At 27.9% G+C, this 288,358-nt stretch overlaps 1 protein-coding gene across 1 annotated transcript; it reads right to left on the bottom strand.

The window, feature by feature from the left end:
• Window positions 1-45,032: 45,032 nt before the first annotated feature.
• Window positions 45,033-246,793, bottom strand: LOC129967131 (neuroligin-4, X-linked-like). Its single transcript, XM_056081817.1, has 6 exons — window positions 245,558-246,793; window positions 63,124-63,276; window positions 55,194-55,379; window positions 51,478-52,279; window positions 48,015-48,133; window positions 45,033-46,757 (listed from the first exon to the last, which is right to left on the bottom strand). The coding sequence occupies exons 1-6, from the start codon at window positions 246,033-246,035 to the stop codon at window positions 46,267-46,269; spliced, it is 2,229 nt and encodes a 742-aa protein (XP_055937792.1). The 5' UTR covers window positions 246,036-246,793; the 3' UTR covers window positions 45,033-46,266.
• Between the last annotated feature and the right edge of the window lie 41,565 nt (window positions 246,794-288,358).

Below are 288,358 nucleotides of genomic sequence, written 5' to 3'. Positions count from 1 at the left end.
AAAAATTAGAACAGCGTAATTTATTGAAATTAATACTTTTATAAACTTTATAATATATATTTATAAACTTTAGTTTTAATATTTTTTTTTCTTGAAAATATGAGTAGGCATCCAGCTTTTCTTGTTAAATAAGGATTTTATAAGCCTTCAGGAATTCAGGACTCATTTTAGCTTGTTATAAATTCTTTTGTAAAATTTTCATTGATTATATTTTTGACGAGATAAAAATATTTCATCTATTAAAATAACATAATTTATTTAATTATGTTCCGGTTTACAATCTGCTCCTGTCTCAATATATCTATTTCTCTTTTCGAAATGTTCCATTAAAAAAGAGATTTAATCTAGAAAATACCTGTTGTGAAATCTTAAATTATTAGGTAAAACATACTATAATAAAAAACTGGATTTCGAAGATTTTCTTTACTAATTACCTTATAAGGAGTGCATATAGTTGATGTTTTAACAAAATGTCTTAAAATAAAAACCATACACATGCACATAAAAATTATTGATGTTAAAGCTGGAATCACTGAATAGTATTTCATGATAGTGTATAACAATCACACACTGGCAAATCGTGATAATATATAAAAATCACAACATTTTTAGAAAAATGCAATTTACCTGCGCAAGAATTGTTCTTAAATAAAAGGCTTTAAAATATTTGAAATATTACATTTTGGTATAATAATGACTACATATGTTATTCTATAAGTTTTCTTTCATAGATAATTATTAATGGATTATGACATAGAACCTAAATATAGTAATGCAAGTCTAAAAATTATGTGAAATTAAATTGCTTTATTATGCTATTTTAATAAACATATTGAATATTAACACAGGATTCACATATTGATTTTCGAGACCTCTATATATGATTTGTATACATATAATTAAATATTAAGACTGTGAAATCAATTTCTGACAATCTTAAAATCCATTGGTGTATCTAATTAATGTAAAAATACGAAGGGACTATCTCGAGGCTAAATCAAAATAATATTAGACCCTGGTTTAATGGTTTTTATTAACTAACATAAAACCTTTTGTTGAATTTCAATTCCTTAACAAAAGGACATTTTAATATTTGGAGTCTTTATATTTTAATATTTTTTTTTCATTTCAAAATCCAAATTAAATATTGAAAACTGTGTTAAATAAATCAAACTTATGAAAGAAAATAAATACAAAAATTATTATCTATTGTGTATTTACAAGGAAAAGGTCTTATAAAATACAAAATTCTGTACGGAGAAATTAGGGCAGCCTTTGTCCTAACTACAATTAGTCAATTGTGCAATATTCTGACAGTTTTATACTTCGGATTTTCAATAAGTATTTTTCATATTTATTTATATATCCATATGTAATATTTATATATATTTATTTATATACAACGAGGCTAAAAAGTGAGTACAGTATTAAAGAAGAAACAAACAAATAAAATTTCCAAAATTTGCAAAATTTAAAAATTATTAAAAGCATCATTCAAGAAAAATAGAGTTTATAAATCACCACCAAAATTAAAATTAATTTAATTAGATTTATAATTGAATTATTTCTTTACTAAATAGCTCATAAAATAATAAGATTTCATAATTTCACAAATCACGGAATTTTAAAATATCGTTAAGATTTTAGTTGTTTAATTACTCAAATATACAAAAATTAACTTGGAGGTTCACTGAAATTCGATAATATTAACTAAAAGAAAATTCATTTCGTGAAAGATTGGAAGAAATATTTTCTTTTAATTTTGTATTAGTAATTAGTTATTCATATAAGAGAATGTTGAGGCATCATGTGAAGGCATTGCGACTTAATTTGAAAGTCTGGAAGACAAAGAAATCAAATTATAAACTAAAGTAATATATTATTAGAAAAAAGTATTCGGAAGCTACAATATGAGAAAATGAAATACTTAAATTCTATTGCATTGTGTTTCATTCTTTATTTGGAAATTTGAGTAAGAATGAAAATTATTTAAAAACTGTAACTTCTTTCCAATCGATAATTTTAAGCAAGTAAAAAGTGGCGTATATAATCGTTATTCTGAAATAACCTGATTTCTTCCAAAATAATATTTGCATTATCTAAAGCATTAAAGACATTTTTCGTTAATGAGCATTTGCATTGTGAATAAAGCATAAAGTTTCCCTATATTAAAGAGAAAACTGCCACCGTAGTTTCAAAAAAGTGTAAGCAGTTTGTTAAATTACATTTTATGCATAAAACATCAATGTGCCACAAAAAATCCTTGGCAGTCCAAGAGCATCAGATTTGAGTACTGAAATGAGACATTTGAAAGAAAAGGTTTTCAGATTCTGCTGTCTTTGTGAAACAAAAACGAACTACAGCTTTTTATAATGAATCGGCGGAAGAGTTGCAGTGGATAGAGGATGGAAGTTTAGAGAATGTACAAACCCAGACGGTTTGATGTGAGTTCTTTTATTGTGTATGGATTTTGTCAATGCATTTGAACCCAAAGATACAAAAAGTTTAAAGTGGGATGCATATAAGATATATGCACAATTCTGCAATTCCGTACAGAAAAAAAAGGCACTTCTTCAAATACTAAAATTTAGCGACAAAATATACAAAAGATCAAAAGGCATTTTAAAATGCATAATGTAATATGAAAGTAAAATCCCAATGTAATTTCATATTATTGGGTGTATTTTTTGCAGTTAAACATATCACATTTGTCTACCATAAAAATTAATGATCTATTTATTTAAAATTTGTTCCCCTAGAAATTGCAATATTTGTCCATATTTCATGTGGCAAACGAACTTTGAGATAAAACAGTCTGGTTGTTTCGATGTGGTCTAGTCAGCAAATCAAGTTTTGATATCGTCTTGGGAACTGAACTTCTCTCATGAAAAGGTAAAAGGATTGAAACATAAATAATCATGAGGAGTATCAACTGTGAATACACCGGAAGAGACAAAATATCACAAAGAAATGATTTTTGTTAAAAAAAATCATTTGGAAAAATCTGATCGAGCATTGTGGTATTAGGAATTATTATTGTCATGTTTTCCACCATATTAAAGGTCATTTCTCTTTCAATGCTTCGTCTAAATTGATCATTTCTTGCTTATATCTGTCATTAATAATGTTTTTTATTTAGTAATGCTTTCAAATCGGCATTTTTAATTATTTAGAAGTTTATTATATTCTCTGTCATGTGGATTGAAATCTTTATTTCGTAAATTGACGAAATCACTGTTTGTAAATTGTGTTAAATTGGGTAAGTTCACCTTAATTTTACAACCGAAACCGATATGTTTCTGCTGAAAATTTTTATGCAATCAAATAGTATAACATAACTTCACCAAAAGTTGTTTTATGGACACAAAATATGACAATTAAAACCAGAATTCACACACAAATTTTTGAAATCACTTAACAAAATGCATTTTTATCATGTATCAAGTGCATTATTTTTATTTATCTGTACGTAAACAGAACTACTAAAGTCGTCTATTAAAACTGGACGGAGTTATATGCATACACCCAATAATATTAAATCTGTTTCATCTATTAGGACATCAAAAGTCAGTAACAGTGATAATCCAAAATGAGTAAGAAGCTGAGATTATCGTTGAAAAACCTGCTGATAAAGATTTACGTGTTTGGGGAAGCAATCTTGGAGGAAATATAATTGAAAAATATTATTTTTCTTTTACTAACCATTTGATGGATGTTAAGTAGGAATATAAATTAATTTCAATTTGGTTGTTCATATGAGTACATGTAATTGTTTTAAAGATCCACTTTGATGGTAAAGATGTTTTTTTCCCTGTAAAATTCGAATTTAATTTCATGATCCAAAAATAGATCCAAAGCAAAGTAGATATAATAGTATCTATAGATATAATAGTATCAATAACACACAATATCAAAATTGCTATGTATGCTTTTAAATTATAAATTCAAAATATCTTCTTAAGACATAAAAATCAAATGTAACAAGTATATAATTTATAGAGTCTTTTAAAATCGTATTCCACAAAAAAAATCATTTGAAGTATAATTTGAATTTAAATTTGATTAAATATAAACTTAGAAGAGTAAATTTATGTAATTAATAATTAATTTTGGCACTGTATAAATGAAATCCTTATTATTAAAATAATATTAATAACTAATACACTTTTAATAATATAAAATCTTAATTATGAACTTATTAACGAATTAAGTTTAATTTTTCAATCCTTAAATGGAATTAAAATTTCTTTTTCTACTAAAAAAATAGTAAAATTATTTAAATAAAGTTTAATTACATTCGAAAAGATTTGTTGAAATTATATTTAATTCTCATCACTTACTTAACTTATCGTGAATGCAGACACTGTATTATAAAAAACGAAAGGGAGAGGAATTAAAAAATATTTTTAAAGGAGAAATTGATTAAATAAAATTCCTTATCCACTATTTACAAAAATAAACACATTACAAAATTGTAATAAATTGCGTTTACTTTTCCATTAAAACCAGAATTAGTTTCCTCGGAAATTTAATTGCTAATTTGGCAAGCATTTTTGCTATTTATTCTTTTCTTATTTCTAAGCTACCATATTAGAATTTAGTGAAATGTTTCAAATAAAATTCAGTCTAATCCTAAATGCTGTGCTATTTTATAATATGAAAATTGTGTATCATTAAAAGAAATCTTCGTATATCATTATAGAAAATTTTGAAAATACATCCTGTGAGATAATTCATTTAATTTAAAGCTGATTTAAAGCCTTTAATCTTATTCTAATTTGTTTTCAATAATAGGATTGCAAATGAAAGGATCTGAGGATCAAATTATTTTGTATGCTGAATTTTATTGATATATCCTAAAATTAATAAAAGCAGATATTTGTCTTCTTAGATTGACATGAGCAAAAAATAGTTAAATCAAATAAATCAAACAAATTGGATGGAAATAAATAATTTTACTTACCATTTGAATCTAGGTATTTTTTTTCCAAATAATATTCTAAGGATTTTATTTTTCTCTCGAATAAAAGTAAATGCGAAAAATGGGAATCTGAATCTTTTGTCCAAGTCATTGCAGCATGGGAATATTATAGGTCTGATTCTTTTGAGTTTAATTTATTTTTTATAAAAAATATTTTCAATTATATAACAACAATATGATAGCCTTAAAATTAAGAACAAGAGCGTGTATAAACTCGGCAAGTAAAACAATGAAAAATATTGTTTAAAATATTTTTTTTTTAATATTATATAAGATTTTAAACTGATTTTGAAAAGATTACATCGTAATAAAATTGATCAAGAAAAGGTAATTGCATGAATTTTCATGTCTTGTTAGAGTCATAATATGTTATAAATTGAAAGTGCGAAAAGTGTTAAATTTCGATTAATTTTTAAATTAAAATTTTCATAAAATCATTTTATTGAGGTATCTAAGGAAAGATTAGAACTAAATTTGATGATTCTAGTTAGTAATGTTTTGATTTTTGTATTTCACATATATAACGCCTAATAAAATTTACATTTAATATCCAACTTATTAATACTTATTTGTTTATAATAATTGAAAAAACTACATTTCTAAATTCCAGCCCCAATCGCAAGGTCCATTTAAATCTATATTATTAAAAAAAATTTCCATTTCGCGTATTATATAACACTGAATAAAATTTACATTTAATGTCCAGCTTCTTAACATTTATTTGTTTATAATAATTGAAAACATTACAATCACCAGGCCCGTTTAAATCTATATTATTAAAATGATTTTTCCATCCCATGTATTATACAACGCTTAATAAAATTTGCATTTAATATTCATCTTATTAACATTTATTTGTTTATAATAATTGAAAAATTAAAAATCTAGATTCCAGCCTCAATCACCAGGTTAGATTAAATCTTCATTATTCCAATGATAATTCTGCATGAGGAGAAACCTTGGTAATATATGTAACGCTGGCAATGTATGTAAAATGGAGTTTACTAATCTTGATGTAATCTGAAAAGCGGCAAGTAAACCCAGTATTTTGGCTTTCTTGATTTTATTTGAAAATTGCGTACTGATTACACCAAATGTAAAAAACATATATTAAAATAAGGGAGTTGCTTGGAAATATGCTTGTGCTACCTATTTGTTATACCTATTACTTGTATTAATGCCTGGTAATATGAACAGTAATTTTCCAAATAAATATTTTTTACATTCAATTTTGAGCATTTTTATGTGCAAGTATCTATTAAGATTCCGAAAAATCACCAATAATTTTCGCATTTTTTTTATTTCTCATTCCTTTGATCAAAAACAGATGTTATATCTTATTAATAGTAAGATATAATTTATAACATATAACATAAGATATAACATATAACATAAGATATAACATATAACATAATATATAACATATATAATAGTTAATTTTGTAAAATTCTCATGTTTTGTATAGGACATTATTTCTTTTGCATAATAAAACAAGCATCATGCAAAAGAAAATATCTAACCAGCTTGAACTGCCTTTTTCATGGAGGATTCAGAACGCAATTTTCAAGAAATATTAATATACGGATATTTTCTGTTTAAAGTCTATCCGGTGAATAATAAGAAAAAACGACATCTCTGCTTCAACTCAAAAATAAAATAAAGAATACAGTTTAAGCCATCATCATCACTCTATTGGCCATTATATTCGAAGTCAAATTAAGATTTTATTTTCTTCATCGGGAGAGCGGGTGCGATGACAAACTTCAGTCTTGAAATTCTTGTACATACACTTTCAGATATATTCACATTTTTCACAACTTTAAAAATAATTTTTCCTCTTTCAAAAAATTGTAATTTATTAATTCTTAAAAAGTAATAAGCAAAGGCAGAAATTTAAAATGAGCATTAATAATCAGTACATCGTAAACATTCAGCAAATAATTTGCAAGTATTAAGCACATTTTTTGCTTTCAATTAGATGATCAAGCTACTTATATTACTATGTTTAATATGGAAAATATTCAAAAAATAATTTAAAATTTAATCATTTTTGTTGAGATATGACAATGGTGGGAAGGAGAAAAATGTGGAACTACATTTGCATATAAGGAAAAGATTAAGACATAAAACATTAACATTTTAAAAAAATCAATGCTAAATTTTTCAGTGAGGTATTAATTAATTATATAATTTTTTTGAAACTTGGGGGAAAATTACAATATTAAAAAGAACAAAAAATATTTTTAAAAGTTTAATATCTAAATGGGTGACATTCAGTTAGTCTCAACTATTTTACAACAATGAAAGATTTGTAAGATTTAGAGAAGTGGTTGAAAAGGGGAAAATGTAATAAAGCGTTTTATTAATAAAAATGCGTAGGAAAAAAAATATAATATTTTTAAATGAAGAACAATTTTGCTTAAAAAAATATTAGATTCGAATAATTATTTATATAGTATAGACACGTACTTTAGAAAATTGTTTAATCTTTACAAAAATTGCCCATGAAAGTTGCAATAGAGTGGCTGGAACATTCTATAATGACCCATTCTTCATATAATAACCTCATTTTCTAATTTCTAGATGTATCCAATCTTCTCTTCTAGTGTCTTTGAGATATTTTTATGATATAATGCTTTATTTTTACTTGATAAATTTGTTTTAGGGACTCTTAAAGAACAAGTTTTATTTTAAACATTGTATAAGAAACCAAACTCTTCGTTTGATAATATCTGTAATCCTTTTTCAATTATCTATTTTTCAGGTATTTACTTATGAGTAGGTTATAAATATGTATTCAGTAATCGAAAGCTGTATTGATTGTAGACGAACTCAAACCTAAATTATGGTAGACTAGTGAAGAAAACATCGGAGACCAGGTAAAACTTGAACTTGAAAATAACAATCCAAAGATGAATATAGAAATTCATTCTTTCTAAAACGCATAAAAGAATTTGTTATAATAATGGTTCAAACGGGATATTTTCTCCATGTCGTCAGTCAACGCGCATTAAACAAATAATAAACTAATGTATTGTTTCTCCTCTAAATTCCTCCTTTTAATTCTGTTCTAATAATTATTTCAATTATGAATTAATAATTTATTTTTTTCTTGCAGAAAAACTGAATTGTAAAAATAATTCAATTATATTTTTCAGGACAGTACTTTCTGATATTTGAAGTTTCTGAAAAGAAATCAAATAAAGGGGTCCCAAACAAAATTATTACTTTATCTTTAAATAGTAATTTGAAACAAATTTTTACTTTTTTTAAAACGAAGAATTAGAAAGAAACATTTTTTTTTTCTTTTAGAGTTATTATCAAGAATTACCTATAAATAGAAATTAAATAAAAACTGTAATCTGATTTAAAATATGAATTAACATCGCAACGATAAATTTAATAAATCTAAATGTATCTATTGTATCAATAATATAATATTCTGAGAATTCAAACTTAAAATAACTATGAATGTTTCCAAGTTTTTCAATAAGAACTTTTCACCGCTTTGAAAAATTGAAAACTATTTCCTCTTCAACTCCTCCAATATAAAATAGAACAATATGTTTGAAGAATTCAATACATCAATAGCTTTCTTCGGAGAAATAGGAGATTAAAAAATTCATATTAAATCTGAATCAAAAATATCCATCCGACAGTGCTCGAGTTTTTTCCCTTTTATATAAAAAGCCAACAAAAAAATGAAATGGGAAAAGAAACCTCAAAACGTCTAAAAACGAATTTTCCCTTTTTACTAAAACTTAACTCCTAAGAATAATCTCATTTCTAAAGTTAAAAAAAAGAAGAAAAAACCCTTCAGAACTAAAAAAAAAAGTAGGAAAAGAAGGAAAATATTGATATGGTTGGATATAGATATATACGAATTGCTATGCCGTTTCTTGGAAAACGTCTAACTTTCTTTAAGAAGAAGGTGAAATAAAGCATTAAATGAAAAATAAAAGAACGAATCGAGTATATTTGCTTTTCCCGTTTTCAGACAGAAGATGAAACGTTCGAAAAAGGCGCGTTTGAAGAGAAACGCGTGACAGCCGAATTTCTTGAGGCTTGTGCTACACAAACAATGTCAGAAAGTTTTCTTTTAAGCAGTTTGTTTTCTGTTTATTTCACAATCAAGCAGTGCATTGTTTTCCTTTTTATGCTTTGTTTCCAAGCTTGCATTTTTTAAAAGAAGGCATCTTTTAGATTCCGCCTCTGAATTTTCAAAGGAAAGAGTTAATGGAAAACAGTATATACTGTAACATATATTTTTTCTAGAATAAACTTTATTATTTAGAAAGAAAAAGCTTAATGCATAATTAAGTTGAAAAATGCTAAAGTTTCCCGGCGAGTTTTCAGTTAATTTTTAAAATCTTTTTAATTATTAATACACTTAATAATAGCAATTTTGTTTAAAAAGAAATGAATTCCTGCTAGTGATTTTAATTATAACAAGAATATTTTCTTTCATGGTGATTATTAAAGCATAAACGAATCATAGTTTAAAGTAAAGAAATTCAGATGAAAAGTGGATTTTTAAATTAGGGATTTTAAACAGCTGAAAATAATTATTATTATAAATGTTTGGCAAATTGAACACTATTGTTAAACTATGTAAAAAATTATTATGATTTTCTGGAAACTACAAAACAAATTTTATAATAAAAAAACTATTATCACTCCGTATCTCATTTATAAATTAATATGTATTTGATTGAGAGTATCTAAATTACAATTTTTCAGATTTGACTTTTTGATGTATTTCGAGGTTTAAATGGATGTAAGTATAGCGAATGTAACACATTATAATTATGTTAAATTACATTAAATTATATTAAAAATATTATGATTTTCTGGAAACTGCAAAACAAATTTTGTAATTAAAAACTATTATCACTCCGTATCTCATTTATAAATTAATATGTAATTGATTGAGAGTATCTAAATTACAATTTTTCCGATTTGACTTTTTGATGTATTTCAAGGTTTAAATGGATGTAAGTATAGTGAATGTAACACATTATAATTAGGTTAAATTACATTAAACTATATTAAAAATATTATGATTTTCTGGAAACTGCAAAACAAATTTTGTAATTAAAAACTATTATCACTCCTTATTTCATTTCTAAATTAATATGCAATTGAATGACAGAATCTAAATTACGATTTTTTCGATCTGACTTTTAATGGGTTTCTAGGTTTAAATGAATGCAATTATAGTCAATGTAACACATTATAAGAATATCTACATATGAAATACTGCATCTGTTTGTACAAAAATTTATCTAAACAGCAGCAGTATTGAAAGTGGAATTAAAGCCAGATAGAGATATCAAATTTTTTTTAAAGACTGACAGATTCAATATAGTATATATATATATATATATATATATATATATATATATATATATATATATATATATATATATATATATATCAATCCAAGACAGATTCAATATAGTATAGAGTAAGAAAGAAACTTTTATAGTATATAGTAAGAAACTTTTCTCTGCCTTTTATGAAGAAAAATCGAAATTCGTTCAAAGCCTTAGGATTTTTTTTTTACTTGATATGCAACTTTTTTATTTATTTATTTATTTTTTACTTCTTATGTAACATTTTTTTTTTTTTTTTTTTTTTTTTGCTTCATATGGAACGTAATTTTAAATTCTTTTTAATGGGTACTTCTTGAAAAATCTTTCATAAGAATTCATTGATTCAAGTGTGTTTACCTACTATATTAAAGATAACATGGATAGCATTATAAGATAACTATGATAAAGATAACATGGATAACATGATAAGATAACTATGGTAAAGATAACATGACCATAAATTTCTCTATTACCAGGCTCCAGTATGAGAATTTTTCTAGATGAATGGTGAAACTCTCTGAAGGAGGACATTCAATGCAAGACAGATTCAATATAGTATATAGTAAGAAAGAAACTTTTCTAGTATATAGTAAGAAACTTTTCTCTGCCTTTTATAAAGAAAATTTGTTAAAAGTCTTAGGATTTTTTTTTCTTCTTTTTTTTACGTCATATGCAACTTTTTTTATTTATTTATTTATTTATTACTTCTTATGCAACTTATTATTATTTTTTTGCTTCATATGGAACTTAATTTTAAATTCTTTCAATGGGTACTCCTTGTAAATCTTTTATAAGAAATAATTGATTCAAGTGTGATTACCTACTATAATAAACATATTATATAGAACATATCATTAAGCATTAGACCTATAGTAATTTTGAAATCATATATCTGCCAAAGTAATTTGATGCATACAAAATTTATCTTTATAAGATGAAGGCAGCTAATTGTTCTTTTTTATATTCTTATCCATTATTCCTTCGTTGTATTATCCTTCCTGTAAAACATAATGACAAATGATTGCAAGAGCATGTGTTACGAAAAATTAATTCGCCCAAACTCCATTTCCTTTCCATTTCTTCCAGTCTTTACAGTAAACATGGCTATAAATTTCTCTGTTTTCAGCCTCCAGTAAGAGACTTTTTATAGATGAATGGTGAAACTGTCTGAATGATGATATTCAATCCAAGTTTCAAGAATAATATCAAATTATTTCTGTAAGCATTTTTCAATACTTTTCTAACCCTGTAAATGCATTTTTTTCAACAATCATTTGTATAATCATTGATTCAATTTTCTTTAACGAAATATCTCTAATAAATATAACTGAGAGTCTAGTAACTGTATCTGAATATTCCTTTAGTAATTTAATTCAGTACTGATTTTTGTTATAAAAAAATGCATCATAAATTTAAATTTAACAGTTAATATTGTTGGGTAAAAACTCCCTAAGGGCACACGATGTATCATATTTCCTCAAGGTATTCAATATTCTGAATGCTCCACAATATTGTTGAAATATCTAACTTTACTATTGCATATTCTGTGTTAAGAGATGTAATGTTTCTCCGTTTGTAGAAGAAATTTAACTATTCAATTGCAGTTGGGTCAATTTTTAAACGATGACATTTGCTTTTCATATAAAATACAAGACTGGTTAATGCATTTTCATTAGTAATTACTGTTAATAATTCACCTTAATAAGAATCAATTAATCAATTTTAATTATCAATTAATTTAAAAAAAATAGTACTTTTTCTCAAATAACTGGAAGCAACTGTCAATAATTTAAAATTCAAGAGAATTACTTTATCTTAATTCTAATAAAACTTAAATAATTAAATTATAAAACTTATGTTTTTATTCTTTTTATTTACGAATGAAGTAATTGCATACGCATGCGTTCCTCAAAAAATGCGATTTGTGAGTTTTTTTTTTTTGGGGGGGGGGGAAGGGTGATTCACTATTTGGATAATGCTCGTCTTCTTAAGGTCAACTCCTTGACAATTAAATGCAATTATTAATTTTTGCTTTATATCCTCTTTGGGCTAATAATCATAGTAAAATCATTGAAACAACAGGTTTTTCGCCTGGGTAATAATTCCAACTGACCTCGACGTACGAAGCTGAATCTGTAAATGTTAATTCATTTCGATGCCATGATTAACGAAATATTATTACATAATAAGCTCTTTCTTTCTTGTATACATCTCAAAAGATCATTACCAGCCTCCCGGAGGAAAAGATTATCATCGGCGCTGATCTCAATGGGCACAACACCCTTTGGGGGTACAGATCCAATGACAACAGAGGCAATGAAGTCTTGGATTTTATCTTAGCAAACAATTTATACATCTTAAATAAATCAGATGCCCCACCAACTTTCCAAAGAAATAACAGCATTGGCTGGCCAGATCTGACATTATGTTCCCAATCAATTATAGACTCTTCCATTAATTGGGAGGTTCTGGATGATATTTCCTTAAGTGACCATAGATATATACAAACAACAATAGTATCCACTATAGCTAACCAGTTCTACAAAAGATACAAGACACGCCATGGGAATCATCCTAGATTTCTCAACATACTTGGTAAAGATATTTATTATCTAGAAAATAAAATAGCAGCAGCAAGAAATTCCAGAGAGCTAAATGAGGCTACAATAGTTCTTCAAAACTCTATTATTAATGCCTGCAACAAAACCTTTAAGATCGAAAAGCAGCTTTTGTTAACAAAACCAAACTGGTGGACAGAGAAATTAGAAATTCATAAAAAGAAAATTAGAGCACTAAGAAAGAGAGCACAGAGGGCACCAGAAATTGAAAAGCAGTGGAGATACCAGATCTTCAAGAAAGAAAAAACAGAGTACAAAAACATATTAAAAAAGCAAAAAATACGGGCTGGAGAAATCCCTGCAGTTCAGCCTCCAACCCATATTCCCGACATTGATGGAATTGAGAACCTCCTTCTTAAAATTATACACAAGCGCTTTCATAATATCTTCCCAACTCTCTTTAATAAGTGCCTAGAATTAAGTTGCTTCCCAGATTCCTTGAAAATAGGAAATATTATCTTATTCCAAAAACAAGGAAAAGATCAGAGACTGGCATCTTCATATCGACCCATTTCTCTCCTGCCAACAATCGGGAAGGTGCTAGAGAAATTAATGACCCAAAGGTTAACTTATCATCTTGAGACCACTAATAGCCTCAGCGAGCGTCAACATGGGTTTAGGGAAGGTAAATCAGTAGACACAGTCATCCATGAGCTGATAAACAAAATTCAAGCTGCAAAAAGAGAGGGCAAGCATGTATTAGTGCTCTCTATTGATATAAAAGGAGCCTTTGACAACTTGCAACACAAAGAAATTCTCAAAAGTCTGGATGAAAGTCCCTGTCCTTTAAACATCAATCGACTCTTTCACAGTCTTCTCCAAAACAGGAAAGTGACCCTAATGACTCCAGAAGGTAGGGCCATAAAAGATCAGAATCAAGCCTGCCCTCAAGGATCATGCAGTGGTCCCGCTCTCTGGAATCTCGTAGCCAACGAAATTCTCAAGCAGACCTGGCCAGAAAATGTACAAGCCCAAGCCTTTGCAGATGATTTTGTACTGGTTATCGAAGCGGATACAAAAAATAGCCTGGAAAGAGAAACTGAACTTGCAATAGCCAAATTTAACTCCTGGTGCTCAAATAATCAACTTTCCATCTCCACGGAAAAAACAACCCATATTTTATTCAGCAAAATGGCAAGAGGCCCGAGAATCATGTGGAATGGAGACATCATTAAGAGAAACAAATCTATTAAATATCTAGGAGTCCACATTGATGACCAATTAAACTGGCTAGAACACATAGAAAAACAAGGAGAAAATGCCATTAAAATGCACCAAAACCTCAAAGGAATCGCTGGCAGCACATGGGGAATCTCTCAGAAACACAAAAGAGTTCTTTACAAGACAGTAGTTGAGAGAATGCTCGCCCATGGTTCATCAGCGTGGTGTCTAAACCCAACATATAGAATGAAGAGGAAACTCTCCACCATTCAGAGACCATTTCTTCTCTACATTTCAGGTGCTTACCGCACAACTCCAACAGCAGTGCTACAAACCATTCTCGGCATTCCACCCCTGCACCTGCAATTACAGTTTGAAGCCAGACTAACGACAATATATCGCCTAAGAATCAATCTTCCACATAATATAACAGAGATACAACCAGAAGATCTTGAGAAGAAAGCAACTGGTTGGTCTAATCACCCTTCACAGCATCTCAATCCCAACCAAATTTCATTGGAAGATGAAGGAATAAATTTATCTCAAATAAATAATATCAATATCTTCACAGATGGCTCAAAAACAGAACATGGAGTTGGAGCTGCGTTTTCTGTTCTGTTCAATGATTCCTGGTCCTACCACTGGTCTGCCAAATTGAATGACAGCAATACCGTTTTCCAAGCTGAACTCACTGCACTTCATGAAGCAGTAAAATATACATCTCAGTTTTCAAACAACAATATTTTTAAAATACATGTTGACAATAGAGCTAGTATCCCGGAATCTTGAAATCCAAAGAGCACAAACCAAAAAGCAAGAGAAATTTTTCGTGTCCTGCTTTCAAAACCAACAATAAAAATTTCATGGGTTAAAGCCCATGCGGGCAATACAGGCAATGAAAAAGCAGATCAACTGGCAAAGGACGCAACGCAAAATGGGCAATTTTATATGGAAACAAAGATACCAAAACCACATATAAAAGCCCTCCTCCGGAAAGACATACTTGAGGAATGGCAAGGATATTGGAGCAATGGTTTCACAGGCAGAAAATTTTTTAATATCCTGCCTTCAGTCAACCTTAATCCCACTAACTGGAACAGAGAGGAAATTATTTTCTTCTCAGAACATGGCCCTTTTCCTGCCTACCTCAAAAGGTGCAATCTGTCTGAGAGTGACCAGTGCAGTTGTGGTGGGATAGGCACCGCACTTCATTATGCTACGGAATGTATCCTTACAATCTCCTGGCATATGAAAAAACCATCAGCAAGCCATGAACAGGAATGGCTGAAAAGAGTCGCCGGCAACTTCCTTTCCAGACAAAAAATCCACAGTATAATCAAATTTATAAGTGGAAATAGAGACCTATACTTACCTCCATAGCACTCAACATCAAGTCTCATACCAAAAAAGACTGAGGGAAAAAACAAGCACTGCAGAGTCCTGTCACACATTTCAATCAAACAGAGATTGTCTCCATTTTCATTTCTCAAATTATTTTCCATCTGATTTTTTTAACTGCATCCTGATCTACTATAACATAAAAAATAAGTGAACACAGATTATATGTATATTTTTACAAATTTTATCTCTCAATCTGCATTATATTTCTGCGTTTATTACTACAAATTATATTTCTAAGTTGAAAAATTATGTAAACGGTCTCATCATAATATAATTTCTTATATAATTGTAAATTCTGTAAATAATTATTTTTGTTTCTTTTTCCTACTGTAAATATTTTGTTAATTAAATAAAATTCCCATAACATACCTACCAAACCGTTCAGTGACCAGAATGGCCACGGATACGGGGGTATGAGACGGCGTTCTGTTCTGTATACATCTATTTATTTTTCTTGAAATTTTGAAGAAAGTGATATTATAAACATAAATGATTAATCTTTCAAAAAATTTAACTAGATAGTCTAAAAAAATGAGTTAGGTATATGAAGGAACAATTTTCGGGAAATATTTCTTTTAACCAAAGTACTGTGGAAGATACTTAAAATCATGGTACTTTGGTTAATGTAAATTCCTTTTCTGTTTTAAATCCATCATAAGAATCCTTTACTTTTCAATCCAATGTGCGATGCCATAACGGACAAGTGTTTCACCGAACAGACACATATCGACACAGGTATCAGACTCATAAACACAGCATGAAACTTTAGAGAAATAAATCTTGAATCAGCGACGCATCAATGCAGAATCTGTAATTCTACCATCACTTAACCATTGTCCTCTTTCAATATCAAATGCGTGACTGCTGGAAATAAATGAAAGATATTTTCAATTATTTTAATGTGAATGCATGAAGGTAGAAAGGACCCTATATTGATTTATGAGACGAATTATATTAAATTTACCAACAACTATCACATAGCATGCATTAAGCTTTTGAATACTTGTTAAAAGTAATGGTTAAAATTCATATTTATCACCGAAATTCAATAATGGTTGCAATTCCTCTTATATGTCCACTATTTCCTATGCTTTAATCACATTACTTTTCGCTGCACTTGCTTTAAATCTTATATGGGCAACAGAAACGACAGTAGAGTCGGATTTAATCCGCGGAAGAATAAATCATGTCATCCAGGACAGTGGAAAGAATACTCGTTCGATGCGCTGTATGTAGTACCTCGATCCGCACTCGGTAGTTATAACCACTTTTCAGTGCTAATGACAACGAAATGCCGTACCGTAATAAATTCCCATCTTTTCTTTCTGTTCCATTAAACCTCCGAACCATCCATTCCTCGCACCTCATTGGTTGACAAGGCTGGAGCCAATTTATTTCCAATTTCTTTCTCTTTTTTTGCTTAAGATAGATTCCGATTTCTTTTAACCGTAACTCAATTTTTCCACCCTCGTATTTTATTTCCGTTATACCTAACATGGCTTCTTAGCAGCTATTGCAGAGAAGGGTGGTGGAAAATGAAAAACAAAATACTGTTTAACTAGCTCACCAAACCAGTAATTGAGTTAAAACAATGATCGCTACTATAATTCGCTTAATTAAATCAATTATTGCGCCTCAAAGAATATACTTTCCTTTTTTCTTTTTTTTTTATCTTGGAGTTGTATATATTATTTTGCTCCGGTGATAAGTACCTCTTTAAAATGGTTCGTTACTTCACTATCTGGAATTTCATTTAGTGCCCGTCAACTGTGTTTCGCAACTGTTGTTTTGTCTAAGTAAGGCATAAAACAACAACTAAAAAAAACTTGGTGAAGCCAAGATTCAATCACGAATAATTAGAATGAAGAAAACACGATATATAAATTTCAAAAAAAAAAAATCTCTTAACGAGATAATTTCTTGTATAAAATAGTTTGAAGAAACAAACTAATCGGAAGAATGAAATTATTTCGAATTTTTTTAACCTTTCATTTTACTAAGGAGCATATAGATAAAACTAATGCATCTTTTATTCATTCTCATTAATACTTTTTCTTAATTTTTGTTAAATTTCTTATACATATGAATGAACATGGTTATCTCGTAGGTAAAATAATTATTACAATTGGATATTTTAATGATCAATTAACCTTTATTGAAAAGCCGAGTTAAGAAGTAATTGCAATTATGAAAAAGTATGAAATATCTTTCATGAAGTGGAAACTCATTTAAGTGTGGAAAATGTATTAGCCATGGCTTACAGTTGTTATCTAGTTGTTTATTTATTTAGAGTTATGCTTTTTTCATTTCAATATATGAAAAAAAATATTATATTGTTTTAATAGTTATTAATTATTTTTATAAATTATTAAAAAGATTTATATATATATATAATATTACTTATGTTATCATATATTTTGATAAAAATATATAAATTATTTTTGATGACATGTGCAAGTAACAACGAGTGAATGCTATATTTTAGTCACAGTATGACAAAACTAAAACACCATTGACAGATAGTGAAATTATTTTTTTAAGTATTCTTTATTGCGTAAACAGTGTGAGTGATGCTAATACGTCCTGAGACTTTCAAAGAATAATAAAATACTCAAAAATATTTCTGAAAAGGCTTAGTCTCATTAATATTTTAACTTCAAAACAGTTTTGAAATTTTGAAAATGTATGTACAGAAAAACATAAGAGTAACTTAAAAATATAAAATAATATGTTACAGAAAATATTAATTGTAAAATTAAATAAAAATGCTTCTTGTGTGAAGTTATAATGTGCTTCATATGAATATTTTATGCCCGAAAATTCAAAATTTTAATTGAAATGTAATAAAAAAGTACATACATTTCTTGTTATAACGTTAGAAAAATATATTACACACACACACACACACACACACACACACACACACACACACACACACACACACACACACACACACACACACACACACACACACACACACACACACACACACACACACACACACACACACACACACACACACACACACACACACACACACACACACACACACACACACACACACACACATATATATATATATATATATATATATATATATATATATATATTCGAACATTAGAAACCATTTAAGTATTCAACAAAAGTTGTCTCAAAATACTTTGATAAATCCTGTAAATGACTTTAAGTATGTTGATGTATGTTAAGCGTATGATGTATGTAGAAGATCTATAGTTTATCATCGCTATTGAAATAAAAGTATTTAAAAACATTTCCTAATAAATAACTCGCTGAAAAGCATATCAGTCGGGCGAATAGAATATAAATTTGCAAATTAATAGTGTAAATGCACTTAAGTATGGTGTGATAAACAATAGTTCTATTCGCGGTTAAGGTTATAGTAATAACATTTCAAGCAGCAACATCCGTTTTTATTTACGAAATCGAGATTTTCCCAATTAAAAATAATTAAAATGGAGTTTAAATGATATTTTATCGCAAAAAATATATGTCCTCAGACACAGGTGGCAGGAAAAAAAGGAAAACTACAGAAAATGAGAGAGGATGAGAATTAAAGCAAACATTTATATGTTCCACACATGATTAATGCATCAGCTTACAGGATCCCATATCCATACTGCATATTATTGGTTGATGACTCAAAGTATTGTAGCTGATATTCAGTAGCGAGGAGTCTGTCCGATCTCAAACCGGATGACATCTATCGAAACATACACTTTTAGCAAATAAGAAGATTAAACTTCTATTTTCACAGCCAGCAATTCATTGGAGAGAGATCGAAGGGTTTGTCTGTCACAGGAGCGTGAAACAGGCGAAATTAATACTAAGTTACTTAAATGATGAATCAGCTGTTGCTGGACTTAAAACTTAATACGCGAGAATAGCACTCTTTTGCTACCACGTCATGAGACAGATCATTTGGCTGCTATAATAACAACAAGCGAGAGCTATAATAATCTATTCAAATAAGTATGGATCAAAAGTGAAAGATTCTTATTTGATAGTGGTCTTCGGGACCATATCAACGGAAATTGAACCTGCCAGTTCCTCAAATTATCGTTGTTAGTCTCGATGGTAAATTTCCTCTCCTGTCCATGGAATGAAGGAAATCCAACAAATCCAACTCTTACCAGGTCAGAATGAAATATTCATTGTCGAAATTCAATCGTAGTTCGTAGCAACTGAACACAATGAAGGCAGTACATGAGAAGTATAGAGCATAGAATTTTAGAATCAGACTTGAATCACTGTACATGAAGTTCCTCATTCGGTTGTAGCACAATCTTACACAATGGAGAACACAATGTAACATGGTTGTAACACAATGGAGAACACAATGTAACATGGTTGTAACACAATGGAGAACACAATGTAACATGGTTGTAACACAATGGAGGACACAATGTAACATGGTTGTAACACAATGGAGAACACAATGTAACATGGTTGTAACACAATGGAGAACACAATGTAACATGGTTGTAACACAATGGAGAACACAATGTAACATGGTTGTAATACAATGGAGAACACAATGTAACATGGTTGTAACACAATGGAGAAAACAATGTAACATGGTTGTAATACAATGGAGAACACAATGTAACATGGTTGTAACACAATGGAGAACACAATGTAACATGGTTGTAACACAATGGAGAACACAATGTAACATGGTTGTAATACAATGGAGAACACAATGTAACATGGTTGTAACACAATGGAGAACACAATGTAACATGGTTGTAACACAATGGAGGACACAATGTAACATGGTTGTAACACAATGGAGAACACAATGTAACATGGTTGTAATACAATGGAGAACACAATGTAACATGGTTGTAACACAATGGAGAACACAATGTAACATGGTTGTAACACAATGGAGAAACCTCACGATCAGCATAAGATCATTCAATATAGATCAATCACATGTGTATTCAATTTCTTCAAAACTGAATATCAAATTTCTTAAATTTTAAATGGACATGATAGCCGTGGAATTCATCCATGATAGTTAAACTATTCAGGTAATAAAACTTTTACAGTTTGACTCTCTATTTCAGTGTAATATATTTGCTATTCAAGATATAATGCAACAAAGAAAGACGAAAAATTTAAATTAATGCCCTTTTTCCTTTAAACTAGGCGATGACATCATCCATGACAGGGTTGTATGTCAGAAATGGAAATATTTTCTTATACGTTATCGTAGGAATACTGCTTACATTATAGGAACAATTTCATTTTGAGGGAAGCATTTGTTTCAGAAAACATTTAAAACAGAAAATATATGCGCTCTAGGGTGGAGATATTCAAGAGGAAAGGTTCAAAAAGAAAGTACAGTATGTAACGTAACAAAAATGGAAAAAAACAATTTGAGTTCTAGTATAATTTCTATTTTTCGTGCCCTTGCTTGGAACGCTTTTTTTCGCATTAAAAGTTTATTTTTTAAAGGACCATGTTGCTTAAAGGAATAGTCTCTAAGGTTTCATACATCGATAAAGTGTTTGCAGTATCATATTTACATTTTATAATAAAATATGAATCATATTTAAAGAATGTAATTGTGATGCATTTTTGCATAAATCGGAAGAAACAAAGTAAAAACTATGGAACTTGACTAAGTACCGCAGTAAGCATAAAAATTAGCCTCATGCTTAATCTTCGTTCTCCTTAAATTGTTTTGAGCAATTTTATATTTTCCATTTCCAGGTTGCAAATATCGATTTGCCGTGGCAGGTTATCTGTAGATTAAAAAAAATCTAAAACAATTAAGGAATTTATTATTTTTAAGGTTCGTGCTTTTGTAAGAAGATGATAAGATGTTGCATATGCTGAAAAAAACCTACCAATTTTCTTTCTTACTAACAATACTTTTTTATCTCCGGCGTTTACCTACTCCTGAAACTCTTTTAATGATCCTTGAATGCAAAATCATGGCGAGCCAACAATCTTTAAATTGGTTTAAGTGAAGCGGAAATGAAAGGAAACTTTAAATGGAAGGATACAGGGGGGAAATATTCAGAATTTAACATCGTTTAAGCAATTTTCAGTAATCATTAATCTTTTATTATCATTTACCGCTCCTTCCCAGTTGATGTCTGACTACTTCCGAACGAATCCGTTTTGAGCAGGAGGAAGTGCTTTCGTCTACAAATATTGATATAATATAGAAGAAAACCAGATGCAAATTATTAACAAAAAATATATAAATATATAATAATATCCATAAAATAAGACACCATTAAATGTTTGAAGACACATCTTTCAAAACTGTTGTCGCTAAAAAAAATTGTTCTGAAATTTAATGATATTTATTACATGTGTAATATACTAGCCATCTTCGGTGATTAACTAATCCCTTCACTGTATATAGCATCAATTTAATTATATCAATCAGCAATAAATGAAAATTTTTTGAAACAAATACATGAATGAAAAAAAAAGAAAAAGGGAATTGAATTATAAAATGCATAAGAAAGCTATGCACAAAGTGTTAATTTTTGAATTATTTCTATGAACAAAGTGTTAATTTTTTGTGAATTCTGTAACTGACTTAGGTGGGCAATAAGTTTCGGAAAAATGGGTGAAATAATTTCAAATTTTTGTGAATGTGAATTCAAATGCGACTTCCTTACATTCTTTAAGATGTAATATGGTTATAATAACTTCTCATTCCTAAGAAAATTTGAGTTCTACTTCAAAATACAAGTAAACACGAATTTCTTTTTCAGAAACAGGAAAGACTCTCTACTCCGTTAAAAGTCGCAATTTTATCCGGCTTTTTTAAGCTGTTCATATATGCAAAAAATACCTTCTAATCTAAAAGTTAATAAGTAGCTGCATTTTCGGACAGTTTTCTTGAAAACTCCCTGGCTTTCAAAACCAATAGGGCAAGCGTCTCTAATGGACAAAGTATGAGTTGCGTTATCATGATTTAAATGCCGCGTTAAATGTGATTAAGTATTTAATCAATGACTAGGTATCTCGAGCGATGACCCTATCTCCTTTGAATGGGCGTTTTAACAGTTCAGTATTTATGTAGTTAATATAATTATCAGCAGAAATTTTGACTTATGAAATTTATAGACATACGATTTATATTATTTTAAAAGCATTGCATTATCATTTTCATTGCTTTATGCATCTACTTTATTTCCTGCAATTTCATTTAGAGTATAAATATTAAATTTTAGACGGGAAACGATTCGATTTAAATTAATCCATTAATAACATAGATTAATTAAACCCTATTAATAAAAATATCCTATAATTCAGTTGTGAAGTTTATCGCTCTACTTCATGATGTAATATGGTGAAAGATTATTAAATAAAAAAAAATTGGGTCAATAAATAATCCAGCGTTTTACAATAAAATTGTGATAGTTCAGTTCGAAACACAGGTGATGTATTTTGATACACTGAATTACATGTACAGATAAGAAATTTTCCACTCCAATTATTTTCTCCAAGATAAATTAAAATTTTGCAGATCTCAGTAACCCTTTTTTAAAATAATTAGTTATCAAATAACTGAAAACTATATTTATAAATAGAGTATAGTATATAAATTTATAATTATTATATAAATTTATAAGATTTATAAATTTATAAATGAAAAAAATTAATTGACAAATGTCTTATGAAATAAAATTTTTCTTTCTTTTAAGAAATTATTTAGAAAAAAAAAGTAACTTTACATTAAGAATAAATTAACATTATCGTTCCGAATTATTTAGATTATGCTTGATTTTTGCTCAACAATAAATGCTGAATGCTTTCAATAATACCAAAATTGTTATGTAACGCTCATAATTTAAATAAAGTAGTTAATTTGGTGAAAAAATTAATTTAGATAAAAAAAGAGAAATAAAAAAAGAAGAAATTCTAGAAATTAATTACTTAGTATTTTTTTGTCTTATTTTATTAGAGATTTTCCATATTTATTTTTATTTATCAAGTAATTCATTGAGAAAGTGATTTCAGAGCTAAATAAAAACAGATAAAATTAATATTTCTTAGACAATGAAAACTATTTTCGTATACTTTAGCACATTTATAAAACATCTTCACAAGATATGTGAAGGATATTCATAAAGATTTTAGACTCCATCTGTATTTTATATTCCTCAAATATGAAAGCAAATAACTAATTTAATTGCACATAATAATTGTCCCAACTAACGCTTTTTGTTTGGTTCTGAAGAGTTGCATGAGATTTAATATGAAGATTGTAATAATCTAGTATGCACTTTCATATCGAGTATTTAAAAGCGGCGTTCTTAAAATGGAAAATTCATGTTTAATCACACAACCATCCGATTAATTTGATCTAATCCAGCAATGGTGGGACTAAGAGCTTTTAATAAAATTAACACCACTTTGATGTTGCAGATATTTTTAAGTCTCTGAAATTGAATTTTATATGATGATATTGAGTTAAATATATGGCTAAGAGTAGCATTGTAATGAAAGTTTTGAATTATAAAGGATATAAATAATTATTTACAAAAGGAGGTACTGATAAATTTGAAACTATTATAATCTTCCGAAAAAAATTTAAATATTTTATTCGTTTGATTTTTTTAGCTGGATCTTTATTCCTTCTGTTCTGATAGGTAGAAAATAATAACTCATTTCCTATAAAAATTTAATTTTTAATTTCCTAGGAAATACTTTTTTTTCTGCATTTTTAGAAAATTGAATAAGAGGCTTGTATAAAAATGCACTTTCAAAACCAAAAAGCTGCAGAGTGAAACCTATTAGCTATTTTTTTTTTTTTTACTTTAAATCCTCTGAGGCATGATCCAAAATCTGCAAACTCGTAGTCCTAACTGTTTCTGCTTTAGAACTTTGAAAAATGCACATACTGTTGTGTCGCCACATTTGTATTATAATTAAATTATATAAGAGAAAATTGAGTTGAAAATTGCGCTAAATTTTTATGAGTCATTGCCTTAAATCTACGATGCGTCTCATTATCTTGTCATTTCTAAAAATATTTTCATTATTTTTACCACTTTCGTTCAGACGCAACTCTGCTGAAATCTTTTTTTTTATCTGAAGGCAGCAGTGTCTCCACAAACTGCTGTTTTAAGTGTCCTATAGCTAATATTAGATCCGTCAAATGAATTACTTATAGTGACTCGTCATTTTCACCCACAGCTCAGGATCAAATTCTAGGATATTTTAACATCTATTATGGTTTTGGCATTCGTCTATTTCAGCATAGCCATGTTGGAAATATTTGAGCAACTCGCAAATTCTTGCTCATTTTTGTCATCATTTCCAATCAATTTTCTTCAATTTTACCTTACAAGTGCCATCAGGTTTTAGAAAAAAACTGTTGCGGACTTTGTGCTCACTTTGCCTCAAGTTAAAAACAAATAAGATGACATCTTAGTGGATATATTTCTAAAAAAAAAATCACTACAAAATTTACTTGGCCTTTTTAACCTTGTATCTTGCATGGAAGGTTTCTATTTCAATGTCTACGAAATTCCTTCGTTTTACGTGTTTTGTTCTTTAGAGCAGGACAGCAGAACCGAGATTTAGCGATTTGGTTTACATATTCTTGTTTTTGTTTGTCATATTAAGAAATAAATAAAAAAATAACGATGAATTAGATACACAAATATAAATAGCCGATTTATAAATTTCATTTGTAATATTCATTTGTTTATTTTATTACATATGGAAGATATTTCAAAGTGATTAAATATTTTAAATAACATTAAGTCAAGTTTCGAAATTAAAAACTTAATCTTTCAGGGATCTTATTGATAGTGCTGGAGTTTCTCCATTTCCCTCCCTTATTTTTCGCCGTATTAAATCTGATTTGAATAGAAAACTCCTCACAACGAATGTATGCTGAGCCTCAAATCATGATTTATATGTTTGCTTTTCTCCGTTTAGTGTGAATGTATAAATAGCATTTTCAAAGAAAATTATTTATATAAACTATAATATCATGAACAGACAAATTTAAACGAAAGTATATCTTAAATTATCTGATATTAAGATAGTTATTAGTAAAGAATATATTTGTGACATTATGTTATCTCTGAGGAAGTTTTCCAAAAAATGTGGGTAGACATTTTACGAATTTATCATCTAAATACGAGATAATTACATTTAAGTAGATAAGAAAATATTTATAAAAGGGGGTTTAAATATGATTTGAACCACAGACGGTGCGATTCTTTGATTCTGGATAAGGTGTTATGTATTCCATTTCAAAAAAAAAAAATATTGGTTGAAGCTTTGGAGGAAAATAAGGCAATATCATTCAACAGATAATTTGTCAAATGAAGATATTAGGAGTAGAAAATGAGTTTGTAGATCTTTACTTTTTGAAGAATGCACAATAACAAAATGCATCTAACTTTTACAGCAGAAATGAAACCACACACGTACAAATCTTGTCAATTATTAGAAAATACCGAATTTTCTGTCATTGTAGTGCGGCTACTAATAATAAATTTGATCAATGTGTTTCCGAACATTACCAAGTAGTCCATAAGTATCAAAATTCATGGTATCTTAATGATTGCTTAAGTTATCAAAAATAGCTATTTTGAAATATTTTTTGGTAATAACTATTTGAAGTTGAACATTATATTTCACATATCCACACACAAATGTTAATAATCATGCTCAGATTCAGCAAATATCTTAGGAATTTAACAATCGCTTCTCTCATTAGAAATTTGTTCTTCACTATATCTCCAAGGATAGTCCGTCACCAGGGTGTGATGATGATTTGAATCATTTAAACCAGAAAAATGATTTTTCTTAAACATTTTGGTTGAAGTTTACTTGCTACGAAGGCGAACTTACTTCCTAGCATCGATACAGCAGGTTTGCTTTTTCAGATCATTCAATATCATTTTTAAACTATGCTTCTATTACTATCTTACTAAACTAAACTGAAATGCGAAGCAAGATTAATTTACAAAGATTAAATCCAGTTACAGGTTCACTTCTAAAATGTGAGTCATTACATGTAGATATGATTGGCAATAAGGTTGATGATATCATCACCAATTCGAAATTTGGGCAATGATGAAAAATTATCTCTTAGTTTTCATTGAAATTACTTATCTTCATCATCATTGCTACACCAGAGAAAATACTAAAGCTTTGCACTTTGCGAAATAATTTTGCAATTTGCGAAATAATTCATTGTGGATCAATAGGCAATATCTTGCCTATTTCATGTAGTTCAAATCAGGTAAATATCCTAATGCTGAACAAGGAAACATATTTTGCCACATTTATTAGATAATTCAAATTTATCAAATCTTTTCATTTTATATTCTTGCATACATAGCTTCATTGTCGGCATGTTGTTGCAATAATACCCCATAATGTTCATGACTATGCACAAATTGTGCTATAAGTATTTTTATTGAATTCAACAAAAAATTAAATCAACAATTTTAGATGATGGCTAGCAGGTTAACTGTTTTTGCAAAAGCTCACAGTGTCTACATCCTGTTTATAAGGCGTATAATAAGAGTAAAATTGTATTATTCCTTATTTGGTGGGGGAGTACCTCGTAATTGAGGATGAGAAGCTTCAGGCATAGTGGTTGGTTCTCACCACCCCTGTGGGTACACGAAAAGGTGGGAGTCTGGCTTCTCCCTGTGATGACGGGACGTACTTCCTTAGGAAATAGTTGTACCGTAACCATTGATGGTCTTTAGTAATCAATGACAGTTTCTGCCAGTGTTGCTGTCAACGCGGTCCGGTCATTCATATGATTTCGTGTCATTCCGGCGGGTCGGAAAGTAGAAGTAGACACCTATGTCTCCCTGTCCTAACCAAGTTGGGTGTAAGGCCGAACAAGGGGAGACGGGGAGCAGAACCACCCAAACAGAGGGAGGGCCCTCGGATCAGACCAGTCCCCAGGACAGTTTTTTATTGAGTCTAATAAGAAGCTTTTCAATCATTGCCCGCAAACAAGGGTAGAAGTTAATTACATATGTATGGGTACAATAAGCTGTTCTTGTTATTATAGGATTCGACTCGTAAACTATACGGGGAGATGAAGGCAAGAGAATAAAATATTTAAAAATTGTATAAAAACACTCAGTATAATATAAAATAAGAATAAAAATCAGTGTCTGATCGCGATGGGCTATGGAGGTAGGAAGCACGCTCGCCGCGAGATCGCGACTAATTGCAACTAATCTACGTAAAATTAATATGCTAACTTAAGATCTATTTAATCAAGTTTTAGATTTTGATTGTAGTTAACTGTTGATGTTAATTAAATATTGATTTACAGGAAGACAGATGAAGCGGAGAACAGGGATAAGATGGTTTAAATTACAAATTCAATATAAGTCCCCCTCTAATCATCCCGTTTCATCTCACCTTTCATCTCTCCCCAAGTGTTAAGTACATATATTTTACCAATTAATGAATTGTCTATTTCTTATCTTTTCAGGTGGTGAGACGAACGGGCATCCAGAGGAGTGGGGGCTGCAAGTCGGAAAATGGTCGTATTTTTAATTCACTAATTTATTAACAAACTAAACCCACCCCCGGTTGTCCCAGGAAAGCCAGCAGTTTTTTTTTTCTTCCTTTTTTTCTTATCTTTTTTTAATTTTTTTCTGTTTTGTGTTTTTTTTTTAAAGAAAAAAGTTATCATTCTGTCATCTCTGCCCTGTGTTCTGATTTTATCTGAGTTCAAGGCATTTAGCGTAACTAAAGGCAGAGAGATTTTCGCACTCACCCTGAAGGCCTCAACCAATTTGCCGATAGCTAATTTGTTGCGGAATAAGTATCCGAACAAGACTCTCTTATGGGAGGACGCGGGTTTGACCAGGTGAAAATATTTGGCATGGTTACAATCAAATGCATAGTGATCGGCGTTCCCAATTTGTCCACAAATGCAATGGGTAGAGTCGAGTCTTTTAAAATGATTAAGGTATACTGGGAATGGACTATGCCCACTGAGGAAAAAGATTAATGATTTATTGTTAATGAGGAATTCCACTTTACTCAGGTATTTCCTAGTTCGAGTCCCGGAGGGGTAATCATAGTTGAGTCAATATTGACTCCATTACTCAAGAATATAATTTTTATGTGAATAAGGGGCTGGTATTTTTATATGAATAAGGGCTTTAAATATGAATAAGAGGCAGGAACAGTAATTTTTTCTCCAGCAGTCGTGGCTTCATTTGCTAAGCGGTCGGCCACCTCATTAACTTCTATCCCTACATTTTCCTTGACCCATTGCGGACCATGGCTCCCCAGAGCAGCAATGGAAGAAAGACTGTTCATCTAGATATTAGCAGTTGTATTTTCCTGGACAGACCATTTGGCCGCAAAGTCGATGGCGAGCATCTCTGCTTCAAAGACTGAATTAAAGGAGTCTAATTTAAAAGTAAAATTTTAAAAAAGGTTTTGTTTTTAAAAATGCACACGGCAAATACAGTGGAATTATTCAGCCTGGATCCGTCGTTGTAGATATCATATGCCGCATCAAGGAGAGTCTCATTTAGCTTGACCATCTTCTGAGCGGCAGAAATGTTATCAATTAAAATATTTTTTTCTAAAACTACATTATCGAAAAAATTGTTAAAATCGTGAGAGCCAAACGTCTAGATCCGAAAGAGAATAAATTCGGACTTAGCCACGACATTCAGGGAGTGTGTGTGTGTGTGTGGGGGGATACTTGTAACGATATTTTGGAGATTCGTGGATGTGGTCCTATAGTCCCGGGTAAACCGAAGTGGAAAAAATAGTTGGATTGAGTGGAGCCTAGAAATTTTGGGTTTTGTGAAGGCCCCGCCCCAGATGCTAAAACCATAGGGCAGGGTTTTTTTGATAGCGGTATTGTACCAAAATTTAATTATTTTGTTGTCTAGGCTCCAATTTGTTTTAATTGCCCTACTGAAGTGGGATGTTAAATTTATGGCCTTTTCTGTTAATGTTTAAATGTGGGAGGTCCAGGAGAGTTTATTATCTATAGTAATTTCCAGCATCTTCAGGCTATCGGTTATTTTAACCGGTGTTTTATTAATACGGTAGGTGGGCCTTTTCCTGGCACTTGTCGACTGATAAATTTATTTTTAAGTCAGCTAGTGTATTATAAACGGTGGCCAAGGTTGAGTTGACGTTTGCTGAAATAATGTTAGAAGTACCGCCACCGATAACAAGGACCATGTCATCTGCGAACGCCTGCACCTGAACAGCCGGAGCGTTTAAGTTTAAAATGCCGTTAATATAAATGTTCCAAATTCTGGGGGTGATAAATGACTCGTGGGGATAACATCTGAAGCACCCCATAGTTAGAATTAAAATTTCGTTAACGTTCATCCCTCTAAGTCAAGTAATAAAATAGAAAGTTGGTATAAAATCTAGGTATCTCAAGATTGCCCAAGATATTAAAAAGAACCAAACAGTTCATGTTATCAAAAGCGGATTTGATGTCCAGGGAGACGAGAGCCAACTGTTCTCCAAGGACCCGGGATTTAATTACGTTAATTAGGATACAGATGGTTAGATGGCAACTACGGCCCTCTTGAAAACCGAATTGGCTGTTGTGAATAATATTATTGCTATCCAGCCAACAATTCAATATTTTTAAATACAACCTTTCTAAAAATTTCCCGCGCGTAGACAAGAGACAAACTGGTTGATAAGAAGAGCATAGAGCAGAGCAGTTTCAAAAGGAGATGACACAGGAGGGTCAGCAGTGTTTATGCTTGAGGTAGACATATTTAGAGACCCAAGGCAAAACATATATCAGAGAAATCAATCAAATCAGAGTGACCAGTTACTAAAAATACACTATATTAAAATCCCTAAAATGTTCCACACATATCACAAAAATCAGAAATAGACAAGATAAAAATAATTCAATCATCACCACAAAACCCACATTAAAGGCATACGATAAAATAAATTAGCACACACAGATATAAAAATAATTAAGCCTGTATGGTAAACACAAATAAAACAATAAGAGATAAGGTATGTACACTTAAAAAGGATAAAAGAGGGGGAAAAGACTCACCAATTGATGAGCGAGGAGTTCCCAGACAACAGGTAAACATATAAAAAACATTCACGCACACACAAATTGTTCAATCAATTCATTAAAAAAAGTATCCCTAACACAATCGAATTGTGTTACTGGGTCGCCGAAGAGTTCCGTAAGCACGGTGTGATAGGGTTCAAATCACTAAGGTGGTTAGATAGAAATAAAGCACTAAGGTATCATAGAAGAGGCCGCTCCCACAAAACGTGGTGGGCAGGCATCAACCCAACATCGGCAGCAGAATGTGGGTTCGAATGGCGCCCACAAGGCAAGATGGTCGAAAGTTAAAAATCCGAGGAGGGAAGTGTAATGTTGAAGATTCAAACACAGATGAGTCCAACTAGAAAATCCTAGGACAAATGCTCTCAAAGTGGTGTTAGGTTGATCAGTCGCTTGGAACCATCACCAAAGTTTGAAAGCAATCTAGAGAGATCGTAGTTTCCCAGGGAAAAAACAGAAAAAAAGGGGTTCAAATAATCGGTTAATAATACGGCTCCATTGCAATGAAGTTGAAATCATGAATTCCAAAATCTGGCAGCAGATGAGAAAGAAGAGCACTTTACTGTGGGCGTTGACCATAGTCGTTACAAAACCAAAACAAAGAATTGTGAAGGTGAAAAAAGCATTGGAGAAGCATTTTGCGAAGCAGATAAAAGGTATTTTCTGGTTATTTTTGTTTCTGTTGTTTAAAGTAAAGATACTGTACTTTATTTATAGGTCACCGACCTTCTTTAGTCTTCCAATTGTCAGTTATTGGTAGTTTTAAGTTTAGCTCTTGGAGTTCCGTTGGACTTAGGTGTATTTAAAGCAATGCAGTTGAATTATAGGCTATATGTTGACATATCTAGGGGGTTGTACAGTTACCGTTGTGTTGAATTTATTTCCAAACAATTAGAAATAAATATTGCATACATAGTTGTAATTAGTTCCGTGTTCTATTGCATTAACGAAAGGTGAGCATTTCACTCCACTGCAACCATGTTCTTTCAAGCATTTCTCTCTTCAAATATGACACAAGTATAGATAGCAAATAGATATTGGTATTATTTTGAACGGGATTTAGCATATATGTTGACACAAATTAGCAATTCACCATTGATGAGAAACCACTAAAGCATGGAAAAAATAGTTTAAAACAGACGCATCCAATTACACAAATAAAAGTAAGTTTCAGTAAAACACAGATAAATACAATTAAATATCACGGCATAAGTTAAAATAAAATATTAAAAACTGTTTAAAAATAAGAATATTCATTAAAATTGAATAAAACTTAGAAAAACTTAACCGAGATGCTGTTGGGTCGGAGATGCTGAGGGTCATTTTGTGATTGTGATTATTTTGTGTATGACTTATACCTTATTTTATCTCATCTTGCAACAAGTATCAATCGTTCATCAGAAATGAATATTTTCTCAGGCACCGCTTATAATTAAAGTCACAACAACCTATCATAGTTTTGAACTGCTTATTCATGTTTTCACAATTCACATAATTCACAAGTATGGTTTTCATCAAACAAAGCTAGCCAAACATATTCTTGCGCCAGAAAACCCAAACAACCAAACCAACAAAACAAAGCAATAAAATAATTTGACGTCGGAACTTAATTGCAGGCAACAGAAACTATGACTTGAAATTTAATAAAACTGAAAATAGTTACCTTTCATTTGTTTCAGACTCATTTTAATCTTAATAAAAGCTGAAATAACTCTACATTATTAAAATAATGTAAGCAGCTCTCAAGCGTTTATAATAAATATGCGGTAATTTCTAATGAATAATTAAGCTCATCTAATTAAAATCGAAATAATACGGTCTTGAATAAGTTTTGTGGGTTTCTCTATAATATTTTGATTTTACCTAATGGAAAAAAACTGTAACATTTTATCAAATTCTTGTTGTTTACTTGTAGTTGAAGCGCAATAAAATATTGCATGGCAATTTTTGGGATACACAAAGCAAAAAGAATGACTTTCTGCGATAGAACAAAAAATGTAGTAACTATATAAGCCTATATAACATAAATCGGTTACGAGCTGAGAATTGGATTTCTGTTGATGTCTTGTCTGGTATCTTATCTTTTCTACCTCCTTTTGTGTATTACATTACATGGCTTATTTACTTTTTCATACATCCATTAATGTACAGTGTTACAGTCTGATAACGGAATACTGGATTAGTCCTGCTAATCTTGAATAACTGTCTGGATATATAATAAAACGACTAGTGTTTCATTAAATGTGCCTTTAATTAAACACTATTACTATTACAGTGTTATTTTAACGAATAAATCGCTTCATTAAATAAATAAAAAAATTGAATGTGCGACAGACATGGTAAAAATGATATTTTATCAAATTTTACAATTGTTTAGTTCGGTAACATTTAAATCTAATATCTGGCAATTGCAAACCACATCATATAATTACAAAAGTGTATACCGAAAGTTTGTAAAGTAAAAATTGAGTTTGTGTAAATAGTAATTGATTCCGAAAAGATTGTTTTAAATTAAATATGTAGATATATTGAAATAGGTTTTACATTTATATCCAAGTTTTATACATTTATAATTTCTAAAATGTGTATACGGCATCTTTAAAATAACATGCACACCTAATCTGATTCCACATTCATAATAAGTATTTTATTACAATCATGCAGAACCTTGATTGGAAATATTGGATATATAAACAGAATATGAATAAGTATAAAATGAATTTCGGAAACTATTTCAAAATATGAAATGTTTGATGTAATAATAAATTTTTTTGAAAAATATATTTTATAATTTATGTTGAAACAATTGGACACTTATTTTAAAAGAATTGTCAAATTCTTGGATATAAATATAAAAATACAAAATTTATAAAATAGTTAAGCATTTTTTAATTATTTTAGCGAATTTAATGCATTTTAATTTGATTCCTAACTGTCTTGAAATACATTTTTAATCGAAAGCATTATATTGTTTTGAAATATTGAGTGTTACATAACAAAGAAATTTTTTGATTATTATATATTTTTTTTCAGATCAATGCAATTTAATATATTGTGATACTAATTATTCATCAAGATTTAAATTTTAGTCTAATGAATTATTTAATATGTATTTGTTGCCATAGTAAATCGTCAAAACTGATGTTCTTTTACTAAATATAGTATAGATATAAAAAAAGAATGTATATATCCTCAGTTTTGATAGAAATAATAAAAAAGAATTCTTCTGTTTATTCAATAATCCCTTTGTTGTTTTAAATTACCAGATATAATCACTGAAGTGAAAGGCTTTCTCATAAAGGTTTCATTATTTGTTTAACAAATTATTTTACTTTTTTGCATTTACTTCTTTTATTTAAAAATAAAAAGATTGCTAAATGATATGCATCAAAAAGAGTAAATAATTATTTATTTTTCAATAATTATTTTAAGTTTGCTTTCAAAACGTCGATTATCTATCATGTAAAAAATGGGTACTTGTTTCCTCCAAACAGTGTAAGATTTATTATTATTTTTCTTTGAGAGGAGAGAATTCTGCTTATGCAGAAAGAGAGCCACTCTGTGAAAGAAGAAGAAAAGAAAAAAAAAAAAAAAAAAATCAGAGATAGCCCCTTCAGTTTGTTTGCTGATCCGTATACTGCGGAGATGCAAGAAAAAGGAAAAAGCAAATTTTCCTTCCGGCTAAAAGAAGGCTTTTCATAAATGTTTAGATGCGTAACCATAGAGACTCTTCTACAATTGCCTTCAGAGAATAAAAGTAAAATCAGAAACTAATATGGTGAACAATGCAGGGCAAATAAAAATTACACACAAACATATCCTCCCCCTTCTTCAATTTCAACACAGTGATCTCGAACAATAAAACTGGCGGCAGTGTATTGTGCGCATTTCCGCTGTTTTTAAAAAGCGGTAGCACTTGCGCTTGAGGTTGTATTTTGCATAGTCTAGAAAGAGAAAGATACCCAGATATTGTTGTTCTCTGTTGAGCAAGCTGTGTCTTTATTAGTTTGCGCTTCGGTTGAATTTTCTCGAGTCTTTAATTTTGCTCAGTTTCTTCCGAAATTACACAAAAAGGAACAATTCTTTCGAGGTGCGACTAAAGGAAATAAGTCTTTTTTTATCTTTATTATCTTTTCATGGCATAATTTACATTTTTTTGTATTATTTAACTTAACTTTTTTGACGACGGAATTATATGGATAAGTCTATTCCTTATTATGATGCTAATAATATGCGAAATATATTAAAATAATATTATCACAGTGCGCAAATATTCATGCATATACATTTTGGTATATTGCATGAATATTATCAAGATTATCACTTAACCCCTGATTAAGTAATTGTTCATAATGACAAATGGATTTCAACTATTCCATAAGTAAAACAAATATTATTACACTATTTAAAAGGTATTAAATTTTAGAAATAATATTTATTGATATGATTTAAAATGCCATTATAATAATCTTAAATGTTTTGAAACCTCTATCAGTAATCCCTTCCATTCACAAAAAAAAGAAGAAAGAAATATTTGTGGCAGAAAATATGAAGTATACTTTAGTCTTATTTCTTTATATAAACGTTCCATTTACCAAACAACAAGTGTACATTTTGACGATGGACCGGAAGCACTTTGCTGGTACCGTATTTTCTAAACATAATATCATAGTTACGTGATAGAATATGATGACTGGTGGTAGATTTATTAGTCGGTCTGTCCTACAATCCATCATACATAGCTGATATTCAGTGGCATGATGTCCCAACTCCATTTCCTTCAACATCGAGATCGAAATTCTACGAGCAAGTCAGCGAGTCTCAATTCAGATCAGTAACAATGATATTAGAAGAGGTCTTAGCAGTGTTTATGACAAACTCTGTCATTTTGAAATGTGGTCAGATATTGGAATATGGCATTTGCGAAGACACGTGTCTGAAAATGCTCTTTTCCGCACAAGTAGGAAGATGTATGACTTATGATTGATGTTTTGTTCATCAAGTTGGCACGCTTGGCGGAATTCTTTTGAAAAAGAATGTCTTAAAACAATTCCCATTTCCGAAAATGAGACTTGTATACTAGGTCTCCACCTTTACAGAGTAGAGCTATCCATAGAAAATTTAAAAGGACTTTATGGATTTTTCTGTTCATCAACCTTGTAAGCACGATTGAATTTCTTCGTAAAATAAAGTCTCAAAACAGAGAATCATCATTTCCCAAAAGTGAGTCTATAATACTACCCCTTCGCCGTCACAAAGAAGAATTGACAGTCGATAATCGAAAAAATACTCTATAAGGGTTTTTTTTAAAAATTCTGGATTGCATTGCATGCTCAAAAATTTAAGTATATTAGATGCAAAAGGCACATATTAGAAATGTTTATATTTATGTGATTTTTGATCATAAAAAATTGTTGCTTATTTTTTATCAATATTTCATCTTTTAATCAATATGTCACAAAAAAACTGTGATTAAAATTTGTCCAGTCTGTTTTTAAAGCATGGTTGAAGATATATATATTTTTAACTTTGAATTATTTCCGAAATATACAAAATAATTTAATAAAATCTGTGTTTGTTGCTTTTAAAAATTAAACTGTTAGGATTAAAAAATGCATTAAATTAAACAGATGTACTTCAAAAAATAAACAATAAGTCATTCATTAGAAAACAAACTTTCACTGACTACCGACTCATAACTGTTACTTGTTATTTCAAAAAATGATTTTATTAAAATCATATTTGCTACAGAATCACGGTTTTTTTTTCTAATTGTTAAAATGGTACCAAATGAATCACATTCAAGTATGAACATTTCATCGTCTTTTAACGCAATATTCAAGAAATACTTAAAATTTTCTCGTGGTTTCGTGATTATGAAAAAAATATTAAAAAAAACTATTAGACTTAACAAATAATTTTAAATTAAATATAAATAAGAAAGAAAATTATGTAATCAATTTATTATCAAAAATAATCGTCATACTTGTATTTTATATTATAAAAATGAAACATTAGCAAAACTATTTTCTAAAATATGCAAGATTTTGAATCTGTAACAATTCTGAAATATTTAGATGCTTAATTTAACACATTTTAAGTTATTTTATCTTCTATTTTAGTCTTTGTTTTATTTATATATGAATCATTTTAATATTCATTCAATTAATTGTATAATTGGCATTGTTCGCTTTAACTTTTCAACCCAATTAATGTATTTTCCTTTGTAGCGATATAATTTTCAAAATATTGATATTATTTTGTCAATTTAATATTTTTTCTATAATATTTCTAAGCATGTCTTGGAGAACAGTCATGCGATATCTGAAATAAACGCTACAATAAAGTGTCAGCTTATAATATCTATGCATTTCGGTGCATAATATACAAATTACATTCTTTTATTCAAGTTAATGAGATTACTTAAAATCTGTTGACTCCTTTATGTGTCATGAAAACTGATTTAAAAAAAAATATTTTTACTATTCATCTTATTTTTTTATTCAAAATATAACTTGTTTTAAAAGAAACATAAATTAAATTCTAATTCTTTTCAGGTCTTCATTTTCAAGTTTAATTTATTTTATCATTTTACCTGTCCATCTTTTTTATTATTATTGACATATAATAGCTATAAAGCATGCATAATTTATTCATTCTTCGCCAATTATTTTAATATATTATCATTTATCACTTGAGTGACACTCAGGCATTTCAGTCACTTTTCAATTTTAAAACGTGGTACTTATATGTATTCGATCTACGGATTCATAAATATTTTAAAATCAGTCCAACCAAATTTCACATTGGAATGGAAAAAATATATCAAAGTGATTTTTATTGATTTGAATTACATTCCGAAACTGTGTCTGCTTTCGAATTTATTGCCGGATAAGGTAAAGGAAGGGAAAAATTGATATATCAGTTTTTCGAGTTTAAATAAAATCCAATTTCTTTAAAAAATACTTTTTTCTAAATTCACTCTTTTTTAAAATTTATTAATGAGTCTACTATATTATTCTAATATCATTTCATAGATCATTTAAATGCCTTATATCTTTTTGTTCGAAGTTTAATGATGATGAATAATTTTATATTAAAATGTGAAAAATCGATATTTCAACGTCCGCCCCTTATCCGCTAAATTATTAGGGATCAAAATTTAAGAGCATTGTTTTGGATGTGAATTCAATGACTCAAACATAAAATTGCTTTTATGGGATATTTAGACTGGATGACAATTCAATTAGATGATAATTTATAGGAAGTGTCATTTCAGTTAAATAGTTGCTTATAAACATCATTTACATTTCTATATAAAAAATAATTTATAAATTTGGACACAGTTTCAAATTTCCTTAATGAATATACACATAATTAAACAACTTATTTAGAAAGTCAGTTCTTTCTTTTTAATTGCATTTCATATAATTTCCGTAACATATAATATTTAATTAATACTTTTCTCTTTGATGCTAGTGTTACTTCATTCAATAATAATGTGGGTAATCGGATTTTTTTCTACATATTTTCAGATTGCTTTGTCTGATGCTATAGACAAATCAATGAAAGAAAAAAAATATAAACATTTTTGGTTTATAAAAAATAGATAATAATTTCATATTATATTTAAATGATGATGATATATAAACATTTCATATTTTATCAAAACGCTTCTCTAGTTTTAATTACAAAAAAATCTGTCTGTTAAAAAAGAAGAAAAATGTTTTAAAATGTTACCAAATGCATGTTAAATATAATCTGTATTATGAATTTGCATTGCATTTATGGTTCCTATGAGTATAATATTCCACCCCTAAATTAACTACTACCATAATTAGAAGATATTTCTATATAATTAGAAGATCTTCCTATAAAATATTTGATATTCACTTTAATCTCATGATTTTTTAATATTAAAAGTTCATTCAATAGATTTTAGAGTAAACATTTCGTTTCGAACATTGATATTCACCAAGTGTGATTAAGAGCAATTTAGTTACGAGCATTTATAGTAACAGTAAACATTAAATTAATGAGATTATCTTATTCCTAAAAATCCTGAGAGTAAATGTTTTTAAGAAAGTAACTTTCATTAAAATTACTACAGCATTCAATATTCTTCTGTGCAGTCTTCCAGGAATTAACCATAATTTTTAAGCATATTTTACATTCAAAAATTTACTTTGATGTTATATAGATCACAAATGTTGATAAAGAATCTCGCACCTTTACATAACGTACTTCAAACTTTTAATGAGCGCTGCGCGGGATTTATTATTTTTTTTCTGTTTACGATCAATTAGTTTCCACTACATTAATTACATTTAGTTCTAAGTATAATTTTACATTTGAATGTAGAATTGTGAATTGAATGAACAATTAAAAATGTACCCACAATTTATTTTTATAAATGCATTGCTTGTTTACAACACACATTTGCTATTTTATGCAGCAAATAATGCAAGATACAAACTTGCATTGTATCAAATAATGCAAGTTTGCATTATTTAATGCATTTTTTGTCTGCACATATTTTATCTTAGTTTAAAATGTCGAAAAATGCGAAACCACTAACAGTATTTGAATCAATTTTTATATTTTAAATATAATGCATTTATTAATGCAAATAATTTAATACCTCTTTGCCTGAAATAATGCAAGATGTAAGCTACATATAATTAAGTATAAGTTATAAAAAAGTTTTAAGTTGTGATTTCTTCGATATGAATTTATTTCATTACATAAAGATCTGTAGAATCATGTTAAACCTTATTTATAGTTCATAATAAAATCTTTTTAAAATTTTACTACAGAATTCAATAGCATATTCCTTGCAATAAGTTGGTGTTTGTTAATTATCTCACGAAGATAACTTAAATGTATACCTTACTGATTTTATTAATAGATAAATTAATAATTAGTAAACATTCTGATTTTTTTTACTTTGAATTATCAATTATCTTCCTTTTCATTTTTAATCTTAAAAATTAAACCGCATTATATATATATATTACAGTACTGTATTTTAAACAAAATATATTAATATAATGTTTTGAGAAGAAGAATAAAATATGATTGACTACCACTGGTTTCATATTTTTATACATTTTAAATTAAGATAAAGTAAGTGCAGACAAAAACTGCTTTATGAATTATTAATATGGAAAGATTATTCTTCAAAAAATATAAAGGGTGCTTCTGAAATCCAGATACAAACTTGGAAGGGCAATAGAAAACATCAACAGGAATCAGAATTATACAGGAAAGTTCAGAGCTAAATTACAGAAAGCAGTTTTAAAGACTTTATTACATACACACACAAGCACACAAAATAATATACAAGGTGATCAAAATTAAAACACCTTATTCTGAGCTCTCTATACAGCGAACTACTCAGTCTAAAGGCTCCAAAATTGCTGAACATATTGTTCAAGACATGGAGAGATGGATTACACGAAAAAAATTAGTTCCTGAAACATCAATAGTTGGCTCTGTACAACAAGAAATATGCAAAAAAAATATATTTTTTATTCATACGTATCACACATTTAATCACACGGGAAACTGCTCAATGCGGTTCCCTTCTTCCAGATGTGAATTCTGCATTTATGTAGACAGCTACAATCAATTAATCGTAATTGATTGATTGATTGAAATGCTTCTCACTTGCAGAGTGATACTGTCTTTCAAATCTATCAAGGTTACCGGACGTTCTCGATAAGCAAGATTTTTTAAATATCCCCAAAGCCAAAAATCATAGGGATTAAGGTGTGTAGAAAGAGATGCCGAAACTCATGCAAGAATTAGGTTGCCGGAAACGTACGATTAATTACTGCATTATTAGTAAAATGATGCCAAAGAAACAGTTGTATACAGAGTCCGATGTGTGGAGGCGCTTCATCTTGCATAAAGGTAATTGAATGAAGACATTGGCTCTGTTGCATTTGGGGTACAACACAATTTTCGTGTATGTTTGGGTGCTTTCCGTAAATTCTCAAGTCAACGAAACTCACGAAGTGCAGCTGCAGCATTCCCTTTGTTTTCATAAAACAACTTCACAAGCAAAGCGCAAATTCATCGCTGAAAAAAATGACATTTTCTTTTTTCTTTTTAGCCCTTTTATGCCTAGAACAGTTGCAGCAAATCAAGTTCTTATGCAAATTTTTGTATTTACAGTTCGAAATTGCAGTCACATTGAAAGTTTTAGTTTTTTATCGTTTTTTACATATCAGTAATAGAAAATACCGCATGTCTTTTTTGTTTTCTTTTATGATTATTTGTGTCTTTTTGGCATATTTTCTGTTGTACAGCGACAATTATCGGTGTTTCTGGAACTAATTTTTTTCGTGTAATCCGTCTTTCCATGTCTTGAATAGTATGCTCAACAATTTTGGAGCCTTCGATTGAGTAGTTCGCAGTATAGAGAGCTCAGAGAAGGGGCGTTTTAATTTTTATCATCTTGTATTTAAATCACCTCGATGTTCCCGATTCATAACATAGATATTCGAAATCTCGCCCATCGATATTCATGCATGAATGATAACTACGTTGCATGGATTGGCGAACATTTTCAAAAAGTGAATATCGGCTAAATCGAGATTAATGAAAGGATTCATCCTAAACTCACTCTGGTGTCGACCAAAGCATGCTGACCTCGAGTACTCTCTTATATGTCATCTGTTGATTTCTACTGTTGTTTTCTACCGCCCTCCTAGTTTATACTTGGAGTTCAGAAATACCTTGTATACTTTGATCTAATATCTCCCTTTATAATGTCTGTCTAATGGTTATATTTAAGTAAATTAAATAGAGCATCAAATATTTAAAACAAAACTGAAAACAATAAAGCTAAGAATATTTTAGATTGTTTCACTATGGGCCCCTGTAAAACTGAAAATCAATATTTCATATATTTTTGTTCAATATATTTATACGTATTTTATTGATGATGATCTGTAAATGATCTTAAAATAAGTCATTTTTCAGTTCAATGGAAACTTTTTGAAATATCTGGGAAGACTTTTGTCAAAATTATTTGGAAAAAGGGCAACTCAGGAACTCGTTCCGCTTATGCTTCCTAAAATTACTGAAGCATTTTTATTTTATTTGAAAGTATGAATTCATAAATATAAGAATTTCTGAAATATAATTCATTTCTAAAAGATTTTAGGGATTCCTTTTTTGAGAAACTGAGCATAATTTAGAATAATTTGATCTAGTAATGTTATTGTAATATTTTATTTTTATGTTTAATTTGTCCTTTGCAACCTCATCTAGCATATCTGCATTGCAAACTGATAAAGAAAGGTTATTCTTGTGGGGAATATAATTCTTATAGTAAAATAGCAAATCTTATAGTGGAATATTCTTATAGCAAATCCATCGAACAAGATAACTTTTAATTCGGTCTGAATTGTTATGACAGCTAAAGAGCTTTTCCTTCTTCTAACAAAATTTTGAGCTCTAAATATTTTCAGTTATTTTGATACTATCTGTATGAACGCACGCACGCACACGCATGCACGCACGCACACACACACACACACACACACACACGCACGCACGCACACGCACACGCACACGCACGCACGCACGCACGCACACACACACACACACGCACACGCACACGCACACGCACACGCACACGCACACGCACACGCACACACGCACGCGCGCGCGCGCGCGCGAGATTACCTAGATCAAGGATACACCTAGACAAACTAAATAAAACTTTTATAGGCCGTTAGAATATTTGTCTATGTTTCAGCAAGTACTTTGAAACTACCAATTAAAACTGGAATCGATTTAAAACTCTTGTATTTATAAATGCTCACAATAAAAAAATACAATTTTTCTTTGGCTGCCATATTATTATTAATTAACAGAAAAATATGCCTAACCTAATTTCTTATTAAAATACTGAATTGCATTGTATTAAGCCAAATAAAAAATATTTGTAATGCCTATTAAGATACCATGTATAATTCCCTCATTTCGTTTCTTAGACAGGTTATTGCAACTATGGCTTTTTGGGTTACCGTTCATTTGCATTCTCAGTAAATCTTAAATAATAAATTATTTTATTTACATTTTATATATTTTGTGTAGTTTATTGCATTGTATTATTACATCTTTTGATGTATTCTACATTTTTTGGGTCGTCTTTTTGTCCTTACTTTCTTTTAAATTTCTTTTTTTTTTAATTTTTATGATTTTTATTTATCGCTTACTATCTATATATTTATGAGATTTTTCATAAGTAATATTTAATTAGTTTTAAAATAGTATATTACATTTCTTTACGTCATTTAATACATTTATTTATTTTTCTTTGCTGCTTATGTGCAACTTCTTTCGTGCGATGGCAGAGGATTATAATGATAGTAAATATTGCATAAATTATTGCTTGGCGCAAAAATCAAAATCCGGTTTTCTTAAGCCGAAAATTCCCATTTTCAGAGTATGCATTTTTCCGAACATAAATTCACCTATAAGTGAAATGTCCGTGATTAGGTTTCCAAAAAAATAATGGACGTATTCTTTTCGATAAAAGTAGTTTAAAGCTTAGCGTATGCTAGTAACCTTTCCTAGAATTTCGTAATAAAAACGTGTATGCATTTTTTTCTTAAATAAAACTGGATTTCAGGAGGCAAAATGCTAAATAGGCTCTGCAGCTCAATATTCATATGGCATCATTTATCCTATTATGTTGAGCGAAATTTTTCCCTTAGTTTATTTATCCGAGTTAATTTATTGTTGAAAGAAAGCTTAGCTTGTAAGAAATATATTTATTTCTGTTAAAAATTTAATGTTAAATGTATGTGAATTGTAGTCCAGATGCCAAAAATATGAATTTGCTCTAGAGTTATAAATAGTTTCGGTATAATATTTTCAATATAATAATTTTTTTTATCACATTTGCTTTTACAAGTTTATTGTTACATGTGAGAGGTCACGTAAGAATACATTTAACCCTCTCATTACTAACTCGGGTCAACTTGGCTGGTAACTTCTATTCATGTTTGACAGTGATGAATTACTTATTTCGGCATGATACTTTCAAAAGATTGCGGAAAGAATTAGGAAATAATTTTATTTATAATTTAAGAGTCGTCGAATATGAAATAAAGCTGATTTTCAAAATAAGAAATGTTACTGTAAAACAAGACTTTAGTTTTAAAAATTATACTATTTATAAATTAATTTATGTGTTCATTTGAATGACCAAATTAATAAGAAAAAGAATATCGTAAAACATTTAAATGTTAGAGAAATTCATTTAGTAAAATTTATTTGGTCGAAAATTTTATATTCAAGACATGCATTAATTACAACGATATTGGATATGCAATACTTCTTGTGAGCCATGTTAATTTTTACTCCAATAAATAAAATATTTATTTTTTATTAAATGTATAATTTTTTGGATAAGGCTTTATTAAAATAATCAAAGAAAAAGAAAAATCTGGTAGACATTATTGAATTTACTAGTAAAATTACTAACTTTGCTTTCTTATTCTCAGTGCAATATAAAATTTTAATATTTTCATAACATGGTTATCGATTTAAAAAATTAACTGAATAAAATTTCCTTTTTATACATGAGAGATTTCATCATTGAGGATTCGATAATAAAAATGATTTCAAGATTCCATCATACTAAATTTGATATAAAGACTACTACACAATAAGAAATAATTAAATTAAATTATTTTTCATCTCAGTATATGGTGAATCCATTTCACTCTGTTATGAGTAAAGCATTTTCCGTACACAACTTAATTCAGATTAAAATTGCTTTGAAGAGTCAAAGGGTTAATCTTATTGAAGAGACAGAAAGGTTAATGTATGTATGCTTTGTAGCCCGAAATATCTGGCATATTTAGTAATGCATACAAAACCTAGCTATTTTTCTAAATATTTTTTTTCCGATATATTTATTACGACATTTAAATCAGTCGTGTAAAATAAGATACATCCTCATAGGATGTAACGGGACTAAAGAAGACATACATGATTTTGACATGAAAGATAAACATTTAAAATATATATATTTGTTTCTTCTACAGACACTAAAATCTAAATATTTTCTAAAGTACCAAACATTTTGAGCCTATTTTTTTAATGTATGCAAATACCAAATATTTATTTTTTGGTTAGTTATTCCTATTAATTTTTGTTACATGAAAGGTGGTTGATTAAGAAATATGTATTGAATGTAATATAACGTATTTGAAATTGACATGGAAAGATTAAATTAATTTAATGTAAAGTTGTGACATTGCTTGTATCCATTAATTCATTTTTAAATTAATTGAATATGATTTTTAATTAATTGTCTTATTGTATAAAATTGTTAGGATAGATGAAATAAAAAAATACACTAAATATGGTATCAAAAATCCGTTTTACTTCTTTTAAGAACATAACACAACAAATTTACAATACAAGAAGGGGGAAATAACAAAAACAGCAGCATATATGCTGTATTTTAAATCAAATTTTTTTTAAAACTCAATTCGAAGGGATCCATTCACAATTTATAGCAATACATTATACACATATCAGTTAGGGATACACATACTCCATTGGAGAAATACAATTCGCAACTTAAGTTTTTACAAATAATGCATTTATACAAATTGGAAACAACTATGAATCTTCATGAGAGCTAGCGGTTTTATCTAATTTTAAATTACATTATTTTTTCTCGATATGCAATTGAATCCAAACTGTCTTGTATGTTGAAAAAAAAATGAAGCCGTCACAAGAAATTGCGGAAAATGAAAAGTATCATTTTCATGTTCTGTTAACAAAGCAGTGAAATTTTCTTTAGCAAAACAGTTTTTATGACATATAGTTACGGAAAAAGGAACAGTGACCATGCGCTCCGTTATTTTACTGTAAAGAATTATTTCTCGACAATGACGATTATCTGTACAGTAGGTTTATTAATTGTTTCCTTCTCCGTAAGAACAACTTTTAATTAATTGTAAGAACATCAGCAATAATCACAATTCTTGAAATCTAGAGAAAAACAAAAAGATATTTTCAGTTCACCATCACGGAAATTATCAAATACAGAATGCATATACTAGTGTCTTTGTTTGCTGCAAATCGATGAACCATTTACCTATCTGGTTAAAACACCACGAGATGTTGCGTTATGTTGAGTCTCTAGAACATAATGTCTCGGTCACAAGATTATTTTATTTGTTGCAAATAACAGATGAACCATACATCTATCTGGATAAAACACAATCATATGTTGCGATATTATGAATCTGGATCATAATGTATCCCTCACAAGATTATTTTACTTGTTGTAAATAACCATTGAACCATATATATATATTTGAATAAAATACCATCATATGTTGCGTTAAGATGAATCTTGATATTCATAATGTCTGATTCACAAGGTTTTTTTACGAATAATATTTATATCAAACACTTCCATTGTACATTAATGAACATCAACAGTATTGGTATGTACAACAATGGAAGGAGCAACACGTAAGTTTCTTTGCATAATATGAGAACTGCCAATCAAATATCTTAAATGTGGTACATTTTTGACACAATTATATTTTTCATAAGACATTTAACAATCCATAAAGAGTAAACCACTGAAACCCCCTTTTATTAAGACCTTTCTTTATAATCAACGTGATGTTGCACTGTTCTTTCCCTGTTTAAATAAACACCAGCAAAAATAACTATATTCAGAATCAGGAGAGAACAGCCTATTCCTATTGTCACTGTCAAAGCCGTAGAATAGGCGCCTTGCTGAAATATCATAGCCAATGAACCGGATATATTCATGGATTTTGGAGCAATTGTCGGTCGTTCTTCTAATATAATTAGAGTTGCATAAGCATTGGTATTGACTCCACCGTCTTTGGCTGTTGTTGCTGATGAAGATGTTGTTGTCGATGGAGTGGTAATGACGATGCTTTCTCCTGCAATATTACTCCTAACAATACCGTCGTATGTGTTAGGGTTGTCGTGATCTTCTAGAAGGTGGTGGGTGGTTGTTGATTCAAAAGCTGCAGCTCTGTGAAGAGTAGGAATAAGATTCAACCAGAAAGAGAGTCTGTGTGCATGATAATGATCACGGAGCCGAGGTTTCAAACCTAGAAATAAAGAAGATCTGAATAAATAGGCTTGTATTGTGAAAACAAAATGACTATTATTGACTAATTTATAACTGTTTATGTCATTCATTCAGTATATTTCATTAGTGAGATAAATTCAGCATCTAATTATAATATCTTTGAACTCGTGAAATATCATTAAATTATTCATAAGCGTTATAATTAAATGTAAAACGAATGCTAACATAATTTGGAGGGAGAAATTGCCATTTATTTAATAATATAATGAAATGTATTATCAAGGATTAAATAGCTGAAAACATGTTTACATTTTCTTTTATACGGCTAATTTTCTTCAGAGTAGTTACCATTGGGATATTTATGATGGAGGAATTCAACAAGCAAACTGATCAAACACAATACTTATGCCTTAGGCTATTTCCAAGAGTAAACAGAATAAAACTCCTCATAATATAGTTTATTGCTGAAATACCAAAACTGGTAATTTAATGGACAATTTTTTTAAATGAAAGTATACATAAATCCATCTTGTATTAAAAGTTTCCTGGCAATCTTTGGCATGGAGTAAAGGATATGAGCAATTTAACTCAATAAAGAGGAATTCATAACTATTTTATAAGTCATGCATAATTTATTTAAAGGTTTGTGTGATTTAAAGAAAATTTCTTTATTCACTCGATTATACAAATATAAAAAAATATTTTATTAATGCATTTGCGGACAAACTAAAAGTTTGATAAATGTTGAAGATTACATAGAATATCTTTTGTACTAAAAGCTACAACGGAAATAACAATCTTACTGACTGGAACCATGCATTTCGGAGCTTCAAGTTTGATATAACACATTAAAGATCCTTAATTTAATCCTAAAGATCCTTAATTCTTCATTTTTATGGTGAAAGGCAATGCGCTTCGCACAATTTTGTGACATTTTATGGAGCTTTGTTTCCTCAGATGACTTGAAACAGTTTCAAGAGATGAAATTATTTAATTACTTGAAACAGGAGGAGATACACTTTTTCAAGAAATAAAACAATTTCATGTTGCAACTTGAAACGGTTTTAGGACTTAAGATAACTAATGTTAAAACAATTTTAAATGACTACTGTAAAGAAATAAGTGAAAATAAGTTTAAAATGTGGATCATTGAATAAAGGAAAAGTTAATATTCAAGATATTGAAAGATAATGTTTAGTGACAGTTTTAAGCAGATACAAGAAATTTTATTACACTGATACAGGATCATAGAGGAATGAATAAAAATCGATTTTACCTATGGATATGAACTTCTGATGAGTATCATTGTACTCTGGCCACCAAAGTCTCTCGAATTTTCCTTTTATTTTCTCATTGCTGACATTTTCATTATCGGTATGTGGTTCATTTGGATCTCTGAAATGTTTAAATGCCAAGAGTTAATAAGAATACTGTCAATAGACATGGGCCAATTATAAACAAAATAGCACTTACAATCTTTGAAAACCAAGATTGTCTGTTACTTTTTTTCTCATGTCTGGTATCAGTTCAGCTTAATTAGATTTTTTTTTCTTTTTAAAGCACCGCTTAGGATATTTTGCGACGAAAGTAATTTTGAACTGAGAGCAGATGACGATAATGATACTTGAGCTTGCATCCCTTTCTCCAGGCTTCCGCACCACACTAGCGGGAGGAAATTTAGCCCTAACGGATTTAGCGCGCACCAGACTCGTGGTGCACGCGGATTCTTCAGTAAATCTGGTCTCGCACCTGATAACCTAAGGTTCCGAAGTCGAGACCTTACCAATATGTCACCGCAATCCCCACATTGGCATCAATACTGTTGTTGTGCAACAATTGGTTTTGTCGGAAAAGTTATTGAATAAAATTATTTGATTTGTTTATAGATTTAATATGATTTCTATTAATCTACAAAGAAGCTACTCACTTAAATAAGTTAATAACGCCACTTTAATTAGTTTCTTTAACTTTACAACATATTTAAAGTGAATTTTCTAAAAGTATTTGCATTTAATTTTAAATTTTATTACATTTAAACATACTATATAGCAAAAAAAAAATTGTAAAGTGGTTCAGAAGGATTAATGCTTTTGAATGATTTTACCTGCTTCGTCTTTCGAAATATTACTTTTAAAAGGTTCATCAAAAATTATTTATATTTAAGAATCACTTCTATCCCGTATCTTTAATAACATAGAAAATGTTGTTTTTTGGATGTTGAAATTGATATCTATCATTGTTACCATAAAAGGTATACAATATTATTAATTTTCAACTCTAGATAGGCAAAACTTTTAAAGGATTGAGCCAGTGAACCCTGAAGCAAAGTTTCAAGAATATTCTGATAAATAAGTAATTTGTAAAGAAAATTTCATAATCAAAACAAATTTGAATAATCAAAGTTCCATGTTATTTTTCTGTCATGATCTTATTAAATTATGAATAATTTAGAATGCATAATAATTAATCAAAATATATTAGTGAACCTCCCCTGATATATCTTGTGTGATTTTTATATTTTGTTTCCATCACTGAACCAAGCTATAAATAAAATAGTTGACTCGCCATTTTCCGTATTTATGGATAATATATTATGGAATTGATTGCATCTCAGTTCAAGGATCTCAGTCATATTATGAGCCTTTCAACTTTCTGATTCTCAATTTATATCAGTCAAGACAGCAACTTTTCTACTTATTCATTTCCATCCCTTCAAATAATGCCAAATAAATCAAAAGAAAGATCAAAACATTCTTTCGCCATTCTTTTTAAGAATCTATAGATAACTATCTTTCATTCATGTCCAAATATTAGTTTCGCTTCAAGCTATTTTCATGTTCGATTCGGTTGGAAATGCTTGTTATCACTTTCAACTCAAAATACTTTTTCGAATATTTTTAAATAAACTTATCTAATTGGGTTGTCATTTATAAAGCTCTTTAATTGACTGTCTAAAAGCTATTTCAAACTTGAAGTTTAAAATGGACCTAAATGAAGATAATTCCCTGAGAGAAATTTGCTAAAATATTGATCAACCATTCATTTATTGGAGGACATTTCTTTATGGATTGATAAAAAATACTTCGTTAATGCGTTTTGACTGTTACTAGTTTTTTGACTGAATTTATGACCATTAGCTATATGAAATTACACACCTAACTTTTTTTTTTCAACAGAAAAAAGAAAATTGCATGAAGAAAATATACATCTTCCATTTAAATATTTCTTGTTCACCCTACGACATTTACATTTCATTTTCCTCAAAATGAGGTTCATCTTCTTCAGAAGATTTTTGAGTTTCCCTCCTCTTATGGAAAAAAGTGAGAGTTTTTTTTTTTTTTTTAAGAACATACTTAACTGCCTCTCTTTTATCACAGAAACTAGAGCGAACGAGAAAGGAAAAAAAAAACGTTTAAATGAAAAATGAACATTGAATTAGTTCTTTTTAACTAACATGGTATAAAAAAAAGGATTTTTTTTTTCTTAAAGCTGAGAGAAAACTGGTTCCAAAAAATGAGTATCGCGGAAAATGCCTCGAGACATTGAGTCTAAAATGAGTATTTTGCTGCCTAAAGTGTCAGAGGATTGCTAGAGTAAGCGAAGATTACCAAACCATCTAATGATCTAATGATAAAAAAGAAACCAGTTGGGGTGCTGTAATTATATGAACTCACTTCAAAAGCCTTGGCTGGCAATAAAATACAAAATAAAAAGGAAAAATTGCATTTAAGCGCTGCTTTGTAAAGAATTGAAGGATATTTTTGAAAAAAAAAAGCAACATAATCATTAATGTTTTATAGAAATGCATTTTCTAATCAGTTCGTTTTTAAATCAAACACAGATTAAGACAGTCCAGACAAAAATGAATGCAATTATGATTATCGTATTTGTTTTTTTCTTTGATTTAAGATCATACACTGTTTTTATATATCTAACAATATTTAAAAATTTAAATTATAAGTATATATTTTTAATTGCAGCATTTTTGTTAAACTCTTTCATCATATTATTTCGCATTTGTTTAAAAAATGAAAATATATTTCGTTATAACAAAAATTTCTTTTTTTTTTCAAATAAAATGTTAGAAATGTGCTTCTATAATATTTTGGTTATTGTGACAAAATGCTAAATACTTATTCTGTGCTTGGTGCACTGTAAGCATGTTGCAGTAATTATACGATTGCAATAATTAATGTGTGCAATTATGTGCACATGGTTCTCGATTAGAATCCATTTCTTTTTTGAATGTATATCTAATAACTTCTAACAATTAATTGTTGTTGAACAGATCTTGGTATAATAAAGACGGTAAAAATGAAAATTAATTATCGTACACAGACCTTATTCTGTATTATCATATTTAAATGGATAATATTATTAATGGGAAGAATATATTATTATAATTTTCAGATATACGCTTCATCAACTTTGTTAAGAAAAAAAGATATTTCTGGGTAATAAAGTTTCAACTTTAAACAATTAGTATTCAAAATACAGGAATCAGATATTTAAACAAATATATCATATCTAAAAGACGGTCTTCCGAAATCGTAAGTGTTGAGCGTAAACCATTTCAAAAAATTATATTTAAAAAAATAAGTAATTATTTTGGAAATAGACGTAAATAAGCAATATTCAAGTTTGTGAGTGATGAAATAAATTAATAAAGAAATTTAATACAACAGTTGTTACAATTCAAATAAGGTCAAAATGTTGTTTGTAAATTCAAAACTCCTTACCCATATTTAGCGAAATTTGTCCAAAGCATGATAACAGTCTCAGAAAGGGAACTTTCAGATTTGGTGAAGTTTCTTGAAAAATGAGACAAAGAATTAACAAGTGGAGCACCAAAGACATAGGGTAAATCTTCTCCATGTACCGTACCCATTCTTTGCGAATAACCAGCATCTTCTGTTTGGTGAGTAAAAACATACTGGAATGTTTTAGGATCTCTTGGATGTCGTACTCTTGAATGGAAGTTGCCTGTGCGTACCAAAGGTGCTATAACAAGTGCATCACTCATGGCATCTGTTGTTGAATCCAGAATGTTAATTGGATGTTGATCAGGTTTACTCCAATCCGTGTATTCGTTCACTACGGTTAAAAAGATTTCTTGTAAGTGGTATGTGAAAAGATTCCGGACGAGTGTTCTCAACAAGCGGTCTCTTCTTAGGACATCAATGCCACTTTTGTCCTCCTGGCTTGAAAACTGATCATATGATTCGATTCTGGTCATACCAAACATTAAATCATATTGGCCAAAGAAATCTGTGTGTTTCTCCATGACTTCCGCAGGTTCTCCAGGTACCACAACGCCATCAATTGTCGGGCCAAAAGCGGATAGATGATCTGGTACACTCAATGGCACATCAAGGATATCTTGAACTGGACGCTGGCGTAAGCATTCTACTAAAACAGCGCTGTCCTCTATAGGGCATTTCAAACTTTTGGCGATTTGGCGTGTGTATGCCAATGAATTCCTAGCAATTGCCCAAGGACTAAGAGCTGAACCACTCTGCATAATCGCTCTTTGAAATAGTCCTATATTTTGAAAAAAAAAAATGCTTTTAATGTTGATTGCACATATTTATATTGTGTTTATGTGATTGAATACAAAAAAGTCATTATGTATGATAAAAATATGTATGTTTATATATATATTTATGCGATAAAATGTGTATTCACAAAATCCATGAGAATAGTTTTTTTTAATAGATAGTAACAAAATATCATATATGTAAGTTCAATACAATTAATGAAAATGACATAATTTATTCTGTTATGTAACTGCAATATTATGTTAACTTTTATTACAGTTAATTGAGTTACTAACACATTTTTAAGATTGTAGAATAATGATATAATATAAGGTATACATAATTTGAAGTAAAGTAGCTTGAAAATAATTAAATTTTGTTCTAATTTTAAATTTAATTTGCATGTAAAATAATTTATCCTACAAGCAATCCTTTGTAACTTTGCATTACTTAAATTTTGCAAAAAGGTTTTATTAAAAACTTGACGTAATTTTTTATCAAAGTTTTTTAATGCCTTTCCTTTAAAATTATACTTATTCAACTAAATTATATAACTAAATCTTTTATAAGGACCTATAGATTTAATTAGTTTCATAGAATAATTCTAACAAACATTCGAGTTTACAATGCAGAAAAAGGTAAAGTAATGTCTTTCAAAAGCCCTAAATCTGAATTTCAGGAAGCAGTTTATGAATAATTCAGTATATAAATAAAGTTTAAGCAAACTTGCAAATGTATCCCCAACCACATTCGCCTGGCGTTATAATATAATTAAAAATACTTTATTAACCATTTTGCATGCATTAAACATTATGCATTTTTGACACAGCTTATGGTGACTTAGAAACCCTGAAACATTAATATAACTTATCTCGGTAGCTTTTATTTTGTTTGAAATATAAATAGTGTTTTGGCTTATATCTTATATAAGTACAAAAAGATTCAAACTTCATTGAATTTCTGCTTAAACAAAAGCATGATGTATGTCCTAATGATTTAAATTGTATAATTAATTTCCTAGCAAAATTTACCTTCTTAAAGCTTTTCAACTTTTGAATTATATAGTGTAGCATCTTTTCACATATATAAAATAAATGTTCCGAATGAAATGAATGTGTCCGAAAGCATGATGTATGCCCTAATCATTTAAACTATACATTTAATTTCCTAACAAAAGGTACCTTCTTATATCGTTCCAACTTATTAATTTTATAAAGTACCATCTTTTCACATTTATAAAATGAATGTCCCTAATGTTTCCGAATATTTTGAAAATATTGTCTTAATATATGACCCTATTTTCAAAATATTCGAATGCAATAGAAATATTCTTGAGTAAGAGTTTGATTTTCTTCTTCATTTTTCATTATTTTCGATTATCAAGTTGATGTACAATTTTTCGACTTTAATACAAGTTCACTTATACAACACTTTTCAGAATTTCGGAAGAGAAAATGAATATAGCTAATTTTTGATAAATTTTTTGATTTGATATTTTTTTCAAAATTTTGACTACGCCTTTAACCAGACAGAATGGTCTCTTAAAAACTTTCTCGCAAACTCTGTAATAATCGCGTCATTTCCTTCATCTAGCATAAAGTTGGGTACCTTCCGCAAGGTCCGAAATTCCCCATTACTTATAAGATATTGATGCAGAATATTGATTACTGGAGTGAATTTAACATTTTTACTGAATCTGTAGTGAGTCTGAATTTGTTATTCTTGATGTTTTTGAAGATTAAGCTCTTGCTTGCTGTTAAAAGCATCTCGAAATCGAATTTTCGTTTTAGATACGCTTTTTCAAACAATTGAAGTCAAAACTTGCCACAGGCCTAAAATTATATTGAAATATACTGAATTTACCCAATTGTAGTTAACTTTATATGTAGTCATTACATATTCGAGTTTACATGCTTGGAACATTTCTTCTTGAGCACGATAATCCGCTTGACGCACTCCAAGTATGAAAGGTATCAACACTTTAAATGTTAAATCTCTATCCAAATTTTATCTTTCTTGCTCTCTTCGTTTTGTAAATGTTATCTACAAAACGTTATACAGACAGGTAGACTTTCTCTAAATGGATTTCGCTCAAAATTTGAAATAAAAATTTGGTATAAAAACTAAATGACTGATGAAAGCCAAATTTCATTCATCATTTGCATAGAAAGTTATGTTGATGAAATGTGGTTGAATGCTAAATTTTATTCATCTAGATCAAACCGTTTTCACGTTGCTGTGTTCATAGACAGAGATAATGAAAAATAATTGTGTTCTGAATAAAGGAAATCTGAAATGTGAAGTTTCATCAAAATTGCGAGGTCAATTCATCTAACGAATGCAGCATTTTCTACATGTTTTATATGAGAGAAAGTTAAAGAAAATAGAGTATAATGAAAATCTCCAACAAAAATTTGAAATATCATAAAATGATTGGACTAAATAATTCTTAAATATGCTGCACATAAGTAATGCATATAATGGTATCGCATACTATTCGTTTTGCACTCACAAATAGTTCGGGTTTATAGTACATAGAAATCTTGGAAAATCCTTACTTGCTTAATGACCTAATATGCGTTTCTATGAATGCTTAAACTATAATAACATCTTAAGACATTCAACAAGTTTAGATATAAATTTCAATGTGTCTTGATTATTAACGATTTAAAAATATATATATTTTTTAAATCTATCAGTATCTTTTTACAATGTAAAGATAGATTTCGAAAGATTTAAACACATATAATCTTGTATTGAGTAGCTTTTGAAATAATGCGAAATTTGAGTTGTTTATTATCACAATTATTGCGTTATATTTAATTTTTGTACATTTTTTATTTAATGGAAGATTACGTCTTAGATTTTTCGAAGATTATTTCCAAATACTTCTTAGAATTTGGTATAAATAACATTACCTTTCGTTAGAGGTGTCAACATTAATAAATTGACACATGCTGCACCATGGCCATGACCAAAAACTGTAACATTTTTTGGATCACCCCCAAATTCTGCTATGTTTTCTTGAATCCAGTGTAAAGCTGCAACTTGATCCATAATGCCATAATTTCCTCGAGATGATCCCTCTACTGCTGGTAGGAAACCTACAAATAATCATGTGATAAAAAAATCAATAACTGTATAACAAATTTTAAAAATAATAAAATAATATATTATCTATAGGTAAAATCTTTTTACCATCTAATATTACTCAATATTCAAATATAAAAAATAATGCATTGTTTGAAAACAATTAAATATGAATATCAAAATATTTAAATCTGTGAGTAAGAACAAATTAATTTTATCATAATTTAAGTATTTTCTTTATTTTTAGTTCATATTCAATGAATTATCATTTTTTATCACAAATCTTTCATTAATAGTTTTTATGTAAACATGCTCATTCTTTTCTTGAATAGACACTTTGTTTCCAGTGAAAAAACAAATATTGTAAGCAGAAAATTTTGCATTTACATTATTATTTCTCTTATTTAAGTTCATAAAACTATGATTTGATAAGAAAAAATAAGAACATAGGTAGAGTCAATGATACAGAATCGTCGATTGAAACTTATGTAATACTGTTATCATAAAAGTCTCGAACAATAACTTGGTATGTTAATTTATCGTTTCTGTATCAATAATTTATTACATAAATCCCCACCAATTTCGGTACTTTCATGCTTAAATGTTTTAACGGTTGAGAAATTGCAATTACCGTAACACGGCTCTTTACAACTGTAATACTGTTTAATCTCCCCGCCTAGGGCAGTACGGAAATAGTGTTTGAATTATTCAAATAATTTGAGTAGCTTCTCTCCTCTATTGTTAAAAGCAATAAACTTCGTTGCAAAATTAGATAGTTTAATCTCAAGCTATGTATTAAAGAGCTTTTAAAATAGCGTTCAATTTTATGCAAAGGAATGAAAATATCATGCTCAATCATAGTCTTAATATATAAAATATATATTAATATAAATAACACAAACGTGTGCAATTTTGGCTACGTTAATTTTACAAGAATCGGACCCAAAATGGGTAATATCATATTTTAAAACCTTCACTTATAATTGTAAAAAAAATCATACTTAAAAGTTTCAAAAATTGGCCAAATGATTCATTAGCAATATTTTCCCAAAATATCCGATGAAAAATAATACATTATAAATCTTCAAATTGGTCTCTCATTATTGTATTTACCTATAAGAGTTTAAAACGGCATTGAACGATTATGAATATTTGTTAATGCATGAGTTTTAAATAATCAATAATACATTTATAAATCAATTTTTTACATACGCAATGAAAAATCAAATATATATGAACAGATTTATAGTTATTGCTCACCATACATTCCGTTAATACAAATTAAAATCCGTATTATTGCATTTACACAAATCGAATTTTTTAAACTATGATTTAAAAAATTCAGTTGCTTTTTTATTAATTTATTACTATTTCACTACGTTATTTAATTACTAATTTTTATAATTAGTATCTTCTATTATAAGGATTCGAATAAGCAACTGTCTAGAAAATGGTAACAAATAGGATATTAATCTAAAATAGCATGACAAATAGATTGATAAGCTTCTTTGATATATAAAGATTGAATATGATGGTTTATTAAAAGCAACATATCTTTAATTTTGAAACCAAGCTTATTTTATCGCATTTTCATTCCAGGAAATTTATAATAAGGCTTATTTATAAAATGAAAGCTATCCTGTCGGTGTCTTTGAACATTTAATACATGAATTTTGATTGAAGTATTAGACAAATTCCCTAAATCCCTTTCTAACGTCTGGAAAGTTTTGGAATAATTTTAATTCAATGATCCTTATGCGATTAATGTTTGACGCCTTTATCATCAAAGCAAATCCTTTCAATGAAAATTTATCGCTTACACAGAAATCATAGATGGAATCTATTCGTGTCATAATCTTTATTAAATAAAAGAAGAAACGCGATCTCTTGCAATCTTAATTTCCTTTTGGAGCTTCAAATTCACTTGCCATGAATAATATCAGACAGAATCCCAGTGAATTCATTCGTTTCCCAGTGAATTTGGAGCTTAAATCATTTGTTCAATCTGAGGGACGTCAGCAGAAACTAAATGCATTAATCTGAAACAACGATTTCAGAGCTAAGACTCCTCAGTCTTGATTAAGTTTTGCCTCAATGCAGCTTGTTGGAATTCAAGACTTATAAATTAACTAAATTCCTCTCTCGTAATGTATTTCATTAAAGATATTTTGTAATAAACTTGTGAATCCGAGTGAAAGATTTAAATGTTTTTGATAGGAATTATGTTACTAAAATTAATTTATATATGTCTTTATGAGAAATAATAAAACAACGAATGTAATCAATTAGTAAATCCCTAAGTATTTTAATAATTGTTGGTAAGAAAAATAGCATCTGAATTTCTCATTTTGCGGATATCAAAGCAATTACATTCAATGTTCACATCAAGAATGCAGGAAAATAGAAATACTCTTCCTTTAATAACTCATATTAGAATTTCCAGCTTTATTCAGTCATTCATTTCTAATTTATGAACTAATCAATATCCAATATTCATAATATGATATTAACTTCATAAAGAATATTGAGGGAATTTTGAGTTGCGTATTTCATATAACATAGGAAATATATGATTGACAAATGTCAGTCTAGATGTGTAAAGGACGATGTTTCTTAAACACTATATATATATATATATATATATATAATATACAAGGTGTCCCAAAAAAATGTATACACATTTTAGCAGCTGATAACTAAGTTATTTCTTCTCTCTTTACAAACTGAACTCATTGAACCGAGTGATGGCAGACAGAATTGAATTTAAAGAAAGGAAATTTATTCTAAAATGCTACTGGAAGTATGAAAATGCAGTAGAAGTGCAAAGACAATTTAAGAGGGAGTTTAACAAAGAATCACCTACACGAGTTACCATCACTCGAATTAGAGATAAGTTTGAAGCTGATGGAACTGTTCAGGACGTCCATAAACCTGCAACAGTTGTTCAATTGAGGGCAACCATTGAACATGAATGTACGAATATCCCAAGGGAATTGTTCCATCATGTGTGCTATTCCATCGCTTCGCGTTGTCAGCAGTGTCTGGAGCAGAACGGACATCAGTTTGAGAACATGCGATAACAAGACAATAGAATGATATTTGTAAAATCTTGTACATGTTGAAAATTATTCGAATTATAATAAACCCCAAATTTACAATTATTTAAAGTGTGTATACATTTTTTGGGACACCCTGTATATATATATAATATAATATACGGCGGATGCTTAGTGCAATAGGATTTCATGCCTACTGCCCTAAGGCCAAGACCTAACCATTAGGCCACCGTTCCCTTCTCAACATGGTGATATCAAAGGCACGTGACTAAGAACGCCTTTTGATGATCAAATCATAATTTAACAAGTAACGATTAATGTTCTTTTCCAAATTTTACAAGAGAAACAAAAAATTCAACATTTGCAAAAAATAACAAATATTCCTGAAATTTTACAATTCCTGAATATGAAACAGCATGTTTATCGGAAATTGTATTAATAGTTTTTGTCTGTTTGTAAAATTTAAAGCCATGAGGTTACTTTCATTGCTTGGAAAATGATGAAAGTCCTCTCGTACATAGGTTAAAGAATTTGAAAGAATCATATTTTCTGAAACACAATTCGTATTGGCATGAAAATGTTGAAGGAAGTACAAAATAAATTTAGAAAGATTTCAACAAGAATTCTTAAAATACTATTGCGTTCTTTTTAAATAAGTGAAAGAATCGTTTTAATCTCCCAATTTTTTTAAAGTCAGAAAGGTATGCCGAAATTAATTTTGGCTAGAACAGATTCAATGCTTTTTTAGACAGCATGTATAATATAAATAGCTGTATAGATAGGGAATTAGAATCGAATATGCCCTATTTTATTTATTGTTAAAGAAAAAACAAGGCAAGATACATACCAACTTACAGACCGACATTTCAATAATTCTGAATAATTGGTTAAGATGCTTTGCAAATATAAATATTTCATATATCACTAATCTATAATATTTACTTATAATAAAGATGCATCTGTTTATGTGTGTGTTTGCCAGCTCTCTAAAGGCCAGATCGATTGACCTAAAGCTGTCAAATTTGACACAGCTATACTTTGAAAGGGAGAAATATGCACAGAAAAGAGAACGATTTTTGAAATTTAATTAGAATTTGTTAGATTTTAATGTCTTTTCGTGATAATTTCCACATATATTCCCGAACGTATAATGATATTTGCACCATTTTTAAGTTTAATCTTTTTCATTATATTAAATTTGTTCCTATAAGTTTATTTTGCCTAGATTTAAGTGAGTTTGAAACATTATACATATATACATTTTTTTTACATTTTACAACATAATTCTCGTTGTTGTGAATAAAAACCAAACAATATTTACTGTTTCATAAAATATTTGATCGCTTGATTTTCTTCCATTATTGAAAGCTGTTTAGTATATATGTAGTTTTTTTAGGAAAAAATAAAGAAAAAGGAAGCAGCAATACCATTAAATTTAGACGATATATTGTTCGAACATTTACAATATTAATAAAGCTATGACATTTTCAAACTAGCTTCCGACAGAAAAATCCATGTATATAACAATCAGATCAATGATGGGGCAAATAGTTTAGCATAGCTTTGAAGTCTGACAATCATAGATATCAAATTACATCTAAGCAATTTAAGTAAAATGAAATATGTTCTTAATCTCCAATAAACCGGCGGTCACCAAATGCGATTAGAATTTATTAAATTTACTACTATGTTTAATTAGATTTTCATTTAAATCTGAAATCAGAAATGCATTGTTTACATTGAGGTTTTTCTTGACCATTTATTTTCCTTGATCTGATACATTTCCAGCATAGTCGAATTAAAAATATTATAAAAATAAATAAATTAATATTTTATGCTGAGTTTTCATTTAAGGAACTTTTTTAAGAATAAAAAATTATTCATTTCATCATTATTTAAAATGTAATGGATACTAGAATTTCCAGCAGTATTATCTTTCTGTACCAATTACATTCTGGATAGTAGCGATTGGCTTTACTTTGAATAAATATATTTATTTCAGAATTGTTGTTTTCTTTGAGATAAGCATTACCGTAGATCATTTTTCAGAAACCTTTCCTATTCTGGGAATGACAAAGACAAGAGTACATAGAATAATGCCATATTTTCTAGGAAAGATAGGAAACAATAAGGAAAGGTAGTTGGAACTTTAACAAAAGGAAATATTTTCCATGGATATTTTTATAAAGAATCGTCAAATAGAGAAAAGGCAGAAGTAAAACTTACAGGAAGATATTAGAGTTCCAGCTATTCACAATTATTCCAAATATAAAAAATTGTGAACTAAGAAATTTTCCAGATTCTTCGAAGAATTTCTTAGATTTATTTGCCTCACTATAATTCATCATAATATGATAAAAATAAGACTGTGTCGAGGTACTTGGTACTCGATCTGAAGTTTTATTTAACATATAAATGATTTGGATATTAGCGGTTTGAAAAATCAAATAAAAATAAATATCAAAAGGTTTGAAATTTCTTGATTCTATCTTCGTCATTATTCTACCAGTTTTTAGAATTAAACTGCTGTTGCCACTTTGATACGCTTAACCATATATTAAATAAAGTACGCTGAAGCAATATTTCAAGAGAGAAACTGTTACTTTGCAAGACTTTCAAAGGCTTAAAATGTAAACAAATAAAAGAAATATGTTTATTGTCACCTGCGGTGGCGCTAATATATCAATCTTCAGTTTAAGAAGTGAACTGAAATGAACTAATTTTTGACTATATAAAGATTGTATCGTCAATTTCGAATTATCCTTTACTTTCCTACTAACTTATGCTGGTTGCATGTGAGATTATGTCTTATCAATAATGATTTTGTTTTTTATAAGCGAATCTCATCCTTGCTATTAATACTACTATTTAAACTACGAGCTAAGTAATGGATTAAACCACACAACCTACATAAAAGAATTAAAAAGTACATTATTTAAAATACTGGAAATTTTATTTTTGAATGATTTATACATCAGGTATATTAAAGTAACTGCAATTATTAAAGTAACTAACCCATTTCTGATAAATGCTGATACTACTGATATAATATATTAAGTAGAACTTTTACAAGGAATTTATAAATGAAAAATTGGTATATTCACTAGAAACTACTATTTTATGCTAAAAATGTTTAATGAAAGAAACGAGTTTTGCTTCTAAACTATAAACACAATTAGATTGCTATTATAGTGAAATTAATAAAAATGTATTTTTCCTATTTTTGGAATTTTTCCTAATTTCTAGTTATTAAATTTGCACCATAACAATCGTTAAATACAATTTTTTGAAGTGAATTGTAAAAACATGACTTTAAAAATGATTAAGTTAAAATTTAAATGTTAAAAAATGATTGCAATGAAATGAATTAATTTCATCAAACTGAAATTTTACTTAAATTTTATATTTTTATGCATTTAAATCGTAGTTATAATTAGGATATAGTATAACAAAAAAATATTGATGTATTATAATGAGACTAAATTTTTCTGGTATCAGAACATATACAAAAATTGTTTTCGTGATTTTTCCCAATCAGACTGAAAATTGTTAATTCTTTATAGCTGAATTGACTAAACGTATTTTAAAACATTAAAAGAAAAAAAAAATTCTCAGGCTTTCAAAATTTTTCTGGTTAGGATTTATTCAAAAAATTTCTGTCTGGAATTATAAATAACTTTTTATTCAGAATTTAAATAGTAAACTAATCTCCCTTTGCCGAACATTTCACATCAATCCGTATAATAAACCATATTCCAACATTTTTTGACTAATTCTACTCAAAAAATAAACAAATTGTAAAAAATTATTTTTCATTGAAACAAGTAACAAAATATTTTTTTATGAATCAGCAAGATTATAAAAATAAAATATTTTAATTATATTTGTCTAACTAATTATTTAATCTATAAGCTAAATAATTTATATGATTTCATTAAAATATTAGATTCATTTTTTTATTTTTGTGATCAAGATATAATTGATGTCTCTTGCTTTTAAATATGCCAAAATAATAAATGATCGACTACTCCTTGAATGATGCATTAAATATATAAGTTACAGTACAACCTATTTCTGCTTTATTTTGAAGTTCGATTTCATTTCATTTGATTAATGTTCGGATTGAAATTTAGATTAAACATAGTGAGTCATTCAATTTCCTATGTTTATGCAAAATGTCAATGGTAGACGTTTTATTCTTTGGTCGATTTATCATTAACAATCCTAGATATACTTCCTATTTTCAATGGAAGTAAATCTCTTCTTGTAAAATGTATACAATTATTTTTTGCGATGGAGTAAATCTAAAATTTCATTTATCAGAAGGATACTTATCATTATTAATTGTTTATAGTTTATTAAGATAATAGCTATTATCAGTTCGTAATAGCTACTATGACATTCCATAATTTAAAAAAATCATTCATATTACTTATGTTAAACTTTTAAAATGTAGATGTCTTTTCTTTGATTGAAATGCTACACGTGTTTAGCTTGTTGGTGATAAAACCGATTAAATTTATTTCAACATATGAAACACCAAAATGTCCACACATTTCAGGACATAAGAAATTCAGCAATGTATTCTTCAGTGCATTGCTATCTCTATAAAGCGACTTTTTTAATTTAATGGATTTTAAGCATATACATATTTTAAAAGTAAACAATTAATAAATAAAAAATAATTTTGAGCATCACTCACCGAATATTCCGAGTCTGAAATTGATTGTAATGACGATAATGTTGCCAAGGCTGGCAATGACGCTGCCATCGTATGAATTTCCGGAATTCCAATCATATGATTCGCCATGTATAAACACCATCACGGGTATTCTTGATTTAGCATTTCTTGGGCCTAGAAATAAATCAATAATAACTTAAAAATCTTTCAAATCAATGAAACATTCATGACATCCTGTACAGCATGCTTAGTTTTAAAAGAAATCCAATTTTTATTTACTTCTAACCGCCTTTATGATCAGTTGGTTCACTAGTAATGATTTTTAAAAACCTTTATTTAAATAGTCCATGTATATTATTTTTAAAAGTTCCCATACGAAAATGAAACATCAAATTTTGATGCATATATATTTCATAATATTTTACAAGATTTTTAACATTCTGATTCATTGAACTATGAATTTTTTCTAATTTTCTGTCTATACAAGCATGCATTTAAATATATCACAGAAAATCGTATAAGTTTTTAAAAATTGGGGCACACTGAAAAATGTTCCCTATTTTAAGTATGACTTATAATTAAATCTACTCAACATAGTTGAATACGCTGAATTTTTTTCTTGGTCTGAAAAAAAATGGGGAAAAATATATTAAGGAGAAATATTATGAGAAGGGAAGAAAAATATGTGATTTTTAATCCAATAATTAAATCTATTGTTGCGACAGATGCTTGAAATATTTTTAAAAATGTATAAAATATTTTTTTTAAATATACGGCAAAAAATATCATTGATTTTTTTTTTAATTTCTAGGCGATGTAAATCTAATATTTTTTATGTAATATTTTCAACAGTTATTATGGGAAAATACGATATGAATGGCAATATAAATGTTTTTTTAGGGCATTAGAATAAGACAAAAATTTAGCAGGCGCTAGACCCAAACAGTATGTATATCACGATTATATTTAATGGTCCGGTAGTGCAGATTCGCGATATAACTTTGAGAATCTATAATTATATTGAGCTATAGTTATGATTTATGCTCCTCGAATATTCCCTATATGACTCAAAAATGTTAGCAAAATCCTATAAAAAGTTCTTTGTTTTTGGAATCTTAATAGAAGAAAATATATCACAACGATATAGAAAAAAAAATAATATCTAAATATTGTATAAAATTAATGAAAAATAATCATATCATACTGTAACCTTAGGTACTTAAATAATAACTATGTTTATCAGAAGATATTCGAAAATAAACAATGTGTTCATGGAATTATTAAACAATAAATAATTTGATATACTTATTCAGAGCAACAACGGCTGACAATTGTCGTTTCTAGATGCTTCTATCCAGACATCTAATTATTTAAATAATACTTTCTTGATCAAATGAACGCGCTCGTGGCAACCATTAATTATCTGCTTTAGGCCTTGAGTATCCATTTCGTTCTCCTGTTACTCAGTGCACAGTGATAACTCGATACCCCCATATTATGGATTCTCAACTCAAAGCTTTCACAAACAGAAGTTTATTGTACCCATTGATTATTTAGCTGTGGTTATTATAAGCGAATTAGCATTTTATCTCTTTCATGGGTACATTTGTGGTAAGTTATTTTTGTGACGATTCATAATTACTGATGTTATTTCAATTTTCATTAGCGTTATACAAATGAATAGTTCCAATCTAAAAATAACTATTTGTTATTTTTAGAGGCAAAATATTTTAGCAGTGTAAAATCTGTAAATAGGACAGATTTAGAAATGGGCGTAAAATTTTCATCGTGATGTTTCTGTATTGGATTTCGTTCAATGAATATTGCAAAGTCGATATTATCACGCGCGATTTGCAGGTTTTTTCCATCGCTTTGAGACACACCCTCAGGAAAAGGTATTGATTTTATCCCGGATTATTTCCTATTTTTTTATTTTACTATCGAACTTCTATAAAGTAAATGGTCCAATTTTTTTCTTATATTGGCTAAATTTATTTTTCAAATATTCTGCGATTTGTGACTAAATGACCTAGAAAAATTGTGCCATGGAATTTTTTTTGTATTTTTTTCATTTAAAACTTTACTGATAATAATAAAAAATAGATTTAATATTAATTTCTTTTGTTTTTCTTAGAGAATTTTTTTGTCAAAAAATTTATACATTTTTATTTATATTTCTCTAAAATATATTTCTTGTGAACCTTTATGATCAAAGAAATACACAATTTTATAAAATTTAAAATTTTGAAGAATTTGGTACTAATTTTCTACAAAAGTTTCAATCCCTCTCATTAAAATCAATGCATTTTTTGCTTCAATTATCGATCTGTCTACGAAATTTTGACTTTAAAATAAAGGTTATTAAAATAAAATGAATTATTAAAATTTATACAAAATGCTAGAATAAATAAAAAAAATCCTAAATTCCAATGAATATTATCGATAAAAGTGTATATATTATGCAGAGTTATATAGTCAGAAAATATCGCAATTTTCTGATTTATAAAGAATAACAACTTCGAAGCATGAGATGAATTCCGCTTTTAATAAATATTCTTTAAAACACAAATGATAGTAAATAATGAGTTCTTGCACATATATTATAAATACGCGATTGTCTTGTTTAGCGGCATCTTTGTTAAAATTGAAAAAAAAATGTGCGAATGGGAATGTGAAAAATGAGAAAATGAGAAATAAAATCAATGACAGAATAAGAAATGAAAGAGTATTTAAAGTAATTCAAAATTTGAGCTTGAATTCATTTCTTTAACTTTGTTAACACACACACACACACACACACACATATATATATATAAATTAAGTATATGTATATAGATGGATAAAATTTTTATGTGTATCAAAATCACTTTTTCATGATACATTTGCCTTAAATTGTGAATATGAATACTTAAAAAAGAAATTAATGAATAAATTAATCATAGATATTTAATTTAAAAGAAAACATACATAGCATTTCAAAACGTATTAATAGCTGCCTCAGATGCTTTTAGATAAAATAATATAAATTTAAATATTTTTTTGCTGAATTTTTATAGAAGATGGCATAAACTGATTCATATAAAATGTATGAGGCAAATCAATTTTTTAAATGACAATATAGATGTCAGTTATTTGTAATAGATACCAGAGTATGATGACTTAAGAAAATTAAAAATTGCAAGCTTGTTTTCATTGTTACTTTTGCATTGATTTTGTTTGTTATTATCTTCAAAAATATTTCAAAATTATTTCGCCTAAAAATAAATAAAAGGGAAAATACATTATTTAATACAATATCATAATAACTTTCACATAAAAACTTTAATCAATTTAATCAATTAGATGGCTGATTGGTTTAATGAGACAAAAATCAAATACTCCTATGCTTCGCCAGTGAATGTGATTATGACTTATTTGATACTTCATTTCCCACTTATAATTAGACTCTTTGAACATAAATTATAAAAAAATCTTTTGACTGAGATTTAATAAATTTAAAGTAGAAACACCTTCACACATATATTTTTCAAAAGAAATTACAGATATATATAACTAATTGAAACATAGGTTGATTAAAATTGTGTTTATCTGATCATAAAAGGTTTTTAAAGTGAAAATTATAAATTATAGATGGATATCTTTTAATGGTCATATATAAAAGAATGAAATAAAAAATTACTGTACTTTATTTTAAAACGTTGCCGATTTCTGACAGACCCATTTATTTTGTAAAGAAATTTACATAAATTAATTATTTTTCTTTTGATATTTGTTTTTACTTGTAAGACAAAAAATTAATTAATTTCAGTCAAAATAAAGGTAACATTTATTCATTTTATTACTTTCATTTTACAATATACATTTCAACTATGTACAATGTCTTTCATTTATTCTTTATCTAAATACTCTATGCAATTTTTCAACTGAAAAATAAAATAAAATTATTTTATGAATGGGAGTTAATTATTTCTTTCTTAACATATTATAATTTAGTCCTGCGTGTTACATTGTTAGCTTCGAATTATCTTTACATTCGCTAGGTTCCAGTTTGATATTATAATTTAATCATTATATTCATTTAATTATTCAGCAATTACCATATATGTAATGAGTTCTGAGAATATGGTTACATGTTATTGCTCTTCTTACTTATGAATTTAATCCAGACTTCTCATTCTGTTAATTAGTAATTATTTATAGAATAACGTAACTGAAATGTCTCCCCAATGTATTCCTAGGAGGAAAAATCAGTTTTAATAGTCTGTACTAATGTTCAACTGGCTAATTTCAGAACACATTATTCCAGAAGCATGCTTCATAATACTGGGGCCATTACTGCGATGATTGAAGCCTAATGGCATCCCTATTCTGAGAGGAATTCTTTTCAATTTGAAATCTCAGGAACTGCTCCAGACATTTGAATTTGCCTAAAAGTCGTAACAAAGCGTAGAAACAACCTTTAGTGGTAATTTTGCTCAAGGAAGCATATCTTTAGATGTAATTACTGTTGCTGAAACTCGTAATAATTCAGAACTTCCAAGTTGTACAACTTAAGTGTTTCCGTTTTAATAACATAGTGGTTGTAGAACCCTTACTCACTTCACTACGTGTCAAGATCTTCAGTTTCATTTTTAATGTAAATATTTTAATTAGTGCGAGTATAAAATGGTGATAATTTGTTTAATTACAGTGCTATGTGTTTTCACAATTTATGAATTTCTCTTTAAATAGTTAATGAAATGAAAACTGGAAAGTAAAGTAAATTTCTGAGAAGCACATGTAAGTTTCTGATAAGTCCATGTAAATGCTGCACCAAATCAGTTGTGTTAGTTATTTGCATATCTAATTATAAAATTTCGCGAAGTAGTGAAATTGACCATAATATAATTTGATATAGATAAATTATAAAAACGATTTATTTACAAGTAAACATGAAAATAATATCAAAAATTTGATAGAGCTATTTTTGAAATACTCCATAAAATACATGTGACCACAGAATCTATATAAAATAATAAATGCCATGTTTGAATGTATTTTAATTTCGATATTTTAAGAATCTTCAAACTAACTGATCTGTGAAAATATTTTGAACCAAATCAACCCAGTAGAACAAAATTGTAAAGTACAAATGTATAACAAAATAATAAACCACACGCAGTTAAATGTATTTAAAATATTTTGCATGCAAAAATAAAAATTTGCATTTTATATGCATATCGGCCCGCAGGAAGGGGCAAAAGTTATTGAGGATGAGAAGCTTCTGACATGGTGGTTGGTTCTCTCCGCCCTTGTAGGTATACAAAAATGTTGGAGTCTGACTCAGCCCATCGATGACGGGACGTACTTCCTTAGGGTATAGTTCTACCGTGGTCGGTGTTGGCCCATAGGATTCAAACACTGTTCCCGCCAGTGTTGCTGCTGCGGCTGTCCGGTCATTCAAGTTTTAAAATTAGAAATCTTGTGCGGTTCTTACAAGAACGAGGAATTGATTTCTCCAGACCCAAGCCCAGTAAAAAGCTCATTTCTCAACCAAGCTCTTCTCCAAATTATATCAACTTCAACAGATTTCATCTACTCTTACTCCCCACCGAACACCTCCTTCATCATTATAATATTCTATATTGCTACTTTTTATGTGTATTGTATATGTAAACTTAATTTTTTTTTCTTAATAAATACTCCCACGTATATCCTTTCAACCGATAGGGAATCCTAGAGATTCCAAGTTTGGGGATATTCTGTGGCGAAAGAAAGAAAGAAGGTGGGTCGAAGTAGTCAGCTTGTGATTTATATACATTTGATTAAACATATTATAGTGAAATGTCAGTTTTTTTCCAAGTTTTATATTTAGTGTTTCATTGTGAATTTTTATAATTAAATAAAATTATTATAATTAAAGAGATGGTTTAAAATCAATTACCATAATTCCAGATTTATATTCATTTCAATAAAAGTAAGCTGCTATTAGAACAGTCATTTATATGCGAAACAAAATGTAAGTCAAATTAATGTGAAAATTGCTTGGAAAGTAATAGTTTCATCAAATATTGCAGTTTAGAATAATTATACGTGGTAAATTATTTTAATATAAAAAATGATATTTCATATTTTCCTTTGTTGGTTTTCATCATATGTTTTGTCCTGAAATAACAAGGATATATTGTATATAAAAACTCTTTTAATTATTATGCAGATTTAATAAACGACGCATAGTAAATGCATTTTATATACATGATATTGTATATTTTAATAATATTTAATTAAGTAAAATTATCAATTAATTATCAAGTAAAATATTATTTTAATATTTTTTTTCTTTTCTAATTTAAATGTTCTGAATACTTCTAAGCAGCAATTAATATAAATTAGAAAATCTAAATTGTTTGCAAGGTGATTTGTTTAAAGTAATTCATTATCAAATAATTTATTCTAGTCATATGTTAATCTTTTATTAATTATTTTATCAGTTTTAGCATTCAATTAAATTTTGTTCAAGTTAATATTTACAAAAACATATTTTTTCTTTGAAGTTTATGGGGAAATATTTATCAGAGATAGCAATAATATTTATTACATGCAGTTCGTTTCCTTAAAATATGTATAACCGAATGGTTATCGAGTAGTTAGGTATATAGTGTCATGAAAAAATAAAAATCAATTAAAAATAAAAATATTATGTCTATTCTCCAAATAATCAAAATTATCAAAAATAAAAATCAATCAAAAATAAAAGTATACGTCTATTCTCCAAATAATCAAAATTATCAAAAATAAAAGTATACGTCTATTCTCCAAATAATCAAAATTATCAAAAATAAAAGTATACGTCTATTCTCCAAATTAAATATGAAAGTATATGTCTATTATCCAAATAATCAAAATTATCAAAAATAAAAGTATATGTCTATTCTCCAAATAATCAAAATTATCAAAAATAAAAGTATATGTCTATTCTCCAAATAATCAAAATTATCAAAAATAAAAGTATATATCTATTCTCCGAATTAAAAATAAAAGTATATGCATATTCTCCAAATAATCAAAAGTATCAAAATAAAAATCAATCAAGAATAAAATTATATGTATATTCTCCAAATAATCATAATTATCAAAAATAAAAATCAATCAAAAATAAAAGTATATGCCTATTCATCAAATTAAAAATAAAAGTGTATGTCTTTTCTCCAAATAATCAAAATTATTTTAAGACGATGGATGATATGTCTTCTTTTAATAAATTACAATTTAAGTTATGTTGAATCAAAAATTAGGTAATGATTTATTTATGAGCTCTTTCTTCTATTTCAAATATCATTTTTTTACATTTATCATGCACAATTTTTAATATCTAATACAAAATTTAGATATTTAAAGAAAGTCATGGGGAAATATGAATGCTACTAGAAACAGAAATATCATAGTTTACTTAAAAATTAACTAGAATGCTTGAAAATCCAGCATCAAATATAGAGAATGTTTATGTTTCGTTCAAAAGAATTTCCTTTAAAATAATGTGCAATTCTTTTTCTAAAAAGTAAACATACCATTTTGAGCATTTTCTAGTATTTAAATAAACTTTGTACTTTTTTTCCCTTTTAATATCATCTTATGACTTCTTAAAAGTCAAACAAAAAACAAAAAATATCTTTTTATGAAAAAAAAAATATATATATAAAATTTAAACTTGTGCTTCGATAATTCATAAACATCAGAAATTAATTAAATTTCAAAGTAAAAATCCACAACGAATTGTATTTTCTATCCATTACAGCTGTCACCGATAAAAAAAAACGAAATAAATGTTTTTCTTTCTCATTATATCAAAGCAGAAAAAAAAAAAAAAAAAAAAAAAAAAAAACGAAACAGACCGAGAAAAATGAAACATTCAGGAGCTTGCCATTTCAAACCGAAGGTTTAAAAATCTCAAAAAGAAAAGCGAAAAAGCATGGCTTTTGAAAGGTTTTGATTAATATATTTAGGAAGACGTGGGTCCTGGCGTAGAATTTCATAAGCCGACAGGAAAGAGATACATCTTTTTAAAATATATTTTAGTTGGAAATTTTATTTAGCGTTTATTTTATGTTTCTTTGCAGCCAGATGGGGTGTGAACGAAGGAGATCTTTGGAAATTCGAGGTAAAAAGTAGTAAGTCCAGTAAAAATGTTGCTTTTCGTATTATTACTCATATCATTGCAGGGACATATATAGAATGAATTTATTACTTGTCATTTGAAGTTACAATTTATAACAGCATAATTTTAAGATAAAAGATGTCATAGATATTATAGTTTTACTCTTTTAAACTTTAGTTGGCAGCCATTATGTATCATAGCGAGTTCATTGCAGACACTTTATATATAGTCTGTCAAAATGTTCTGTAAAATAAAAAAAAGTGAGATTATGGTTATTATTTTATTCATTTATTACACAAATAAATAAATTCCCTTCGGTGTGGTTTCGCTACATACTTTTCCAGAAATAGATTATTCATTCATAAATTTTGATCATGATTTTTTGTGAAATTGTGTTTTATTTGTAGTGTTCTACGAATATGGATTTCATTTGAAAAAATATTGGTCCATTTTAATTTCGTCGTTAATTATTTTCATCAAGAAACAAATTCTTCCTAACGGTTAATTTTTTTTTCCGTAAGAAATCTTCATATCAAATTTTATTAAAGAATAAACATTGCTGGAAAAATCGGTTTTATGTATTTTTTTTAGAAATCGCAATAGATTTTTTTTTTCAATTTCTAGTGATTTATTGAAAATTAATCATTTCACAGAAATCTCTAAGTCGTATGCAGATAACAACATAGATATTCATATCAACATATATTCATTCATTCATATATATATATATATTAATAATGAATAACAAGACATAAAATGTATACCGTATATGTTTTTAAAATGTTAAATCACTATTTTATTATACATAAACTGGATGATTTATCTATCATTTTGAAATATAAAAATCAATGATTTTTCACTTCCAAATTCATTATTTGAATATTTATATTATTTTTCTTAATTTTTTAAAGCTGCAATTTGTTCTAAAACGAAAATCGTGTTTGATACAGATTCATCTTTCTTAACTGAATTTCAACATTTGAAAATAACCACATGAGAGAAAGAAAAAAACTCTTGAATATGAAATGTTGTAAATAACCTGAAGGTCAATTCAATGACAACATCTCTTTACGATTAAAACAGATTGGTGAAAAAAAATATGCATTTTGAAAAAGCACCTTATAAACAAGGCCTTTGGAAATTTATTTCCAAAAAATTTAAATGAATATTAAATTTATTTGAGATAATCAATTTAAATTATTATAGTTTGTTTTTCTTATAATTTGATACATCAAGTAAAAAAAAAACTCAAAGAATAATATTCATAATTCTATGAGCAATCAAAGGCACATAACCAGTTTTTAATTTTCATTAAATGTATAGTAACAAGTTAAGCATCATGGCTTTTGTTTAACTTGTACCATTGTGATTATAAATGGACCATTCCGCCCAATAGTTGATAAAAGAGTCGTGTGATTGTGAATTCTCCCAACAGGCCACTTCGTTTTTCAACTTGATAAATGGAGGGAATTCTCTGCAATGACCTTTTATTTTCACTCCAAAAACTTCAAAACTTATTTTATTGCTAAATTTCTAAAGATTCTAACGAAAGGGCATTCGTTTGGCAATTCTCACTTATTTTCTGAGTGCAGAGTTTTAAATTCTTATTTGTTTAGATGAAATGTTTAAAATCTGTAAATAATTCTAATTCTTTTGCTGAGATTTTAAAAGATGTGATGTGAAACATAAATCTTCAAGATAAGTAAAATGTTTATGGTTTTATATTGTTTTCATATTAATTTTATTTTGGTATTAAAAAAATTAGCAGTTAAATAGCACTTGCGTAAATTCATTAAAAAATTCAAAACTGTTTTTATATATCCAGATTCTTTACTGAAAAAATGACCTGACCTTTAACATTGAATATCTTTCTTTCTGTTTCTTTGGATATATAATAAAAAAAGTTTTTCTGCATATTTATAGATTATACATCAACATATTATAAATGTTATATATGTTACGGCCAAAGCCCGAAATACGGCCAGTTCGCGAATTGGCCGGCCAATTCGCGAACTGGCCAAGAGGTTTGGCCAAAGTCCGAAATACTTGCAATTAATGTTGTATTTTCTACTTTGGCTGGCCATTTCGCGAAGTGGCCGGACATCCTTGGCCAAAGCCCGATGTGATAATCTATACTTATGAATAAAGCTCAATGTATGTTTGTGCGCGCGTGTGTGTGTGTGTGTGTGTGTTTGCGCTCTACAGTCCAAACCGTTTGACAAACAATTATCAAATTTGGCATATATATACCTTGGAGGTCGGAAATGTGCACCCTGGAGCGATTTTTAAAATTTTTAATTAGAATTTTAATTAAAAATTAAGCGTAATTTCGGCGTTTTATCGCTATAACCAGAAAATATTACAGCACAAAATCGATTTTTGCATCAAATTAAAGCTTAAATTTTAATTTATAAATTATGCTTAGATTAAATTATGCTAAGATTTAATCTGCACGAGTACATCAAATTAAAAAAAATATCTTTTATCAACGTGTTGCTATCACATTGATAGAAGTTTAAATTAAAAAATAAATCAACTATTATTGCAAATTTAATAAACAAAATTGTAATTTTCTGCAGGTGTCTGTATAAAATGAAAAAAAAAATGAAATAAGATATTTTCTGAAATTAAAAGGAGGAAAAGTTTTCTATGAGCTTTGACAATACCTATATTATTAATTCAATAAAACAATTTAATTTAAGGCAAACAAAGTTTAATATACTTAGGATAATCATTCTAATCAGCTACCATCAGCTAATTTGGGGCATACATTTGCTAACAAAATGGTCTAAATTAACTAAATAATTATATTTAATATAACTTTAGTCAATAAATGCTCCGATGAATCAGGAATTTTAAATTTTTACATAGGTCCTCTACCCTTTGAATCATATTTAACAAAATATTCTTGAGACACCAATATTTTTAATAAAAATTGTTGAACTCCAACCAACTAAATCAATCACTAAAACTGACTGATTTATGAAATTTCAATATCACACTTCTATAAAAACTGGCGATTTTAGACCACTTCACCGACTGTCTCAATGAAGATACGCTAATCCTCTGCAGGGTTTCTAGACAGTGATTGGCCTGTGATTATAAAAATGATGCATAAAAACTTCATAAATCGGTCAGATTTCACTGCTGGACGACTCTGATTTCAATTTTCATATTTTAAAAAAAGACATGGTTAGCTTTAATATGAAAAGCTTTTATATTGATTGCAGTTTAAAATTTCCACTTTAGTTTAAAGTAGAAATTTTATGGATACTGACAGAACATTACGGAAAGTAGTACAATGAAACATAACTGTTTAAGACCTACATAAAAGTACGACTGAATCATATAACTACCTAAATATGAAGCTCAAAAATATTTTGCAGAAAAAGCCACTAAGAGAGCAATTTACATTAAGTGAAAATTTTAGCGATCATTAATACTGGTGAACCGGCTGGTCGCCAAAGGCGACTAGTGGTAAATAAATATAATGACATTCATGTATAAAATATAAATAAGGACATGTTGTAGGTGAAATTGGACAGATGGCGCCAACAAAGAAATGTCTTTAAATTATATTAATAACAAAACTATTTGTCCTTCATATTTGTTTTAATTAGCCCTTATTTTTGTTATTTGCCTTTACAAAAAAATTCATATTTTTTGAAGCGACATTTCGGGAGACAATGTGATCTGGGATCTTTAACATTAGGTCCATGGAGCAGAAAAAGACTAAGGATCAGGTAATTGAAAACTGAATACTCAATTTGCCTTTGTATTCATACATGATACGCAACGCCTTTGCTCAAGATATAATTATTTCATTTTGAAGGGCGCAAATCTAATCTTCACGCTATCACGTTGTTAAAGTATACACGTTCACTGAATAATTTCTATTATGGCTTTAATATGAGAACAGAATAACACGAGATCATATTTTTATATATTACAAGCTTATTTTTAACTCAGAGGTGTCACTTATATTTGAACTCGTTTCTGAAACAGTTGCACTTAAAAAAAAACAGTACACAGAAGTACTCATTTTTAAATATTTCATTTTTAACAGGGTGTAAAACAATGTGCTCTTGATGCCTTTCTTTCTACTTTGGCCGATCGTCCCCAGCCATTTCGCGAATTGGCTGGCCAAAGCCCGAAATCAAGAAAAGATCGGACATTGGCCGGTAAGTTTACAGCAACGTTGGCCAGATCGCGAATTGGCCGGCCAATTCGCGATCTGGCCGATTTCGGGCTTTGGCCGTAACATATATTTTATAGGTTATGAAATATAATGTTTTCTAAAAAAATTAATTATTTTGATTATTTATAAATTTTTTTTTTTTGTCAAAAATTATGGAATAAAAAGTTTGAAGGTAAATCAGAAATATTTTAAATGCAAAATATCGAATTAAATTTTATAAACTGCTATTTAAAATTAAAACAAAATTATGAGTTTTCAAGGACACACTTTGCTTAATATGCCATATTAATATGCCATAATAGATGCTTAATATGCCATTATAAATATATAAACACGTAGCTAACTATCAGTTTATTTCTGAAATAAAAAATACCATCAGAATTATAATTTTTTCGAAATTTTCTAATTATTAAAATGCCTCTATAGTTTTATTCTTCTAAAATGCAACAATACATAGAAGCAATTAATTTTAAATTGAAACTATTAAAAACTTATCAGTACACAAAATTTGAGAATGTAATGCAATTTTATTCTTTAAGATCTATAAATATTATATTAAATTACAGTAAAATGTGAACAGTAAATAATTTGCACAAAACATTTAATTAATTACTGATTTTTTTTTTTTTTTTTTTTTTGTAAACGAATACTGTTTTTTTTTCTACATACTCTTACATCATAAAAAATTAATAGCTTATTTTTGAAAATATTTATTTACATGTTTATGAAATACAATTTTTTTTTTTTGTATAAGTAGAATATTGATAGCATAGAAACTCAATTTTTGTTACATAAATATTGTATTTCAACAGTGTTTTCGGTTAAAAAAGCGCGGAATAGATAATAACATAAAAATGTCAAGACTCTTTAAAAAAAATATGAACTGAAATTCAAGTTCAAGCAACTTGGGATTTTCGATAAGGCGTTTTCTAAAGAATCGAAACTTCTTAGATAAATAAAAATATATAATTATCCAACTGATTAAATTTAAATAAAATATATTGATTTGCACAATGACAAAATATACGAATTTCTTTATAACCTTTTGAATTTAAAAAACAAAAACAAAAAAATAACACTTACATGGAATATTTACTGCAAGGAAATTGCTTATGTAATCAATGATTATATTTCAAGAATAGTGTGGAGGATTGAAATGAGTTAGGATAGAACCTGGGACCTTGTGATTCACAGTCCAATAACATGACCACGATACAAAAGCAATTGATCGTGTAGCGTAGCCGTTAACTGGCTTATAAGCTTTCACCGCAGACTCTCGCTCCAGTGAGTCGGAGGTGAGACGAACGATATGACGTTTGAGTGGTGATGTAATAGCTGTTGAGTCTAATGTGCCTGTACCCATTTGAGTAGCGGAGAGCGTGTGTGAGTGAGTGGCTGCTAATGCCTTTGCTGTGTCAAGTGAGTCTGACGACTTTCTTTTTGCTGTGGGTAGACCGCGATACAAAAGCAATTGCTCGTGCAGCGTAGCTGTTAATTGGATTATAAGCCTTCACCACAATAGCATGATAAAAATAATTCAGCCGTCTTAACATTCAAGAGAAAGAAATTATTATATCTGAGTATATTCATTATCATCTTTATTAGTGATATCAAATAGGTGATTTTTTTATCGGAATGCTTAGTCCTCTGTGTATACTACTAGGTTTTGTTCCTCTGAGCTACCGTTTTAATTTTTTTCTACTTTTGAACATCATAAACTATTAAGATTCTTCATTTTCAATTCAGATGAAATCTATATGCAATGAATATAATTCTTGCAACATAAGAAAAAAAAATGTTAAATTTAGGTGATCTAAAAAACGGACTTCATATTGGAACAATTATAAAAAAAGCAATCGTCTGCTACGTTATTTTTTTTTATTTTAAATGTGTGATATCTCTCTAATTTTGGAGAAATAAGATTTGCTGAGCTTTAACAAAACAAAATGACAACGTCTATGAATACCGTTGCCTATGGTACTGAGTTCACCACACAAAGACACAATCTGGTGTACTGAATTCAATGTTTTTTACTATTTTTTCTTAACTATATCTTGTAAATGAACCTATTTTAGAAGTTACATAAACACGTTTGATACTCATCTTATCACTTTTAAATATTTGATACTTTGATTTATTGAATATTAGACATTCTAAATAAATTGCGCTTTCTTAGAGTGTAAACATCTTCCATCAATGACCAGTTTAGGTTGCTAATTTTATTATATTTTAATTGAACGTCTAGACTAACTATATATCTGAATTAATTTCAAATGCTGGCAATACAGCAGAATTTTTTTTCTTTTAAGAATACCATCGATATTTTATTTAATGCGCAAATGTGACAACATAATTTTATTTTCTATAACGAATGCACCAATAATTTCAAAAATTGTTTTTTTTTTCATTGATCGTAAAATAGAAAGACAAACACTACAATTAGACACATCTCAAGTATTGAATGCATGCGCCTAATATGCATATATTTAGAACATTTCCTTCATAAAAAAAAACAAAAAAAGCGAAGGAAAACTACAACAAAATGAAAACTAACCAGGATTTTTTTTTGGATGTTCCAAGTATAATTGATTCTAGTTCTAAACGATCTCAAGATTTATTGCGAAAGATTTATGTTTTCTTCTGTCTTTTTAAACGAAAGATTTCTTTCCACTAATAAAGATTCCAAGCCTAGACTTTTCATTTTAATTAGCAAAACTAGAAACTTGGTTTTGTTCTTTCATTCGTTTTTTTGGAAAAAAGAAGCAAATAAATTCTAGATTTCTTTTCGTCCTTAAGAATAACTATCACATCGCTGTTTTTCGTGCATTTTTAATGGCAATTCATGGAATAAGATATCTAAAGATCAAACGCTAAAACAAATAGAGACTACGTTAATTATAAATTTTTATTTCTTCATTTTGTCATTGTAGTTTCAAAAGTAAGTTTGAGATAGTTAAATTTGTTTTCAAAACTTTTCCAATATATGTTTAAAGGACTGGGAGTAAAAAAAAAATTCATTTTCTGTTGTACGTACCAGATTGCTGTTTAAATAAGAATTATATTTTTGTAAGAAATGAAACTAAAATCTTTTGAAAATAAATATAAAATGGATCGTTTGTATGGAAATGTCTTTTAAAAAAATATTTTCTTTACTTTAATAGAAGAGTGCAGCTTGGTCAAAGATGATTTTAAAACCGAAATTAAAACAAGGAAATATTTTTCAACCTTAAAAATTGACTACAACCTATTTGATTCGAAAACAATTTAACTTACATTTTTTATAGAATTCCTATATTCTAATAAGCTTTCAGATGCTGAAGATTCAATTCCTATATATATAGGCAGCAAATTTTTGATATAATAAAAATTCATTAGCAACGATATGATAAAAATCCATTATCCTATAAAATTGTTAAAGAATTCCCGAATAAACATCCTTTCAGCATATTCAAAAAAATAAAAATGAAATGTAATTTTAACATCATGAAAGCATTGTCCTTGTTATTAGTAGTTAGAATTTAGTATATGTATAATGATCACAACTATATGCTAATTTAATAACCAATACATGAAGATCTTTATTATTGTTATTATAGAAAAAGTATAGATTTTTAAAATTAAATTTGCGTTATGTAAATATGAAACTGTATTTGATTGAAAGCCTTTAAAAGCAAAGACAATATTAAAGCAAACAGCAGCAACATTCTGGTATATTTAAATCTATTATAATATCATTATTTTTCTTTAATGCAATTTTTGAGCAATTTTTCTACCGGGGGTGGTTTGGATTTAACTGGACGAGAACTGCATAAGTGTTTAGAGAAAGATAAATAAATTTCGAATATACTTTGAAATATCATTTACATAATTTTATACAAGTTCTGTAAGATACATTATACACAATTTTAATTACAGTATATACCAAATTTTGCTTGATTTTTAAATAATTAAATTGCACTTTTGAAAAAAAACTGCTTAAAAGTTCACATTCCCATCTTTACAAGTATATCGCCTTTGTTGTTAGAAGATAAACAGTTTTGCATGCAGAGCACAGCCCATAGAGATGTGCATGTATTAATCTTTATTGTAAGTAGAAATGAATGGTTGACTGAATTAATTTTAAATGAATGGTGGGATTTTCTTTTTTATGATATTCATTGCAAATTACATACTTTTTTTTCAGCATCATTTAATTTTGTAATCAGCGTCTCTTACTTTTAGGATATCCGTTTGTACCTATTGGCTTAGGAAAAAAACGAAAATACTAAAGAAAGAGACGTTTTTACATTTTCAATTATTTTTTTCTTTATTTTCATATCCTGCATTGTACATTGAGGAACAAAATTCATGGAATACATCTTAATAACTTACCGAAACTTTTTTTGCAAAGAGAAGCGCAGAAATTCGACTTAGCATGGACTCAACAAGTCGCTGAAAGTCCCCTGTAAAACTTTTGAGCCGTGGTGCTCCTATAGACGTCCATAATTTAGAAAGCATTACCGATGCAGGATTTTGTATGAACTGTCCACACGATTATATTCCATAAATGTGACCCTGAGGCATGGCATATTGTCATTCATAAAAATATCATTGTTGTTTGGGTATTTGAAGTTCATTAATGGTTGCAAGTGGGCTCCAAATAGCTGAACATAATCATTTACAGTCAACAGTTAGTTCATTTGGACCAAAGGGCCCAATCCATTCCATGTAGAAACAGCCTACACTATTTTGGAACCTCCATCAGCTTACATAATGTTTTATTGGCGACTTGAGTTCATGATTTCGTAGGGTCTATGCCACACTCGAACACTGCCCTCCCTTACCAACTAAATTCGTCATTCATCAGTCGAAACTAAGTTTTTCAGGCTTCTAGGATACAAGCAATATGGTTACTAAGCCCAGGAGAGAAGATGATGTCATGCTGTTAGTAAAGGCACTCAGGTCAATCTTCTGCCATAAACCATGAAAGTTATATTCCGCCTCGCTGTCTAACGAGTGCATCTGTCGTGCCTAACACATTTATTCCTGTATTTATTTCCTGCAGTGCTGTTTATTTGCCAACACAGACGATTCTACGCAAACGTCGCTGATATCGGTCTTCAAGTGCAGACGATCGACCATTATGATGAAAGGTTACTCATGGTGAAAGGTTATGCCTGAAATTAAGTATTTTTGGCACACTCTTGTCACTATGGATCTCGGAATGTTGAATTCCATTATGATTTCAAAATTGAAATTGCCCGTGCGTTTAGATTTATCTACCATCTTTTGTTCAATGTCTCTTAATTCTAGTCATGCGACCATAATCACGACAGAAACGTTTTTGCATGAATTACCTGAATACAAATCATTCCAGGAAACATGCACTGCTCTTTTTTATGCACTGCTCATCATTTTGTCCGCGATACTACTGGTATCTGCATATTTATCTATTACTATCCTATGACTTTGGCACCTCAGTGTAGTATTTAAATTTTAAAACCTCAAAAATTGAAATCAGGAATTTCGTAATCACTCTTTGCAGAAATTCATTGCCAGATTGGGTCTTTCATATGAATTCAAATTTAATTAATTTTAATTCGATATAGATTAAATAATTATTAAATTATACATGTATAGATGTGATACCACCGAAATACGTAGTTTTTGGGAAAGTAAGTGCGCATTTCTTTCTGATATGTCATATTCTGATCTATGCAAAGTTTCAATGAAATAAAAATAATTTATTAAGAAATGTTTTCATAAATATGAAAATAATTTAATTAAATAAAATTATGTTAAAACTATATGATACTATCATGATATTATATAGAAACTGAAATTAGAAATATTATATCAAGATACAATGTTTCAGTAGTATACTGAAATATTTCAGAGCATTATTCAAAAAATAATTCTTATATAATATTTACTTTTACATCTTATATATTAGTTACAGATTCATAAATATTTTTGCAATGCTCGTTTACTAAATGATCTATTCTTAAATCATTGGTTTCTTTTTACATTATATCTATAAAATTTCTAAAAATGATTGCGCATAAAATTTGCCAAAAACCTCAACTTTTTTCGCCTAAAAACATAATATATTACATGAACGTGACTCAAATACAATATCTTTCTGCTTCCAAACTCTCCTATAAACCACAAAAGCAGACTTACTATAAATCAGAGACCAATGCTTATCTTATAAATATGTAAGGGACAAAAAAGTAAGTGACATGTGCATCAGTCACTTCGCAGTTTACTTTTAAGTCATCATCAATCTTCTCAACAAAGCATTATCCCTCTACTTAAAGTATCAAATTTCTCCAAATCAATATACCGTTATCTCATACATATATAGTTTGTGGAAAGATTCAACAACCTCAATCGATCACAACCTAAATGCTGCACACCATTCAAATTACAGTTCTCATTCCAGAAGCGGGCTATTTCTCCGCAACCTATGTAACAGCCGTATAACAACGCTGAGGCACCAAACACCCGTTAATTTCCACAACAGGAAACATTGGTTCAGAGCTCCGTGGAGAAACATACCGTCTCGTAAACTACATTTCAAATTATCCATCCATCTAGCCTTATCCCACAAGGGGAATGGGTTCTAGAACATAATAGGATATTTAGTAATGCGTGACATACCTGTAATCACTTATAACGGCGCCACATGACAACGAGAGCACGAATAGTCAATTAATCTGCCAAATTTTATATCAATGTTGCTTTTCTGAGAGTAATGATTGTAAGATGAGTTTGTCAAAGTGTTTTCCATCATTTAGAGGTAATTTTTCAGTTAATGATACCTTCGTCGTTGAATTTAATCATAAGCACCAATAATTGCCTTGTGATATTTGATGTATATAGCTTTATGTTGATTAAAATTCATGCTCTCTCGATTTCTGTTGTCATTCTTTTGTCTTTTGGTAACAATTAATGTTGCTTCAATACGCTATTTACTCTAAAATGAGAATAGGGCTTATAGCAAATTTAGATTTCATTTTCATGTTAAAAATTGTTTTAAAATTAATTTTGTTTTCCTACCTAAACAGTTCCCATGTTCATAATTATCGCTTGCACTATGATCTGAAATAGAATTAATATTTAGTTTAAATTTTTAATATACGAATCTGCTTGAAAATGGTCTTAAAGTATATTTTTTATAATTACTAAAAGTATAAAAATGAAAATTATTTTTATTGTATTCTATTTTCCAAACTTTAATTAAAATCTCGTTATTACATGGGACTCATCTATAATAGAATCAGACGGCGAATTTTATGATACTGGTCTGTGTTATAAATATTCCTACTTTTTTCGATATCTTGGATGCATAAATTTAAATTTTGACATCAAGTGACTTTACATATTTTTTATACTTATTACAATATGCTAAAATTTATTGATTTATTGGTGTGAATGGAGCTGAGCAGAAATAAAAATCAGTAATGGGGTTATACACAAATTTTATTTTCATTTTGTTTATGTTAGGCCATAGCAAAGGCGAATGAGCTGAAGTCTGAATTTTGATTATTTCATATTTAATAATGTCTGTTCTATGCAGTTAGATTTATTATAATCTAACTGCATAGAACAATCGGAGATAATATTATCTTTCATTCTTATTTTTTCTTCCATATATATATATATATATATATATATATATATATATATATATATATATATATATATATATATATATACACAGGTTGGTCCAAAAAAAACTTCCCCTATATATGAAACCCTATCGGCCTATCCGCTCAACCAATCGGACCAAAATTTCAGACATGGTTGTTTGAAGGTATGCGCTGGAGATTGTGATGATTCTAAAGAACGCAGAACTCACGGTTACGGTTACAGTGAGAGAATTTCGAAATTTTCGAATGACAACACCCACTTTTTCATTGCGCAAATTGATCAGCGTATTGAAAAACCACAAATGGCGTTGGAACGATTAGCGTGTGACGAAAATTAGCGGCGTAAGTCATATACAAAGAACAGCATTATAAAGGACTTATGACAATACAGAGAGGAAAGAAAAAAAAAGCTTTTATTGGAGTGGAAAGTTATAATTACTGGTTTTCAACGTGTTCGCCTTCGCAGGCGACAACGCATTGCATTCGGAAGATTGTGGACAACAATGTTGAACGTAACATGAAAGAAGGAATCTGCATAACTTCACACGTGTTATGACATCTTGCAATTCTGACACATCTCGTGGACCAGGCGTGTACACCTTCGATTTCAGATAACCCCAGAAGCAGAAATCCATAGAAGTGTGGTCGGGGGATTGCGGTGGCCACGAAACATCAAAGTTATGAGAGATGACTCTATCACCAAAGTGTTATTGCAGCACTGATCGAACACATTGAGTGACGTGTGGAGGATCCCCATCTTGCATCCATACAATGTCACTAATGACATTTCGTTGCTCCTGTTTAACCCTGTGAATTATGCAGGGTGCGTCAAAGCTCCTCCTCTCTGTGTTGTCATTAGTCCTTTATAATGCTCTACTTTGTAAATGATTTACGCCACTAATTTTCGTCACACGCTAATCGTTCCAACGCCATTTGTGGTTTTTCAATACGCTGATCAATTTGCGCAAGGAAAAGGTGGGTCTTGCCATTCGAAAATTTCGAAATTCTCTCACTGTAACCGTAACCGTGAGCTCTGCGTTGTTTAGAATCATCACAATCTCCAGCGCATACCTTCAAACAACTATGTCTGGAATTTTGGTTTGATTGGTTGAGCGGATAGGCCGCTAGGGTTTCATATATAGGGGAAGTTTTTTTGGACCACCCTGAATATATATATATATTCTGTTTGAGGATCACTATTTGTTGCAATCCCATTATAGTGATTAGTATTGATTTAAGTACTTATGAGCGTTTTGAGTGATACAGCAAAAGATTGCTTACAATGACTTTTTTTTTTAAATTCATAGGTCAACTGGCGTTTATTTTTTATTTTTAACTATTTATTACTGTATATTTCTAAACATTCTATCCTACATCTAAATACACTGCAAGGAATTATTTTCCTAAACACTTTGCTAATGCTACTTTGCTAATTTTCTATTGCGATTATATAATATTACAAAATCCTGAGATCAGTTTTCCCCGAATTCGCTGGAAAGTGGCGTCATGCGTAATGAATCAACATTTAATTAAAATAGTTCATTGACTGATAATTAAATGCAGACAATATTAAAATGTTTCATTGTTTAAAACAAAGTAAATATGAAATAAATTCATAAGTCTTCCACATTGGAAAGTTAATAATAAACTAATTAATTTTATTTTTCGAAGAATAAAAGACTAGCCACCTTTGGCTACCAACTAGTTCGCAAAGATAAATGAGTCATTAAAATTTTCACTTTAATATTTCATACAACTTGGTCTCTTAATAGTTTCTTACTCAAAATATTTTTAAGCTTTAAATTTAGATAGTCTTATAACTCATATTATTATAAATGCCTTACAATTTTCTGTTCATTGTAATATTTAAATCTCTAATTTTCTGTCAGCTCTCTAAAATTTATTACTAAAATTTCAGAAATTAGTTGTTAGACTTTGAATAGAGTGAATATCCTGCATATATTAAATTATCTTTGCTTTACAAAAATTAATATTGAGATAATAATACGAATATTTTAAGAAAAGAAAGAAAAAAAAATGCAATAAATTTTTTTCTTGCATTTTTTTATTCTTACCACATTTTATATTTATTACTTTTCTTATAGACAGATGCTGAAAATTACAGATATCTAGGCTTAGTTTGTAGTGATGATGATCGGGTGATAATAGTTAATTTCCCCCATGCACCCGTACAAGCGCCTGCAGGTTAAATTTCAATTATATTTTATGAGAAAAAATTTGCTGGAAAATATGACTAAAAATTTTTAATTCATTAAAAATATCAATTTAATTTAAAGATTAAAACATTGGTATCACTGAAAAAATATTTTTTTAAATTTTAAGAACATATTAAAATTATTTTTGTGCTATAATATACTCTAACAATCACAGAAAAAAGCCAAAATTTCGTTTAATCCTGAATTAATTAAAGATTTAATTAAAATTTCAAAAATATCGCTCTGAATTTCACATTCCCTGCCTCCATTTATGTGTTGTTTAGTAACTCTGGGTCAAACGGCATGACACGTAGGGTGTCAATCTTTAGAACGCGCAGACAAAAACAGATACTCGTTTTATTAAGAAGTAAATATTAAGATAAAAAAAGTAAATTAATTAGATATATGCAAAAAAATAAAAATAAGGTTATTTCATGGTGATGTATTATTTTCGGATATATGTTTGCTTCAAATTTTTATATAATAGATACATATAATCATTTATATTGCATATGTGTAATTTTTAAAAATAGTCTCTGCTAAATACTTTTCATTAGAAAGGTAAGGTAATATACTATGATAAATATAAAATATTTTCTTCCGTGCTTAGAAGCTTATTATTGAGAAATGAGCATCATTAAAATGCAATCAAAATATAATAATTGCACTTGAGAGTTTTCACACAAATTCATGAAAACCTTTGTATTTTAAAATCTCATTCGCTGTTTTCTATCCTTAATAAAAGACTAAGAACCACAACTCAAAAGCTTTGATTTTGTCATTTCAATGATAAAATTCATACATTTTTCTCAAGTGTTAGTGACAACATAGAAATAACATCATATAAAATTTAATAATGATTAACAAAGCGCGTCATTATGAAATAATGATGATTTCATTATAGTGTAAGAAGTTTGTGAAAAAAGTTATTATGAAACCTTTTAAATTAACCATGGAATAGATTTTGGTAAAGTGAATCTCCCAATTCTCAAAGGTTTCGCAATCTAAGTTTCGGGTTTCATCAACTATCCTTCTTGTATCTTTTTGCCGATAATCTTCTTTCAGTCGGTATTGGTGACGTTTTTTATTGCTACTTAGAATTAACGATGCGGCTCCTTCGAAGAAACTTAGTCCCAGAAAGATCGTTAACAAAGTCGAGACTGCATTTAAGTGCATTTTGAAACTAATTTATTATAACGGCTTTTTTATCTTGTAGAAAGGAAACTAAATGACCGTTAAAAACAAGAAAATTAATATGATTTTCTTCAGACTTTTAGTGAGAATAATTTTATTGAAGTCATATATGATGAATATCAATTACATACATGAGATGAGTAAATAGATGAAATGCATCATGTAACTAATATCTACTTCATTTAATCTCAAAGGTGTATCCGTACTTCTAATGGTATAAATAATTTAATTCTGTGATGCAACCAAATAAATGTTTTAAGAGAAAGAATTCTTTATTCTTTAAAAATAATGATATAAATTTCAAAATAAATTCCGAATTTTATAATAGCATCAAAAGAATAATGCCGATAATTTTATCATGTAGACAATTCAAATACAATTTACATATTTTTATTTTATGTTGCAATACGCACTAGATTATAATTGTCAATAAGTTATTTAGAAGTAAGAAATCTTTATTCTTTAAAAATATAAATATCAAAATAAATATTGAATTTTATAATAATTTCAAAAGAATAAAAGTCAATAACGTTATCATGTATTTAATTCAAATAAAATTTATATATTTTTTTGTTTTATGTTGTAATAAATTCTATATTCTAATTATGTAAATTATTAATAAAAATTAGATAGTGATTTTTAAATATAAAACCTTTATTACTTTTGGAATTAAAAAAAATCAATTTCAGTTACTTCTATTTGGATGGTACTGTTTCCTTAATTTTAAACTTATTTTCCTTTTGGTATAATGCACCTTAATAATAAATATTTCGTCTTAAGCACTGATGTGTTACAGTATTAATAATAATAATAAAAAAAAAAAAAACAAGAATTGAATGTTTTGCAGTTCTAACTATTAATAAATAAAATTAATCTTAAGAACGAAGATTAAAATCCTTTATTAGCGGAAATTTGAAAACAATTACTTTCCATATTTATACTGTTGTTTAAAATGAAGAAATTTGTATATTTGAGGAATTTCTTCAAAAATAATGCAAAATGAATACAAATAAGGATACAAAGAAAGATATAAATCTTTAGTGAAATACTCATACATTCAGACAGTTCAATTAGAGTAATGAATGTATGTACAGCAATTAAGAATGCATGTCCGCTAAAACTCTTAGGCTATTTTCATGTTGACTTTTTAGAAAACTAGCTAGATTTAAAAAGTGACTGCAGTTACAATTCACCAAAGTATGGATAAAGGAATAAGATGGAGAATTTTTCAAAGATTGCATACGAGAAAGAATTGGTCGGAAATATAATATTTCAGAAATGACTGTAGCATACTTCGGAATGTGAAAATTATGGAACTTATAAAAAGAACATTAGCGATAAAACAAAAGTTTCCCAAGAGGCATAACGATCAAGTAGGATCAATTTTTTCTACTCAAAATAAATCTTAAATATAGCCTCACAGCTGCCCAGTAGCACATATATAGTGTACAATATTATATAATATTAGATAATATTCGCAATTTTGTATAATCTAGTCGAATAATAAATAATGTAATATAATATCACCCAATATTGTACAATCTCGTGCAACATTCAATACTATCTGGATCTCGCTCTCTGGGTCACAACATTTGGTTCCTTTAGATATTCATAACAAAAAAAGAACCGGAGTTTCATTCTGTCTGGGTATGGGAACTCAACTTATTTCAGATGACTATTATTAGAGAAAGTTTTCCAACAGACTTCCTTCTTTGAATCAAATTTCTGCTTTAGCAACACATTTTTTAATCCAATTTTAGCATGGTGTGAATTTCGCCTATATTGGATGGAAAATTTGTTAATTTTTTTAGTTTGGAAGCACGAATTCAGATTCATCCAAACCACTTACTAGGGGATCGAAGCAGCAACTCTATATACTTCCTTTAATATTCAAGAAAGAGCTATCTTCAGTAGGATGTTTTGATTATTAAGTCTAGCACTATCCTCATTAATTAGCTTGCATGAGAGGAAGGATCTCAATGTCATTGCCACAGACCCTGTGAGTACTTAGAATTTTAGTCATGATATATGAGATTCATGTGTTTGTAGTTTCCGAAATACGGTCAGTTTTGATTTGATCTATATGATTGCACACAGATATGTTTCATATTGAAGCAGAAGTTTCATAAAGGCAAGATATTCATCGGATACTTTGGTAGACATGAATACCAGAATTTTATTAACTCATTTTTTTGTTTTATCTATAATGGCTTTAAGGTATACATATTCTTATGGATAGTTGAAATTGAAGCATTATCATAAAGCTGCATCCTAATTGTTGCATATTTTAAAAGTATAATTGTATTACATGAAGCTGTGTAGCAGATCCTTAATTTCGTTAAAATATGGCTTGTGAATAATTGTTATAAAGTTAAAATACTTTTAATAGTAAACTTTTTTGCACATTTACCTTATGCTTTGCTTCACCCTATGCTATAACTTTTGTCATTTGTCTCTTCTACTTAAATAAACCCTAGTTTCAATTGAATCTTAAAAATTAATTATTAACTTAAATAGATAATTTTTCGATATTAATGATAAATGATTATTTGATTTAAGGCTCTTTTATTTTCATAATTAACATAAAACAAATTTTTTTAAAAAAACGACCTTTATATATAATTGATAAGTTATAATTACTAATTATATCAATCTAAATACAGACATATTCCTTCTATTAATATTTTATATCAACTGAAAATTGACATAATTGAAAAAAAATTATATTTTATATTTATAAAATAAATTTGTATTAGTTTTTTCTGATCTGTTGTGCATAGGGATTGCAATACCGGTATACTGGGATACCGAATACCGGTATTTTGAGCCATTTGTACAATTTTGTAATACCGGTATTCACAAGTTTAAATACCGGTTTTTCGGTATTTGCTAGAAATTTTTAAAATTGTCTCCACTATATGTTCAGGTATCGCGAATACAGCAATATAGTATACGTTTTTGTTTTTAAGTCTCCCTAACGGGCGAAATTCATTAGCTAATTAATGGCTTAATTAATTGCTTAAATCTAAATTAGAGAAACATGTATTATCCCTGAAAGAAAATATTGTATCCATAACGAATGATGGAGCAACAATTATGAAAAAAGTTGGAAAGTTGATTGGTGCAAATCAGCAATTGTGCTATGCACATGGAATTCAATTAGGAGTAATAGATGTATTAAACCAAAAATATAAAGAACAGAAGAATCCAAATATTGTGGATATAGAAACTTCGGATTCCAACTTTGAAAAGAGAAAGAGTGAGAGTGATATTGACAATGAAGATAATGACAATGTAATTGTTGAAGAAGATATTGCTAATGAGGATGAAATATTAACCTATCAAGAATTGCTTTCTATAATTTATAAAGTTCGAAAAATTATTAAAATATTTAAACGTTCCCCTATAAAAAGGATATATTACTAAAATATATACTAATTGAAAATAAAACAGAATATATGTTAATATTAGATTCTAAAACACGTTGGAACAGTTTACTCCTAATGATGGAACGATTTTTGAAACTGAGAAATCCAATCCAAAAAGCAATAATTTGCTTAATCCGGTAAATTAATTTTTCAGATAGTGAATTCGACTTAATATTCAGAACTATATCAGCTCTACTTCCAATAAAACTGACTATTGAGGCATTATGTCGGAGAGATTCTAATTTATTAACAGCTAATGCAACAATAAATTTCATGTTGCAGTCACTGAAAGAACAGCACACATTAGTATCTGAAGAATTTTATATTACATTGAAAAATCGCACAGAAAAAAGGCATACCGAAATAGAAAATGTCTTATGGTATTTACATAATTCTAATGATCTTAAAAATGAAAATGAAAAGAAGAAAAGAAAATAACCAATTCAAATCTGATTAAGTTAGAGTAAAGTTTCTTAAAATTTTTTTCCCACAAACCTATCCACATTCAGAATTCGGTTAAATTATCGAAGATTATGATGCCACTACTGTCGATAGTGAAAAAGCAATCGTCTCTTGAACAAAAATTTGAATTAGCGATAAATAAAAATAATTCAACAAACCAAAATACAATACAGAAATCAGCCATATCCAAAATCATCCAACTAGAAACCGATTTATTTGAAGATGGGGGATTTATAGGTAAATACTTGGAAAAAGTATATCGCGCATTGCTAACAGTACAACCAACTAGCGTAGATGCCGAAAGAGCGTTTTCAACAGCTGGTAATTTTTACACAAAATTACTTTTCAGGCTTAATGACAGTACAATGGATGCATTATGTTTTTTTTTTTAGATCACATTTCAAAAATTTGTAATAGTACCACAAACTGAATAGTGATATTTACACTTTTTTTGTGATTTAAATAAATAAGATGTTTCTTTACTTTTTGGTAATTATATACTGTTATAATTTATAAGTTACAAATTATTTTTGTGATATTTACACTCTCTAACAAAACTGGCAAATAAAAAAATAAAAAAAGAAACACCTTTGTCTTTCTTTTCCCAAAATTTCTAATACCGGTATTAAAACCGGTATCCCGGTATTAAGATTTAAAAAATACCGAATACCGGTATTGAAATTTTGGTCCGGTATTGCAATCCCTAGTTGTGCATTGCATTTCTGTGACCATTGCGTCTGAAGTTTCTTTCTAAATATTCTTTTCTCAAAAAAATATACAAATTTAGCAGTGAAATGAATTCAATATTGGATTTTTCGGAGAACCTTAATAACAATTGAATAGAGCATGTTAATACAGCATATGGATTAAAATAACATTCATGGCCGAACGAAACAATTCATCAGAATATCTCTATTAATCAAGTCTGGATTAAATGATCGCGTAAATAAGGCATGCTTCATTAATAACAGATGTGGTTATTCCATTTATAATTTAATCAGAACGACAACGTGCGGTAAATGCAAAATAAGCTATTAATGAAAGCATAATTATTCATATGAATTCGGATATCTAGGAAATTAAACTATTTCCTCTTATAAAATATTAATTTAACTTCAAATATTATTTAATGGTGTTTATAAATACGCTCAATAACTTTTTAAAGTATTTTTCAATTTATAAATTAATTCTACACATGTCCCTCATTGAATAAAACACGTGCTTAATATCTAGAAATGTTACATGGTGAACATATAGTGAATACTTCATAGAAAAAAACTTGACACGATTTATTGATTGATTTATATGAACACGTTGAAAAGGTCAATTTTCGCTAAAAATGGCATTTAAGAAATTATTTTATTGGATTAACCAGTCTTTGAGCTATCCAAAACAAGTTTACTTTTATCTCTACGTTAATTAGAAGTCAAGATATTAATATTTTTGAAATGATCCATAAACCGGAAGTGGACATTTAAATAACCGGATACACCAATTTAAATGGCTAAACACATATTAAAAATTTGTATAAACCAAAATTTAGTTTTAAATATATATATATATATACATGTATATTTGTCTAAAAGTGTCTTTACTGAACTCCGAACCCTCAGATTAGGGGCATATATGTTTGTAATACATTTTAACGAAGGTTTTATAGGATTATTGAATATCCTTAAGGTTCTTGGGTGTATCTTAATGCAAATGCAGTTAGAGCATTTGCTAAGCTAGACAAAGACGGAATTAATGAATCGAGGCTGCATTCACCTACCAAATGCAAAAATGGCCAGAAAAATTGATTAAAACAGGAAAATTAATAAATGCTGAGGAGGAAGAAGGTATAACCTATAAATGAGGTGAATTTTTAAGAATGCACACAAATAATTTATTGTTAAAACATATTACTGTATACTTTAAATGCATTTTTCTCAAAATTGATTTTTACTTATTTTTTGCTCACTTCATATCAAATAACTCAAATTATAATTATCATATTACTATGAAATTTGGTGGACTTTGTCTTTATACTATTTTTTAGGAAATGAATTAAAAGAATTCAGATTGAATGAATATATATATATATATATATATATATATATATATATATATATATATATATATATATATATATATATATATATATATATATATATAAGTTACAGTCTATTGTTTGAATAATAACGTAATAAATTTAATAAAAACAATTCATGATAAATCTTCGACTGGTTCTAAAATTTTTATTTATCATTATAATTATATGCTTGTAATTCATTCCCAAGAGAAACTTTGTAGTTTATTTTGGTATAAGCTTTCTTTGGGCGAGAGTAATCATTTTTGGTGTAGAAAGTTTGAAGATTTTTAGGAATTTGCTTAAATTTTAGCTATTAAATACCAATTTTCAAAAATTATTATTGTTTATTTCAAATATTGACATTCTATTGCTAATCTTTAATATTCTTAAACCTAGAAATATGGTTAAAGTATGCCCACACCATGTTTTTCTAAAAAAGTCCTTCGAACGTTCGGATACCTTAAATGAAAAAAAATGTGTAGAACTTTGTTGCAAATAGTAAATTAACCCAATGTCTTGTTAACGAAATTTTTTGAATGTTTAAATTTATAGTGAATATTTTCTAAGAGTTATAATGAATATTTCCGTCAATTAAAGCTGAATTGATTGAAAGAAACTGAAACATTTTCAACTTTTTACAAATGCATTAATTGCAGTAAACGTGTTTTTTTTTTGTTTTTTTTTTCAATGCACAGAAACCTTTCTACATAGATCACGTTTCGTCCAAAGCAAAATCGTCTGTTTTCAAGGATTGAATGATCATGGATTCTATTTGATAAAATACTTATTAAATACTAGTTAAAATGCTTCTGAAATTGCAAATTTTAAAACTTATCTAAAGGAAAATTACTTCATTCGATTTTTCTTAATTATTTTTGGACAAGAACACAAATAGGGTTTGATTAGATAGTTCAGTTTTTAAAATTATTTCTTAATTTTTAACTAGATAAATTTTAATTCTTTATGTCTTCAAAATTATATATATGTCTTGAAATTATGTATTTTAATTTGAAATGTAAATACATAATTTATTCGCGTTTGTAGAAAGATGTGCAAAAAGAACATTAGATTTTCATAAAGAGCATCAAGGTTATCAATAAAGCGTTAATCGTATTTTATTTTTCATTATCTCGTAGTTAGAAGATTTAATAAACTCTCGTGCTAATATTTCGTTATTATATTGACGATACTCTTCGGCAGGTTGGTATAGATTCCAGTAAATCAGTTTTCACAATATTTAAAGATCAAAGGTTCAGGTAAAAATTATTTCTTTCACTAGAATAAAAAAAATCATGATAGATTGAATCCGCCACGTTGTTAGAGAATGAAGGCTACTTTGCTAATGAAGGCCACTTTTCTCTCCACATGTAAAAGCACATGTTTCTCTCCACATTTCTATTTGAATTCCAATTAGGTTCTGAATGAATTAAACTACGGTCTAATATAGATATGATATGGTGTTGTAGTAATAACGTTATTTCTGAATGTATTAAATGTTTGTTCTCATATCTACTAAAAACGATTATGGATTAGGAAAACTACAAAGAAGAATTTCATTGAAACTGAAATAGTCAAGAAAGTTTCAGTTTTAGAACGACCAAGTGGAAACTCCTAAGGGATAATTTAACTTAAAGGTTATGAACCGAAAATCTAGTCCGAAACAAAAGTGGGTATTGAAATGAGAGGTTGATATGCAAAGATTGTCATTTAGAAGAATTATGTTCCGTTCAGTATTAAATTGTTTAATCTGTAATTATATTTTATATTCTCTAAAAAATTATTTTCAATTATCATACATTTCTGTGAAAGATAAATTTACTTATCAGATGAGAAAATTATCACTCTTCTCATGAAGAAATTGCTGGACCTTCGATTTTAGGCAGAAGTGTGAATTTGATAACGCATTTTTTTCGCATTATTGATATAAATTCAATTGCGTATATTGAAACAATGAAACTTGGAAGACCATAGTAAACTTCGAAACACGTACATCCCCACTTAAATCGAAATGGACTTTTCTGACATCTTAAAAGTTACGGCTGGGAACTCATCAGAGTCAGGTTAAAAATGGTTAAAAACTACAGCTTTCATTCTGCTAAAAAGGGATTCTACTTAGTTCCGTGAAGCATAGGTGTTTTCAGTTTTTTGAAATTTTACAAAATAATGATATCAATAAGCATTGTTAATTATTCATATTGCCAATATTGAGCATTTTGTATCATTAGAATACCATAACTTGTGTATTGATTTTCAGAATTTATTTTGTAAAAATGAATTAATGTCATCTTAAACTTATTAAAAATATTTGGAAATATTAAAATAATGGGCAAAATTTATATTTCAAAATATATACCCGCAACTGTAAACATACATTATTTAATTAATATGTCTATCATATATTATAATTTTATGACATTTCATATCATCAAAATCGTTATTCGACTACCATATCTTTATCATTAAAAAATCCTACAATATCAGGTTTTTTTTTATTAAAGGGCTTTAACTAATTAGAGTACTAATTTATGTTTTTGTTCAATCTAGAAGAGTACTGTGAAAGTTCATATTTTGTAAGGCAAAATTATGAAAAGAAAAGGTTAAATAAAAGTTCCTTGATGAAAGGTTTCTGAATATTCATAAAGGAGCCTTAATTTTTTAACAGTTCTGTAAAATAAAACAGCTTTTAAGTAGTTGGCGGTTCATTATAATTTAATATTATCTATAAAAAAGTGCACTAAAATTTAACTATTTCACAAAAATAAATTGTTTTGACTTTAGATTTTAATTTTGTTTTTATAAACACAGTTATTCAGTTATTTCTTAGCTGAAAGTTAATGAATCTCATTATTAGAAGCGAAAAGCCTTTTCTGTTGAAAATGGTACGGAATAGAATGAATGTATTTTTCACTGCATGCCCCCAGCTTCATTAAAATAAATTGCTCAGGGGATGAAAAAAATCCCTTTTTTATCTATGAAAGTAACTTTTTTATATTGGATTTATTCCTTATTTTGAAACTTTGTATTTTTTTTTTATCTTTTAGTTTTTCTTAAGCCAAGCCAGGTAAGTTAAATTTCCCAGGTGTCATTAATTTGACGGTAGTAGAGGCCTAAAAATTCAAAAATCCTTCAAGAAAAAAATTATTTTCTGTTGTTAGCTAGGGATTTAAACAAAAATTAAAGAATAAACATTGTTGGTTCCATTAGGCTTCATTTTTTAGTATTATTAAAATGGTAAAGTACTTTAAATTTTAACATTTCTTACTTCATCATTTTTTTAATTAAAAGAATGGCAAATCCCTTTGAATTTCAACATTTTTGCTTCATTTTTTTTCAATTCATTTGGGTTAAATTCTTTTGATTATTAATATTTAAATACCCTGTTTAATAAATCTAATTTTGCTTTATAAATTTAAATTAAATTATACAAAACGAGATTAAATCTGAGATGGTTTTATTTAATTTTTGCAAAGATAAAATTAGCATTAAATTATCTTTTTCTAAAAAATAATTCCAATATTTCTTCTTGTTTTATTAATTTAAACATATTCCCTTACGCTATTGCCTTTATAAAAAAATTGTTGATTAAGTAATTTTCTTTGGGATATTTTTTTAAAAAAAGTGTATCAATTATAATGATAATAATCATAATTTATTTTTTTTTCATTTGCTATTTACATATTTTAATTATAAGAATAAATTATACAGTTCAGTTGTTATGTATTACAATAAAAATATGCCATGTCCAATCCATTTATAAAAAAAAAATAATTCGATTTAAATTTTGGATTATTTGCGATTCTTAAAAGAAAGAAAAAAAATACTGCTTTAATTGTTGCTCTTTAGATTGAAAAAAAAAAAACTCATTCTCATATAACATGCTTTCTTCTGTTATTTATACAATTAAATAATTATCTTAATACAATACAATTTTAAAAAAATACATTAATTAATATCTATTTTTGCTTATTGAAGTTCGGAATGAAAAAACGATACAATAATTAAAATTCTTTTAAAGCATATTTATTTTTTTAATTTTTTATTCTTATAAAACATTCTCGTTCATACTAAAGAATCAAAATTAAACATCCAATTAACTATTTTTTATTCAATTCGGTGTTTTTTTTATCAAAATTATGAAATGTATACATATGTATAAAAATGAAACACTTTTTTCTAATACTTATACTTTTTTTTGTTGAGATTTTTTTTCTGTATGTCTCTTTAAACACGGTTTTTCACAAAAATACATTGCTGATCATCTGCATTCGTAGTTGAATCAACGGTCAATGTAATTCGATCTTTTTAAAAATCTTTCATGCACATATTGCATAAATAAGTTAATTAAAATTAGACTCGGAATAAAAGATATCAGATTGAAAGATATATGGATATATAAATTTAATAGCATAAAGGATACAATATCTTTTATAAATAATAATTTTTTTCTTAATTTTAAATAATTACATTCACAAATAAAATTGACTTGAATTCTTGATTTCTGATTGAAGTCAGAAATAATGAGAATGATAAGGAAATATTGTCCAATGCAATTTTTCTCAAAGTATGTAACCATGTTTAAAGTGAAAAACAAATTAAAAAGATATTAATAAGTAATTATTTTATTAAATGTTTGATCAATTGTTTTAATAATCAATTTAACAAACAGATATCAGTTGAAAGACAATATTGCATTGGAAATTGATAGAAATAGTTTTTTGACAAAAAAAGAAAAAAAAAAGGAATGTAACTCAAATACCTTCTAGACTGAAATTTATTAATATTTTGTTGAAATTTTTTTTCCCTATAACTTTAATAGAATTTTAATATATCTTGATCTGAACAAAGACATAATCTATATGTTTATTCAGTTTTAAATACTGATGATAAATAACATTTTTAATTCACATATTATATATATATATATATATATATATATATATATATATATATATAATAACATTGGGGAAAAAACATCTTGTTATTTCGCCAAGCACCGATTTTTCAACCTAGTTGCCTACTTTATATACTAAATACATAAGACATTTAATACATTTGGAGATAATGGAGAGTGTGTTAAATTACAATACTTTTATGTGAATACATAAATCACCCAATTTCTTTCAAAAGAAAAAGTGAACGAGTTAGCAATGAAAAACTGTATTACTATTTTTATTTTTAATTGTGAACAATATACATATTGCTGACAATTAAAAATATACATTACAATATGCATATTATTTGTTTTTTAATTGTAAACATAATTTCAGTGATATATCCAAAATATGTATTACTACAACAATTGATTGAAATGAAAATTTGAACAAACGAATAATAAAATTAAATTAATAGTATAAAAGTGAATGTGTAAATAAATAAATAAATAATGTTTCAGAAAGTGTGTGAGTCTCTATGAATAAGAAATTAATATGTTTCTTATTTTGAACACTATGAAAGTTATAGTTATATAGTCGTAATTACCGATAAAATCTCCAAATAATCTCTGAATACATCAAGAGAAAAGTCTAAATTACAATCTTTTCAATAGACTTGATTACAACACGGGATATAAACAAGTCAGGGTATAAATAATTGAATTATCATCTACGTAATAACATAATTTAATGGGTCCTAGATAAAACTATTTAGATGTTACCTTTTTGTTAGAAATAATTTATTACAATGAATAATTTGTTTAAGTCAACTTTATCGAAGATAAATAATCTAATATAGGATGAACATAAAAAGCATTTTTCAACTAAAGAAATGAAAACAGCGTGCATGATAAATCAGAAATGCAGATAAAAAATATCGGTGTTTCAAATGCTGTAATTTGTACTACCTCTTATGAATAAATCAAGAGCAAATAATTGAATAAATGCATTATAATCTCTCTCTCTCTCTCTCTCTCTTGATTTAAAACAGCATATTCGAAATTATTAGAAATAAATAACGGAAATTATTGAGTTTTCATTAAAATTTCTTCAAATAATGGATTCATATTTGCCCGAAATATAAAATTGAAATGTTTTGTTTAGTTAAAAAAATATTTTGGAATTATCATGCTGTAAAGTTTCCACTTAAATACAACTATGCGTGAAGTAAGGCTAGTTGCGCGAAGTTAACACTTAGGAAAGTCAAACTACGCATTATGGAACGATTTTTTTTTTCAAAATTTTAATTACTAAAATTAAGCTGGATTTTTTTTGTTATAGTTTACGAAAATATTATAACAAAAAATAAAATTTTCATCCATTCAGTATTTGAAAAATTCTCTTTTCAGTTTTTATCGTGCAAATTTTTCTTGAATTTTGGTATTTTATATATAGATATGCCATTTTTACCAATAGTATATTACATTGTTGCCATGAAATAAAAACCGTTTTCGTCGTTTCATCAAGTATTTAACCATGTTAATTTCATTCATTATTGAACGCTCAAGAAGGATTCTGTTTAATATTTGTAAACTTCACAAGATGAATAACGGAATGAAGTTACAATACCATGAAATTTAAGTATGATGTTTTCAATAATACAGTGACATCATGGAACTGTTCTCCATTAGAAAGGTTCATATTCATAATGAACCGGAAATATGTAATATAATTAAAATGATACGGTTTTAATGCCTAACAACTTAGTAGAATCTCGTATATAAAAATTTATCCTAACGATTAAACTGCAATTAAATATAACCAATATCCCCGATGAAACAGTTAATCACCAAAGGCGATTAATGTTAAAGTAGAAATTTTGGTTAAAAATTATTAGACTTCATCGGTCACCATTCATTTTACCCAATAAAATATATAAAACCCAACACAAACCACGACACTTGATTCTTTGAGGAAGGCAATTGATGTCCTCTCCAGCCTACGCTTCAAAAACTTCTCCGTTCCATATATAAAAGAGAAAAACTCTGAAAAGAACTGATCACCGTTGAGCCGCCACATAAATGTAGCCAGTAAAGTTAGAAGACCAATACTCCACCCGAAAGTAAGTGGAGAAAAAAGGACGAGCGAATGCCCAAATCTCTTGAATAATTTCCCCTTAACTCGTCCCTTCCTCTTTCGGGTATTTGTGGCACAGATAACAAGGAGCAGGACATCTAACGTACTATTCTAGTCCATCCGTTAGTCCAAAAGGAAAAAAGTTTAAGGAGGAAAAAAATAAGAGGAAGATAGAACGTCTCAGGAGATTTTTTTCTCTACTTTTCTTTCCGCATTTTTTTGAGATTCTGTACAGAAAGAGATAGGTGCGGTCTCGTATTGAAAAAAGGAGGAGGATGGTACAGTGTATCGAAAGAAATAAATAGTTCGAGAATAATGGGAAGTTTTTAAGAATAAGAGATACTGCTAGTGACCTTTATAGAATGGGAAAAAAATGTTTGGATTCAGAAACAGATACCTCATGCTATGCTGAAACGTGAAATTACGGTTCCATGGATACGTTCAACTGTTTGCCGCAACATATTTGCAATTTTTTTTATTCTGTTGTACTGTGGAGAATTTTATGGTCAAACTATAATCAAATTTTTACTGCATCATTCAAGGTAGACTATACGGATGCAACATTGAGAAATCTTTAAATGTAATACATATTTTAACTAATAATGTTAGTATACATAATCTAATGTCATGAATGTGACAATAGAAGATAATTGATATGCTCTGACAATTCCTTTTCCATCTGATTTGTACAAAATCTTAAAGATACATGCAACAAACAATATTTCACTATAGACGCTGTTTTTGTAACTCGTTTCGTTGAATATTTTACAAATGCGCAACATTAAAAGAAGTAAAATAATGTGCAAATTGTGCAGTTTTTTTAAAAAACAGAAGTAATTCTACTATAATAAATTGCTTGCTTAAATTTTGACCAATCTCAAATTCTAGATGAAAAGCAATGTAATAACAGGAAAAGAAAACATGTTCTTAAAATTCGATATTAAAAAAGGAGTTAAAAACACCAATAAATCATTGAAAATGCATTATTGGCTTAAAAGATGAAAATAATTTACAAACTGACAAATTAATTATAGCTGAAATCTCCCAAAATACTTAACAATGAATAAGTATGGCTATTATCAAAGTAGATGCAAATGACACTAACAAAATTGGGCACAATGAGAAAATCAATTTCCAGTTTTAAAAAATTATTGGGCTCTTTTCAAAATTTCCCAATCCAATGCATTTTAATATTTAAATTCCATATTGCATCAAATATATGTATAAAAACTCAAATTTTCTTCAAAATACTATTGCAGAGTGTCAAAACGATAACAACTTCCCTTTAATTTGCAACCACTACGTGAGTTTTTGTAAGAAATTACACTGAATTATGTTTCCATTAAAACCTTTTGAAATGTCTTTTTAAAGTCTGCTTGTAAAACAACAGACATTTACTTCACTTGAAACATCACAAAATTGATATTTAACTACCTTCAGCTCCCTTCTAATGAGAGTGTAATTGAAAAAGAATCATGTTGTAATTTCTTAGAGATTACGCTTCCAAATAGATCCATAAAGATAGCTTTCAATAACTCCTTCATAATGAACATTCCGATTTTTCTGGCAGAAATGTAAAAAAAAAATATTTTTATTATTTGTCGAATTTTTGGGCATCCAAAATATTTTGGATAAGAAAAATAATTATCATTGGCGAACAAGTCCAAATATATTTCATTTTTCTAAGTTACATCTGCTTTCTAATTACTGACATATTGCATTGAAAATTCATATGAGTGCTTCAAATGAGTGCTTCAAAACTGAAATGAATTCTTTCATTAATATTCACTCAGAAAAATTGATCGACCGAATCCTGCGGTTTTCAAATGCATATTTTTTATTATTAAAATTTCACACATAAGTATAATTATAATCACAAAATTACTTGACATATTGTTAAAATTGAATTCCTTGTGTTTTTCAGTTGTCTTGTTTGCATTATTGTGAAGATACAAATCGACATATTTTTAACAGATATAGCTCAATATTTCATAAAAATTTACAAACGTTAAATATGTTAATCAAATTTCGCGTATCCGAGTTGTAAACTTTTTGAACTAACCAGTTTATATGTATGCAAAAGAACAAACTGAAAAAAATCAATCCTATTATGAATTTGTTTCAAAATTTGAAAGAAATTTACGAATTGGGAGTAGAAATTACATGTTTAATTCCATCGGTCTAACTCAAAGTGATTCTGAGTTACCGCGTTCACAGTCTGATTGACAAACAAACACAGTTAAAAAGAATAGAACTTGTTATCGCACATTTTATGTTATCATGTAAAAACATTTTTATTTTTCTAAGCCATTGTTTGCCTTTATTAATGTAAGTCTTTTACCAGTTTAAACAGGTTTGAAGCAATCACGCGATTATCAGATTACTCATGTTTGATATTTAGAAAAATGATAGTTCTTTTTTTCGGTCAAGCCTCCATTTTTTTTTTTTTTTAACTTTTGCGAAAATCCAGATTATACTGTTTTGGAATGGTCCCGTGACTATTGTATATTGCATTGCACAATCATCAACTTATAGAAACTTTTTTTTTTCATTTCAAGATTATTACACACACACACACACACACACACACACACACACACACACACACACACACACACACACACACACACACACACACACACACACACATATATATATATATATACCTCTTTTAGCGGTTTCGTGTTGATACCCATTTTCTTTTTTGTGTTTCTTCGGGCGATAACTTCTTAAGACCCATTACCTTTATTTTCTGTCCGCATATTTTGAGACTTCAAAAACCCCAAACCAAAAACAACATCATGCTCTTACATGATAAAATGTGTTTTTTAGACTCATAGAAGTCAGAAACGAGGAGATTTATCAAAATTAAGAGAGTTCGGGTTTTTTATGATTACAAAACCTTTTTTTTTTTTTTTTGTATATTTGGTATTCGCGAAAGCCAAAAGTAACTAAATAAAATACGTGATCATTAAAAAAGGAAAATATTTTATATATTATCATATCCTCAAATGAACGTTTAAACTCAGAATCCCTGTACTATCAATGTGAATGAATCCACTGACTCGCATCAGTTTCCCCCCAACCCAACTCAGTGGAAACTTTCAGTGCTGTAAGCTGAGAGGACATCTACGAAGGAGCGCTTGATTTTATTGGGCATTAGGCGATCCACATTCATCAATTTGACACTGCTTGCCGAACTGGAGCGCCTCGGGTCTTTATTGGATGTCAAGTCCCAAGGATTGCAGTGTCAATAGAAAAGCGGGGCCTGAGTAATGGCCTACGTCCTCTAAAATCCATGTTCGCATGCGAGCATCCAATTCGTTTCGGGACGGGATTCCACAATAAATGCGTCATATCGGTTACTTAGTTGTTTTCGGATATTCCGTCTAACATCATCCGGTACTGTAAATAATTGTAGCAGAGATCACGGGGCTATTCAAAAAGAGGGAAGGATGGAAATTGATGCCCGTCCTTGTTATCTTTTCCATTTCCTGTCCCATCGAAATTGCCTTATTTCACATTGAATGTAAAATAAAATAAGGATATAACCGAGATAGCGTATTCTTTGAAAACATAAGGAGAATTTTTATAGAATTTTTTCATTATTTTGGATCAACTGGAAAAAAATAACGTTTGGCGAAAGAAAAAGAATTATTTCATGTCGGTTTTATTTCCCTAAAGAAAAAAAATGCATATTTCTAAAGTCCGGGCTTTTTTCTTTGAGCTGCTGCAATACTTTGTATCTGGGTCTTAAAGTTACAAATTGCAATACAGTAAATACAGATTCCTAATTACATAATACAAACTAAATTAACTTATATATTTAATGTTTTTCTGTTGCTAAGGTAAAATTTTTTTCGAAAGATATTCATCAAAATTATTTTTCATTTCGATAATAAAATCGTTTAATAAAAAAATTATTTTCAAATCGATATTTCCTAAAATATTTTCAGAAAGGAACTATTTCAAAGGCTTTACATTTTCAACCAGTTCTGCGCTATAAGTTATTGAAAATATTAATATTTTTTTTACGTATTTATATATTTGATCATCTTTTCTTTATTTCTTCATCGGAAGAAAATATAATATTTATAAACAGTTGAAGAGGTTTGTCTAAGTATCCTACAATCTAATTTCGTAACTACAAAAGCATTTATAGATATTTTTATGTAAAAGAGAAATTTAAGTACTCAAAAACTATTTTATCATCAATATGGTTAACAACCTTCTAATGATTACACCTATATTACATATAAATTAATACAATTATTTTAAAACGAATTATTCAATTTTTAATTCAGCCACAGAAAGTCAAATATGGTTTAAATTCAACCACTGGGATTTTTTATTGTATTTAGAATTATCTAAAAAGAGAAAAATTTGGTTTTCCTTGCACTATTTTTAATCTTAAATTCAAAAAAAAAAAACCCTACTTACTACTTTTATTTTACCTGTGAAATTTTTTAATATATGAAACTATCCGGATGCATTTTCTTTGATCATTTAAAAATTTCTTTGTCGTAATTTTAATAAGAACAAACTTTAATGATTAATAATAATATGTCTATAATGAATTTTATTCACAAAAATAAAGACGGTTTTTGTAAACAAACTTAAATTTGCAGAAATCATTTTATAAGTACTTCTTTGCATACCCTGTTCAATGACTACGGAATACGATTTGAATTTACAAATATTTAAAAAAAAATGTGTGTTTGGGAGCAATATCTACAACTTTTGTGTAATTAACAAAAGTAAAATAAAGAAACATCTTTTTCCATTCATAAGACATTGCACAAATTTTATCGCATTCTCCGATTAAGAAAGCTTTAGTTCCATTACTTTGATATTAAAAACAATAATTCCTTGTACAGACTGAATCTTTCAGCGATGGGCGATATGAATCTTTCAGATATTTTCATTTATCATTGAAAGTTTAATAATATTAAGAATAATATATTTATAATAATCATGAGCTTTGCATCTTTTGGAGATAAATGAGAATCAATTTGGATTCAATTGTTGAACTTAAGAGAAAAATTATTAAATAGCATTTATATTGGCATTTACGATAAAACATAACTTTGATATTATTGTCAACATATTCAGGTTTTTATTAATCGTTGTCTCAAGAAAATATTTAGAAACATAATTCCCAATAGTTCTCGACAAAATGAATTTCCATTAATGTTAAAAATATTCACATTCAATAAAACAAAATTTTAAAAAAATCAAATTATAAAAATATTCTTTGAAACTTTATTTAGAAATATTTACGGTTATGTTTCTAGTCATCTTTGCATGTCTCTTCCTGTATATTTCAATAATAAATCTGAACCGAAGTAGCGTGACAAATTTGTGAAACAAAATTTTTGTAAAATATTCCACTCTTCTAGAATGTATGTGTTAACATTAATGAATGTAGTTCATATTTCGTTTTTTTTAAGTTCTCTTTTTGTAATTTTATTTCTATACGGTTTTCCATAAAGAAATAAATTATTCCCATATTTTCTTGCATATATTTTTGTATTAAATTTGGATTGTTTCACTTTGACAGAGTTCTTGTGGGAATAATGGTTCTCAACAGCTTTATACAAAAGATAAGTTTTTGAGTATTTTCTACCATGGTAAAGTAATAAAGTTTTAAAACATTACCACTTTCATTTTTTTTTCAATATATATATATATTAGTAATACATGATAATATATGCAACGATGCTATATAATGTTTTAAAAAGTGTTTTTATATGTTTAATATATATACTGATTTATTGTATTCAGTTTTTGACCTAGTGATATATTGCTACACAGCTAAAAAAAATCGGAGGGACAAGGATGCAATGTTTTACTTTCAGAAACTTTAGAACACAAAGCTTGGAGAATGAAAACTTATTATGAATTACATCACATACAAACATATTTGCAAACAAAACAAACTTTTGTCTAACTCTAGTTTGAAAGTTGTATTTATTAGAGTCAATTTTTTTCTCGGTTTCTGTAGGTATTTTTTTCCTTATAGAAAACTTTCTCATCCATTCAGAGAATAAATCAAAAAGCGTTTGACACTATTAATTTTAATTTTTTTCTTGAAATGTGATGAACATGATAACAGAGATTAAAAGCGAAGAAAGTAATATTTATAGATATTCAAAAATTTATTTTGTTTGTATGACTCTTGCATATGTCCCTGTGCAATTATTTTCTTTATGTTATTCAGAAGAAATTTCTCATAATTGTCTGATTAATATTTCTGTTATTTTATCTTAATTATTCTAAACAATTTAAGCATTAAAGGAATTCCTTACAAAATTTATTAAGACTTAATTGATCTTTTAACTTCACTATAACATCAACTTAATTTAATGATTAAACCTGGATGTAGGTCAGAGCTTTAAATAAGAAATTTCTAAGTTAAAGATTTATTTTTTTATTTTGGTTCCAAATGAAAATTAGACCATAAAATTTTAAATAGTATTTTATTTGTTGTTAGAGGAATTGGGCAGTATAGAAAAACTATTATAAAATATTATTAAATCAAGGTCTAAATAGTTCATGGTAACTTTTTGAACACATATTTAAGATTTAAATTTGAATTTCGAAATACTGAACTTTTTGAGAGTGAATTTGATAGCAAAAAATATGTAAAAATATACGTCTACTTAATTAATACATATAACCGATTCACTATCATTGCATTTTAAAAACCTGGAATCAACATTAACCTTTTTATTTTTTCATGCCTTCAAAAATCATAGTATTTAGTCTTTTCTTCAGATATGATACACATGCTACTTGGATTCAGGATTTCTTGACTTTCTTCGTAACGGAACACTCTTGTGGATAAGTTTGTTCTATTTGCACTCCCTAGAGACAAATATTTCTGATATATTCTGACTCTTTACCCTTGGCTATAGCAAGAAGTTCGAAGATGATATTAGATTGAAATTCATTCTCCATAAATACTGTAATACCAAAATTATATTGTGTTCTGATAAAAATATCACACCACGATTCCATTAGTACCTAATTTGAACTATTCACTTATAAAATTTATATTGTATTTCTACATAGGAAGGGAAAAAATATAATGCTGCCAGAGACTTTGAAATGCAATTTCTTTTTTTCCAGAATTTCTTGTTTTAAAATTATAGTTCGAGATTTTATAATTGAAAATTTCTCTTCTGAATAGATGCATCAGATTGTAATCTTCTACATAATAATAGAAACCATGTGAAATTTGATTTTGGTTTGTTTTTGTTCTTGCTTCTCGTTTTGTTTTGACTTTGTTTAATATTTATCAAGTTATGTTAGGTGCAATCTACATCGGAGACTTTGAAATGATTCAAAAGAGAACCGAAGGTATTTATTGATCATCTTGACAATATAAATATCAATATCTCAAGCCTTTGATTTACCGCTCATAACTACAGTAGATTTAACAAGAGTACATCAACACTATAATTAATTCATGATCATTCTTTGTCTCGTCAATTGAGTGTTGACACTCTCACATTCTTCCATCTTACATATGCCAGTCATTTAGGAATGTTATTCAACAACTTCAATGCAACTTCCTAAAGACCGTCTAGCAAGAGCACACGGCAGGTTCCGCCACAGCACTTCAAAAACATCCCTCTTTATCCGCATTCAGTGAGCACATATTTGAAATGGGAAGATTGGATATTATTCTTTCTTTTCTCCACTATGTTATTAATAACAAGTGTTTCACTTCGATTATTGGTTTATAACTGCCCCCTATTTACTGCTTTGGTATTGAATATTGCGAATGGTATTGAATATTGCGAATCTATTTTCTTATTACATTTAGCTAGGGTGAAGAAAATATTTTAATGATTACATGGGAAACCTCTTAGAACAAGAAATTTGCAAATACTCAAATGGAATTTGAAATCACAGACAGTATGCATTAGGACTTCAGACAGGTCACTTAACTATAAGGCTCCAGGATATTTTATAGCTTTGTAATCTAACTATATAGAATATTACTCTCTTCAGGCGACTACCTGCTTCGCCAGAATATTGATTATATTTGATTTCAGATAAGTCATTTAGATGTAACTTCATCTCAATGGTTCAGCAGAATTCTCTACCATTAAGGATGTACTTATTTAATGAACTTATTTAAGTTCTGTTTATTATGAACAAATAAAAGAAGTACAACCAAAAGGAGACGGTCCCATAAAAGAATAGCACTTATAAAAGAGTACATATTCGATTCATCCAAATTTCGAGACATTGCAACTTTATTTTTTTTCTTAATTTAATATGTAAACTAAACAGATATTAAATTGAATTCTTCATAAGAAATTTCACATAGTTAAGTATTTGATGAGAACATAAAAATTTGTTACGTTATTATTAAGAAAATATCGGGTGATCCAAAAGTCTGGAACAACTGTAAAAATTGATAGTTCAAAAACGAATAAAGATAAAAAGACGCGGTTTGCACCAAATAAATGGTAAAGAAACAGGAATTTGTATGACACATTAAAAAAAAATGTTTTCCACTAACTAATGGCGCTGTATATCGAATTACGCAAGCAGCACAACTAGTATAAATATAGCGGATTCATCAGCTAGTCGGAATTGAAGGCATTGACATACTGTCCTTAGTGGAGAAAGCCGTCTCAGTCAAACTCTTTTACAAAAATGTAGATAGTTCCAGCTCGGCATTACGAGTATATCGTAGCATGAAAGGTATGCGAAATGGTAAAGGACCACTGATATGCTCTGCATTGACCAAAATGATGCAGAAATTTGAAGCAACAAGTTCTTTGGCTTCACGTCCGAGAAGTGGCCGACCTACAGCATCTGCTACTGTTGTCCCGACAGTCGAACATAATGTGCAATCAATGTCAGCCGTTTCTGCACACGGGAAATGCAGCTCTCGAGAGGTTTCGAAACAGATAGACTTGTGTTACAGATTTGCCTGGTAGAGCACTGAACGATAGCCGTACAAGCTGCAGAACAACCAAGAACTGAGACCTGGCGATTTCATCCGGCGACGAGATTTTGCGAATTGGATATTCGTTAAAATGGTACAGCGGCACGACTGGCTTCACACTGTGCTTTGGACGGACGAGGCGCTTCTCACACTGCCTGGCAGTGTTAACACACATAATTGTCGTGTGTGGAGCACAGAAAACCCACATGCATTTGTTGAAGAACCCCTGCATCAGCCAAAAGTGACCGTCTGGTGTGGTTTCAACGCTGATCTTTTAATCGACCAAATTTTTTCGAGGAAGTCATCAAAACCGGTTTAAAAACAGTTTCTGTCACTGGTGAGCGATATGCAGTATTATTGCAGAACAAGATTATTCCAGGATTACAAACGCGTCAGATACTACAAACAGTCACCTTTATTCAAGATGCAGCACCATCGCATATTTTTATGTCAGTGCAACGACTGCTACACTCAAAATTTGGGGAGGATCGCATTATCAGTCGAAATTTTCAAAACGTATAAAAGATCCAAGATCTCCCGTTCTAAAACCTTGTGACTTTTGGCTATGGGGTTACTTAAAATCCAGGGTATACAACGACAAAACGCAAACATTCGAAAATTTGAAAGATGCCATCCACCAACAGGAAGGAAATGTTGTTGAATGCTGTTAACCGTATTGTTCCTCGTCTGACACCTGTGCTGCTGAATGATGGACAGCACATTGAACAGTTGTAAAATTCAGCGACTTGTTATTTAAGTAAGGAATCTGTTTGTCAAACAAAAATTTCTAATATCATAGTCTCCTTGAATAATCCGATATCATTGACACTACAGCACCATCTGTTAGTGGAAAACAGAACAATTTTTTATTGCGTCATACAAAATACGGTTTTTTTTTTACCATTTATTTGGTGCAAACCTCATTTTTTTAAATCTTTATTCGTTTTCAAATTATTAATTTTTAAAGTTGTTCCAGACTTTTGGATCACCCGGTACTTACTAATACATGGCATACACAACCGTATTATTAGTTCACATAATCTAGCCAAATTACTCAGTCTTTATACAAATACATACATATACATGGCAAGACAGATATAAAGGGTAATCAGTAAAGTCCTTCAGTTGCAAAAGGCCTGTCGCATATAGTGATATCTTCTGTAGTAAATTGACTATGCTAAATTTATTGAGAATGGTTATAGCGCGTATAGCTTTAAATAAAGAAGTTACAAAAACCAATTAAGGAGATTGGGCAAAGAGTCCAGGCAGGAAAATGTACGTAATACCATAATAAAAACCCAGAACATGATTTCATGGAGCTTTCTTTAAAATTGGCAGAGATGTTTGTTATTGAAATTATAAACTTTCCACAACTGTAAAAAACGTTTGCCCTAAACTGAAAAATATATTTTATTTCCTATGATGGCGCTTTTCATAATTTTTTCAAATTATTTTATTTACTTTCTCTGTTGGTTTAAATTCCTTTCGTTGTTGCTTGGCTCGGAAAAACGATACAATAGCAAGAATACATTATTTTTTTTCAAATTTAGAATGAATCTTTTATAAAATCGTGGACATTTCGTAATTTTAATCACAAATATTTCCACCAGTTTTACAGGTAACTCATGAAAATTTTTCCTGTGTTTTCGTATCACGTACATTTTTCTTATGGTCTAAATAGCTCATGGCTTTTATTTTTTGTGTGCTTTTATAAGTTCCTTATTTAGCATTTAGGGTGGCTTCAACCTTACTCAATAAATTCATCATAATCACTTTACTGTAGGTACATGTTAATTCCCTAGTATTGTGGGACACTATTTTGAATTAAAAGACTTTAACTCTCACCTCGTGTGTGTGTATATATATATGTGCGCGCGCGCGTGTGTGTGTGTGTGTACATGCGTATATGTGTGTATGTGTTTATAAAATCTGACTTTATATACAAAGTGATAATTAATTAAATTAGCATGCAATCTTCAATTAATTCGTAAGTAATTAAATGTCTGAAAAGAAAATTAACAGATTTTGGCACACTTTTAATCAGTGTGTCATATCATGCTTCTAATGATTCAATTATATATTCGATTCCTAAACCCTTTCATCATAGGCCAAACTCCTACAATCTTGTGTTATTTCAATGACAATGCACTATCTTGATTTTTTTAGAAGTTGATTGATTATTTTTTTTATTTACTTTTAACTCCATGCGCATGTTTCCGACATCTGGTGCGGAGCTGATAAAAAATAAATTTTCAAATATATAATGATGAATTATGTATTAAAAATTGAGGCAGACACTAAATAAAATAAAAACTTTCCTTTAAAGTGCATTGATTTAAATTTTATTCTAAAGAAGTTTCTATTAAGTATATTTTTTTTACTATGATTAATTTCACTTCATTACCAAGAAGTACGCTCTGGCTATTCATATCATTCATATTATGCTTCATGGTATAAAGGGAAATATGAATAGCATTGAAGAACACATAGCTTGCAATGTATCCTTCATATTATCCTTTATATTATTGTTCACATAATTTTTCAATCTTAAAATAAAATTTCATCGATATTCAATGTGAGTATGAACTATTGATAAATTTTATTTTTTTAGTTCCATTTATTGCATATGAATGTTACGGATTTTTCATGACGATATTTTCTATCAGGAATTGCATGGGTATTAAATTTGAATTTTTTGCATTTTTAATATGCATTTTTAAGAGTAAAAAATCACTTTTAGAGCAGACTTTGTAAGGCTTCCATATTATTAGGTGAGTTTATAATATAAAATTTAAAAAAAATATTTTTTTTAATCGGTTTACACATTTTGCATTGTTTTCATTAGTTTTCAAATAAATTTGATATAGGAAAGAAACTTCTTTATAAAAAATCTGTCATACTAAATTTAATATTTTCAAAATTTATAAACGCTATATTTGCAATCATATTAAGACAAAAGTGTGTACCTATTTTTATAGGGAAATTACAATAAAAGAATATGAAAATCATAAAAATTATCAAAATTGTTACCTGTTAATATTTTCTTTTGATCTGAAGGTGCTGTTAAATTCTAAACTAAAATATATTTGACAACATATTTAATATACGTATTTATTTATATTCAATGGATGATTATCTTTCTATGAATCTTTCTATTCTTTGATAGAAATGCATAAAGAAATAATGATGAAATGAAATAATACAACAGAATAAAACTCAGATAGATTGAATCTCTTATTTTTCTAAATTTTGAATTGCATAAAACATTAATTTATCTTGCTGGAATATTACATGACTAAAGGTCATGGAAGGTCAAGGAAGAAAAACCGTTGCTGTTTAAACATTCAATATTTTATCAACACAAAATATTGCACTATATTTCCAAGATATTGTTCGTTTTTCTAATATATGGTGATATCATGAATATATAGTAACCGTATTGTGAGGTATTTTGTGCTAATATATTATTAACACTTAAAGAAAACTCTTCAAGTTATCAATATATTATTTATTTTACCTTCTAGTGTATTGATTAAAAAGTATATTAGAATATGATAATAAGAAAATTTATTAATATTTTTCGTTTAGGAAAAACAATGATTATGTATTTACTAGAGAATTAAAAATTATTTTGCATTTTCTATAATCATCAATATATAAATATATTAAAAATCACATTAGGAATACCAATAAATATCAGAAATATTCTCTATGCTAAATAACAGAAAAAAATTTGGCTTATTTTTTAAGACGAAAAATATAAAGTAACTTCACCCCATTAATTGATATTTATTAATATTTATACACATAGTAATAATAATAATAAGAGAAGAATAAGAATTTCGTGATTTTTTTTTGTTCCAATTATTTACGAAAAGTTCTACATTTAAAATGATACAATACAATAATTCATTAACTAATATTTTTTTTTTTTCATAAATGACAGCAATATCTAGTTTCCACAGTCTTTTTAAAACGATTAATCCAAAGTTGCATAAAACTCCTTTCTACAAACAAATTCTCCTTTAATATTTAAATAATTATTTTTCAAAACTTCTTATAAATTACATCATTTTGACTAAAATATTTATTTACTTTAACTGAATATAGCTCAAATTACATGGTAATGCAAACAATTGAAAAAAATTATCAAGCAACTCATGGCTGCTAAATATCCACATGCAAAAATAACCAACTACTATTTAAGCATGAAAAATGAGTTCAAACAGATAGGGTACAGAATTTTTGTGTAGATTATTTTCGTAGAATTTATTTACTTAAGCCTTTCTTGAATAAAAAAAAGTACGACAAACAAATTTCTTATTAAATTACTGGATGAAAAATGATCCCTTACATTAAAGCATTTACGAAGAACCGTTTATGATTGATTTGACGGAAAATGTTTTACTTGATTTGCATCGATATTGAAATGCTATCAGTTTTTTTGTATGATTATTCGTCAAACCACTGCATGGATATATCTTCATCATCTCAATTTCTGTATTCCTCAAAATTTCAAGCTACTTACAGGCAATAAGAAGTGAGAAAAATCATTTATACTTTTTTAACCATTATAAAGTGCCTGCTGTCAAGCTATAATACTGAAACGGGATGATAAAAATTCTAAAGCAAAAGTATAAAATGCTTCCAGTGGATTATAGTTATTGGCATTTCAAATAGTCTGTGTGTAAAAAAAAAAAAAAAAAAAAAAAAAATATTGACAGCAAGCGGCGGGTTTTTGCATAAGTGATGGAGGCAATAGCCTCTTGATTCGAAATATTACAGTGCTTTAATTTCTATTTGATCTTCATCGATGTATAAAACGGACAAAGAATTTACAAAACTGAGTAGAAGGAGAGACTAAAAAAGACATTTCTTTCCACGTCATTTCATGTTGTGTAATATATAATTTTTTATAAATAAATTCTCCATAAATCCTTTTTTGAAGTATCTACTACTTCCTAATGAATGGAACGAATGCATTTTTTGGATGATTATGGAAAGCATAAAGAGAGGTTTTCTGTAAAAATGTGTCAAAATTTGGTTATATGATACCTTGTATAAATTGAAGGTTATTTTCGGTAAGTTTCTTTCTATATGACATACACTTTTGTACTCGAAATTTTTATCATTCGAATACTAATAAATTTTTGTGTAGACTATTTTTCTCAGCGTTTGTTAATAATTTGCTTCCTCACAGTAAGCCTAAAATACTTTTCTTTCGGAAATTTCTGTTACCAATATTTTTTTCTTTTCATTGTTGAATTTGATTTTCAATCCTTTTCATAATATGCATATGCAATTAGATTTCATTGAATTCATTACTTATAGATTAATTAGTGAAGAACGTTATTTTAAGGCCTCATCGTACATTGATAATGCAATTAATCAAGAATTAAGTAAGCAATTGTTCCAAAAACGTTCACTCAGGAATATGCAACAATATTTTAATAATGTATTGTAGTATTTAGTATTTGGTAATGTATTATAGTATTTAGTAATGAGTAGTAATTAGCATTCAATAATTAGTATTATTTAGTATTTTATTATTTAGTTCTTTTAGTTTTAAGTATTTAGTAGTATTAAGTATTTTAATAATTAACAAATAAGGTAATTGTTTTGAGACATGTGAAGTATTTGACCTATGATTTTTAACCTTTTGTAATTTAAAAATTAATTTTGTATCTTAAAATGCTCAGAAAACACAGCAAAATTTATTTTATATATGATACTATATAAAATTTTAAATGCAACTTTAATTTTTATGTGGCATAAAATATGACGCTATCTTAAACTATGAATGAAATTCAGAAAAATTATTCCAGACATTCAGAAATTAAAATGTATTTCTTTTTATCATAAATTAAAAACAATATTTATTCTGGAGGAAAAATTTCATCCTTTTTTCTACATACGAGCAGTAATTCTCAAGTTTTAATGCAAAAGTTTTTAATCATATTTATCCCGAGATAATTGTTTTAAGAAAATAATTGTATTTCTTCTGAATTCAGGGGATTAATTTAAATTAGATTCCGGATATTTTGCATTACGGAATGAAAAGAAGAGCTCCTTGAAAAGAATGGTTTTCAGAAAAGCGAATCATAATTTAAATCTTAATATTTTTTAATCTATTTTTTTACACGATTTATCCACTTTTTTACCTTTCTAATGCATATTTCAGCAAAAAGATTTGATTAATTTTCGTTTTCTTAGGTCTTAATCCGAAGGAACGTAAATAATAAATTCACTCTTAATACATGGCTCTGTTTGTGAATTTCTTATGAGTTTAGTATACGAGCGTTAACGTTTTTATCATTATATAATACTTGCGGCTTAAATATGTTGTTGAAAATACATTTTTTTTCTGAAAATTTAATTGCTTGCAATTTTTTAAAAATGTATATAATGTTATTTTTTTTTTTTAATGTTTTGAGCAAATCTTGCAGAGATTACTTTGAAATTAGTGAAACTAAATGCCCAGAGAAAAAGACTTTATGTTTTTGAATTAACTTAATGAATGAATTTATAATAAGTATGAATTAATTTAAATTTTAGAAGCGCAATTGTTTAATCTGTGGGAATTCAATTTCATTTTAAAATTAATAATTGTCACATAAATAGATTTTAATCCTTTAAATTTAAATATGCACGAAATAACACATTTACCAAAATTAAAACAATATTTCTGTTTAAAACTTCATCGATTTATTATTTTTTTTCCTTTAAATAATTTTTACTTATATGTTTTATCAAATCAGGAAATTATGTTTATTTCTTCCTACATAAATTCATTAAATTGACATGTAATTTGTGTATCTTAGTACAAAAAGATTGTTATTATTTTTTTATTTAACTTTCATACTCACATAAAACTTCATCGATTTATTATTTTTTTCCTTTAAATAATTTTTACTTATATGTTTTATCAAATCAGGAAATTATGTTTATTTCTTCCTACATAAATTCATTAAATTGACATGTAATTTGTGTATCTTACTACAAAAAGATTGTTATTATTTTTTTATTTAACTTTCATACTCACACTAAGTTAATTTTTGAAGAAAAAAAAACATAACTTTGAAATAAACTTAGATTGATATTTTGTTCTTTGAAATATGCTCTAAATTTTTAAAACTATACGCATGTATTTAAAATTTTGGATACGTTTTCTCACATTTTTTAAAAAAAACAGATAATTGCTCTCTCTCTTTTTTTTTTGCTAATACTTAGATGAATGTTTGAAAATTACCTTTGTATAATAATAAAAGCAGGTAGCAAATATAAAATTACATTGAGTATTCTTAAGAAATTATTTGAATAAATTTTAATTACTTTTTCTGTCTGTGCTATAAATTACAAATGCATTCTTAAAGTAATCAATGTAAAGCGACGCGTTTTTAAGCATTTGGCACAAAAACAGACTTTATTGCCATACTTCAATTACGAAAATTGCATTACTATTTTTTTAAAGCTTTATAATTCATATTTATTTAGTTGATTAGAATTATTGGAATAGACTAAGTAAACTCAATAATTTTAAGATGAAATAAGAAGATTGTAAAATGTACAATAATATGAAACATGACAGGATTCTATATATATATATATATACACTGCATTAATATTACATTGTTTAGCACAACAGTTTCTGATAAAAAAAATAAATACTTTTAAAATTAAAAATTTTCAGTGAAATATTTAAAAAAAATATACTCCTAAAACCTTTTTTACTTAAATTATAATAGGTTAAAAATTTATTTTTTATTTAATGCCAAAGATCTAATATGAAAGTATTTAATTTTATTACAATGTTCAGATTAGAATTATGGAAATAAAGAATTAGATTATATATAGATAAAACAACCATAATAATAATAAAAAAAAAAACTTTTTGTAGCTCTCAACGGACATTAAAAAATAAATAAATAAAGAGTTTTAAATCTTTATTTTGAAACGTTATTTAATATTTGCATAATGCTCAACATAAACCTAATTTTTAATATCAGATATGCCTACTTTTATTACCGCTTCAAATTCCCGTCACAGCGATAACATATATATAAAAATTGCATTTTATTTTATTTGTCTACTTTTATTATCGTTGCGAATTCTCCTCTCAGCGATATAATGTATATAAAAAATGCATTTTATTTTACCTCAATGTTCCTGAATGCAAAGACAATATAGCAAGAGAATTGAAAGGAATTTTCGACAATTGAGCTTTATATACTCAGGAAAAATATTAAATTAGATTTATTAGGAAGCAAAATTTGCATTATTGGGAAACATTATGTATGAGTTTTAAAGACGTGTAATACTTATATTCATGCATTCATTAATATTTTGATTATTATTTAATTAGATATTTAATTGAAATTTTTGAAAAGATTTTCGTATCGAAAACGGAAACTAACATGCTGTTATTTCTTATGCACTTCTCATAGACAAGCTCACTGACTAAGTCAGCTATTTTAAGGCGAGAGAGCGTCTCTTGTTTCTGTAGCACCATCTAGGGTCAAGTATATGACTTAGCTACTCATGCGTCACAACCCTTTTTACGGGACGGACTTCATACATGAATTACATCCAGTCATCCACAGATCGTAATTTAGACCTGAATCAGAGAACGAACATGTCTGAGCCAGTACTCTCAGTGGTATTGTCTCAACATGAATGACTTTGTGACTATGACAGATTTATATGTGCACCAGCCACCACATACACAGGGAGTCTTCAGTCTGCGGGGTTCGAACTCACAACCCACAGGGTACGAATTCATGGCCCTACCAACAAGGTTATCCCGGCTCACAAACTAACCTAAACATATTAACCATGGAATAACTTTTTGGTGATTTAAAAATATATAACAGCTAATACACACATACATTTTATAAGAATACAAACATTGTTTTTCAATACAAATATTTATATTCCAGTTCTTTTTGACCAAACATTACATAATTCCTCACAAATACGGATTCTATTTTAAATATTCAACATCAAAATACTTATCACATTCTAAAATAAATCACAGCACCTAAATTTTTTATTTCTATTCCAACTTATAAAGAGAAAAAAAAATGCAGTTTTTACTGGAATAGGTATTCCAGGCAGAGGTGCAGGAGAGCATAAGACAATAAGAATAATAGAAGATTGGAGAATTCTGGAGTTTCGGGTTTCATATTTCATGCAGCGCTAAGATTTATGGATTGATGTGTCAGCATGAGCGGAACTAGAATAATGGCTCTCATATTTCAAAGGGAGGTAGAAAATCTATACGAATCTACCAAAATATGACTAGTAAGTTCCAGCTGACGAAGGGGACTCCAGTTTCTATATTGACATTGATCAGGACTCTCAGAAACAGTCTTTATTATGAAAAACATGAAATATGTTTCCCGTTTTCATTCTCATCTCAGTGTCGATAAAGGCAGGCCAACAAGGCAGTAAGTAAAGGAATGAATAATGTTGTATTTAATGCATACGGAAGAATGCAGAGGAGGGTTTTTTTATATATATAATGGAGTAACGCATTTTTTGCTTCATGGAAACAAAACTTATGCATTGTTTTATATTGGATAAACTGATCACAAATGAATCATTTAGCTGCGTCGATTATCAAATTGATTTTAAACTTAACCCTAGAAGAATGTCCGACTTTTTTTTTTATTTTTTTAATAAATACATGTTTTCGATAGCTGAATGTAATTAAAAAATTATTAAAAGAAAATTTGTAATTATTTTTCCGTAAAATTTGAAAGTTAAAATGTGCTAAATTATTACATTATGAAATAAAGAATATCTCAGTGACACAAATCGCATTATAAAATTTCTACAATAAAAATAAAAGTCAATTTTTTACCAATATATATATATATATATATATATATATATATATATATATATATATATATTTACAGTGCAAGAAAAATTATGATATTGCATGAAAAATTATGGTTGTTGTATGATAGAATTATTCATACAACAACCATCTTGGTATTTTTCCAAGTTTTTAATTTATATCTAATTCAAGTAGCATTACTGTCATATAACGGTATTTAGTAGAAATTTTTATCAAAAAGTATTTTAAAAAGATGTTCTAGTCATTCCTTGTTACCCTTTGGAACAATCGTATTGTTGTTTCTAATGGCATTTGACATATACAAACCCCCTAACGAAGTGAGTGATTTTAAGCCGGGAGAGCACCTCTTGTTTTTCAGTAGTGCCATCTAGGGCCAAGAGTACGTCTTAACTACTCATGTGTCACAATCCTTTTTACAAAGCGGACTTCATTCATACATTTCATTAACTCATCCACAGATCGTAATTTAGACTTGAATCAGAGAACGATCACCTCTGATCCAATTCCCCAATGACATTGTCTCGACTTGGATGACTTCGTGGCCACGACAGATTTATACGTGCGCCAGCCACCACACACACGGAGATTATTCGGCTGGTGGGGTTCGAACTCGAAATTTAAGGGATGCTAATCCAACACCCTACTAAGAAGGCTATCCCGGTCCTTTCAATCGTGCGAAACTTATAAAATGGAAATAAAAACGTGTAGCTAAGTGGCTACATTATACACTTTAGGGTTAAACTGCCTTATTTATAATATGAAAATGTTCTTATATAAATTTGATAACTGTTTAAGCTTTTACTTTTTATTTAATAAAAATTTTTCTCCTATTTCAATAACATTTCTTAATTTATTTTGCAGAATGAATTTCGGTTCAATGTGTACATCTTTTTTTTTTCTTGCTTTAATTTAAGATATAAAATACACTAGAATTGTTTAAAAAAAGAATTGTTGTTGTCCTGGTTGTTGCAAAATAATAGTCTTACTTCTTTCGTAATAAAATCGCAATTTAAAGTTGAATAAAACTACTGTTACTAACCATGATAGATGTGAAGAAAGGACACGGTAGGTCGATAAGGCAGTCAGTAATGGGATGAATAATGTTGTAGTTAATGCATCCGAAAAAACTTAGTTGAGAATGTTTTTTAGTTTAATGGAGTAATGCATTTGCTTTGCTCATAGAAAATGAAACGAGTACTGTTTCATCATGAACAAAGTAATCAATACTGGATCGTTTAATGCTATCTATTGACATATTACATTGAAAATAAAGTGATTTTTTTTTTCGTAATGGAAAAGTGTTTTATATTAATTTGAGTACTATTTCAAGTCCTATTCTTTATCGAATTCTATTACTTTCAGTGTTTTTGCACTTTTTCATAATTCAATTTACAAAGGAAATTCCCTTTCAATTTGTTCATTTTCCTTTTTATTCCACATTAAGACATGAAATGCATTAGAATTGCTCAAAAATAAAACGACAGCGTCTGATGGTGATGTAAAAATTGCATAATTTCTTTATAATGGAAACGTGTTTTGAAAGTGAATGAAATTACAAATTAAAAATCATAATACACTTGGAAATTTTAAAAAAAGGGTTTTTTTGAAGTTTTTGCCATAGAAAAGTGAAAAAAAAATACATTTAGATGAGAATTTCTTTCTTTCTCTAGTTAAATTTATTCACTAGTCATTAGATATCGCCTGACTACAATAATTGTCCAGGAGAATTCTGGTTTGAATTTCATGATGAAAATCTTGAAATCGAAATTCATCAAATCTTATCAATTTAAATACCAAATAGATGTAATTTGCTCCTTTTTTGTGGCAATTGGTTAGAGGAAGGTTGATAAATCATTTAAAATGTTATTAATTTTAGATTGAAAGTGGATATGAAATTTATTCTTAACATAGTTGTGTTTCTTGAATAAAATTTTATTTCACTTTAGAATAAACTTGTGATATTTTTGGATTGGATCAGAATATAAATTTAATGGCAGCATGTCAGTATTTGTCTATAACGAGATGAGTCTAAAACTACATACTGCAAATAAAGTAGAAAATATCAACAAAACTATAACTAAAAAAAAAAATAACATATCTGTAAACATTAAACTGTGATAAAATGCAATTCGCGAACAGCATTTGGGTAAAAAGAAGCAATAAACAGATTCCTTCATAGAGTTTCTCCAATATGTTATTTACATTGTGAAAATCAATAAGATGTGGTAAAATAACGTAATTTATTAAATCTATGAACCATAAAATTTGTATTTACATTTTCTCATCACAATTTGACAAATATTGCTCAGATGTATATACAAAATAAATGAATCATTACCAATAAACTGACAAAATGATATAAATATATTCAAAATGCATTCCTGTCACATATTTAAACACCTAAACTCACTTAAATTTGAATTATACTGTCCAGTTTCTCTAATCCATCAATCATTCTTTTCTATCCCCCAAGACTTCTCTAGAAAAGTATCCAGTTTCTTCCCGATGTGTCATATATCCATTTGATTCGTAAAATCCAATTTAGCTGGGGAAGAAAGTATCCTTTGAAAGTGACGTAATGTCGCTTGATAAAATTCTTTCCCTGGACTTGGAACGGAAGCAGGCTTTCTTGGAGTAACGGATGGGACAGCGCTGGGTGGAATATCAACTGAATTCAGTTAGATATTTTTTTTTTCTTTTTGTTGAGCTCAAGGGATTTTACGTGTAATATCTATAGGTAGGTATATATAAAATTGATGGCAAAGCTGTTTATTTGGGCAAAATATTGTAAATAAATGTTTACATTTGCTTATTTTCTTCTTCTTATTTATGTTGTTTAACTTTTTATGCAGAAAATTTTTGCAAATTCCGATGTTGTAAGTTTGCAAATATATAGTGGGAATCAAAAATCTTTATATTACATTAACATTTTGGTAAATCATGCATAATCATTTTATTTTGTCATAAGATCATAGAAATTAATATTGACCGTTATAAAGTAGGTATTAATTGGCAGTAGATAAAGGGCAATTAAAATTAATTAAACAAAAAGACAGTTGTACAAATAATAGCTAGTGAGGAATGTACAAATGACTTAACAATTATATTTATATTATTTGTTGTACTTAATATTCCATTCATGCCGCCGTGTACGACTTGTTAATCATTCAATTGTGGTATTATGCATTTGCGGTTTTCACATTTTGTTGTGGTTCGTTCAAGCACCAAATTTTATTCCTAATAAATCTATGTTTCACATTTCATTCGATACATCTTTTCTATCCATAGGAAACACATAATTATCAGATATAGCAAACCTTTTATAAGTTTTGTGACCCCACGGTCTACAGGTAAAACTGCTTACATAGCCTGACTTACCCTTAAAATTAAATAGAACAATTTTGAATTTCATTGAATGTAACAGAAAGAAAATAAGATAATAATAAGGAAGTTAAAGACTCTTTTCTTTCATTTTTTCTCTTGAAATTTTATTTTACTAAACAAAATATAAGTATATATATTTATTTTTCAATATACTTTCATACTTTTTCACATAGCTAATAGAAATGACAGAAACTGCATTTGGTTGGCTAAACTGAAATCTATTGCTGCTGTATGAGGAGCCTTTAAATCCAGTATGCTAAAGAATAGTTCAAAGACATTATGTAAATCAAATTAAAGAATTTAAAAAAGAAAACAGGAGATTTAGTTAACTTTACATTCTGTTAAAATCATAGATCAACAACTATTCTGAAAAAATATTTTTTTACTAAATTGATTAGGATTTAAATGAATGTTACGTTTTACTCTCAAATCGTTTTTAAAGACTGATGCTATTTATATGTTGTTTGTGATATAAAATATCTTATTTTAAGGGCATATTGTATATTAAATACTGAAATTTATTAATTAATATAGCATGGACTGTAGTTAATTTAGTCGTTTTACTAGAATAAAATATTTTTATTTAAAAGAATCTGCAATATTATAGTAAAAATAGGAAACTTCTGTTCATGTGGCTTAGTTTAAATACTATTCATTAAAAATCTAAAGCATTTTTCTAAGCAAATTCGACAAAAACATATTACTTTTTTTCTGTCAAATCTGGCAAAATTAATTAAAATTAAAGAACTTTTTTCTAGAAAAAAAATTAATTTATATTAAGTATAAAAAGTAATTCATTTTAAGCCTGATTAGTTTTTTATAGTTGTAGCTTTCGAAATTTTTAAAGATAGATGAAATATATATCAATTCAATTTACTCGGCTATAATTTTAAAATTACCCTTCTGTTAGAAATATAACTCCTGTTTATTCTAAACAACATTTCTTTAATTAATTTGAAACATAAAAATATAACATATAATCAAAAATATAAGAAAACACACATTTAAAAAATATTTTCTTTCTTTGCATTTCTTCAAAATGATAAAAAATCTTATTTATCAGAAAAAAAAGCTTATTTTTCGTATTTGTAATTTCCAAAATGATTGTAAGATGATGCTTTCTATCTTTATTAGATTTTTATTAAAAGGAATGAAAGAACTTTCCCTCATTTTTTTTATAAAAAAATAACTTAATTAAAAATAATAAATGAGCATCTTAAAAAAAATCATTTACTAGAACATTAGCTTATTAAAAGTTCAAAGTTAAGGTCTTCTTGAATAAATGGAAATTAATCAACATGCATTATATAATTGTGTGAAACCTTAAATTATTTTCCACTTTCAAAATACGAAGAAGATTCAATTTATCCATAAGAATTCAAAAAATGCTTTTTTATAAAGTTATTCACTAGATGTCGGATATTTAATTAATAATAAATAGCATTCATACGCTCATAAAATCATAGTGCTTCTCTAGAAATGTATAGCATTTAATTGTAAATACATTTTGATTGGATTCCATCCTTTCTAGAAGTTTTTATTGACATAAATTAATTTCGAAAAACAATTTTATATGTATAATATGTCATTTTGAAATTCAGAAATGCATTTCATAACCTCTAATTTATATACATTTTAGGTACGTGCAATTTTGGTTAAATATAATTATTTTCGAATTTTAAATTTCATTTAAAATGAAGTACATAAATATTCTTCCAGTATTTCAGATTTCATGTTATTAATAACATTTTTAACACTTTTCTCCGAAATTTATGAGCAAATAAAAGATTAGTCAAAATTGTTAAATATTATTTCATAAATGAAATCTGCTTTCTTGATTTTAATCATACGTTTATTTCATTGTTAATTTGCAGTAAACTACACATCATTTCAAAAATGAAAAGATAAATATTAAAAGTTATGTAGAAAATGAAATAAAAATATAAAAAATTGCTGATGCTTTAAAGCAAAAATGAAACATATAAAAAGAAAATGCAATATTTTGTAGAATTTTTTTTTCTATTTCTAAATATAAAATTAATAAAACTATTTTTAAAAGTCCTCTTTTATTAGAAAGAAAAGAACTTACCCACGTAATTGTTTTCTATAATTTAGTTTTTAATTATTTTTCATTTAATAAACATTTAATCATTTTTCATTTAAGCATTCTATTTAGTGATATTAATTATTTTCCACCTTTTAATCATGATTTTTTAATTCGTTATTAACTTGTTTAAATCGTGGTTAATTTCTCAAACTAAATTACAAGGATTAGCAAAAATGCAATGGAAATAAAATAAAATATACTGATTCGCAAAAAAAAGTAAATAATTACTATTTTTATCTTTATATGCATGAAATTGTATGTATCTTTAATAAAGTTTAATTATATGAACAATCCATGTTTAATGCAACACTAGCACAATTATAGGATGAACCTCGTAATTTGGAACGGTGGTCAGATTATGAAAGAGACATCTGAGTTGACTCTTTTTCTCCAATCTTCCACACAACATCAGTAGGGGATATTTAGTCCTATAGGATTTAGCATGCCCTAGACCTGCTTACGCGGTGGTTCCTTTTTGGGACTAAATATCCCCTTTGTTCCTTTTCAGTCGGGACTTAAACCTGGAGCCTTCCGGTCACGAAGACGAAACTTTGCATAGCCTCCCCGTTCCTTAAAGGATTATTACGAAATCGTAAAAATCATACAATCCAATGACAGGAAATGCATACAGAATATTGTAACGGCGAAAACTGTTGTTGCTTTCATTTTTTTGTAAGAAAATCCGTTTAGTTGTTTAAGAATGTAAAGAAAAAATATTATTATATTCACATAAATACAGTATTTTTCCATTCAATTTTCAAATGTTTATACGTATAAACAGCATTCATTTTTGCATTTCTTTATATATAATATATCATATCCGTATGTCATATAAACATGATATTATGAATTCTGTATGTACTCCATATTTTGTAGATAATTCTAATTTTCATATAAGCGGGACTTGGATTGGAAGCAGAAAGGCAGAAATGTTCTCATAAACAAAACAAAGTATACAGACACGAAGTATATTTACACAACTATTTACATCAACAACTGTGTTGTGTAAACAAATGCAACACTATGTAAACGAGATGAACGGAATAGAGTTTCCAGTGCTAATATTGATTGGATACAGTTTCTTGCGCTCAACCTTTTGATAATAACATAGTTCTTTATATTAAAATTTGTTTTAATGTTCACTATTTAATTTATCGCTATATTCAATACAAATTGATTTTTTTATATCTTATACTTTCGCATGCCTGATTAGAGCATAAAATTGGAGAATTTTTTTAAATTTATAACAGTAACTTTCAAAGTAGCACTTATTTTTAAGGGCATTATTTAGTCCGTTAAAGTATCACACATAAATTTTACCTTTTTAGAGGGAATGAAAAAATAATAAAAGTGCCAAATGGGACGTATCTTCTGTTTAGAATATTTAATAATTCTCTACGGCTAAATTATATACCGTTTTAAGTATAAACTTATCTTTGTTAGTTAACCAATTATCTTTTTTTTATATTAGTAACCAATGATTGTTTGAAGTGGCATGGCATATTAATTTCTAGTCCAGAAATAGTCAAATCGTTTAAAAATTCTTAAGACATTTTAAATAAATTATCTTCTTTCTTTCTTTTTAAAGTTGGTTATTTGTAATCAAACTTTAAATCTGTTTTTGGAATGCAGGAATTCGTTATTTTGTGTGCTATGTGTTTCCAATGACAATACAAAACAGTAAGAAAAATTGTAAAAAGAAATTGTGAAAAAAAATTACTTTAATGCATGTACAGAAGAAAATAATATCCTATTTCTTTTTGCTTTAAAAATATGGAATTCAATATAATATTGTAGAAGCTCAAGATATTAAAAATATTTGTTAAAATTTAGATATCTTATGACTAATTTAAATTTGCTTATGTATCTACCAAAGCTTCAACTTCTGAGATTTTAACTTGATCTCCATATTTTTGATAAAATTATTTTCTTATTTGCAATGCATTAATAAAAAGTATGCTTTTATTTCAATATTTTTTAAGCACTAATTTTTTTTCTACCTCAAGACATTTAATGCTTCAAATAATTGCTAAAACTTTAAATGGTGTTTTAATTAGTCTAATAATTATTGTAGGAAATGTTTTCATTATCCTCACAGCTAATTCTCAGTATTTTGTTTCCAATATTTCTTGACTTAATAGCAAATATCTAAAAATAACATAATCACTTATATATTAAGTCATGCTTCATTAAGTAAATATAACCAATTATAACTTTTCTACACTAATTAAATTTGCTTTAATATAATCATCAATAATTCCAAAGTGATAATATTCAAGTATTATTAGGCATATACAAGACAAATAAACAAATTTGAAATGAAAAAAAAAATCGAAATAATTATTAAATAAATAATAGAAACTTATTTATATGAATAGGAAATTTTATACGCGTTTTATCATTATTTTTATTGTGTTACATTGATAATAAATTTATGTACATTAGTACAAGTATTATATATTTTTGTTTAACTTAACTGAATCAATGCCCACATATACATACGTATCAGAAATACTGAAAATGGATTTTATATTAATAAAGGCAAAAAAAAAAAGATGGTCAGACAAAAAGGAGAAATAACAATATAGAAAACACATTTCTGATAGATGAGATGAAATTTACTAAGATTTTAATGGAAAGAAATCCGGTTAGCATTGTAAACAGAAATTTATTTTTGAGTTTAGTATAGAAAGCGATAATTATTAAACTAATTTGTAGTATCGTGGCTGTATTTAACATTATTGTAAGCAACTAAATCTTGAGAACTAAAGAGTAGATTGGATGATCTAAAATAACAGTAAAAAAAATCGAACTAGCTTGGTGATGCTATAAATGGATAACCTAATTCTGAATGTCATTTGAGAATAATTTTCATTTTGAAGTTCTATTGTATTCCAAAATAATAATACTTTTCTATCGAAATTTTTATTGGCCAGAAACATGTTGCACTTTTAAGATCATTGGATGCTAAAATCTAAACAATTCGCTACATTATATTTATATGAAATTTAAAAAAAAACAATAACAAACAGTAATTAAAAACATTGGGTACAAGCTATATTAAATAATAAATCAATTTAATACTAAACACATAAAGAATTAAAATTGCACAAAAAATAATTAATGGAAGAATAAACGAATGAATAAAGAATAAAAATGAAAAAGAATAAAAGAATACAAAACGAAACCAAAAAACGAAAACTATAGAAAGAATATCGCCTATATTATACGGAAAAAGATGCATAAATGCAAGAATATCGTCAATTATTTTAACGGAAAAAGAAAGATAGAAAGAATATCAGGGAATAATTTAACAGAAATAAATAGCATTTTAAATGTCAAAGATATGTATCTCGATCTTCAATTATCCAGAATACTATTTGCATAACTTAATTTTTTTTCTTTCATTATTCATTTCATTATTTTTGTGCTCTTTATATATGCGTGAGTGAGAGAGAGAGAGAGAAACGGAGAGAGAATGCAGAATTGAATTTCAATGCAGCATGATTTCAGCTTAAACTAACAGAATAGCTTTTAAATGCCAGCAAAATTCAGCTGGGTATACCTTTGACTTCTGCTGAAATTTATGTGACAGTACGCTTGACCTGTTGCTCCTGCCAGCAATTTGTATCGCATGCTCTTCAAATATGAATATGAACGAACTTTCCAGGACAACAGAGCATTCCAGACAAAGGGATTGGAGAACCGAGAACGACTTCTGTTTTCAAGTCAGCACTGTGAACGTCACACATATAACCATTTATTTCAATCTACTTTGCTGAACATTTAATTTAATGCGTTGTTTGAGTTCAAACCACTGATCCTAATAGGCATACATCATAAAATGTTTGGAAATTCGAAACCACACGTTATAAAATGCTATTTTAATAATTAGTAATAGGGGGCTTAGGGGACCTGATTTCGAATGTAATTTAGTTAATTTATGATGTCTTGTTGTACATTATGTCATGGTATTATCATTTATAAATTTCCTTGCGCTTATTTAAGAAGAAAAATGCTGGTAAAACAACACGTTATAAAAGACTATTTTAGTAATTAGTAATAGAGGAACTAGGGTGTCTGATTTCGAATACACTATAGTTAATTCATGGTGTCCTTCATGTCATCGTATCTATGGTATTATCGTTTATCATTTTAACTGCACATATTTAGGAAGAAAAATGAAATGAATGACATGGTACAATGTAAGAAATGCATAGTATAAAGAGTATTTTACCATTATTGAGCATGAAAAAATTTCATATTATACACAAAATTATTTTATTACTTTGAGTTATAAAATAATTAGAGAAATAAAATTTTTTCCAAAAAAAAAAAATGTTGGGAAAATTTGTACTATGAAATTACTTGAGACTGAAATATAAATAGTTTCACTTTTTGTTTTATTCTCATTAATTTCATTCAGGTGAATATTTCAAGCATTTGGATAACGAAAAAATCTTATAATTAAAAGAATATGAGATTTAAAATAAAAATATTCTACAGTCTTAATTCAATTGCCGAATTTATTAGAAGTAGTTTAAAACAAAATATTTTCACTTTCTAGTGGAAAATATTGTTCCCTTATTGATTCTATAACAAATGTCTTATATATGTTAAATCTGTTGGTGTTGTTTATAATGGCGCTTGCCATGGACAAGCTCGCTGACGAAGTCAGTGATTTTAAGCCTTTTAAGCCAAGGGAGCGTCTCTTGTTTTTAGTAGCGGCAACTACGACCGAGAGTACGTCTTAGCTACTCACGCATCACATTCACTTGCACAACTCCTTTTTACAGGGGGGGCACATTTACACATCTCATAGATAGAACAGAAGAAGAACAACCATGCCTGAACCGGGACTCGAACCCAGGCCATCCCGATCACGGGGAAGAAACGGTACCCCTATGCCAGGACACCGGCGCATGTTAAATCTAATAGCATGAATTAACAAATTAAGCTATTTAACTAATTATTGCATTTTTTTCGCTTATAAAGAAAAATTAAAAGTTATAATCAAATTAATCTGTTTGCAATAGCTTCCATTGAATATGCTTTTTACCTTTCTTGATATTTAAAAATTTTCCCTCTACATTTTTGTCGCTTATAAAGAAAAGAGATATTCATATTCATCTGTTGATAATAGTTTCCGTTCAATAAACTTTTAACCTTTCTTGATATTTAAAATTTTTCCCTGTACATTTTTGTCGCTTATAAAGAAAAGAGATAGTCACATAAATATGTTGATAATAGTTTCCGTTGAATAAGCTTTGAATCTTTCTTGATATTTAAAATTTTTCCCTGCACATTTTTGTCGCTTATAAAGAAAAGAAACAGTCATATTAATCTGTTGATAATAGTTTCCGTTGAATAAGCTTTTAACCTTTATTGATATTTAAAATTTTTCTCTGTACATTTTTGTCGCTTATACAGAAAAGAAATAGTCGTATTAATCTGTTGATAATAGTTTCCGTTGAATAAGCTTTTAATCTTTCTTGATATTTAAAATTTTTCTCTGTACATTTTTGTCGCTTATACAGAAAAGAAATAGTCGTATTAATCTGTTGATAATAGTTTCCGTTGAATAAGCTTTTAACCTTTCTTGATATTTAAAATTTTTCTCTGTACATTTTTGTCGCTTATACAGAAAAGAAATAGTCGTATTAATCTGTTGATAATAGTTTCCGTTGAATAAGCTTTTAACCTTTCTTGATATTTGAAATTTTTCTCTGTACATTTTCGTCGCTTATAAAGAAAAGAAACAGTCATATTAATGTGTTGATAATAGTTTCCGTTGAATAAGCTTTAACCTTTCTTGATATTTAAAATTTTTCTCTGTACATTTTTGTCGCTTATACAGAAAAGAAATAGTCGTATTAATCTGTTGATAATAGTTTCCGTTGAATAAGCTTTTAACCTTTCTTGATACTTTTAAAGGTTTGCATGAAATATTGCACTTTTAATACACAAGCATATTTAGGATTTAAATCAAGATTTTTCAGCTGTTATAATGATGTTGGTAAACAAGCTGAATTGCAATATTTATGGCAAACTGTAGTATAAAGCGCATCCTGACCTAAAAATGCTGAAATAAACATTACTCTTACCCGAAATATGATTTCGCGCAATATTTCCATAAATAATAAAAAAATGCCCTTATTTAATATTTAAATGAGAGTATCCATCTGTAAGCATGCGGGTTTAAAAGAGATTAATTACTATATGAACTCCCAGGAAATTTTCTGCGTGGTCTTTTCCACATCATTAAAATTCCTAATTAAGCCTGCAGAGCGAAACTTCAGTTTGTAAACTAGATCAGCAATTTCATCACCTGATCTTTTTCGAACTTTGGTAGGTGCTAATTAACTGCAAATGCAGGTTAGGTTCATCCTTCATTAGTGTTTAAACCACATACAAATGTAGGGAATAAGATTAGTGGGAATTTGTGATTGCTCCTTGCAGCTTAACTCTAAAAGTCACGGAGACAAATGAAGTCAGGAAGTAGCAATGGATTTTAATCCTGATAGTCTTCCACGTGACCTTTGCCTACTTAAGAGTATTTTCACTGGGCCACTTTAATTAAGAAGTGCATTAAGTTAAAAAAAAAGCAGTTGAGAATAAAAAGAAATGAATTGAGCGACTTTATTTTATTGAACATTTATGAAGTAGTGTTTGATTCTTGTTTTTCTTTTCTTCCTCATAAATTGGTGACATTGAAAATAATTAAAGTTTAGTTCGAGATTAAAAATAATCATAGATATATGTATCTATCGCTTAACATTAATAATTGTATTTTTTTAATTGAAATCTTAACTAGGCTATTGTATGCGTTTATTGAATCAACGATGCCATGATGATGTTTATAAACTTGTTTAAAGGCGGGTTTACATTCGGCCAATCATAAGACGGCCAATAAAACTACACATGCACCGAAAGTGACCGATTTATATTAGCCACGATTTCATAAGAGAGATTCAGGCATTCCATGCTTGGCTATAAATTGCCGTTTTGGTGCCCATGTTTTTTTTTTTTTTTTTTTGCGTCTCTTATTTTAATGACGGATATGAATATTTACACAAAGAAACATGGTAAAATAAAATAAAAAAAAGTCAATATGCCTAAATTTGGAAAACTATAGAAAAAGGGCAAATAAAATGAAAAAAACACAGCTCGCATCAGAGAGAGAAAAGAGAGAAAAAAGGTTGGAACTAAGCTATAAAAAATAATCAATATTTTGACGGCAAAAAAAACTTTACATTTTACAAACACATGCACAGTAAGAAAAAAATAAAAATAAAAAAATTTTATTTTTCCGTCGGTACAAGCACTTTCCATAGACAGAACAATATTTTGCAGCCTTTCTACGCATGAGCTACCTACTGGCCATCTTATAATTGGCCGATCTTAACCCATTAACCGCTGGTGTTGCTTTGACGCAACGGTCAATATAAATAAATATAAAAAAATAACGATGAAACAATTTTTTGTATAAATTACAGTTTTATGTTAAAGAATAGCACTACAAACAAATCAGTGAAAAAATTGACTTAAATAAATTATTTTACACCTAATAATCAATGTTTTACTTTAAGCACTTTTTTTGTTCAAATTTTCAAACTCATTTTTTCTTAGAAAAAATAAAAAAGTAAAACAAATTGGGCTTTGGCTGTGAAATACATTAGCCAAGGGCACTCTTTGTTAGTACATTACACAAAACAGGTGTTTCTGTGGGGGAGGAGGGGAAAGTAAAAACAGATGTTGCGTTCGCGCAACGTCAGCGGAAAAGGGGTAGACTGTTATCCTTCTTGAAAGATTTCATTTCAGTACTGTGCGTCTTATTGGTAGCAACTTTTTTATCCTCTGTGGTTTAAAATGCGTAGAACAAGATGTCTTACGTTAGAAGAAGATTTGGAAAAAATTTTCGAACAAAATTCCGATGACGAAGATGCAGATGAGACGATATTGTTGTCGTATCTCCAGAAACAGCGGATGCTAGTGATGAAGAAGAAGGTAATGAAAATATTTTAAATAACGATAATTAAGTTTTATTTAGAGATACTGCAGGGGAAGTCGAAGTTCATGTAGAGAAGAAGTTAGATCCTCCCAAAAGTTTTGCTAAAAAAAAACAAAAAAAAAAAACGGCAAAAGGAAGAATTATGATGGACAAGAAAGGAACCAATTGATACGCCTCAATCAAAAAATGAAGGAAAAGCTTCAATTGATTGCATCAAACAAATCATAGAAGATAAAACTAGTGCAGATATTTTCAATGTGTCTTGACAATTTTACACCCTTTAATAAGCTCACAAAAATTTCTAATTTTTAAAACGTGAAGAAAATGCGGCGTAGTGCTCAGTGATAACGACCAACATTCGTACTTCTTTTCCGCTGACGTTGCGTCAACGCAACACCCTATATTTTAAAACTTAAATGCAATTTTCTTATTTTTACATTAAATTGCTATTATAAGGGGTCAAAATAATAACTTGTATTGTTTGCATCGAAAACAAATAATGATTTTGAGTTTTGGCGTTTAATGGGTTAAATTATAGTATGCATCATCGAAAAGCAGTCGTTTAATATACTCTGTTACAATGCTGATGGTTTCCAGATTTCACAAGCAAAGACTTCTTGAAAAGTAGTTGTTCGATTAACAATTTTAATCCATTTTTTATTTAAAAATTAATCATAATTTAATTTTTTTTCTTCAATTTTGGAGCCTACTTTTCCCAAAAAGTAACATTTATGTCATTACAATACGCAAAAAAAATAACCATTTAATTGTATCTCCAAGGAAAATATTTTTTAACATACAATTTTGATTCCGAATTTAACAATTTAAAAAATATTTTTCATGCATATTACATTAGAACATTTTATTATGTAATTTATTGAATTTATGTTTATCAAATGTTATAAAATACGTTTTTTTTGTGCATACATTTGTTGCTTTATAATTAAAAGGAAGTTTAAAAAATAAAGTAAAAATAGACAAATCAAGCATAAAACCCCATTGTTCTCGATATACGGAGGAGGCTGGCATCTCTTCTAAATTTTTTGTCTTCCTATCTTTAGTGTTTAGAATTCTTCATTTAAACTATATTTATTTTTACATATATTTTTATTTTCAAAATTAGAATCCAATATTTTCGATATTTTTATAAACTATTCTCAGTAGAAAAGTTTTACACTTTAAACTTTGTTTTGAAATCTGAAATAAAAATCATACTATTTGATGGACCGATTTTAAAGAATCATTAAACATTTCTAAATGAAATTACATTGTTCATTTCATTTAATTTGAATTAAGAATTTTCAATAATACATAACATAAAAAAATGTATAAATATTAATGGAATAAAATGGAAACCGGCTATATTTCTATCGGTGAAGTCTCAAACTAAAATTACGATTTTCTGACACTTGTAATAAGTAAGAAGATTTGAAACTTGATTAAACCCTACTATTTGATCTATGAAGGTAACAAACATGTCTGTGAAACCACTACCAATAGATTTGAAGGACGAAAACAAAATATCCGCAAAAACATGAGAGACTGTCTGCTTCAGACGAAAAGTTAAATAGATAAAGACGATATTCTTCTAGACTTTCTTCTTACTTTCACAAAATATATTACGTTTTGTACTTAACACTATAAAATTGATCTGATTATTATTTTAGATTGTTTTCCATTTATTAACAAATTCAGGTATTAATATCTATAATTTTAGTATCAAAATTTAAAACAAATTTAATTTCCAATTACTATCTTCACATGTAATACATGAATAAAAAATAGAATGAATTATTGATAAAAATTGTGATGTAGTATTAAATCGCTTAGGAATACATCTTAAAATAAATAAAATTTTGAAAACCTCGAGAATTTATGGCACATTTATATACGATTGTCAATAAGAATCAATTGAGATTAAGATTAGTAGTATTGATTATCCTATAAAAATCAATGAAAGATAAGATTAATAGGTTCAGCTGGAAAATAAAAATATCAATCAGCCATAGGAATCTTAGAATCAACTGGAAACATTAGAAAGAATCACTATTTGGAATAATAGAATCAATAAGAACATAGGAATCAATCAAGATTAATAACAATAGTATTAATGGGGACAAAAACAAATCAATAAAAGTTGCGAACAATAGGGAAAATAAAAATACAGAATTCAGTCAAGGAATTCATCAATGAAAGCAAAGGAAGCAATCAAGTATATAATCCAAAGCAGCATAACAATCAATTACGAATAAGATCAAGAAGAATATAGATGTCATTCAGCCTGTCCAGTTTTCTTAAATATTTATAAATTGCCTTACAACATTTATTTAATTTTAACACTCTTTTGAATATAAAATTCTTTAACATTCTTTAGAACATATTATGAACGTTTCCTAAATAATATTTTCTAAATGCATTTGTTGTTTTAAATGTGTTTTCAATTTTGACGACTTGAAACACAAGATCCATCTAATTTCAAATAATCATATTTAAAGCGAGATTTTTCAAGCGGATAATATTTTATCAAACGACTCCAAACTACAGCCACTACTTAGATTAATAATTTTAAAATGTTTATTTTTGAAAGGAAAGAAGATTCATAATTCAGTCAACAAGTGTCATTTTTTTCCGAAAGATGAAGATAAATATCTTTGTTATCATCAGGAAGAAAAAAAAATATGATTTTTTTATTTTATTAATTTTTTTCTCTTTTATAGAGAAAGATAAGGAAAGGTTCTTTCATCGACTAATATATATTTAAGTTCACTGCCGCTAAAAGGATTATAGCAGAGCTTTCAAGTGTGTTCCAGGAAGTGGCATGCGTGAGAAATGATTTATTTCAAGCAACTAAGTCCTTACAGTGGATTTGAGAAGAAGCATCTTAACATTAATTTATAATATTTATTTTTTACTTATTCCTTTAAAAATTGTGGAAGAATCTTTCAAAGGTGGATTTTGGTTAAGAAGAAAAGCTTATCTGCAATAATATAACCTCATTACTAAGAGAAAAAAAAATAAATTTAAAATTCCAGTGGATCTTGCTTCAGTGAGTAATGAAATATTTCAAATGAAAAATAAATTGAATGCTAAAAAGCAGTATTAGTAATTTATTGTGTCTTTATTAGTTCTTAAAGCAGGTTGATTTTTTTTATATTAACTGCTTTAATATTCATATCTCCAGCATATTTCAAGAAGGAGAGGCTGGTACTGCAAACAATTACATAAAGATAAATAATTATAAAAATGCGACTCATAAGTAAACGAATTATCACTTGCCTGGAACACTCAACAACGTTATGAGCATACAAGCATCAGAATCAAGTGCCATACACAGCAGAATAAACACTCTTGGCATAATAAGCTCTCTTATTCCATATATGCTATATGTATTTGTAATATATGGTTTCCGATTTACCACCTGAACGGGACACCTTAAATAATGAAATGAAAAGCTGCCGTACAAGAAAGAAAATCCTCACTTCTCCGTATTCACATGATGGTGTGGTTATGTAGTTCGCATACTAATGATGGGGCATCCCGTTACAAGTGGAATTCATGTATAGGTTTGTGACGGCATATTGAAACTGACCTTAGCACATAAGTTTATATGCATTTGGAGTACATTCTCTCCAGTTTACTTTCTGGGTGGGGCAATTTAAATAATAGAATGAGAAATTGCCAGATAAGAAAGAGGATACTTATTTCTCTGGATTAACAAATGGATGGCATGGCTTTGTAAATCAGAATCTAATGATAGGTAATCCTGCTACAGGAGGAATTGACGTATAGGGCTGTGATGGTATTTTGCACCTGACCTTAATGCATGCGTTTCTAATTATGGTGTCCGGTCTTTCATATATTATTGGACAAATAAACGCTATGGGGAGTTGATTTTATATCAAATTAAATGAAATACTGTATTCAGTGCTTTATGACATGCTTAATGCCATTTTAACCTTATGTATCTCTAATATTGCATTACTTCTCTTATCTCTACGTCTTATAAATAGACATGTCAAGTAAAGAACCCATCTTCTATTATGCATTCTGGAATACATTTATTGACAGAAATGCCTGTGTTTGTAATGGTTCGTATGAAATAATAAACTCAAACTATAATTTCATATTTTTTAAGATATCTTTTAGGTTCATTAAATAGTGTAATTTGTGTAAAAAATATGTATTAAAATTATATTACACATGGACCAATTTGAAACAGAAATTTTTAAAAAATGTAAAAACATAAGGGGATAAATATTCTGTAATAGCGTATTATCCGCTCATTTTGACTTTTAATAGACCTTCAGAGCTCCAGAGGTCGTTGCCTCAACTGCTCTTAAAGCCATTGGAGCAATTAATAATCATTTCCCCATTTTGTCTTAATGCATCCCTTTTTAAATACACGTAATGTGATATAAGTTGTTGAAATACCAACATTTCTTCGTTAAGATACTTTAGATGATGAAAATTGGAAACAAATACAGAAGAGGACATTTTCTCAAGAAATATGCCCAAGATAGTTAGAAGAAGAAAAAAGAAATGTGGCAATAAATGCATCATTGTTGCATTTATTTTTTATGCAAAATAAGTATAAAATGTAAAACACACGAATTTAGCTTTGCATTTTGCAACGCATTTTGAAATATATAAAGAATGTTTTTTTCTTCAGTTTTTTTTTCATAGTGAAGTAGTGACAATAGCATTTCTAATCCTGGCCAAGAAAAATATGAAACAAAAGTTAAATAGGGAAGAAGCATTTTAATATTTTTTTACTTATTTATTTTTGCTTAAATCGTAAATTACTAACTATTTTTCATCTTCTAAGTTTTTATTTTCATGATATGTTCTATTCTGTTCTATCAAAGTAGCGTGCAGTTTAATAAATTGTCCAAAATGTATGTTTGTGTATTTTTTAAAAAAAATCCTCAAATCATTTATTTTTCTGGATTAACATAATTTAATAGAATGAAATATCAGAAAGACATTTTGTGTTATTATTTACAATAACAGAAATATTTAATGAAGTGAACAATACTGAGATGTGTCCTATGCATGAACATCATGAAAAACTTTGCCTTCATATAAATATTGTCATTTGCGGAAAAAACAAGCAATCATTATCATTTATTCAAAACTCTTCTTCAGTTAAATATATATTCAGTAAAACTACTAGGTTCTCAACTTTTTAATATATTTTCACATTCACTGCCTCGGAACGAATTGCATTTCGAAATTATAAAATTATATTTAGTGATTTTCAGCAGTAATAAGTTTTTAGCTTGCTTATAAAGTTTATTCGGGTTTTTATTTAAAACGAATGATAAAAATTCAGTTAAGTAAAAAACTTCCATCGGCGAGACGATAATCTGCTCTTTTCAGAGAAAACTACTCTGTGGAATATAAGAAAGATAGTCAAAGACTGTAATTGCCCTAGAGACGAAGGTCATGAATTATTCTGTAACGAATAGAAACATTCATTAATTCATGAAGAAATAGCAGAGAATGTGTTCTTAGTAGTATTAGTATCTTTCTTTACTTAAATATCCTCAGAGAAAACATATGATGATGTGTCTGGAATACAATGTAAGGCAGTTTACTAATGAGTACTTAAAACGTTTAAGAAAACGTTAATTTATCTAGACGCAAGGTCAGGTCCACATAATTTATATAAGCAACACATTTCAAAATAATATTTTGAAATCTTACTGCTTATACAGAGCATTAAATAATAGATTTTCAATTCTTTTTCTATAATGTATTATTTCATTAAAAATAGTCTATTATAAATGAGATGGCAGAAAAAATGACAAAATACGTACAAGTAAAAAAAAACTATTTAATTGTACTTTAACAAGATGAATACAGTTAAATATAATTTGCTATGACGGAATTCAATATCTGCAAATTGATAAATTAATATCTAATGCCATAACTAGCAACAAATACTTTATTTTGAAATCCTATTACTTTATTCACTAATCCAACTATTTATTCTGCAAAGCATTACAGAATGAAATTCTATTGCTTAAAAATAATAAAATAACATCTTTTATTCGTAATTTTTAATTAAAATGGATCATTGTATTGAAAGTAGACAATTTTGCTAGAACTGACAATTGAGTTATCATGCTGCACTCAATTAGATGTTGATTTCCTTCCAAGTTCTAAAATCTGAAAACAATCGTTTATTTCGTTATGGTATAATACTCTCCATTGTACTATTTCTTATATATAAATAGTAAATAAGGGATTTTATTATATATCGAGAATCTGTAAAATGGTAATTCGTTTCTAATCTATAACAATCAATATATAAATTGTTTTTTTTTGAGAATATAATTACTTAAAAAATTTCAAAATAATATTCTGATGTTGATTTTCCACTTAACTTATTATTGTATTATAACTATGAATTTATTGAAAATAGTCTATTGTGCTAGAGATGATTGCTGAATTCACATTGAATAAATTGTTGGCTATACTTATTTGGGTACAGTTTTCATTGCGAAATCTGAAATCTGTAAAATAGTGGTTCATTTCTAACTGTACATTAACCATAGTTGCATTATTGTTTAAACTCCTGCTGCATACATAAATCACTATAGAATAATATTCTAATGTTACTTTCTTGATGCAATTTATTGCTGCATTGCTATTATATACCGTTTTTATTGCGAAGACTGAAATTAGTAAAATGTTATTTCACTTTTAATGGTATTATTAATAAATTTATTATTATATTACATGAACGTGTACCAAAAAGTACAGCGTATCGAACTATAATATAATCTACAAAGCATTAATAGTATGAATGAATTGTTTAATATGAAATTTTTTCTGTGCTAACTTGAAAAAAACTCCTCACAGAAAGCTGGAAGGAAAAGGTAGATTCCTTTACATTTGAGTTATTATCCGGCAATATAAATTGTTGATGTTATAAACAGTCAAAATTAAGGCGTGAAAATCTCTTTTCAACATAACACTTCTGAGAAACTGCATTTATCATAAAACTTTAAATACAAGTTTGTTCGTCTTCGTCAAGAGACTCTAATTTGGCCAAAGCGAAATGAAAATTTCAATTCCCCCACCATTTCCACCCCCTCTGGACTAGATGGGTTAGCGGTCCCCACATGTCGAGTGAAAGCACAGAGAAGCGCTGATGTAAACAGATTCTTCTAACGGATTCTTCTGTTTCCTTTGTCAAGGATGCCACGTCTGAGAAATTGCAACCATAATCGACATGGGCCAGAAACCTCATGTTATATAAGACAAGGGATAAAATGCTCACCCCCTCCGTCATTTCTTCTTTTCGCTCTGTGTTGTGTGTGTGTACTCGTCACTCCTGCTTGAAAATATTTTTGTCTTTTCGAGATGGATTAAAAAGAATAAAACGAACTTGGAAAATGTAAAGTGTCTCCTTTATCGTCGAACTTCAATCTACTTCTCTACTTTCAAAAAAATTATGCTTACGTTATATACATATATACATACATACATACATATATATATATATATATATATATATATATATATATATATATATATATATATATATATATATATATATATATATATATATATATATATATATATATATATATATATATATATATATATATATATATATATATAAGGTTATTGGTTAGGTTTGAAGACATAGAGGAGACGTTGTATTTTCAATTCCGTTTTATTCTATTTTAATATCCATCTCGGGAAAGCAATTTATTTACAAGTAGACGCAGCGTGGCACAAAAAACAGAAATAAGAAAAGGCAAAAAGGTACGAACAAATGATCACTATTCTTATATAAGATTGGATTTCTGGCTAAGCGCTAATTCAATACACGTGATGACCTTTGACACCTTTTCAAGGGCACCTGAAGTGATCACTTTCATTTGAAACGTAGTTCTGATGACGCATTATTTTTTATAGAGGAATTAATTAAATCGAAAGTGTAATTGGATGACGAAATAAGAGAATATTTCACTATGGTCTAAATTAAGTGCTTAAAATATCATTACACACACACACACACACACACACAAACACACACACATATATATATATTATTAAACTCTTTTAATTCAAAACAGCGTCCCATAATTGAGTTAAAAATAAATAAAAAAATAATCAATCAACTTCTAAAAAAAATCAAAACAGTGAATTGTCATTGAAATAACCTAAGAGTATAGGATTTTAGCCTATGAGGGAAGAAAGGGTTGAGGAATCGAATACATAATTGAATCGTTAGAAACATTATATGACACACTGAATAAAAGTGTGCAAAAATTTGTTAATTTTCTGTTTAGACATTTTAGTACTTACGAATTAGTTGAAGATCTCATGCTTTTTTTTTATTAATTATCACTTTGTATATAAAGTCAGATTTTATAAATACACAAACATATACACCTGTACGCACACACAGACACACACACACACACACACACACACACACACACACACACACACACACACACACACACACACACACACACACACACACACACACACACACACACACACACACACACACACACACATATATATATATATATATATATATATATATATATATATATATATATATATATATATATAACCATATCTAAAATTTGAAAAAAAAATTCGAAACGAAACTAAATAATTTCGGAATAGCAAGTAGTGAGTAGGAAAAGAAATTTCTCGAAGAATGAAATATTACAAATTTCTATATAGCATAAGTGAGCGTTTAAAAAAAATTTTCTTCACGTATTAAATAAGCTTGATGTTCAGCTTTACTGATATATAATAATGTAGCAATTTATATATTCGCTATTAGCAATTAACTTCAAATCTACTCTAATATATTTATTTAAAATCTGAAATCAGTCAACCAACTTACAAGACACTTGGATGAACATAGGATTGCAAAGAATTATGAAAGTCATCTGAACTTCCAGATGATATAAGATAATGATTTTATTAAATTTCTTTCATGCATTTTCTAAACGATAAAATAAATTCAGTCAACAATGCATATTTAAAAAAAAACTGTGTTGAAATAAATTTCTAGGTTGAATTATAGCACAAATACATATCAATGAAACAAATCATCCATTGGCTGTTAGTAATAGATTTAAAGTCCATTCTCCTTGAGTAGTCCAGGCAATGGACGAGAAACGAAAGCTGTTCTAATAGCACAATACAAACACATGTATTAGTTTAATTAGCAAACTTCGAGAACAATTATTGTAGAGAATTTCGTGTTTCCGAATTAATTGAGGAATGTTTCGTCGAAATCACGCCATTCCAAATCATCAGGATTTGTTACATGGAAACAGTTGTAAGTTAGTTGAGTTTAATCGTTTTCTACTTAAACAGCTTAAACTTCGAGCGATTTTCTGTTATTTTGCAGCACATGATGTATTTAAAAAAGGTTTATAACTCAAACACTGAAAAGACAATAATCAATAAGAGTTATTTGAGCAATTTTTATTATTATTTTCTGTGTTTTTTTTATTACATTTTTGATTCGGACTTCTGAAATTTGCATATAATTGGTTTATAAGTTAAACCGAAGTCATTAAATTGTTCTGCCTTCTAGAAATTATAGAATATATTACTCTTCAAATTTTATTCTCAAACATATCCCATGTAGCGTATATCAGATTTTAGCGAATGTTTCGTGGCAGTTACATGTTTTGTTATTAATTTTTATTAATTTAAAATTACATATTCATTAATCCTGCTCAGTATTTTGCTGTAAAAAATTTGACAGCGTTGAAGATTTGTTACTCACGGCTGTAAAATCAGCAAACAAGTTGAATGAGCAATTTATTAAGATTTATTTAACTTACTGATATAAATAAAAGTTTATTTTAACTCGAAAACAATTGCTTGCTTTCACGTTTCTTAAAAGATTATTCAAATTTTTGTCAATTTCTTTCAATAGTAGATAAAGATTGAAACTCATTGTTGAAGATGGATTTCTTATTGTTCTAATCTAATTAGAAATATTTAATTTACTACATTTAATATTTAATATTAATATACATTTTATATTTAATATTAAATTTCTATCATTCTTGAAAAATTTATTAATGTTATAAACTGTATTTGTTCTTGGACAATTAGAATTTTTCTGAATCGATTTCAATTACAGAAACAAAATCTAAGTAAAATATTTCCCTTATCTTTCACTTTACATTTTGTCATTTATTGTGTTCATTTGAATTCGGAACAATCCGAATTCTTCTGAATCGATTTCATTCAAAACTGGATATTAATATACCACCACGGTGGAAAGACCTTGCAACAAATTTCATTGCTCTTTAACTGAAAAGGTTTTGGAATTATCATATTCCCAAACAGACGAACATAATTTCAAAAACTTGTTTTTTATATTTTGGGTGGTCTAAAGAGTGACAATTCCTTCATGTTTGAATTTTTATTATTATAATTATTTCATTTTTATTTTTTTTATTATTATTATAAATTTTATTATTATAATATTTTCTCTTTCTATACGGAAAATTAAAAGAAATTGATTACTGATAGACATTACTTCAGAAAAACCTGCAGAAACCCAATTTATAGTTGAAATAGGAACAAATTTCTGAAAAAGGTTACTTCATGAATTATTAAATCAGTGATTAATGAGTTCTTAATTGTAAGTGATTTACTTAATTTAAGTGATAGAACCGAGTATTTTTTAAAGAGTTAGACAACGTCAGTTTTCAGCAGTAAATATGCTGATTGAAAAAGGATAGAATATAATTATTTATATTATTTAGATATATATTATAATTGAAAATATATGCCTACCAATCGCTATTAAAAAATATCAGATATTGAACCCAGATTATATTGGAGACCCAACATCATAGGATCGTAATAGTTCAATTTTCTTTTAAAAATCCTAAATATTCCATAACATATTAGAAAGAAAGTGTTTACATTAAAGTTTCTGAATTTATTCACGTTTTCAACTTTTTAAAGAAATTCATGAGATCCTTAGATCGGCAATTAAATTCGCATCATCCTTTCAATCATGGTTAATCTGCGATTAATGAATTTACGGATATGATTCTTTCTCAAAAGAGGAGAAAAGCATAAAAATCTGGCAAGTAGTTATCATTTTCCAATCTGAATTTAATGACTTATTTGGTAATTTATAGAAATTACGCTTAATGGAAAGCCTACATTTACAGAATACTTGAGGTAGAAAATATGGAATCTACCGATTTAGAAACATTCTATAATTGTATTAATTCATCACAAATTAAAAAAAGAAATGGAAATGTTTGTTATTTATCAGTCGAACATCAATATTTAAAGTTTAGTAGAAAAGTTTTAAAGTTTACCAATGTAAATCACATTTCATTCGTGCTAGAGTACATGCAGCAAAATTTTGTCTTTTTTCCATATCTGCGGATAATTACTGCTGAAATTCCTGTCACTTGTATGGATACACATCCCAAATTCTGTACCGAGTACGTAAAATCAATGACCTAGAATCCGCGTTATTATTTCTCCTTCTATTATTCTTAAGGAGTATTGTTCCTCCCTGGTGAAGTCTTCGTTGCTATGGAAAGTTTGAAACGCGGGCGCTGTTGGGACTCAAGGATGATCTGCCACTTCATGATAGATCCTTAAAACTCCTCAGCGTGAACTTTCGCAATGCAGTAGTTGTGGATTGGATTCACAGTAATATTAAAAATGCTAACTACCAACATTCTGTATGGGAATGATTGCATGCTGTCTGGATTGAATAATAAATCAATTTCTAGTAGGTTTTTATTACTAGCCTGATTTGCATAAAATGTCTCAATATACTTTGCGACTGTCATTTTTCTGTTGTTTTCTTAAACACGGAAAAAATCTAATGTCCCTCTGATAAAATTGATTTAAAGCTAAATTTTTTCTTAGCATTATTTCTTTTATGACGAATTTATAAGATTTGCACAAATTTATGACGCATCCTGTATATTATTTTGAGACGACTATCATCCTGTCAAATATTATTCATTTAATTCGTCTTCACAATCGTTCCTTTTTCAAAAACGTTCAAATACTAAATATACAGAAGATCATATATAATAAAAAATTGTAATCGGCCAAAAAATTCGGCTGAGTCAAATATCATCTTTTTACACTTTCCTAGATAAGTAAAGCATAGTTTTAGAATTATGTCTCTCTGCTAACGAACAAGATGTCTTAAAAACGTTTTGAACTAATCAGATGAAATTCAAAATAGGGACTTTAAACTAAATTTGCAGATTTTTATCACATTTTGTGCGAAATCTATTCTTAGGAATTCCGTCCATCTGCGTTCCCGTGTATGCTAGATGTACAAGTGAATATAATAATAATAGGAAGCGTAGAGCTACTTGAATAAAATGTAATATGTAGTTTTACCATCGAAATCTTTAAACATGTTGAACATAGACTGTATGGATGCAAACAGGAATGACATAAAAACGCAAAGGCTTAGATAACATATGATCTGCATATTGAAATTGTCAATCTGTATACAAGTTTAATTTCATTTTTTTGGAGATAAAGGTGTTCAAAATGCTCACAATGTTTTCGTCATTACAATAGGAAGCCCAAAATGTTCTCATGAAGTATTTAAAAATTTTAAATCTCATCCCTCAGAGTGTTCAAATGTTTGAACAAAATTCTCAAATTTTATGAGAGGATGAGGGATATTATACCTTTATTATGGAGTTATAAATTTCGAAGAGAGCATTCCAATTTATTTACACATTAATTAGTATTTATATTTTTACTTATATATTGATTAATGTACATTTGGTTCATTTTTGTGTTTCATATTACTCTCGATACCTATTATTAATTTTTAGATTCAATATTGTTTTGTTTCAGTTAATAGAATAATAAATGCAATTTAATTTTGCATCTAAGTGTTGTGACATTTAAGAAGACCAACAGCTGCAAAAATACTAAATAATAATAAAAAAAATATTTTAACTATTCTCACTTTTATTTCTACCTGATTCGTTTTCTTGAAAAAAATCTGATTCCATTATATTTCTTCAGAGAAGCTGACATATGGACGTCATTTCCGTTAAGAATAAAAAATAAATATCATAAATTGCCCCATGAATCATCTTATGATTTTTCTTCATAGTTTCTTTTACGAGTAGAAAAGGTATCATTTTTTTTCTCCCAATTTTTTTTTCCGGGAAAAATAAATTTTACGCTCAAGGACGTTACGACAATTTCCGGCTGATGCTCATCTATCACGAACACATATCCGACACGTGATCAATATGTCTGAAAACAAAACCATTTCCAGAAAAACTGAGGATCAAATGTCAACTTTCTCTGCAACTGAAGAGATTTAAAAATCCTCACAGACTCATCATGTCAATCATGAGCGAAGACAGCTTGTCGGCGCCAACATTGTCTAGCTTTCTTTCTTGTTTATTTCGAGTTTTACTGCAATCCCAGGCTCTTTCCACCATCTTTTGTTTATTTGGTAGAGAATTCCCAGACGTGACAGAAAATAAATGCGCGATCTCGGAAAAATTCTGTTAAACGTGGTAAGGAATCCTAGAAACTTGCATAGTTCTTTTCCCATGTTTGTTTCTTCTTTGTGTAAACAAATAAAAAGGGAATTTCTTGGCACCTCGAAGGAATTTTTAACCTGAGATAAATAAAAAAATGCAGCATTTAGTATATTAAAATGCAAAGGATTCCCCAAGTATTCAAATGCAGATTTATTAATGTTAAATGATTAAAAGTGGGATATTGTTTTGATGCTAATTTTTCATGTGGCTTAAGTAGATCAAGATTATTATTCTTTATATAAATGCTCAAATTATGTACAGCAAATCCCCATTTGCTGTACATATACTATGCTACCTTCAAGATGTTATTTGATATTTTAAGTGTAGCGAAATGTCTTGAAAGTATGGTAAAACTTTTTCATCTCTAAGAGAAGTCACTTTAAAATAAAAAATTTAAAATTGCAAATAATGCACGAAATAAATTATATATTAATTCTGGATACAAACGATCGCTAAAATGGCTGTTATTTTTTTAAAGATTACATTTTTATGAAAAATTAACATGGATCCTTTTAAAATATGTTTATTTTTGAAAAACGAGAAAATGAGACTCATACCAGAAATATCGCAAATTTATTAATATGTATCTACTAAATAATCATTTAAACGCAGCCTGATAACATTTAAGTCATAAGAGAAAATCTTAATTATCTAAAACAATATTGTGGTGTTAAAAATAATTTCCCATTAATTTTTTTAAATTTTTTCTTTTACTTTTTATTTATGTGCTTTTTGCTTATATTATGATGAGTAACTCTTAAAATTTCGTGACATATTTTACTTTTCATAAAATACTTGTTGCCTATCGATATTATTAAACTTGTAAGTGTAACCTTCTTTTGAAGGGAGTAATAGAGGAAAATCGTTTAACGAGCATGATTCTTTCCCTAAATACTAGTAAAGAGAAATTTCCTTTCTCCTTACTAGAGAAATTAAAGAGAACTAAAGAGAAATTAAAGAGAACTTACTAGAGAAATTAGAGAACTTAAAGAGAAATACTTCCCTCTATAGCAAAGTATGAAAATAAGACAAACAATAAACAATTTCCAAAAAAAATAGCCAAAAAATTTATAATAAATTAATATTTGTACTGCATTTTATCTTCACGAGAAAATTATTTTAAGCAGTTTTTTCTTTAATTATAATATTAATAAGGAGAAACATCGTTAAATGAATTTGTTTTGCACATAGCTACTACCCTATTAAGATGATATTTATCAAAGCAAAATGATATCATATCTAGCGATTTCAGATTATGCTTTATTTCGCATGCTATCTTATTTACATCACTGCACCGTTGTTTCTCTGTTGAGTTCAACATTTTTTGCTAAGAAAGTCTCTTCCGCTGCATTTTGCTGTGACAGGAATACAAATCCATAAGCTATTCAGTAATTCTGGCTTTTTTCCTCCAGTTCCTCGATATTGCTATCTTCCATTACTCCCACAATCTCAATGAAAAACACAGTTATGGGTCCCCACGCATTTACTCAAATTTCGGATTCGAAGTTCAACAAATGCTTCTATCGAAAACTTCCAGTTGGATATAAAAGTTCGCCTCAACAGGCTTCAACACTGAATCCAATCTACTACGAGACTTCACGGTTTTTTCTATCTATTCGTCTTGCGTAATATCGCCATTTAAGTGAGTCAATATTTTATATTTTGTTTTAATGTATCTAATTAATTTAAATGCATTTTATTGAAAGTAAGAGTCCTTTATATATATATATATATATATATATATATATATATATATATATATATATATATATATATATATATATATATATATATATATATATATATATATATATATATATATATATATAATCGCAGTCAATTTTTCAACTCCAAGTCCAAAAATTTCAAGATCAAGTTATTTTCATTACGTTTGGCGTTAGTCATAATGACTCAAATTCTTTTTACGTAAGAAGCTAGAGATTTTGTGTTTATAATATAGCCGTGTTGTGATCCTAAGATCAAACTTAGCTCCATTTCTATATCCCAAATGCTAGAACTCATTTCACAAGTTCAACTCGTTTGTTTTGAAAATCATTCCACACTACATGAATGGAATAATGGCACTCCCTGTGATTATGTTTTTCATACATTCACTAAGGAAAATCATTCACGAATCTATCATAAATTTAAACTTCATTCTGTCCACAGTGAATGTCTTATGGAGTGCACTGCATGTTTCCTTCCTTTTTGCACACCATTTACACTCGTGTTAGTCTGGTCCTATTCAGTGACATTAAAATCAGTCCCAATCTTCATTATGAATGATAAAAAAAGTTAGTATGGATATTAGGACCAGTTGTGTATCCATCTTTTATTGTACCCCACAAATTCTGAATGGTATTTGCATCGGAGAAATATTTTGAAGTGCTGCTTCACTATTGGTGTGGTGAGAATGAACTAATCATTCCCCACAGTGATTGAATGTTATCCAGAGTGCACGACAAGTCCCTTTGGTTTTTGTGCGCCATTTGCACTCCAGTTAGTCTTTGCCTATTCATTGGCATTGTAATCAGTCTTCACAGTCATTATAAATGGCACCAAAAGACAAGAATAACAGAATATTGGGTCTAGTTGGATATCCAAACCATTATTTGACGCCATGCAGATCCTAAGTGATTTTTTTCGATGAAAGATTTTAGAGTGCTGCTTCTCTATTGGTGTGGCGTGAATGAATTAATCATGGCAGGAGTCTTTGATGCATAATATTTTCATATTAATACTTTTACAGTCTGGATTTTTAAAGATTTAATTAATTAATCTAATTTAAAATATTATAAAAATTCTAAAATAAAAATAAAGAAACAAAATTGTTTTAAGTTTTTGAACATTACATTTTCTTTTACTTTCTTGAGTTTAATTTCTTTTATCTCGTATTTCTTAAACAAACTTGCTTCTAAATGTATGTGCAAGAAGTTAACTTTAAACAATTTGCTACGACAACCTTATTTTATGATCATCAGCTTACCATTATACTTCCTCTTTTTGACTTTATGATCTTCGTAAAATTATATGACCCAATTTTAATACATCCATTACGAAATTGAGTTTCTTAATCTGCGGTTATTGAAGAATTCTTTGAAGTTTTATAACCATGTACCGATGCAAAGCTGGTAATGAATTTCTTTCACATTACAGATTTTCGATTAAAAAAATTAGTATCGACGGAGAGTTTTAAACACTCTTTTAAAGCTTTTTAAATCTTCATAAAATGTCTCATTAAAAATACTTTTTAAACATTTATGGAATGTAACAGAATTGTATTTTAAAGAGACAATAGTTTTCAAAAGGATAAACAAGAGATATTTAGGATTAAAATGAGCTAAAATGTTCAAGCATTCAAAGATTTCAAATATATTACAATTGTTCTTGAAATAAGTAATGCATTTCTTTAAAATACGTTGTCGTTTCAAATGCAAACATGTTTTGTACATTCATAATGATTTATTAGAGTTCAATTTTATCTGTACATTTTTATTTATGTCTTCTTACATTTCTTATAGGTTATTTCGACAATTCCTAGTAATGTTATATATATATATATATATATATATACAGGATGATCAAGAAATTACAGGAGGTGTTCGGAGCCCTGTAACGTGTTATGTACTGAATGAAATATAACAAAATGTGGCCACCATGCACATTAACGTATGTGGTTTTGATTTAATAAGAAAAAAATTAGTATCAAAAAACACCGATAGAGGAAATCCTGGCGGTGCTAGCGCATATTATGTGGAATAACAATACATAACTTCCAATGGAAACAGTAAATAGCAACACATCATATACCAATGAAAAACTTTTATTATAGCAATTTACAAATTTGGCTCAATGTGGCCACCAACTTGATATTCCAATAATTGCATGAGGTACAAGAGGTTTCCGAAGGCGGCTCGTAGCATATCGGCATTTATTCGCCTGATATGTAACGTCGTTTTATCTTTTAAAGTAGGAATGACAGGAACATGTCCTTGGTCCACAACGCCTTTCAAAGTTTCAACGCCTGACCAGCCTCACAACCAGAAATTGCCAAGACTCAGATCAATGTCATCAGTTAATGGGTGTGATACGGATAAATTTTCAGGATCTTACGCAATATTTTCTGTATCATCGAGAACGGGGTATCTGGTTGTCGTGGTATTGAACGTACACTGCTGATAACCTGCTTATTAGCTATCCCTTGATCCATAATGGCTGTTGCAACTTCTTCAACTTGTTTCTGGTACACCAAGAATTCCTGTTGTTTCAAATCTTTCAACCATTCTTTGTAAGTTAGTTATGGTCATCGGTACTCTACGTAACTGTTTTAACCGCCAGTATGCACGAAGAGCAGCACGTGCATTTTCATCCCACAGATAAAACAGCTTGACTAATAAGGCGCGTTCACGTAGTGACAACACAATCAACGGGCGAATTCTTTCAGAATGACATAAATTCCCGCAACCCATCCTTTTATCTTCAATGTCATGTCACAAAGGGCCCGTATAAACAAATTACATAATAAAGATTTCGATCGCAGCGCCTGGAGTTCTCCTATCAGCGTTTTTGGTGCTATTTTTTTTCCTTGATGAATCGAAACCGCATACTTTAATGTGTATGGTGACCAAATTTTGTTAATGGGTGTTAATTTTTGAATTTTTATTCTTCCTAATTTATTTTGCTACTAAATTACTAGAATTTTGTCTCTATATTTAGTACATTTTATAAAGTAAAAAAATTCTTTAAATTTTGAATTCATTATCCAGTTTGTAATTACATCGTTTCACCACTAGCCTTTCCATAAAATTGTTTAATACACTTTCACAAAATATTGATAAGGATATGGGATATTATTTTTGTTAAATATAATTGTAGCCAATTTTAATGAGAAAAATAATCAGGACCTGATTCTTTGTATTATTAAAAATACTTAACGTCTAAACAATTATCGCTTTCCCTATACATAGCCATGCATATATATTTTTACCTTGCTCTCACGAAAAGTACTTTTGAAGTTTTAAGATTTATTAACATCAACATACTTGATATTATATTTGTAGACTCATGAAGTTAATGAGTAAGACTTGATATAATCATATTTTTCAACTTGTCTAGCCCACTTTGTTGCCCTAGAGAGGATTCCTGCGTTGAATGGCCATATTTTTCAACTTACAAATTAGAATTATCCTTCTCAGACGTTATAATTCGATATCTAAATTACGTTGAATAAATAAACGGCTCAAATGCTCCATGACATCTTAATTCAATCAATCCGATAACATCTTTCCAAAGCGTAGGACGTCATCTAATTAAACGGAACAGGAAATTACATAGTTAAAATGTTAAACGTGAATCATAATAGTTCTATTAAATGCTATTGAAATGCAGGAAGAAAACGAACTCAATATGTAAATGAATCAATTGACGGAAGTCTTGAATGACGGACAGGATGACGAAATAATTTGTTTCCAAAATGCAGGGCCTGTTTAAATAACTGTGTTTAAACAGAAATGGTGTGAATATAAATGTAACTATAATGAAATATTTATATAACTAAGTTTAACTTTCACTTGATCTCATTAATTTTTAAGGTAAATTTAATCTTTTGGAGAATTTATATAGACACCAATGCATTGACAATTTGCATAATTGCATGTTTGTAGTTTATCTGAAATTTATGTATTTAGCACTGTTATTATATTTAATAATTTTATCAATATCTTCATCTAAATTTGTTTTCATGATGCCATTCATCTAAATTTGTTTTCATGATGCATTCATCTAAATTTGCTTTCATGATGCATTGCATAAAAACGCTTGCTAAAACACATTACATTCTTCTGCTGTAGTGAAGATTAAAGGATCAAAAGAATGAATATTTAGTATTATTAGTAATCTATATCATAATTATGTTTTTTTATGATTATTTACATAAAGATTAATAATTTTTAAAAATATCAGTATTAGTATTTTCAGCATGTATTTGAATCTCTAAATCATCATCTATTTGCATTTTATAATTTTTTGCTAACTTCATCTGACTGTTGCATATCTTATTTAATTGCTTTCTAAGTCAATAAATATATTTCTAGCCTAAAGTACTATTTTCAATTAAAGCATCAGGGGGAAATCAATTAAACTCAACTAAAATCTTTTTTTGTTCTAGGATGATTGTGATGTTGTCTTGATTGTATCGAGTAGAATAAAAAGCGTTTGTTTAGTTATCCTAAAGAGGGTTGAGACGGATAGAGAACAGATGGAAATGCCCATGTATTTTTTAAATTGTTGATAAAGTATATATAAAAAAAGTTTTTTACACATAAAAAGTCATTTCTTAGGACTGAAACGAATTGATCTTTGCAAAATAACAATACTAAAAAAGTTTTTAGATTCTTAATAAAACTGATATTACAAGAAAATTAAGGAATTAACATATAAAGCCTAAAGTTGAATATCTTCCATTCATGTCATTATTTTTAATTAATTTTTCCATTTTTAAAGCATTGGCTATTCACCTGAGAAATTTTGTAAAATAGTCAGAATAATAGATACAATCTAAGCACTTATTTATAGAAAAATAAGTTATTTGTTCTATCCTTTCGAAATTTTATCAAAATTTTGTACTCTGATATTGATTTATAATTTAGCGTGTGTTAAAATAGGCCAATTTTGGATATAATATCGCCAAATATAGGAATCACATGTAATAATATGATCACGGGTGATTAATAAATTATGAATGTTTCATATACAGAGTTTTATAAAGAGAGAGTGTTATTTCTTATTTAATCTTATTATTTGAAAAAAAAACATAAGACGTAAGAAAAATGGAAACACTAAAAAATACAATTTTTGTTCTTTGTAAATTTAAATCGTGTGTTCTTAAAACTGCTTTCATAGAACGAGATTATTCTGTGCTCAGTTAGAAAGTAAAGTCTTATCACTGACTCTCCGACGCGCCCGAAGACACACGAATAAAAGTTACCGGATCCCCGCTACAGCAACACTGGCGGGAACTGTGGATGAGTCCTAATGCCCACCATCGGCCACGATCGATGGGAGCATCCAGACCCCCACTATTTTGTGTACACTCTAGGTTGCCAAGAACCAACCACCATGCCGGGATCTTCTCATCCTCATTTCGAGGTGCCCCGGTGGGAGTTAGAAGGGGAAAATTAAGCCTAATTAAGGAATATTATATCTACATTTCCAGCTTAATAATTTATTTTTCATATGCGCTAAAATCTTGATGAACGATGCAATTTTGTCTTGTAATATAATATTAGTTTCCATTCCTCACATAAAAAGATCTTCAACTAATCTATAAGAAGGTACTTTAAAGATTATATTTGAAAAATTTCTGCTTACATGAATTCAACACATATTATTATAAGAATAATTTTAGTATTAAGCACTAAGTTCTGACTACTATCCTGACTGTTCTCTGTATTTTATGTTATTAATGTGCATAAATTTCGCTACTTCTCTCAAATTAGGGACTGTGTATCTATGTTTACTTTCATTACTTATCTCTACACATTTAATTGCCATATATATATATATATATATATATATATATATATATATATATATATCCGTAAATATTCTTTGAATTTCTCATGATCCAGTTATTGATTGTTAGACACCATAATCGTCATTCTCTCCATTATCTAGTTATTATCTTTACTCTGAACGGCAAGCCATCATCAAGTCAACGTAGTCATTTTTCTTGAATAAAAGCTCTTATTCAATCCATATGTGATTTATTGTCTTGAATTTCCTAAATTAGAAATTATCGCAAAGTAAGCTGTTTCTTGCTTGTCATTGGCGACAGCTTAGCTTTAAAAGCTTTTATACCATGCAAAACCAGTTTTAGCGAATGAATAAACAAATAATATTGTAATTTAATATTACTCGCTTGAGGCTGATTGGGCACAGAACCTTTCAGAGAAATTGGCGGTGTCATTAAACAGCGTACATTCTTTTCTGATAAGTGACAGTTACGGGTTAAATTATGTTCCTTTTGTTCAATTATATGTGCCAGAGCCAATCTATATTCTTCGTAGCATGAGAATTTCTGCAATAAGCCCTTTGGCTCCTCTAATCGATTTAATTAAAAAGAAAAAAAGGAACCATGAGATATCTAAAGAGCAGGCAAAGAACATTCCAACGATCCTCACGCGATCTAGTTACCCTCAATTAACTTCCCTCTTAATGCAATTACGAGTACCCATGTAAGGATAAACTGGGACTCTTCCTTTGCCCAAAGAATAAACTCCTAATGTTCAACTTGGAAAGCATAAGCCTTAGGGTACCAAATGAAATTCGGAAAAGGTTTCCTTCTAAGATTTCGCTGACTTAGAAGTTGGGGAAAAAATGGATCGAAATACTAGGAGGAAAAATAAGTGGATAAGATTTCGGAGCCAAAACCACCTGAGTCCAAAGATATTTGTTAGATTCTGGTTTTGAAAAGGGAGGCAAAAAAATAAATTTTTATAGCTTTCTAAAATTCTTGCTATCGCACCTGCGTTTTGTTTTCTTGTTGCTGTTGTTCGCATGTCCTTATAATGTAAAGTGTAGCCTTACAAAAAGATGGTTTCTTTTTTTTTTTTTCGCTTTTAAATCCTTACGTTGTTCGGTGTAGAGGTCTTTGGGGGTACACTTTTATGTTCCTGTTTTATTTTTTATTTAAAGTAACAATAGGAGAAGTATTCGATTCTTGGACATGTCCCCCCTTTTTATTTTAAATGTTTTCCGCAGCATTCACTGTACCATGTAATGAAATACAAGTCTGAATTTACTTATCCTTTTTGAGGGAATAAGTCATTCCCCCTCCACTCCCTTCACATTCTCATCGTGAATGGAATTTAAAGCAAAATCTTGCTGAATAAAATGATCGAGATTTAAAGCGTCTGTACTTTAAAATTCCGTTTGCGTAAGCATACTTAAATGTGAATTGTGGAGTTCATCTGCATTACTTTTGAGTCTTTAAATGCAAGAATGTGGCTTCGAAGGTACTTCATTCGAGCATTAGTTTAAATTATAAAGCTAACTGAAATGGAAGCATTTTTCAAATTATCCTTTGTAAGTCTTGAGATTTTGTTGCATTTTTTTTTTTTTTTCAATGAAACAATCTTTCAATATGTTTAAGACGTGCCTCGTCGCATTTTTTTATAAATTTAATGTACAAAATGTAAAACGAATTTTCTTATTTGAACAAAAGAAATACCAGAGTTATTTTTTTCTTATTCCTATAATGTGATCTGGAAATAATATATTTTTAAAAATCCACAATCTAACAAGAGTAATGAAACACTGTATGAAATATTCATAAAATTATAAAGTGAATTGAACTTTTTTATAAATTTTATAGATATTCTAATTGCCACATTTTTTATATAACATTTTTAAATTAATATTTATTTTACCAAACTACATATTAGATTTCGAATTTGCTTAATATCGTAAATTTTTTAACATTTTATCAGTGCAATTGTTATTTTTCAGCATAATGATACTCATTGAATGGTATAACATCTAGAATTAAGACGTGGGTGAAGTGACCTGTATGAAATATCGTATCAAAATTATCTACAAGGTGCTTTTCTAAGCTTAGAGGTACATAACTGGAATTCTTAGGACCAGGTGCATAATAAAAATAGGTGTATCAGTTTGTAAAACGAAGCAACTCCAAAGCAAATTATTCCATTTAAACTATTTTATAATGCATAGGGAGTTGAAAAAAAATTCTGTCATTTAAGCTAAAGAATATAGTTTTAACATAATAGTTTAAATTAAGTATAAAATTAGAATAATGCATTTTTTTTCCTTCCTTTAAAAGAAATTTTAAAAGGTACTAAACCACAGTTTTATTTGCTGAATTTATACTAATGTTCATTGCAATAATATTAATTACGTCCTTTCTGTGCTCATTGTCAATGCTATTTAATTAAGAGTATAGATTAAAATTTAAAAAAAAATAAAGTTGGTGAATCAAACCTAAATCATTAACTTGCTATGGATCAAAAACAGAGGTTCGAATCTACTTTGATTTTTTTTTTTTTATTTAACCTAACAAGACATTTTCATTATAAATTATTTCATCATAAATATTCCTGCATTTTCAGCAATATTATATCCAATCTTCAATTTAACCTTATAAAAAATATATATATTTTTCTCCTGAAATATTTTGTAAATAATTTATTCTCAGATATGCAAGAATTAAATATGATAAAGGATTAGAATTTTATTTTATTTAGAATGCAATAAATTATTCCACGTATATTAAGATGAAAACATGTATACTTCGACTAATAAAAATAAATGCATTCTTTCAGAAAGTTTGCATGCGATGGAGTATTCTTCTTTCATATATATTCTTTCTTCTTCTTTCATATTCTTTCTTAAAATTACCTATTCCCAAATGTAAATATCACATTGCTTATTTAAACTTGTATATTAATTCATATAATTAACATGCGCATCCGAAACAAATGAATTTAATCAATCCATATCGTATGTGCGAAGAATATATTATATGTAGATACTAATATATATAAAGTATGCGCCAGTATATGTAAGTTGGGCATTGCAATTCCTAACTTGATTAATAATTTATCCTGCAAATCCCTTATATTTTGAATTACACTATGCAAATATGTTTTGAGATCTTTTTGTTAATTATACAGTGCCAATTATTTATTACATATAATAATGTGAGAAGAAATTGATATATAATAAACCTTCCCCAGCTTCAGAACTTGGAATTTCGGAGGTAGTAAAATTATACATTTATGATATATGAAATTTAAAACATATGTATTAAATTAACACCATTTCACTGCTTCAGTTAATTTCATCTTTTAGATAATCTAGATAATCAATACTTGAAGATTCTCTCAATATTTAAATTAATTCAATTCTAAACCCATGCTGCATCATGACACATGCACCAGGAAGCTTCTATGCGATTTAATTTTCTTCCAAGAATTTGTATTCCGTTTGTTCTCTAAAACTCATTTCTTTTAGTTTCTGTCTTAATTAAAATTAACCGTGAGATGAATTGCGATACACTTCAGCAGGCAGTGCTGGTATTCTAATAAGAGAGGAACCGCATATTCTTATTCTTCATTGCTCATCCTCTGCGTTTTTCTATTCATTCAAAATTCTAGAGGAATTCGAGTTTAATTATATGATTTGACATTTCTTCTCCCAAATTTAGAAGACTGAAATTTAATCAACCAACCTTATCTTCCCATCGAAATCTTAAATAACATATTCAATCAAGTTTATTTTTATTCAGTTAATCGGATTTTAATTATCTTGAGTAAAAATTAATCTGAAACTTGTAATCATTTTTAATCTTGCGAATTGATACAAATTATTTTCTTAAGCAAATATAATAATTAGATTCAATATTGCTCATTTATTAACTGATTTTTTTTCTGTAATGTAAGATTTTGTGTAAGATTATTTCGTAAATTTAAGATTCTTCTGAAATTAGTTTGAAACTTTATTATAAATTTAGTTTACTTTTGGTATAATTAAAGATAATACTTTAAATTTTGAATTATATTCGTGAATTTGTATGTATATGTAAGACAAAAAAACAAATTGTTCTGTTTCTAGATTTCATTTTTGTGTGTAATGTGTTTTTCTTTATTTCAGGAGATAATACCCCAATTTACTTAATAACATAACATGATTTCCTGAAATATCTTAATGAAACCTGAAATTTCAGGTTCTATATTGGTAAGACGATATATATATATATATATATATATATATATATATATATATATATATATATATATATATATATATATATATATATATATATATATATATATATATATATATATATTTGTAAGACGATATATATATATGTTCCACAATCACAATATTTACATAGATAAATTTAGAACAAAATGAAGAACTTGATCAACGCAATTTGTTTGGCATATATCTAAAGAGATACGAGAAAATAGTTTCATCAATTAAATATTTCTCTACAGTCTGCATTTGTTTCTATTAATCAATATATCTGGTGTCAGTGATATAATTTTGAGTATTCAATCTCAAGAAGTCTCCTATTAGTATAAAAATGAAGAAAAATAATTATTATAAAATTGCTAATAAAAAAGAAACCAGATGTTATATATTAAAAAAATATAGAAAAAAAAGCCTAATTAGAATTTTTTTATGAATTTTTTAAATAAAATTAAATGAAATTTAATGTGCTTTCCTTGCATTTTAAAAAAGTGATATTAATTTATATATATATATATATATATATTGTTTCCAATTAAATAAAATCTTCTATAAAAGCTATAAAAATACATTTACACATAATGTGAGATATACTTCTAATGAAACACATCTAAAAATGAGATATTTTATTTCTGAAAAACCAATATATAATATTCTTACTAGATGTTTTAAGGATTTTGTTTCGTAAACTTGAGAAAAAATTCCCTTTAAGTCTATATTTTATCTATCATAAAATATGAGCAGCATGTTCTTATTTTATTCCTTGTTTCAATTTTTACATATAGATTACCGAAGAAAAGATATTATTACTAGTTATTGAAGAAAATGAATGAGCACGATCCAAAATATTAAAGAAAAAATAGAGTGAGGTGTTTTTAAGAAATAAACAAAGTTAAAAGAATAACTATTATTCAGAAAATTTATTCTGTATAATTTTATCTTGCTTATAAACTGAAAAAATAACAAAAGAGAAAATCCCCTATTTGGTTTAGTATTTCATTAAAAAGTGTAAAAAGCAGAGCATCTGCATTTTTTTTTACCGTCTTTAAACTCATGAAATTGTTTTTCGTTTTCTGATTCATTCATTTTAAATAGTTTATTCGTATAGATTATCAGCAAAGATGAGAATTAAGACATATCCGGTTTTTTTTTATTCTTAAGAATACAGCATTTCATTGCGGAGAAATATTTTAACCAGGAAATATTTGAAAAAAAAAATTAAGCGCAAAAAAAAGCTATCTAAATATGCAGTTACGCTTCTGTTTTTACTTAACATTTCGTGATGAACATGCAGTATTAGACAGAAAAATTATTTGAAATACATCTAGGGGATTCATTTCCCTATCCATGCCATGAATAATATTTACATATGGATTTATAAACCAAAGAAAAAAATATACTATTTCTCATCTACATCTTATTATATAAAAATATTATCGTATTAAAATAATAAAAATAATTATATTAATGCCTAGATGTGATTTAATAAATGCGCGGAATGATTAAATATTATTAATGCTCAAATTTGATTAAATGTAAAAACCGTTTCAATTCTTATCTTCCTTTTCGTCATATCCATTTTTTTATCTATATATTTTTAAAAATATACAGATGAAAAATTGTAAACATTTAATTCCCCGAAATAAATCTAACTTGACTCATATTATGTTTTAAGCGATGCAGTTCAATTTGATTTTTTTTTTCGGATATATCTGCAAGAATTTTTAGAGAATGTATCATGCATAATAGCCTTTTAGCACTAATTCATTATGCTCAGAAAAAAGTTATAAAATGTTGCTAATATTTTAAACTAAGAGAAGTAAAACTGTTTTATATTCCATACTTCAGTTTCAGCTAGACCTATGAAATTGAAAGAATTTTTTTATATAATTTCAAAAGTAATTTAATTACAAATTTTTAAATAAATTAAAAAATGAAAATATGAAACATGAGAATATTTGGTACTTTGAACTTTGCTGTAGATAATCTCGATTTATTTAAAAAGACAATATTTTTTAGGTGACTTTTCTCTTCTTCTTATATAAACTATTATAACATGCCCTATAAATGAAGAATTTCTATGCATCATCTGATATTCTTTTAAATTATATTTTGTAAACTATATTGTAACAGACATTTATTATGTCTAATTTAAAACTAGTTATCAAGTTTGTTTTCGATATCTATATAAGTTTATATTAAGACACTTTACTTTATTATGAATATCCAATCATCTCTGATAATCTCTTCATGTTCAAAATCTCTTTTTTAATCTTAAGAAGTTTCATATTCATCTTTATATTTACCTGTTACCTTATTCTTTCATACTTACTAAAAATAAATCTTTCTAATAGAATAGGCTTTTTTTTCTCAATCTTCTAGTTGATTCATTGTTTTAAAAAGCATCCATGTATTATTTTTTTCATTGTTACACATAAAAAAATAATGAAAAGATGCTCCAAAAAAGATAAGCAAAAAAAAGAGAAATCTCTAACAAAAGATTTATAACCATGTAAGAATATTATGCAAAATACTTGCTAAGTCGTCCATACTGAAAAAGGAAAAATAATGAATAAATACGCTTCATAAGGCCATAGTAAACAGATTTCTTTTCATATGTCGCTCACAGGACAATGTGAATGACGCTTAACAAGCAATGACGTCATTCAAAATTTTTCAAATTTAACAGAAAAAAATCAGGAAAGCTGAACTTTTTCAGAACCAATAATGAATAGGGCTGCTATTTTCATTATGTAGTATGTGCATATCTTAGGTGTGAAACATTCATTTAATTTTTTTTTCAGAATCTAGGAAACTGATATAGATCGCTTTGAGATTTCAAAACTTAATCGATTTTATCATTGCTACATATATCTACGTTATATTTCTACGTCTAACAATTATGTATCACAACAGAAAATGTTGTTTGTCATCCGATAATATATAATTTTGCTATGTTTCAGAATTGATCTGATGAGTGTAATGTTCAAGATGTTTAATAAGTTTAGTAGCGGATAATGACGTTTTATTTCAAAATAAAACAAGAAAAATAAATGTTTGCGTAGACGAAGAATATCGTAGTAGGTCATAGCAGACGGGACAAATCAATTCTGCTAAATTGCAGCTGGAGATCTAGCTCTGCGATCAACAATTCTAACAGAGAACTCAAAAGAGTAACTTTACTTAGCTCACATTATGAAATTTCTGCGATAGAGTATCGGATTTTGTCGATGGATCTTATCTCCTGATAGAATCATCTCTATAAATCCTGCATTTTTTTAGAATCGTCATTTTTGTTGTTATATATGAGATCAAGTCACCAAATGATCGCCAAATTTGGCACTAAAGCAGAATATTATGGATTAGATATTCCTTCAGTATGTATTGAAAATTTATAGAAGACTTACCTCGCAAGAAGAAAGTTTTTGAATAAGACTTAATTGTTACAAACGTAACAACAGCATCTGTGACGTAACAAGCATAAAGGGTACCCAGAACAAGATATAGAATGTTCTGCTCAAAATTATCATTAATGGCTTAGAAAAGATTAAAGAGGCTAGTTCATGCTATTATTCTTTCTCACGCTTTTTATATAAAACATTAAAAAAATTGCATAATTTCTCTAATGCATTGTTGTCATAGAGCACACAAAGAATTGCTCTCAGAGCATCAGTATCTCAGTTATCTCAGGACATTATGCATCTGTATTACTAGCGAAATGCGTGAATTATAACTTTAATTAAATTTTAAATTTTTTGATTTATAACTATCAAGAAATTTAGGATCTCGTATTTTATTGAATTTTGAAGTTTATTTCTAGTAAAATAAACTCTATTTGAAGAGCAACCCTTTCACATCAAAAAACATTATTTAGAATATCTTTTTACTTTTGTCTGTTTGATCAGTAATAAATTTATAACTGTAAGGAAAAAAAATAAACTATAAGGATGAAATTAAAAATTCTTTGAAATGAAGGATGGAAATTTCAATTCATAATTTAATTGAATTCTTCACTAAAAGAAGAATACAGTTTTATTTTTTGATAAGCAGAAATATTTTTTGTATAAAAAAATGTACTTTATGAATGTAATAGCAACCTTCTTAATACGATCTATTTATTATTATTATTTAACAAAGACGATGCATATTTATTAGTTTTTAAATTATTTTAGCTGAAATTCGACAATTTATTAATAACATTTTAGGAAAATAAATGTTTAACATACTTCATAAGTAAATTAATTAATTTTTAATAATAATATTTTTTTTTTTAATATTAGAGAGAGAAACTAAAGAATATTGTTATTTAGGAATTTAATGACTCATTTTACTTAAATCTGAAGGTGACAAATACTATAATGAATTATACGAACAAAGATTTATGACATGTTTTTAATAAAAAAATACAGCTAAACGTGTTTTGATGAAATGCTATTTCAGAGAATAAAGATGAAATTTTAATTAGCTTTCTGTAAAAGCAATTAGGCATCCTATTCTTGTCAAGTCTGTCTTTTTTAAACTCGCTATTGGAGATATTTTTTATTTATTTATTATTTATTTGATTAACGATTAGTCTCCTGAAATAATTTTCTCATTAATCTGTGCTTTATTATTTTAGACTTTAATGTCGTAAACAATTACCGCTAATATTTTTGTCAAGCAAACTGCCAATTTTCTTTCCATTAGAGCGTATTTTAATTTTTAATAATCAATAATTATAAAAACAGTCCTTGAGCGCAATTAATAAATCTCTTTAAAACATTTTAATGCTTTGATGTAGACATTTTAATTCTATTTTTTCGATTAACTTCGATGTTATAAGTTTTGTTAATGTCAATTGATACATTTTGACAAATATTCTGAGTCGCAATGTCTGCTTGCAAATTAGACTTGGGATACTCTATTGCAACTTGAGTATTTATTTTCATGCTACAATCATTTATCTCCTAAAATGCCATCTAGATTAGATTTGGCACATTGCTAGCTTGAATTTAAATGCCATGCGGGATTACACTTGTCATGTGATTTCATGTGTACTTGATACATTAAGCTTGACTAGTTTGTCTTGTGTATTTTCAGTAAAGAATCATTTTTGTTTATTCTTTTTGCAGTTAAGCAATTTAAATAAAAAATAAGAAGAAAAACCTTTTTATCCCTGTACTCATATATTAATATTCAGATTCATAGATTGTAGCATGATATATTAACACAAAGTTATTTAAAATTCTCTGAAAACATGAGTTATATTTAAAAAATAATATATCGTATAATTTTGGGGTTTAATTATTACTATAATTTTTATAAACTAAATGTAAGAATACAAAGAAACTGTGCAATGAAAGAAAAATTACGATCGACGATAAGCAGATCCCTCAAGAGGAAAATTGAAAAAGTCAAATTTAAAGTAAGCAGTTCCTAAGAAAAAATGTTGCTTCACTTAGAATATTAAAGTGAAATAAGGCATGAAAAATATGAAAATAAATGGTACTCTCAAGATAAAAACGCACTAAGAGTTATTGCGATGTATCTTGAAAATAACCACTCACGCATGCCTCAGGCTACAAAATTTTTTAAAAATATATTCAGAAGAAATTACTGATATTTTGAAGAAATGTGTAGTGCAGATAATTATTATAAAAATGCCAGAATTTCAGAAACTGTTAATTGTTATTAACAGAATATTAATTGTTATTTCAGTATATTAATTGTTATTTATTTCTATTACTGTTGAGATTGAAATCAAGCACATTGTGTAAAAAATTAAAGCGTTCAAAATGTTTCGGATAATTTTGTAAAAGAAATAAAAAATATTGAAATTTTAAACAAACTACTCTTAAAAATGCCTTTAAATAAAAGCAATTCTTATTTTAGATATTTTTAAGCAAAATATTTTTGAAAAAAAGAATAAGGAAATTGATTTCTTCCTTTTTCGGATCATATAGCTAAAAGGTGCACATGATGGGTTTTAATTAACTTAAAATTTTGCTCCAAAATGGTCTCACAGACTTGGTATATAAAAAAAATTCTTTGCATTTTCATTATTATTATTATTATTTGTTACTATAATACTATTGTCTGTAGGCTCTTGACTTATAAGATATTCAGTAAACTTTTTGTACGTTTATCAAAATTAAAAAAATTAATATCACTAACAATGACTAATATTTTAAGTTGTAGCTTTATTGAAACTTCCACTATTCCCTGTTACTGTATATTCGCTGTAGAATATGCATTATTGGAACTACATATTCTTATCTGTGTGCATCTCGAAAACTGGTGCCGTTATATATGAGTTCAGATGTAACAGAACAAAAGTGACAGTAAAATTTTAAAACTACTCTTCTGTACTGTATCTATTAAAAACAATCGAACTGATAATTATAGATCTTACAATTTAGATATAAGATAGAAATTATATTGGAATAATTGGTTGGTAACAATTATCACTTCCTTGTATAGCATATGAATCCAGCAGGAAGTAATGTTTAAAGAAGAGAACGATAAGTAGAATTCAGTAGTAAATAGTTCCATCGTTGAAGAAAAAAGGTCAAACCAAGAAAATTAATTTTTCTATATGCTATTACAGGAAAAAAAAATCTATAACGCTTGATGCCCGATAGGAATGTAATTGAAGATTCGATGGAAGACAATTACCTTACGATTTCAGTTCCAAATATAGAAAAATAAATTTATACCAATCCAGCATATCTTAATTTCTTATTTGAAAAGCAGCTTCTGAAAGTGCAAAATACATTGATAAAATTTAAAAAATACTCTTCTTTAATATTTATGTATAAGCTGTGTTCCAAATGGAACGATTAAAGATATACTTCCAAATACAAAGTTTTATAAAATACACTGAATTGTCAAAACTCATCAGATAGCCATATGCAAATATAGTGATAGCAGTAGTATCGTACAAAATATATAAATAATCAGTATATTGAAAAGACTTTCATTTGTATTCAAGTGGTTCATGCGAAAATATTTCTGACTTGATTATAATTGCCACGTTGGGAATTAAAAAACTTTGAACTCGAAAAAATAATGGGACTTAGATCCATAAGGCAATCTATTTTGGAATACGTTAGGGAATTCAACATTCAGAGAACCATAGTGTTAAGAGTGTACCGAGAATACCTAATGCCAAGTATAACCTACTACCATGGTCAACGCATTGGCTAACTAACTGCACTAAATGATCGAGATCAGCGTCGTGTGCATAGAATCGTTATTGTTAGCAGACAAACAACATTGTGCGAAATAACCACAGGAATCAATATGAGAAAGGTCACATACATATCCGCTAGGACAGGGCGGCGAAATTTAGCTTTAATGGGTTTTGGAAGCAGAAGGGCCTTTACTAACATCAAGATATCACTTGCAGTGCTTCACCTTTTCTCGTAACCATAACAGTTCGACTTAAGGCAAGTGTAAAATAGTGGATGAGTCACAATTTCAGTTGCTAGCAGTTGCATTGGGCAAGCTGAGGGTTCCTCTGTAAAGGTGTATGCCATTTTTTTACATTGAATGGACTGAATCAAGTGATTCAACTGAAACGATAACTAACTGAAGGTGCCTATGTGCAGCTTCTTGGAGACTATTTAAGCCATTCATGGACTTCACATTCCCAAATAATGATGGGAATTTTGTGGATGACAATGCACCATATCACCGGACCACAGATGTTTGTGACTGATCCCACCAAGTGATTTGAACACTTAATTTGCTCGAAATAAATTCCATCATTACATTTATGGGACGTAATCGAGAGGTGTGTTCGTGCATAAAATCCTGCACTAGTAACACTTTCACATTATGGATGTCTGTAGAGGCAGCACCATTAAAATCTATTGGTCATCCATTCTTATTGTAAATTCAAAAGTCTTCAAAACGTTTACCGACCTGTAGTGCTAATGTAAGGATTTCATTACAGAAATAAACAAAACAAATAGTGTAAATACAACCAAATTCTTTTAATTTGTTTATGAAATAAACAAACACTATCGCCTGTAGGTAACAGATAGAATTTAAATGATTAAACGTAAGTATAAACCAAATCTTAAATGAGTATATAACAGATTATGGGTAATCATGTACCTAAAAAGAGCTAAAAAACTATTAGAGTAAAATTATTTTATTCAACAAAAGTTTTTTTTTATTTTATTGCTCTTGTTTACAATATTCTCTTTGCTAATGCCCATAGATATATCCAATTATGTTACTTCCTTGATCATTAAATCAATTTAAAATATTTTCATTTTATTATGAAAAGTCTTAAAGGATTTCAATTCAATTTAATTAGACCACTGGACTTAAATTTAATAGAATTCACATTTATTCGGTTAATATAGACACTCGCTTGAAGTCTTATATTTCAGTTAAGGATCTCTTAAGGTAGTAAAGATAAATATATGAACGGATGAAAAATTTAAATATATAATATTTAATACAAAACTTATAGAAACTATTAAGAAAAACTCTATAATACAAACATATAATAATAATTTCAGTACAAATAAAGAAAAAATATCTTTTGCTTCCTGAATATCTAAGATATATTATTTAGCATTAATGATAACCTCAAGCAAATAATAATCGAATGTTACATTTAGAATTTAAAACAATACAGTTGATAAACTCTTTCCATTACAACAAGTAAACTATACAGTTGATAAACTCTTTCCATTAGAACAAGTAAACTATACAGTTGATAAACTCTTTCCATTACAACAAGTAAACTATACAACTAATAAACTATAAAATGCATACAAAGTTTTAAAAGAGTTTATAAGTAGTTTATTGATTATCTCTAATGAGTTATACTCGCTTAAGCAAATGAAGTACTATTTTTTAAGAATGTGTATAGTATTAATACTTTATTTTAAAATATTGCCTTTCACATTTTTACAAATTTTCTTTTTATAAAAAGGTAGGGAGATGGAAATGGGACAGCACGGGGAAAAATGTTATAAAAATTCTATACTAGAGTTTTACTTCACATAAAGTTTATTCAATAAACCTCATAAAATTCTATTCAAAATAAGGTTAAAGGGTTAATCCTATATTTAGCGGCCATCCTTTAAAAGATTTCTGAAGTAACTGACAAATTGCCGTTGGGAGTAAAGATAGCCAGAAAGAAAAGACCCAGACCAGTTATTCCAGTTTATTTCAGAAAAGCTGCCATAGCCCGAAATATTCTCTTGAGAACTAATTTGATTTGGAGTCTTTGTTGGGCTTCCAACCGATTGAGAAAGACAGAGTTCCATTTTATTATTTAAGAGGGAATTCCTGTAGAACTTGTAATGCCTCGGCAATTTTTTCTTGAGAAAATAACGAACTATGTCCTTGGATATTCCAAAGTTTATTCTGCTTTCCTTTTCGTCCAAGTAAAAAGAGGCTTCTTATTTCGGCATTTAATCTTCGAAGAGAACTTGTTAAACTTTATAAGCTGCGTTTCCTATATTTTCTTCATCGCTGTCATCTGGCTGAAGAATTTAATAGTAAGGAATTTTAAAAGCTAAGTATGTTGTAAAATTGAAAAGTAAACTGAATGAGATATTTCAATCTCATTTAAAATTGTAAGGCTTATTTAATGAATTTGGTTTTATTACAACAAGGAACCTTTGCATTATACATTACTTTAATTAAATTATTTTTGTTTTGAAATGTGAAACTTTCCCATTGATGTTAACTTATTTATAATAAAATGTTTAAAATGATATTTTCAGTCATTCGGAAAAGGTCATTTAAACAAATGATAAAGAGGATGTAAAGGGGAAAAAGAAACAAAAAAAATTAAAAATGTAAAGGAATAAAAAAAAAATTTAAGGACTAAAATATGAGAATAGGAATGTAAAGGGGTGAAAGAAACCAATAAAAATAAGAATGCAAAGTGGTAAAGGAAACAATTGAAATTAATGAACTACCGTTTTTTCTCCTTTTATTCGAGAATTCTGAATTATAAAGAATGTTATGATGCATTTATTGATTATCATTAATGGTACTTGCTTATTATTTTAGTATGGGCAGGATTTTTACAGGTGGGTACCAAAACCTGAATTGTAAGAAAAAAATCTATGATTTCTTGGTGATAATGAAAAATTACCACGGTATTTTCGCAAATATAGTATATATTGTTACAACTCTGAAATATTGCTTCCCTACGAAGTGAGTCTCATAGTAAGAATGAGAATTTTACAAATATGTTTCAGAAAAAAATATTTCGTGAAAGGTATCGAGTTATCTATAAGTTGAATCTTTCGCATATGATTAGTATGATTTATGTTCATCAAAATAGCTCTAAAAGGGAAATAATTAAACCAGTTTTACAGTTTTAGTGTATTCTTGTATGAATATTATGCATAGCAAAAAAAAAGAATTAATTAATTTTGGGAATTAGAATTAATTTTGAAATTTTGAACAAAGACAAAGCAAACGTATATGCATTAATATTTCAGACTCTATGCTGAACAGACTATCAAAAACAAGGCTTAGTTAGTAACGTTAACATTACAGTAGAATATAAAAAGGTCCCTTTGACATTAAGAATAGAGTCTAACTAGTGTCTATTTTGTTCGAGAAGAAATTCTACTTTTCCGTAGAAATTTACTGGATTAAATATAAACATATATAATAATATTCAGTTTCATAAAAGTGTGTTCCACAGATGTTGATTATAATGTCTTTAATGCACAATATAGATCCGAATGGCATAGGAAAAAACAGTAATTTTGTGGAACTTATCTATTATGTAAACTATATGACAGAAGATGTCATTTCACTTCAAGGAACTTCTTAGCATAACAATTTTAATGTGTTCTAATAGAAATTTATAAGCAAATTTCGTGCAAATTTTCACTGGTACATCTATCCCGACAGCACATAGTTTCCAAAACCAAAGCATAAATTCCACCTAACGAGCTATTAATCGCAGGAACCCGTTGCGAGTCGTCCGGGATTTCGCCACATTCTCTGTGATTAATTTCTCATTAATCTTCTTCCCCGATACCCTCATGATCTTCTGGTCCACAGTGTGGCGCCATCATTCGAGTATTCAATACTACAGCAGTTGCATCGAGAAACGCAAAAAAATAAAAATGCAATCATGAGATTACATGTTGCTTAGAGAGAGCAAAAAGAGTTGCTTACTATAATTTCATTTAGTTCGTCTAATAATTAGCGAAATCAACAAGATGTTGGAAGTCATTTTTTTTTTTATTTTAGATTTTCTTTGATTCATAATCATTTGGCATTTGCCATTAGGCATAATTACTTTACCTCTTTTTTAGTGTTATTTCTTTTGTGTTGAAAACGTTTTCTACATTGAAACAATAGGTATTAAAAATTAATTCAAGCATACCAATTAATGTAAATTGAGTTTGATGTTTTTGTTTTAATGAATGAAATCGCGGAAAATATTTCAATATATATAGAGAAATATTTTCGCAAGAAATTAATTTTTAGAATCATATGTTTACTCACATTTAAAAATATTATTTCAACCACCATAACTTTTCTCAAATGTTAAAAACTGTCATAGGTTTCCTATCTACTAACGTATTATCTTGTAGTTGGAAAAGAAAAAAGATGATAAAAAATTTCAATACTTAGAAGCCAGATAGTAACAATTGAAAGAACATTCATTTCTGTTACATCACATCCTTTGCTTATATGTTTCAAAAATGTAATTTTGATTAATTGTTATTGATTGTAAAATGATTATAAATCAATCAAATGCAATTTTGATTGATTTAGTCTAAATATTTACCTTTCTCCCAAATTTTGGAGTTCAAATTCGTACAAAAATTTTAATACTATTCAAGAGATCAATTTCTCCTTATTATAAATCGCATTTTCATGCGATTTTTTTTCTCCTTAATTTTGATATATTTCAACAATATCCTTAGAAAATTTAAATAAATATTTTAAAGCTATTATTATTTTAGCTATTAAAATATTCATTATTTATTTAGTAACTGCACTTATATTCTTGCTAATAGGCTTAATATTAGATGCATTTTTGTGAGCATGTTATTGTTGTTTTGAAATAAAATGCAAATTTTAATGATGCTGTAAAGATAAAAGCTTAAATCAAATTGCTCTTGGAAATCAGTTTGCTTATTTCCTTTACGTGTTTCTTTTTCCAGTGTCTTTTTTTTAAACAAGAAAAGAATTTATCATACAAAGTGACCACAAGGCATAAATGAAACAAACGACACATCCTGTTTTATGGTATATAACGAAATAAAAAATCTGTGCTTAACGTTTAGTTTTAATAACAACTTCAGATTATTATTTTTTCTGGAAAATTATTTGCATGCATTTGGGACTTTAATTATACTAACCAACTGTATCAAAATGAGCTGTCGTGGAAATGACGCTTCAATGCATACATAACCTTTCATACACAGAATCAATTCCGTCAATGACCACATCACCACGAATATACTGTGATAAAGTCAAGTAATGGAATGCATTACCAGTAACTAATTACTTAAACAATGCAATACAAATTATTGAGCTGCACATGCGCATTGAGTCGCGATCTGGTATTTCCTGCTTGTATCGTAATCAATTACGCTTCACTGGGTGAAATCCAGTGCAGATAGGGCAGCGCATGCATCGAGTTCCAGGCGAACCATTATTCACCGATTCCAGGAACCAGGTTGTGATTGAACTCGAACCAGATAAGTGACCAGAGGTCGCACGACAAATGACCGTTGGTCAAAACTAATGGCTAACTGGGAGTCAGGACTCTTTATCAAATATCAGTGCTTTCCGCTCCAGTGAATGGCACACATATTTCGCTCTGGAAAGCACTTTTCGTAATCATCCAAAATGTATTTTTGTTTCCCTTTCTTTTTTTCCGTGATTCAAGAAAAGACAAGAAAGGCATACTCTATAATAAATTACTTCGAGGTTCTTAGGGTCGTGGCCAAAGAGTGCTGCTAAGTCTCATCCGATGCCATTAACCTGATACAGATCGAATGAGGAGAAAATAATCTTTTATTTTTGAGATTTTTTTTTCAGAATTTTTTCCAAGTTTTCAGATTCTGGATTCTGAAATATTTATTTCTATGTTTTTCGCAGCTGGAGATACATTACCAATCAATGTAATTTAACGAATTAGATCTATTATCAGAAATTCATTTTTGTATAGCAAAATTATTTTTTCGATTTTGGTACATGGAATTGCCAAAATATTACACGGATATTGTAATAATATATTTTTAACATAGAAAAGTTTAGAAAATTCCGTAATTTCTCATATGTCCCGATTTTTTGTTTTCTGCTTTGCTTATACAAAATATGTAAATATCTCTTTGAATCGATAGATAAAATAGAATGCTGCACCAGATGTTTTGAAATATTTAATTTATTCATATATCAGTATGAATTATATTAAATTCAGTACATGTTTTCGTACATCCTGTAATAGCATTTCATCACAAATCATTTACATAATCTAAATGTGAATTTTACTCACAATTAATTATATAAAAAGATAAGATTGAATATTAATTCTACGCATCAATCAATTTTAGTATTTTTAAGCAGAAATTTATGCGAGATACAAATTTTATAAGTGAAAATAACTAAATGTTAAATAACTAAAATTAATGAATCAACTGGAGATATTAGTAATATCGAATATTCCTTACACATTTAGTATCTTTACTATAAAAATAAAATCGAAATGTTTAAAAAAAACCTTTAAACTAAATGTTTATGACATAAGTTTTGTGAAAACGATTATTTCCTTTTAGATAATATATCTTCATCTTCAACATGATTTGAATGACATTCTTAATTTGACGTTCTGACGTAATCTTTCTTTTGTTCTGTTTTTTGTGAAGCCATTAATAATCTTATTGATTATGGTGACACATCAAGCTGTACATATTTTGATATACCAGCCAGAGATTTTTAGTCTCAATTGCTTGCTTCAAAATGAATTTTATGGATTTATGTATGTAAATAAAGTATTGCATAAATGAAATTCAGGTATTTTTAGGACGGTATATTTTAACACATGTTAAATTCTTAATATGTTCATAGAATATTTTGCAATGTAAATTATCTTTTGATTCTTTTTATGTTTTTTGATGTTTTTAACGTTTAGATGTTACAGATTTCATTTTGTGTATATTTAATGCTATGACATGATCTTTGGGATTACAAGTGTTCGTTTACTGAATATTTAATTTACTTTTAAATAAAAAAATAAGTATTTTTATTTTAAAAAATACTCATTAAAGAGTAAGCGTAGTTATAAACTTATATAGTATATGAGATATGCTCTCTAAAACAGATCAGCTCTCTAATCAGTTGGAAGTAGGCATACAATTCCAATCGAAAAACTTTTTTTTAATTAGATTGTTTTTCTTTAAGTCTTTTAGATCTATACATACATTTTAAAAAATTACAAACATTAAATTTTGCAGTTTCCATCCTTTTATATATATTCACGAAATATTTATAATATATATATATTCATTAAATAAATATATTTTTAGCACATTCACTTTTAATTAAATGTGATTTTTTAATTAAAATTTGCTTAGTTATAATATTTTGAATTTCATAATTTAAGAATATATATATATATATATATATATATATATATATATATATATATATATATATATATATATATATATATATATATATATATATATATATATATATATATATATATATATATATATTAGAAGTGCATTTATTTACCCAAACAGCATTCTTTATATAAGTAATAAATCTTTCTCAAACAGAAATATATATTGACATCTAAGCACAAAATTGTACACTCATGTCCAAAATTAAGGTCACAAACATAAAATCTGCGAAAAACGAAAAACTATTCACTGTGTTGCCACGAAATTTGCCACAGAGGTACACTACAATGGAAGAAAGAACATAGACACATAACAGCATGTAAAAGATTTTAATTGGGAATTAAGAAACATTGTACATCAAAAAGTGTTACATTATGAATCAAATATAAGCATTTATCTCAGGGAAAGCCGGTATAATATGGAGTGTAACCATCGTGTACTGCTATACAGGTTTCACAACGAGCTTTCATACTGTTTATGAAGCTGTCAATAAATGCTTGGGGCAGCAAAGCCCATTCTTCCAAAACCGCGGCTTTTTACTCTTGGAGGGTATTAGGAGGGGGGTTACGCTGTGCAATGGCTCTTCCGAGACCATCCCAAACATGTTCAATAGGATTGATATCCGGAGACATTGAGGGGCAGTCCATTCGTCGAATATCCTCTTCCTCAAGAAAATCCTCAACGCTCTGGGCTTTCTGTGGACGCGCGTTATCGTCCCTAAACATGAAGTCTGGGCCAAAGGGCCCCTTGGAACAACCTAACATAGCTTCAAGGATCTCATCCCTATAGCGATGTGCATTGACAGTACCCGCATCGAAGACGTGCAGTGTTGTACGACTGTCCAACATTATGCCACCACAGACAAGGATTCCTCTGCCACCAAATCTATCGATTTCTTTTACGTAGGAGGGATGATAGAGAGCTCTTTGCTATCTCCAGATGAAGATTCTACGAGTGTCACTTTGTGTGGTAAATCTCGACTCATCACTGAAAAGAACATGCCCCCATTCTTGCTGTGTCCAAGACTGATGTGTTCAGCACCACAACAACAGGATTTTTCTGTTGGATGCAATCAAAGGGGCGCACTCAACTGGTCGCCGGGTATAACGGGCCCTCTCTGCTAGACGTCTGTATACTGTTTGTCTGGAAATTCTTATTCCAGACGCAGCAGAAAGGTCACGAGCAAGTTGAGGAGCCGTTGTCAGCATATGCCGTAGTGCGCTTAGTGCCAAATAGCGATCCTGTGCAGGCGTCATTGCTCTGTGACGGCCTTGGCCGGCCTTCCTGGTTATAGTAAGACTTGTTTGGAATTGATTCCACAACCTGGATAACACTTTCGGTGCCAATGGTAATCATCAAGCCACCTCCACTTGAGACGGCCCAGCTCCAAGCCCGCCAACTGCTCTCCATTTCAAGGAATCGTCTAAACGATTATGAGAAATAATTCTCCTTGGAAACAGGTTAATTTTTTTGTTTTAATGCAATATTCACTAAATTGCAGGCAAAACTCCCAGATGTCTAAATGGTCTAATTTCAGTAGTTCCTCAAAAACTAATGCTAAACAACATTTTTTCCCACAAAAAAGTTAATATCGTCTTACTGGTCCTTCACAATATATAAAGTTGTTTAAATTTTACTGGTAGCCATTTAGAATTACTGTGAAAAACATTTTTGTCACCTTAATTTTGGACATGAGTGTAATAAACACCTATATGTTCTATATGTAATCATGAAATCCAAAGCTAATTGATGTATTCAAAATATAACAATTTTAGTTTCTCTATGTAAGGGAATGTAACCTTAAATCAACTTGACACAGACCATAAATGTAAGGTTAAATTATAATAAAGGTAGAGTGCATTCAGATAAATTTATTTATTACTTTAATTAAGAAAGTCATCAGAGTGCATCAAAAACCAATTATTAAAAAAAAAAACTGAATTGTGTAGTTTTTTTTTTTTTTCGTTGCCATTTTTTTCTATCAATTCCATGAGTGTGAACCCTGATTCCGTTGAATTATCAGGTTTTGAAATCGTGCCAATTGTTTCTCATCTCTTCTTTTCGCATACGGATATTTCTAATAGAGACGCTGGTGGATGTAAAATTGTGCAGCTCATCTCTATTCTAACTTTCACTCTGTTGTAATTTAATAATTTAATACGTCTTGTAAACTACACGATTTTAAACGAGTCATTTTTCTTTAAATTTCAACAATGGAAGAGAATCACGGGATTCAATATTTGATGAGACAATACATAGTCTTTGAATGTCAGAGCAACAATGTAATTTAGAATTTGTTAAAAATGAAGTAAAAAGCAAAATAATATTTTTTTAATATTTATCAAAACTCTGAAGTAATTTTTACTGCTATTAAATTTGCATCATTAAAAAGATTTTTTATAATTTTGAAAATGTGATGTAATTTTTTTTTCTGTAATAATATTGTCGGATGCTATAGCAGTAAAAACGCAAAAAAAATCATCTGAACTTTTAATTAATAAGCAATCTAAACAATAACACCAAGATGGACATTCCCATAATCCAACTGCCCTCGGGGGGGCACCTCGAAATGAGGATGATATGCTTCCGGCATGGTGGTTGGATCTCGCCACCCTGGAGGGTACACTAATAGGTGGGGGGATCTGGCTCCTCCCATCGATGGCGGGACGTACTTCCTTCGGGGAGGGTTGTACCGTGGCCGGTGACGGCCCTTAGGACTCAACCACAGTTCCCGCCAATTGCTGTTGCGGCGGTCCGGTCATTCAGTTCTACGGTTTAAATCCGTGTGCCTTAGGGCGGGTCGGAGAGTTAGATGGTTGACTTGACTTCCCATAATCCAAGATATATATGCATTAAATTTGGTATATTAAATCAAATGGTCCACCCTGTTGAGAGCAAATAATCCACATTCGTTACATTTTTCAACAGAGACCAAGTTACTGTTTTGAAGGAACAGGATGGACGAATTCAACATCATTTCTTTTAACTTCGAAAAATTCTGACAGTATAATACGCACTTAATTAGTGCAGCATAAAAATATTAAATTATACTACAATATCTTGAGAGTTAATTTAGAATTTTAGATATTTTGTAAATTCATAGATTTCAATTTTTTAAAAGATTTTCCTTTAAATTTTTCCACGGTGAAATTTGTAAAGAATTTTTTTTTAAAAAATTACAAAGTATTTTATATAGTTCGTGATATTTGCTTTTTGTACAACTCTTAACTGCTTTACAGTATTCTTTCAATATATTTTTTCTATTTGTTTTTTACAACTACTCTTCTATTTTTTTCACAGGCTAGAAATCTATAAAATATCAACTGTGGTAAATTACTGAAAAACCCTGAAAAAAGAAACATTACGGAAAATAGAAAAAAATGGAAGCTAATTTTGATTAAGCAAGAAATAAATATTTTATGATTATCTGAAGGACAGAATGCGAGAAAAATTTACAAAATAAATAAATAAATAAACTTCTTTCATAGAAAGGAAGAGATATATTCTACATATTCTGGAAGAAATAACACCTTTTTTAAATGATGTTCGCACTCTCTTAAAAGAATGGTGAAGTTACAATGCAATGACACTACAATATGCCAAAAGATTATGATAATATCATCAAAAACCAACTAAGTGTCCTATATTTAAATAAGGTGTTATGCCATGTTTCTCAGAGACTGTTGTTTGTATCTTGCAAGTTTTTCTTTAGATCAATTTTTTAGTTTAAAAATCCTAAATTATTATATTAGAAATAAAATTGACGGAAAATTTTGAATAAATTGAAATAAATTAATTCCCTTAAGGTATTTTTTGAATGTTTACGATTAAGTAGCAGGAGTTTCTTCAATAAACAAACCACTAGACACCAAAAAAGTGTTTCCTGCCTTGAAAAATTGAGAGAAAGTAGATCTTGTGCTATATTACGTTTAAAATTGTAAACAGATATTTGAAATGATTAATTTCCATTCCGTCAGCTTTCAATTTCATTTGTAAATATTGCGACATTTCATCTAAACATAAGTGCACGTTTTTTGTCTATTTGTTGTTGAAACTTTTTAACTTATTACATTTTTTCAAGATGATTTAGATTTAGAAGAACATTAAGACTTTAATGTAATTAAACTGCTAAAGATCAAGAATAAAAATTCATGCCCTATTTAAATTTTAAATTTCAAAAAACTCAGTCTGTTTGCAGGAAATTATATAACTCCATTCGGTTTTAACAACTTTCAAATTATATTGTACGCAGAAAGATTTAATGATTGCCACTGAATACCTATACCATCAAATTTACAAGCTTTTAAATTGTATGAGATCAAAAACAGTGAATTTGTTCTCATTTTCATTAATATATATTCGGAATAATGTATTTTTCTTTAATGGAACTGATTTTACTTTTGTATTTATTATATATTGCGGTTCGAAAATTAATAAAGCAAAAATTCAATACAATTCGATTATGCTATCGTAAATCTACTTTAAAGAAAGTGACAAATATTTAAGATTGAAATTTCAAATTCTGAAATTAAAAGTCTTGAAAAAGTTTTAAAAAACCAAATAATTTTAACGGAATAGACACACCATAATTACTATTTATTATTTTTAAAAACAAGATAGCTGCTTAATATCGGTATGGTATTGGTATGGTTGGTACTTAAAGCGTGTTAAAATAAATTAAGAATTTCCTGAAGCCAGAAAAATGGGATTTTATAAACTAAGTAAACGTTTAAAGGATATACAATACAAAGTAATCATAAAGAAATTTTATTGGAACGTATTTTTAGAATTAATTGAAAGTTAAATATCATTTAAACCTAAACCGAGTTTTTATTCTTCAAAATTGAGATCTTCCATCATATTGAAATACAAAACTTTTAAGAAATACAAAAAAAATATATCTGGGTAAAAGTTCCATAAATTTTACACAAATAGATAATTTTAATATTCCTTACTGTTTGTTTTCTATGTTTGTTAAAATTTTAAAAAATAATAATGCAATGTATTATTTTGCACAAAAATATACTTTCCTCCTTTCCAATGATTTAATAGAAAAATAAGTGTGTTTATAAAATTAATACATGAAAAATTTTTACATTTCCTTTATATTTCCGAAAAAACACCGGAAAGGTACACCATTGCAGTCAGACAGTTCTTTCATGTTTAGATATATAAAAGTCCCGTTTCAAAGCAACATTAGGACTGTTTTGGGACACACCTCGCAATTTTGAATCGCGGTTAGATGACGTGCCTTACTTCCACACCACACTTACGGAAGGACATATGTCCCCGACGAAATTAACGCGAACCAGAGTCTCGTACATGTATGTTCTTTGGTAGAATCGGGCCTCGAACCTAGTCTGCTCTCCTGTCCCAAAGATGAGACATTACCACCAGTTCACTGCAGTCCAGTTCTCACACGAATGATTTATAAATAGAAATAAATGGAATACATCACGAAACCTAATGCCGAGCCGAACTTCTACACCACACCAGCGGGAGAATGTCCAATCCCGACAGATTTAACGTGTGTCTTCCTCCTCCTACGTGAAGATTCTTTAGTGGAAATGAGTCTCGAGCTTAGAACTTTCCGTCTGGAAGATAAGACGTTACCGCCAATCCATTACATTAAATAAATATCTTTATACAGAATAATTTCTATATGGATAACAAATTAAGTAATTTATATGGTTACGGCATTTCGTCATTCATTTATTATTATTTTTCATGCTATACAAACTATGACCAATATTTTATTTCAAAAATTTCTATACCAATTGTTAGAATTACTAATATCAATACACACGTATTGAAGCGCGTCGTTCTTTTATTATTGCATCATTCTCATTCCTATGTATTTATTTCCATGAATATGAAACGCATTTTTCATGCATAGCTGTGTTTGATCAAGATTCATTTCTTCTTTATCAGAGCTTAAATAAATAATGTGTTTACCTATGTGTAATAAGGCAGTGTAAACATTTTCAGATGCAACAATTATATCTGAACAGCTTTTAGCTTGAAATGTCTGTGAAAAATTTTGTTTTATCTCTGATATATATGTATATACATACATTCTTTAAACTATCCATCGTGAAACTGGAATCTCATTATCTTTTATCATTATGCATAAATACAAGCGAGCAATCTCAAAGGAAGATTTCTAGTTAATTCTAGAGAATTCAATTTTAATGACGTCCTACGCGTTACTGTGATACTGTGAATGCAATGGAGAAAATTTTAAATATTTTTCAAAAAATGCAGTTAAAATGTCATATTTTATATTTTCTAATGCGAATCTCACATGCCAAGAAATTTTCATTTCTCTTATTAAGTATACAATTAGTTTCCTTGTTTTAATAACAAGAATATTAAATACAAGTTGAAGAATAATATATTTTATTCTGGAATGAATAATTTTGTACTTTTATGAATAAAAAAGGCTACAATGAAACTGTTGTAATGAAATTGTTTCCAAAAAATTTCATTAATAAGAAATGGATATAAATGAAAGACGTATAAAATGATTTTTAGTTATTACACATCTAAGCTTTCTAATTCTCCCAAAATCTCTTTTTTGTGGATGTGCATCTTTCCTCGAAAGAACATTTCTCACAATGACGTGGGGGAGGGGATCTTCTGACGGAATTTTGAAAATCGCTGCCTTATCGAGTTTGAAAACTCATTGTGACAAATTCCCATTCTGAAACAGAAAACAATAGCTTTAGTTTTTCTTGTTTTTTTTTTTTTTTTTTTTTTGTTCTTTAGTTCTTTTCCTCCCTCAAAAGTGGGAGGAAGAAGGATATTTCTGTCGTTTCGAATGAGAGTCGTCAGTTTTCTTGTAGTGCCTAGTTCTTGAGCTTCCATCAACTTAATGGTTTCCAAAGAAAACTTTTCCCCGTGACCTTCTACGAATCAGATTATCATCTGTTAGCAGGTATAGCTTCTTTATTTTCTTTTTATTCGACTTTAAAATCCATGCATGAAGATTGTGAAAACACTTTAGAAAAGGTAAAATCCTTTTTGACATATTGTTCAGAACGAAAGAAAGTAATTAACTTAGGCAAGTGTGAATCAAAATAGTCAAGGAAAAAAAGAGTGGTTTTAAAAGTAAAAATATTTATTTTTAAAAATATTTTTTGACAATCAATTCTTTATTTTAACAAACTTTAGAAAAGATAAATACTTTTTGACAAATTATGCAGAATGAAAGAAAATAATTAACGAAGGTAAGTGTATAATCAAAATTGTCATGGAAAAAAAAAGAGTGGTTTTAAAAGTTATATTATTTATTGCTAAAAGTATTTTTAACACTTAATTTTTGCTTTTTAACTATGTCAGTTTATATATTGTTATTATATTTATGTATGTTTTTAATAGACATACGTTGTATGCTACATGTGTGATTATGATTTTATTTTATTTATTATTTAAATACTTATTAAAAAGTTTTATCTTATATTAAAATTTAAAAACGAAACTAATAATGGTGCTACAGGTTTTATTTTGTCTTAGAATTTGCATTGATATTCGCTTTCACGATATTATTTTTACAACAATAAAATAATTAATTGATGAATCACTCTTACACTTTTTATATGCAGATTGAGTTTCAGTACAATTCGTCTACGATAATTAATAGCTTAAATAAAATAAAATAATTATGTCTTAAATGGCTATAATTTCTAAATTTAATTAAAATAATGCAAATTTTGGTGACGAAATCCTATATTCACATAAGAAAATTAAATAGAAAAGTATGGATTATATTTTAATAATTTTAAAAGAGAATTATATTACTTTTCCCGGAGGAAAAGCAATTATAATCTCTCAACTTTGTAACACGATTTTGTAAATAAATTATCTCTATGAAGTCTCGAAGAACTTTACCAAGTGACTGATAAATATTGTAAAATTTCCTTTTTTTATTTGTAATATAATTGGATAACAAACCGCATTTCACCTCTTTTAAATAGAAAATTGTCTAAAAGAAAGAAAAAAGCATTTATTGTAATTTGCTTTATTGTAAACTCTTATATATATATAGTACCACTTTCTTAACTGAATACGGTATTTATCTTTTAATAAAATGCTTCAACTTTAAAATAATATTTATTTTTATTTATTTATTTTATAATTTGTAGTTTCATGAAGATGTTAAATGAAATAAAAATAATTTCTGATATTCATTATACATTTCTTTACTCATGACATTTAGAAATATTTTTTTATCTCTTATTTAAAAAAACGAATAATAAAAAAATGTTTCTTAGAAATTATTTTATTTCATTCCAAGATGTTTGAATGATTAAAAAGTATCAAATATTATCCATCCCTTTAATATTGTTACAAATATGTTGCTATATTTAGCTTTAATTTACTTTTTGGTTTTAATCGTAGATCAAAAAAGAAAAAAAAAAGGAATTTAAAATAATATCTAATGCATTTTTAAAAATTCTAATAACATTTAAATTATCTACCAATAAATAAGCATTTAGCTTCCTTTGTTATGTTTTTAATGATTGATCATTATAATTTCCTATTTTTCCTTTTTCCTATTTTTTTGTACTTATTGCTAATTTGATATTCAAATATGGAAAAAAAAACAGAAAAAGGCGGTAATATATAAACTCTTTTATATACATATATATAGTACCACTTTCTTAACTGAATACGGTATTTATTTTTAATAAAATGCATCACTTATTTCTTTTATTAAAAATGAATTCTATGCCTAAGGAATATCTTCCTTTTTAAAAGGATTTCTGTGAGTTCCTAATATCAGAATTTGCATTGTTTTAAAAAAGAAAAGATAATAGTTAGCAACGATAAAACAATTTTGTATTTTCTTACGAAATACTTTATTTAAAATTAGTGTTTTTAAAGATAATAATTAGGAAGTTATGATTCCAAATTTTTAAATGTCACGTTTTTGCATGAATTTAAAATTGCTTTTAGATTCAAAGTACTTAAAGTTTCAGATAGCAATATATTCGAAAGAGAAGTTGCAATAAATAGCTCTATTTTACTTATTTAAACTCAAATATATTACATTAAGTTCTTCAAAATAATCTTAGAAATCCTTAGTGTTAGTTTTATATTTTATTCCACAAAGCGTTTTTTAGACTTTCTTTCATTAGAGGTCATTATTTACAAGCATTCATATAACTTTTGAATTATAAGTCTTTATATAGAATATTTTTGTCGGCAGTTACTTCTTCCGACAGATTACAAAAAAAATTTCAGAGAAAGTTTGGTAATCAGGTTGTAACAAAATGTCTTTCCTCTTGAATTAAGAATGACAGAGTGGCACTGCTGGGTTTTTTTATTCAGTACGGAAGCAACCTAATGCCTATTTATGTCTATTTGAAAGAACCTGCGGGATAAAAAGAAAAAAAGATGTTTTCAAACTGGCTTCTTTGAAATAGCTTGCTCTACTTCAAAAAAAAATGTCAAGTTATTTAGTCTATTTAGAATTTTTAGACAGAAAACATTCTGAATATTGCAAGAATGATATTCACAAAGTTGTAAATGAATTTGTGATTTATATTTTTGATAAAAATTTCATGTAACTAAAAAACATACAAAAATAAGGGATAAAGCATTATCATTGTAGTTTAGAGAATTATAATATGAGATGCATGTTATAATCCCTGACTAATAAAAAAATGAGATAAAAACTTAACTTATAATAAATTCCATATTTAAAATAAGTTTTCAAAAAAGCTTTTTTCAAGTTAGACAAAAATTTGAATTTCGATGACAGCACTTACTTTTAAGAATACAGAACATGAATGAAGTCATATTTTACTGACGGAAAGTGACATTTTCATTTGCTGGTTTTAGTTTAACAAAATATTTCTTTTGAATCTGGAATGCCTCGTCGCGAAAAATACGGAAGGATTTATAAATATTTGATTATTATTATTATTTTAAAAATTAGAACATAAACTACATGTTATATTTAATGCTTAATAAGGTAATGGAGATAAAAATTTAACTTATTATAAAATCCACATTTAAAATAAGTTTTCAAAAAAAAACTTTTTTCAAGTTAGGCAAAAATCTGAATTTCGGTGACAGCACTTTCTTTAAAAATGCAGAACATGAATGAAGTCATGTTTTACTGACCGAAAGTGACATTTTCATTTGCTGCTTTTAGTTTAGCAAAATATTTCTTTTGAATCTGGAATGCCTCGTCGCGAAAAATACGGAAGGATTTATAAATATTTGATTATTATTATTATTTTAAAAATTAGAACATAAACTACATGTTATATTTAATGCTTAATAAGGTAATGGAGATAAAAATTTAACTTATTATAAAATCCACATTTAAAATAAGTTTTCAAAAAAAAAACTTTTTTCAAGTTAGGCAAAAATCTGAATTTCGGTGACAGCACTTTCTTTAAAAATGCAGAACATGAATGAAGTCATGTTTTACTGACGGAAAGTGACATTTTCATTTGCTGGTTTTAGTTTAACAAAATATTTCTTTTGAATCTGGAATGCCTCGTCGCGAAAAATACGGAAGGATTTATAAATATTTGATTATTATTATTATTTTAAAAATTAGAACATAAACTACATGTTATATTTAATGCTTAATAAGGTAATGGAGATAAAAATTTAACTTATTATAAAATCCACATTTAAAATAAGTTTTCAAAAAAAAACTTTTTTCAAGTTAGGCAAAAATCTGAATTTCGGTGACAGCACTTTCTTTAAAAATGCAGAACATGAATGAAGTCATGTTTTACTGACCGAAAGTGACATTTTCATTTGCTGGTTTTAGTTTAACAAAATATTTCTTTTGAATCTGGAATGCCTCGTCGCGAAAAATACGGAAGGATTTATAAATATTTGATTATTATTATTATTTTAAAAATTAGAACATAAACTACATGTTATATTTAATGCTTAATAAGGTAATGGAGATAAAAATTTAACTTATTATAAAATCCACATTTAAAATAAGTTTTCAAAAAAAAACTTTTTTCAAGTTAGGCAAAAATCTGAATTTCGGTGACAGCACTTTCTTTAAAAATGCAGAACATGAATGAAGTCATGTTTTACTGACCGAAAGTGACATTTTCATTTGCTGCTTTTAGTTTAGCAAAGTATTTCTTTTGATCCGGAATGTCTCGTCGGGAAAAATACGCTAGAACTCATAAATATTTCATACAGTTTCAAATTCGTTAAGGTTTTTCGCAGGAGAAAAATCGTATAGCGTAATACTGAGTGTGCTGTATTTTTTTATTTTACTTATATATTTTCCTTCTTCCTTTTCCTTAGTTTCCTGAAGAGTGCTTCCGGTATCAAATTAGAAAGTTTCAACAGAAACTCTGCTGGAATTCAACTCTTTCTTCATCCTACTCATTTGTAAAAGCTTGAGCTTGCCTTTGATTAGTTTTAAGAAGACGCTTTTCGTTGAGAAAGACAAACTTTCTGCCTTCGAACAATTTTGCATTCCAGAATGCGTCAGTATTTCACATTCCATTTTTTTATTTATTTTATTCTTATTTTCTCATTCTCTCATTTAATATTCCACATATTCGAAGCTAGTTTACAGGGATGTGGAGACAAGATGCCGTTCGAATTTCGCCGTGAAATTTACAAATACCATTTTGAAAACAAATATCTGCTTATGAGTTTCCTTCCTTTTTTTTCAAGATTTCTACTGCTGTTTAATGCTGTGGTTCTTACTGCTATTTCTTCAATATTCACTTCTTTGGTATTTCCTTTTGAAGCGAAGATAATCCAATTTTAAACGAATTGCCTGAACTATTTTGACCAGAATATGTTTTGCTAAAAAAGTTCTAAAGAGTTATTTTCACTTCTTTGTATAAAGTTTAATTTAATTTAGTTTTTTCAATGCCGGAGACTAATCGCAATAGCTGTATTACCCAAATTTTTTTAAGAATATTTAATTTTACTAAACAATATATTTGATAATTCAATCACTAGAACCTACTTTTTATATGGAATGAATTTTGAACTGTGATAGTATGATTGATAGCATGGCATATTTTGTTGATGTTCTTAATGATACATTTATGAAATACTTTGTAATCTTAAAGTAGTTTTTTTTTTTTTTTTTTTTTTTTTTTTTTTTTTTTTTTTTTAATCTTTCTTTGGTTTCAGTATGTAGAGTTTGTCGAAGAATTTTTAGAAATTTATAAAAAAATTATTTTTTGTAATAATTGTACGGTTCTAATTGTACTGTAATAATTGTACAGTATCCTGAGTCAACCACTTTTCGATGATTCTATCTCACAAAGGACTGAGGCTCAGAAGAATGTGCGCATTTCCGAAATGTACTTTATGGTTAAATGTAAACATATCATCCTTTCATCTTTCCTCTCACCCCTATTTTGTCTAATTAAACTCATCTTAACGCAAGCGCAAAAGAAGGTGAAACTTGATTGATTTGTTGCAAACAATAGCATCGTTTAATTACTCTTCTAATTCTTTATTATTATTTTGGAATCTCATCATTTATCTATTCGATTACTAAAATTTTTATCTCATTATTTTTCACGATATATAATTAAATAAATTGTATATTAGCTATTTCGTTCTTAAGTTTCAAAAATAGCATATCACATAGTTCTATTAATAATATTTATAAATTTATTTGATTCTCAATTTTATTTCATAAAGTTTTAGAAAAAAAAATATCTAATAAAACTCTCATTTCACATCTAATTACAATTAATCATTTATTTAAGATCATCACAAATAATGTCGCCTTATTATTCACGATGAGCTGCATAATTAATAGAAAAATACATCACCATCCTGCCTTACATTTTTCTGCAACCCACTTTAATCTTTATTCCTTATTTGATATAAATCAAGTGAAATTATTTTTGAACTATAGGAAAGCACATATCCTTTCATTTCCTTTCAATAATTATTCAAATGAGAAACGTCATTCCTTTCAAAAAAATCTTAATTTTGAATTTAACAACATAATCGAAATTTTTTTCTCATAAATTTAATGATATTTTGCAATCTGAAACTGACATTTTCATTTGTTGATGCCAAACCATCTACACGTCTATTTTCGTCTGAAAAGTCTCCTCGTGAATTATAAGGTTAGACTCATAAATATTTCATACAGTTTCCAATTTTTTAAAGTATTTCATAGAAAAAAGAAGTAGTCTTAACATTGGTTGAAGCATATTTCTTTCCATTTTATTTATATTTCTCCACTTTTGAAAAATAAACCTTATATAAAATTATAAATTCTTGAACAAACTCATTTATGAATTACGGAGTATATCTTTCTTGGCTTTCAAATCAACATTTTTTTTTATCATTTGAAACATAAATTAGATGTTTTAATATTTTTTCATTTCACAAGGTACCAACATATTTAGTTTTATTATTTTTAATCTTTTTTTTGCTCCATTATTTGGCTTTATAGTTACAGGAATTGCTATGAAATTTTGTTGTTTAGAATCCCATGAACATTTTATTAAAAAAAATTATTTCAATTTAATAGCGATTTAAAAATGTAATGCATTTTCTCGATAACGATTTTGTCAATTCTGAGTTATTTAAATTTGTTGGAAACTGATTGTAAATTTGTTTGTAGAAAATTTGAATTTTGTATTTCAATAAAACTTTAAGGAAAATTAATTTTAATCTAAAAAAATTATAGTAATTTTTACGCACTAAATCAGGTTATATATATATATATATATTAGTAAGAGCTGTTTTAGTTATACAGAAAAATCCTAATGAAAATGATTAAGATTTTATTTAAGAACTTAAGAGTTAGCATTGATTTTATTGATCTAAATTTAATAACAGTTTAGATAACTTAAATATTTTTTTTTTCTGAAACAAGATACAAAATGTTTTATTTAAAAAAATGAATCTTTTATTTTATGGAATAAATAAACAAATTAAAATTAAAGAATTAGCGTTCACACTGAAGATTCAATTTTCTTATTAAAAAATCTGCTAGTAAGCCAGAAATCGAAATAGCAATATTTCAATTTCAAGTTAATTGCAGATACATTATTCATAAACAAGAATGATGAAATGAAAATCTAATAGGTGATAGTTCAGTAGAAAGGGTTTATTTAAAGATAAAATAAAATGTATTAATAAAACAATCATATAATATACATGCTTTTCTGATATCCGAAAAAGTGAATTACTTCTAAACAGCAACTTATAATCGAAAACTATTGCCAGTTCAAAAAAAAACATCGAAATTACTGATACATAAAGATTTTATTCATCAGATAATTGGTATTTATTTGTCATTATCATTGGTAAAATGTATCTCAATTTAAAAAGTTTTAATGCTAATAATTAAATTATTAATAATAAATATAAGATAAAAGATACTCAAATAAATAATTATGTTCGAAAAAATTTGCACTAAAGGCACTCATCATCTGCAGTAATTATCTTAAATAATAAATTCCAACATGTCATTATTGTATTGTTTCATGATCATATGTGGGCTCAAAAGTAAAAGTTTCCATCAAAATAATATCAAGCAGTAAATGTTCAGAACAAAGCAATGTACAGGTATTTTCCACCAAGTAAAAAATGGTTCTAGAGGATAATAAATTTTGCAGTGTACCCAACGTCAGGCGAAAAGCACAGACGATAATTACAGAGCAGCCAAAAGCTAGAACTGAAAAGAAGATTCTGCTAATGACGTAAGCTCAAAATAGACCGAGAGTGGATGTTGACGCTATTTCATGCCCCCCACCCTCCTATTTCTTACCCTCCCCGCCACACTATTCCGTTAGAGAAATATGATGAGAAGTCGCTGTGATGCAAAGTAGGGCCAGGCCTTAAAAGAAGAAAAAAATGCGAGAAGCGAAATAAACAAAGATAAGATGTTTGATTAATGATGATAAAGATAAGAAATTTTCCCCTTTCAGGTACAAAATTCCGCTCCGCTTTTAGCTTGCGGCGAAAATTAAGAGTTAGAACGCTTTTGTAAAAAAAAAAAAAATATGGATTATTGTTTCATATGATTTTTTAAAAAAAATTAGCTGTTCAATATATTTGAATATTTAAAAGTATTTGAAATGCTTTATAAATGCTTATGTAAAACTGATAAAAAATTTAATTGCAAGGATATAACAGTTATGATATTTCATGAAAAAAAGAAATTAATTGGTATGATTATTTTTTAACTGATTTAATTTAATATAGATTAATAATGATTAAATTAAATTATTAATAAGTTTTCCTTTTATAAGAACGATAATTACTTATTTTTATTGTTTCCTTATTATTCTTTCCTTTTATATCATTCTAATTCCCTAATTATTACTTAATTATTTCTTAAACACTTACATTATAAATAATATAATGTTAAATAAGTGATCCAAGTATGAAAAATTAATTATGTTCTCTATTTAAATCTTTTATTTTTTAATAATTATTTTCATAAATATTATATAAAATAAAATTTCGATGACTATGAACTATTAGAAAATGATATATAACTGAAGAACAAAAATCTAATTCTGATATTTACTGTAGTTTTCATGCTTAAAATTTTTCGCGGAAACTTTCATGACATCGAATTTTAAAAGAGCATTTATTTTGCATAATGAGAAAGACAATTTCTATTTTACAATGCTCTTACGGCTCTTTTCCTTATTTTTATTTGTAATTTTTAGTGATTTATAATATGTAGATTCTATTATTATATTTATTACTGGTTGATCATTCATCTTTCTTCTAGTACAGAACATATTGAGCTATTTACATTTTCCCACACTGATTAAACCATTGTGATTGCCTTCTATTCATCCATCTCAAGGCATTATAACAGTCAATAAAGATAAAGAATTATTGGTGTTGCTAATTAAGAGCTGCCAATTAAATAACCTTCACAAGAAATAATGAATGGATTATAATTCCAAGAAATTGTTACAAATAACTGAAAGATGTCGTAATAATAAGGTCTTATGGAGGACTCCGGGTTTAAAAAAATAAAAGATTCCACTACAGATTCGTTGAGTATGTGGACTTGGTCCATGCTTCACCATACGATATGGGCCGAATGCCCTCTCTATGGTTTAATGCGGAAGAAAGTGAGTGGTATGTCAACCCCACTCAACGTTTTACCGAAGTTCAAAAACTACTAATACCATCAAAATACCATTAATTTCCCTCATATGGTAATTGGATTTCCAACCAGATGTAACTTTACCCGTTTTTCCACAAATATTTAAATGACTACGGGCCGCCAGGCGTGGATCCCTTTTAATAGTAGAGTCATTGTGTCTGGTCATTTTTTGTATCCAAGTGAATAGCAGCTTATGTGTCTCTCGTCGTTTCAAATACATCCATCATGTGTTAAAGGGAAAAGAACGTCATAACATCCAGATGTTAAACTTTTTCCAATATGAAGGGACTCCTCAAATCTTCAGGAAACTATCAATCACCAGTTGTCGTTAAGTGTAGAAATCAGGTGGACTTTAACCGGTGTTAGCTGTGAATTGATTATAATTAACGAGTGTTCAAGAAGGGAAAGCTACAAAGATGGATCCTGAATGGACATTTCTACAATCCTGCAGTTATTGGATAATAGGGAAATCAAGTTCACCAATGAGAAAATCAAAGATGGAGATCTGACGGAAATAAAATGCATTATTTTTTGTTTATGTGGAGAGAAGAGTGGATAGTAGTTGCAGGCGTTTCGGAGAGAATTCGGAGAGACGTCAGTATCCGAAGAAGTTGTCCCTGATTTTGTGAGAAATTCCATGTGATTCGGGTTTCTATGTTAGGATTCACTCGATAGAGATCAGAGAATATCTCGAGATGGCCCCCGGAGTATCCGTTTTTGTATTACAGTCTATTTGCGCTTTTCTGGTGTATATTCTCGGAATTGATCAAGGAACTATTTCATGATTAAACTTTCAATTGTTGTGTGAATTGTATAATTAATATTTACCTAAATGAGAACAAGTTATTTTTGTGTACATATATAAGGCTGTAAGTAAAATGATTATTTTGTTACACTACTCTCTTATGTGACCAGTCAGGATGAAAATATTACACCCGATACTTTTAATAAAGAAACATTCATTCATAGAATGCTACAGCAAAACTGAAAACGTAATTAATTTTATCTTAAAGTTTCCTTACTACAAAGATTTTTCGAGAGGAAAGTAAAGTGATTATTTATGTAAAAATGTGTTACCTGTTAATTATCCTTCATAATTAAGACTGTTTCCATATAAGGAAACAACGCATGGGACATCAAATAAGTACCAAGAGTGCGTAAGAATCCTCAAGTGCTTTAAAACTCATTCCACATTTTGATATAGTTACTAAGATAGTATTTATTCTGAGGATAAATTCTTCCTAAATAAAGTCCCACATGCAATTCTCACTCAAATTCCACTATTCAAGTGCCTTAAATAAGAAACAACGAGAATCAAAATGGCTGTCAGCCAAATGTAGAATGGATTTAAGCCTTTGTTATATCTAATCGGTTGAAATCATATTATTAATAAGCGTTTCTTTACCTAAATCTTCTTAAATCTTTAGCGTGAGCTTAATTTTTTGAAGATTCGTTATTGGGTATTTGCCAAATCTCATTTAACAATTACCAGCTTAACTCTGAGCAACAAATTCACTTTTCCGTTATTTTAACTGGAAATTTCTATTTAAATCCATTTTATAGCAATATATATATATATACGAAATAATCTTTCAACGATTAGTTACTAGTTTTGAATTATACTGTAGAAATATCCATTTCGATAAAATTTATCTTTTAATTAATAAGAAAAATTGCCTTTCTCAAATTATGTTTGAAATCCAATAATACAAAAAAAGAATATAGGATTTGCCATATTCTTTACCAATTCCTCTAACCCTTATTTAAAAATGAATTATGCTATCAATTCATTAATGGTGCTTTAATTTTAAATATTTAGCTCTAAAATTATGCATTTATTTTTGTCATACATTTTCTTTAGAATGTGTAAATGGACTTAAAAATTTGCAGATGAATTCATCATAAACACACACACATACATGCACACATACGCACATACACATACACACTCTACATACACACACACACACACACATATATATATATATATATATATATATATATATATATATATATATATATATATATATATATATATATATATATATATATATATATATAGAGAGAGAGAGAGAGAGAGAGAGAGAGAGATAGAAAAACAGTGGACATATAGTTGCCGGCTTCCTGGCATAGGAGTAGCGCATCTTCTCCATGATCTGGGTGTCCCGGCTTCGAGTCCCGGTTTGGGCATGGTTGTTCTATCTGTGAGATGTGTGACTGTGTCCTCCTGTAGAAAGGGGTTGTACAAGCGAATGAGTGATACGTGAGTAGCAAAGTCGTACTGTTGGCCCTAGTTGGCGCTACTATAGAAAAAAGAGACGCTCCCCCTCCGGCTGAAATCGCTGCCTTTGCAATAGCGGGCTTGTCCGTGGCAAGTGCCATAAGAAACAACAACCACAGAAATACATAATTTGCTGATCCTGTTTCTATTAAACTTTGACTACGCCAACTGTTCCTGCATATTAATATGCGGGATTTTTCTGTTATCGATTCTATCCAATAAAATTATATCTTACAAATCACTGAACTATTAAAGCAAAAATTATAATTTAATTTTAGAAAAAGCATAGAACTTTTAATGAATAAATCTGAAAGATTATGATCATCAGCTCTTTAAAAAAATCTTATTAATGTGGTTAAATGGTTTTTTTTTTTCTTCTTTAATTGAAAGTGTAGAAAAAAAAATTTGGTCTAATACAAAACCTAATAATATATTATGGATTATAATTAATCTAAGATATGATAAATTCTTTCAATGCGTAAATTAAAAATAATAATAATAATTTATTGCAATTTATTAAATTTAATATCAGTCAGACATAAAGTTTCTAATCGGTCTTTAAATTTGTTTAGAAAGCCACGCGGAATTAATTTAAGCCTTCTTACAATAAATAAATTAATCATTTTTTGTTTCAATTATGGATAACTAAGAGCAAAAATTTTATTTTAAATGAAGCATATCAATTTTCCATATTAATATGTTTAAGAAAAATATTTCAATTAAATTATTACATGAATTTATATATTCAATAGATAAAAAAAATTGGAATTAACTGAACTTTTCAGAAAGTTTTGTTCATTCTTAAAAGATAATTATGTAAAGCAACAAATTAAATTTTTTTCTGTCCAACCTACGCTATAATATTCTCTTTGCAAGTTTCTGTAGATAAAATAACAAAACAAATTTGATGTTCATTATTAAGATTATATTTCTATAACAAATTGCTTATATTTATTATAATATAAATTTTATTTTGCTGCTCCATTAGTGAATTATGAGATTTTAGATAAAAATTGATATATTTTTTTTAATTATCGTACATTTTATTACAGATTAAGTTAACAAATAATAAGATAGGTTCATTCATTTCAAAGAAATTAATTTATGTAAAATCATTTCAAAATTATTGAAATCATAAAATTAACTTTTACTTATGATGCAAATTATAGACAAACGAACGCATTTGCATGCAAATTGATCGAATAATATATTGAGTTAACGTATTAATGCTTTATTTGAAATAAAAAAAAATTCTTATTTTGTTTAATTAGTATCCATGCAGCTTAAATTCTAAGAAAAATAGTTTTTATCTTGTTTCTAATAATTAAAAATTAATAATTGATTTTTTTCTCATTTTTATATATTTTACAATGAAATACGAATCACTCTAACTTAATTATCGTGCAGCGAAAATTATCGTAAGTAATATAATTTTGGGATGATGGAATTTTTAATCAAATACATTATAAATTTATTCATTAGGCCTAGTTTTAACAATAAAATTATAATAAAAATAAAACGTATTAATTTAGTTTATTACTGTATAAGATAATAGAAACGTACGCCAATGATATTTAAAAATAAAGACTGCTTTTTTAGCTTATCTAAAAAAACTGTTTGTATTGCTATTATTATCATATTTACTTTATCAAAAAATATCCACGAGTGACAATTTCTTAACTGTTTAGTTTTTGGTTTGTGATTATAGTTCTATTTATTCTTTTATTTTCATTAAAATAATTTTATCAAAAAAGAACAGCATAAATTATAAAAACAACCAAAAACGAATGGACGGATAGTGCACTGTGCAAATAAGTAAAATATTACAGACAGAAATTACATTTCTTAAAGAAATTTCCAACAGTGTTCAAAAACGTAGATGTACCGAGCTATACAACTAATAATTTTTATATTAAAGTCTTAGAAAAGTGAATATAACTATGGAATAAGATTTTGATCATAAATCACTGCAGCCACAAAATCTTAAAAACATTTTACCACGAAAAATCTATCACAGAAAAAAAAGTTAGAAATAACATTTCAGACAAACTAACTAACTTACAAAAATAAAATTCAATTTCATTTTTCTTGGAGTTCGAAAACGTAGTTTTTCATTCATTTTCCTTCAGTTAAGTTTTAATGTATTTTTTTTTCCCAACTTTCCATCAAGAATCGTTTTTCAGTGCATTCTCTTGATATTTTTTCGCTGAGTTTAGTTTTTCTCTCAAACAATTTCTTCACTTTTTCGATGAAAAAATCTTCATTATTTACTTATAATAATATATAATTTACACTCATCGTATTATTTTTCACTACACAATATTTTTTGGAAGTTTCAAACAAGCGATCATTATTTTCTTCATCATTCCTTGTATTTGCAATCCAAAAGACTCTGCCTTAAGTTGAAACAAAGAAAAAAGTTTTAACTTTACATCATTACCTTTTCAATCAGTAATACTACGGACTGTTTATTTTTATCCCGGCTTATTTTATCTACCAATTGAATTGAAAATTTGATGGGTATTTTAAATTGATAAACTTTGCTGTTGAATATGTTTTAAATAATTTATTTACAAGTAAAAGTGAGATACAGTCTTTGTTTGAAAAATCTGTTGACAGTATAAAACTACAAAATCAATCTTAAAACAGTTCTAAAACTAGAATAAATCTACTAAGAATCTTACAACATGCTGTGTATTAACTAATTCAAATATAAAATGCATGAGTCATTTTAGTTAACATTGTTGCCGACAGATGGCGCAGCCAATTAGGCAAATTAAAAACCGCTATGAAAATGTTATAAGGATTGTTGCAAAAAATGAAACAATGTTTTCAATGTAGGCCCCATTTGCAGCAATAACGTGGTGCAATCTGAGGTAAAAATTTAATGATCTCAAATACTAGATTTTAACTATACTTGTTGCAAATCGCCACCTGTGATAATATTAACTAAATTATCTAATTAATTATCTTTTAATTTGTACTCCCATTTATAGATGGCAATCTGAACTTAATTTACAGGAATAAAATTCCCTAATTTCCCAGGCGTAAGACCACATACATTTTAATCGCATTCCCTCTTGCTTTTTATTTATTTTCAAAATCTATCAGTCATTTTTAGGAGACCGTGTTGAGGGAATGCATCTAGGTGAGCCGTCAACCGGTAACATATACAAGAGTTTCAGAAGCTTTACAATGGGTTCAACAGTTGACTATTGCTTAAACAGAGGGATTTACGCGTGGGTCAGGCTGGAAGACGACAATGGAAAATCTAAATTCCGCATATCCAACGCTCTCTGTAGCTTTGCTGTATCTGATACTGTTTGGTTCTAACACACACACTATATATATATATATATATATATATATATATATATATATATATATATATATATATATATATATATATATATATACATATATATATACAGTAGAATTCAAAAGTCTGTGCACTCAAATGTTCAGTACATCGTGAAGACATTCCCTAACGCTTGGATTCCATAAAAAAAATCATAGACAATCAACTGCTTTATAGCAAGGCAAGAGATATCTCAGTGAAATACGAAAGAACCACCTCAATCCATTACTCTGTTAGAATGTCTAAAAAATGTCTTATGGCAGTCATAGCCTTTATGCACGCTTTCGTACAGTTTTAGAAGTTTTTCACTCGCAGCAAATGTTTAAAGACACACAATTCTGAGAACATCAATGGAAAGAACTTTAAACGTCAGATATTTTCAAATGAATGCTGTACAAGACTTCACAAAATTGTGCATGATAGATATTATTGCTTCATTAAAGTACAGTAAAGCATCCTAGCAGCATCCTACAGTAAAGCATCCTAGCTGTATATTCGAATTGAAATTCATGAATGAGAATTAATCGATATAATAAAGGATATCTTAAAAGCAAAAATCTTCTCCAGGTCACTGTGTTAATCACATCCTCCAGAAAAAGTCCACTCCGTGAATATTTGTGATCGAATACAACTTCATCGATGTTGATATTTTTGATGTCAAGCGAGATCATATTTAGGATGACAAACGACCATATATTAGTACATCGGAGTGTAATCTAAATTGGCGAAACACTATTTACTCTATCTCAAATCCTCGGGTATATTTCTGAGTTTATAGGTCGGTGCTTGAAAGCAACGGGTACGTTTACTTTTCATAAGTGCTAGTTATCAGCTGTTAGGGATGATGTCATATCTCGGCACGACTTTGGTCCATTATTATTTTGTATGGAAGAAGTAAAGAAGGTTACTATTATAGTATTCTGTGTGATTATATACTGATTCGTGATCTGACTCAAGTCCCTGTACATTTCTTATTACTATAAGATACCGAATGATGGGATTTCAATATCTTCATTACATTTTACGCCATTCATAATATCAAACAACATCTTGGATACAATGTATATCTCGATATAATGAGGAAGTAGCTTTCACCAAAATTCCATTCTTGTTTGTTATTTGTCTCGAAGTGAACTTCTTTTCCCATCGAATTTGTGGATAAGGGCAAAAATGTGTTTGTAACGCCAAGCGAATAGAAAGAAATGAATAAATGAATAAAAAGTTTAATTTTGAAAAAAAGAAAGAAACGTGACATACAAAACTGTCTCACGAAGAACTTCAGAAGACCGTCAATATATGCCTACTCAGGTTAAATGAGTAAATTTGCCTAAAAATAAAACAAAGTACTTTTCTAAGGCTTTTCAGTTTCTTGATTGGATATATTTCACGTATATTTGTGAGATACATTAGAGGTTAAATCATCATGCTGGATAGTCATATTCGGCACTTCCCCCACAATGAGAGATTGTTAAACATAGAAAAATGATTCCTGTAATTTAAAATGCAATGAAATGAACTCTATTCACATCCTTTCCAAACTTTCACGGTAAGTATATTTTAATTAAAAATTTCAAAAGCTCGAATTGATTATTTTTTTCTCTAGCAATAGTGTTTTGTATTACAATTTTGAGATGTTACATTTTGGATAACTTTAAAACATAATTTTTTGGCTGCTCAGCATATAATTATAAAGGAAATTGGAACAAGGTTTGAAGGAGTAGATTGAAATAAACAATGTAGTATGTTCTTTTTTCGGAAGAAATTTTTTTTCAGTGATAAAAGTTTTATAAACATTAAATTTCAATTAAAAATCAAAATTTCTGGTTCATTTCCTGGAAAATGAAATACAAGATGATTTAGAAAGATCAGATTCACAACTGAATTCATTATAACCCGAATAAAAAATATAGAAAAGTAATTAAAGATTGTCAAAAGTGATGGGTTTTTCAATTAATGAAAAAGAAAAAAAGAAATGTCTGTAGAAAAATAAGATTATATCACTTGTTTCAACAAATAATAACTCACACCAAAGAATAATTTTGAGACAAGACACTAATTAATTTTTAACAGAGGCAGTTTACATAATTTATTGACAATACCTGAAGATATAGACTATGTCTGGAGAAATTAAAAAATGATATTCTAATTCTAAATATCATTCTAATCATATATTCTGAAAATGAAGTAAATTCCCAGTTCGGCTTTAGCTCTGTCAATATTCAAAGCCTTTAACGCCCGTTCAACGAAACTGTCTTGGGAATTCGAGATGGTTTGATATTACTGGGAATATCCTGTCTACCTTTCATTAATAGCATGTCTTTGAATATTATTAGTTAGTTACAGATCCTTTCTTAAATGGCTTTAAGAGACATGGATGTTTTCTTAGAACTTTCGAAATATGTCCTAGTACACAATGGCTTAATATCCATCACTAAGCAGAGTCCTTTTTTGAGTACCAAATCGTGTTTAGAATATTGTTGCAGTTATGGGTTAGAAGCAATTTTTTTTTTTTAATTTTGTAAGAGAAGCTCGGATGTTTCAATACCTGGAGTTTCTAAACACGAAAAAACGTCACAAAAGTGAGAAAGTTTAAAGAAATCCATAAATTGTATTATGTCTTATACATTTTTATGTTCATTATTTTAAATTATATAAGTACAGTTAGGATTGTTCCGTTACGCCCATACATTTAAATTTTATTTTATATCATTTTGAAAATTCCTGTTGAATTCTAAATGCACTGACTGCTTTAATGAAGTTTTATTATTATTATTATTTTAAAGAAAAGAATATGCAAAAGACAATCTCATTTCATATTTCTGTTTCTTTCTTAATTAATTTCAAAATTTCTTATAAGACACTTGAGGAATTATCCCTTGAGATTTGAAAATGCTTTTAAGAAATCTTAAAATTTTTCTAAGCCAGGCTTTTCTCAAATTCATGAAGAAATAATGGATACAATTTTATGGATTGTTCAAATTTATATACAGGTTGAATGCTTATTTTTGAATAGAAAAGCATCATATAACAATTCGAATAAATTTATTTAATTTCAAATTGATTTATTTCTTTATTTTTCTGCTATTGAGAAAAAATATAAATAAAATATTTAAGTAAGTGTTGCCCATCAGGAAACAGACTTGGGATAAAAAGCTCAGAATATTTCTCAATATTTGAACTCTATATCTTAATTTTGAAATTTACGAAGTCGTAATTTATTTAATTATATATTATAATTTTAATTTAATTATAAATATTTCTGATTTATTTAATTATAAGACATTTTTTCACATAAATGTTTAAAATTAATCTTTTGATTATTTTAAATGCTTGAAATGCCCAAAATTTCATTTAGATGTTGGACGGATTTTGGAATCAGACCTTTAAACCAAATTTTTCATAGATTTATCTAAACATTTTTAACTCCTACCGTTATGATCGTTTCCTTTCTGTCTTGATAGAAAGCAGAATGGTAGTGGTAGTAACATTATTTGCATGTTTAAAATTTAACATAATTCGATATTTTTAGAAGAATACATGATTGCATATTGCTGAATTCTAAAGCAGATGTTAATGGAAATTGCTTATAGAATTTTATGAAATTTCTTGTTGTTTATCAAAAAAATATATATTTATATAATCTATTGTATGAAATGTGTATCGATTGTTTTATTAGAAAAAGGATAACGAAGTTCATTTCTATATCAATAGAGAATTTGGAAATAATTCTGACACGTAAATGAGAATGTTATCTCAAAAATTTAATGTGCCCCGAGAATATCTAATTTCAAAGTTATGTAAATACAAATAAAAAAAATTTAAAGGCTAATTAAAAACCTTAAAAATTCCCTTATTCTGTCTTTATTAATGGTTTTACATTTTTTTTATCATCTTTTCCTTTTCCTTTTCATTATTTAAAAATATTTTACTGCAAAATATAAACGTTCTTTTAAATTCTTTAATTCTACACATGCAACAAAATAAAATAAATTTTAGAAGAAAAAAAAATATATCTAATAACAATACATTCCATAGAAAATCTGCTGCTTACATATTATTTTGTATACCAATTCTTATGATTTTTATACATAATAACCAAAAGGAAACCTAGATTTATGAAAAGCAGACAAAATTCTCTGGTTGAATCTGTTACTTTAACAGCTTTGAAATGAATTTTTAAAGAACCTTCACTGGCACGCTTTAAATGGCAGACTAGACAAAAAGCGATAAACTTATATTTTCAAATGCTACCCACAACATGCAAAATTTAAAAGAAAGTTTCCTAACTTAGTTGAAACAAAATGTCTGTTCTCGTGAATTAAGAATGACACAGTGACAGTATACTGCCTATTCTTTCCCCGTGGTACCTATCTAGTACCAAGTTTTGTCTATTTGAAAGAACTTACAGAACAAAGAAAATAACATAAAAAGTTGTTTAAAAATCTTCGAAATTGTTTGTGTTAATTTTTATTAAAAAAAATTATTTATAGTAGAGATTACTATGGATAATTTTATAGAGTAAAACTATCGATAAAGTATACACTTTAGATAGAGTAAAGCAATTTATAGTATACAAATTCTATCCATATCTATAAAAGAGATTTAAAAGAATATTATTAAATAATTTTCAATGAGAATTGTACGCCATTTAATAACAAACATCACAGCAGTTTATGAGCAAAAAAAAAAAAAAATGTTATAATCGTTATAAGTGCATTGAGTACAGATCTCATTTAATTAAAAACTATATACTTATGATTTTTAAAAGTATGTTATCAAAAAGATTTGAGCTTTTCACATTTCTCAAAATAAAGATAAACAACGTTGTGATAGCTAGAAACAGAAAAAGTGATTAATTGCAGCAAAACTGGCAATACATTGAGATATACCAACAACATAAAATAATAATAATAGTGCATAATTTGATATATATTGTGTTCTATTAACTAAAGGAGCAATAAAATATGATGATACAGTTTTTTAAAAAATATAGCATTACTGTGATGTGTACTGTACTTCATTTGATTTAATTTGCGAAGATTTTAATCAAGGGATGCGAAATGGTTTAATTTACAGAAACTCAGGTAAATTTTTCAATAGTTAACAATCATTATCATCGGCAATTCTATAATTACATATTAGATTTAGATACACTTACAATCTGTATTAGTTATAAAACAGAAGTGCACAAGATTTTCATTATTAGCACTGAGATGAATAAAGAATATTTTAGATAATGTAATAGCAATATAGAAAAAAATGCAAATATATCGATGCTCAAGTAATTTAAAATGTAATATCTTTCACGAATACAGAACTTTTGGAAAGAACTTACTTGTCATATAAGCATGTAAAAGAGGTAATTTAAAACTTTACACAGCTACAAACATGAGGATCTCTTTGCACTTCAGCTTAATTTATACAACTCGGCTTCATAAAACATGTAAAATTCCCATCTTGAATAGTTCTTATCACAATTAATAAATATTTGTAATAAAAATGGAACTAATTGTAAAATCCAAAATAAATCTGCTAAATATAAATATATAATTAGTAATAAAAACAAAGTTAATAGAGAAAAATTAAACCAAATAAAATAAATAAGTATATTATATGGTTATTTTATTTCATTGTATTTTTGCTTGTTAGTGGTAGTATTCTTTTAATTCATTGTTTTGTTTCTTTTCTGTAAAAATGGTGTAACTCTTATACCTAATTTCGAGGGATATTGAGGTCAATACTGTTGGACAAAAGTCTGGATTCCTCACAGAAAAATTCGCCTATTTTGAATCCCTGCCTGAGGGTAAATATTATTTAGTTTAGTTTAAATTTTTTTCTATTGGTTTTATGACGAATTGTCTAGATTCATCTATGTTTTAGTAGTAGTTGCATTTGAGCTCCCTAAATACAATGGTGCTTTTTCAGTTTTCTTTTACTATTTTTTAGTTTTTAGTTTGATTGCGAAATAATTCTTTTAGTTTCGATTCCGAACTCATTTTAATTTTAGATTGTTCCAATAATAGGATATATATATATATATATATATATATATATATATATATACCATTCAAAGACCTTACTTTCAATTCAAAACCTTTGCTAAGAAAAGTCTAACATCAATAAATTGAGGTTGTGACATACGGAAGTGACGTTTACATTCAATGCTTTTGGATCACCGAAGTATTTTTTTTTTTTCAAAAATGCCTCGCTCTGAAATAAGAGAGACCTCATAAATATTTCATGTAGTTTCAAATTCGTTAAGATTTTCATAGGAGAAAGGTCTTACTGCCCCATGCTGAATCTGGGGATTTTATTTATTTCATTTTTAACTTACATATTTCTCCTTACTTTTTCTCAGTTTCCCGAAGAGTGCTTCCGGTATCAAATTAGAAAGTTCCAAGAATTCAGCCTTTCTTCTTCCTACTCATTTGTAAAAGGTTGAGGTTGCCTTTGATTATTTTTAAGGAAAAAAAAACTTTCAACTTTCTAGGAATTTTACATGCCAGAATATTCTAGATCATATATATATTTTTTTTCTTTTCTTTTCCCCATTTTCTTAGTTTCTCATTTAATACTTGGCATATTCGCAACTCTTTTAATGGGGAATTCAAGAAATACTCGGTTTCGAGTTTCAAGAAGACTGCTCCAAATACCATTTTGAAAATGAATATGTGCTTTTGAATTTTTGTTCCTGGTTTGCTTTTTACAAGATTTTCACTAATGGAATGGATATTTATTGTTATAATATTTCGTGTTCTTTCTACTTTCATTATTTTGCTATATTTTTAACATAACCTTTACATATTCGAATTTCTAAGAATGGTTTTGACATAACCTAAATGAGCAAAATTAATGCTTCAAAAGTTGTTATTTATGTTATTTGAAAAAATATGTTATTTTTTTAAATTAGCCCATTTTAAATGTATACATTTTCAAAAATATGTTTTTTTAACTCTGGAATTAAAAATTATTTCGTTTAAATTTAAAATCTCTGAACTACATATATTTATAGAATACCTTTTAAAGCATTATGCCGAAATAATCATAATTTTAATATAGAATCTGTAGCAACCGTTTGCGAGAAGGCAATATTTATATATTAGTATATTCTCATTTTTTGTTGATTTATCAAGATGAATATTTATGAATATAAACAATGAATATATAATAATTTTTATGTAAAGAATTTACAATATGTACATTATAATTTGTTTTCGAATATTATTCATTTCATTTAATGAAAAGAGAAATACTTGTCAAACTTATTTTTTCACTTTCATAAGTAGTTATTTTTCAAAAACAAATTATAGAAAGTATTTAACATGAATACTTTCTATCGACCAGTAGGAGTGGTCACACCAAAATGTCTTGTATATACTCAAATAAACGTGTCATGCCAGAGACATGGCACAATAGTTGCGAAATATTTACTGGCGTAAATTTAGCATTTTTACTGAATCTATTACGTCATCTTGGCTGAGTTATTTAAAGATAAATCCCCGGCATGTGTTAATATTATCCAAAAAATCAAATTTGTATTTTAGACAAGTTTCTCTCAACTGATCGAAACAAAAATTTGACACAAAACTGCACATGAAGTCTTAAACTGCTATACCAAATTTGATATATTTTCATCATTGCATTTTTGAATTATAGAGTTTATATTTTTCTGAAATTAAAGACCGACATACGCTCAACCCCTCATTGGATTTGCCTCAAAATTTGATTGGTCTCTATACTTTAGATATTAAATCTGTACACCTGAATTTTATCTATCTCTCTTTATTTTGTTATTACCGTACCAACTTATATTCAAACAACCGTACAGATAGACTTCCTCTGAACCGATTTTACTCAAAATTTGATAAAACTCTGAAAATTTGGAGGAAAGTCCATATACCGAATTTCATCCGTCGAGCTCAAAGCGATTTTGAGTTATCTTTATCACTGACAGACAGACAGACTGTCGGATATTTTCCAAAAATATATGTTGCAAACTCAGAGACGTTTAAAACTTGGAGATTCGTCAAAAATTTCGAATTCGAATTTTTTGATGATTGCTATACTTTCTCTATACTACGTATACGAGAAAGGAAACAAAATGATATGGCCTCCCCGAAAAAATATTATAAAGTAAAAATATATAATAATTCATAAGCATAGCTAAATTTTTGATCGTGTACAGTTATCAATGCATTTCCATAAGCATCTGTTTAGAATAGCCTGCTTGTGAAATCCAATATTATTTTCATTTAAACCAATACATTCTTTTATTGAAAGTAAAACATGAATGAAATGAAATTTTATTGTATGGAAGTGATGTATTCGGGTTTTTTTCTCTTGAAATTTTAAAGCATTTATTTTGAACATTTATGCTTAGTTCTAGGAAACAGAGGAAAACTGATAAATATTTCATAAAGTTTGAAATTCTTTAAGGTTTTCGTAGGAGGAAGGTTTCATAGAATAATACTGAATTTAGTTCATTGATTTCCCCCCTTTTTATTTATACCGGTTTGCTGCCATTTTCTTAGTTTTTTTTAGGTCTGTCAATTTGGAAAATTTCAGCCGAATTTTCCGTAAACATTTATTTCATTTATTTATTTTCATTTAGATAACATTTATTTATTTTAAGCATGGATTAGTGAGAGAAACAAACACAACAATTTTTATATTTTTCATAGATATTGCAATTTTTTTAATTTTTTTTGCCGTATAACATTTACCGACAAGCATTCATTTTATGGACAAAATTCTGAAATAAATGAAGCTTTTTTAATATTAAAAATTGAATTTCATTTATTTTTGAATTATTTTAAACAATTTTTACTTCATACACTGAGTTAATATTTTTCAGACAAATTAATCTTCAAATAATTTTGAAAAAAAAATCTTATTACAATGTTCAGTGAATATTACTGAGAATTATGTTTGATAATTTATAATGTAATGTGTAAAAATTTCATCAGAATGTTCATGTCTTTTTGAAGAATAAAAAATATGTTCTGCATATTTTGATTTTATCTAATATAGCAAATATATTTAAAAATGAACTGTATGCATATAATTTTAAGATTAATTTAGAAATGAAAAAAATGAATCATGAAGTGTTCAATATAATTAAAAAATCCATTAATTAACATAAGATATCTTTATAAAAATAATATTTCTCAAAATTAAGTTATATTCGCATTGTGTTGAACAATGCTTACTTTTAAGTTATTTAAAAGTTAATCTACACTTGAATAGGTACATTTGATTAATTCTCCTCATATCTTCCTTTTATATTTCGATTCTTAAAAATCAAGATTTTATTGGTACTTCATTTCTCCCATACTTTTCGAGAAGATTTCATTTAAAAAGAGTTAATATATCACAAAAAAAATGTCTTTTACATTGTTCTCAGAAATGTGAATTGTTCAAAAGCCTCGATTCAATATGTAAGCTGAAGGCTAAACAATACTTATTAAATAAAGTACACGATGTTATCCTCTTGAAAATAAAAGAAATTTTCATTTGTTATTCGATTAAATATATAAATTAGCACTGAAAGAGAAAAACAGAAAAATCATATATCTCAGGAACCCCTTTCTTGAAAAGGTAATTTAAAAACAAAATACATGCTTAAGAACCTCATCAAGGTAGATTGTGAACAATGAAAAATTTAAAGAAATGGCACCATCTTAAAATAATCACCTCTCATAGGTAGGATAATTTTCCATGTAATCCTCAAACAGAATCTTTTAAAAGAATTAATTGAAAAGAAAAAAAATCTTCCAACAACGAAAAAAGATCAAAGTTGTTAAAATTCATTATCATTTGAAAATTAGTGTATTATTATCATTGTTAAATCGAACACTTATTTTAACCCCTACCATTGATTTTAATTTAATCTGCTTTAGTTCTAGTAATTAAAAGCAGATAATGACAATTCAAGCGGACATTAATGCTTGAATAAAAAGACATAAGCTAAACATTGGTTGCAATAATTAACTTTCATAATAAATTAAAGCTTTTAATTATTTTATTCTTATTCTGAATGGAGTTTTGAAGGAAAACAAAAGCTCACATCAAAATAATATCAAGTAGTAAATTTTGAAACAAAGTAATGTACAGGTATAAAAAATATTTCAGGGTATAATAAATTTTGCAGTGTGCTCAACGACAGGCGAAAAGCACAGACGATAATTACAGAGCAGCCATAAGTTAGAACTGAAAAGAAGATCCTGCTAATGACAGAAGCTCAAAATAGACCGAGAGCGGATGTTTGGAGCTATTTTATGCCTCACACCCTCTTATTCCTCCAACCCACATCCCTCGGCCACCCATGTTTTGTTGGAGAAATATGATGAGAAGCCGGAATGATGCAAAGTAGGGCCAGGGCTGTAAAAAAATGGAAAACGGAATAAAGTATGATATGTTTCCTGATTAATGATGATAAGATAAGAAATTTTTCCTTTTCAGGTATAATTTTTTTTAAACTCTTTGCTTATACTATAAATTACATTGTAGCTTTGTGAGTCGATTTAGAAATAAAGCGAGAAGTTTAGATTCTATTAAACGAAATGTTCTGTTTAAATGTTGTCTGATTATTCAAAAATTTATAAATCTTCTTCTTTTTTTTATGATATTTTATAAATTTATTACAAAAATGAATATCATGCTCAGTATAATTAAACATTTAATTTTCATCCATTGAATATATGTTCAATGTGTCAATAACTATTTTTGACTAAATATATATTATTTATAGCACTATTTTCATTAAAACATTTTATTATAATGATTAATTTTTTTAATAATATATGATATAATATTTAGTATGATTGAACTTATTCCTTTTTGCCTATGTAATCAATCATTTAAGTATTTTCAATCATTTTCATTCTTTTTTTCATTGCTTTGCTTATTTCTTTCATTTTTAAATTGTAAACTCATTTATTTAATTACAATATGAGAATCTGTTCAAAGATTTTATTGTATACTTTTAGATTAACTTGATTTATTAATTAAAAACTGTTTTAATTATTATTTATGAAAATTATATGTACAAACACAACAAACCAACATGTAGAAAATTTGAAAATTCAAAAGTTTTATCAAAATCAAATCCTTTGTTATGAAAAATTGATTTCATCATAGACTTTTATGTGAAATACTTTAATTTAGATTATGGTGTATGTAATTTCATAGGCGTATCGATATAATGAAGTGGTAAACAGCAGCATACTATTTTTTAGTTAAAATAGACCCTTTGGAAAACTTTACGTACCATATTTATTATTATCGCCAGATTTATGAAAAGAAAACTATGGACATTATTTTTAGTTATCCATACACCTTTTTAATCATGTATGTGCAGTCATAACTGGTAACAATAAATATTATTTGATTTTGTTTCTTCAGTTCTCTAACGAGTAATTTAGAGGTAAACGTTTTCAATGGTATTTGAGTTGGTGCTAATTGCAAAATTTATTTGTGGTTAGTTAACTCTTGAACCAGTAACTTTAACCTTTTTCCGTAACCCTTAGATTTTAAAGTTCCAATTAAATTATTCAAAGATGCCATAATTCGATTCAAAAAGTACATATAATTTACAACACTTCAAACTTTATATGAAACTTTAATTGAATCAGAAAATACCATAATTCTAAAAAGAAAAGTGTCCTTAAATTAGATAATAAAAAAAAAATTAGTTAAGAAGGTAAGGATTATCAATTAATAAGGACAATCAATTTGCAATTACTTTGTTCGAAAAATGTGAACTTATGATGATAAAAAAATAACTTTCAATTACTTTTCTTCTCCACTTATATGCCAAAATACAATATATTCTCAGTGCATCTCATTATTAGGCTTAAATGCAATATAAAATGATTTTTTTAATTTTCTATGTTTACATGAATTCTTTTTTCTATGTTTGCATGAATTCTTTTTAATGATTTGTCCTTTCAAATCGGAAGTTTAAATTTGATTTTAATAATTAATAGCAACATAATTTAGAATTTTTCAGTTAAATATTTGGCGCATTTTTCGACAAACCGAGTAACATCACTCTATTCAATGGAAAACTCACAATGTTTTCAAAATGTTTCTTTCATCATCTTTTAAGTGACAGAATTACCATATTTGTTGAGAAATCGTCAAATATTTCTCATTTTGGTGAGTGTACCTTATACAAGTAGTTTGAACTGAAGATCATAAGTAGAACAATATGGAGGATGAAATAGAATATACTGATAACTTTTTGATTCATAAATTTTACATAATGCAAAGATTATACGAGAAGAAATTACTGAAATTACTTGAAATATAATATTTGGAATATGTTTATTTATATTTATTAGAATATGTTTATTTATATTTATTAGAATATGTTTATTTATATTTATTAGAATATGTTTATTTATATTTGTTAGAATATGTTTATTTATATTTATTAGAATATATTTATTAAAATTATTTATTAGAATATATTTATTTATATTTTATATAATATTTAGAAATATTTAAAACTGTTTAAAAAAATAACAAATATGGGAAACTGCGTGTTAATATAAACAATGCACAATACTTCCAAATTCGTTCTTCTGAGATTCACGATCCAAGAAAGCATTCATTCTTGAGAAAAATTCTAAAATGCAATTAAGAATCTTTTTCATTAATTAAATAAGGATTTTCAATACCATTTTTATTTTATCAATATACAGGGTGTTGCAAACCTAATGGCCCTTTCTATAATGGGTGATAGAACTCGCCAAAATAAACAACTATCACTATATAATGTGGGGTTTTTTAGTTTAGTTTAGTTATATTAACGTCCCGTTTTGAAGCAACACTAGGGCTATTTTGGGACGGACCTCGTAATTTTGAACCACGGTCAGATGACGAGGACGACACCTGAGCAGGCACCCCCATCACCACACCACACCACATCAGCGGGAGGAAGTTTGGTCATGACGGATTTAACGTGCAACAGACCCCCTTACACGACGGTTCTGCGGTGGAATCGGGTCTCGATCCTGAAGCCCTCCGGTTCCGAAGCCGAAACCTTACCACCAGGCCACCACGGCCTCATAATGTGGGGTCGGAAAGCTACGAGAGGACGCTTCATCTGAAGTAAATAAATCATCCGTCTTTCGCAAAGCCTGTCATTTTGACGCTATTCCTCGCCAGCGATGCCGCACTATTAAGAATTTGAACGCAGTTATGCCCTTCATGCTTCAAATTCTTCAAGCTGTAGGACTTCACCGGATGCGTTTTCCGAACAGGGCGTTACCCGAACGGAGAACATTTCAACGTTTACACAGGCAAATCTCGGAGACAGGTTCATTCCGCTGCGAAAGATAAGATACAGGTCGACAACGGACCACGGGAACGACAAATCTAGTAGAGGCAATCCTGGACCCAGTGGACAACCAGTCTAAACGAAGCACGGGATCAATAGCTCGGAAGCAAGGCGTCCATCATACGACGGTATGACGGGTGCTGCATGAGGAAAGGTTGAACCCTTACTGTCTCCAGCGGGTCCAGGCCATACAGGCAACTGATTTTCAAACACGTGTAACATTTGCACGTTGGTTCTTGCAACAGAGCATACCCAGTTTACAGCATCTGTCCTATTCACGGGTGAAGCTACATTCACGTCTGATGGCGTATATAATATGCACAACAATTATGTGTGGGCTACAGTAAATCCACATGGTACACGTTCGAGTGGCATCCAATAAAGATTTTTCGTGAATGTGTGGGCAGGAATGATCCACGATCACTTAATTGGACCGTATCTGTTACCACATCGCCTATATGGACAAAAGTACCTCATTTTCGTCCAGAAGGTGCTGCCTGATTTACTGCAACATGAACCAGAAAATGTTTGAGGCATCATGTGGTACTAGCACGACGGAGCAGCAGCTGATTTTTCCAGAAATGTACGAATCTACCGGGATACTGCTCTTCCGAACAGATAGATTGGCCTCTGAGAGCCAGTCTTTTGGCCTCAAAGATCTCCCGATTTGTCTTGCTTATATTTTTTTTCCCCTGGGGACAGCAAAAAGGTGTCTCGTGTAAAAGACGTCCATCTCGTCACTGGAAGACCTTGTAGCCCGAATTAGCGTTGCAGCTGCAGACGTTCGTGATATGCCACGAATATTCCAACATGTGCGGTATTCAATTCATCGCCGGTGGGAAGCCTATATTGCAGCTGCCGGTCGCTCATTTGAGCATTTGTTATAAATAATGATTTATTGTCATCATATTGTTGTTCTTGGTCTTTATCGTATTCTCCATTTCTGCGAAGCAAGCACCCTCTCGAGAGTTAACGTTTTTTTCCGATCCCACATTGTATGGTGAAAGCTGTTTGTTTTGGCGAGTTCTATCAACCCTTATAGTAAGAACCATTACTTTTGCAACACCCTGTATTTATTTTTTATTTTAGGATAACTTTTAGTATTGTAATTTTACTCATGAAAGAGTTACCTACCCGTTTATGTACAGTTTTATTTGATTAGCTAATGCATTTAAACGAATCATATTGCAGTATTTATATAATACAAATTTGTTTTATAATCAGTAATTCCAAAAGAGTTTATATTGAACCTACTTGACGTTATCCTTAAATTTTGCAATTCATTGAATTTGTATTTTTTTTTTACAAATATATTTGGCAATGTAGTCAATAACAATTTTTTAAAAACTCTACCTGCGTGTACCTCTTCCCTCCCCAACACTCTGGCGATGGTAGGAATACTATTACATATACAACGTGGAAGGAAATTGCTCATGCAATCTTCAGATTTCAGTATTCAGTTGCCTTAAATGAGCAACAACACGAAACTAAATGGCTAACAGCCAAATGTAGAGTGGTAAGAACTTTTGTTACATCTAATTGTTCAATTGATATTATTTATAAGTGTTTTCTTTTTTTAACTCCCATGTATCTTGATTGCCTTTTAGCTTTTATTCTGTTTCATCTGGATTTATATTTTGGGCGTAAGCCAAAACTTATTTAACAACTTTTAGCTTCACTCCGGAGATATAAATATAATCTTTTGGGCTTATTTCAACTGGATATTGCTGTTTATGGTCATTTTATAGCAGAGGATGGTTATTAAGAAAATTAATGAAATAAGCTTTCAGTATGAGGTGTTTTATTTTGAATTATGCTCAAATTATTTTATATTTGTACAGAAATAATAAAAATTTCATCTTAAATTGAATTTAATTGCAATTCTAGAAAAGGAAAAGGAGTTTGGGTTGAATAATTTCTCTTTAAAATATTATTTATATGAAGATATATTCTATATGAACTATGAAGTTAAATACATAGAATTAACTACGCATTTAAAGAGCTGCTCGGAATATATATGTATATATAACAACCAGATAGAAATATAACTTACTCAGAAAATGACGTATCAAATTTTCTATAATGTTTTCGGTGGAATTTCAGCTTGCACTTTTCACATAATTTTAAATCCAAGTGTTGAATTGCCCATATCTTTTATCAGCTATGTATTAAGTTAAAAATATTCCAAAAAGATTTCTGATTTAAAAGAAAAGCTTTAAAAAATACGGATTTTCTAAAAATATAAGTTATGATTTCATTTTAAAATCTCAAAAATAAACATAAAATCCCAATTTATTATGATAGTTTAAAAGTGAATTGATTTTTTTTTTACAATTGATACAATAACTATATCAGATTATTATTATTTCATGTGCTAAAATGTCTAAATGTAATGAAACTCATAGGCCTATATTATGATATTCTTAACTGGCTTGGAATAAAATTAACTGGCGGCGCACCAAATTTCATCAATCTGGTTCTAAGACTTCACGTTCATAGAAGGAAAGGCAAAATTTTATTTTGATGACAGACAAAATTGACTTATTTTGGGCTCAAGGAGGTTTGAAATATTGAGATCTATCAGAATTTCATGGTTGACTTTTTTTAAGGATTAAAATATTTTATTGTATAATGAAATATACATAAGAATGTATACGAAAATATGTTTGAGCAGAATGTTTCAATATTTTAATAAATCTAATGAAATCTTTCATAACAACTGATTTCTTTTATTTTAAAAATGATTATTCATTATTCTAAAGCATGAACATAATTATGATCATTAATCCAAAACAGAATTTAGAAAGGAAAATTTAATTTCTTTTACCATCAAATATACAAAAAATAACTTCTTATAAGATGATGATAAGAAAACATATTTTCTTCAGACGATTCTGCAATCCAAATAATCCACAGTCAAAGTATTGAAAGCATTTCCTTTCTTTAAAAAAATTGAAAGTCTTTTGAAAAAATTCTTTCATTATTTTTTATTTTTGTAGATTTTACTTCAAATTTGCTTTAGACATATTTCTGAAGGTGCTCTTATATATTTTATAGATATTCTAAAGTTTTTGCTAACTATAAAAAATCCTTACATCTTATTTTTTAAATTCTAAGATTTTAATATGCATACAAAAATTGCATTTACATAAATATATTGAAAAGGCTATGTAATAAATTGTTTTAATAACTTTTTCTGAAAAATTTAGCAACGTTTTTTTTTTACTTAGTTGGAAATGATATAATAGAAATTGTTTTATCATAATTTTCAAACTTTATGTGAAATTGATTTATCCCAATTTTAAAAAAAATTATAAATTATTCTAGCGGTGTTTCACAACATATATTACTCCATTTATTTATTTCATGATGTGTCTATCTTGAGTGTGCAGAGTATACATAACAGTTATTTTTACATGAAAAATGGAATTAAGCTTAAATATTAGATAAAGGATACAAAATTATTAGACGAATTGTCGATTTGTTTTTTATATATCAATATAAAATTTATATATATATATATTTAAAAATTCAAATAAATTAAATGTATTAATAGTAAGATAGATAGATGGCGAGAGTTTCAATAATCTCAGAAATTAAAATACCATTATTAAATATTAACAACAAAAAATAACACTTTATATACAAATAGTTCAGCTTATTTCTAATAAAATCATAAAAGTTTACAAAATAATACGCTATAAATATATTGTCAAAAATACAATAATGCGAAAATAAGAACAATTTAGGAGTAATAATGCGATTAAGAACAATTCATATAATATGAAATAAGAACAATTTAGGAGTAATAATGCGATTAAGAACAATCTAGGAGAAGTGGTATTTAATTCAAAAATATCACAAGAAACATAAAGGACAAAATATTTCCACCCAAGAAATTGTATTGTTGTTGATATTATGGGGAAAGCTCTTATTCAAAAGAACAAAACTTTAGCAAGAAGAATGTTTTTAATGAATCTGAAGGCACCAAGCATCATAAGATCAGGATATTTTTATTACGAAGAATCAGTTGCAAGAAAAGAGATCACTGAAAGCACATAGGTAAAAACTTTCAAATAAACATAAGCTAAGACATTTATGTTGCCTTTGACTTTCCAAGAATATTATATATGCCCATGTATCAGCATCATCAGTGTATTTTCAATTACATTCTTGAATTTTTTTTCAATTGTTATAATTGAAAATACATGCTATTATAGACACTAAATAGAACAATGTTACCATTACAGACCGAGTATGGGATTAGTTGCCTTATAATATTAGATGTATAGTAATATTTTTAAATTTTGAGTTATAAGGGGAATTGATAATATTTTAACAATCGAAACAGATTTTAAAATTTTTTATTAATGAGTTTTCAAACCATTTTTATATGAGCTAGAAGTCAGACTTCTCCATCGGTTGCTCAAGGATATTTACCCTCAGAAGCTACTGCGAAAAAATCTTGGCTTAACCCATTAAACGCCAAAACTCAAACTCATTATTTGTTTTCGATGCAAACAATACAAGTTATAATTTTGACCACTTATAATAGTAATTTATTGTAAAAATAAGGAAATTGCACTTACCTTTAAAAATATAGGGTGTTGCGTTGGCGCAACGTCAGCGGAAAAGAAGTACGAATGTTGATCGTTATCACCGAGCACTACGCCGCATCTTTTTCACGTTTTAAAAAACTAGAAATTTTTGTAGCTTATTAAAGGGTGTAAAATAGACAAAACACTTCTTGGAAAATAACAAATAATGTATTTGACAAGCTTATTATGTAAGAATAAGGTGATATAAATTTCAAGTATAATACGCTTCACTACAAGTGTGGTGTAAAGCAACTTCAAAAAAATTGCAGCGATAAATAGTTTGGCTGTGGAAATACTTGCAACGTAGTCTTCTACTGTCTGTAGACTTAACAATAAAATGTCCTTCGGATATTGGTTTTATAAGGCTGAATTTGCTCGCAAGTCCTTTGGCTGATCTTTTCTTATTTATGTCACTATACAAGGGCGTCTGTAACAGATGAAGCACAACCTCTCGTCTAAAATCCAACAGTGACTTTTTACTTCCTTCTTTAGAAAATCTTGATATTTTCCAAGCATTTGTTAGTGCAACATCGATGTAATTTGAAAATATCGGCCACCACCATCTTTTGCTACGGACCCTAATTCTGTAACTGGAAACAAAATTGTCACAGAAATCTACACCACCTATTTTCTGATTATACTGCTCAATGCAGTGAGGTTGGGCTACAAATATTTTCTTCTGATTTTTAGAGTATCGAAAAACACTTTTTAGTGGTTCAGTTTTTCCAAACGTTGACCCTGTTGTCACAACAGAGTTGTCGTTCCACCGAACAAGTATCTTTTTGTTTTCTTCATATTGAAAAAAAAAAAAAAAAAGATTGAAAATATCTGCACTAGTTTTATCTTCTATGATTTGTTTGATACGATCAATTGAAGCTTTTTCTTCATTTTTTGGTTGAGGCCTATAAATTGGTTCCTTTCTTGTCCATCGTAATTCTTCCTTTTTCCGTTTTTTCGTTTTTTTAGCAGAACTTTTGGGAGGATCTTTCTTCTTTACATGAACTTCAACTTCCCTTGCAGTATCTCTAGGTAAAACTTCATTATCTTTATTTAAAATATGTTCATTACCTTCTTCTTCATCACTAGCATCTGCTGTTTCTGGAGGTGCGTCAAATATATCGGTCTCAACTGCATCTTCGTCATCGGAATTTTTTCGAAATTTTTTTCCAAAGCTTCTTCTAACGTAAGATATCTTGTTCTACGCATTTTAAACCACAGAGGATAAAAAAAGTTGCTACCAATAAGGCGCACAGTACTGAAATGAAATCTTTCAAGAAGGATAAGAGTGTACCCGCTTTCCGCTGACGTCGCGCGAACGCAACACCTGTTTTTACTTTCCCCTCCTCCCCCACAGAAAGACCTGCTTTGTGGAATGTACTGACAAAGAATGACCTTGGCTAATGTATTTCACAACCAAACCCCAGTTTGTTTTTAATTTTTAGTTTTTCTAATAAAAAATGAGTTTGGAAATTTGAACCAAAAAAATGCTTAAAGTAAAACATCGATTATTAGGTGTAAAATAATTTATTAAAGTCAATTTTTTCACTGATTTGTTAGTAGTGCTATTCTTTAACATAAAACTGTAATTTATTCAAAAATTTGTTTAATCGTTATTTTTTTTATTTTTTTTATTTATATTGACTGTTGCGTCAACGCAACACCAGCGGTTAATGGGTTAAAATAGTCACAGGACAACAACAACAACAAATTATTTTTTAAAATCCAAAATATTCTTAACTGATTTTTGTACAAAAAATAATCAATGTTATATTTTTATAGACATGCGAAATATTTAGATTGAAGATTTTAAATAAGTATTAATAAATAATGTCATCGAATTATTTTTAAGTCATTTTTGTATGGTATTTCTTAACTTAATTTATATATTTAGTATTTTGCTTTTCAATCTACTTCCACTAAAATCTACGTAAGAAAACATTTGATCTTATTAAAATGATAACAGTAGAAACAAAAATTTTATTCAGATATATTTTGCCTTACGCTTAAGCAGGAACCGTTTCAAGTTCGAAATGATTTCTATGAGCATTCTGAAACATTCTAAAATGAAATTCTAGAGGGCTTGCATAGTTTCTTAAATTTAAGAAGTTTAAAAATTAATCAAATCATTACTTTGTGACTAATGCTATAAAAATTTATACTTTACTATTAAAATTTTTTGTAAGATATGATAAAGATTTTTCCTCTTTCAAACATTTATTCAGTCACAAGCGTATACTCAAATAATACCTTATATACAAACATACATTAATGATGTGTATTAACATTCAGATATACATTGCATGCTTATCTATATTTTTTTTAATTAAAATCTCTAGTTGATATTAATAGCTGAACAAAAATGTTAATTTTACATTTCATTCAAAAAAGATTTGATAATATTTGAAACATAAAATGAAAGAAGTTTCGAGTCTCTAGTTATAACTAATGCGATAAAATATGTTTCAAGCTGGATTCGATTATCTTTATTTAAGTTTCGAATCTACTCTTAATTTCATAATGTTCGCAGTCAAAAAATATATTTAATAACTTCGTAGAGCACGTAAGTATAACTCTAACAACTATAACAATGAAAATATTTTTGCAAAATATGCTTATAATTTAATAACTTATTAATATTACATGAAAAATATTATACAGATATAAAAAGGGTAACACTGAACAATTCAAATTTTTCAGTTTCAAAGTGGTGAAAATAGCATTATTGGGACTATTATACCTTGGAGTTAGTGAAGTAACATTACACAATTTTGATTAATTTACCATTATAAATGTTTTAAAATTTTTAGAAAAATTTTCTCAATGTGCAACTGAATAAGCAAGTTTGTAGGTCTAGAGCCAGTGGTTTGAATTTAGAGAGTTTGGAACAATTTTTCAATATACATCCCGATTTACAGATGATAGACCAGTTTATAAATATTATCGTGTCAAAAAGTATGAAATTTTCTGTTCATAAATCTCTTATAAAATTCCCCCCACAAAACTACTTCGCCTTTCTTTTATATCACTTCAAGTTGCATTATTTTACATTATATTTATGATACAACTTGTGTTTATAAAAGGAAAAAGATAAAATAATTTTTAAAAGAATAAAACACATTAAAATTCAATGCGAAATTCTATAAGAAAAATCAAAGCAAATGTGATAAATGAATCTCGGTCAAAGATTATCGAGCTTCGAAATTTTGAAGAAAAGTGAAACTTTTAAAGAAGAGTTAGTTATTATCCTCTATTTTAATAACTTTGTTCTTTCTTAAGGAATGAATTTTCAGACGAAATTTCCATTAATTTCAAGCTCGTGTCAATGCAATCGATTTATTAACAGTACTTCAGTAAATAAACGATGTTTTTCAAGAATTGAAAAATATCTTTTTAAATCATTGCCGATATAAAAGGAATTCAAATTCAATGCTTTCAAAATTATTGAATAAAAGTTCTTACGGTATATCCTGAAAGATTCTTTTGCCTTCTTTTAATTAAAGGATATTCATTTGTTAATATCATTTTCCTTTGAAGGTTAAACATCAGGAGAAAAGGACATTTCTTTATATTTTAAATGGCAATGTTCGTTATAAGCTTGGTGAGTAATATGTCCTTAGGATAAAAATATCAAAATGCTGAAAGTATTTAAAAGAGAAAGTTATGAATAGTTACTACTTATTTACGTTATTAGATTATTTTGAGCAAATTAGAAACGTATTAGACGGTACTACTTTACCTAATAACGCTATTAAAATAGATAAATTATATATATATATATATATATATATATATATATATATATATATATATATATATATATATATATATATCAATGTGAGATCCTGTATATTCATCTTCATATAGAATTTTCTGTGATACCGTACACTGTACAAAGATAGTAAATGCATCTTGTATAACAGTAAACATGCTAAAACTTGTGAATATAAAAAATATTTGCTTTAAACAACTTCTTCGAACTTTATACATCTTTTCTTTCTTTCTTTCTTCTTTCTAAATTCGACATCCACCACACTAAAATTACCATTCCAACTGCAGTTTAAATCTTTTACTTCAACGATTACTTTTCTTTCAGAAGAAATATATATGTTGACATTTGAAAATTTCAATATTTTCTCTATAATTTTTCTCCATGAGGAATTCACTGTAATTTTCCACATCATTCTGAAGAGTATTCTGTATATCTGCATTCAAATTTTATTCATGTTTTTGTCCATCGTATATTTTGCCGTATGTCATCAAAATATTTTATAAGCCTTTTCATTATTTTATATATATTTATGCTTAAATAAATAAACAAGTGATAGTTTTCAATATATTTCAAATTTGGATCGGTTGAAAAAAATGTATCCATATTCCGAATTCGACATGTGATTGTGGCAGCAGTAGTGTGATTGACAGAAATTTGTGTAAATACGCATTGGATTTTCAGACAGTATTGAATTAACCTTATCTCATTGATAAATTACCAAAACAGTTGGCAAAGCTTTAACAATAATAAGCTCTTTCGTGTCATTGTTCTCCAATGGCAAATGTTTAATATTACAAAATTACAATTATTACATATGCGAGAACATTTTGATGTGACCACCCCCGCTGCATATATTTCCCTATGTTGTGTTAATGTCATGAAACATTGCTATTAATATTTCAATATTAGTATTGTGAAGTTAGCATTTGTAACTTCATAACACTGAAATTTTTCGTATTCAATGCTTATATCTTTACCTTGTTTGCCCAATCAATTTTATGTTTTTTCATTCAATTTTTCTCTGTAGACATTTTGAAAGGTAATTGGTTGCATGTTCATTAAAGCTGATCAGAATATTTAATAATACTGTTCTGTTACATTACATTACATTACAGCCATTTAATTCTTAATAACCATGCTAACGATAAGCCATAATATGATTCTACAGAACTTTCATTATTAATAGATTTCTTAGGAGAGCTTGAATATGAAATAATAATCTATTATTCGCAAATGAAATAAATATATTTGCTAAATATTATGAAATTTTGATTCATTTTCTGGTCAAAGGGCTTTGTTATTATTCAAATTATAGTTATTTGAAATATAATTTACAATTACATGTGGCTTTATTGTTTAATTTTTAAATATATTTTATTATAAATTCCAAAATAAATATATTAGTGAATATTCAGTTGAATTACAATCTCGAATATAAATTGTGAAACAAAGTAATATTAAGAATAATGTAAACAAAGTAATATTCTAAGATATATAAATAAATTCATTATTAATAGGAATTTGTATTAATATTCAAACATTAAATACTGAACATAAATTTTAGTAGCATCTTTTTCGACTTAGAATTGAATTTTAATACTAATTTCCAATGATTAAAATTCTCTGAATTTCAATTTTTACTATGCATAATCGATCCCTAAATAGGACATAAAATGATTTTTTTCTCAATAAAAAAGAGATTTCAATATGTATGGATGCCTTAAATAAATTAAACGCAATGGATATATCCGAATAAAATTGTCACCAAATGCAACTAGAAACAAATGTTTCAAATATTATTTTATCAAAAATTCAAATCAATTGCAATCTGAATTGATTGCCAGTAATGCTTTAAAATTCCAACTTAGATGAATAGAGCGAAATCCAGATTACATCACTTTAATCGATACTTCGATCGAAAATGTCTATTGAAACAGCGATTCTGAATGTTCCTCTAGTCTTATAGATTTCTAACAGACTCTGATATTCTTCGATGTTATCTACTTTTTGCCAAAGGGCACAAAAATTGCGTAAATAAATAACACTCGTCTTAAGTAACAAAAAATAATTGTTTATCAATTTAATTTTAGGCTGAATCTTTGATTATAGGTCTAAAGTCATTAGAGATTTAATAATACTTACCTTTTTCTTAAACGTATTATTTTTTCAAAGGAAAATATATTTAATTATTAAATTTAATGACAAATCATAATAATTAGGAATAATTGAAAGCGGCGACGACACAAATATGGCTTAATGTGTAAACTGATTTATTATATAATATTAAATTTACAATATTTTTTAAAGATTGAAACTGGATTTTAAATAATTCAATATTGACTAATAAAATTTTAAACTACTTCTCGGCTGGTATTATGAAAACTTCCAAACCAAAATATTTGATTAATTACATTTGAAAAGCAACTCTTGTAATTTTAAAATTCTTTTTAAAAAACAAATTTTGTAAATGCTAATTATCGTCTTCTTTATCTACATATATATATATATATTTTTATGCAACTCCCTCAAAAAATATAAAATACATCATATATTTAAAGAAGAGTCATATGTTAGATTTACAAAAATGATAGCTTAAAAATATGGAAATAAGAAAAAGATGTTTTCTTTTTTTTAATTACAGCAAAAAAAAAAAAAATGATTAGCCAGGAGAATTTTAAATTGGGTATCACATATCTGCTAAGCAATTTATTTTGCTTTGCTTTTCAGTTTTCTTTTTTAAAAGGAAAAAAAATGAATAATTATTATGCCTCATTGTAATAAATTTTAAATTTTTTTTAGTAAAAACGGGAAAAATGCTTTCCCAACACTTTACTCTGGTTAAGAACAATTAACCTCTTTTTCAAATAAAGATGAATATTTATGGTCCCTATGAATAATTTAACACACAATATCAAGCCAACTTCCTGCAGAACAAAGGAAAAGGACAATAGTTTTTCAGAAAAAAACTTTTTTTATTTTATGTAATATAAACAATGAACCAAATATGAAAAAATAATTATTAATAAAAGAATTATAAACAAGAGAATTTAATTAATAAAGTTAAAAATAAAAGAATTATATTAACAAAAGAATTATAAATTGAATTATTCATATTACTTTATGATGAAATTAATATGGGCAAAATATAATATTTAGTTCTATTCCTTAAAATATATTTTCATTTTTGAAGTAGTAGTATAAAAAACATTATTTTTTAAATGATTCTTTAATATAAGTAAGTGTGTGTGTGTGTGTGTGTGTGTGTAATGATATTTTAAACTCTTAATTTAATCCAAATTAATTTCCAAAACTTTATCTTAATTTAGCCCATCGTAACTTCATTCTAAAATATTCTCTTATTTCGTGATCCAATTCTACTTTCGGTTTAATTAATCCCTTTGTAAAAATAATGCGCCATCAGAACTACGTTTCAAATGAAAGTGATACGTCGGTACCCTTGAAAAGGTGTCAAAAATCACCACGAGTATTGAATTGGTGCATGGCCAGAAATTCTATGTTATATAAGACTAGTGATCATTTGTTCGTCCCTTTTTGCTTCTTTTTTACTTCTGCTTTTGTGCTGCACTGCGAGTTCTTGTAAATAATCATGATTGCTTCCCGAGAAAGAATAAAGCGAAATTAAAAATACAAAGTCTCATCGGTGTCCCCTAACCTGCACTCTGCTTCAACCAAAATAATGTTATTTTTTAGCCGACAGGATTCGAAATTCTTTACATATATATATTTCAAAAATGAATGCAATAATTCAAACAATGCCGCTATTTTTTGGACAATAGAACTCTTTTAAAATCCAAAATAATTGCATCGTAAAAAATATTTTAGATATTTTGAAGCTAAGACACAGAATCAAAAAATATCATACCGTTTATTCTGCCTATACCAGTGAATTTATTCGACCGAAAATGTATATATTATTTCACTTTTCAAAGAATAGACAGAAGCAGAAGATATATATTTCCCAATTTCTTTGTTTCCTTTCGTAATTTCGTGAAAGCTACGAATATCACAGTAACAAAAATAAAAATCTATAACGTTAGTATATTTCTCCAAATAAGAATCCAAATTGTATGAACTTATTTCTACAATACAACAAAGGAAAATTCCAGTTTCTTACTTAAATTATATTTATCAGTCTTGCCCTGTCTGAATGAAATATATAACTGCAGATTATATTACGTGAAATAAAAGAAAAAAAGATTTTCCTATCATGCACCGCTTTATCTTGAAAGAATCCCTTTTCTCCAATTACAGTAGACTTCGGATTCCGTTCCATTCCTTCGCTCCGTGCGCTTTTTTTTCTTCTTTTCGTTTATTTTTATACATATAATATCCGATCTACCGTCTACTAATCATTTATCATATATACCAAAAAGTGTTTTATTCAGCCCATCATTTCTACCCTCTCCCTCAGAAAGTGTCCTTGGGCGACGTGGCCCCTGGAAGATGAACTATTCCGGAATCACATCCATCTGCCAAGCTGGCGGAGGATTTTTCGTGATTGATGCTAAAGTGAGCTTCATATGCTGGCGGGAAAAGTTAAAGGAAGGAAATCTCTTAACTGGAGTATAAAATAAGGTTGAATGAAAAAAAAAAGTTCTTTTAAATTTGGGTAATTGTTTATTTCATTCTCTACGTGAGTTTCCATGGATTTGAATTCTTGACAAGGAAAGCGAAGAAAGTTTTTTTTTTATTACTTTAAAAAAAAGCCATATGAAATTTTATTTATCCTTTTCTTTGAAAAAATTGATTTCCTGTTGCTGCAGCATATGAATTATTCAGTTGCATTGTACGTCTATTGCGAAATTTTGCACGTCACAATTTTTTCTACAGAAATTTGCTCCATGTCATTTATTTTTTTAGAAAATCTTTTCTTTGTATGATTCTAAATACTTTTAAATCTAAAAATGTCTCAACAATTCCACAAGTTTCCTTAGGAAAAAAATATTTCGTCTTTCTAAGGCATTTTATATCAATATATTATTCCATATATTTATGTGAACACGTGTGTTTAAATTTGTTTATAAGAGCGTTATAACGACAAGTAAATATTTTTTTTTGGGGGGGGGTTATGAAATTGTCCTGTTATGTCAAGAAAGGACATCTTTATAGTTTTCATTCTGCTTTATTTAAATTAAAAATAATAAAATATCAAGAATTTAAAAATAAAGAAGAAAACAAATTCTCCATTTAATAAATATTTGTTGGAATAAACAACTATTCACCTGGTATTGAAATTTGACAATTAGATACGACGATAGATTTTAAAATTTCACTTTAAAAAAATTGATTGTCATATCCTTCCGAAGAAAACATTACAACAAATCAATGTACTACACTAGTTAAAATCTGTGCAATTTCAAAGCGACTGTAAAATGATCGAAAAGATGTTTATAAAACGTTTATCGTAAAAATTGCATCGTTAAATTTATATGGATATGGATGAAATGCATAAATATTGGTATCGTAGAAAATCCTCTTAAATACTTATCTAGACCATATGTATATGTAGCTTAACTAAAAATGTTCTATTGTCCCTTATTTGTAGATAATGGTGGATAGAGCTTTTTAGAAATATTCTGAAGAGCTGTTAAAAGATTCAAATGATCGTACAAATAGAAGTATTATAAATGGATTATGTTCAATATTTAAAAATACTATGTTTTTACATAATATTTTTAAAAGAAAAAACTCTGATTCATATCTAAAAAAGAGAATACAAATTTATGGTTCTTTTTTTTATTCGTCTAAATGTTCTTAAGCTAAGAATTATTTGAAAGGATTCTGCATTTTCGCATTTGGTTGTCCTTCAATAGATATCCCCAGAGAATAATCATATTTTTGGGATGCTTTTTTAAAACTGGGAGATTCTAGTGTGTATTTACTTCGTTTTTCAAACTTTAATCCCCTTATTTCCCATAATAAAGAATTCTACTAAGCTCTAGAATGAATTATTCATAAAAACGGTGCAAAAGTTTCACAAAAATGTGAACGAAATAAATTTATTCACATAGCGTCCAATATACCAACAATATTTTTAAGATTTTAAATGGCAATAAAGCTAGTTTAAATTAGTCTTTAGTAACCAGATATTTTTGAGTTGAATACTTATTTCATAAATTCAGTTTCAAAACAGCAAAACATATTTTTTGAAAAAATAACATTGTTATTCAAAATGCATTCTACATCAATATTATAACATCATCATTATTATTAAACATGAATACTTCAATGCACATTCATAATCAGAATTATAAATGATCGAGTGTATTATTGTATCGACATATTTAATTGTGATCGGAATAAATTTATTTAATTTTACTTTCAGTGTAATGTCCATAAACATTTTTGTCTAAATACATTATTTGATATATATAAATAAACAAAAACAATTACAATATAATGGCTGAAATAAAGTTAACATCTTTTTTATTGGATAACTATAAATGTAATGGAATCAAAACAATTAAAGAATAATTTTATATTTAACTTAAGTAGTCATTGCATTTTGATAATTTAAGCCACAAAAATTACGAAAACCCGAAAAATTTGAAAACAACTCAAAAGATATTAGTAATAATTTTGAAATGTGCCCATATTTCTTTTTTTTATAAAAAGGGAAATATAATTTATATATCATTCATACCTAAGAGTTGTTTTGTTTAATATTTGTATATTCATTTTCGGTATCTTTTCAGCTACTTTCATTAATTGGCTTTTTAACATTTTTTTGAGGTTAGGATATTTTAAGAAATTCTTATAGTTAAATGGATATTCTGTGCTGCTTTAAAATAGGAAATGCAGAAAATTATTATTTTTTTCTATAGTCATTATATTGCTCATTAATTCCTAATTTTGATGAATTTTTTATGCCATGTGTCTTTTAATTATTTTTTTAGATTTTATTTATTTAAATAAAATTTTAAAATCCTATTACTTCACAGTTTTATAACTCTTAATGCTTATTTTTAAGTTTTATAAAAGATGTTCTAATTTTGAAGTGAAGCTATAAAATTAAAAAAATAACTATAACATATAAACACAAAGGTTTTAATTTAGACACAATACGTATTAGCATCTTATAAATTAAGTTGGTTAATTGTTTGTAATTGATTTTTAATATATAGAACAACAAGTGTGTACATGAACTTTCAGAGCATTTATTCTTTAGTAATTTTCATTTGATGCCAAGATTTCATTTATATTTCATTTCCGGTGTCTTCATTTGCATAAAACGTTAATTCAGGAAATAATGCATTCTTCGTATTAAGAAATTAAATTAGAGTAGATTATGTACTAGAAACTCTGCATATTTATTCATTAATATTTCTTTTAATAACGAAAGAGATTCTTTTGCTCCACCTAATTTATTAAGTAAATGTCAAAACAAAATATTCCATGCCAAATTACTTCTCTTTTCTTAAAATGTTTACTTCCAAAAGGATTTTTATTTTCCTGAGTGCCCTTTTATATCTCATTGTTTTAGAATCATCTTATAAGAGATATTTGAATAAACTTCAATGCATCATTATCAAAATTACCATCAAGTAAGAAAAAATTATAACATTTCATTTAAAGATTAAAATATAAAATAACAATAATAAATTTCCATAATTTTTATTTGTTTAGTAGCATGCCAATTATTATATATTTTTCTTAATATTTTTGATATTTTTTGCAAGTAATGAAGTCCTTATGTCAATACAAGAACGGTAATTTTCTTATTATATCCATGAGCAAATTTATTCTCTTGTTTACTGTTATCATTTTAATATTAAATTGTTATTAATTTAAATAATGACAATGAATTTTTAATTTTTCAAATAATATAATATAAACACACTCTTGATTCATTTAATGAATATAGTTGCAGGGTAGGAAAAGTATCTAAAAATGCTGAAATCTTACCAAACTCTGTTAGTTACAAACAAATATTTTTATTATTTTGTCTAAATCCGAAACAATATCTCCATAAAATTCACAAATTCATTTTACTGCAAATAATTTATAAAAACATTAATTTGTTAAGAAAAAAAAATATTTCTATTTCAAATGATTTAAAGAAATTCATGACATATATTTGTAAGACACTTTGCATTATTTTTCAAAAGTCATATAACACTAATTTTCAATATAAATATCTTAAATGAGTAGGAATTAAAGAAATTGTATTGTACATAAAAGCATTTTTTTGCCCCAATGATATTGTATCTACAGTTTATAACATTCAAACATTTGATTCTTTTTTACCTGAAAAAAATGTCGAATTTGGTGATTAGAGTCCATTAAGTAAACCTGACTTGAGAGTTTCGTCACTAGAAGCAAAGCACTAGATAATAATGGTGATGATTCTGACCATACTATATTTAGTATATCTAGCCTAGTCCACTATTCAAGGTCTCATTAATAAAATGGAGGTACAGTATTTAATACTTTGAATATGATTTTAAGTGCTTAGCTAACACCTAAACTAGGACTCATATTTAGTTCCTATGTTTGGAAATATCTTTCATTGACATTCACAGGAAACTGCCAAATATTTGCGTTTCGTTGGTGGAAAATATTATGCAGTCAGACGAAAATAACAGGCAAATCGTTGTTAAATGTCACATTTGTCTATCACCATTTTAATATTGACTTTATAAATTATCTCAAATCGATATGCAATCGATTAATAATGCATCGGAAGATACGGATTTCTATATTTTTTATTTGATTTATGCTCTTTATGATATCATGTTTTGTAATAATGCACGTCGCTGACAAATGCTTAAATAAAAAATTCAAATATTCTTTCATTCTTCATAAACAGTTATTCCATAAACGATTTGTTCTGCTTTTTCTGCTAAAACAGTTGATGATTGCAACGTTTTGCTATATTTATTTCTTTTTTAATGAAGTCTTATTTTACAGATTGTCTTTGTGATTTAAAATATAAATCTCATATTATTAATGAATACGAAATTGCTTCGAATTAGAATTATTAGAATTGCAATTACAATATTGCAAAATGTTTCAAGATCATTACATATAAATAATACTTTATATGCAATATTCATATTATTTATTATTAAATATCAGAATCTCCGTGCTGACAAAAATATTTTGTTTTATTATATTACAACAGCAATACTTCAATTTAAATTAATATATTACTGAAACTTCAATCATTTTGAAAATAATCTAATTATTTTCGAGATTGAAAATTATCCTTTAAAGTTATTCTTCTCAACAAGTTTGATATACGACTTTTCTTCTCGTTCCAAAATCTACTGTTTTTAAATTAGCTATTCTCTGTATAAAGCCATATTCAGTAGAGAATATAGCTTTTACTAAAACCGTCTGATTAAATTATGCAGGCATAAAATATCGTATAAAGAGACAGTAAGGTACTCTCTAGGGAAATTTAGGGAAGGATAGAAAGCAGTTATTACGTAAAAACTGATTTTTCAAGCAAAGTCAGTTTATTTATATTGATTGCTTTCTTTTTTTGATTTAGACATTTCACGTTCCATCTTCATAAAGAAAATAATTATAGTCAAATTTATGGATGTGGATTGCGACTGTAATAATTCATAAAAATGTATATTTAGGAAAATAGTAGATGTTTTTTATGTTTATATTAATCCGTAGAGAAAAGACGGAAATATCTACTCATCAATATTTTAAGGGATTTTTGAGGTTTATTTTATTTGAAAAAAAATATTTAATTTATATAAGAATTTTTTTTTCTGAAAAATCGTTATTTTTTTATAAAATAATTATTAAGTATTTCTTATTATCTTATTTATATGTATCACTTTTTTTGGTAAAGTTATTTTCGAATTATTCTTTAAAATAGATATAAATTAAGATCTATTCGATTTTCTCTATTTATAAACCCTACTATTTGCGATTATTTTTATTTTGTGATAAACTATATTTACAAATTTTATAACAATACTATAAATTATCACAATTAAATCCATAGTAAATGGAGGAAAAATTCAATGCATAAGGGCAAAATCAATAATGTAAACATAGAAGAAAATGTTACAAATGACTATATTTAAATTCATCATAATTTGTACAAAGTTGCTTTTGGATTTCGTTACAATAAAATTATTTATTTTCTATGGAATGATTGCAAATTTTCTACTGATTTGTATGTATCCTTGATTGTGATATTTCTGGTTATTTATTTTATATGTCCTCATGTAATGTTATGAAACTTGAAATTTAAATGTTTACTTAATAATTACAAAAGGAAAACAAAATAAATAATCTGATCCCATTTTAATTAGCATTCTCAGTATTTATTTGTGAATGCATTTAATACTATTCTGAAATATATAATTCTAAGAATGAATTCTGTAATCAAAATAATGCTGAAATATAACCTATTTAATTTATCCGAAGTTGAATGAATGCCGTTTTTATTTATAATTTTATCATTATAATTCGCAGATAATTCAGCAGCAGAACATATTTTTAAGTAGTTTTAAATATATTCTCATTTATTTTTCAAAAGTATAAACATTTGAAAGAGGTAAAAAGAATTCTCAACTTATTTAAACCTTAATATATATTATAACAATTTCGTTTCTTGATACTTTTCAAAAATCAACTTTGAATTAATTTTATTATTAAATAGGTAGGATTTAGCATAAAAAAGGAATACGTGTTAAAAGAATAAACATTTTATTTACATCTACATGTTTATTTTAATGATAACTGTTTTAACTAAATTTATATTTAAATATTTTCATTCTTGGAACATTTCATTTCCCGATGGTTTGTGCAAAAAGAAGAAATTTCTGTAATAGATTTATAAATGTATTAAGAGAATTCGCGATATTTTATTTAGTTGCCTTATCTCAAGCAGAAAATGGAAAATAATATATTTGAACATCATTTTTCAAAATAAACATAGATGGAAAGCGAAAAAGATTAATTTTCTATACATGAAATGTTTTCTTTTAATATGTTGTTTCGTATCATTTCGACGTAAATTACAGAAATAATAATGTCTGCCACTTCTACAGTGTTTACTCTAATTTCAAGATGTTTAAACAGAATCTTGCATTTGAATTTGCATTCAATTTCATTTGTTTTTACAAATATTTCTTTAAAACAAACAATAAAGAGAGACAGGTAAATCCAGAATTTAAAAGAAGGAAAAAGCTTAAAAAATAAAGTTTTGTTCAAAATATAAATTTTATTTATTCTCCTCTGCATTTTTTAATCTAAACTCACCGCATGAAAATTAATTCTAATATAGTGATTGGTTCTCCGGATGCAAAATAGTAATTTTCTGTTTTATCTATCTTCTGTAAAGTATTATTTGGGAAGAAAAGTCATTTGATTTATTTTAACAATTTCATTAAAACCGAGAAAACGTTGCAGCAAGAGAATTTTCTTCATGAGAGGACGAAATGTCGGCCTCCTTAAATACAAGGACATCTATCCTTGTAAAGAACTAATGGTACTTGTTTAATTTTATTTTCCCTGTGACAAATTGTTTAATAATCCTGCAAACGCACACCTGTTGGCGAAATCTTGGTATTATATATATAATGGATGGAAATCTTGGTGTATTACAAAAATCGCCAAAAGAACCAGGAATGTAATCATCTTAACGAAATTTGGCATCTTATTTATAATGAAATTTGGTAATCTTGGCTTAATTTAAGTAGCGCGAAATAAATCCACTATCACGGTAATCTTGGCGTAATTTAAAAAGCGCCAAATAAATCCTTTACCACTGTAATCTTGGCGTAATTTAAAAAGCGCCAAATAAATCCTTTACCACTGTAATCTTGGCGTAATTTAAAAAGCGCCAAATAAATCCTTTACCACTGTAATCTTGACGCAATCTGAAAATCACCAAGTAAAGCAGGGAAATACAAAAATAAATTGTAAGTCTTTTAACAATTCATCTGATGGATCTTTTTCCTTGTATATTTTTCAAAACGTCATGCCACCTAGTTTTTATGCTGCTATCGAATAAATAGATAAAAAAATTGCATTGGAAAATGTCCTGTTTTTTAAAGGTGTGAATAGAATGAAAATATACTAATCATTTTTTTTTGTCTTTCTTTGGGATGTGAACAAAAATTCGACTGATTAACTATCTGCATCCGAAACTATCAAGCAGTTTTTATTGATGGGTCACTAATTACAATTCTCTCATAAGTGATGAATTTTCTATTTTTAAGCTATCTCAGATATAATACAAACAAGTGGAATATATTTGGTCCAAGACCAAATAACGATTTTCAAGCTGAAAATCTGTAATTTCGTTCAAACTCCTCTTGACAGTAACGCAAAACCTTTTCAGTTGTGCCAGGTTTAGCATGCAAAAACTAACATAATTTTCCTAATAGCTTCTGAATGCAAAAGATTCGATTAAGTGGCAAAATAATGGGAACTCCTTATATATATAAAGAATCTTTATTAGTATGGTGTAGGATCGAATTCGGCATGCAATATAGATTCGATTCACAAAGGAATTATTCATACAAGTGCTGAATAGTATTTCGAGGAATACTGTACCATTCGTCCTGGAGATATTGTGAAAGTTCTGGTTGAGATTCCGGTGGTGGATATCGATTCTGTATTGAACGCTCTAAAATAGACCATAACGGTTCAATTATATTGAGCTCGGGTAACTATGCGGTCCAAGGCAGATGTTTAACTTCACCCTAGTGTTCATCAAACCATGATTGAACATGTCTCGCTGCATGGATAGGTGCATCATCATCATGGAAAATTCAAACTCTTCCAGGAAACAAAGTTGCATCATAGGATGCACCGGGTCAGCTAATCTTTCTCTATACTTCTCCCTAGGCATCTTTCCTCTCAGTGATATGATTGGTACAGCATAAAACCACGACATGGCTGCCCATATCGTGACAGATCCCCCTTCATGTTTGACAACTGGAAGGAGACAATCACGATCATACGCTTGTGTAGGTGTCCTCCAAACGTGCACCCGTTCTGTTGTTGTGAAAAGTGTGAAACACACTTCTTCAGACCATATTACTTTCTTCCATTTATCAATCTAACAGGTTTTCTGAGTGTGACACCACTGTAGACGACGTTTACCATTAACATCTGAGACAAGTGGCTTGAGAATTACTGCTCTGATACAAATGTTCTATTTATGAAGGTGCCTTCTAATTGTAATCGATGACACTAGAGAATCCAGATGGGTATCGAGCTCTGCGGTCACTTCAGCTGCAGCTGTTCGCTTTTTTGACATTACAATATGCTTCAATACTCGTCAGTCTCTTTCACTGAGCTTCTCTTTCGGCCCACTATTTGGCTTGCCGAGATTTTCTTGCCGCGCTGTGTGTATGCTGTCATGACTTTAGACATTGCACCTCTAGATTCGCCTAAACGTTGGGATATTACTGTTATATTTGCTCCAGCTAGACGGGCTCCTACAATTTGGCCTCCTTTTAAATCAGATATCCGATATGTGTATGAAAAAAACTCAGGAATTACGTAATTTAAATAAAACTAATACATACTATCAGCATGCATACATTGTTATTTATAAAAAAATGATGGTTATTATTATATTTTAATGCTTATGAAACGCATCAAGAAATGTCACTTTTATTCACAGGTATTTCCATTATTTTGATAACCACCTATTTTTGCAATTTGAAAGCAGTATTGATTTTACCATCGATTCATGAAATGTTCAAGGCATGGACTTTGTTAAACTGATAAGCCTAAGACATATTCATGTTTAATTACTAGCCATCTTTGGCGACTATCTGGTATGCTGATAATATTAGTTGTATTCATACTTAAGCAAAACGTATGCATACTTGAATGTTCATGAAGCAAATATGTCAAAGCCATGTTATTTCAATAGCCTTGCACCTGTTTTACTAATTGTGTTTATCCTAATTAAGTCAGGTTCTGTTACATGATAATGCTTTTAAAACGTAAACGTTCAGTTCATCTTTTTTCTAACTTTAATCTTCATTATATAAATAAAAAAAAAATATTAAATATAATCCTTTTTCCTTAGACTTCAACAATGGAAGAAAATCACGTGATTAAACGTTTGTCGGAATAATGTAAACGATTTAAATTTTAATTCAACAGTGAAATCTATTGCTGAAATGTAAGCAAAGTATTTTTTTTCCAAATATAAAAATTCAGGGAAAATTTACACTACAACAAACCAAGATCATTGAAAGATGAAAGAACATCTTTAATATCTTCAGGAACTCCTTCTATCGTCATAAAACTTACAAAATTTCATTTAATGTTTCAATAATTAAAATTCTAATTAAATTGTTATAATATTCGCCCCAAGATGCACATAATAATTCTTAAAAGTATATCTGTGCCAAATTTGTCACTCTAAATGAAATAGTCTTGTCTGTAGAGCGCCATTGCGCTTACATACACACATACATTCAAATTTATTATTAGAAGAAACACATTTGATTTGAGAAACTTTTACCTTGTAAAGTAAAGTTGATAAATCTTAATTCGCCAGGGTTACTTTTTTTAGAGATTAGAGGCTCCTAGTTCTGGGAAACATGGTTTTGCATAATTTAGTACTGTTTAAATTATTAGATTATGATATTGAACATTTTGAAATTCCTTTTTCTTGCTAATATAAAAAAATGATATTTTCATTGATTATATATTATAACGTAATAAGCTTGGATATGTATTTACAGCTAAACTTCGAAAAAAATTTCTCACAAAAATTCCTCTTTCAGCAACGTATTCTATTTTAATTAAAAATTGTTAAGAAAATATTAAATAACTAATTATATAGGTATAAAATCCATCATACTTGTGTTTGAAAAATGATATAACTGTACTTGTAATATAAGTTTATATTTCATAAAAATATTGTTTATGGGAAACAAATTTAGTTGCCTTTCCCGAAGGTAATTCAATAAAGTATTATATAAGAGACAAATTAACACATGGATTTATATTCAATAGTATAGCATCATATTAGAGGTAATCATATCTGTATGTGTGGATAGATATGATTAATACAAACACTTGTTCTATAACAAACGTAAGAAGAGCTTTCAAAAGTTAATTAAATTTATTGATAAAAAGTTATGCTTTGAAAGAAATTTCATCAACTTTAATAAATTTATTTTTGCTGAAAAATTATTTTCATACAAAACAATTCTAATATTTCTTAACTAAGAGAAAGGGGTTTTGCTGAAAATTTGATTAAATATGAAGATTCAAAGAAGAACAAAGCTGAAAGATCCAAAACTTGTCTATTTACATTTATCTTTATTCATCTTAGTACTGTGTATTTATAAACCCTTTGTTTCTAAAAAAATAATGCCAGAATTTCAATCAGCAGTGAAGCCCTTGTGATAGCTTTTGTTATAGGAATTTTTAAATCAGTATCTGTACTCCTCTGAACTCAATTACGAAGGATGACTTTCCCGAATAAAGTCGTAAATTCTTTCCCCTTAACTCGTTTAAAACCATTCTAGTTGAGAATTCACGTCTTTATCCTTGCTCCAGGGAATATTTATACGAATTTCATTCCCCTGTATAAACTTTAAAGCATTAGTCGGTTCTTCAGGGTAAATAAAAGGAGTGCTGTTTAGAAATGGAGAATAATAATGCTTGCGATCTTGATGGGAACTAAGTCTTTTATTTTTCATTTCTTTATAGACAGTTTGGATTGTTTGGATGAGAAATTATGAAGTTTGTTTGATAATTACACAGACCATGTGCACAAGTTTTTGATGGAAATTTATGAAAATCTATTGTGTTTATTTATTTGTTTATGTTAGATTGAAAACTCATTAATTAAAAAAAAATTCTTCAGTTTATTTCCTGTTGAATTTATTTACTAATACATTAAGAAACTTCGAGAGCTTATTAAAACTAGTGCAGTTTTACCATCAATCATATAAATATAAAAAATGTGAATTACAAAATTAACCTTCGCTACTGCACTTTTTCGGAACTTGAGAATTGTTTTCTTTAACTAAATTGTCCTTTCGAAAAAAGAATCATCACACATTTAATCTGCTGTAAATCCATATAATTCATTTAACTCTTTTTAAGGCCATTGGAAGTATATTATAAATTCCTGTAATTCATTTAACTTTTTCTAAGGCTGTGGGAAGTATGCTTCATACCGATTTCGTCAATCAGTGTATGAGGTTATGCACGTTGGAAAAAGTTCTGACAATTTTTTAAATAAGACAGAAATTTAGAAGCTTTAGTTCCTTATCTCAAACAAAATGGTGTGTCTTAATTTACTATTTAGTTATGAGATAACCAGATTTCTTAACAAATCAAATTAGGTTTATTTGATAAACGAAATGAATCAATTTTCCTAAACCAATCTGAACCTTAAAAATATATTAATATACCATGACTAAAAAAGAATCGACTTTTAAAAGGTTAAATGGGATTACTCTCACTTAAGAATAAATTAAATAATTTATCATTAAGAATTGCATATATTTTATGATTCCAGTATAAAATTATCAAACAAAAACAATTTAGATCTTTCAATGTATAATAAGAAAGAACATTAACTAATTAATATTTATGATTGATGAAAAATAATTTTATTTTATTTACTCTTCGAAATTATTTGGTGACAAGGAAAATACTTTCTTTTCTTTATTTAAAAAAACAACCTTAATTTTATAATTTTATTTATTAAACAGTTTAGTTTTCAATATTTTGATGCACAAATAAAATAAATAGCAAAGGTTTGAAATCAAACGATATTTCAAAACTAAAACTTAAATCTAATGTGAAATTAAGTATGATATTTACAACTTTTATTTCTTTTGTATTCAGCAGCGATATGACATATGGCATCAACGTAATAAAAGAAAGAAAAAGAAGCATAAAATACAGAATAATAGAAGAAATCAGAGAGATACCTGTAATGAAACTGATATCTTCAAATATTATTAAGGAAATTGAATTACTGTTACAATTTTATCAATTCTGATTATAGTTAATGAAGCATTAAATGATAACTAGCTAAAATGAAGCAAATGAAAATGAACGAGAACATGAAATCGTTCTAAATTGTCATCAAAACCAGCAACCAACTTTCAGACTAGATTACCTTACTGTCTAGTTTTTTGTTTTTTGTTTTTCACTAAAAACAAATGGTAACAAGCATAATGAGTTTTGGATGAACAACGTTTACATAAGTGCTTTAACCATGTGATTTTTTATACAACTTAAACTGCAAATAAAATATTAAGTAAACGAAAAACTTTGAAAATGAAGATTATTAGATTGATGCATTGTAAAGTAAAATATATGGCAATCTAGAATAATTTAGTGAATTTATGGCTCAGAGTTTTAAAACATTTCCTTTTTTTTAATCCTATGAATTAATTAAGGGACACAAATTGATTTATAATAAAATGACAAAAATCCATTATGATCATTTGAAGATAAAGATGCGATTTTAAATGTAATCGGTAAGTACATTATTCAAATTAAAATTATTGAAAAGGTAGCTATGGTTAAAGAAACAATATTGTGTTATCAGTGAAAATTTATAGTGCTTATAGAAAATAAGTAGAAATAAAAATCTATAAAATATAATACAATAATCTCAATTGCATACATATATTGTATAATAATGTACTATAGTATACAATATATCGTAAAATATTATATTTAATAGTATATCGTACAATATTCGGTGTTTCATATAATATCGCATAATATTGGGTACATTTTATGTATGATATTGTATAATATTGTATGATATTATACAATATAGTTGCTTATTGGATAATATAAAATAATACCATACCGCACCATATTATAAAATATTTTTCAGCATGCTACAGTACATGGAAAGTAACACTGTAATCTTGTATTAATAAAGGATCCCAATATTAATAAAAAAAAACAACCAAAATAATTTTTATTTAAAATCTACGTGTACTTTTTCTAAGCAGTCAATAAATATATTATTTTATTTAGAATTTTCGCATTAGAAACTACGTCTTTTTGAGGCGAAATTACATTTTAAGGTGAATAGTTTATAGATCTGGTAGCAAATAAAAATAAAAACTAAAATGAATAAAATGAAATACAAAGAATAACAACTGTTGTAATTTCGCAATAAATATTTACAATTTTTATGACGTTCTCACTCGGAAACTTTCAATTTTTCGAACCCTTTTGTGGTCCATAAGACTTCCTATAAAACGTCTAGTCCACTCCATTATATCCAATGTATCCCAAGAAATATGACAACAGTCGGACATTCCGAACACCGGTGTTTCTTCGTTTTCCGATAAACAAACAGAATAAAATGTCGCCAATAAAAAAAATCCACCTTGTTTGTAGACTTCCAAACCAGCCATTCTTTTTTCCTCTGCTACGTGAATCCCACAGCAAAGTCCTTTATTATGCGAGCAAAGGCGAAGGCGATCGAAGTGTGTGAACCGCTGCTAAATAATAAAACTCGAGTTCACAGCAGGAAAGCCTTCTGGCTACGGGCTATTTCCGCATGCTCTTGACAGCGGTTAAATGAGTGACCACCCTCGAGGGGAAGTGAGTGCAGCTTTGGCAGACTTAAAATTGAGTGAACGGCTTTACGCATGACAGAGGGGACTCTTCTGGCCCAAAGATGCGTAATGTGAATGGCAGAAAGATTCAATAAAAATAGTAAAAGCATCCTGTTTAAAAGTGAATTTGCGTATGCATTCATTCTACTGACGTCCGTTTGTTTATTTTTGAAATCTGAATAAAATCTATCAGTAACGATTATTCAAAAAGAATTCCAGTAAATCATGGTACTTTAACTATTCTGAATAGAGATGGCTCAAATTTGAATGAAAATTACTGAACCTTGAGGGGAAGTGAGTTAAGCTTTTGGAAACTTAAAATTGAGTGAACGGCTTTACGCATGGCAAAGGGGACTCTTCTGACCCAAAGATGCTTAAAGTGAATAGCAGAACGGTTCAATAAAATAGAAAAAGAATCCTATTTAAAAATATATGTGTATTATTTGAGTATGCATTCTTTTTTATGATCTTTTGTTCCTTTTTTTATTTATCTGATGAATAGAATGGATCAGTGAGATTTCTTCAAAAATAATTCAATTAAGCTTTATTTGGTTAGCAATATTCTAAGTGCTGATAAATCATAAATGGAGTAGAATTACGGAATCCTTGAGGAGAAAAAGTGCAACTTCAATAATTTTAAAATTCATTGAAAACGGCTTAACGCCTTAACAAATGAAGCCATTTTGGTCCAAGATATGTAATATCAATGAAAGAACGGTCAAATAAAATGATAAAATTATCCTTTTCCATGGAGAATTTATATTAACTGTGTATGAATTCTTATACATACATGCATTTACTTCTTTTCGTTATTGAATAAATTGCATCTGCAAATATTTGTGAAGATGTATACATATAATTCATTATATATATATATATATATATATACATAATAACAATATTTTATATATATACATATATACAATATTTTAAATATAATTCGTATGTCTATTTTGAATATTTCTTAAATGTTTCTTTCATGGTCATCGGAGAGAAACATTTATGCATTGCTACATTTTCGTATTAAACAAGAATTTTTAAATCCAGCGTATTTTTTTATTTAGAACAAATATGGTTTTCAAAATATATGGTTAAATTTGACTTCTTCTCAGAAAAATAGTAGACAAAATGCTGCAGACCAGTAATAAAGTTCAGAAATTAAATAAAGAGTTTATGTTATAATATAATATTCATAATATTCGTAATTCGTAATATTCCTTAATATTAGTAAAAATCCTAATTTGTGTCCTTTTTATGGTTAGATCTTATAACTATTAAACAATTTAAGGAAATTAAGACTCTATATACTGAAAGAAATTTGACAATAGTAGCATACTCTATGACAATGAAGTTTCTTTTTCTTTTCTAATAAATAAATAAAATATAAATACCACGTTGTTCTTAAACTTCCTTTCAGGTCATTTTCTTTTTCCTTTTTTAAGTGTATTCCTCAACAAGTCCTTTATTATGAGAAGTAAGGAAAGCACAATCGAAGCGCGCCTAACACTGTTAAATATTAAAGGTTTGAATCATAAGGAGAAGCGACCTGGCCTGAGATTCCTCACCGTGAACTTAATAACTCTAAAATGAATTAACTCTCACGGAAAATAAATAATTAATCATTTAAATAATTAATAAATAAGTAAGTTAAAATCAGTACATAAGATTTAGAGAGTTTACTGATCCAAAGAAGCATGATTTCCTCACAATGAATTAAAGATCAATTCAAGCACGTATTAAAACTACTCTATAAACTCTATATAAAGGCTTTTTTACTTGTTGATTTCTGAAATATTTCTTTTAGTATTTGTTTTCTTTGTTAATGATGGAAAAGTGATGCAGTTTTCGTAAATGAAAGCACATTACTCTAGTTTTTGTTATATTTCTCAAATAAGGCTGTGCAAAGACATTCAAATTATTTATTTAGTTCGTTAATTACAAATTGATCGAATTGAGTAAAACACATTTGTATTATTCAACAAGATATTCATATATTCTTTTTTTCATAGAACTGAGATTTAAAAAAATTAATAGGTTTTAACTCGAAACGAAATTTTAAATTAAGAAGCGAGAACACTAAAGGAGAATTTAAACATATGTTAAGGACTACTCTATAACTCAGAAACAATTTGTATTTAAGGCGATAGTGAACAACATCATGAATTCTGAAAATTATTAATTTACATACCTGAAATATTTTATTCATGAAATTTAATACTTAAAAATTCTTTAACCTATACAATTAATTGAAAAGAAAATTAAATTCCGAAATTTAACATTTTATTTCTTTCTTTGCTTAATTTTTTAAATATAATCACTTTTTTAATTTTATTATGTCAAAATATTATATAATTTCATGCAAATTATTTTTTTTATAAAAATGTATGCTTATTAATTTTTCAACAAAATTGCACTATTTAAAGTAAGACAAAGATATCGTTACACAAATTACTTCAGTATTAAGTCACCTCAGTAATCCTCATACCACTTCAGTATTCATATAAATCACAAAGTATTGCTCTTTTGAATTTTATATATTTTTTTCAGTGTATAGGCGCAAAAGTATTTGTAAATCTATTAATTAATTCCATTAATTATTCACACATGTTACAATAGTATTTTATTCAACTGTAAACAAATATTTTAAAGATAAATTGTTGAAAGGTTTATTGCATGCTTGGGATATATTTAGCTAATTGGAAATTCCAGCATACACATTAAATTTATGGCCGCTTCAAAAACTCGACAGGAAATATTAATGGGGTAATAAATCTTAGTTCTATGTTTTTAAATACAGATAAAATTGTTATTTTTATTCTGATTTTGAAATTTATGTTTATAATAATTTATAAAGCAGATTATCTCTTAAATGTGGATGCCAATTTGTGGGCCTGAAATTGAAAATTATCGAATTAAAGCTGAATTTCGACTACCTATTCAGAAGCAAATATTCAAAAAAAAGTATTTTTATACTGTTTTAAAATGAAACCTTCTACATTTTATTATATTTATAAAAATGAGCATCAATAGGATATTTAAATTTAAAACATTCATTTTTATACGTAATTTAAGTTTTATGATTCTTAATATCGGAATCATTTCGTGGTCGCTAACACAAATGGCATTATCTTCACAATTATAATTTTAAAAAAGTTACAATAAATTTATTTAAAAAAGGTTAAAAAAACGATTATATGCATTAAAAATAAACGTATTTATATTAAATTATAAATGCATAAATGAATATAATGATATATAAATAAAAAAAATTAAAATGATATAGTATATTTATAGAAAAAAAAATCAACAATGAAAGGTGATATGAAAAGATACATATCGGCAACGATGGTAGTGTTTGTACAATATTTTTAACTTTGTTTACACGCATATTTTATCCCCTTGGGCACTTTTCCGCCTTTCCGTTTTAATTTTTTTTTTATTGTTACATATCGTTGATTATGCTTTTTTGAGAAAAGTCGATAAATAAACAGGAGGAATGGAGAATTTATACTTCTGAATCTAAATAAACATAGAGATACTTTTTATAAAGTTAATGAGATTACCATTTAACAATAGTATCGTTGTTAGTATGGAATTCTTCCGTATTTTGTATACTTTTCTGATAGGTTCTTTCTCAGCATATTTTAACAACATTTATTCCTAACACATCCAAAAAATGAAAAATGGTAAATCTGTATATATTTGTTAATTTAAATATATTTGTGTAATTTTTAAAATAAAATATCAAAAATATTCAGATGATGATATTCTAATCTAATTTCCTTTATACAATTCCCTTTACGAATTTTTGAAATGTTTTATAAAAGGTTTTGAATGCAATAAACACAAGAAAATAAAAGTTAATAGAAATGTAATTGTTATTCCTAGAGATGGAGAGATATAAAATTATTTTCCTATTGCAATTTCAATAAAATATTTTAAAAATTGAATTTATTTTTAAATTATAATTGTTTTGTATTTCCTTTAAGCACTCTAATTATATTTGAAAAAATAGATCAGAAAAATATTAAGATTCGATAAACTTTTCAGGTCTCTGATTAAATTAATTTTAAGAAAGTACGCTTCTTAATAATATTTACATATTAGAGAATAACAAAAAAAAATAATAAGGTTACTTGATTGATATTTTATTTGTTTTATATTTAAAATAAAAAATAAGGCTCAAGATTTAAAACTGAGAAATTTTTTGAAATATTAATATCTTATCCCAAAATAGAATAAGGAATGGCTACTTTCGGAGCTGGATAGAATTTCAGCAAAAAAAAAATTAATACCACCACCTTCAAAAATGAGCTTAAGAAAAAGCTTAAAGAAATCGAATTTCGCTTAAATCATGATTTTTCCAAATCAGTATTTTCCTCCAGAGTAGAAACTTGCATAGATGAGACATGTCGGATATTTTAAAAGCCAATATTTTGTAAATATATTCCCATAAAAGTATTAAAGTTGTATTTTTAAAATTATATTTTGTTACTTTGAAAATTAAAATTTTTTGTTGTCGTATTTTATTTGAAATATTTTTAAAAACATTTGTTTCCAGAGATATAAAACAATAACGAAGAGAAAGACAGAAATTGTATTTTTCATATATATATATATATATATATTTAAGGTCATTATCAGAAGCATTTTTACTATTAGTAAATCAATAAAATTTTTAAATAAATCGATGATACCACTTCTTTTAATTAAATTTCTATATTTTGTAGATCACAGCATATCAGTTGAGAGATCAATCCCTGGGTGTGCTTTGTTTTATTTCAAAATCAAAAATTTTATCCAGCTGAACAAAGCAGAAACACTATCTCGGGGACATGAACCAACTAACTAAGAAATTTAATTTATATTATAATTATTATCAAAGAATTTCAAGTTGTCTTAAGCAAATTTCATGGTTAATGAACTAATATGAGTTTTTTTGTTTAATAAATTATTAAAGCAGACGATAACTTAAAGAAATTTCTGTTGAAATTAAAATAAATAATTCGCTTCTGTTCAAAATGAAATTAATTCATGAGTTAATTCTATTGTAAAAACCTAAAAATAATTCTGAAATTAAATTTCACTTTGCGAGTTTTTAAGTTAAAAAAAACTATTTATAGAATTTCTAAAAGCCTTAATTTATTCATAATCACTTAAAAAGCATAATACTTACTCTATTAATATATTTTTTTCTAATTTTGTTTTGTTACAAAAATTTACAAAATTGGATTAATTATTCATTTTAATTATTTCTGCTTACAATTTTGAAAAGACTTTCCTCAGGAAAACTGAATTTTCAATCATAATCTCTAAAATAATTCAGCGATCTTCTATATCTTATAATTTTTTTGATTTTATTATCCAATTGTAAAGTAAGTGTGAGCATTTCTTTTGAATAATATATAAATGGTAATATCCTACATAAAATGAATTCTACAAGAAAAAACAAATTCATATCAAAAATTTAATTATTTCATAACTATTTAATGTAACTTGAATAAAATGAAAAAGATATACGATGTTTGAAAGTTTCTGTTGTTACAGTCTTATTTATAAAAGAAGTTTAAATAGATTTATCTTTTATCGCATAATTCCTATAAAATTAAGAGGTGCATTAAATAAGTGGAAATAAAATCAAAATTCTATTTCTTATACAGATACACTTGAAAGATGCTGACAACCTTATATTAGTTTCAAATATATTTTCAATGATAAAAAGTTAACCATCTGATTATTAATAACAATAAACTTGCTAGTCTGATACTTTCTATAAAGTATTTTATTCAGTCAAAAAATTATATTATTTTTTGAATAAAAATATCTAAACTCTACCAAATGTGTTCAGCCAAAAATCAAATTAAACGCCAAGTCCAATGAATAGGACTAGGATAAGAAACAGAAGGAACTCCGTAATCGGTTGCAGAGAAACGAAACAGCCAGCAGGAAATTCTAACAGTTTGCTTCTTTATTATAAACGTAGGAAGAAGGAAAAACGACGTTCACAGACGAGAATAGATCACGAAAGCTAGAAGCTTCTTTTACTATCAATAATTTTGAACTTGATTCGTGTAAAATTTACCAGTTTTAAATTCACATACTGAAAATTTAAAATTTCTATAAGATAGAAAATTTTTATTTTCTATCTTATATAGGACAAATTCCTTTCAAATAAAATATATTTACAATTAATCTATCAATTTATTTGCAGAAGTGTGCCTAATTGCGGTAACGATGGAACTGACATAATTGGAATTTTCTATCGGATTGGAATTGATTTTGGATTTAAGTTTTATTTATCTACAAGGATTAATGTAAAAATTATCAATGGGGTGATTAAAAATAGTTTAAAACATTAATAAAAGTTCTATATTAAGTATCATGTGCTTGCAATTTCTCGGTTCTGATTCTGGTAGGGGTGTTTTTAAATAGACCCGGTTATTGTGTACCAAGGCAGGAGGATGAGGACGACACCAGATCTGGGAGACATTTTCATATATTTCTGAACCATACCGACGGATTTAACAAGCTTCACACCTGTCCAATCGAGTTTCGAGCTTAGAAGCCGAAATCTCATCTCCTCATCAATGTGGTGGCAGACTTTCAGTTCATTTTAGTATATGACACATTCCTCCTAGAGATCAATTGGAAAAGTATCATATCCTTTTTTTAGATGTTTTCAAATATCTCTGAGGAAAAGTGATAAAAGAAGTGTTGGCGTCAATCAATATTATCTAATGGATTTTACCTACAATTATTTCCTTTCAGATATCTACAATAAAATCAAAATATTTTCATTTCATCATTCTTATTTTTATTTGTTTTAATTGTGTTCTATTGTAATTCTTCAAAGATGTAAACTGCAAAATGAATAAATTGGAGTGAATGAATTCCTTTTATCTTTGAGAATGATTGACTATAGAAGAAAGGACTAATACAAGTACATTTTTTTTCTAAAGTACATTGCTGGTTTCTAAAATAATAAAATGGCTGCTAAAGTTTAAAACTTTTGCAATAAGAAAGTTTTGAACCATTTTTGCGTCAAATAGATTCATGCAGTAGCCTTATCTTATGGATAATAAAATTTCAGTGTTATATATTATTAATATAAATGAAAGATAACATATATTTTAATATTTTTGATGAAATAAATTTCAAATCTTGGCAATAGATGATTTGTATTCTACAAAAAACTCATCCATTTAACTCTTATTATTGGTTTGTTATTACATGCACATTTATTAAATTTCCAATTTTACAGATTATCCTTTTTTCACGGAATTATCATTTCCTCTATATCCAATTATTAAATTTTCAAAGAAAAGATATATTTATTCATTTAAAAATCTATTTGTAACAATTCTTTCTTTATTGTTTATTCATTGTGGAAATTTAACTTCAAGTAGAAGAAGTGAAAGAATATTCATCTTTAGAAAGCAATAGTAAATACTTCTTATCTTTTTACTATAAAGATTATTCTCTGCCTAAATATTTTATTATAATAGTAGAAAAGACATATATTTTTAAATAACCAATTTTAATATTAAATCTTTTGGAAATGAACAAAAATTGGAAAATAAAACTATTAGAAAATGTTGGAGAGGATACTTTATTTAATGAATCCAGCTGCATTTTTCTGATTAAAGGGAGAACTTATAATTTTTATTATTTATATATCTAGATTATTCATGGCATAATTCTTTCAACTCAAATTAATTTCATTTGCCTTAAAATAAGTGTGAATTTTTAATTTTCTGTATTTAATCTAAATAATTTGAATATTAAAATGATTTTAATGTTTTGTAATTCAAACTCACGTATATTAAAAATAAAATTCCTAACTATAACTGAAATTTTGTTTGACTGGATATAACAAAGAAATATCTAGACAATACAAATGACGATAGTATTTTTTCGAAATTTTACTTAATTTTTCTAACAATTTTCGAGTTCTAAAAGAAGCATTTCCTGTGACTAATAACTACTGAAACCTTATTCAGCTAATTTATTTTACAAATATGAAAAATATGATAGTTTTTCTTCATATAATTGTAACTGAATTTGTTGTTACATCTTTATAGATAAGAAATAAGTAAATAATCGCTCAAAAATAATTGCTTATGTCATTATCCGATCACACTCCAAATCATTTAAAAAAATAGTTTGTCTCATTATAAATGCATGAAAGTTAAGAATTCCCAGACTTAGTAGAATACCCCCAGACCAGGAGTAGATTCGATAAAAACGATAGTCATATTTCTTATTTCTTAAAATTTGGCCAATCAAAATAAAAGTAAGAATGTATTGATTTAGCTTGACTCTATGGTGTATAGCCTTGCTGAATAAAATTCTTTTGGGATATGTACTAGAATGCTTTGTATGTCATTATTTGATTTTTTCATTCGTTTATCGTTGAATTTCAGACATAATTTATCATTCTTTATTTTATGCATGAGCCCAAACCATAGCATAATTCTTGCCTCCAAACTTGTCAATATATTTTTGAAATTTGCAGAATATACATCATTCTTGCCATTATAACACGTTTAATGCATAATATCTTGTCATTCAAAAATATTATCACTTTCTCTGCCTTAACGAAACATCAATTTATTACTCATTAATGGTAGCTTCGGTATTTTTAAGACTCGCATGCCACTTTGTCAACATTTCGTCTGAAGAATGTTGTGAATATCTTCAGATTATACGAAGAACTATTTTATGTATTCTTTTGAAACGTCTAAGAATGTATATGAGGTCTAGGTTCACCCTTAAAACTTTTAATATCCAGGGATATATGTATAGTTCTATGAATAACTGTACAAAAGTAGGTATTTTATTTTTTAAACTTTTTATTTAATGTAAATCTCTTAAAAGAGAGCAGTTTAAGGATTTAGCTTTATATCTCCCTCTTCCAAATAAATCCAAATTTTTATATTAGACAAAATAATCATTTTCACTTGCAAAAAGTTGTCTATCATAAAATTAAATTGTTCTTTCAAACAATTAAAGCTGAGTTTTAACTTTATGAAATGTTGCAGTATTCAACTAACTAAAATATATTTATCTTTTGTTCGGAAGAAAATCTTTATAAAAAATTTGTTGTAGCTAAAAGCTAGATATTTATTTTTGAATTGCTTACTTTAGGAATTAGCTTTTTCAACGAAACTATAGCATGTAATTGGTTTAAGTTATATTGTATTTGCAGTATTTTATATTCAAGATCCCTTTCCATTTAATGAATATAAGACCTTTCTTACAAAATCAAGTACAATAAAATCACAGCAACATTGAAGTCCTAATTGTTGGACTAATTTATCTTCTAATGCATGGTTTCCTTTCGTAGCATTTATTTAATTTCATTTTCTTATAATTCATTGAAGATTAAGAAATAGCAGATGTAAAAGATAGAAACTTCCTGCTCCAGCTGTGAGCAATCGAAGAATATTTGACGGCTAATTTATTTGATGAATTAATTGAAAATAAAAGTTTAGAATTTTATTTCTACAGTAAAAATTAGTTTTGAAATTTTTTTACAATTCAATCAGCAATTACATTACTAATAAATTGTCATCAATATAAAGATAGTTTATTTTTTAGCTGCAAAATGATGTAAAAATCACATTTTAACACATTTTCACACAATAATAATTTGGAGATTGTCATGAAAACATTCAACACTGTGCTATAATTTAGTGAAATAAAATTTTAAAAAATAGTTCAGGATGCAAATTAAAGTTTATTTGAGCTTTGATTTTGTAACTGCGAGTGAAATTATTTACCTTGTGGAGCGCGATAGTGTGATGGAGTGACACATATATATATAATCTGTTTTATTATTTGTTGAAACACATATTTACTTTTTATTATATTAAAAAACGTCATTAGCAGGAGTCGCATTCTTTCAATGAGATAACTTCTTTTATATATCAATGAGAGTTACAAAATTGTATTAAAAACAGGTTACCAAGAGAGCTAAACTGGATGCCGTGCATATTTTCACCTGAGAATTATTTCTTGGGTAGTCTGTGAATTTATATTCGGTTGAGAAATAATTTGAAGTAGAGAATCCACTAAGATTTATTTTATACTTTAAAATACTTCAATAATATTGATATTCTTAATTTTTTAATAGTTAATCATATGTTTAAGATGCGTATTAAATTTAATATTAGAAATTAAGAAAAGGGTTTTAAATGAAGAGTATAAAAAATCAATAGTCATTTCTAAATGTAATCTAGAACACTTCAGATTTTTTATAATTATTACTCATAGTATATATCGTAAGTAAATCAGAAAAAAAAATTTCTTAATGGTTATCAATCAAAACAGTAATATAATTTATTATGATATAATCATACTATTACAATATTTATTTATTTAATTCAAAAGCATTTCATACAAATGAGGTATAGTGAGAAATTAACTTTAAAAAAGATTTGAATCTATTTAATATTATTATAAAATATAGACATAATTCAAATCAGAAAGAGAGAATGAGGTTATTTTATAAAAAGAATGCGCCAACCGTGAATTCTTCAAACGCTTTCACAACTAAAAAAGCCCAATCTGGCTGTGAAAGTTCCATTCTAATGGACCGTTTTGGAGTATGTTACTTTTTCAACCGACAGGAGAAGGATATAAAACAAGTTATTACTAAGGGTGCTCCCTCGATTTATATTCTGAATTACTCATCTAAAAAGGAAACTGGCCCATTAGCATAAAATTTGCACGGCAAGGTTAGAAGAGAGAGAGAGAGAGTTAAGAATTATCGTTAGTAGCTCCTTATTTCTCTCTAAACTCTGTTTCTCTACCCCACAATGTACTTATAAGGAATGTTACATATTGATAGAATAATTGCTTGTTACTTTAAATAACGATTATTTTAAAAGCTTTTAGACTTTCAATTAGTCCAACAATTTTTGAAGTATAATTTTAACGCTGTGGAAAATATTTCTACAAAGTATTGAAATATTTATGTAAAATGCGTCCCTCAAAGCATGCTAGTCTGTTCATTTTTTTCTGATAAATGTTTAATAAAAATAATAATACTCTTATGAGTTGATCCGTAAACCTGAAACCAGGATCATACTTCTTACAAAGATCACAGAAATAGTAGTTTTTTTAAGTATATTTTGCTAATGTCCATTCAAAACGTACATAAATTCCATAGTGAATAATATAAGAATGTTATCAAATTTTAAATATTGAAATTATCACTCAACAGCACAAATTAAAACAAATAAATATTTTATATAATTTTTTATATATTCTTTGGAATATTTTATATAAAATGAATCCTTCAAAGCATACAATACTGTTCATTTTTTTAAATAATTTCTTGAAAATATGTAATAAAAATGATATTAATCTTATCACCTGAACTCTAAACTTGAAATTAGGATCATGTCCCTTACCAAGGATCGTCCCATTACTGTTGCGATCACAGAAATAGCAGATTTTTTAAGTATATTTGCAAGATTTCTAATGGTAATTTATTCAAAATGGACATAAATTTCATAGGCGAACAGTATAAAAATGCAATTAAACTTTGAATAGTACCATTACCATCTTACAATAGGAATTAGAGGAAATAAATATTTTTTTTCCTTTAACCGCTTATCTTCCGAAGTATAATTTTGAATACCCCCGTCATTGTTATCTTCATATACAGAATACATGTATTTTAAAAAGAATAATGTTAAACATTTTTTAATCAATGCAAAAAATTCGATAAACCTTTTAATAAAATGAAATTTTACTTACTCCCAGCAGGTGCATAAATGTTCAAGTAGAGGCAGTCTTCACTCTGATTTACCAAGAATGGTAAGAGTCTCTTCAAGTATTCGTATCGTCCGGCTGGCATTCTTTTAAGAGCCTCCGTTTCATTACTAATGTCCGGTACTCTCTGTGGGCAGACGGGTCCCAGGTGGTCAGCAGTCCGGATTCCTTTCCACTGAGGTGGTGTTCCGGGTGGAAGAAATCTCAGGGATCCCAGTGGAACCCCAGCATAAGGAACTCCCAGGAACATTTCCACCGGTTGTAAGTGCTTGTTACTGAGAACCTCTATGACTCCACGTAAAGATCCGTATTTTGTAGTTACAACACTAGATTTGGGTTGATATTTAGCAGAATCTGACATTTCGTTTTCATCTGCGCAATTCGTATATCTTATTTTTAACATGAGAAGAAATACTAATGTACGTATGATAGCCATTCTGGAAGGATGACTGGACATTGCCATAGATTCAAGTGTTTCTTTTTTATATTACTGTAATTTACAAATGATATTATACTCCTATTGATGGCATATTATCTGATGTTATGCAATACAATTCATATGAGAATCTTTCACTCATTTTTTTCCACATTCTAATACAATACAATTATATTTTCACCAAGTATATGTTATTATTAATGGATATGCATTTGCTTCCAATTTACTCCAAATGTTTATACAACATGCAATATGAAATTTATGGAATTTGAACAACCAATATGACACATTTTTTATTCGAAATATTAGAAAAAAACTCTTGTTCTGAATTGTTTTGCATTTGAAAAAGATTTCCAATTATATTGAAATGTTTCCACATCACTCAACAATAACACTTTTGATAAAAATCATGAAATTAATTTTCTTTGATGTTTACTTAGAAAATTCTTAAGAAGTTCTTCCCCAATCTCTTTCTAACAGCTATATATAAACTGCATAGTCATAAAAGATAAAACAATTTTTAAAATAGCATCAAAGAGCAAAAATTCTAATTAAAAACCATTAGAGTAATCCATAATGTTACTTTCTTTTTCCTTTCAAAAAGATCTCTCACTTTTAAACAGAAAAATAAACTTTAAAAGAAAACTTTTTAACAGCACTAAATAAAATAAATTTAAATTAAAGTATAAATCTAGAATTAGAATGAAAAATCTGATTAATCCATTTAATATTATATATTCTTCTTACACCACTATTTTTATGTCGAATCTCAACTTACGATTCATCACCTGCCATCAACAGTAATGGAAAGATTATCCAACCTCCTACAAAACTCACTTGAGAGCAACAGTGAATCAAAGAGCATCAGTCTTCCAAGAAAACTACTTGTAAACTTGAATCATACGTATAGTAACCGTAGAATTTTATAGTTTCAACACACTCTGTCTTTTGATCAGTTGCCAAAGATTCACTTTCTCCAATTTCGTCAGTTTCATAAATTTTAAAAATCTCGGAATTCGAGTAGCGAAAAAAGTTTCAATTTAAGGAGCAGACGAATTCCCACTCACAGCCAAGCACAGGTTCCGATCTTAATGGAAGTATTATTTCAAACTGGAACTAGAGAAAGCCTGAATAGCAGAATTGCCAGCAATAGCTGCGCCATCTATTGGAGAAAGGGAACATTATAAATTTCATTCACAAATCTCTTGCGGCAAAAAAGCATTATCACTGATTTTTGAACTTCTACCAATCAATAATATTTTCTCTGAACGTGACAGAATTTCCTATTATTTTTCCGAATTGTGTTTTATCTCCAAATAAAAGACGTGTATGCTTTTTTTTGAAAACTGAGTTCTAGTTTATTTTATATTTATTTGATAATATTTGTGCTAAATATAATTCATAATAATCATAAATTTTGCAACTATTGTTTTGAAATAAATCAATTGATTTATGTCTGAATCAAATAGTCTAAAAGCTTAGAATTTAAAAGTAATCAATAAAATCAGCTTTTAATTTATAGGAGTTAAGTATAAAAAATTGTTCAAGGTTGCTTTCTAAATATTTATATAAATCAATTACATACAAATGTTCTATAAGAAAGAAAGAAAAACATTTTTTTATCCTTTCAGATTTAATATGCAAGTATATCTGTAACTTTATTGTATATATTATGTATGCCTGTAACTGTAATGTTAATGTAATAATTTTTGGAATTAGTACACAATATATTTGATCACAATTATTTAAATATAATTTTTTCGAAAATAAATTGCACTATATTAAAAATTTAAGCTTCTTACTTAAAAGTTTATACATATTTATATAGTTTATTACAGATAAATATTAAATTTTAAACAGTGTCTTTTAAAAACAATTCGTTTACATTTATAATCTAAATAATTAGCTTCTTTCTACAAAAATATGGCCTTTTTCTATATTGCCTTTTCTCTTAAATAATTAGCTTTTCCTTCAATACCTTAATGCATTTCTATCAATAAAAATATTTAAAAAATCTGTAGCAATAAAGGGAAACAAAATCAATTTTTAACAATATAAGATATTACACAATAATTTTCAACAGCCTTAATTCATACTTATAAATATGTCAGCGCCAAGGTGACACTCACATTTAATATAATAAAATTTGCATTATATTGATTATGTCAAATCTATAAATATTTTACTGAATATATAAAAAATTCTTTAACCAGACAGGATTCATTTATTCAGGAATTACCAGACAGGTTTCATTTCTTAGCAAAAATAAAGTAAATGCGAAGATATATATACGGATTTTTTTTTATATTCAAATGTCAAAGATTCATAGATTAATGAAAATATCAATTTTACAACGTTATGTCTCTTTTTGAACTGAACAACCCAATTAAAATTCTTTCGAGATATTCACAAACCTGTATCAGCAAATCAAAATTACTCTAGAGAATATGACGAAGCATTCTTCTTTTGCCGAAGCATTCTTCTTTTGCAATCTAATTAAAAGAAAAACATTAAAGAAATCAGGAAGTCACAAATATTCACAGAATCTAATGTAGAAATTTATAGGTATTAAAATTTCTTCACCTTTTTGAAATCAATTTTCAAGCAAAGGTATGACTGTAAAATATTAATTCAAAAAGTATATATTTTAACAAAACAATACATAAATGATTGAGCATTTATATGAAATACAATTTTATTACATCTTTCCTTTCTATTATCGTGTAAAATGTTAATGAATGTTAATTACATCCCCATTATCTCCAGATGATTTATGCCATTGCCACTCTCACAAAAAGAGGCTTTTCCTGACAGCAAAAACAGAAACATTATAGGGCAAGTTGTACACTCACCAGCTCTTCTTATCTCCGTGATTCATGGCTGACATTATCAGAAGACAGATGCGAGAAACGTGGAACTTGGGCGATAATGCGAGGTTATGCAGTTTGCGTGTCAGCAAGTGCAGTTACGCATATCAAGAAAACTCTATGGGAAGCAAGACGAAAATAAAGAGACGTTAATAAATATTCATCGAAAGGGTAATTAAATAGCTTCCTCAGTAGGATACACTGTATCGTTTAATCGATGCAATTGTGATACTGTGCTTATTACTTGAAATTGGCGTGATATATTGTTTGGAAATTGAGTAGAAACAAGTATAAACATACTGCAATGAATTATTTTCAACACATAATTTGTTAATTCGTATTTTCTTGTTTCTAAGCCTTCTTCATATAGGCTTCGTTCATTTTTAAAAGTATCTTCAAATCGTTATAAATAACAAAATAATTTTAACACAATATTACAATATCCAGAAAATATTTAACCGGGGAAAAATAATGGAAAAGATTTCTAGCCTTTTACTAACTGATTGAAGATTTTTGGAACCTTTGTTGGCCGTTTTCCTCTTTAATGCAAAAGCTGTATAGTTAATGAATTGTATAGTTAATTTTGTGGTAACGTCGATTTAATTAAAAGTTTGTTATAATATATAATTTAAAATTAGTAGACTTTTCTATTGGAAACATTGAATTTTAAAAATGTTCGCAAATTTATATCTTCTGCCAATTTACAGATATCTGCCAATTTAGACATTTTAATTCGGTTTTTTTTTTTAATAAATTTACAAATATTCCTTTTTTTTCCTATTTGAAACAAGGTTTTTGTATCCAAAAATAATGTTTTTTTTTTTTTTTTTTTTTTTTTTTTTTTTTTTTTAACTTCGCGAAATAAATTTTTCTGTCCTGAATGACTGAGATTTTATTTTTCATTGAATTTTCAATACAACAATTCAGTTTGGAGCTTTCACTTGCAAAGGACAAAGAGCAAATTTAGAGTAATTAATTTTGACTCTTTTTTTGTTTAAAGTATAACTATAACAGTAAATCTGTAGGGAACACGTCTGCTGAATCAATAATATTTTTATTCCCTGCTTATGCTCTGGCATAGAATTTGTTTCATTTAAATCATTTGATATTTTACATTAGCTTTCTCTAGTTTAATTAGTTTGTCCTCTATTTTTTTCTGCATCATCCTAATTGGCTATATAATTCGACGTGTTTTGGATTATCTTCCAAGTGATGGGATCGCACAATTACAGTTCCTAATAATTAATTAGTTGAAACTAGACAGACCATTATTATTTTCATTCACTATAATCCCAATTTAGAAAGGATATTTAGCTATATCCTCAACCACATTCTAAAGAAAAACTTCTTGAGACAAAGTTTAGGTAATTACAGAAATACCTAAGCTTCTAAATGTCTTAGTACAAAGTGCTTTGAACTGAAATAGTACAATACATCCAATCATCTACTCAAGCCCTTATAAGGAAAATAAAAGATTTTTCGTTAATTGATATTTTTATAGCTTTTGACCCTTCCAAGGCTCAAGTTAGTGTGACTTATACTTCCTCTTAAGTCCCTCATAAAGATCGAGAAGAAAAGACAAAACCTTCACACATATAAGCTTGAGCATTATTTCGAGTCGAATGTACTCTGAGTTTTATTTTTGTTACAATCATGGCTCTTTTCGGTACATCGAAATGATACACAATCGAACTGAACCATCATTAATCGTCAGTTGTCATCATTAATTGCTGTCACTATTTCTCTGCCACAACGAACATAGGAAAAGAAAACTGTTGACTTTTGTGATGATCAAAAGCGACAGTCTGTCTGGGTGAAACTGTTTTTACTGACATCTTATCAGAGTTTATTTCCGACCTTTTGTTTCATCATTTAAACACCTTCAAATGATGATAATTACATCATGATAATTGTTTAGTAGGACATGGTATGATAATAAACAATTGTATAACAAAATTTAATCTTCAGCAACAGCAACCATATTTTGAACATTAGCTCAGGTGGTAATTTTTACCCCATCCATTTTTTGAACACTAGGTAATTTTTACCCCAAATCAGGCGCACACCCTTATCTCTTTGACGATTTGTATAAAAATAAAATTTATCCATAGTACATAAGTGTTTTTCCTTGAAAATTTATTCTTATTTAAGATGCAACTGCAATTTTTAATAAGGAAAACCAAAATTGAACTTAGCCTTTTCCCAAACTTTTACTGTTTTCATTTCCTTTTTCTCCATTTCAATCATACAAGACTTATTTTCAATGTGAGTAGTTTTAAAATTATAGGAGGAATAAGAAAATCTATATATTACATATAATTTACATTTGAGATCTTTAGCAAAAAAAGAAATTTAAGCATACAAGTCAAAAAATTCATAGCTTTTATCTTTCATTTATATATGCATACTTAAAAAATACTTTTATCATTTGTCATTCAGAACAAAATGAAATATTAAAATAAACTTCAAGTCAATTTATTCATATTATAAAAGAATGCTTTTTATATAAGGATTTGCAATTTTTTTCATGAGCAGTAAAAGACTCAATTAGAGAATTCAGAAGAGTATTCTAGAGTATTCATTTCTAGAGTACTCAGAATCTGCGTTTTGTTTCAATTCTATATCAGGATCACTTTCCAAAATTTCATCGGTATCTGACTAATCTGAACTATCATCATTTTGTCTATCAATATGAAGACTTGAGAAAAGATCTCTGAATCTGTACTTCTCACTGTCTAAATCATAAAAATAAAAGAATACGAAATATTAGCACAAGCAGATATCAATTTGACACCACAACCCATGTAGAAAAATAATATACGTTGTTTCATTGTTTTCTGTTCTTCTAACCTTTTTCTTCCACCTCTTCCATGTAGGTATCGGGAGAAAAAAGTGTATAAATTCATAGAATGTCTAAATAAATAAAAGAGAAATGATATGGTCAAAAAGATCCCGTACCAGTGTTGATTGTTTAATGTAAAAGTAAATTCTTAAATCAATATTAAGATTGTATATTTGTTGGTGGTTCTAACCCTCATACAAGATTCATTACAGAATAGGCCAACTATTTCCAAGAATTATATATATATATATATAAGAATGATTTTGTATGTTTTTTTTCAACAAAAGACATTGACTTACTCATTTTGTCAGTGCTCGAACCTGTAAATATCCATTCGACAAAATTAATTTTAACTGCATTCTTCAAAATTATTCCTTTGTATAAGTAATTCACGATTATTCAGTCATTAAAATTACAAGCCTTTCAAGTGAAGGATGAATTCAAAGTATGAAAAGGCAATTATACAATATGAGTTTTAAAAGCCTTAATAATATTGATTTCACTGTAATCAAATTAGAAGATACCACCTACTTTTGAATTGTGTTACTTATATTCATCTTTATGTATCGATCCTGTGAATGACATAATTGAGACTATTGTTGTTTTTTCTAAGGGCACTTGCCATATACAAACTCGCTGAACAATTCATCAATTTTAAGCCAAGGTTCCTTCTCTTGTTTTAGTAGCGCCAACTAGGGAAAAGAGTACGTCTAAGCTACTCACACATCACATTCGCTTGCACAACCCTTTTTTCAGGGGGTCATATTCACACATCTCACAAATAGAACACATAGATGAAGAAAAACCATGCTCGAATCGGGCCTCGAACCGAGGAAGCCCAGATCGCGGGGAGATGCGGTGCCCCTATGCCAGAACTCCGGCATAGAGATTTTAAGTTTGACATCCGATAATGTCCGCACCTCAGCCAAAATGATGAATATTTTTAGTAAGGAAATAGTTTACCCATGATTTTTGTTAAGGCATTTGCTTCTTTGCTTATAGCTATTTTCCTTTAGAGCTTCAGCCTTTGACCGCAGTAATTTTAAAACCTTACAAATAAATCAGTGATTATGAAATAAAAACAAATTTTTTTGTCATAATTTCAATAAAATCTGATTTATCGGTTTAATTTTTTCATATAATTATGACGGTGGGATATATTAAATGAAATATATTTTAAATCTGAATCATAATTAATAATAAGGATAGTAGATTGCATTTTTTCCATCATGGCTCCCGCAGAAAATAAAAATAATGGTTAAGTAGAAATGTTTTCGATAAATAAAAGATCGATGCTAACAATAACATTCCTTCATTTCTTCCAGAGAATTCAATATAATATATATATATATATATATATATATATATTCGTAGGCCTATCAATATAACTTTAAAACTCAAAATGGCAGTCCTATGCATTTTATATTAGAATTTCAATTCTGAATTCCTCGCTATATGTTCTAAAGACAACCAATAACAATTTCTAAGGAATCCTTCTCAAAAAAGAATTCTCTAGAACAGTAAAGATCCCCTACCATTCAAATTATTAGTAGTTCGCAAAGAATATTGAAGTTTGTGCTTGAATTTTCGAATGGGAAAGTACTATAATGTGTGATGGCTCTTTTTCTTATTTCATTTGCAGCCAAATATTTACCACTAAGGCAATAAAATGTAGTTTTAATCAGTATTGCCATAGTAACTATAAATACACCAAAATATAGCTGGAAAATAAGACTTTTTCATTTAAATGTTGGCAATACGGGAATATTATCAAATAATTCTAAACATTTTCTTTTTTAAAAATATTTTTAATGCATTTTAAATGTTGTTTAATAAATTATTTAAAGGAATCGTTTTGAAACGACGATAATAATATTTGAAATAAAATTTAGAAGGTACAGCAGTTGTTATTACAAATTCACTTACCGAATTCATTGATTAAGTATCGCGTTTTTATGCATATAAAGTACAGACAAATAATCAATCGCGTTTTTATGCATAAAAAACAGACAAATAATCAATTCGTTGCCCAATTTATTTCAAAATTTTAGGAGAATGTATTTTTTGAATATTGAATCCGTGCTTCGTATATTATCTATTTAAATTTTTGCCTTTTGAATTTATCAAGCTTACTGGTACTTAAACAGCCAGATAGGCAACTTCCTATAAATGTACTCCATTCAAATTTTGATTGAAAATTCGGTATAACATTCAAAAATGCCAAATTTCATCCATCCAGCATAATGCGCATTTCAGCTATTTTGTTCACAGACAAAAAGATTGTGACTTTTTTTTCTTTTGAGGAATATCTGAAACAAATAAAATAGTTAAAAATCCCAAGTTAGAATTTGTTGATAATTATTTTACTTTTTTTATATTTCGTATACTAGAAAATAAAAACTGTAATTTGATTTATGGAATATAAGGAAAAACTTTTATAAATTTATTTCACTCCACACACATTAAATAAACATTTTTTAGCGATAGTTTTAGCGAATACATTTCTTTTATAACGAAAAATTTTCCAAGCTTACATTTTAGCTTTTTTTTCGAAAGAGGTCTGGATTTATATTAAATCATTGTAAGTCGAATTTAAACCCTTAAAAGGTTTTTCTCTTGTGTAAATGCGTATAATATGGCCTATTACTAAAAATATTTTTGAAGTTCTAATTGAATTAGAACGAATCAGTAAAAGACCAGAACAACGTACTAAGGGAAAAGAATTTTAATGAGTGATGGGGTAAAATTGTATCACATAATTTCTTTTCAAAGGATTTAAACTACAAATAAAAATTAATTTTTATTTGTAGTTCACAGTTGTTTTTGTTCACAGTTAATTTTCAAATTTAAATTATCCCCTTTATGTCAAACGAACACCAATAGCAGGCTTTCTACGCTTTTTTTATAAAATATTTTTTTTAGTAATAAATAAAATTATGGCAGTCAAATTAATGTTCAAAAAACAGAACCAATGCTAGATGGCATTTTGATCGCTTTAATAAAGAAATAAGGGATATATTTTCAGATTTAACATCTCTCTTAGAAAACAAGTAGATTGAAAATTCACTTTGTAAGCTTGTTTTATTTTGTTTCATTAAATTGTTTTCCAATGAAACATTTTAGGTTAATTTCTTTTAGAGAGTATACACAGGTTCTCATAACATAACTTCTGTATACATATATAAGGCATAAGCCTTGGATGAGTTAGTTCGTGGATTAATCATACAGCTCAAATGAAAAAAAAAATGATGGAAGTGGAAATTTTCTTTTATTTCTATATTTCTCTAATTATTTAAGTTCAAAATATTATCTAAATTACTTAATCACTTTATTATAACAAACACTTTTCATATAAAGCTTATTTGATATCAATTTATCTTCAAAATTTATGAATTTATACAACTAATCAAAAATCTTCTCAATAAATACTTATTGATTGTTAACCGAAGACGGGGTAGCTTCGTGGTAGAGTTTTAACAATTTATAATTCTATGGATTTATGTACTTACCACTGTAAAATATTTTTATTAGGGCTAATATAAGTATTTTTAAATGATAAATAGTGTAATAGATTGAGCAACTTAAATGTTTAAAATTCGATTGAGGTACCTTAATAGCTCAGAAATACATTGTATATAATTAAATATCGTTTAAATTCAAAAGGAAGAAATATGCTTACCACTGTCGGTTCGAGTAAGAATTTTCGTAGCGACATTAAATCCTAGCATTTGTCATTAAATTTTATTTTGAAAAAGTTTTCAGACATGAAATACCATTGTGTTATGTTCCTTATGTCTAAAATCTTCTTATATTTGATTACGATTATTTAGTATTGATTTTATTTAATATTAATTCAACATTCATTTAAAAAAACTGTTGATGCTGTTAGAATTCCTTAAAATTCGGAATCTTCCTGTTAATGACTTTATGGATATTTTGACTTCAATTTTGATGTATTGATTATTTGAAGACTACAGTTTACGACATTTTATTTTATTTCTTAAGGAAAAACATGGCTAAAATGTTATTGATAAAATTGCATCAGATTGCAAAAGTTTTATTTTCATGCAATGTAGCAATCCGCCCAGCCAGCCTAATAAATGCAAAACGATCTTCGCATTTTAATATATGATATTACAGAATTTCAATTCCACGATTTCTAAATTAAAAAAAACTATTTAAAATTATTTTAAATTACCTGCAATAGAGTAGTATGTAAGCTTACCAATGGATATTCGATGATATTTTTACCCTTAACGCTCAGGGGTAATTATGCGTACTACTTTCGGCTTTCCCTGAACGATCTTTGATAAGTATATTTACTACCCCTTATTTCATAAATTAAACGACAAATCAACGAACTTTTGATGTTTTGGTATTTTCATCATCAGTTTATCATGATATAAACCTAAAAAGTTTCAATTGTCAATGCCCCGTAATATAAAGTATTAAGTTAGATACCAGTGGGCTGCAGACCCAAGACTCGTTTTCTTTAGATATATATTTTCCTTTAACCAAACCATGAACCAATTTATCTCCGCTTTCCAGTTTGCTAACATAAATATCATTTTAAAATCCTCAGAATCCTTTTTATTTTTCTATATATATCTTGAACATCGTAAATACGAAAAATTATATTTTTTTTTCCTTTGATTAAAATTCATTAGAAAAAAAAAACAATAATAATGGCAATTTCACCATTTCTTTATTTTATATTAGTTATAATGACAAAGTTTTAACAGCCATGTAAATAAACTGATCTTTTACTATTACTTATTTTATTTCACAAATTTCCAGTACAATTAATTTTTTTAAATCTATTAGGTTCATTATCGCGTATAGTTTCATTATTGCTAAATTATCAAACGATATTTGTAACACTTTATCTTTCTTTATTTATGTGAGAAGAAAGAAAAAAAATCACAAGAATTTATTGAAAGCATTAAATAAAGACAAATTAAGTCATCGAAGAATTTATCAGCGAGCAATTTCTATTCTCACAATTATTCTAAACAAATCTCATGCAATAAATTAGGAAAGAAATAAAGAAGACATTAATAAATGAATAGAGAAGCATAAACTAGCAGAAAGAATTGAATGACTTCAATTCTTTTCGCTTAAGCTTTCAACGGGAATTAAAATAGATGTATCGGCAATCAAATAACTCATATAAATGTTCAGTAATTTTTCTAGTTTCCGAGGTAGTTTAACACGTCAGGAGGCTTTAACAATGTCTGCCCTTAAATAATTTGTATTTATTGCAAATGTAAAAATAAATCGTATAGCATTAATAAGTTGAATATTTTGTCATTACAGAAGGAAATACAGAATTATTAATGTGACTTACAATACAGGACTATAAACAATACATTTTCAATAAAGGTGTCTTAAGATTTTATTATATCCATGATTTTACATATTTCGAAAAAGATTAATTGAAACATTAAATAATAAAGTTTAGAATATAATTTGAATAAGAAATACAGTCTTCAAAATGTATATGCAGATATTTGTAAATTTCTATTTTTATTTGTGTATAGTAAAATGTGCAGTTTAAAAAAATTGTATTGCTCTTTATTCAATTATGCATAACACTGCATTAATTTTGAAGCTTTTAAACCAATAATATTTTGTAGATATTTCTGAAATCTGAGGATTTTATCGTTATTTTTTCTTGGCTACTTTTCTCAAGTTAAAGTGTTTTATTTCTTCCTCGTGAAAGAAAAACTATTACTGTAATCCTTATTTATAAGCGTACCACTTTTCTTTATTTATCTTATCCACAAAACCTTTGAAAGCTATCGATATTTCACTACTTATAACCGAATTTCAATCTAAATAAAAATTAAAAAATAACATACTGTTTCGAAGTTTCTATTTAGTTATAAAAGAATTATATTATACGTTCTCTCAAGATATCAAATGGAATATTTTAGATGCAAAGTTAATTTTATAATAGCAGAAGCTAAAGCTGTTAAAATTGAAATTATTTTTTACCTTCTTTAGATTTTCAGTCGTAATGATGATATTTTTAAATTAAAAAAAAAAAAAAGATTTCCTGCAGTTCCAATACTTGGGTAAATTTGATCTGTTTCTCTTGCTTTTATGAAGTGTTTATTTTAATTGCTTGCAATAATTATTATTTTTAAAAATTCCTCTTAAGAATATCCCATTATCATAAGTAACATACAGGTGGTTATCGAAATAATGGAAACATCTGTGAATAAAAGTACTATTTTTGTATGCTCTTCGTAAGCATTAAAATATGATAATAGCCACCAATTTTTTTTTATAAATAGCAATGTATGTATTATCGTAGTATGTGTCAGTTTTATTAAAATTCTGTAATTCTTGGATTTCTTTCAAAAGTGTAAAATGCCGGACCTCTCAGATTTTCAAAGTGGAAAAATTGTTCTGTTTTTCCCCAATAGACCGTCTAGCTGGAGAAAGTGTGACAAAAAATCCCAACTTTTAAGCGTTTCTAGAGGTACAGTTTCTAAAGTCATGACAGCATACACACAGCGTGGCAAGACAAGCTCTGCAAAGCAAAATAGTGGGCGGAAAGAGAAGCTCAGTGAAGGAGACCGATGGGTATTGAAGAGGATTGTAATGTCTAAAAAGCGAACAACTGCAGCACGAATGACCTCAGAGTTCAATCCCCATCTGGATTCTCCAGTGTCAGTGATTATAGTTAGAAGACACCTTCAGAAACGGAACATTTATAGCAGATCAACATTTTCCAAGCCACTTGTCACAGATGTTAATGTTAAACGTCGTCTATAGTGGTATCACAATCACAAAACCTGATCGATTGGTAAATGGAAGAAAGTAATATGATCTGATGAATCATGTTTTACACTTTTTCCTACAACAGGATGGGTGCACGTTTTGAGTACATCTGCAGAAGCGCATGATGGTGATTGTGTCTTTCCAGCTGTCAAGCATGAAGGTAGATCTGTCATGATATGGGTAGCCATGTCGTGGTTTTCTGATGGATCAATTATAATCCTGAAAGGAAGGATCACTGGGGAGAAGTATACAGAAATTTTAGCTGACCCGATCCATCCTATGATGCAAACTTTTTTTCTTACTAAAGATTGAATTTTCCAGGTTGATAATGCATCTATCCATACAGCGAGACTTGTCCAATCATGATTTGATGAACACGAGGATAAAGTTAAACATCTGCCTTGACCCGCACAGTCACCCGTCCTCAATATAATTGAACCATTATGATCTATTTTAGAGCTTTCAATACGGAATCGATATCCTCCACCGGCATATCTCCCAGAACATTCACAATATCTCTAGAAAGAATGGTATAATATTCCTCTAAACACTATTCAACATTTGTATGAATCGATTCCTAGGAGAATCCTATCTGTATTACATGCCAAAAGTGGCCCTACACCATACTAATAAAGGATTCTTTATAAATCTAAGGTGTTTCCATTATTTTGATAACCATCTATAGATACCTTTACGAAGTAAATAAGAAATGATATGATTCTGTACAAGCGCATTATTTTTCCATGACATGCTTCATAATCAGTGAATATTAGGAGAACGCATGACGCATGCGATGAGTCATTCTTAGATAATCCAAAAAATATACTTTTATTTAAAAATGAAAATATCTATTGAAATTTCAAACATAAAATAATTCAAATCTAAAAATATTTAGCCATTCAAAATTTTAAAAAATAATAATGAAATATTTCTGAGATACTTGATAAAAGAATCTACGAATACTTTCCCAATTATTTTTGCTATTACTCTAATTAAAATATCAAAAAGACAGGAAAAACAGCAATCTACAGTCATTTGCATATTTAAATTAATACATCATAGGAAGCATATGAGTTCCGATTCTCTAAAGAATAGATGCGTATGATAAGGAAAATAAAAACGGAAAAATAATTGAACTAGAGAATTGCTTTTATTAAACATACATTCATAGAAAAATAAGTCGGCATTTATTTAAGCATCCATAGAGACACAGTCTGCGGATATGTTAAGAATAAAGCATAGTCCAATTATTTTAACTAAAACATTAAGAATTAAATATATTTCGGCTTGTTTCTGAATAAACACAATGCTAATATCAATATTTAACTTTCAGTTAAAATAACATTCATAGTAAATTCTTAAGCTAATGCATACGTGCGTGGTAGATAGAATACAAATATTCTTTCAGAAAATAGGATTTTTTTTTGCTGTCAGAAATCATCCTATTCAGCACAACGCATTTTACCGAATCAATTAACTAACAAAATTTCACAGTAGTTAAATCCCTGTTCTCCGAAAAATGGAATGTGAAAGGATTAATTGTGATGTTTGTGATGTTTAATATTTATTCAGCATTAAAAATGAGCTCGATATATTGAAATGCGGCTAATTTGTGAGTTATTTCGGATGTTAGATGCATTTTGCATTTGTTTTCTAACATTGTTCATTCTACCTCGCCTTTTAATGGTCTTTATTCATTGCTGAAATTTGTTAGAGTATTTTGTCTGCATTGATTTTTCCAATATATCATCTATTTGCATTTGTTATATTTCTCTTCTGATTGATGTAATTTTATATACATATCGTTATATTTTATTATAGGTTTATATTTTTTTTATTTTTCATTGAAATGCTTATTGCTTTTTCTTATACTCAAATGTTATTTACTACCTGATAAATGAATTTTGCCGCCTTTTATATGAAATGCACTTCTTTTAAAATGCATCTTTACATTCTACCAATCTCATCCCACCTTCCCAAAAAAAACCTACTTAATGTCTCTTATCTTTCATTCTTTAATCTGCTTTTCACATAGTAAACATTTAATAACATACAAATATCTGAACCACAATATAAAATTTAGGCCGTAAATTGTTTCATTCTTTGCTTTACGTTTAAAAAGGTTGATTGGTGACCTTTATTTATATATATATATATATATATATATATATATATATATATATATATATATATATATATATATTCAGATATAGATAAAGATCTTCCACTAATACTTCACAATATTCAAAAGTATTTGACAAAATGAAACATTAATTTCTTACATCATTCTAGATTAAACAATAAATTAATTATTAAAATTTTAATAAATTTTAACAAAATATATTGTATTTTTATAACTGTAGAAGGCTATATTCTTGAAATTCTTTCAATATTTCAGAATAATCCTAAAGTTATCACTTAAAAGAAATTATAATTCTTTCCTTTTACCGTTTTAGGAAAGATGATCACTTACAAAATCATCTATTTCATATTTTTTTTAGCCAGGCAGTTGTCTTCCAGTGATCTGGTAGACAAAACGCATTTTTAAACTCTAATAAAAACAGCAGATGGAAGTACATGGCATAGCCTCATATTCTTTTAGATTTGTTAACAAGTAATATCCGCCTTCACAATGAGAAGAGGAAATGAATATTTCTTTGAAAATTAACTCTCTAATAGCGTAGAATATTCTTAAAGATTGCCATAATATCTTTATGACTTACATGGTTTTCAGAATACGCAGAATCGTTATTAAGATATTTACAATATTTTGTGATAATAGAGTCGGATCTTTTCATCACAAATGTGCATAAATCTAAAAGACAGATATTTCCATATAAAGAAAAATGGCTTTTATTATAAGCATATTCTCTTTTAATGATATGAAATGATAATATATAAGAAAGAAAATTGAGAATAAGGTAAATATCTATAAAGCAAACTATCCAATGTTTTCGTTAAATTAACTAAAATTGATTTCAAAAGTTTACAGAATTTCTCTCACAGTTTGAATCAAATTTACTATTTATCTATTTTTGAATATATTTTATTATGCATTTATTATTAGTTATTATTTAATTTGAAATCAAATTTATTATTCATTATAATAACAGTTAGTTATAAATAATCTCTCTTAACATTCTGATTTTTCAGAATTTTCCAGCAAGAGAAATTTTTAATTACATTTGTAATCTTCATTTATATAGTAAAAGTATTCATGTTTTTCCATCCAATAAAATAATTAAAATTAAAAAGAAAATATTAAAATATTAAGTCAACAGAGAACACTGCAATACACTTTGTTTCAGCCATGTATGTATTTCTGAATGTATTATAATGCATTATTTTTTCAGTGAAAGAATACGTTTGTAGCGTTACCTTCTGTAATCATATTCTTCAATAATGGTGCAATTTTTACAATCATACCTTAGAAAATTCTATTTTTTTATATCCTCTACAAACGCATATTCACATAAACAAAATTGATACGAGTGGATGTCCTTTTCTTCACTGGACACGGATCATTCCTGACATACCTACACAGATTCCATCTGGTCAACTCTCCTTGCTGTAGCTGCAAGCAGATAGGTCACCCAATTCACTTTGCCACCGAATGCTTACTGACTCTCTCATGGCACATGAGAAAGCCAGAAACAAATCTTGAGGAAGAATGGTACAGGAAAGTTGTATCGAATACCCTTTCACGCAGCAAGATCCAATCCCTAGTAAATCATATTCATAAATACCAAGACCTCTTGAAGTCTACACAATAACTGAGACCAAAATGCCACTTGTCAAAATCAATTAAATTATTCATTCAAAAATGTTCACAAATCAGTCAAAAGTGCAGTTCTCACGAAAGAAATTAAAACACAGGATCCAGACGGACGCTATTGATTTATAACTCTACAATGTTTGCTTATATGCTTATACATGTCATACAGATATTCACAATGTAATTTATCATTTTTTTTCTTTTCAGTTAGTAATCTCATTTTCCTGTAAGTTCAACCCATAATCACTATTTGTTTAAATATTCTTGTCCCCTCCATTTAGTTATTACTTCACCAAAAATTGAATACAGTAGTGTAGGATTTGACACCAATGGGATTCTCTCTGGAGATCCCTTGATGGTTTATCGTCTCTTTCTTTAACATTTTTTTTTCTTCCTTCCATCTTGTGCTCATCCAACTGGTTAGATTACTTAGTGTTATAGGGGGCAAGGATGGCGTATATGGCAAGGATGACAAGGATGTTATAAATACGAGTATATGCTAAAATATTTTATTCTTAAATATAATGGACATTAGAATGTAAAGAATACAAATATAGGTATAAGAATACCAAAGAATGCACAAATAAGTAAATACATGTACAAATAAAAGAAAATCGCTTGAATATACATCATCAATAATATAAAGTCATTAAAAACTTAACCATCATCCAAACAAAACGCTTATGCTCCTAAATGTTATTTCCAGCTATTTATATCGGCATTTAGATATAAGGTAAATTAAATTAAATATACAAAAGGATGTAAAAAAAGTACCACACGTCAAAATTGACTAATATTCCATCTGAATATACATGAAACAACGGACATTCGTTTTGAAGGGGAAAAAATATATAATTTGAAAGTTGATCAATAGATGGCGGTGTACTCGTTAAAAGACATGACATGACGTTTAATTCTTTGTTCTAAACCAATCTCCCATAGCAATATCACGGTGCCACGACGAATAGGGGAAAATATCAGTTTTAAATGTCCCTAGGCTTCAGTTATCTCCAAAATGCAGATTAAAGTGCTGCTTCAGTGGTCTTGCAATATGCAAGTGTGCATAAAAAATTATGTGTCCACTCTTCCGTATTGTTGCAGTCCTGAAAGGAGATGTTTACGCAAAAGAGATTCATTACGTGCCCCATTAAATGTATATATTACAAGACCCGATATACTAAGATCTTCGAAAAAGAAAGTAACAACTATAAATACTCCATAAACTTGAATTACATCACATATTGACTTTTGAATAAAGAGACAATGGTTGGATTATGAACAGATACTTACTTGTCCATATTATAGTACAAATTTGCGTATTGATAGTATCTCGGATATGGAAAATAGAAAAATTGAATATATGCATGTGCGGTATATCTAAATAAACTATTTTTGCCTGTATATCCCCAACACACACACGCACACACACACACACACACACACACACACACACACACACACACACACACACACACACACACACACACACACACACACACACACACACACACACACACATCTTCATTATCAGAAGAGATCGATATGAAAGCTACATATAGTTGAATGTATAGTGAAGGTATTAAATCTGTCGTGCTAATTTAAACCGACTCATTTGCAAATATTTAATCAATAAATTATGTATTTCTTTTGGCTAAAAAAAGCTTTTAATACCAGTCATTATATTACCGACAAACTTTGAATAAAAGAAGTGTTTAATTGTCTTTGAATAAACATTTATTAAAACGTTAAATCATTTCGTAAATTATTTAGAAAATCGTATTTTTGAGATTAATATTTATTATTATTTATAAAGAAAAGAATAGTATATGACAAAAGAGCGTGTAATATATAAGAAGAAATTTAGCATACTAATATCAATTTAGGAAAAATATTGCTACTTTAAAGGTACACCGCATATGAAAAGGAGTGACTTATAATGCATTTTAAAAGTATTTCTTTTCATAGAGTTTTGACTTAATAAAATTGGTAAAGTGATTTTATAATAAATGCTTTTGGAAATTTCTCCTAATAACTTAAATACTGTGTAAGAGTTCCCCGCTTGTGAAATATGTAAATACTTTGTCAATGTGGCAGACTTGAAAGTCAGTGAAGCGTCCTGGAAAGTATACAAGAAAATCCAGACATTGTACGCTAACTTAAAATACAAATTTGTTGAAAACTATCATTTATCTTCAGAACTATATAGTTAACTATAATGTCTTATCTTTCTTTCTGGAATTTTTCATGTCTAGAGATTTAACTCTTTTCCTGAATTCTGCTATAATTTAGCTGAACAGAATAAACTTACAAGAAAACTGATGTATATAGCAATGAATTATTCAGCTAACAGAAAGTTAAAAAAAAAATCATTGAGTCTATCATACACTAGAAGTAATTTTTTTACTCGTCAAAAAGAAAATATAATCAATTTTAAAACATGGAAAATAAAATATAGCTATTGAACGGAAAAGAAAGAACAGAAAGGTTTAAAAATAAGCACTCTAATTTATAAAAATTCGTTATTCAATACAAAACTTATATAAATTATTTTTATATAAAGCTGAAGTATCTATATTAACAATCTGTGTAATATATATATATATATTAATTTTTTATTGGTTCGGGAAAAATAAACCAACAATGGTAATTAACATTTTTAACAATACTCAATTCTTAAAAAAATGATTAATTGTATAAGATAAATCATTATGCTTACATTATTTTTTTAGTAGAAGTTACCTCTTTAACATCGGTTTTCATAGGTTATTTAAAAGATTTTTGATACATAGACTAGAGAATCATAGAAGGGTCTAATTAAAGAGTAGAAATATTTTGCATAAACAGAGAATTGAATATGACATATATTCAACAATAATTTTACAAATATTCAAATATTAAAAACCAGCCCAGGTGTCGTCAACGTCATCTGACCGCAGCTCAAAATAACTCTATTGTTGCTTAAAACTCGAGGTTAATATAACTAAACCTAAACCTGGTTTAATTCTTCCATTGAACAATTGCTGCTCGAAATATCTAACCCAAAGCTGTGTTGATGTCAAAAGGACTGAAGTATAATAAGCCTGCGAGCTATTTTTGGATTTATTGCTGTTTTTCTTGCAGTTTAACTCTTATCCTATAGTTATATAGAGAACAACAGTTGTCCTCTTAGCATCCAAGATTCCTTTATTGCAGTAGCATATTGTAGAGAGTACATCATTACATTAGATTCGATATCAAGCAGTCACCGTTATTAATAAGGGAACATAGCATATCAGAAAAACTGGGATATGAATCTTAAATGGGTATGTTTTTTTTTTTTTTTTTTTTTTTTTTTTTTTTTACTTTTATACGTGACTCACTGTGAAACCTCCAAGGGAATATCTTGAAAACCAAAATGTATCTTTTGTTCAAAAAGGCCTTCTTGCCCCTTTATTTAAACCAATTAATAACGTTTAGGAAATATATAGATGATGGGGATGTTATTAACATCTCTATATATTCTCGAAAATTAGGCAGCCTTTATTTAAAACTGGAAAAGTATATCCCGGGAACCTTAATATGGTAGGACCTTAATTAAGTTAATATGATAACTTTATATGAAGTTAGCCTACATACAATTTCGATTGTTTTATAATACCCGGCAGCATAGGGCATCTTTTCATAAAAGTCATACGGCGTAAATTTTAATCTATTTTGAGACATGTAGTGTCCTTTATTTCCTAGAAAAGGTTTCTTATATTATCAGACGCCCTATAAGTTTTGCATATTTTTTAATCCAATATTTTATCTGGGGACAAAATAATTCTTATTTAGGACAAACTTCCAGAAATAATCTTTATTTTCATTATAAGAAACTTCACAAAAACTTTACTTCATATTAAAATCTCTACCACAGAATCATGTGGTTATGGCCCCAGATATAATTTAACAGATTTCCGAACCAAATTCTCATGACCCAATTGCAATATGCATTGCTGAATGTAAAATCTTACGCACTGTCGGCATTAATGTTATCATCTTCCAGTTAAGAGATAATTCTATCAAATTTCAATGGAACAATGCAAAATTTTACTCAGAATTTGCACTCAAACTTATGGTAATCGATAAAAGAATTATTTTTATTTATTGTCATTGATATACAGTGGTGGCCCAAAGTGTGGACATTTTTTGAAAGTCTCATGTTTTTCAACTTTGCGTGCTTGTAGAATATATTAATTTTCACTTAAATACAAATGTTTATATATCAAATTGAAGGTAATTTATTGTAGAATTTAATAACAAAAACAGTATTATAATATCTGTATTACAAAAAAAGTTACGCTCATTTTAGTAGAACAAACAAACACAAATCGTTTTGAATAATGACGTGTTTTGCAATAAAAGCGTACTAGCCAATCACAAACACTGTTCTGAGGACCCCATCAAATGTCTGTAACTATAGTTTAGGTTATTTGGTATGTAAAATAGTTATTGTTGTGGAAATATTTTGAGGAATGATGCATACAATTACAATTAAATAGAGTATTGCTGTTTTTGAATATTTTAAGTCCTTTTTTCTAATTAAACTAATTTTAAACAATGTCACCAACAAGAAGAATTGATTGGACATCTACAAAAAGAAGCCGAATTGTCATATTGAGAGAAATTGTCCTCTCTTATGCTGAAATTGCAAGACAAGTTGGTGGTTCAGTGACTTGTTCTGGTGTACGAAAGTTCTGTTTACGTTATGAAAAAACGAAATCAGTGGAAAATAAGGCCAAATCAGTCCGAAAAAAGTGCACAAGTGATACTGCCGATAGAAAAATTAAACGGCTATGCCTTCAAGATAGAAAAATTTCATCAGATGCCATTAGATGTTAAATGAATGCAGCGGGTATTGCAGTAAATTCAAGAACAATAAGAAGAAGGTTATCAGGATTTAGACTACAAGCTAGAATTCCAAGGAAAAAACCATATTTAAATCAAAAGCAACGCGAAAAACGAGTTAAGTGAAAAGAACACATTAAATGGTCAGAAAATCAATGAAAGCAAGTAATCTGGAGCGATGAGACTAAAATATCGCTCTTTGGTAGTGATGGTAGAAAATATGTGAGAAGTAGAGTAGGTGAAGGACTTCATCCTGATTGCATTGAAGCAACTATAAAAACTACAACAAATGCCATGATTTGGGCATGTATTTCTGCAGATAGTGTGGGCCGAATTCAAGTGATTGATGGCATCCTGAATGCCAAAAAATACATCGAAACTGTCCTGGAACCAAAATTGATACTTTCCATCAGGGATTTCTTCCCCAACAAATCACCATTTATTTTTCAGCAGAATTCAGCTCCATGCCACACAGCAAAAGTATGCAAAGCATGGTTTCAAAATAAAGGCATAGATGTATTACCATGGCCAGGAAACAGTCCTAATCTGAATCCAATTGAAAATTTGAGGCAACGTTTGAAAATTCGTGTACGAAAAAAAAAACGTCCCTCCAATAAAAGACAACTTATTGAATCTATAATTGATTCTTGACACCATGTGATTACGAAAGATGAACTCCAAACACTCGTTCACTCGATGAAAAGACGCTGTGAAGCTGTCTTAAAAAATAAGGGTTATCCTACTAAGTATTGATTGAAGTATCACTTTAAAAAAATGCAAATCTAAGATAGATCTTACTAAAATGAGCGTAATTTTTTTTGTAATACAGATATTGTAATACTGTTTTTGTTATTAAATTACCTTCAATTTGATATACAAACATTTGTATTTAAGTGAAAATTAATATATTCTACAAGCACGCAAAGTTGAAAAACATGAAACTTTCAAAAAATGTCCACACTTTTGGCCACCACTGTAGATGGTAGCATTTTTTAACTCTCTTGATACTAATGAAGAGTCATGCCTTTATACAAAACCTAATGAACAGTTCTTGAATAACTGTTTTTACATTGGTGGCATAACCGAATCATAATAAAACAGAAAAAGGATGTGGATTGTCTCCCCATATTGATTTGGTTGACAATGAAGAGGCAAAAAATGGACTAAAATTACTTTCATTAATATAAATGATTCTACTGTTGTTTTTTTTCGAGCATAACTTTCTGTACATTTTCCTCGATTTCCAAACATGACCCCATTACACTCCTTTTCTTTATGAAATTATAAATAAACTTTTTGAAGAGCACGGAATGCATACTCATTAGAGTGCCCATGAAAGTAGTCGGCCACAACAAATCATATCGATACTGTTTCGCTTAGTGGTGGCGGTTGATCGGCTGTACTCTCAGAAGCTTCTAGTATGGTGATTGGTTTACGCCACCTTGGGAGGATAGTAACTGTGTAGATCGAGTTACTGCAGCTTTCCGATACCAAATTCAACTGATGTGCCTCCTATGGAAGAAGTTATCCCATGGCCAGTGATGTCTCTTAGAGCTCAGCCATAATTCTGCCGCTGCATCCTGGTCATTCAGTTTAATCTTATATTTTCGAGTAGGTCGACGTGGCTTCCGTCAAACCGCTTTCCGAATATCTCAGAATATCTCGCCTCAAGAACGATACATTCAAATGTATTATTTTCTTCGAAATGTGCTAAGATATATGGATTTGATTTCACTGAGTTTATGCAGGTAGGATAAACCCACCATCACACATCATCGCAATAATAATTTTAAAAAATGCATTGTTTACAAAAATATATCAAGAATAAATATTATTTTATTATTATGAAAAATACAAAGGCATTAAACAAATAAAAATTATAATAATAATAATAAATGACTTGATTTTTTTTTTTTACATCAATGGGCTTGCACATTTCATATTACTCGCTTTCTCCATGCAACATTTTTAATTCTTAGACATCCTTATTAGAAAATAAATAGAATTTCATTACAATAGCTGATTTATGATTGTATACTTTAAACACATTTCTATTTCTTCAATTTTAAGATTGTGTGGATAAATAATGATGCTATTAACCATACAACAATTGTTTACTTACATAAATTTTCATTACTTCAATCTGAACAATTGAAACGCTTCAAGATCTCCAATTAAGCGTTATTTTCTTAATCGACTGTTTCAAATTTTAATGCCTTAATATATTAGTACATAAACGAGATTTTACGCAATGTAAATGTCTATTTGAGGAATACATTAAATAGCGAAAATGTCAAAAGATTATTCCATTACTCTCACTATTAGTTAATTGATTGAAGTACAGCAATGGCTCCTTTTCTCTAATGACGAGCCATAAGTAACGTCAAGCCAAAGAGCACCCTCAATTCGTCCCTCTCACAAGGAAGCCTTTCGAAAATGTAATTAATCGTAGCCAAATTAACTTATTAGGTAGTAATTCATATCAATTAAATTTTGTTTATTATTGTTTCTGTTAAATTGTTAAAATCTTCCGCTTTTAAATTTTTATTAAGTAAATATGTTTATTAATTGCCACATTTGAATAAATTTCAATAAATAATAAATTTAATAGACTGAATTTGAATTTTCAAGAAATGATATTAAGCAACAGATTATGTAGTAAGGAAATTTCTATAAAATTATTCTTTTTCTCAAAGAACTAAAACCTCGCTTGTTTCACAGTATTAGCAGTTTTTGAAGCAATGGTAATAAATACTTATTTAGAAATATTATTCGAATATTTTTTTTTATTATTCTAAGCAAAGAAACATAGAAAAACTATTTTTGAATGAGCATTATATATAATTTTTAATATCTAAAGACGCTTTGGAATAAAACATGGACGTTAAACTTTGAATCTGCATAACATTTGCAAATAAATTACCAACGTTTTATTTAAATTTCTAAAGAAAATGATATACAAAAGATATCGGAAATAACATATTGTCAAAATGAGAAAGTATTCATTTAACCTGAATTATAAATTTAAATAAAAGTTGAAGTTTGCTTTTACATTATATATTTTTAATTCATCTCTTTATAAAGACGACAAAAATAAATATTTTTCATAGAACCTAAAAATATCATTTTATATATAAGGGCATTTATGTTCATTAAATATTATTTTATTTAATAGTTATGTAAAAAACTCTCATATTATTTCTCATGAAAACTGCTGTATTTTAAAAGAAATTAAACTTTATTAAACGGAAATTCATATATTTTTAATATTATTAATTAAAATTTAACTATAATATCTAATTAATTTATCTTAATTAATTTAAATTTATTTTAGAAAGAATGTGTTTTAAGATGTCATTCTCCGTTTTGATATTCGCATTTGACAAAATTATTTTTGCAACACTAAAAAAAAAAAAAAAAAAAAAAAAAATAGCTTTTTTATTTATTTGATGGAAAGGACTTCAATAATGTATTTTGTATCAATGAAAATCTTTTTGTCATATTTTTTATCCACTTTTAAAGAAACCATGTTTACAAAAATATTTCTTTAGTTTTCAAGATTTTTTTTTCTTTTTGGACACTCGACAAAATAATACTATACGGTAAGGTTTTCATATATGGTTCTTATTACTTTTTTTTAAAAATTGAGTTTATTTCATTACTTTTAAGAGAATTATATGCAAATAACTACATTTTGTATATTGTTTAAATGATCAAAATTAATAAGTTCCATTTAAAAAAAAGGAATTTCATTTTCAAAAAAAAAAAATCATTTAGGGAATAAATTCCATTAAAAGAAAAGAGCATCTATTCAGACACCTTTTCTCTCACTAAATCGATTAAAACCTGCATTCGATTAACACTCATTTGCTTTGAAACCAGGAAATAAAAAAGGTTTAAAATAACTAGAGAATAGAAAACGTTTTGTTGTTAAGTATGACTCGAAAAGAAAAAAAAAGTCAAAAACATTTTAAGTATCTTCGCCATTCAATTCTAAATGAACCTTAGAATAGTTTGGTTTCAAAACGCTGCTGTATTTTTTTTATTCATAAAATTGGCAAACGAAAACAGTAGTGATAGGGATGATTAAAAAAAGTGTTTGAACATTTTGTTGTTTTTCGATAAATTTATTAATAAAATTATCACAAGCCCGTTTTTCCTTCAATACTTCTTCATACAGTATTAACTTTTTTTTAAACATTTTTTTTAATATTCTATTTATCACACTGAAATTGCTGGTAAGATGAAAAGAACAACATTCAAAGTTTAAAAAAAAACCAGACGTCATCAAAAAAGCTATTGAAATGTTTAAAGAGTTGAAACACTTTGCCATTTAAAAATTTTTTGTATGATAAAACGCTTTAAAAAGAGAAACTGAATGGTAAACAAGTGATAGAATACATAATAAAGAAAAGAAGTGATCAACCAACAAAATAAATTCGATATTATTTTAGATGCATGAATCGAAAAATTCAACAAAATAATCTGTTAAACTGTAATAAAAACTTCTTTGAAATACAGAAAAAAATAATACTTATTTTTATTTTTAATTGAAATTGTTCGATAAAAATTTAAATGATCATTCTACAGAAATATTTTTAAATGAAAACAAAGAGATTTAATTTCAAGAATTAAAGTCCTAATTTAATCTTGATAAACACATAATAACAAAAAGAAGTACACAGGATGAAGAAAGGCACATTTTTCATGAATTTTATATTTATTGCTGGATTTGTATTGCTAATTATTTGCAATATTGCTTTCCTAAGAAGTTAATTTCGGGGTGGGATTGAGAGATATTTTAATTGATACTGGGTAGATTGCAGGTTGTGAACTCCGGCCGTAGATGGCCATATCATGAATTGGCAACGAAAACTCACCATCAGTCGAACAGCTTGCTGATATCTATCTCCATTTGGACTCAAATTTTGTTCTGTGACATTCGATGTTATGTCACATTAGCTATATGATGTAGAAGCTCACAGAGGGAAGGGTCACTCGAGTAAAGAAAGGAGAAGGAGGGGCGAAGTTTCTCTTTGGCGCATTAATTTCTCACTGAAAAGTTTTTGCTGTTCCAGTTATGTAACGCTGTTGTTACATTCTAGTTCATTTCGTATTAAAAGCTATTTAATTTTGAGATAAAATTAAAAATAACATTGCTATTACGGTATAGCTCCATAAATGTGCCATTTTTTTAAAAAAATGGAGGGTTAACGCATGTATTGCCTAGGTATTCAGACTATTGTTAGCAGAGAGAAAAAACATTTTTATTATTCGAAAACGATAAACAAAGCTATTTATTTGTGTTGCCACAAAAGGTGTGTCTAAAAGTAGAATTAACAAATAATATTGTTTTAAACTCATTTATTGTCAATGTTGTTTTAATTAAAGCTTTAGTTTAAAGCTTTTTGACACCTTTTCACAGTCAAGTGCATTATAAATACTTAATGCGACATAATAATAATTTTCATTAAATATTTCTAACAATACTGGCAAAACAATCCTCAAATGTCAAGAGTCAAGTGACTTGCTATCTGCTAATCACAAAGCGAATGAAGTGCAATGTTTACATATTTTTTTTATACAATGGATAGTTATATTTTTTACTCTCTTCTTTGGATTTGAGGCAAAAAGATTTCTCTCTTTGATCGACTAATTTTTACATCTTGGTTCTGCAATTCCTTTTGAATATTGGTTATCTATTGAAAAAGAAAATATTTTCAAACGGATTTCAAATTACTCTTCACTTCAGCAATTCCAGTTTCTCTTACACATCAACTATTTTGCAATTTCTACTTATTTTTAAGAAGCATAGAAGAATAAAGAGAAACATTTCCTAAAATTACTTTGACTTTAGCTTCAGAAGATTTTATTAATAGTTTTTATGTGTATTTCAAAGAAATCTCAAGTTTTTCTAAGAGCGATATAATTAAATGAAATATATTCTGCATTTTTTAAATTGATATATTGAAGCTTATTCAAACTTTGGTTTTCTCGCAGTTAAATATATATATATATATATATATATATATATATATATATATATATATATTATAATAAAGAGAAATTGAAGTTAAGTTAGGAAATCAAGTAATTCAATAGTAGAAAATGATGCAAAAATCCAGTAAAATACCAATCTCTTCCTCTATTAACAATCAAAAAGAATACAAACATATATATATATATATATATATATATATATGTGTGTGTGTGTGTGTGTGTGTGTGTGTGTGTGTGTGTGTGTGTGTGTGTGCATCTGCATATTTGTATTTTTCATGTGCCTGACCTACAGTTTGACTACAATTTGACCTAATAGCTACCTAATTTGAAACATAAATATTTTAAAGAGTGAAAAAAGAGTGTGTGTTTTTTAATTTTAATTACAATTTTGATTTATTAAAATTAAGCTGAATTTAACGGTTTTTCCAATATAACTTGTAATATCACAACAAAAAAAATTTCTATATTTTGACATATTTTTACAATACTTTCTGCCTAATTCCTAAACATAGATTAAGATATTGATTTAAAATTCAAAACTTTTTCATTGCTTCGTCAAATATTTAATATATATATATATATATATATATATATATATATATATATATATATATATAATTCAAGAATGTTCTTCCATTTTTAAAAGATAATTAAAAAGGATTTTGTTCAATACCTGTGTAATTTTGAAGAAGAAAAAAATTGAAGATACAATTCCTAGAAATTTCGAAGATAGATAAACCGACATTTATGTTTTTAATAGTTCAATGATATCAGAAGACTTATCGCCATTAGAAAGGTACTTGTTGATCATAAGAACATATGTAGAACAAAAAACGATTTTAATTTCTGTAGATTTAGCTTATTTAAGGGGAAGAAGTTAAATCTAAACAATTTAAGAGAAGTTAAATATATCCGAAAATTTAAGACAGCCAGTGAGTCTCCAAAGGTCATTAGTCATATTGTTGAGAATTTCAAGTTTTTAGACTATCATGTAACATACATTCATTTCTAAATTCTTAATTCTTCTCAAACTTTTTACTATAATTTTCAAAGTATTCTTTGCTGAAGATTTTGCGCTAATGTATTTAGCTTGTCATCTACATTCACAGCTTTGTAATAGGAAACATATGACTTTGTCTATTCAATAACAGCTACTGATATGTAAATTCACTAAATATTAGCAATATACGTATATACAAGTGATCGATAAAGTCCTTTAGTTTCGAAGTGGCTTCTAGTATAACCAGGGATGTAATTTGCATTTATAGTAAAGTGATTATGCTGAATTTATTGAAACAGCCACAGCGCCACTAGAAACAATATAACGAAGTTACAAAGGAATTTTTAAAACTAAGAGAGAACGTTTAAAAATTCAAATTAAAAATAAATGTTCACTGCGTCCAAATAAAAATAGAATGATTTTTTTCATGGAGTTATTTTTTTTTAAATTGACAAAGATGTTTGAGATTAGAATTATGAGTTTTCCATTACTTGAAAGAGAGCTCATTAAAAAATTCATTGTCGGAGCAAAGCAACAGCAAAAGTGAAATTTAAAAAAGAAAATAAATAAAACATATGGGCTACTGTAGCACCGCATATGATTACAAATAAGCTTGAGAGTCGACTTCGTCGAATACAAATATGTATTAAGGCCCATTTTGGACATTAGAACGCATCTTCCATGTCTATTTTTCGCAATACATTTCTTTTTGCTAATTTATGTTTTTTCCTTTTTCTTGTACCACACAGAATAACGCACGTTTGCTTTTGACGTTTCTTTCTACACAAAGTTTATCAGGATAACATGTTTAAATTTTGAAATGGCATTCATGGCTCCATGGTCTCGAGCTTTTAATCGGATATTTTGAAAGCCAAGAGTTCGAATCCTGAAATTTTCTCCACTAGTGCGTTTTTCAGACATTTTTTTTGTTTACTTTCCTATTTGGTTAAATTTCATATCACTTTTGCTTCACTCAGAAATACTTCCTGATAATATCGGATAATATGTTTTTTCAATTATTGTAAAAAAAATCTCTGCCTATTTCACAGATAACTGCATGAAATCTTTTCCTGTGGTTTTATTATGACTTACCATCATCTTATGTTACATACTGTTTTATATTTAAATTTATTTTAATAAAAGCTTATTTTTTTATGATTCTGAACTAAAACTTTTGAGATAAAATATTAAAATATCACAACGAAAATAAATATATTATATAGCAATTAATCTTATTGCAGGATGCAGAGTATATTTATCATTAAAAATGAAATTTATTTTCATTATTTGAAATTTTCAATTGATATTTACCATAATTATGACTATTTTAAAGCCTTGTGTTAAATTTACATAAAACTCACTTGGGATAAATTGTTATTTCCACTTAAAACATGCTTTGGTTAGTTAGATTAAAATCCCTGTACAGCACAAATGCTATTTTAAAATAAATATCATAACTTTGAGCCATGATCAGACCGGTATGACCGGTATGAACAAATTTGACCCCATAGAGGTTTAAATTATGCATGGCCCAAGTACAAAACATCAGGTACTTAAGATGGTTAGGCCATACGCTTAGAATCATACAAAAAATTATCACAATATAATCATGTTCCAGAAATATTTGAGAGTTGAAACTGTTATTGAAAATATCATCAAAAATATTAGTGTTTAAGTTCTTTTGTAAAAAAAAAATCCAACTTAAAAACAATTTATTTTTATAAAAAGAATTATATTTGTTTTACATCTTCTTATCGGCACAAAAATGTTAAATAAAAACTAATTTTTAAGTCAGTGAAGACTTAAATTTCAGAGGAAAATGTAAAATATGAATCTCGGGTAGCATAACTTACGACACAATATTGTACAATATTATGCGATATTATATTATATTATTCTAAGTTTTACAATAATATACAATATTGCGAATATTGTTTAACATCATGCAATATTGTACAATGTATGTGTGCTATTAGGGAATTAAAATATATATATATATATATTTTGAAGATTTTAGTCTCAAACCCATAACAGTTATTAAATAGAAATATCACATTTTTGTATATCAATGAAGATATGTGATATTGAATGAAGAAATGTGATATTAAATAGAAATATCACATTTTGTATATTTTCACTGGACTTCCAGAGAAAAATTGTTTTTTCCCCCAAGATGAAATGTTTATTTATTCTTCTTAATATGGAGACAAAGATAACATTAAAATTGATCAAAACAAAGAAATATATCTATAAATATCATTTTAGATACTAAGAAAAAAAACTTACTCTGCTAAAAGAGACCCTGCTTTATTCTAAAAAAGGCATCCGAAATAAAAACAAAAATATTTTGTCGTTTTATTAAATTAATTTTGAAATTGAACTTAATAATCCTACAAATCGAACAAAGTAGATTTTTTGGAAAAGCAATATAAATCAAATTAAATCGATACCAAAATGGGATCTGGAATCTTTTTTTCTTCTCTTTGAGTTACAACTTATGTAAATATAGAGAAACCAACATTTACTACCGGCGACAACAAGAAAGAAATGTTTAATGAAAGCACTAGAAATGAATGGATAACTCTATAAAATATGCTTCGTAATCTGCATAAGGATTCTGTCGAACTTTTGATTGGCATTCTGCTTCAAGTGCGGATCAGCTGAAATATTCATGAAAATTTTACCCTTCTCTGCTTTTCAATTTCATTTGCATTTTTTCAATGCTGTCCTTCTATTTCTTGGTTTTTTTCTTCTAAACAAGATGGAAACGTAGCACTTAATTCAGACACAGATAAATCTTCAGATCCATTTAGAAAAAAACTTCTTGTTGCTGTCTGGTATTTTTATTAAGAATTTTCTTTATTTCAAATATTTTTTTGTTGAACCTAATATATTTATTTTGTATATCCCTCTAAGGGGAGATATTTTATCGCTAAAAAATTAAGACACATGAATTAATTGTTTTAAGAACTTTCTTCATATATATATATATATATATATATATATATATATATATATATATATATATATATATATATATATATATATGTCTATTTCTTTCTTGCAGAATTTCTAATTTCTGTTTAATTTCAATTCTTATAATGAAAAGCTTCCGAATCTGAAATAATTGATAACTTGAAAGAAAACAGCCTCAGGGATATATAACATTTTGACAAAATGTACTGTTATCTACCATCACATGCAGCAAACTATAAGGACAAATTCTCGTGAGCTTTCCAACCGAGACAAAATAACTTAATTTGCCTCCCGATAATGCAATGAAATAAACTTTGATAGCAAGTAATTATCTTTCCTTAATTGAAATACATTATACTTTATTTCAGAAATGGAAAATGTATCATAATTTTGCCAATGAGTATAGTATCATATATTTAAAACGCAATCTAAAAAATAAGAAAACAAAATAACGGAAAATATGTTTTAATATTTATTTAAATACAAACACAAAGTTTTTTTATAACAACATATGTTTAATCTGGCCATCGTCTAAAAGCGAAAGTATTTCATCCGAAGTATCAGGATATATAAGTTGTGGTTTCGTCACAGGATCAAAGCAACAATGATTTCTATTTCCTTTTACTCCGGATGCATTATCAAATCATTTGCGTTGTTTCATATCCCATATAATCTTCTATATTGCATAGAAGATTGTTCGCGAACCTTTATTCGACAAGCAAACAAGATAAAAAATAACAGAATACAGACGAAGCATATGAAAAATTTATAAACACATGCAGGTATCAACAACACAGAAATTAATTTCTTTTCTACGTCTTTAAAGTCTTTGACTCAAATGAAAAACTCATGATGAAGCAAACATTTATTTAAAAAGGTATTCAAAAGTTACTAGGACATGTTTCAAAACAATAGATTATGTAACAGATAAAGACCATTCAACGAGAAAAAAACCAAAAAATTTGCCAAAACACAGAAAAAAGATAATAAAAAAACACCTGTAGAAATCAATAACGCTGAAATTTAATTCCTTTCTCAAGCATGCCCTTCGTTGTGATTGGAAACCTTATGGTAAAGTGAATTATTATTAAAGAATCAATTCAAAAATTTAAAATTCGAATCAAGATTAATGTCCATGGAGGGTTGATTGACTTCCATGAAAGAACATACTTCTATTTGTTAGCAAATTCATGCGTTTTTTTCCCTCTGTTAGTTTCTTTAATCGTAACTGCAAAGAAAATTTCAAATAAGTCAGCACATTCAAAAATGTAGTTGACATTCACATTTAAAGCAGCAGTTCCTGCAAAGGACAAAATACTTACAAAACTACCATTACCTTCAGTTGGATTTTTTCGAAGAAAATCATATAATTTCTTTTTAAACTATATATATTTTATAATCACATCTTCTTCTAATTCTTCCATCTCTAAATCTGAATTACATTCAGCAAAATTTTCAGTACTTTGCTTTAATTTCGCAATTTTGTTTCTGTACATTGTACATATTATATAATTTTATTTTCATACACTGTGAATATTATTCTCGTTGACGCAATTTAGACATGCTATTGAATCTTTGAAATAACAGTCAATTAATATTATTTACTGTTGATCTTTTGAAAGAACATATAAGTTTTCTCCCCACATAGTTTGTCTCTTATAGCCATAATTGCATAACAACGAAATCTGTTGTTGACCTCAATCGTGAAGATTAGCTATTCTTAACATGTTTTATAAAGATTACGTATTGAAGGAGATTTGTCTTACCCAGATGTCTCATATATTTACCGATCCTCATTTCAATCCTTTATAAGTCAATATTTTCTCGATGAAATCGCCTTTACAAAGATTCGTTCTCAATCAGATTGAAGTCTCTTAAGGATTTATTAGAAAAAAACATTTTTTTTTGCGTCTGATAAATACAATTAAATATGATGATGATATATTTCTTTTTTAAGGCTTTTTTTATCTATTAAAACAGTCGTCTAGACGAACAATAAAAAATATATATGTGCTCCTAATCAGTTAACGCAATATAACATAAAGACACCCTTACGCAACGCAAAAGGCTACAGATGATATTTAAGCATTTGTAGACTGATTTTGACCAAAAGTTAAAGAAAGATTTTAGAGTAAAACATTTTGGTAACATCTTATTACTTAAAATGAAAAATATTATGTTATTTTCAAACGTATTCTTTTTTTCTAAATACCACATGTAAATGCCATGTGGAGAGAGGGTGTCTTTTTGCACTTTCCAAAGAGAAATATTCCTATTTAATAATTCAAAAACGCTGAGAAATGCATGATATCAAAATTTCTAAGAGCAAAACAAGTAACATTATTAATCTGAAGTAGAAAAAGCACTAAGCATTAAATTGAAAGAAGGCTCGATATGATTATACGAAAACGTTGCACATTGTTTCAAATATGCTTATAGGGATTTCGTTGGCAAAGAAAGAAAATCCATCGAAACAGAAATCAATTTCCAAGTATTTAATTTCATCTGTAGCAAACAATAAATAAATCAAGATTTTTAAAAAGGTGATAAACTTAACGTCCCTCATTTTTTGCCAAGACATTTGACTCAGAGCAGAACAGTTTATAGAATCCAGTATGAATACTGTTTAACAGGATAAAAATGGCAACACATCATAACACTTGATAAAGTATAGGTTTAACTAAATGTCTGTAACAAAAGAAGACTTATTTGCTATCAGAAATGAATAGAAAAAATATACAAACCTCACACAGTAAATATACAACCGTTCCATCAGGACAAGAAATTTCAGTAAGAGGTTTGTGATTGTCATCGTCTCTTCTACTCCTGGGCAATTAATTGTAAACGAGAAGAATGGAAAATAAAGTTAAAATGAAATAAAGCGCTATCAAGAGAAAGTTTCATGTCCAATATTTACAGAACTCCAATTCACCAAAATTTTAGAATATATTGGAATAAAGAAGAGTTTTACTCCTTTAATCCGATTCTTTCAATAAGAGAAACTTCATCAAGACAAAGCCATATAAATCACACTTCAAAAAGTACCACAACTTTCCTGAAAGAAAAATGATGACTGTTACAGATATATCGCTTTCATATATTTTCAACATATTCTTGCAAAAGTTCTCTGATGTTCTAACTAAGTAGTATTGTGCATTTGTTCAGAAGAAAAGATATCTTTACAAACACAGAACCCTACTGAACTGATAAACTCTAGAAGAACTCTTTTGAATAGAATTCAAAATCCCTGAAAATGTAACGAAAATTTTTCATATCTTGTAAATTACATTATAGATTTATAATTCAAGAAAAAGATCATATTCAAACATCTTACAAAATAATCATTGCACATTAATCAATAATAAATTACTCTAAATATGTCTAAAACTGCATAACATTAAGCATGTTAAAAATATCCAAAAATATTTATTGTTACACATTTCTTCTTATTGTTTAACAAGGATTGAGTGACACCTGGCAATTAATGATCCTTTTACTCTAATAATGAATCAAGAAAAGTATAAGGACAAAATATTTGTACTAGAGTGGGTGTAATCTTTATTTCTTAGTTCCATAAAGATGCTTTGTGTGAAGAAAATGCAAGTGACAATTAAAAAATAATAGTTTTTTAATGTTATAACGAGAAATATATGTTTTACTTTGAAGCTCACTCCAGACATTCTCTCTCTCTCTCTGTATATATATATATATATATATATATATATATATATATATATATATATTTACTTGTTTGAAGGACCGTAAAAATAGTACGTGAAGAATGAATTGTTTAAATAAATTGTTAAATATTAAATTTGAGATCTTTGATTTTTAACGTATAAAGTTAGGAGAGGCAAAATATGAAATGTATGAATATATGAACATTTTAATAAAAATAACAGTTTTGAAAAATCTAATTATTTAATTTGAGCTAGATCTGCTCTAAACCAATTTATTGAGAAATAACATATATAGCTGTAATTTTCTTCATTATTCGATTAAATACTATACTTATTAAATATTTTTTACTATACAGAAGCTGATAGAATGTTTTTGGAAGCGAACAAATTAATTCCTGTGAATTTTGGCTAAAATAATTGGCACATAAGATAAATTTTTGATTAAATATTTAAATTAAATTGACAATTTTTCATTTGAAATTTTTTCATGACACAACATAAAAAACAGAAATAAATCTATCATAAAATAATGAATTATTTTCTTAGGACGAAACATTAATTGTTAAATTTAAAAACCACAGAAAAATATAGAATAAAAATTATAGAACGCATTTTAAATTTGTAATTTTATATCAATAATTTAAAAAAAATAAAATATGTTTTGTAGAAATTAAAGTTTTTTCTACTTTATAAAAAGACAAATTAGTGCACTTTAATGTAACTAAATCATGCATAATTATTTTTTTATTAATTAAAAATATTATTTTTGCCTCTTCTGAAAAACAAATCATTCTTTCATGAAAGAAATTTTATAAAGCGAAAACAAATTCTTTTATATTATTCTTTTCTTCCGCATATTGTTCGAATACTTTATATGCATCTTTTTAATCATGAATTTTCTAAGTCAAATTCTTTTTTTTTTAATTTCGGAAAAGTTTTCATTAATTTAAAGAAATAATAAAATGCCAGTCCATATAATGAGAAAAACTATGATATATTCTATTTTGTATTTATAAATTATTTTTTTTCTAGAGGATATTTCATTTGCCCTTGCTTTTTAAACCTTAATAAAAGCTCGACATTAAAAGCTCTTATTTTAATTTCAGCGGTCGTTTAATCTTTTACTTCATTTAGCAAAATGAAGTGATAAAAACTTCTATAAATTGCTCCTTTCTCCTTTTCTTGTTTTTGTATTTAATACTGAATTGATTTTAAGTACCATTATTCCGTCTGTGTATGGTATTATATATAATAAAAACTATCAGGCAAATGTTTTTATAAGATTGTTCCCAATGGCATTTAATTCATCAGAGCGTAGAAACAGTGCACGACAAGTATTTTACAAATATTGTGAGTGTTTTTTTATACATATTTAAATCTTAAGAGCAGTTGACAAATATGAATCGGTCAATTTTAATGGGAAAGAAATTATAAAAATATAGAACCATGAGATGTACTTAATGGTATGATCTGTATTTAAATTCTACAAAACAAAATATCTATATGCGGAAAGTCAGAATTTAATCTGAAAAAATTAAAGGCAGGTAACTAGGAAGGCTGTAGATGCCCAAGCTATGGGAGATCAGGAACTCAGAACAACAATTTTATACCATTTTTCAATCGAAAAAATCATGAGAGAGTGAAAAATTAATAACATGAAAGAAACACTAGAAACAGCAATTATCTTTAATTATATTAATGTTGATCTCTAAAATTATTAATTGAAGAAAAATTATTTTTAAAAGTGAATAAGAAAATGTTACTCAATAATTGATTAAAAATTTGAATTTACATGAAATTATAATCTTGGAATGAGTGTCAAAAATAATAACGGAAAAATAAAATATTAAAGACAGTTTCTTAAGAGAAAAAATCCAGCAATCACAAGAAGGAATAATGGTATGTAGACGTTGAAATTTTAGCAATTTTGGAAAATAATTCTCAGAATGTAAAATGAAGCAATGAAAGAAGTAAATTGGAATTAATTCAATAAAAAGGAAAATGCGCTTCTCTTGTTATTATCTTCTTGGAATGCATTTTTGTAATATACATCGAAACTAGATATTTTATTTCTTTACGTTGAGAATTCCTATTAAAAAAACAATTACTTTTCCATATATCCATTACTTTGCATAGCAGATAAATAGAAAAGATTTGCTTTATTATAATAAAGCTGTTCAATGTAAGAATAATACCTCAGTCCGAGGAAAATTTATATTATTATAATGAAAATAATAGAATTTGAGTATTCTTAGAAAACAGCAGGGACTCATAAAATGCTAATTCCACGAATAAAAATTTAAAGGAATAATATGATTCAAAAAACTTCTAAATTCTTGAAACTGAAAAGAAAAGCAACTATAATTTTTCCAAGCATTATTTTAAGATACGGAATTGTGGAATATATTACTTATTTTATAAGTCGATTGGAATATGCTATTCGAAGCAGAAATGTTCTGTATTTATTTTAATAAAGTAAATTAGTAAGTGCCCTATATAAAATACGGTAAAAACATTTTAAATTGAATTTAAATTATTTGGATAATGCAAAGATTGTTTTTTCTTTTTTGTTGCATTGAAAAAAGCTTTAGCTCGGAAATTATTTATTGATGTTTATGTATTCAACAAAAAAAATAGTTATTACTTCCCTTCAAAAATTCGAACTACGATTATAGTGTTTATTAAACCGAAAATGTCCACAAAAAAACAATCTTAGAATGCAATCATGTTACTTGATTTAAAATTCAAGGCCAATATTTTTGCGTTCAGTACAAAAGATGCATAATATTATTAGTTTTGTACTAGAGTTTTACGATAGTTATTCCATATGCTGTTTCATGTAGTTCTCAATGGCCTTCATGATTCGAAGAAATATTATTCTGATCAGATCATGTAAATATGTATTGAAAAAAAAAATGTAATTTGTCACATTAAATAACTTATTCCTTTTCCATCTTCATTAACAAAAATAATATATACATTTAATGATATCAGAAATTATTTTAATAAAAATGTTTATGATGAAAATCAACATCCTATTACTTAATAATTAAATTTTACTAAATCAGTCAGTGTCAGAGACTCACATACTTTAACTACTAAATTTTAAATAAGAGTTTAAACTCATTCTAATTTCTTCACTTATTCCTTTATATTTCTGAACAAAAATAGGTCATAGAAATATATTCGATAATATTCTCAAATTTTAATTTATTCATTAAAAACTCAGGAACAAATTAAATTTCTATTTACAAGTTAGATATTAAAATCTCCTCTCCCCCTTCTTATCATTCTTAGGAAGTAAAAGAAAAACTATCCAGAGTTCGTAAAGACCTAATCAATCCTTTGAACTTTTGAAATCTTGAACTATTTTTGAAGTTAACTGAGCTCCAACGACGTCTTATTTTATCTCCAAGATCTCAAGTCACTTATTTTAACTGCTTTCAGCCTCCTATCGTTTCTGAAATTTCATTTAACTTTAATCAATGTCAGTGTAAACAAATGGTTTGTTGTTCTTTATTTCTTGTTTTAATTTCCTCATTGATCTCGTCAAGATTGTTTTCTTTCATCTGAGTGAAAACCAAATGGTTCTACTAAAACGAAAGATGATTCTGCTATAAGCTCTACTTCAATTATAATAACTGTTTATTTATGACTTAAAGTTTTCTGTTTAGTTTCGGGAAAAAAATCGTTGATGTATTCAGTATATCAACAATTTTTTAGATAAATCTTGTATAATTTAAGAAGTTTGATTACGTTTGAGATGAGTTAAAAAAGCATTTTATAAATGGATTACATTTCTGAATTTTTTTAATTTCTTAGATTGAATGACATCTATGAAACAAAAATACATTATTTGAAACCAACAGTGTTTTAAAAACTATGGAGAAATAGAGTTTTGGAGAAGGTATTTTAACCACAAAAATTTCATCTTAGAACTTTATTAAATATTTCCTGAATTTTTTTTCAGATGACATAGATAATGCATTAACCAGCTCTTTAATTAAAACATAAGTTCGATGGAATCGATCGATAATTTTCGATTTTTCTTTTTGTGCATTATGAAGTATAGAAAGTTTGGTAAAAATGATAAAAAATCTTTTAATGAAATATAGTTCAGAAAATGTAGAACATATTGAAAAATTATTATATCAAATTTGAAGAAAGAATAAACGTTAGTGTTTTATTTATAAGTATTATGGTAGGAAAATTATACCATAGTTTGTAATTCGTGAAAATATCTGTTAAGATATGAAATAAAAATGCAATAAGTCTCCTGATATACAATAAGTCTCCTGATAAAGAAGATAATCTGACAGATACGGTAATGGATGGCAAAAAAATGCCGAATCAACTACCTCAAGGCTCGGGGACGTATATTATGATTTCAGTTACAAAAACTAAAGTTTCTGAAACTGCTGGAATTTTTGTGGTATTTCAATTTGCAACAAAGATACAATACCATTTTAGAATATTTAGTGCCCTGTACGGCATCAATTAAAGCAAAGGCTCACATGCAATTGAAGAGGCCGAGTTTTCAGAGTGTTTGAGCCAATTCTCTTTTATTGCTTTGCACTATTGGAGTTGTTTAATAGTCATTTAATGATTCTGTATTGCCATTTACTTCAAATATTGTGTTTGTGTCCTCTTCAACTTTGTTTTGTTTTCTATGTTTTCGTGTCAAATAAAGCATCTTTATTCGCTATTGAGTCAGTTGGACTTTTCAACATAGAACCAACGCATCGAAGTAAAATTTTCCGTCACACTGGTGTCAGGAGTGAAGCTCATCAATATATGGTCTTGACTAAAACTCAAATGAAGATGGCTAAGCATACCTATCTAAATGCTTTCTTAACACTATAGAAAAGAACTTATGAAAACTGTTCGAGTTGTTAATGAAGAGATGCGAGTTTCCATCGAGAGGTAATTAGATGGAATTGTGAAATAATGTTAAGATATCAATAGCCGGGATTTCTCAACACGACAAATCATATTGAGAGAAATGACGGACCATATTGAGATATCCGTAGAAAGAATGGAGGAAAATGCCCAAGAATGTAATTAATGCTTCCAAGGATATGAAACCTAGTGAACCAAGACCTTTGGATGTTGCTTAGATTGTCTGATTGGTGCAAGTGGATGGAAATTGAAGTATATGCAACTGCAACGGTTACCTTCCTTTTTGATCTCGAATCTCTCCAAAAATACTATTATACATAAGTATTTGGATGTTATTCAAACTCTAATAAATTTTTGGATATGGTGGATATGGTGGAAATGCCATCGATTGTAAAATGCAGTAAAGTTGAAGTAACTTATGCTCAAAATACTTCTAATCTTGAACATATACAGCAATGGCATATGAAAATGTTATATTAGTGAGTTGATAATTTTGCTTGAAATAAATATATTTTGAAAGTGAGAATATTTTTAATAATACTTCAGAAACGTCGATGATCCCTGACCATCAAATAAATTATAATACGCTGTTGAAGGATCTAGATTTCTGATCAATTCTGGAGAAGAAACTGAATTCAACAGATCGGCCATTTTGATGGGGGATCGCACCAAAGGTTCTATCACTAAACTGTATATGATTTCTTCGGACTTTACATTTTAAGAAACATAGTGAATTTCCGGACGCATAACTTAAATCCACGGAGAAGTTTGATCCTGAAGCTGGAACAAAACGAAGGAGGGCGTTTTACAATTATCAAGAAAATGCAGCATGTTATCTATGGAATTCAGAAATCGCCCAATGTCAAGTCAATGTTATTCATATTAATTGGCTGATCCAATATCTGATTATTGATTATAATTCTATCTAAATAAAATGCTGAGGTATCAATATTTGAAGAGGAGAGCATTGTCACAAATTTGTGGCATTTCGTTTTTGCGCAGTGAGTTGCCTTGCGAGGAAGATAGTTTTACAGATATAATGGTGTATGTTGAAAGGATGCCTAATCAAGGACATTCGACTTTAACGACCATTTGGAGACAAAAACTGAAGTTTCAGAAATTGTTGGAATTTTCGCAATATATAGATGAAAGGTATGATAGGTGGGAAAATATGATATCCTTCTAAAACATACAATGTTGTCTCACAGAAACTGCCAAAAGTGTGGCACACAGACAAGTGGAATGTTGGAATAAAGAGATAGTAATTGAGTGAATTCTTTCAGAGCTTTTTTATGCTTGTGCGATTGTTTGATAAAGATTTACTTTTAGTGTGGTGTTGTTTACTTAAAGTGATTTTTTGTATATGCTTCAGTTGTGTTTTATTGTGTATTCGTGTAGAATAAAGCGTCTTCATCCGTAGTTGAAATTTTCGTCAATCCACCCACGGTCGGATATTAGAGTCGTTCGTAACATTATTGTACAAATGTAAAAGTGATTATTATTTCATAAAGATTAAAAGAAAAAACAAAATTCAAATGTTTTTATAAGTAAGTTGTTTAGAAAATAAGAATATTGAATAAAAAGATATTCAATATGTTCCCCCCCCCAAAAAAAATGGCTCTTCAGTGAAGCTACCTAGTCTAGATAATGATATCTATTTTTAATTCAGCTTCATTTAAAAATTGAACATTGTTTACTATTCAGACTGTTTACGCGGATGAATTTATTTATTCTTTAAATAAAGACTTTGCAATTCAAGGGTCAAACTCGTATGCATTTAAAGAGATTAATGATTTTTTGCAGGATCAAAGAGTTAAAAAGGAACAACATTAATCAATTCATCTGATTGAGTTGCAAACTGCATGTGCAAGTCAGATTCAGATTCAGGTTTTTTTAGGGAAAGTCAAAATGTTATACTGAGTGTTTGAATACTTTCTTTGTATAGGCGACCACCCCGCCATAGCTTAACGTAGCAGTACCGACAGGAGTGTTCGGATACTATCGGATAAATAATGTAAAACCGAGAACCCTCGTTCTGAGTCCTTAAAATTTATTTAATGAGCCATCCATCTTCATCATTCAGTTTTCGAGGAAAATACAAAAGAGAAAGCATGTCGTCGCATCCGGTCTACGAATGAAACGAGTTTTAATAATTGCACAAAATTACAAAATGGATAAGAAATACAAATTCATGAAAGAAAAAAAATAAAACATAGAGTGCTCTAGGGGCTTAAAAAGATGTAGCAGTTTTCTGGCATTTATCTGCTACGCAAAAGAATAATTGTTATTCGAATTACAGTAAAATTATGGAACTTCTTGGACTAAATAAGAAGGTCGTAATTCTGTTGTCGGCATGATCATCAGATAAGAGATTATCTAAAAGATTTGATATATTTTAGAAAGAAACTCTCTTTCTGTACCTCTGCACAGTTTATCAAGTGATATCGGAATGTCTTAAGCTTTCCAATTTTTCTTAAGGAATTGCTTATCGCCAGTTGCTTTAGCGCCTTTTTTTTTTTTTTTTTTTTGCTTCTAACATTATGTTAATTCTAGTTGGCCCAATCTTCTTCTAGGTCTTTACAGTTATTATTAATTTTTTTTACTGATATCAGCTTCGCTTATTTTATTTTTAAACTTTTGTAAACCAATATAGGTT

This window comes from Argiope bruennichi, chromosome 4 (assembly GCF_947563725.1).
Source record: "Argiope bruennichi chromosome 4, qqArgBrue1.1, whole genome shotgun sequence".
Lineage (NCBI taxonomy): Eukaryota > Metazoa > Arthropoda > Arachnida > Araneae > Araneidae > Argiope > Argiope bruennichi.
The sequence above is the reverse complement of the archived record's forward strand: the minus strand, read 5'-3'. Positions and strand labels throughout refer to the sequence as shown.

Bases quoted from the DNA above. Each gene is read 5' to 3' on its own strand.
- LOC129967131 (XM_056081817.1), bottom strand. From the start codon at position 246,035: ATGGCAATGTCCAGTCATCCTTCCAGAATGGCTATCATACGTACATTA. The intron at 63,277-245,557 runs GTAAGTAAAATT...ATTTATTTCTAG, and splicing joins CATTTATGCACCTGCTGGGA to GCCCAAGAAATGCTAAATCA. The intron at 46,758-48,014 runs GTAAAATCGATT...CTTTATTTCTAG, and splicing joins TCAGAAGTTCATATCCATAG to GTTTGAAACCTCGGCTCCGT.